The 288,358-nt window shown below is 47.1% G+C and overlaps 1 long non-coding RNA gene across 1 annotated transcript; it reads left to right on the top strand.

Annotated features, from left to right (window-relative positions):
- The first annotated feature begins 10,096 nt into the window (after window positions 1–10,096).
- Window positions 10,097–234,853, top strand: LOC141039283 (uncharacterized). Its single transcript, XR_012200209.1, has 2 exons — window positions 10,097–10,187; window positions 234,642–234,853. It is a non-coding gene; the product is annotated as an uncharacterized lncRNA (long non-coding RNA).
- Window positions 234,854–288,358: the final 53,505 nt, after the last annotated feature.

A 288,358-nucleotide genomic window follows, 5' to 3' on the forward strand; every position in this document is an offset into this window, starting at 1 on the left:
TAAATGTTTATTATTCATACTAGAATTGTATTGACTGGAAAACTAAATACATGTGTGGATACATAAACAAATACCGTGTCCCTAGTAAGCCTCTACTAGACAAGCTCGTCGATCAAAAATGGTTAAGGTTTTCTAACCATAGACATGAGTTGTCACTTGATGACAGGATCACATCATTAGGAGAATGATGTGATGGACAAGAACCATCTGTTAGCTTAGCATATGATCGTTCAGTTTATTGCTACTACTTTCTTAATGTCAAATACATATTCCTTCGACCATGAGATCATGCAACTTCCGGATACCAGAGGAATACCTTGTGTGTTATCAAACGTCACAACGTAACTGGGTGAGCATAAAGATGTTCTACAGGTATCTCTGAAGGTGTCTATTGAGTTGGCGTGAATTGAGATTGGGATTTGTCACTCTGTATGACGGAGAGGTATCTCTGGGCCCTCTCGTAATACAACATTGCAAGAAGCTTGCAAGCAAAGTGACTAAGGAGTTAGTTACGGAATGATATATTATGAAATAAGTAAAGAGACTTGCCGGTAACAAGATTGAACTAGGTATGAAGATACCGACGATCGAATCTCTGGCAAGTAACATACCGACAGACAAAGAGGGAACTACGTATGTTGCCATAAAGGTTCGACCGATAAAGATCTTCGTAGAATATGTAGGAACCAATATGGGCATCCAGGTCCTACTATTGGTTATTGATCGGAGAGTCGTCTCGTTCATGTCTACATCATTCTCGAACCCGTAGGGTCCGCACGCTTACGATATAGTGCTATATGAGTTATGTGAATTGGTGACCGAATGTTGTTCGGTTTCCTGGATGAGATCACGGACATGACGAGGAGATCCGGAATGGTCCGGAGGTAAATATTGATATATAGGACGATACTATTTGGTCACCAGAAAGGTTACAGAATGTACCGAGTATTTATCGGATCACTTGAAGGGGTTCCGGGAGGCCCCGGGAGGTTATTGGGTCATATGGGCCAAACGAGGAGAGCACACCAGCCCACAAAGGGGCCGGCACGCCCCACCTCTGACCGTCGGCCTTGGGAAGTAAAGGAAGGAGGGGTGTCAGCCTCCCCTTGCCTTCCCTTTCCTTGCCCCGAGAGCAAATAAGGAGGGGGGCGCGGCCAGGGCAGGAGCCCAAGAGGGCCGCCGGCCCTCTTGGGGGCGCCCTAGGCAGCCTCCCCTCCTTCCCCCACCTATTATATATATATATATAGGTGTACGACTACATGAACCGCGTTGATAAACGCTTTCGCTTAACGGTCTATGAGGGTACGTAGACACACTCTCCCCTCTCGTAGTTATGCATCTCCATGGATAGATCTTGCGTGTGCGTAGAAGTTTTTTGTTTTTCATGCAACATTCCCCGACAATGGCATCATGAGCCAGGTCTATGCGTAGATGATATGCACGAGTAGAACACAAAGGAGTTGTGAGCGGATGTTCATACTGCTTACCACCAACATCTTATTTTGATTTGGCAGTATTGTGGGATGAAGCGGCCTAGACCAACCTTACATGTCCACGTACATAAGACCGATTCCACCGACTAACATGCAACTTGTTTTGCATAAAGGTAGCTGGCAGGTGTCTGTTTCTCCTACTTTAGTTGAATCGAATTTGACTACGGCCGGTCCTGGTAGAAGGTTAAAGTAGAAAACTTGATGATCACCGTTGTGGTTTTGCATAGGTAAGAACGGTTCTTGCTAGTTGCCCATAGCAGCCATGTAAAACATGCAACAACAAAGTAGAAGACGTCTAACCTGTTTTTGCAGGGTATGTTGTGATGTGATATGGTCAAGACGTGATGTGATATACATTGTTGTATGAAATGATCATGTTTTGTAATATCGACAACCGGCAGGAGCCTTTAGGTTGTCTTTTAATTATTGTATGACCTGTGTGTCAATCATTAAGCGCCATGTAATTGCTTTACTTTATCGCTATGCATTAGGAATAGTTGTAGAAGCAATAGTTGGCGAGACGACCCCGACACAACAATGGAGATCAAGGTGTCATGCCGGTGACGATGGAGATCATGACGTTGCTTTAGAGATGGAGATCAAAAGCACAAGATGATGATGGCCATATCATGTCACATATTTTTTTGATTGTGCGTGATGATTATCCTTTATGCATCTTATTTTGCTTAGAACGCGGGTAGCATTATAAAATGATCACTTCACTTGATTTCAAGATAAAAGTGGTCTCCCTGACTATACACCATTGCTAAAGTTTGTCGTTTCAAAGCACCTCGTGATGACCGATTGGGTGTGATAGACTCAACGTTCACATACAACGGGTGTAAGCTAGTTTTGCACACGCAGAATACTTGGGTTAAACTTGACGAGCCTAGCATGACTGATGGAAATATGGCCTAGAGGCAATAATAAAGTAGTTATTTTATATTTCCTTATTTATGATAAAGGTTTATTATTCATGTTAGAATGTATTGATCGGAAACCCTAATACATGTGTGAATACATAAACAAACAACGTGTCCCTAGTGAGCCTCTACTAGAATAGCTCGTTGATCAAAGATGGTTAAGGTTTCCTAACCAAGGACCTGAGTTGTCATTTGATAACAAGATCATATCATTAGGAGAATGATGTGATGGACAAGACCCATTTGTTAGCTTAGCATAATAATTGTTCAGTTTTATTGCTATTGCTTTCTTCATGTCAAATACATATTCCTTCGACTATGAGATTATGCAACTCCCGGATACCGGAGGAATGCCCTATGTGCTATCAAACGTCACAACATAACTGAGTGATTATAAACATGCTCTAGAGGTATCTACGAAGGTGTTTGTTGAGTTGGCATAGATCGAGATTTGGATTTGTCACTCCGAGTATCGGATAGGTATCTCTGGGCCCTCTCGGTAATACACATCATAAGCTTGCAAGCAAATGACTAAGGAGTTAGTCATGAGGTGATGTATTACGGAACGAGTAAAGATACTTGCCGGTAACAAGATTGAACTAGGTATGAAGATACCGACGATCGAATCTCTGGCAAGTAACATATCGATGGACAAAGGGAATTACGTATGTTCTCATAACGGTTCAACCGATAAAGATCTCCATAGAATATGTAGGAGCCAATATGGGCATCCAGGTTCCGCTATTGGTTATTGACCAGAGAGGTGTCTCAGCCATGTCTACATTGTTCTTGAACCCGTAGGGTCCGCACGCTAACGTTCGATGACGATATAGTATTATATGAGTTATGTGATTTGGTGACCGAATGTTTTTCGGAGTCCCGGATGAGATCAAGGACATGACGAGGAGTCTTGAAATAGTCGAGAGGTAAAGATTCATATATAGGACGATGGTATTCGGACACTGGAAGTGTTTCGGGGGTCAGCGGGTACTTATCGGGTCACCGGAAGGGGTTCCGGGCACCCCCGGCAAAAGATATGGGCCTTATGGGCCAAGAGGAGAAGCGCACCAGCCACAAGGGGCTGTTGAGCACCCCATATGGGCCGGCCTAAGTAGGAGAAGGAAAAGGGAGAAGGGAAAGGAAAGTGCGGATTAGGATTCCCACCTCCTTCCCTCTCCCCCCTCTTTCCTTCCCCCTCCCCCTGGTTATATATGGGAGGGGGCGCCTAGCACATCCCAGACAATTGCCTAGCCGTGTGCGGCGCCCCCACCACCGTTTACACCCCCAGTCATATTTTCGTAGTGCTTAGGCGAAGCCCTGCGAAGATAACTTCACCATCACGGTCACCACACTGTCGTGCTGACGGAACTCATCTACTAATACGTCTCCAAAGTATCTATAAGTTTTTATTGTTTGATGCTGTTATATTATCATTCTTGGATGTTTTATAATCATTTTATAGTCATTTTATATCAGTTTTTGGTACTAACCTATTGACATAGTGCCAAGTGCCAGTTGCTGTTTTCTGCATGTTTTTTACATCGCAGGAAATCAATACCAAATAGAGTCCAAACACGGCCAAACTTTTTTTGGATTTTTTTAGACCAGAAGACATCCAATGGGCCGAAGAAGCGCCTGGGGGGTGGGTGCTCCGAAGGGAGCACAACCCACCCGGGCGCACCAGGAGGCCCAGGCGCGCCCTGGTGGGTTGTGCCCACCTCGGGTGCCCCCTGAACCGACTCTTTGCTCTATAAATACCCCAATATTCCAGAAACCCTAGGGGAGTCAATGAGAATCAATTCCAGCCGCCGCAGAGTCCAGAACCACCAGATCCAATCTAGACACCATCACGGAGGGGTTCACCACTATCATTGGTGCCTCTCCGATGATGCGTGAGTAGTTCTTTGTAGACCTTCGGGTCCGTAGTTAGTAGCTAGATGGCTTCCTCTCTCTCATTTGATTCTCAATACAATGGTCTCTTGGAGATCCATATGGTGTAACTCTTTTTGCGGTGTGTTTGTTGGGATCCGATGAACTTTGAGTTTATGATCAAATCTATCTTTATATCCATGAAAGTTATTTGAGTCTTCTTTGATCTCTTATATGCATGATTGCTTATAGCCTCGTACTTCTTCTCCGATATTTGGGTTCTGTTTGGCCAACTTGATCTATTTATCTTGCAATGGGAAGAGGTGCTTTGTAGTGGGTTCGATCTTACAGTGCTTGATCCCAGTGACAGAAGGGGAACCAACACGTATGTATCATTGCAACTAAGGATAAAACGATGGGGTCTATTTCTACATAAATTGATCTTGTGTACATCATGTCATCATTCTTATTGCATTACTCTGTTTTTCCATGAACTTAATACACTAGATACATGCTGGATAGCGGTCGATGTCTGGAGTAATAGTAGTAGATGCAGACAGGAGTCGGTCTACTAATCTTGGACGTGATGCCTATATAATGATCATTGCCTGGATATCATCATGATTATTTGAAGTTCTATCAATTGCCCAACAGTAATTTGTTCACCCACCGTTTGCTATTTTCTCGAGAGAAGCCACTAGTGAAACCTACGGCCCCCCGGTCTCTTTCTCATATTATTTTCCTTTGCGATCTGTTTTATTTGACTTTTATTTTCAGATCTATTAAACCAAAAATACAAAAATACCTTGCTGCAATCTATTTTATTTGGCGTTCGATCTATCAATATTTACAACTCTCTCACGTCCGTTTGCCAATTTCTGGCATCGTTACCCGAAAGGGATTGACAACCCCTTTTACACGTCGGGTTGCGAGTATTTGTTATTTGTGTGCAAGTGCTCTTTACGTATTGTTGCTTGGTTCTCCTACTGGTTCGATGACCTTGGTCTCATCACTAAGGGAAATACCTACCCTCGCTGTGCTGCATCATCCCTTCCTTTTTGGGGAAATACTGACGTAGTTCTAGCAGACATCATCTACTACCTCGATGTCTTGCTGGATCAAGAAGGCGAGGGACGTCACCGAGCTGAACGTGTGCAGAACGCGGAGGTGCCGTGCATTCGGTATTTGATCAGTTGAAGCGCGAAGAAGTTCGACTACATCAACCGCGTTGTGAAATGCTTCCGCTTACGGTCTATGAGGGTACGTAGACACACTCTCCCCCTCGTTGCTATGCATCTCCATGGATAGATCATTGCATGTGCGTAGAAATTTTTTTGTATTCCATGCAATGATTCCCAACATGTATAGACATGGTCTCGGAACACTGGAGACCCAAAGGTCAAACATGAGTCATATAGTAGATATGATCAACATGGAGATGTTCGGCATTGATGACTACCCCATCTCACGTGATGATCGGACATGGGTTAGTGGATTTGGATCATGTATCACTTAGACAATTTGAGGGATGTTCATTTAAGTGGGAGATCATTAGTAATTTGATTAATTGAACTTAAATTTATCATGAACTTAGTCTTAATAGTTTTTGCATATCTATGTTGTAGATCAATGGCCCGTGCTACCGTTCCCTTGAATTTTAATGCGTTCCTAGAGAAAGCTAAGTGAAAGATGATGGTAGCAACTACACGGACTGGGTCCGTAACTTGAGGATTATTGATATGTCCATTTTGCATCATGCTTTTATATTGATATTTATTGCATTATGGGTTGTTATGACACATTATAGCACAATAATTATGGCTTTCTCTCTTATTTTACAAGGTTTACATGAAGAGGGAGAATGCCGGCCCGCAGCTGGAATTCTGGACTGGAAAAGGAGAATATCTTAGGGACCTATTCTGCACAACTCCAAAAGTCCTAAAACTTTACGGAGAATTATTTTGGAATTAATAAAAAATATTGGGCGAAGAAAGTACCAGAGGGGCCCCACCAGGAAGCCACAAGGGTGGGGGTGCGCCCTACCCCCTGGGCGCGCCCCCTGCCTTGTGGGCCCCCTGGCAGGCCTCCGGTGCCCATCTTATGCTATATGATGTGTTTTGACCTGAAAAAATCAAGGGGAAGCTTTCGGGACGAAGCGCCGCCGTCTCGAGGCGGAACCTGGGCAGAAGCAATCTAGGGTTCCGGCGGAGCTGTTCTGCCGGGGAAACTTCCCTCCGGGAGGGGGAAATCGAAGCCATCATCATCACAAACGATCCTCTCATTGGGAGGGGGTCAATCTACATCAACATCTTCACCAGCACCATCTCCTCTCAATCCCTAGTTCATCTCTTGTATCCGATCTTTGTCTCAAAACCTCAGATTGGTACCTGTGGGTTGCTAGTAGTGTTGATTACTCCTTGTAGTTGTTGCTAGTTGGTTTATTCGGTGGAAGATCATAGGTTCAGATCCTTAATGATAATTAATACCCCTATGATTATGAACATGAATATGCTTTGTGAGTAGTTACGTTTGTTCGTGAGGACATGTGTGATGCCCGGATAATTAAGCTACAGTAAATCTCTGTTAATGATGCCACGCCACCACGGTTATTGTTCCTAATCTCGCGTTAGTTTCAAACCGATTCGAATTTAAATTCAAAATCAAGTCAAACGGTAAAAGTTTTCAAACATTAAAACTAAAATGTTTGGGGAGAGCCAAATAATGCATAGGTAATTATGACAGAGAAACCACACTTTTATAAAATGTCTCAGTACTCTAAAATGAGTAAAACAGTAGCAAAAACAAATATTTAAATGCTTCTAAAATGATAAACAATTACAAACTATTATATTTAGGTGCCAAGTTAATTGTGGCAGTGGTATAATTACTATTACTAATTTAGGAACTAACTATATGTTTTACAAAACTAAAACAATTTGAAAGATGAAATAAACAGAAAAGAGATTGAAAGATAAAAGAAAAACAAAAAAAATCAAAATGATAGATCCCCCAGCTCCCATGGGCCTCGGCCCATCCCAACCCAGTCAGCCACCCCCCACCAGGCCAGCCCAACCCCCCACCCCACTCCCTTAACCCCCTGGACACCCAAACCCTAACCGACACCCCCTCCCCCACTCTCCCCCACTCCTCCCTCTCCCCGCCCCGTTTCTGGATCGGGGGAGCGACCCCCTTTCCCCCTCCCCCCGTGTGATCTGGATCGGGAGCGCCCCAGCGCTCACCGCCTCGATCCCGCCGCCGCCCGGAGACCCCGTCGCCGACCACCGCTGCCTGAGGTCTCCGCCGACGCCGCCATCGCCCCGCGTGCCTCGGCCTCCTCCTCGTCCCGTGCCGAGGCCGCCGTTCCTGCGCCGCGCCATCGACCCCGTCGTCTCGCCGCACTCATCGCCGGCGACCCGGACGCCGCCCCTTCATCGTCCTCCTCCCCGAGCCCACTGCCCCGATCCCCGCATCCCGCAGTGATCGCCGGTTCCTCCCTTCCCCTTTCTGTCGCCGGCGCCGTTCCCCCCCGCCGCGCCCAGCGTGTGCGTGGCCGCGCTCCCGCGCGCCCTCGTCCACCACCGCCTGGACGCCCCGCCCCTGACCTCACTCGCCTCGCCACCACTGCCTGCAGCTACTGCTGCTCCGTGGCCATGCGCCGACTGCCACGGCGGTCCCCTCCACTACCCGCGCCGCCCTGCTCCGGCTGCGACCACGGCCGTCGGTGCCCACGGGGCCGCTGCCCTTCATCCCAACGCCAGCCGCCGCCTCTTCAGTGACTCGCCGGAGCCCCGTCCGCCCCATCGTGGCCGCCGCTCCCCAACCGCGCCCAATCGGGCTGGGCGTTAGCCCCCCAGCGCCTGAAACCCCGTTTCGCCCGCGCCCGTTCGGGCTGGCGCCCGCACGCCCCACGCTCGTTAGGCCCCTGGGGCCTATGACACATGGGCCCCGCCTAGAGAATGTTTTAATAAAAAATGATAAAAAAATTAAATTAATAAAAATAAATAAATAAATAAATAATAAAGATAATTAATTAAGACGTCATGCTGATGCATTAATTAAATTTCGAATTAAATTAATTTATTAAATTCTAAAAATGATTTAAATCTTTAAAATTTAATATAAAATAAACCGTAGCTCGGATGGAAAAACTTTGTACATGAAAGTTGCTCAGAACGACGAGACGAATCCGAATACGCATCCCGTTCGTTCACCACACGTCCCTAGCATAGTGAACCTGCAACATTTCACCTCCGGTCCGTCTGTCCGAAAACGCGAAATACCGAGGATACTTTCCCGGATGTTTCCCCTTTCGCCGGTATCACCTATCCCTATGTTAGGTCACCCCTAGCATAACGTATCGCCGCGTCTTGCTTTGTCTTACATTTGATTGCTCTGTTATTTATTGTGTTCCCCCTCCGTTACTTCTTTGCGGTAGACTCCGAGACCGCTGCCGATGTTCGTGTGTTCGACTACATCGAAGACGACCCCTCCTACTTGCCAGAACAACCAGGCAAGCCCCCCTTGATCACCAGATATTGCCTATTCTTCTCTCTACTGCTTGCATTAGAGTAGTGTAGCATGTTACTGCTTTCGTTAATCCTATTCTGCTGCATAGTCTGTCATTGTTGCTACAGTTGTTACCCTTACCTGCCATCCTACTGCTTAGTATAGGATGCTAGTGTTCCATCAGTGGCCCTACACTCTTGTCCGTCTGCCATGCTATACTACTGGGCCGTGATCACTTCGGGAGGTGATCACGAGTATATACTATATACTTTGTATACATGACACATGTGGTGACTAAAGTCGGGTCAGCTCGTTGAGTACCCGCAAGTGATTCTGATGGGGGGGGCTGAAAGGACAGGTGGCTCCACCCCGGTAGAGGTGGGCCTGGGTTCCTGACGGCCCCCGACTATTACTTTGTGGCGGAGCGATAGGGCAGGTTGAGACCACCTAGGAGAGAGGTGGGCCTGGCCCTGGTCGGTGTTCGCAGATACTTAACACGCTTAACGAGATCTTGGTATTTGATCTGAGTCTGGCCATTTGGTCTATACGCACTAACCAACTACGCGGGAACAGTTATGGGCACTCGACGTCGTGGTATCAGCCGAAGCTCTTCTTGACGTCAGCGACGGAGCGGCGCGCGCCGGATTGGACTGGAACGCCTGCTAGGCTAGGTCTGCTTCCGGCCACCCTCGCAACGTGCATGTGTGCAATGGGCGATGGGCCCAGACCCCTGCACGCATAGGATTTAGACCGGCGTGCTGACCTCTCTGCTGAGCCTAGGTGGGGCTGCGACGTGTTGATCTTCCGAGGCCGGGCATGACCCAGGAAAGTGTGTCCGGCCAAATGGGATCGAGCGTGTTGGGTTATGTGGTGCACCCCTGCAGGGAAGTTTATCTATTCGAATAGCCGTGTCCCTCGGTAAAAGGACGACCCGGAGTTGTACCTTGACCTTATGACAACTAGAACTAGATACTTAATAAAACACACCCTTCCAAGTGCCAGATATAACCCGGTGATCGCTCTCTAAGAGGGCGACGAGGAGGGGATCGCCGGGTAAGATTATGCTATGCGATGCTACTTGGAGGACTTCAATCTACTCTCTTCTACATGCTGCAAGATGGAGGCTGCCAGAAGCGTAGTCTTCGACAGGATTAGCTATCCCCCTCTTATTCTGGCATTCTGCAGTTCAGTCCACTGATATGGCCCTTTACACATATACCCATGCATATGTAGTGTAGCTCCTTGCTTGCGAGTACTTTGGATGAGTACTCACGGTTGCTTTTCTCCCTCTGTTCCCTTTCTGTACCTGGTTGTCGCAACCAGATGCTGGAGTCCAGGAGCTAGAGATCCCGAGGATGATTCTACATGGAGTTCGGCTTCGAGGAGTAGTTAGGAGGTCCCAGGCAGGAGGCCTTGCCTTTTCGATCGTTGCTACTTTTGTGCTAGCCTTCTTAAGGCAAACTTGTTTAACTTATGTCTGTACTCAGATATTGTTGCTTCCGCTGACTCGTCTATGTCGAGCACTTGTATTCGAGCCCTCGAGGCCCCTGGCTTGTATTATGATGCTTGTATGACTTACTTATGTTGTAGAGTTGTGTTGTGATATCTTCCCGTGAGTCCCTGACCTTGATCGTACACATTTGCGTGCATGATTAGTGTACGGTCAAATCGGGGGTGTCACAACATGGGAGAAGTCTTGTTATAAGTAATCATGTGAATTTGGTATTCGTTCGATATTTTGATGAGATGTATGTTGTCTTTCCGCTAGTGGTGTTATGTGAACGTCGACTACATGACACTTCCATGATTTGGGCCTAGGGGAAGGCATTGGGAAGTAATATTTAGGTGATGGGTTGCTAGAGTGACAGAAGCTTAAACCCTAGTTTATGTGTCGCTTCGTAATGGGCTGATTTGGATCCATATGTTTCATGATATGGTTAGATTTATCTTAATTTTTTTTCGTAGTTGCGGATGCTTGAAAGAGGGGTTAATCATAACTGGGAGGCTTGTACAAGTAAGGATAGCACCCAAGCACCGGTCCACCCACATATCAAATTGTCAAAGTAACGAACGCGAATCATATGAGCATGATGAAAACTAACTTGAGAGTAATTCCCATGTGTCCTCGGGAGCGCTTTGCTTTATATAAGAGTTCGTCCAGGCTTGTCCTTTGCTACCGAAAGGATTGCACCACCTTGCTGCACCTTTGTTACACTTGTTACTTGTTACCCGTTACGAATTATCTTATCACAAAACTATCTGTTACCGATAATTTCAGTGCTTGCAGAGAATACCTTGCTGAAAACCGCTTGTCATTTCCTTCTCATCCTCGTTGGGTTCGACACTCTTACTTATCGAAAGGACTACGATAGATCCCCTATAATTTTGGTTCATCAAGACTCTTTTCTCGCACTGTAGCCGGGGAGTGAAGCGCCTTTGGTAAGTGGAATTTGGTAAGGGAACATTTATATAGTGTGCTGAAATTTACTGTCACTTTTTGCTATGTAAAATAATCCTTTGAGGGGCTTGTTTGGGGTATCTTCACCTCGATCGAAAGAGCAAAGAGGTGCTCCTCAACCTACTGAACCTACTGAAAATATTTATTATGAAATTACTTCGGGTATGATAGAGAAACTGCTGGCTAATCCTTATGCACGAGATGGAACATTACATCCTGATATGCATCTAATCTATGTGGATTAAGTTTGTGGATTATTTAAGCTTGCAGGTTTGCCCGAGGATAAAGTCAAGAAGAAGGTCTTCCCTTTATCTTTGAAGGGAAATGCATTGACATGGTATAGGCTATGTGATGATATTGGATCATGGAACTACAACTGATTGAAATTGGAATTTCATCAAAAGTTTTATCCTATGCATCTGGTTCACCGTGATCGAAATTATATATATATTTTTTGGCCTCGTGAAGGAGAAAGTATCGCTCAAACTTGGGGGAGGCTTAAGTCAATGTTATATTCATGCCCCAATCATAACTGGGTGATTATATAGATGCTCTACAGGTATCTACGAAGGTGTTTGTTGAGCGGGCATAGATCGAGATTAGGATTTGTCACTCCGAGTATCGGAGAGGTATCTCTGGGCCCTCTCGGTAATACACATCATAAGCTTGCAAGCAAATGACTAAGGAGTTAGTCACGAGGTGATGTATTACGGAACGAGTAAAGAGACTTGCCGGTAACGAGATTGAACTAGGTATGAAGATACCGACGATCGAATCTCAGGCAATTACATACCGATGGACAAAGGGAATTACGTACGTTGTCATAACGGTTCGAACGATAGAGATCTTCGTAGAATATGTAGTAGCCAATATGGGCATCCAGATTCAACTATTGGTTATTGACCGGAGAGGTGTCTCGGTCATGTCTACATAGTGCCTTAAATTGGTCATAATGCCTTAAATTGGTCATACAAGACCCAGGAAACAATTAGGGCTTAAAGAATGTCAAAAAACAACATGCCTTCAGACTTAGTCTTATGGCCTACACAAACACCCTTCATTGCACATGGCCTACTTATGCACATTTTTCATACGACCCCAATTTTTGCAAGTAGGTGGGCATGCCCATGATAGGCATCCATGTCAGGTTAGAATGATTTCCGACACAATATGCAAGTCGCAAGACGTCCAACCATTTATCTGTTTTTTGGCAGAAAAAACTACATAAAATACAAACATTGTCTAAAACCGAAACAACTTGGCATGCTGCCTTGAAATGGTCATATAAGGTTATGGAAAAAATGAGTCCATTTCAAGGATGTCGAGAAATAATGTGCTCTCAGACGGAGCCTCCTGCCTACCCGAACACCCTCTGTTCAACATGGTCAATTTTTGGACATTCTTGAACGGCCCAACTTTTGCAAGCAGGTGGGCATGCTTATGGTAGGCATCCATGCCATGTTTAAACGATTTCCGACATCGTATGCAAGTGGCGACAGGTCCAAAAATTAATCACCCTTTTTTTCACCGAAAAAACTCTAGAAAAATCAATTTTGTAGAAAATGAAAAATGTTTGGGGAAATTTGGAAAACAAATTGATTTCTAATGTTTTCTTATTTTTCTCAAAAATAATTGGCATTTCAAATTTGTTAGTGTTTTTTTTAAATCATGCTCAAAATTTTTGTCGCTCTTTTAAGGAAATGTCCAAGTTTTAACATTCTGAGCAATTTTGAAAGAGACAGATATTTTTTTACAGTTTTACAAAAATGCGAAGATTTGTATTCTTATGAACAAATTTTAAAAGTAATCATTTTTTAAATTTTGAACAAATTATTATATGCCTGAGCATTTTTTGAAAAATGAAAAAGAACAAACAAGGAAAAAGAAAAAATGTAAAAGAAACAAAAAACAAATAGTAAACCAGTCGCTGAGGGATATATTTTCATTTCTATTTTCCAAGTTTATTTTTTCTTTTTAAAAATGTTGGCAATTTTCAAAATCTATTCATTTTTTTAGTTTTCAAATTTAGTTCATATATTCTATTAAAGTTGAGAACTTCATATTATGTTGCCTTATTTTTAGAACATGTTCAAAAATTCAGAAACATTTCAAAAAATGCTAAAAATATAAAAAAGTTTAGAATTTCGAAATGTGTTTGCTTAGTTTCAATAAATATGAATATTTTGTTCAGAAATTCCAAAAAAGTTTGGAATTTCAAAATTTCCAATAATGTTCAAATTTTTAATTTTCGTTCACCAATTCAGAAAATGTCTGTAAAATACCAAAGATAATTCCGTTTCAAAAAAAATCACAAATTCAGATAATGAGCGAGAGAATTTCATAAAATGTTTAGAATTTCGAAATGTGTTTGCTTAGTTTCAATAAATATGAATATTTTGTTCAGAAATTCCAAAAAAGTATGGAATTTCAAAATTTCCAATAATGTTCAAATTTTTTATTTTCGTTCACCAATTCAGAAAATGTCCGTAAAATACCATAGATAATTCTGTTTCAAAAAAATCGCAAATTCAGATAATGAGCGAGAGAATTTCATAAAACGTTTGCGTTTTGAAAAAAAGGTTGATAATTAAAACAACTTTTCATGAAATGTTCATGTTTTCAAAATCTGCTCACAAATTCGAAAGTTCATGTTGACAAAAAGCATTGAGCTCTTAGTTTTTCATGTGTTCTATACAAAACCTGTAACTCCACTTCCGAACGCCATGGTTCTCTTTCAAAATAGAAGAAACATATAATCGTGGTTCCTGGGATTTGAACCCAGGTCGCCAAAGATAAGCTGAATCGTTTGTACCAACTAACCTAGGATAGTTTCTGTGCTACTAATAAGAACGACCATCTTTTAAGGGTTGAGATTCCGCTCTTAGGTGCAAATGCACCAACCGAACAGTAAAATTAAAATCTAGACAACTTTTTAGCTTGCCATGTCATTTGCACCGTGGATGATGTAGTAGTTTTTTGAGGAAGTGGATGAGCGTAGTAGTTAATTTAACTACGCAACCATCTCATTGATGTGTCCTTTTTCTGAAGAAATAAAAGGCAATATGCTTTTCATATCTACATAAAACAATCTTTTTATTAAAATGTGCCTGGGTAACTTCTATGCAAATTGCATGATGAAAGTGCGTTATATCGACTAGAGGGGGAGGGGGGTGAATAGGTGATTTTTATGAATTCTTCACTGAGGAATTTGTAGGTGAGGAAATTCCTTAGCGAAGACCTACTTGTAGCGGAATAAGTACTCAAAAGTAAACATAGCAGAACACAAGCATGGTCATCATGATGAAATGAAGACAAGCACAGAGTACAGAAAGCGTAAACACAGGATGAAGACAAACAGACTGAAGAAATTGAACTGAGGAAATTGAGAAAGTCTTCAGTCAAAGTCTTCAAACACAGATATGAACAGGTGCACAACACAGTTATGAGGAAATGAAAGAGTTGAGGAAATAGAACCAGTAAGCTTGGTGAAGACAATGATTTGGTAGAGCAGTTCCAACTGCTGTCTCAGTTGTACATCTGGTTAGGGCGGCTAGGTATTTAAACCTGAGGACACACAGTCCCGGACACCCAGTCCTGAACACGTAGTCCAGGACACTTAGTCCTCACTGTATTCCCCTTGAGCTAAGGTCACACAGACCTCGCCCAATCACTCGTGGTAAGTCTTCAGGTGACTTCCGAACCTTCACAAACTCGGGCACTCGGCGATCCACAATTCCTCTTGGATGCTCTAGACCATGACGCCTAACCGTCTGGAAGTAGCACAATCTTCAAAGGTAACAAGCGTCGGATCCACGCAGGATCAATCTCTTCAGTGATGCTCAATCACTTTGGGTTTGTAGGTGTTTGGTTTGGGTTTTCCTCACTTGATGATTTTCGCTCAAAATCCTGGGAGGATGGGATGCTCTCAAATGACAAATGTCAGTTTCTCTCGGAGCAGCCAACCAGCTAGTGGTTGTAGGGGGCGGCTATTTATAGCCTAGGGAGCAGCCCGACATGATAAGACATAAATGCCCTTCAATGATATGACCGTTAGGTGGGAAGATATTTTGGGACAGCTGGCGCGTAGCACAACAACGGTCGGAATTTTTAGTGTCTAATTCCTCAGGGCTATCATGTTCCTCACAGTGTAGGCAATCTGCACTGGCGAATTCCTAACTCCTCAGTCAGAACAAATTCCTCAGAGACCAGAAGAACGTCGTCTCTGTCACTTAAGAATATGACTGAACTGTATGAGATTTCCAATGGCTTCACTCGAAGGGATTGGTAGGTGTAGGATTTTGAGTTGAGCATCACTTGGAAATTTTTCCTTACTATTTCCTCGACCCCTTTTAACAGTATGGTGTTTCCTATGACTCACGAAAGAGAAAATGAAACTACGAAAACAAAAGTCTTCACGCTTCATGTTCCTCAAACGAATACCAAGTCTTCAAGGTTACACCAATTTCTTCACTTTCAAAGTCTTCAGAAAGTCTTCAGAATACCAAAGTCTTCAGTCGAAGAACTTCATTTTTAGGGGTCGACTATCTCTGTAATTATCAAACTCCTCATAGACTTATAGACCTGTGTACACTCACAAACGCATTAGTTTCTTAACCTATAATCTTCAATACACCAAAATCACTAAGGGGCACTAGATGCACTTACAATCTCCCCCTTTTTGGTGATTGATGACAATATAGGTTAAGTTTTCAACGGGGATAATCATATGAAGTGTAAATACTGATATTGAGGTATTTGATTGCAAGATATAGAAGAACTCCCCCTTAAGATGTGCATGGTGAGGAATTTGCTCTTGAAGCAATGCACACTTGAAGAGTAGAATCATGGAGATCTCCCCCTATATCTTGTAATTCATACACGCATTTGACATATAACCTGAAGAATTTGAAATGCATGATGAAATATGTTGACTGATGTAATTCAGCATGCGTGCATTAACATTAGCGAGGAATAAGCATGCAGAAGAACACAGCAAAAGTATCAGGTCACCATAGAGTTTAAGTTTACAATTCGATCTAGCAAAGTCATCAGAGGAACGAGAGTTGTAACTTAAGAAAAAAACGCCCATATAAGATAGACCCGCTTGAAGACTAACTCAACTTTCTCCCCCTTTGTCATCGAATGACCAAAAGGATTGAAAAATGAGGACTAACGCCCCTGAAGAATATCATGATGATGGAGGAGCGCTAGCGTTGTTGGGGTCGTTTGTTGATGTAGGGCCTGCTGCAGTGTCGTCCAAGTCTTCATGCTCATCAGTTTCGCGCGATGAAGAATAGGAGCTGGCCACCAAGGAAGGAACCTTGACCTTCTTGTATTTCTTCGGTGGAGGTGCAGACTAGTCAAAGTCCTCCTTGAGACCCATGTTCTTTAGATCTTCTTCGCTGTAAATGTGAGACAGAACAGCCCAGGTGCGACCGAAGACTTCATGGAGGTAGTAATGGGTTTTCTTCAGTGCATTATGTGTAGCAGTCATGTTGTGAAGAATTGAACCAAACTGACGCTTAACCCATTTATGGTTTCGATCCACCTTCTGGTGAAGACTTAGCATAAGTTCACGGTCAGTAGCTTGAGGATTTGGCTTGGAGGCATGGGCAGCAGAATCATGAGTGGTAGAGTCATCATTGGTGGAATAAGATGCACCCTTGCGAAATTGACCATCCAATGGACGAATGCCTTCATCTATAACAGCTGGTGCCTTGCCCTTTTCGTCAGCTGAGGAATAGGTCCGCTTGAGGACTTCAATCAGGGGCAAGTAGCTGAGGTGATTCTGAAAATCAGCTTTGTAGTTGAGTGAAGACCTTGTTCTGATGAATCTCATAATCCACGGTGCATAAGGCTTTAGCTCAAACGGTGAAAGTGCAACATTTGCCAGAGTCCTCATGATGAAATCGTGATAATTGAAAGGAATGCCATGAATGATGTTGAAAACCAGATTCTTCATGATGCCAACAATTTCCTCATCAGATGAGTCGTGGCCTTTGATTGGACTCATAGTCTTCGTCAGAATGCGATAGACTGTCCTTGGTACATACTGCAATTCCTTCACAAGGAATTTTGTCCTTGAGGCTTGACCTGGTTTCAATGGCTTCATCAGCACTTGCATATAGTGATCAGTAAGCTCAGGTTCTTGGTACATGCAACGAGCTCCTTCAGGTGGAGAACTGATGGGCAGGGCGTGAAGTAATTCAGTGGCCGGTGCCTTATAGTGAGTATTTTCAGTCATCCAGTCCAAAACCCAGGAGTTCACATCGTTAGGATCTCCTGTGATGTGCAAAGTTGCGTAGAATTGAAGAATGAGTTCTTCATTCCAATCAACTATGTGTGTGCAAAAGTTGAGGAGGCGTGTGTCATGAAGCACACTGAGGACAGGAGTGAAGCATGGCACTGATTCCATGTCCACATGAGGAATATGCTCATGGTCGAAGACTTTGTCCTTGTTGAAGAGCAGTGAAGAATAGAAGTTGGCCTGGCTGGCGGTCCAGAAGCGCTTCCTTCTAAGACGAGCAGAATCATAGGGATTGTAGTCAGTGAAGAACACGTGCTCGCCAAAGAAATCATCAGCCTTGAATTTCTGCTTCTTTGAGAATGGATCCTTTGGCTTGGGCTGAGGAGTGTCACTCAATTGCATTATCACCTCAGGTTCTTCAGGCTCAGGAATTTCAGCTTCTACTCCAGTGACAGCCTGGGTCTTCAATTCTTCGTGTACATTTTCTTCAGCACTAGTGGCTGGAATTTCTTCATGGACAGATGGGGTTGCACGAGGTTCTTCAGATCCCATTTGTACTTCAGTAGCAACAGGGGACTGAGGAATTTGTTGTAAAGGTGTGAAGAGTGGAGAGTTGGGGTGCTGACTTTCCCAAAAGTCATCATTCATCACTGGTGTGGTACAACCAATGTCTATGTCTTCATCTTCCATTTCTTCAACGCCGGCCTCTTCAGCAGTAAACTGAGGCATAGGCGAGGAAACAGCTGGAGTTGAAGGGATTTCATCCACTTCAATTTCTTCACCCTTCTGCTCTGAAGAAGCAGCAGAAGGATTTTCTTCATCAGATCTGCTAGGGATCACATATTCTTCATCAAAAGGAACAAAGTCCTTTGATGGCATGGTTGAGATCGGAACAACATCAATGGGGTTTGCAACTGAGCTGGTCAATTTCTTCATCTTCTTCGGAGCTGAAGAATCCGATGAAGCTGATGCTTTCCTTTTCTTCACTGCTGCACGCTCTACAGCCTTGGTCTTCTTCACATCTGATGCAGATGAAAGAATTGGAGTTGGGGTAGGTGCAGGAGGAGCAGAGGAATGTGGTTGATTTTCTTCAGGCACAACTGATGCAGTTGCCCTGACCTCTTCATTTTCTTCAGGCGCACCACTAGTGGATGCCCTGACAATTTCATCAGCGGCTGGAATGCAGTCATCAGCCCTAGAACTCACATTTTCTTCAGCAGCCTGAATGTCATCAGTGGTGCTGGCATGTTCTTCAGTTGGCTGAGCAGATGCTTCAGTCTGAGGAATTTCTTGTTGCGATGGGGCTGCAACATTGGAGGTGAACTTCTCAGTCAGTTTAACAAACCTGACCTTGGCTCCTTGCCAATTAGCATAGTAAGCATTGAAATCATCGCTGAGGACTTTGATTTCAGACTGGATCTTCACAAGATCATGAGTTGTCATAGAGACAACATTGTTCTTCAGGAATTTCTCCTTCCTGTACTGCGCTTTCTTGATCTGCCTGGCCTTCTCAAATTTCCATTTCTCTTCTTGAATGAAGGCAGTCAGCATATGATTTTGGCCAGGAGTCAGCTTTAAGTCAGGCATAGGAGTGTTTGGGTCCTTGTGCCAGAGATCAATGTAATGGAGGATCAACTTTGGATCCAAAAGCAGAGGCACATTTGTGCCCTTGGCTCTAGCGGCCCTGACTTGCCTATCTCTGATGATTTCAGCAAGTTCATCATCATCAGCTTCGTCTTCTTCAGACGGTACTTGGAAGGCGACCTGCTTCTTGTGAGGACTTGGTCGAGGACCTCGTCCAGCAGTAGTCTTCTTCTTCAGCAGAGAGGGGCCAGCTGTGGAATTTGGTGCAGCTGAGGAACTTGCAGAAGCTCCTGAGGCAATAGAGATGCCTGTCGTCCTTTGGCACGTGGCGAGATGCACAGGTGCCGAGGATTTTGTCGGAGCAGCTGAGGACTTTGGAGGATCAGGAGCAGCGTGAGGAACTGGCCGTGAGGGCATTGCTGAGGAACTTGGCCTTGAGGGCATTGAAGGTGAAGCACTTGGCTTGTGCGCAGGCTTCTTTGACATGACCTTCTTAGGCTTGAGAGAGGCCTCAGCAGCAGCAGCAGCAGCAGAGTCTTCGTTGAATTTCCTCATTGCTTCTTTTGCCTGTTTGGCCAACTTGGCCTGGCGCTTGGCCCATTCATCAGGATAATCCTCACCACGCTTGAGGCTGGTGGAATCAGCTTCTTGGCCAGGTGCCAACGGAGGTCTTGGGCATGGAGGATTGAGTGCAAATTTCTTCATGTACTTGGGAGTCACATACCTGTACTCCCTCCACTCTCTTGCCCATCTCCTCTCTATCTTCTGAATGCGCACCTTACGCTGATTTTTATCTTCCTCGGGGGGTGTGCAGTACCCAGCATAGATGTCCTCAGGGATTTCAAATGCAGTGTTGACCTTAGGCCTCTTTCCTCCTTTCTGTGGCTTCATTCCATCAGCCATTTTCTTCAGATGAGGAATTTGAACAATTGAATTCTCTGAAGAATTATGCAACTTTTCTTCGAGGGACGCTGCAAATGAGTTAAGTTGATGAGAACCTAGAGATTCAGCAGCGGACATGAGTACCTGTGAACAGAGTATAGTTGCGAGGAATTTCGAGAGGTCATATGCGTTCTCAGAAGATTTTTCAAAAAGAACAAGTTTGAGGAATTTGACCAGATAAGTCTTGAAGAATTTCACTAAGAATTCTTTGTCTTAGGTTCCAGAGTTGTATAGATCGAAGATCCACACAATTGAGGAATCTTGAAGAAAAATTAAAGCTTAGAGAAATGAATCAAGAACAGATGACATGTGAGGTGTTTAGTGTGTGGGAATTTTAAGAATAAACACCCTTGAAGATTTTGTAGAAATCATTTGAATCAAAGAGGGCAGTAAAAGTAACTTTTAATTACACTGGACGAAGAACACGACAAACTGTGAGGTAGAGATGAGAAGTTCGTCTGTGTAGATCTTCCACGCCCTAACTCGGCGGAGGAAGACGGCTACGGCGGCGGCGGAGGGAAAAAATCCGCGGCCGGCGCGAGTACGTCGGCGACGAGGTCGAGGCAGTGAAGCTCTTCCTCACCGGCAACGATGAAGTAGCGGCGGTGCTAGGGTATTGAGAAGCTCGAGCTGGAGAGAGGTCGAGCGGAGTAAAGGAAGTGAGGAAGGGGAGAGGGGGTATTTATAGACACGGTGAAAAACTGTTCGCCCGAAGATTTTGGACGAACGTGCCCCTGACCCTTCTCATTCACTTGACATGTGTCACCCACGTACTGAGAGGTGGCGATCGTGTGAGATCATGGGTGAATAGATAAGTATTATCGTGGGATGTGGAACGGTTTGAGCGGCAAAGCCGAAAATTTGGATAAGATAAGTTTTAAAGTTCCGTTCGCAAATTCTTCAGCTGACAAGGACACAATGAAGATTTTGAACGAGTTTCAAATAGAACGCACATTCAAAATTTGTGAATAGATTGGGTTGAGTATACCATAGAGGGGGAAGGGTCCGATCACATTCACTTAGCAGAAAAACCAACTTGAGAATTAGCCATAAATGAATGCTGTAGAGGACATAAAATCATATATATATATATATATATATATATATATATATATATATATATATATATATATATATATATATATATATATATATATATATATAGCCAATGAAGAAAAACGACGGAAACGGTGAAGACAATGCAAAGTTGAAGAAAATGAGCAACTGAGGAATTTCAAAAACTGAGGAAAAACTCAAATTGAAGATTTTCAACTTTTGGTGGTGGCGTGACCCACCGTATAAGAATGATGATTTCAGACACCGTGTACAATTGTCGTAGGGTCCTGAGAATCAAATTCTTCGTTAATTTCTTCACACTTAGAGTGTTATTCTTCATTGATTGAAGAAAAACGTTTCTTCATGTGTTGCACATCTAAGTCCTCAATTTTGCATAAGTGTTACGATGAGTGTCCTTTTCAAAGAACATTCGAAGATTCTAAGATATTTAGCTCACACCGCAACTTGCTAAATCTCTTCTCATCCAAGTGCTTTGTGAAGATATCGGCTAGCTGTTCTTTAGTCTTCACATGCTCAATATAAATGTTGCCCTTCAACACATGATCACGAAGAAAATGATGACGAATCTGAATGTGCTTTGTCTTCGAGTGCTGAACTGGGTTGTGAGCAATATTGATGGCACTCTCAGTGTCACAGTAGAGAGGCACATTCTTCATGTTGACGCCGTAGTCCTTGAGAGTTTGCTTCATCCACAGCAATTGAGCACAACAAGAACCAGCAGCAATGTACTCAGCTTTAGCAGTAGAGAATGATACGCAGTTTTGTTTCTTCGAGGACCAACAGACCAAAGATCGTCTGAGGAAATGACATGTACCAGATGTTGACTTGCGGTCCACAAGATCACCAGCATAGTCAGAGTCAGAATATCCAATGAGATCAAAAGCCGAGCCCTTGGGGTACCATAATCGAAGTGTTGGTGTGTGAGCTAGATATCGAAGAATATGCTTCACAGCCTTATGGTGTGATTCCTTCGGTGTAGCTTGAAATCGGCCACACATGCAAACACTAAGCATAATATCTGGCCTAGATGCACATAAATACAATAAAGAACCATATGGAGCGGTATACCTTTTGATCGAAGTCAATACCATTTTCATCAGTGCACAGATGGCCATTTGTGGGCATCGGAATTTTGACGCCTTTGCAATCTTGCATGCCGAATTTCCTCAGTACATCCTTGAGGTATTTCTCCTGAGATATGAATATGCCATTCCCCTATTGACGAATTTGAAGACCTAAGAAGAATTTCAATTCTCCCATCATAGACATTTGGTATTCTTCACTCATCATATAGGCAAATTCATCACTATAACGTTGGTCAGTACAGCCAAAGATAATATCATCAACATATATTTGGCACACAAACAATTCATCATCATAAGATTTAGTGAAAAGAGTAGGGTCGAGTGAACTGGGTTTAAAGGCTTTCTTCATGAGGAATTCCTTCAAAGTATCATACCACGCCCGAGGGGCCTGCTTGAGGTCATAGAGGGCCTTATTGAGTCTGAAGACTTTGTCAGGATTCTTTCGATCTTCAAAACCTGGGGGTTGAGCAACATATACTTCTTCCTCAAGCTTACCATTGAGGAATGCACTTTTCACATCCATTTGATATAAAGTGATATCTTGATGGTTAGCATAAGCAAGTAATATGCGAATAGCCTCAAGTCTAGCAACAGGTGCAAAAGTTTCATCGAAATCAATTCGTTCAACCTGTGTGTAGCCTTGAGCTACAAGCCGTGCCTTATTCCTCACCACAAGGCCATTTTCATCTTGCTTGTTGCGGTAGATCCACTTTGTGCCAATGATATTGTGCTTGCGAGGATCTGGATGTTTGACCAGTTCCCAGACGTTGTTGAGCTCGAATTGATGTAATTCTTCTTACATGGCCTGAATCCACTAAGGATCCAGAAATGCTTCATCAACTTAGTGAGCTCTGTGATAGAGACAAAAGCATAGTGCCCACAAAAGTTAGATAAATGTGAAGCTTTTGAGCGTGTGAGAGGACCTCGTGCTTCAATGTCATCAATGATCTTTTCAACTTGCACTTCTTTTGCAACGTGAGGACGAGCTGGTTGTCGGTGAGGAATTTGATCAGCATTTTCTTCAGCACCATTTTCTTCAGTATTTTCTTCAGGTGCATTAGCTCGACGTTCTTCACGTTCTGGAATGAATTCTTCAGCAGATTTTTGGTAGGAATGACATCCTCAGTAGCCTTGAACTTCATAGTTTCCTCAGGTGCTGGTTCATCTATCACAGAGGGTAGGTGCTCCCTTTGCGAGCCATTAGTTTCATCAAACTGCACATCTACAGTTTCAACAACCTTGTGAAGAACGTTGTTGAAGACTCTATAGGTGTGCGAGTCCTTTCCATAACCAAGCATAAAACCTTCATGTGCTTTCGGTGCAAATTTAGCATTGTGATGAGGATCTCTAATCCAACATTTAGCACCGACGACTTTGAAATAACTCACATTGGGTTTCTTGTCAGTGAGGACTTCATAGGCAGTCTTCTTGAAGAATTTGTGAATATATACCCTCTTGATGATGTGGCACGCAATATAAATTGCCTCAATCCAGAAGTGACGAGGCGTCTTGTACTCATCAAGCATAGTGCGAGCCATCTTAACAAGAGTTCTGTTCTTGCGCTCCACGATGCCATTCTGCTGAGGAGTGTAAGGAGCAGATAACTCATGAGTAATACCAAGTTCATCAAGATAGTCATCAAGACTAGAATTCTTGAACTCAGTTACATTGTCACTTCTGATGTGCTTGATTTTCACACCGAAGTTGGTTGAAGCCCTCGAGGAAAATCGTTTGAAGACTTCCTGCACTTCATGTTTGTAAGTGACAATATGTACCCAAGTGTAACGAGAGTAATCATCAACAATAACAAAGCCATAGAGAGATGCATCATTCATGACTGTTGAGTAATGGTTAGGACCGAAGAGATCCATATGAAGCAATTCAAATGGTCGAGTAGTGGTCATGATAGTCTTTGATGGATGCTTAGCCTTGGTCATCTTTCCAGCTTCACAGGCTCCGCATAAGTGATCCTTGAGGAATTTGACATTCTCAATGCCAATAACATGCTTCTTCTTCGCAAGAGTGTGCAAATTCCTCGTGCCTGCATGACCAAGTCGTCGATGCCAGAGCCAGCCTTCTGAAGCTTTTGCAAGTAGGCACACGGCTGGTTGTGGTCCTGTAGAGAAATCAACAATATACAAGTCTCCTCTCCTAAAGCCTTCGAAGACTTTGGAATTGTCAGCTTCCATGATCACAACACAACGATACTTGCCAAAGACAACAACCATATCAAGATCGCAAAGCATTGAGACAGACATGAGGTTGTATCCTAAGGACTCGACAAGCATGACTTTGTCCATGTGTCGATCCTTTGAGATCGCAACCTTACCTAGGCCCAATACCTGACTTTTGCCTTTGTCAGCGAAGATGATATGCTTCAGATGTGATGGAGATAAGGGAGCATCCATCAATAGGTTCTTGTCACCAGTCATGTGATTTGTACATCCGCTATCAAGGACCCACTCAGTGTCTTTGGGTTGATCATCCTGCAGATGAATTAGTGCAACTTACGAACTTCATATACTTCATAAGTGAAGAATATGACATCAATTCATCAGATCAATTTCATCAAGCAACAAAACGGATAAAACAGTATGAGGACGTGAGAAATGAAAGTTCATTTCTTCATGATTAGCCTGCGTCGACCTTTCAGGCACTCTTCAGGTCTCCAGCAAATTCTTCAGACGTTCAAGCACGTCTAGAGACCTGACCCTGCAGAAGAGATTAGTTCTTTTTCTTCACCACCCACATCTGAAGGGGTGGCAAAGAGTTCATCACTCTGCGAGCTCCATACAAGAAAGGTGGCATAGAAGCCAATCCATTTCGTTTCACATAAGAGGAGTTAGGGTAAGCATATGAATAAGCAGAGAAATTCTTCGAGGACTTATGAACATAATGATTAGAAGAATAATGCTCATATTCATAGCCCTTAGCTTTTCCATGCGAAACAGAGTTGTTAGCACGATGATGTTCATATGAGGACTTGGATCCTTTTGAGGAATATGATCCACGTGAGGAATTCGATCCGTATGAGGACTTGGATCCATATGAAGAATTTGATCTGGGGTTCCTATTCTTCACAGGTGGTGTCATGAGGACATTCACCTGAAGACTTTCAAGGCACCATTAGGGAACCCGGATTTTCTTCATAGGAGAACCGTTCCTGTAGTTAGTGCCAACATATCTAGCAAATACTTCACCATTCTGATTTTTAAACAGTTTATAGTTGGAGTCAAATGACTCATCAGAAGAATGAGAAGATTCACATGTAAAGATAGATAAATTAGATGGATCAACTGGAGGTCCCTTTGCAGCAACCCATGAGGTTTTGGGGTACTGCTCAGGCTTCCAATATGTATCATCAACATTGAGTTTCCTCTCAAAGGCAATACCCTCTTTCCTAGGGTTCCTGTTGAGGATATGCTTTTTAAGCACATCACAAAGAGTTTGATGCCCTTTGAGGCTTTTGTACATGCCTGTCATGTACAATTCCTTCAGCCCTGCATCGTCAGTGATACTAGCAATGTCCTCAGATGAGGAATTAGTGATAGGAGAGACAGTTGAAGAATTTGTAGCATTAGAAGCATTTGAACATTCAGGTGAAGAATTAGCAGATTCACGTTCAATGCATTTCAAACATGGAGGAACAAATTCTTCCTGAGCAGCGCTGATTTGTTGAGCAAGTAATGAATCACGCTCCTTCTGAAGATCTTCATAAGTCACTCTTAGCTTCTCACGATCTTGCTTTCTTTGAAAAAATTCATAAGAAAGCTTCTCATGATTAGATAAGAGAGTCTTATGATGACCTTGAAGGTTGTCAAATCTAGACTGAAGTCTCTGAAGATTTTCAGTCAAGGTTTTAGTGCGATCCATTTCTTCACCCAACATATCATCACTTTTATCTAGCATGTTTCGAACCTTTTCCAAGGCCTTTTGTTGTTTAGTGGCAATACAAACAAGCTTGGTATAGCTAGATCAAAAATCATCATCAGATTCATCATCACTAGATTCGGATGAGGAACATTCGGTTAACTTAGCACCTTTTGCCATGAGGCATGGTGCAGAAGATGATGGTTCAGGTTCGAAAGTCATCGTTTTGAGTGATTCCTTGAAATCCTCAAACAAGGGATCATGACAAGTTCGATGACCTTCATAGACGTCAGAGATTCGGTCCCAGATAAGCTTCGCATTGCAAAGATGCATAATGCGCCTGAATTCATCTCTGGATAGGCTGGAACAGATGATATCCTTCGCCATGATGTCAAGTCGAGTGTACTTGCGAATATCATCAGTGTCCGCCATCTTGCATAGATCGGTAAGACTAATCTCAGTGACGGTCCACAGCTCGCTGTTCAGTGCCATGAGGCGCTTCCTCATCATGGCCTTCCACTTGGGATAATCATGACCGTCAAAGATGGGGCATGCCACTTTATTCATACCTGCGGTCGACATAACTAAAACTCCAGGCGGTTAAACCAAAATCACATAGAACAAGGGAGTACCTTGCTCTGATACCAATTAAAAGTGCGTTATATCGACTAGAGGGGGGGGGGTGAATAGGCGATTTTTATGAATTCTTCACTGAGGAATTTGCAGGTGTGGAAATTCCTTAGCGAAGAACTACTTGCAGCGGAATAAGTACTCAAAAGTAAACATAGCAGAACACAAGCATGGTCATCTTGATGAAATGAAGACAAGCACAGAGTACAGAAAGCGTAAACACAGGATAACACAGGATGCAGACAAACAGACTGAAGAAATTGAACTGAGGAAATTGAGAAAGTCTTCAGTCAAAGTCTTCAAACACAGATATGAACAGGTGCACAACACAGTTATGAGGAAATGAAAGAGTTGAAGAAATAGAACCAGTAAGCTTGGTGAAGACAATGATTTGGTGCACCAGTTCCAACTGCTGTCTCAGTTGTACATCTGGTTAGGGCGGCTAGGTATTTAAATCTGAGGACACACAGTCCCGGACACCCAGTCCTGAACACGCAGTCTAGGACACTTAGTCCCCACCGTATTCCCCTTGAGCTAAGGTCACACAGAGCTCGCCCAATCACCCGTGGTAAGTCTTCAGGTGACTTCCGAACCTTCACAAACTCGTCTAACCGTCTGGAAGAAGCACAGTCTTCAAAGGTAACAAGCGTCGGATCCACGCAGGATCAATCTTTTCAGTGATGCTCAATCACTTTGGGTTTGTAGGTGTTTGGGTTTGGGTTTTTCCTCACTTGATGATTTTCTCTCAAAGTCCTCGGAGGATGGGATGCTCTCAAATGACAAATGTCAGTTTCTCTCGGAGCAGCCAACCAGCTAGTGGTTGTAGGGGGCGGCTATTTATAGCCTAGGGAGCAGCCCGACATGATAAGACATAAATGCCCTTCAATGATATGACCGTTAGGTGGGAAGATATTTTGGGACAGCTGGCGCGTAGCACAACAACGGTCGGAATTTTTAGTGTCTAATTCTCAGGGCTATCATGTTCCTCACAGTGTAGGCAATCTGCACTGGCGAATTCCTAACTCCTCAGTCAGAACAAATTCCTCAGAGACCAGAAGAACTTCGTCTCTGTCACTTAAGAATATGACTGAACTGTATGAGATTTCCAATGGCTTCACTCGAAGGGATTGGTAGGTGTAGGATTTTGAGTTGAGCATCACTTGGAAATTTTTCCTTAGTATTTCCTCGACCCCCTTTAACAGTACGGTGTTTCCTATGACTCAAGAAAGAGAAAATGAAACTACGAAAACAAAAGTCTTCACGCTTCATGTTCCTCAAATGAATACCAAGTCTTCAAGGTTACACCAATTTCTTCACTTTCAAAGTCTTCAGAATACCAAAGTCTTCAGTCGAAGAACTTCATTTTTAGGGGTCAACTATCTCTGTAATTATCAAACTCATCATAGACTTATAGACCTGTGTACACTCACAAACGCATTAGTCCCTTAACCTATAAGTCTTCAATACACCAAAATCACTAAGGGGCACTAGATGCACTTACACATGATCATTTAAGCACTTACCTGATAACTTAGGTACAAACACCGCAACAACTTTGACCAGGTGAAAAAATACACCCAATAATTTATGTGTATAACATGATAATATACGCCTCCACACCTGATAACAAACATACAAATACCATGCTAACCTCAACAAGGTGATTTTTGTTGTTGAAAACATACACCCGATAACTTCTTCTGTAAATAGCATGATCATTTAAGAATTGTAGACCTGATAACTAGGTAATAAGCACTAAGGTAACTTTGATGAGGTGAAAGGACTGTTGAAAACATACAACCAATAGCTTCTATGTAAATAGTATGATAATATACGCATCCACACCTGATAACTTACATAAAACATTGTGGTAACCTAGACTAGTCAATTTGTTGTTGTTGATACTAATGTAAATATGCCCTAGAGGCAATAATAAAGTTGTTATTATTATATTTAATTATTCATGATAAATGTTTATTATTCATGCTAGAATTGTATTGACCGGAAAATTAAATACATGTGTGGATACATAAACAAATACCGTGTCCCTAGTAAGCCTCTACTAGACAAGCTCGTCGATCAAAGATGGTTACGGTTTCCTAACCGTAGACATGAGTTGTCACTTGATGACGGGATCACATCATTAGGAGAATGATGTGATGGACAAGAACCATCTGATAGCTTAGCATATGATCGTTCAGTTTATTGCTACTACTTTCTTAATGTCAAATACATATTCCTTCGACCATGAGATCATGCAACTCCCGGATAACACAGGAATACCTTGTGTGTTATCAAACGTCACAACGTAACTGGGTGATCATAAAGATGTTCTACAGGTATCTCTGAAGGTGTCTGTTGAGTTGGCGTGAATCGAGATTGGGATTTGTCACTCTGTATGACGGAGAGGTATCTCTGGGCCCTCTCGTAATACAACATTGCAAGAAGCTTGCCAGCAAAGTGACTAAGGAGTTAGTTACGGAATGATATATTACGAAACAGGTAAAGAGACTTGCCGGTAACAAGATTGAACTAGGTATGAAGATACCGACGATCGAATCTCTGGCAAGTAACATACCGACAGACAAAGAGGGAACTACGTATGTTGCCATAAAGGTTCGACCGATAGAGATCTTCGTAGAATATGTAGGAACCAATATGGGCATCCAGGTCCCGCTATTGGTTATTGATCGGAGAGTCGTCTCGTTCATGTCTACATCATTCTCGAACCCGTAGGGTCCGCACGCTTACGATATAGTGTTCTATGAGTTATGTGAATTGGTGACCGAATGTTGTTCGGATTCCTGGATGAGATCACGGACATGACGAGGAGATCCGGAATGGTCCGAAGGTAAATATTGATATATAGGACAATACTATTTGGTCACCGGATAGGTTTCAGAATGTACCGGGTATTTATCGGATCACCTGAAGGGGTTCCGGGAGGCCCCGGGAGGTTATTGGGCCATATGGGCCAAACGAGGAGAGCACACCAGCCCACAAAGGGGCTGGCACGCCCCACCTCTGACCGTCGGCCTTGGGAAGAAAAGGAAGGAGGGGTGTCAGCCTCCCCTTGCCTTCCCTCTCCTTCCGTTTCCTTGCCCCGAGAGCAAATAAGGAGGGGGCCGCGGCCAGGGCAGGAGCCCAAGAGGGCCGCGGCCCTCTTGGGGGCGCCCTAGGGAGCCTCCCCTCCTTCCCCCACATATATATATATATATATATATATAGGACAACACTATTCTAATCCAGGATTAGAATAGTTATTTGGATCACACCCAGCCCTATAAGGGCCCGACAAATCCTCCCGAACGCGCTGAAAAGGAAAAAAAGAACCCGATCCCCCACTCCCCGCACAACCCACGCACCCACCTCCAACGGGCGACGGGTCACCACCCCGCCCCCAACCGGCGACCGGACACGCCGCCACGGCCCCCCAGCAACCGCCCCACCGCGCCTCCGCCCCGTCGCCCACCCCACGGCGCGCCGCCTCCCGGCCTTCCAGCGGGTCGCCGCCCCCACCTTCTCCTCCGGCCAGGCGCGCAGCCACGACGCGGCCCATCCAGCACCCGCCGCCGCCTCCACCTCCCTCCCCCAGCAGCACCCGCCGCCTCCACCTCCCTCCCCCAGCAGCACCCGTCGTCGCGCGACCCGCCGGATGTCCCCGACGCTGCTGCTCCGCCTCCACGGATCTGCCTTGACCCCGAGGTAATCCCTCGTTCCTCGCCGCATAGTTTTTTGAGCGCCGTGGTCCCCCAACCCCCCCTGTCGTGCGACCTGCCGGATGTCCCCGACGCCGCTGCTCCGCCTCCACGGATGCGCCTGGACCCCGAGCGCCCGCCTGCGGCAGTGTCCAGTGCCCTCCTTGCTAGCAAACTTTGTCGAGGAGTCCTGCTCTTCTATTGATTGAGCCCGGTGCTTGCCTCCGATATAAACTTGCAGTGCACCTATTTGCACAGATGATTCAGTTCGATGTGGTCACAACGATGATTTAGTTTTATGTTATATGGAAACACCCATTTTCCCTTTGTATGATTTTTTGTTCAGGTGCAGAGGAAAAAACAATTGGGGAAAAACATTACGGAGATGATTTCTTAGGTCGTCCAAATTATACTCATCGGGCAGGTCAAGCAAAAATATTGTGGCAGGTCAAACAAGAAAATTGTTACTGCTATAACCAAAAAACACAGGACACATAGACTCGAGCTGCTGGAGGCTTTGCTACTGCAGGCAAAAATGAAGTATGGCATATTCATGTATTTGCTGCTGGAGTAGCAGTTCAATATGTATTAAATCATGTGTTACCAAATGAAATGGAAAAGGTGAAATGTGTGTGTTAACATAAAGGAACAAAGAAACTATCCGGTATGATAACGTTATAAAAAAAGCAGAGATTTTTATGATGTAAAAATATTTGACTATGTTTTATGAAGCAACTTTGGTTTTATGAAAAGCATACCTTTCCAAAATTATAGTAATTTATATTCTTGTTTAGAAGTTCTACTTCCCTGCATGTTGAAGTTTTGTGTGTTTAATCTACATGTCACGAGGTCGTGCAAATGTCGGTGAGCATGCATTTTATTTGTAAAAAATGTTACTTGTGTTTTTAGGGGGGAAATGTTACTTGTGTTCATGGTAATTGAAACTCCGAATGTGTATGGTTAAATGTTGTCAACTTTTCATTTCTGTAGGAATGTAACGCTGATTTGGGTTGTATCATTTCCAGTTGTATTCTTCCGGGCTTGTGTTTTATTTTGGTTTGAAAACAAATGTTCATGTGAGCAAAGAGAAAAACAATATATACAAAAAGAAGTTCGTGTGTCATTATCTTGAGACTTCGTGTATTACTCCCTAGAGAGTTTAGTGTATTGCTATCCAGTTTGTGCACACATAATTCTCTCTCCCGTACATGTAACCAATACGAAAAGTTTTGTAATTGCTGTTGTTTGTTGTGATGTCTAAAAAAGAATTGACTTTACGTAGAAGTTCAAAATAAATTAATCCGAGTAGTTCTATGTTAAAATAAATAATAATAAAAGCCTTAGGAAGTCCGAATTAAATAAAAGAAGCAGTTAGTTGTTTATACAAAATTCAGGTTTTCCTTATTATTAAAGAATGAACACAAGAAGTTCAAAAATATAAAAACATGAAGTTCAAAATTTATAAAGAGAGTAATTCAAAATCCATAAAAATGGATTTTCATAGTTTCAAAAAAAATCTAGAAGTTCAAATTTAAATAATGGACCGGTTCAATATTTATTACAAAAATATGATTTTTTTTCAGTTACTAGAAGAAATAAACCAAGAAGTCCAAATTATAAAAAAAGAGAAGTTCGATATTTATAAACAAAATTATAATTTTTCATGTTACTAAAGAATAGAAACCAAAAAGTTCACTTTAAAAAATAACGGGTAGTTCGCCATACACGGAAACTCAAATTCTTTTTTATCCTAGGAAAAATAAAATTAGGAAGTTCAATTTTTTTGTTTAATGCTTATTTTAAAACCATATTTTTTCTAAGAATAAAACTAAGAAGTGCAAATAAAATAATAGAGAAGTTCGAAGTTTATAAAAAATTAAGATTTTTTCTCGTACTAAAGAATTAAATGAAGAAGTTCAAATTAAAATACACGGAACAACTCAAAAATGTTTCAAAAGAATTTCCATTTTAAAAAAAACTAGAAGTTCAAACTAAAATAAAGTGGTTCAATGTTTATTAAAAAATATAGGATTCAAAATTTTCCCGTTACTAACGAATAAACCAGGAAGTTCAGTTTGAAATAAAGAAGAAGTTCGACATTAACTAAAACTAATCCAAATTTTCCCATTTCTAGAAATACGCAAAAGAGGTTCAAAAAATTGAAAAAAAGAGAAGTTTGATGTCTATAAAAATTCATTTTTTGTTGCTAAAGGGTAGCGTCGTTTTTGGCATTTTAAGATTTTTTTGAGCAATTCGACTCTAAAAAGAAAATCAAGAATTTCAAATTAAAAATTGGAGTAGTTCGATTTATACATAAACTCAAATTTTCTAATTTCTATGCAAAATTAAAGTATGAAGTTTAATTTGAAAAAAGTTGGACCTCCAACACGACCACCTCCGTCGCCACCCTTCGCCTCGACCACCTCCTCTGCCACCCTCCGCACCCGGCCAGCCACCTCCATCGCGCCGACCATGTTTGCCGCCACCCCTGACACAACCACCTTTGAAGCGAGCAGCCACCAATCTCCACTCCAACGCGACCTGCGCTCCCCTCCAACCTGACCTTCCCTCCCTTCAAACGCGACCTGCCGTGCTCACCTCCAGCACACCCCCGTCCTCCCATCCCACCATGAGCAATCTCTCCTCCAGCACGCCCTCCGAGTAAAAACAATGTGAAGTTCAGGTTTTAGAAGTATGTAAGCTCAAATACATAAGCTAGATAACTGCAGAGGAAACAAGAGTTTCATAAAAACAAATAAAAGAGACCATGTTTGAATTTTCCTGAAGAAAATAGGATAGATGTGGTGTGAACAAAGCAAAATGAAAATTAAAAGTTCAAATTAAAAAGAATAAAGCAATTCAATGTTTGTAAGAAAGGATTTATCTCTCTTTTTTAAAACAAAGAAGTTCAAAAAATTAAAACACATAGTAGTTCAAAAAATTATTGAAAGAAATCATTTTCCATGTTTCCAAAAGAAATTAGAGGTTCAAATTTCACAAACATACAGGTTCAATGTTTATTATAGAACCAAGAAAGTCAAATTAAAAATACAAAGAAGTTCAAGTTTTTAATAATAAAGGGGTTATATAAAAACCTAGAGGTTCGAATTTAAATAACCGAGAAGTTCAATTTTTAGTACAAAACCAAGATGATCAATTAAAAAAAAAACAAAATCTAAAATAAGAAGTTCAAATTAAAAAGACGAAGAAGTTCAATGCTTGTTACAAACCCAAAGAAGGTCATTAAAAAGCATCTCAAACAATTTTATAAAACTATTTTCTCTGTTAAATTAAACCTAGAAGTTCAAATTTAAAAACGGAGTGGCTCGATGTCTATCAGAAAGTTGGATTTTTTTCCGTTACTAAAAAATAAAACTAGGAAGTCCAAATTAAAAAGATGGAGAAGTTCGATGATTAAAGAAAACTGAGATTTTCCTCGTTATTAAAAAATGGAAACAAGAAGTTCAAAAATTAAATAACAAGAAGTTCAACTTTTAATAATATAGCGCTTCAAAATTTCATAAAAGAGATTAAGAAATAAAACTAGGAAGTCCATATTAAAAACATGGAGAAGTTCGATGATTATAGAAAACTCAGATTTCCTTGTTATTAAAAAATGGAAACAAGAAGTTCAAAAATAAATTAACAAGAAGTTCAACTTCTAAAAATAGAGCACTTCAAAATTGATAAAAAAGGATTAAGAAATTCAATTTTATATTCATAAAAAACTCAGATATTTTCACGTAACCGAGAGAAATTCAGATTGATAACTGCTAGAAGTTCACGTACTACACGGTGTGCATTTTTTATTAAAAAAAGAATGAAAAAACAAAGACTAAAAGTTTGTTGTTATAAGTTCAAGTCCTTGGTCCGAGAAAGTTAAAAAATTTATTGTGAGGCAGATTTGTACAAAAGGAATATCGTTTGTGTAACACTAACGAATGGATGAGAAAACTACAAACAAAAATACGTCACAGAAGTTCAACGTGAAAACAGCAGGAAGTTCAACTATTAGAGTGAATGAATTTTAGATGAAAAACTTTTAAAATCATCGCGAGTATGAAAAAATGATTAAAATGGGAAAGTTGCGTGTTTACGGCAGCTTTCCATCGGTATATCACTTGCTCAATTTCGGTGAGTGGATGGAGAGCTATGAGCAGTGGATGGAGATCTACGAGCAAAAAAAGCACGTGAAAAACAGAGTGAAGTTCAAGTAGACATGCCGAGAAGTTCAGGTTCTTCACATGGTGCATTTTCGAAGAATCTGTTTCGCGATAAAGGCAGAACAAATGATCCCGCAGTTTTTGAAATTAATTGAAAACAGCTAGGTATCAGAGAAAACCATCAACATGAAAAAGTGCATTTTTCGTAGCTTTTCAACGGTATATTATTTGCCCCATTCCGGTAAAGTTTGTACTAATTACGGCAAAAATACATTTTGAGCCATTTTAAGAATTGACTTAAAACAGTAAGGAATTGGGAGAAACAATATATACCAAAAAGTTTCGCATTTACTCAAGCTTTCGAACGCCGTATCATTTGCTGCATTCACACGAAAGGTTAAAAAATTAGCTCGAAAATGCGAATTCGATGCAACTTGGACCGTTTTCTAAATTACATTAAAACTGTTCAAAATTAGAAAAAAAATTTCAACATGAGAAAGTAGCGCATTTTCATAAGCTTTCCAACGCCATATCATTTGCCTCAATTGGATTAGCCGTTTAGAAATGACATCAAAAATACGAACTCGACTGTTCGGTTTGTGAAATTTTACGATTTTCCAAATTACAATTTAACCGTAGGGAATAGAGTAAACTTTCAACATGTGGAAGGAGCGGTTTTGCAGCAGCTTTCCAACGCCATATTATTTGCCTCATTCCGATAAACGGTTTAGAAATGCGATCGAAAATACGATTCATGTTTTTTGTATGAAGAAAAAACGATTTTCAAAACTGCTCTTAAACCGCTTATATTTTGCCAAAAATTTAACTTGAGTCATGATACTGGTGTCCATAGCTTTCCAACGGTATATCGCAAGCCCCATTTGGGCAATGTTGGCGGAAGTTCAACCTAGCACTGAGAGAAGTTCAGGTCGAACAACTCAGGCAGTAAAATTGCAAAAAACGCAATTTCATCACGACCCGAGAGCAAAATCCGCCAACGAGCGAGATACCTATTTAAAACAAGTATTTAGTTGCTAAAAAACTTTTCTAGATTACACTAACATCATATAGAACATGACTAACAAGAATAATTCGCGGGGGAAGCCACGGTTGTGAAGATAGCCCGAAGGTCGGGTTTGTACAGAGGGAAGTTCAGGCGCGTTACTCAAGCAGTTCAGCTTGTGATCAGAATAGTGTTTATGTATGTATGTATATATATATATATATATATATATATATATATGAGAGGAGGGAGAGGGGCAACACACAGCACGATCCCCAAGCCATGTGCGGCGCCCCGTCTCACTGTAGTTCTAGTTCCTCCAACACCCACGTCCGTTGTGCTTGGCGAAACCCTGCGGATAGTTTCACCATCACTGTCACCACGCTGTCGTGCTGTCGGAGCTCATCTGCTACTTCACCTCTCTTGCTAGATCGAGAAGGCGAGGACGTCATGGAGCGGAACGTGTGCTGAACGCGGAGGTGTCGTGCGTTCGGTACTTGATCGGACAGATCGTGAAGGTGTACGACTACATCAACCGCGTTGATAAACGCTTTTGCTTAACGGTCTACGAGGGTACGTAGACACACTCTCCCCTCTCGTAGTTATGCATCTCCATGGATAGATCTTGCGTGTGTGTATAAGTTTTTTGTTTTCCATGCAACATTCCCCGACAATGGCATCATGAGCCAGGTCTATGCGTAGATGATGTGCACGAGTAGAACACAAAGGAGTTGTGAGCGGTGATGTTCATACTATTTACCACCAACGTCTTATTTTGATTTGGCGGTTGAGGGAGTCCTGGACTACGGGGTCCTCTGGCGTCCGGCCTGTTATCCATGGGCCGGACTGGTGGGCTGTGAAGACGTGAAGGCCGAAGACTCTACCCGTGTCCGGATTGGACTCTCCTTGGCGTGGAAGGCAAGCTTGGCGATCAACTATGAAAATTCATTCTTATGTAACCGACTCTATGTAACCCTAGATCCCTCCGGTGTCTATATAAACCGGAGGGTGTAGTCCGGAAAGGATATACTCATTACCATAGTAATACAGGCTAGACTTCTAGGGTTCAGCCATTACGATCTCGTGGTAGATCAACTCTTGTAACACTCATATTCATCAAGATCAATCAAGCAGGAAGTAGGGTATTACCTCCATAGAGAGGGCCCGAACCTGGGTAAACATCGTGTCCCCTGTCTCCTGTAACCGTCGATCCTAGACGCATAGTTCGGGACCCCCTACCCGAGGTCCGCCGGTTTTGACACCGACATTGGTGCTTTCAATGAGAGTTCCACTGTGACGTCGACGAAAGGTTCGATGATTCGCCTTGTCCTTAAAGACAACATCACCTCCAGGGGAGTTCTGGCCCCAGGCCAAACCCTCCGGCTGGGCGGCTTTACCATGATCGCCCGTTCGGCCGTTAAGCCGACGATTACCTCTCGGGCCATCGAAAACCCCCTTCGCATAAACTCTGAACACTCCAAACAGATGGATCCGGTAGAGTTTTCATCCTTAAACGAGCTCCTAGATCGCATCGCCGTTTGGGAATTGCCATAGATTATGATCGGATCGGGCCTAAAACCAATCAAGGAGAAACCGAAACTCCGTCGGTCACCCACAAGATAGCGGTGGTCGAGGAGCAGGACGGCGAGTCTTCTTCTATATCGAAGACGGACTACGTCTGGACCGCCGATCAGGAAGAACCGGATACCCACCAGGGAAAGAATGCGACCAGCCCTCCGAACATAGAATTGGACGACAATCCTAAACAATCAGAAGATACTCTGGAGCCCGGACTGTTGAGTCTGGAAGGTCTTCAGATTCCGGATAATCGGTCAGGTCAGGGTTCGGAATTAATTCCACCCACCCACCCGGACATAAACGCTCTCATGAGCATAAAACAACAGTCTCAGCAAACGGTCCACCACTTCTGGGCCAGATTCCTCCTTGTCAAAGACAAGGTAAAAGATTGCCATGAAGAGGACGCAATATCAGCGTTCCGCAACAATTGTGGACGAAGGAATCCTCAATGCCATCAATCGCCGCCGCATACTGAAGTTCGCTGACTTAGCAATTATCGTACAAAAGTACAGCGCAATGGAAAGCGCCTGGAAAACTCAGGCAGCTTGCTGGGAACCGTCGGTCCCAACTCCACTCCTCCTACAGGCGAAGAGGGCGCACCCCCGTGGCACGCCCAGTCCAGCAGTCAAGAAACATAAACCCACTATGTGGCAGGACAGCGTTCTGGAGGGATGGCTCGATGGCCCATGCAAAATACACACGACACCAGATACCGCGGCAACCCACAGCCTTAGAGCATGTTGGATACTATGGCAGGTAGCCAAGAGCGGTGAGGACATCCTTATCAAGGAGGCCGAAGAACAGCATCCCCCAGAAAACGACGACACAAGAGTATTGACGGTCTTCGAGACATTCGCTTCAAACAACAAGCGCAAAAGGGCATTTCGCGACCTCGCCGAAGTCTGCCAAATTGCTGCAATAAACCCTTGGAACGACACGGCTATAACGTTTAATGTGGTGACGAACCAAAGTATAGAACAGTCCGAGTGCCAGCCGCGTTAGTCCTCAGTCCCATCGTGGATGGATTTCGACTTACCAAGGTCCTCATGGACGGCGGCAGTGGACTAAACCTCATTTACGAGGACACACTCCACAAATGGAAATAGACAGGAGCCGCATCAAGCAAAGTAGCACAACCTTCCGAGGAATCATTCCCAGTCGAGAAGCACGATGCGTGGGAAAAATCACACATAACGTGGTATTCGGCACGCCGGAGAATTATCGGTCCGAAGAAATCACTTTCCAAGTGGCCCCTTTCAGCAGCGGATACCACACCCTATTGGGGTGGGATGCTTTTACACACTTCCAAGCTATACCTCATTACGGGTATATGAAGCTCAAAATGCCCGGACCAAACGGTATAATCACTCTCGTCAGTGACCCGGACATAGCACTCCGTGCTAAAAATAAAACCGCATCCCTGGCCCTTGAATCGCTATCCGAAGCTCTCGCGGCCGACGAATTAATCACACTGCGCTCCACGATGGACAGGGACGATGTAATCCTCGACAAACGCCCCAAATCCACCTCCTTCAAACCAGCAGAAGAAATAGTCAAATTCCAGCTCCACCCAATGGACCCCAAGAAGACAACATCTATCGGGGCACAGCTGAACCCAACAGTTGACACCACACTATGAGAATTCCTGCGCGAAAACTGGGACATATTTGCCTGGCATCCTTCAGATATGCCAGGGATCCCACGCAAGCTAGATGAACATAGCCTCAATATATTAAATGGATTTAAACCGGTCAAGCAAACACTGCGGCGCTTTTCCGAACCCAAGCGACAAGCCATGGGGGAGGAGCTGGCCAAGCTTATCAAAGCCGGATTCATTAGAGAAATCAAACATCCGGACTGGCTGGCAAACCTGGTAATGGTACCAAAGAAGGAAAAATCCTGGCGCCTCTGTGTCGATTTGAAAGACCTCAACAATGCTTGCCCTAAGGATCCCTTCCCCCTCCCCCGCATTGATCAAATCATTGACACCACCGCAGGACACGATTCACTGTGCTTCCTCGATGCATATTCCGGATACCATCAAATCAAAATGAAGGAATCCGATCAAGCTGCAACAGCATTTATTACCCCATATGGGCCATGCTGCTTCAACACCATGCCCTTCGGGCTCAAGAACGCCGGCGCCACATACCAACGCATGATTCAAACATGCCTGGAGAAACAAATCGGCAAGATAGTAGAAGCTTACGTCGATGATGTCATCATCAAAACTAGGCACGTCGAAACACTAATAGACGACTTACGTCTTACATTCGGCAATCTCCGTGCGTATGACATTAAACTCAACCCGGAAAATTGTGTCTTCGGCGTCCCCGCTGGAAAACTGCTGGGCTTCATTGTTTCCAATAGAGGAATAGAAGCAAATCCAGCTAAAATCCGACCTCTGTCACAGTTGGCTATGCCAACAGACCTCAAACAAGTCCAAAAACTAGCTGGTTGCGTGGCAGCATTAAGTCGCTTTATCTCCAGATTAGGAGAAAAGGCACTACCACTCTATCGCCTCTTACGGCGCACCGATAACTTCGAATGGACAGACGCGGCGACTGCCGGACTGGAGGAAATAAAGTCCCTCCTAGCAAGCAACCCAATCCTGGCCGCACCAAACGCTAGCGAACCCATGTTGCTATACATATCGGCAACACATCAGGTGGTGAGCGCCGTGCTCGTCGTCGAACGAGAACAGGACGGACAAAAATTTCCACTCCAAACACAAGTATACTACGTATCTACTGTCCTCACACCATGCAAATCCCAGTACCCCCATTACCAAAAAAATAGCATACGCGGTCTTCATGGCACCCCGAAAGCTATGGCACTATCTCCAGGAGTGTTCAATCACGGTGGCTTCTGAAGTCCCACTCCATGACATAATAAACAACCGTGATGCCACGTGACGAATCGTCAAATGGGCCATAGAGCTACTTCCATTCGACATAACATACAAGCCACGCCGAGCCATCAAATTCCAAGTGCTGGCTGACTTCGTCGCCGAATGGACAGAGGCCGACCTCCCTAAACAGTACGGCGCATATTCCAATTGGATTATGTATTTTGACGGCTCCAAAATGTTGGCGGGGCTGGGAGCGGGCGTCGTACTAACGTCCCCCACTGGATATGTTGTCCAGTATGTAGTCCAGATATTATACACAAACTCCAACAACGCAACCGAATACGAGGCCTTATTGCATGGTCTTCGGATGGCCGTATCCATGGGCATACAACGCCTGGAGGTGCGCGGGGACTCGAACCTCGCAATATCTTAAATAAACGGAGACTTTGATGCCAAAGATCCAAAGATGGCAGCTTATTGTAATGCCGTCTGAAAAATGTCGGCTCGGTTCAAGGGGCTTGAATTTCATCACGTCGCCCGAGAAAGCAACCAGGCGGCGGACGTCCTTGCTCGCATTGGCACTAAGCGCGACCCCGTCCCACCTAACATCTTCTTGGAAAGGCTTTTAAGCCATCCGTGGTGTGGCAAGGGGAGGGTCGCAATAACAGTCCTTATCCGAATACAACCCCAAATCCCGAACACACCGATAGTATCAGGGGCTCAGCCACCGAAATAACACCGTCGACCCATCTCATTATGGCAGTCATCGCCCCATGGACCGAACCCTTCTTGGACTAGATTAATAGGAAGGAGCTTCCCGAAGACCAGAAAGAGGCTCGTCGCATTGTCCGGCCTTCGAAGGCTTACAAGGTTCACGACGGAGAGCTCTACAAGAAAAGTACTACCGGAGTACTTCAAAGATGTATCTCCAAGGAAGAGGGGCGGCAGCTTTTAGCGGAAATTCACGCTGGTCTCGGCGGACACCACGCCGCAGCTCGGGCCCTTGTTAGCAAGGCCTTCTGTACTGGGTTTTATTGGCCGACAGCCCGAGCAGACACGCAGGACCGTGAAAAATCACAAAACTGGCCCTTTGGCCAAAGTTCAGCACAAAATGGCCCTCTTTTGAAAATATTTTATAAAATGGCCCTACACGCATGACGCCCGCACCCGGGGCGCCATGCTAGACATCATAACGCCCCAGTCAAGGGTGCCATGCCGCGGCGCTGACAAGCCACGTCGGTACGCCTGGGCCCATCTGTGGTTGCATGATGCCCCAGGGGCGGGGGCGCTATGGGCGTGACGATGATGCCCTGGACGGGGGCGCCATGCCCCTTCGATGAAACTACTCCTGCCACCGCGATTCACTACACAGAGAGACAGAGGCTCGTCTCCATCGCCCAGCCCGCCGCCCCTCCCTTCCCTCCTCCAAATCTGCGGCCAAGAAGGACAGATTGAAGGGGAAAACCGGTGGATCTTCTTCCCCTCCTAATCCTCTAGGCAATCCCCCAACTTTCTCCTCTTTTTATTGGTTAATTTTGTTGCATTCACCCCATGTGTAGAAACCCTAGTTCAGCCCCTTTTTTCAAAATTTGTTGATATTTGCATTTGTATTAGAAATGTATGGGTAGGGATATGTATGGTATGATTAGTATTTGGTACTTATAGTAGGTTTTTTTAGTTTTTATGTATTTGGTAGAAAATTTGACATAGAGAATAGAAGGTTCTGTTCAAATGTGTGTGTACATATTCACTTGTATGGATGATTTGGCTTAGGTACAGATTTGTAGTTGTATGTATCCATTTGTTGTATGGATATGGATATTTGCACCTGTATGTATGTTTATATTTCCATTATTCTGGATATTTACAAATGAAAAGGAGGCTGGCGATGTACATTGTAATTTTTTAGGATGGCTTCTTTGATCCATCCATCGTACGATCTACTTCATCGTGCACGGTTCATGGCAGATGAAAGAAGGGTTTTTGTCAGCTTCACTTGAGGTCTGGTGCAGTTCATGAGAAGGTGGAATATGACGAGCGATACACGGACTATATCCGGAAGACTGGGCTTCTCCCATTTTTCTCACTTGTGTCTCGTTCGATGCTGAAAATGAATCCTTGTGCGATCACAGCACTAGTTGATCGATGGCGCCCTGAGACACATACTTTCCACTTCTTTGCTGGAGATATGACGGTGACTTTGCAGGATGTTACAATGATCACTGGACTTCCTATCAAAGGAGAGCCTATTTTTTTTAGCACAGATTCAGAGGGATAGCGTGAGACTATGGTGGGACTCATTGGGAAGGAGCCGGGGGTGCAAGGGAAGTCCGCCGGTGCAAGTTATCATTGGATTGCTGAGAACTTTAGTAAGTGCCCCGATGATGTTGATGATGAAACGGTGCAACAATATTGCAGGGCATACTTGTGGTATGTAGTCAACCGGACTCCTTTATCGGATGGCACGGGCGTGAATGCTTCCTTTATGTGGTTAAAGTTGTTTGCTCGGTGGGAACATGGACTGAGTTGGGGTATGGCGGCACTAGCTTATTTGTATCGGCAGGTAACTAGTTTTGCATAGTATCTTAACAATGTAGATATTTTATATGGTTTGTACTGACATATCTACTATTTGTGTGTAGTTGGGCGAGGCTTGCCGTAGGGGCGTGGATCCAAAGAATACCGCCAAGGCAAAGGAAGCCAATATCGGTGGTCCCATGCTTCTCTTGTCAGTCTGGAGTTGGGAACGCTAGCCAGTTGGGCAGCCAACGCCTGCGGGTCTTGGTTATGAGCCATGGGATGATCATGATGACCCAGACCGTATGCCTACATGGGCGTATAAGTGGGACATGGTTGAAGGTTTTGTTGGCAATTCAAAGACCATGTATTTGCACTATTTCAACGAGCTCGACATCATGACCCCGGAGCAGGTTAGTTTGTTGACTGTGTTGCCCCTTCAGTTTTCCAAAAATCATAGTAAGCATCTATTTTATTATTTGACGCTACAGGTGACCTGGGAGCCATATGGAACGGCAAGCAATATTGGCAGAAGTCTCACTTTCAGATTGAACCGAAAGTGTTATGAAGAAGCAAACCTATGGTGGATGCGTTTCCCATTGATTTGTTACTATGTCATTGAGTTTCATCAGCCACAGCGGGTTATGACACAGTTCGGCTTATATCAGGAGACCCCGCCAAAGTACAAGGACACTTCGATACATATGCATAGGTAAATTCTTAATACTACTTGAAGGTATTCTTTTCATTGTTTCATGCTACTAACGAACATGATGAATTTGAATAAGCAGCTTGGACAAGATGAAGCAGAAGAGTATAAAGAAGTGGAATCGTGAGCATGACATGTATATCCAGGAGTTCAAGCGCAAGATCAATAAGATTGAGCTCTCATTGCATGAACCTACTTCTAAGCCTCCCTCACGGGCTTTCGATACGGAAGCATTCAACCACTATCTCGTGTGGTTTCGTTCCATTACTCGTACTCAAATAAACCCGCCGCCATTCAATCCAAATTACATATTGCATAAACCCAATCCGGTGTTCGACCGGATGGCCAACATGCAGTACAACAAACTTATAAGAGATGGTATACGGTATGAATTGGCGCCCATTGTCCGCTTTGTGGTAAGTTACCGTTATCTCTAGTTGGAACCATAAGAAACATTGAACCGAACATGAATTATTTTGTCGTTTTGAACAGCAATCCGAGTTCTCGGAGCATGTGAACGACGCTAGCGAGCCACTCAAGTACCCTCCGGGTGATGAGGCGTACAACAAGCTAAAAGCTTTTGTTGAGGTATGACGCTTCGTAAATTGATTTCCATACACACTTGTTAATGTTTATCTCCTTACTTTGACATGTTGATTTCACAGCGGAGCAAGTCTTAGGCACGTGGCATGGGTGCTCTACTAGGCTGCCGCTCCATCGATGTCGCCATGCCTTCTACTTCGAGGTCGAGATCATCATCAAGTGCCACAGAACACCCACTCGACGACTCGGTTGATGGCGAGGGGGAGGAGGGAGATGAACAGACGCATGATGAGATCAAGACTTTGCAGATGCCCGATGCACCCCAGCCTAGTCAAAGGCGTGGAAAGTATACTCCGCACAAATACGACAGGAAGGCACGTAAGGCCCCGGTGATCGAGGCCGCTTCAGAGGAGGAGGAGGTGGAGGTGCCGCTGCAGAGGAGAAGGCGCTTAGTGAAGGGGAAGGATGCTGCACCGGCTAAGAGGGGGAAAGGAAGGAAATGATGCATTTGTCTTGAACTATGTAGGAAACTTGATGCATTTGTGGTGAACTATGTATGATACTTGATGCATTTGTGGTGAACTATGTATGAAACTTTGTCTTGAACTATGTATGAGACTTGATGCATTTGTGGTGAACTATTTATGAAACTTGATGCATTTGTGATGGTTCTCTTCCACTTAATGTTCTTGAAGCATCAGCAAAATTCCAGCAACAGCAGCAGCAATACTCAGCAAATAGCCAGCAGCAGCATCAGCAAATAGCTAGTTGACAGCATGGCCCCCCGGGGCAGGGCGGCATGCCTGTTGACAGCATGATGCCCTGGGGCAAGGCGCCATGCCTGTTGACAGCATGACGCCCTGGGGCAAGGCGCCATGCCTGTTGGCTGCAGAAACGGATAAGGACCCAAATTTTTGCTATTCTGATGTTCAGGGCGTCATGCTGGTTAAGTCGGCGTGCCATGTATGGCGCCCCACGGTAGGGCGCTGTGCATACTCACATGACACCCTGGGTCAGGGCGCCATGCCTATTGACTGCAGAAACGGCTAAGGACCCAAATTTTTGCTCTCTGATGTTCAGGGCGTCATGCTAATTAAGTCAGCGCGGCATGCATGGCGCCCCAAGGTAGGGCGCTGTGCATACTTACATGACTCCCTTTCCCAGGGCGCCATGGTACTGCACATTTTTTTAACTTAGTTTCCCGCAGATTAAGAACTTAGTTTGATCCATATTATTCAACAGAAATAAGACATCAGATCATACATAAGTTCACACATAAATGCGGGACATAGAAAGTTTCATGGACATACAAACGGTTCATGTCACACATAAATGCGGGACATACAAAAGGATCGCGTCATACATAAGTTCACACATTCCACACACCTAACATGACCAACACATACATAAGATTCACGCCCCCAGCCAGTAAGCAAAGCCACGTCCTTGAGCTACACCTTCACAACGGCCACGTCCTCGAGCTCCACCGTCACCACGGCCACGTCCTCGAGCTCCACCGTCACCACGGCCACGTCCTCGAGCTCCACCGTCACCACATCCACGTCCTCGAGCTCCACCGTCACCACGGCCACGTCCTCGAGCTCCACACCATCACCACGGCCACGTCCTTGAGCTACACCATCACCGTGGCTCACACCACCATCACCGTGGCTCACACCACCATCACCACCATCACCATCTCGTTTTGATCTCTTTCTTTTGCCGCTTGAGCTATAACCTCTACTATTGTGCCCCTCGTTGTTACATTCACCGCAACGGCTGATATCACGAGGCTCTACGAAATGTTGGCTCCCCCATTCCTTACAGAATCCACCACCCCAATCATCCATGTCACCCAAGAAACGCTTTGTCTTCCGTCTTCCACATGTCACCACCTTCATTTCCAAATCAGGGTATAGTGGGGGTCCAGGGTATTCCGGCCATTTAGATTGGTCTAGCTAGGGATGAAACCTCGCATCCCATTTATTTTTGACCGCATTGATCGAATACTCCTCCAATCTTACATTGTTGGTCATGTTTACACTCACATTTCTAGTGCAAGATGCAGCCATCATGTGAGAGCACGGGAGATGATACAATGTAGGCCTCTCGCATGAACATGCGCCCATCTTAAGATAAACCTTGAAGGAGCCACCTCCATATGGCACGCCGTCACGCGACATTCCACCGAACTCATCAACTTGGTAAATCAATTCTATGTTATCAAAGGACTAGATTTTGTGTGAATCCGCCTTCCTTGCTTGGTATTCCATCCAATCGTCGACCTTTGGTGGATACTTGTACATCTTTTTGGCCTTGTTTTTCCCAGACATAAGTTGGATGTTTCTTCACTATACTTTTGAAAATAGACATTCAACTTCTGGAATGTATACTCTACTATTGCTGTCACCGGCAATGCACGGACACCCTTTAGCACCATGTTGAAACATTCAACCATTTTGTTTGTCATGTCACCGTACCTCACTCCATCGTTGTCAAAAGTCCGTGCCCACTTTCCTTTATCGGCAAGATTCCTATTTAGGAAATCTTTGGCACCATTGTTTGCTTTGGCATACACTTTGTCCCACAATTTCTCAAAATGTCTAGTGGTGAATGCGATACAACAATCATGAAGAAGGTCAGACAATTCCTTGTCTCCACATGCTCGGTAAAAGTTGGAAACAAAATGCCTCATGCACCACCTATGGTGCACGCGAGGATGTCCTGGAATGTCAATCTCCACTGCATTGAGTATCCCTGGGTGGTGGTCTGAGATGATGCAAACCTCTCTTTCAGGTCCAATTGCCTTGGTCCTCACTAGACTAAGAAACCACTCCCAGTTGTCATTGTTCCCCGCCGACACCAAAGCAAACGCCAATGGAACCAATTTGTCACCACCATCATTAGCCACGGCGATCAACAATGTGCCCTTGAACTGGCCGGTCAAAAATGTGCCATCCACGGACATAACTAGCCTACAATGCTTGAGGGCCCTAATGCATGGCTCAAAAGTCCAGAATGCACGTCCAAATATATGAACATTTGCATCGTTTTATATCCTTGTTCTCACGCCATCTGGCTCCACCATATAGTACATGCCAGGATTTTCTACCACCATCGCTTTCAGCACCATCGCGAGATGATTGTATGATTCTTCCCAACCACCATACAATATCTCAAAGGCAGCTTGCCTGGCCTTCCATGCCTTCCCATACTTCACCTCGTACCCAAAAACCTCCTTCACCATCTCCATCAAAGCCCGAATGGGATATGTCGGGAGTATCTTTATGGAGGCTGAAAATCGATATGCAATGAATTTGGAGGTCAATTGACGGTGATCATCCTTTACATTAGCATCATCAATATCCTTGCCACTACATCGATGGTGAAACACGGAACTTGTAATCTTCCATTGTGGCCCGCCTTTGACACATCTTGCACGGATAACCCAAGGGCAATGATTCTTGTGTTCCTCACATTTGACCACATAACGCACTTTCGAGTTTGACTTCTCCACAATGAATGGTCGATGGAACTTAACCGCGTAGTCCTTGGACCATATTTGAAGTTCTGTCAAGCTTTCAAAGATTGTTCCTTCACTAACACCATACACACTGCTTTGGTATCTCGCTTTGAAGTTAACCTTGGTGCAAGAATTTTACTTGTGCCACCATCAACAATCGCCTTATCGGCTAGGCTTAGATCACGAAACAATGATGTCTTGTGACTATGGCCTATTACCTTCTTGAAAGCATTGGCTTCTTTAGCCGTCAAACCATCCTCATCTATTTCTTCATCCGGGCCTTCATCCTCCGAGTCCCACGCATAGGACCTATTGTATGGAATCTCATGGTCCATGTCCTCTTCCATGCAATTTGCCTCAACATCACCAACATAATGGTCATGAAGATAAGCCTCCGATTCGTCACCCTCAAACTCACCACCATCCATGTGCAAGTCTTCATTATCAACTTGGTCATTCCCGTCGGGGCTCAAACATTGGGTCATTGGAGGTTGGCTCATTGTTGTGTCATGCACATCCGGAGTGACATGTGTTGAATCTCGAACCGGGCTTCTAACATCTTATGAAGATGCACACTGATTCAAATCAATGTGCAGCTGAGCACAAACAACCTTTGTGGAAAATAACTCAAATGATTTATCTTGTGAGGCCAACACACTCTCTTTATATGCTTCCCAATGAAACTCGGAGTCAAGAGGCATTATCTTCCAACGAATATGTTGCACATACCCAACATTATACCTTCCGATTAAGTCTACTCATCGCTTTCTTCTATCCAATTCAACCTTCTTCGAATCTCAACCAAAACCTCCTCAAGGCTAGGACTTGTGGGAAAGACCATCACTACCGGCTTCTTCTTCGGGTCACCATACTCCGCGTCTCCCTTCTCAAAGGAGACAAAGTCCACATGATGCACATTGATGATCCTCGCCATCTAGAATCATAAACACCAAAATGCATCAACAAAAATAGCAAAATTGGATGACCTAGGCTTTCCCCAAATCCCCACAATGTGGAGATTTCAACCAACAAAAAGAGGAGGAATGATGGAGAATACCTTGAGGGGTCGAAGGGAAGGATAAATCACCAATTTGGAGCTCCGATCCACGAAATTTTGTTGGCATTAGGTAGGGGCTTGAGTGGGGCGGCCTGGGTGGAGAAGGGGAAAAGTGAGGGTTTGTGGAGGGCAAAATAGGGGAGACTCTGTTTTGTTCACGCAACAGGCATGGCGCCCTACGTACGGGCGTCATGACCATCAGAACGGTGCCCTGGCCTGGGGCGCCATGGTGGCATACCCTGCCAATGTGGCAAGTCAGCGCTGACCAGTATGGCGCCCTTCACCGAGGCGTTATGATATCTAGCATGGCGCCCCGGGTGCGGGCGTCATGCGTGTAGGGCCATTTTATAAAATATTTTCAAAAGAGGGCCATTTTGTGCTGAACTTTGGCCAAAGGGCCAGTTTTGTGATTTTTCACCGCAGGACCTTGTCGAACGCTACGTCGGATGCCAGCTCTTCGCCAACCAAAGCCACATGCCCCCAACTGCCTTACAAACTGTGCCCATTACTTGGCCTTTTGCGGTCTGGGGACTGGATACCCTTAAAGGGGGAAGCCATAAGAAAAAATATCTGCTGGTCATGGTGGATAAATTCACTAAGTGGATAGAGGCTAAACCGGTCAAAACGGCTGAGTCCGGCCCGGTGATAGAATTCATATCCGGTGTTGTGCACCGTTATGGTGTCCCACACAGCATCATCACCGACAACGGCTCTAATTTCACAGCCGACGAGGTAAAAACCTGGTGTACTAATCTTGGCATTAAACTCGATTACGCCTCCGTCTACCACCCGCAAACCAACGGTCAAGTCGAACGAGCCAATGGTCTCATTATGAGCGGCATCAAGCCCAGACTAGTGCGGTCTTTGTAAGAATATGACAAGCACTGTGTTGAGGAGCTCGACTCCGTACTCTGGGGGCTGCAGACCACGCCCAACCGTACTACCGGATACACACCTTTCTTCATGGTGTACGGCGCGGAGGCTGTATTGCCCTGCGATATTATCCACGACTCACCTCGAGTGCGTATGTACGAAGAGAGAAGACGAGCTTGATGGGCAGGACAACCTAGATGCCCTGGAGGAGGAGCGCGATGTCGCAAAAGCCCGTGCAGCATTTTAGCAACAGCAAGCTTGAAGATATCAAAGCAGAGAAGTACGGGCCAAGACTTACAACATTGGCGAACAAGTTCTACGTCTGCCGGAGAAGAAAAAGGACAAACTCAAGCCCAAATGGGAGGGTCCCTTCATAATTGACGAAGTTCTCACCGAAGGGGCGTACAGTCTTCGTGATGCATCAGACAATCGCCTCGAGCCGAACCCCTGGAATGCGGCCAGACTCCAAAGATTCTATGCCTAGCGCCGAACGCCTTGTTCATCTCCTTCTCCCCTGTAGTTTCCATTATTTTTTCTCTCTTTTCCGATTACTTTTTTCTTTCTCGCTTTAAAGCTTCAGTACGGCTAGACCGCACACCCTTGACACATACATCTTTAAATATGTATGTCCATTATACCTGGGGGCTTCTTGTACAGAAGCTTTTTATTATTATTCCTCGAGCATCAAGCTCTTCACATATGAGTTTTTCCATATGTACCTTTTCTTCGCCATTATATGCATTGATATGACTTCAGTTTTGGCCAAGATGGGTTGCCTGGCTCCTGTGCTTATGCCCAACGTTCCCTTTAGTTCGGCTAGGGCATAAAGGGAGCACCTCTGCGATTGTTACTATCGGGTCATTCGGATGTGTACCTCAGACTGGGTGAAGCTGAAAGCTAGCGTTCTTAAGGGAATATTCGGTCGGTGAATTAAAGACGTTTTTGCATTTACTCCCTTGCGAACCCCCAGAAGTTACATACACTGTGATTTTTCCATCACAATTTGGACATGTACATTAATACATGCACACCGAGGGAAAGGAACCCTTAACGGAACTATTCTCTTTGGAAGATGTTTCTTACGATCTCAATGTAATATAACATAACTAGCAGGATACAACTTGTCTGTTCAAGCAACTATGACCCCTACGCCTAGTTTTCCAGGCATACCCCGGTCTATTCGACCGCGAGGGTATTCGGAAATACTCTGCACCCTCGGGTCCAGAGGTTGAAGCGAAAAGGTCTGCCATGACAAATGCTATACAATTCAGCTAAAATTACACATGGTGAGGAACGTACATAGTCACTTGGATTCAAACACTTCCTCCTCTATACCGTCCAACAGGCGGTCTAACTTACAATCCTATTGGGAATACTTGGCGGCCACCTCTACTTGGTCATATACTAAACTAACGGGAATTTCTTCCCCATTTGACCCTAGCGGGCCGACCCGGGCCATGTGATTGGGATCCAGCTTGGTATATCGCGTTTTCACCATGGCCCAGGCCTCTCGCGCACCCTCTCAGCAGGCCGATATCTTCCATAGTCGGATACGCTGCCGCGCTCCCTTGAACAGCTCTACAAGCTCCTCCATACTCCCTGGAGGGGAGGCGGATGGCCATAGGACCTTGGCAACACTCCGCATTGCCAGTCGAGCCTGCTCGTGCACTTGCGACAGCCTTTGCAGCAGATCACTTGATGATCCGGACACCTCCTCGTCGGGACGGCCCGTCAATATACCTACAATCATAATTATATCAATTCAATTCATCTCCGCACATCTTTCAATTCTTCGCCCAATGCGGTGTTGGAATCCTGTAGCTTGTTTTTCTCGTCCCTTTTCACCTCTTTTTCCCCTTCTTGGGCGATCTTAAACTTCTCTTCAAGTTGATCAGGCGATCCTATTATGCAATCAACAACTATACTGGTACAGTTGGTATACAATTATCGTTCCTCGATGGAGGGGAATGTTACCAGAAGACGCCTTCTCGAAGTTTTCTAGTTCAGTGGTAGCAGCATTTAGCTGCGCCCGACACTGCTCCAGCTCTTGGGCTAGCAGGGCATTCTTCTCGGTAAGGACCTGGTTGTACAACGATCCTTAAATCAGTTGTACCAACTGCATTCAGTCCCGGGGGCTACGGGCATATGGTTATCCTCTTTTGGACAAAAAATACTTACCTGCACATCTGTCAAATATTGCTACGTGGCTTCTCTAAGTCCATCTCGAGCAGCCCGGATGTATGCGTCACTTGAGCTGAAGGCACTGAATGCCTCTTCCGAGAACTTGGGATCTCAGAAGACAGCCCTGCAGGGCCGATGGTTCATAGCGCTCTCTACTTCCGAGTTGGTTACGGACAAGTCTTCATAGTGACCATCAGATATAATGTGACACCCAAAAATTTTATTTGGCTTTTTCAAACTTTTATTTGATTTAAGGGATGTTATTTAAAATTTTCTGAAGAACTCTCCCTCTCAAAATATTTTTCTTTTATGACAAGTGTTTTGTTTTGCATTCACCCAAGACTTGATTTTGGTCTTGGAGGTTTTTCGTTCTTATGTGGACTCAAAACCAAATGCTTTTCACTTGGGATATTTCTTTTGAAAAATCTTTTAAATAGCCCTATGGCATTAGGAGTGGTGTTCTCCCCTTTTCAAAATCTCCTCTTTCCATGACATGAGTGGAAATCCCCTCCCAAAAGCCATTCCCCATCTTTGAGTCAAGTTATACTTCAAATCCAGCAAGTTGAACCTCTCCATGTATTTGTTTCCATTTAATTCTTATCAAAAATAATTTATGCCTTCTATTTTGATCCTTGGAGGTTTTCAAAGGAACTACCATGTCTACTTTGAGTTTTGCCTCCAAACCTTTTTCCCTGGCTAGTCCTTAGAGCCCTCAACCAAGATCCATGAAGATCCACTGGTCTCCAGTTCAAATTTTTCAAATTGTGCTTGCTGCAAGTTTGGACCATATTTGCCAAATTTGACGAAATTCATTTGAATTCTCCTCCTAAAAATCTGAGAAAATTCAGGCAGCCTCTGGGTGCATTGAGAGGTCACCTCACCAAGTCCCAGCCCTAGAAAAAATTTTCTTCATGCCAAATCATTTCGTCGAGCACTTGGAGGGCACTGTTTCTGTCACGTTCAGAAAGTTCAGTTAACAGTTTCAGGAACTGCTGTCGTTTTCTTCAGAGCCGGATGTCGATCTCGCCAGTACCGCGGTGGCGCCTGCTCCCTGTCCCCTCCCTCTTATCCCTGCGCCGCATGATCGCCTGGAGGTTTGCGGGCGTCGGCGACGAGCAGGAGGAGGTGCGCCACCCCGTGAGCGACGGCAGCAGCGGCTTTGCGGCTGCCAGAGAGAGGCGCAGCGTGGACGGCGCCGTCCAGCGCCGCCCAAGCCACCGGAGGCCGCCGCGTGGCCACCCACTCGCCCGTGCACGCTGCCATCCGTCGTCGTGAACTGCTAGGCGCGGAGTGTGCTCTCTGCCGCCGCCATGCCCGTACGGCCGCCCCGTCGAGGATCGGCGCATTACGCCTAGCTCGACCAAGGTTTAGCAGTGGAATGGGACCAGTGATTCTCCCTGATGGTGCCTAGCCTCCTAAACCCCCTGCCCAACCTCTGCCTCGCCGTAATCGCTCGCCGGAGATATCCCGTTCACGGCCACCCCCTCGGATCGCCTATAAATAGAGGCCCCGAGCTCGAACTCGAACCCACACCACCTCTGCACTCCACCAATACCACGCCAAGCCACTGGATGAGCCCCGAGAGAGCCTTCTTCCCCAACTCCGGCCGCCTCGACCCGCCACGGGACCCAGCTCGATTCGCTCCCGTGCGTGCACCCCTACCCCTCAGCTCTTGCCAGTAGCTTCCTAATGCATCCACTCTGCTGACCCGCGCCTCAATTTGGAGTTTGCAGCAACCACCGGAGTACTCCACCATCGCCCGAACCACCGTCCGCCGGAGAAAGTGTCGCCGTCGACGTGGTGCTCTCCGTCGGCCAAGTCCACGACCCACTGACGCGGAAGAACACACTGAACCTCTTGGTACCCTCCGATCTCTCTATCTCGCCGCGGTTCAACGCCGGCGACCACCGCAGCCTTCGGGCGCCGGCGAGCTCCGTTGGCCGTTTTTAAACCTGACGTGTGGACCCCCCCCCCCCCCCCGTCAGCCTGTCTTCTATTTCCCTCGAACCATTTTCTGATGGCGCCTTCGGGCAGAATGCGTTTTCTCTTTGGGCTGGCGCATTTCTTTCCGAACCGTTTTCTGTTTTCTCAGTTAAGTCCCTGGATACTTTCTGTTTCATCACAGATTAGTCCCTGGACTAAAACCCTTATATCTTTTTAATAAAAGATGATTTTTGATTGATTCTTTTTCTGTCAGTCTTATATTTTTGTCTAGTTTTTTATAGTATTTATTTGGAAAAAATTTGGAACAAGTTTTATGCACGGGATGATTTTCACGTTAGTGTACGTTTTCGCTATACCGTAGGTTCCGGAGGAGGTGACGGAGCCGCGAACTTCGCCGAGCTAGACTCCGACTTCTCCGAACCAGGCAAGAATGTTTGAACCTTCGATATGATAGGTGTTTTGCATGTTTGCTTGAATGGTTTGTGCATGGCATATGAGCATTGGTGAGTATCTCGTTGCATGTAAGGCAACTATCCGTGTGTTCCGAAGTTACTGTGATCTCTGATGAGAGATGGCCTAGTCATGTGGTGACATGAAAGGCAGTAAGGTGGTATTGTTGTAGCATGCCAGCCTTATGACATCCGATAAACTCCGACGTTAACGTGGACTGAGTCACGTTATCGTTCTTCCCCTTCCGTGCTGCCACATGTTTTCTGCAAAGAATACGGTTTAGTAAGTTGTTAACCTCTTTCCGTGTACACACCAAATAGAGGGGCCGGGATGAGGGTTCCATGGCCCTGGATTAAAGCCAGTCATCCGGTCAGGGGGCATGGGTGTTTCCGGTTGGGACCGAGAGGGGGGCACCCCTTAGAGCGCGCGTATATAAATTTGATCCCATGCTACGCGAGGTTGTAGCCTCCCCGTCTCAAGGTTTTTCTTGAACGTTGCCGAGGGTGATTCCTGGCATCGGAATGTTGAATGGGTGTGTACTGGTTAGACGTGTTTCTCCTAAAGCACCGTAAACGGAACTAGTCCCCGTGACTACTGAAATCCGTTGGCTGTGGTTAAAGTACAAACTCTGCAGAGTCAAATCCTTCCGAGTCATCGTATCCATGGTCCAGGACCATGGCCAGTATATCCATATCTATGTCAATCCTCGTGGTAAATCCCCGGTGAACAAGCTTGAGTGTTAAACTTGGTTGAACGTTATTCCTGTGGATGGACTAACCCTGTTGTTTATCTCATACCTGATTATTCCCTTGAAATGATTTAAATTCTTGAACTACTGAGATATTAAGTTATGAAATATAAGCCCTTTATGTGATGTCGCTCAGACGTCCGACTGTGGCACCCTTGTTATTTACTTTTGATATAAGCCCTTTATGTGATGTCGCTCAGATGTCCGACTGTGGCACCCTTGTTATTTACTTTTGATATAAGCCCTTTATGTGATGTCTTTCAGACATCCGACTGTGGCACCCTTGTTATTTACCTTTGATATAATCCCTTTATGTGATGTCGCTCAGACGTCCGACTGTGGCACCCTTGTTATTTACTTTTGATATAAGCCCTTTATGTGATGTCGCTCAGACGTCCGACTGTGGCACTCTTGTTATTTACTTTTGATATAAGCCCTTTATGTGATGTCGCTCAGATGTCCGACTGTGGCACGCACTGTCATTTATATTCTATTATAAGCCCTTTATGTGGTGTCGCCTTGACGCCCGACTGCGGCATTGTTATTCTTGTTGTATCCTTTCGAGGAGTCATTCAGACACTCGATTCACTACTAGAAAAAGGGCTATAGATGGGATTGACACTAATGGCAGACAAGCGGTGCGCCATTAGTATATACTGATGGCGCACCACCTTCTGATACGCCATTAGATTTGAAACTACTAATGGCGCACCAGGCGCAGGGTGCGCCATTAGTATCATTTTTTTTAACTAGTGCGCCTGTCCAAACATACTAATGGCGCATCCAGACACAGTGCGCCATTACTAGTTGTAACTAGTAATGGCGCACCTGGCCAAGGGTGCGCCATTAGTATCAATTTTTTTTAACTAGTGCGCCTGTCCAAACATACTAATGGCGCATCCAGACACAGTGCGCCATTACTAGTGGTAACTAGTAATGGCGCACCTGTCCCAGGGTGCGCCATTAGTATCATTTTTTTTAAACTAGTGCGCCTGTCCAAACATAGTAATGGCGCATCCAGACACAGTGCGCCATTACTAGTTGTAACTAGTAATGGCGCACCTGGCCCAGGGTGCGCCATTAGTATAAAAAGTTTTTTTTAACTAGTGCGCCTGTCCAAACATACTAATGGCGCACCACCAGAAGGTGCGCCATTAGTAACCTGGATTACTAATGGCGCATCTAGAGTTGGTGCGCCATTAGTAAGTGGGCAGCAACAAGATATTTTGGACAGCCTCTCCTACCCACACTCACTTTCTCCCCACTTCATTCTCTCCACCTCCTCCTTGTCTCGGGTGCCTCCTCTTTTTCACCTCATTTCCACCATAGATTCATTCAATTTAAGTGGTTAAATTACCTTGTTTTGATAGGTAAGTAAGGGGGGAAGCTATATTTATGTTGTTCTCCCTACAACAATGTGCACATGCACTTTTTATGGCCTAGCTAGATCTATGTATGTTCGTGGTGTTGCATATGTTTGTGGTGTTGCATATGTGTTTGTGTTTGGAGGTGTACCGGTATTTGAAATGCGATAGTTGCCAATATTTTGCCGGAATGTTGATTCATTTCCGTTTCGGCGAGAATTTTGGCATTAAGCATTCTTTTTGGTCCTATTTTTAGGGAAAGTCATGCCAAATTTTTTGTTGGTTCTAAAATATCGTTTTGCTCTACCCCGCAGGCGACCATGGTCCGCATGATGACCAAAGGCATCGTGAATAGGTTTTTGAGCTCCGCGAAGGCCGAGATGCTTCAAAAGAACGAGACGGAGATAAGATGTCCGTGTCGAAGATGCAAGCTGAAGAGCCTTATTGCGGACCCGGAATCCTGGCAGGTGCGGGACCACCTGCTCTTGCGTGGTTTCATGGATGGCTATCGGTGGCAAGGTGATGAAGATGACTACGAAGTCGTCCATGGGGGCCGGGCAAGAAATGAGGAAGGGCAGCAAGACAACCACCACGGCTCGGGCGGGCGAGAAGACGAAGAATCCCCAGGAGGTGATCACGACGGTGATGCTGTACACAGTCATCATGTAGAAGATGCAGGACATGATGATGAGGAAGATGCCGGAGCAGACGACGGGCATGATCATGAAGATGATGATGCCGGCGGAGCAGACGACGCTGGACCATCGATGGGCTGGGTGCAGGACCCTCATATTCAAGAGCTGCTTCTCAAGCAGACGTATAACGCAAAAGCTGCCGCCCGAGAGAAAGCCAAGATGGATCAACTTGAGTTAGACGCGGTTACTCCATTGTATGAAGGATGCAGGCCCGAGGATACCCGCCTGAAAGTAACGCTCATGGCTCTGGAGATGAAGGTAAAACACAAAATGACCGACGCATGCTTCGACGAGAACATGTCATTCTGGCACGAACGTCTTCCCAAGGGGAACAAGTGCCCGACCAGTTTGGAGGAGGCGAAGAAAATCGTGTGTCCTCTGGATTTACCGCACGTGAAATACCATGTGTGCATGAACAATTGCATCATTTATCGGGACGAGCACGCGGAGTCTACCATATGTCTGGTGTGCGGCGTCACTCGATACAAGAAGAGGAAGAAAGCTCCTCGAAAAGTGGTGTGGTACTTTCCGATCACTCCTCGTCTGCAGCGGTATTTCGCGGACCCTAAGGTAGCAAAGCTCCTGCGTTGGCACGCGGATAGGGATGAGAAGAAGCGAGAAGATGACGCAAATGATCCAGAGATAGATAAAAAAGACAAGATGCTGAGTCACCCTAAGGATGCGAGCCAGTGGCAAGCGTTGAACTTCGAAGACCTAGAATTTGGGAACGATCCAAGGAACATCGTGCTGGGCGCGAGCACCGATGGAGTCAATCCGTTTGGCAGCCAGAGAAGCACACATAGCACCTGGCCTGTGTTTGTGTGGATGTACAACCTTCCCCCCTGGTTGTGCATGAAGAGGAAGTACATTCACATGAGTATGCTAATTGAAGGACCGAAACAACCAGGGAACGACATCAATCTGTATCTGGGGCTGCTGAAAGAGGAGCTTGACACGCTGTGGAAAACGCCAGCCAATACGTGGGACGCCGCAGAGAAAGAATATTTCCCTATGAGAGCCGCGCTGCTCACGACGGTGCACGACTATCTCGGTTACGGATATCTCGCGGGGCAGGTGGTCCACGGATTTTCTGGATACGTCAGGTGCATGGATGACACAACGTATCGCCAGCTAGATAGAGATCCCGGGTCTTCGAAAACCGTGTTCATGGGACATCGAAGGTGGCTTCGCGACGATGACCCATGGAGAAAACGCAAGGATCTATTCGATGGTGAAACCGAATCCCGAGGACGACCGCGTACGAGGAGCGGCGAGGAAATAGACGAGCTGTAGAAAAATTGGAAAGACTGCCCACTGCCGGGAAAGAAGCAAAAGGCGCCAGAGCCGGGAAAGAAGCGAAAGGCGCCAGAGCCGCTGCTGAAGGTATGGAAAACGAGGTCTGTTTTCTGGGACTTGCCGTACTGGAAGATCCACCGTGTGCCTCACAGCCTTGACGTCATGCATATCACGAAGAACGTGTGTGAGAGTCTGCTTGGTACCCTGCTCAACATGCCAGAGAGGACCAAAGATGGGCCGAAAGCAAGGGCAGACTTGAAATCAATGGGCATCAGGCAGGAGCTTCACGCTATATATGATGATGATGATGATGAGGCGAAGCAGGACACGGAAAGTCGTCGCAAAGGCAAAAAGGCCAAGAAGACCGGAAATGACTACCCTCCCGCGTGCTTCACTCTAAGTCAGGCGGAGATCGAGCAGTTTTTCACCTGCCTCGTAGGAGTAAAACTTCCTTACGGTTACGCGGGGAAGATAAGCAGATACCTAGACCTAGCAAAGCTGAAGTTCAGCGGGATGAAGTCTCACGACTGTCACGTGCTGATGACGCAGATACTTCCAGTTGCAATCCGTGGGATCATGGACGCGCACGTCCGTGAAACGCTATTTGGCCTATGCAACTTTTTCGACGTCATCTCTCGGAAGTCTGTTGGCGTGAGGCAACTCAGAAGGCTACAGGAAGAGATCGTGGTGATACTATGCGAGCTTGAGATGTACTTCCCGCCCGCATTCTTCGACGTTATGGTGCATCTGCTGGTCCATATCATGGACGATATGATCCAACTCGGGCCGACGTTCCTGCACAGCATGATGCCGTTCGAAAGGATGAATGGTGTCATCAAAGGATACGTTCGCAACATGTCACGTCCAGAGGGAATCATAGCTAGGGGCTTTCTGACCGAAGAGTGCATCTCCTACTGCACGAATTATCTAGGCATCGAGAACCCCGTTGGTCTGCCCGTCAACAGGCACCGCGGCAGGCTCGCTGGATGGGGTCACCGTGAGGGTCGCCGCGAAATGCATGTCGACTTCGAGGGTCGACTCGCCGACTTTGAAAGAGCAAACCTAGTCGCGCTACAACACATAGACGTGGTCGATCGTTGGGTGGTAGAGCACAAAACCTTTATTAAGAAGACGTACAATGACCGAGGCCAACAGAGGACGGACGGAGATATACTCAAAGAGCACAACTCATGTTTCACGCGTTGGTTCAAGCAGAAGCTTCTGTCGTACCCTTTACATGAGGATTCTTCCTCGGAAGAACAACTCATATTCGCCTTGTCACAGGGCGCCGAGCACAACCTGATGACCTATGAGGCGTACGATATCAACGGCTACACATTCTACACCGAGGCCAAGGACATGAAGAGCGATGGTTATCAGAACTCCGGGGTAACGATGGAATCCTACACCGGTAACGACAAGGACAAATACTACGGAAGGATCGAGGAGATCTGGGAGCTGAGCTACGCTGGAGAGAAGGTCCCGATGTTCCGTGTCAGATGGGCCAAGAGCGTCCTAAAAGAAGACCGGTATTTCACCACCATGGTTATACCCGAAGCCAAATCCAAGACCGCAGGCGCAAACGTCACCGCGAAAAATGAGCCATGGGTACTGGCTTCCCAAGTGGACCAATGCTTCTTCATTACCGACCCGTCAAAGCCCAGTCGTGTTGTCGTGAGGAGAGTCAAAAGGAAGATCATCGGAATGGATGGAGTAGCCAATGAGCAAGACTTCGACAAGTACGGCGACCCGAGAATCGAACATGACGACGATGATGAAGTAGCAGCATACACCACAAGAAGAAGCAGGACCACCCTACCTAAAGGACGTCCGTTCCACAGAAGAACTCCATTTGCGAAAAAGAAGGGCAAGAAGATTGTGAACAGATAGCTAGCTAAGATCGATTGTATTTAAATCGTAGCCTTCATTTCTCGATTGTATTTCATGGGCACTTTTTGAACTATCATGAATATTTTTAAATTTCATGGACACTCGATCTTGATCCCCCTCCATCTCGATCGCTAGCTATCCCACCTCGCCAGATCCGGTCCCCCTCGCTGCCGAGCACCCCCCGGTCCACCAGCCCCCCGCACCCCGCGCACCCTCCCCTGCTCCACCGGCATTACTGTTTGATGATATTTTAAAAAAAATTATTACTGTCTTATAAAAAAATATTACCGTTATGATTTAAACAAGTTTGAACATATTTAAACACAAATAAATATCAAACAGCATTTTAAATGCATAAAAAAAATTGTGGAGCCTGGGAATCGAACCCAGGACCTCCTGGTGTGAGAACTGGCTGCTGACTAGTCGAGCTAGTAGAGGGAACTTGGTGTGGATCAGGTAAGGTGGAAGATAACCTGTTGGCTCGAGCAGAAATCAAAAAAAATACTAATGGCGCACCAGGGTGAGGTGCGCCATTAGTATGGATGTACCTGTTGGATAACCTATCCCCTCTCTCCCTCGCCCTCGCCCTCGATCCCCTTCCCCTCTCCTCTCCCGACGCCGCTGCCCCGCCGCCTCGACGCCGCCCCGTCGTCCTCGTCTCCGCCCCGACGCCCCGACGCCGCGACGCCGCTGCCCTGCCGCCTCGACGCCGCCCCGTCGTCCTCGTCTCCGCCCCGACGCCCCGACGCCGCGACGCCGCCCTCTCCTCTCCCGACGCCGCCGCCCCGCCGCCCCGTCGTCCTCGTCTCCTCCCGGACCTCGTCGCACCACCACCAACATCCACAGCGTCGACGTCTTCGTCCCCGACGATGCCCCCGTCTTCTACGCCCGCAGGTAACCCATCCAAATCACCCCCGCCTCCATTTCCCACCTCTCCCTCTCTGCTCCTAATACAACAATCTGTCCCTATGCGAGCAACCATGATTGATGAGGGGGGGATTAGTACATTAGAAAATCAAGAGGCCAGGGGTGATCCTCCTTTTTTTTTAAAGAAAATCAAGAGGCCCACGAGAAAATCACAAGGAGAAGCTAGTTGGTTCCCAACACGACCTCGGAACACAAGATTGACTTTGCGGTCGTAAACGTAAACAGGTCAAAAATCATGGTCATGTTGTAACAATGCATATATGTAGCTCAGAGAAAGGGGGAACATCAAATCATCCATTGTAGGAAGAGGAGCCATCGCCATGATAGTTATTTGTTTCTCTATCTAGCACAAATTGTTTATCACCAGATAGTTTAGGCATTTCTATAGATTAATGAAAGAATGCAAAAGGATGAGACATATATAGGCTTCAGATATCTAATTCGTGACTCCCAGAAAAGTAGAGCAAAAATTTGGTGTGGCGAATGGTTAAATGCCTGTTAACCACCAAACTAAACTACTAGTGTGGCAACTAGAAATTAAAAGATGCAAAAAAATCGCTGGTGCGCTTTGCCTGAATTTAGCCATGGCAACTACTACAGAATTTTGCCATGGCAACTACTACAGAATTTTGCCATGGCAATTACTCCAGAATTTGGCCATGTCAAAAACTCGTAGAGATTCTATCCATGGCAACTACAAATAGCAAAGTCTGCCATGGCAACTTTCATAAAAACATTCAGTTTGCCATGGTACTTGAAATAAGTTTGACATGTTGTGGAAATTTCAGACTTTGCCATGTTTTACATTTGCCGTGTTTTTAGCTAAGAGCAATCCTACATTTGCCATGTGACCATGGCAAAAGATTGTAGCTGTGTAAACAAAAAAAAAGTGTGATAGCTCAAAAAATGAGATCTGAACCTACTACACAAAAATTCAGTTATGTATCAAGGTGGCAAAATGTTTGTTTGTTCTGTAAAATAGCATGGCAAATTTTTATCTAAGAGTTTGTTCTATTTGTATTTATCTAAAGATTAGCATGGCAATTTTCTACATGGCACAATCTTTTAGCATGGTAAAATATAGGATGATAGCATCCTAATTTTTTCATATGGCAAATATGAAGAAAAGCATCAATTTATACCTGAGGAAAAAATCTGAAGCTAGTGACCTGTGCAAAAAACAGAAAATTAAAAAATCAACGGCTAATATTAACTCAGTAGTGTCTTAAAATTTCTCAATTTTGTTTGCCAAAAAATAACCTCTGGGTGTAATGAGCAGATAATGAAGAACATATTTGTGTTTCCAAGTAAATACAGTACCTCCTGCTGTAACTGCTGAGTTCTGAGACATCACTCTTTTCTTTTAATTTTCAGAACATTTACAGTCTTGCTCACTAGTCTGATTCTTCTTTATCAGTGGATGCAAAGTCAAAAACAAGAGCTTTTAGGACATCATGTTTTGAAACCAGTTAAATCATATAGTTTCTGTTATTTTTTCTCATGCTCCTGTTCTCTGAACATATTAACTGGAAGCATCACATAGTTTGTTAGCTTTTTACAGACAAGTGTGCTTTGATTTTTGTTTAAGATTGCAGCTATCTTCATGTTGTTTGTTCCATAAATATTCTTATATACCATCAAAATAACTTCTGTTAATTATGTTCAGTACTGATGAATTTTTCATTGACTATTTTGAACACTGTCATTCTCAAGTTAAGTTTGTACTCTGTAACCTCATAACCTCATAAAGAGCAATATATTTGTTTGGCTGTCTTCTGTTAACAATATTTACCCCTGTTCTTTCATGTGCAATTAGTTTCATTACACTGAAAATTAAGTTTCTGATTTATTTTGTTATACAAGTGTATTTAGTTACTTACTTACTCCTGGTAGCTAATAAGTGGTTACTCTTTGGACTTTGGTGGTGTATGTATAAAAAAACAGTAGCAAATAAAAAAAGCATTAGCAAATGAAAAAAACAGTAGCAAAAAATTAGGTATAAAAACAGTAGCAAATATAGATAGGGCAATTTTGTTTAGGAATAAAAAACAGTAGCTACAATTTGTAAAAAGCATGAGCAACTGAAAAATCATCCTGAAATATAGCTAGGACAAACTTCAGTCTTTTTTTTGTTTGTAACAGAAACTACAGTAGTAAATATTTCCTGAAGTAAATATTTTCAGTCATTACAAATATGATACTGCTTGGAGATGATACTGCTTGGAGATGATACTGCTTGGTGTATTTTCCATGTTGTGATGGAGGCCTTTTTTGCCTTGTCCACCCAAGAGGCCCTTGAGTTTGCCGGAATGTCGATTAACTTCCGTTCCGGCAAATTCGGGTACTCCATATGTCCTATTTTCAGCAAAGGTCATGCTGAAATTTTCCGTGAATTTTAGCATGACTTTGCTAAAAATAGGACATATGGGATACTTGTGACTAATGCATGGGCCGGGGTATCTTAGTAGGTAATTAAGTAGGATCAAGTGCCCCGGCGTACTTGTGACTAATGCATGGCTTTTAGGGTGCCTCGGTGTCGATAAAAACCGAAATGATGAAAGCTTAGGCTTTTAGGGTGCCTCGGCGTCGAAAAACCCTCAATGATAAAAGCTTAGCTTTTAGGATGCCTCGGTGTCGACAAACCCTAAATGATGAGACCATGATCTTGTTCCTTGACAATAACCAACTTTTTGACCAAACTTTGTTCCTATTTAGAGAAAAACATGGCCAACAACGATGAGGCCGGGGGTTCGGGCGTCGACAAGCCATTCTGGAAGCTGTCCCAGGAGATGGAGGAACAACCTCACTTGTATGAGGACGCCGCCTTCCCCACCGATCCTGAGACCACTGATGGTACCGCCGAGGATGACCCCACTGATGCCACCACTGATGGTGCCGCCGAGGATGCCACCACTGATGATGGCGGCGCACGCACAGATGGCAGCCAACCGAAGAGGCAACGGAAGGACCGGCGCCCGACCGTGCTCCGCACCCTCAAGGAGGAAGTTACTGAAGTGGACTCCGACGGGAATCCAACGGCGCCCGAACGAATAGTCAAGGGGTACTCGCTTCAGCTCGGGTGCATTCTCCGGAGCACCGTCTCGATCAACACCGAGAACCTGAGGCATCCTGACCGAGGGAATTTGCGCAACCTCCTCTTCACGAAGCTGCACGAACGATACAAGTTCCCCGCTGAATTTGAAAACACAAGCCTCAAAGGGAATAAAGTGAACAATGCTGCCCTCACGAAGATGAGCAAGGCCCTGTCTACTTGGAAAAGCAATGTGAAGAGAATGATCGAGAAAGGTGAGAGTTATGAGAAGATCAAGGAGAAAAATCCTTCGATCACCGAAGATGACTACAACGACTTCAAGATCAATTGCTCGAGCACCGCACACTCCGAATCAAGTAAGTGGGGGAAAGAAATGCGGGAGCTGAACTTAGGGGAACACACACTTGGTCCCGGCGGTTACAGAGTGGCGGAGCCTATATGGGACAAGGAGGAGGCGGACCGTGCCGAGTAAGGCCTACCGCCCCTCTTCGATAAATACGGTGACAAGCAGACCAGGAACTTTGTCAGGGCCCGGTTCAAGAAGGACCCGAAAACAAAGGAGCTTACCACGGATCCGAAGACCAGGGCGCTTGAGCTTGTTCTGGTAAGGAATACACCCCCTCGTAATTAGCTCCATATGGTTGCATTCTAATTAATGAAGCCAAATTTCTAAATGGTTCACATTCCTTCCGCAGGCGACTGAAAGCAGTAGCGCGGGGTCGACTAAGAACAACCCTTGGGACACCACTCTAAATAGGGCGTTGAATGTAATGAAGAACAAGGATAAGCTCAGTAAGCCGACGTCAGCTGGTCGTGTGGCCGGAAAAGGCTTGTCGACAAAATGGTCGTCATACTATGACACTGCTGGGCGAAAGGAGAAAAAGACCAGCTCAGAAAGCCAGGCGCGCGAGGTTCAAGAACTCAGGGCACAGGTGGCGCGGATTCCGGAGATTGTCCAAGAGCAAGTGCAACAACAACTCGGAGTGACGATCACTGCCATTGTGCCTACCTTGATCCAGGGGATTAGTGCGTGGATTGCGGGCGGCCAACAGGGGCCGCCCCCGATTCCTAGCTTCACGGCCAGCAACTCGCAGAACGCGATGGCGGGGCCATTGGTGTCTCCGGCGGGGCCGGCATTGGTGTCTCCGACGCCGGCACGGGAGCTTAATGCACCCGGGTGTACGCCGGCCGGCACCTCTGCAGCAAGCGGCCCCTCCGTCAACTGCACGCCCGCCGTTGGCGGTGCCTCGACATTAGCCGAGCTCGACGCCATCATCACGGTAACTAATTAAGCCTCTCTCAGCCGAGGACTTCATCTCCTTGCCTTTGACTGGGCATCCCTAACGCCCTACATGTTTTCGCAGGGCGCCGCCGACGTTCCGTGCACTCTCCTGCACTTCGTGAACAACGAGTTGGTCGATGTCGCCAAGGGAAAAATCGTTCAACCGGGAAACCCCTTGTTCCACGGTACCCAGATGCCACCCAACTTGTTTAGGGTTCAACTGGTTCGGGTGCTGCCAGGCTGCGACGAGGTGTTACCTCCGATTCGACCCATGGGGGCCGACGATGATGACGTGATGAACCTCAGCGCCTGCCTGAGCTGGCCCCTGCTTTGGCCGAAGAGCCAGATTCGTTTGAGGGCGGGGGACACCACCCCAAAGACAACACCGCCAGTCGTGCCGGCGCCAAGTCGGCCCCATGGCAAGACCGCCGCAACGGTACCGGACATCCCTATGCCACTGGATCCAAACATGCATATGTCACAGGATCAGAACGACGACGACGACGATACATTTGCCAACGTCGATCAGTACTTTGCCGATCATGGGGATGGTGGCGACTTCATGGGGCCTCCTTCTCAAGAACCCAACCCAACAAAAGACGTGTGCGATCTAGCTGGTACCGCGGAGAAGCCAAGTTGCAACAGGCGTCGTCTGCAGTTCAGCTCTCAGGAGACGCATCCAGCTGCCGACTTCACCGAGCCTCAGATAGGCGAGGTGCCAAATATGATCAGCCCCAACACACTCAAGAAGGCGGTCTGTGAGCAGAACTCGGTCCCATTACAGGAGATCAAGAAGAAGGCACGCAAAAGAAAGACTAACAAGGGTGCGGGCCAGCCGGCACCGAGTACGATCCGTGCTCAGGACGGGCCACCTTCAACTGCGGATATCTCGAGGAGGGTGCATGTGGCGGGTAGGCCGATGCTACCGAGAAATATGCTCGATGCTGCAACCGGTGCTATGCGGAGTCTGCATGACAGTGTTCTTTCTTTGGAGAAGCGGCGTCTCCGAGAGAAGGATGTGGCATACCCGGTTTTCGCGGCCAAGGTGCCAGAGGGCAAGGGCTTTGTGGATAACTCCATCGGGGGTACGATCGTCCTGCGGTTTGATGACATCCACGCTATGTTGAACCTTCATCCGCTGCACTACACCTTCGTTCGGCTATTTTCGCTGAGTATGGAGATGCGGATCATTCGCGACAAGACCCCGGACATCGTCATAGTCGACCCCTTCTACATGCGTGCCAAGATCTTGGGCAGCGCTGGGGACCGGCAAGTCGCGAGTTCTTACCTCGAAGGCGTCATTCTGGCAAACCAAGATAAGGAAAACTTCCTCGTGCCTTACTTTCCCGAGTAAGTCCTCCCCTCAACTGCCCCGTAACATATGAATTCTTAGATTTCGATCGTTTTTCTTTTAACATTCCGTGTTTTCTGCAGTGACACACATTGCACGCTCATCCTCCTAAGCCCCAAATATTCCATGGCCACGTATTTCGACCCGGACCGTCAGTCGAACGTAGACTACACAAATGTCAAGAAGGTTCTTGATGATGTTCTCCCCGGCTACGTCAAATCTGGAGGCACCTTCACCAGGCCTATTCGTAAGTACGGCAAGCATGTGTTCTCCCACAACACGATGTTCTGCTGCGTCAAGCAGCCGCCTAGCGGTCAGAAGGGTGCCTACTACGCCATCCATCACATGCGGGCGATCGTACGGGACCATCATCAACTACTGCTACCGAGTAGACTCAAAGATTGGGCCGCGAGCGTGTCGGCAATCCAGGACGCGGACATCAGACAAGAATTCTTTCGCATCCAGTCGGAGTTCGCGGAAATCATCCATCAGGATGTCCTTCGTACCTCGGGGCAGTTCTACCTCAGAAATCAACCTTCCAACAATGACATCGACACAATCCTACAAATGCAGGCTGACAACGCCCGTGGTTTCATGACTCCCACGATAGACGGCGGCTTCATCCACGCTCCGGTCCCTTGAGTCGAGTCGAAAGCAGTTATGCTGTGTCTAGTTCTGAAACATCGATTGGCTCATGTTGTAATTAAACTTTAATGAACTTGTAGTATGTCTCTTTGGTTTCGAGAGTCCTTCAACTTAGATGTAATCGATGCTATTAATTTCTTGCTTTTCTCTTCCGATCGTTCTGTTGCATACTTATATATTGCTTATGTATTGTCTGTGAATTGGTACTAACGTTTCGTTTGGCTACTGCATAGCGATGCCGTGGTATGTCGTGTACAAGGGTAAGGTTCCCGGAGTCTACGACGACTGGGAGGAGTGTCGGAGACAGGTTCACCGATTCAGCGGTAACAGTTACAAAGGGTACGCCACTAGGGCCGAGGCCGAATCTAGATACGCCCGCTATCTAGCGGGAGAGGGGAGGGAGCGTTGGAGGAACCGGATGAAGACGAGTTTCATCGTGATGATGCTCATCGTGATGACCGCAGCTCTCTTCTATGTGATGGTAGTTTAGATGATCAATATCGACTTGTAATGTGAAGACAAACTCGCGGTCTCGAGACTTGTAATATAATGATTCATACTTATACATTTTGTTCGGTCTTTTCAATTCGGAGACTAATATGATGAATTGTATTGGGAGACTAAAATGATGAATTGTATTCAGAGACTAATCTTCTATTGTATTCGATGAATCTGTTGTTGATGTGTGCTGTCTATATTTTGTCCAATTATACATTTTGTAACCTGTGCAAAAAACAGAAAATAAAAAAATAAAAAAACCTAATATTCATACTAATGGCGCTCACATCATAGTGCGCCATTAGTATGCCAAAGGATACTAATGGCGCATCACTAAACAGTGCGCCATTAGTATGCCGAAGTTACTAATGGCGCATCCTGCTGTAGTGCGCCATTAGTATGCCAAAGCAACTGGGTATACATGGCCCCCTGGGAGGCATACTAATGGCGCACTGTTGTATATACTAATGGCGCATCTGGGGTGCGCCATTAGTATACCAGATACTAATGGCGCACCAGTGGTGCGCCATTAGTAAAATATACTAATGCCGTGCTACTAATGGCGCACCACTAATGCGCCATTAATGGCCAGATTAGGTGCGCCATTAGTAGGCCTTTTTCTACTAGTGATTGGCCCTCAGTATTACTTTGGGATTTCGGGAGGACTACCGCCCGACTTCCCTTTTATTTCCCATGCATTATTATCTCATTGTCTGATGCGCTTGTTAATCTGTTCATATGCATCATGTTTACATTTGTTATATCTTATGTCCGAACTGTCTTGCGAGTACTTTCATAGTACTCACCTGGCTTGTTGATTTGGCCAGATGTTGACGAAGGCGATCTCATGGATGAAGAGTTTGATAGTGAGTCCGACACCTAGAGGAATCCCAGTCAGTCCCGTGCGATCCTGGATATTGGTCACTTGTATTATATACGCTTCCGCCACCCACAATAAGTCTCCTCGAGCCTCACTCCGACGCTCGAAGAGCTGTTAGATTCAGGAGTCATGTCACCCACTTCACTGTGATATTTCCACCACCGCTTTTATCGTGAGTCGGTAGTTGTGCCACCCTATTCGCTGTTATGTTTTATCGGCGTGCTTGTAATAAATTGTTGAGAAGTCTCCGCTCAACCTTGTATTATATTTAGTACTCCTGGTTTTCTCTTCTGTGATCAAGATATTGTCTACCAGTGAGAAAGATTCTTCTCTGCTGGTCCGTAAAAGGGATCGTTTTCTCAATAAATATTTTTAGTGGAAAACCGGTCGTGACAAGCTTGGTATCAGAGCCAGGCTGACTGTAGGAAGCCACTAGGTGCGATCGCTAATCGGTTATTAGCGTCTTTAGTGCTTTTTCAGCATTTTGCAAATGTAGCTATTTTCTGTTGGTCATCATAAATTTATGACATGACTACTCAGAATTTTTGCCTACTTTTGTAGATGGCTGGCAACGACTGCGAGACTCGGGTGTTCACTAATGTGCCCGAGGGGTTTGTCAAACTCCTCGTCTCCATCACCAAGCTCGCGATCGGGCCAGCGGCTCGTCCGGAGTTCACGCTTTACCAGCACAAGCTCAGCGACGATGTGTCTATGCACCAGGCCGTGGTGCAATTCAAGGGAGGATGTTCTGCATCTCGCCACTTCCGTTTTGTGGGAAGGGCCATGCCTACGGAGAGGCATGCCATGCAGATGGCTGCCCGTGAGGCGATAGCTCACCTTCGGGACATTCTTCCTTCGATGAAGACTCGTCGCTACCGCTACCTCCCATGCCATGTGCCATATACTTGTCACTATGCATTCGCCTACCATAGGGGAGAGCGAGATGAAGCTATCGAGATGCTCGTTGAATATCTCAAAGCTCTAGAGGAATCTTTCGACAACCTCGTGGACGATCTTGTGGCTGCCCGCATGGACTTAGTTCGGGGCGGTCCTGCCAGCAGGAAGGAGCTTCTCCACATGGCACCGCCACTGACTTTCGTCTCGTCCTCAGCATCTTATTCACCGGCCATTTTGGCCACTACTCGCCGTCTGCCTACCACTGAGGAGTTCGACCGAGTCATCTCTCCTACTCTTGTCAGAGCTGCACCGCCTGCCGCACCTGCACTGCCGCCTGTCGCACCCGCGCCATCACCTCAGCGATGTGCTACACGCTTGGAGCCTACTAGGGAGGAGGTGGAGGTTGAGTCTCCTGCACCGCTGGGTCTTACCCTCGGCAAGGGGAAGGACATCTTCACCATCTCCGACTGAGTGCGCCTAGTCACCGCGCGTTGTGCCTGCATGTATGATATGTTTTATATTTGTGTGCGCGTCATGTAGGGCCCCGGAGGAGTATGCTAGCCTAAATAACATGTCAGGAGTGTGTACGCACATCCTGAGTGATGTATCGTATGTTTGCATATCGCGTGTAAGATATGTGCTAAGCAGTCCTTCTCCATGCGAAATCGTTTATGTTTTCTTGAAAAATCTTGAGGTCTTTTAAATTTTTGCCTTTGCAAGATTTTCCTTGTGCCACACAGTTTTTCTCATAAATTCTGCAAAATGATACCCCCAGACTGGAAAATGTCTCGTCCGTGGACTCGTTCCATGCCAAATCCCCCAGAAGAAGTTTGTGGAACACAGACAAGCAACAACTTCACTCAGGGACAGTCTAGTCAACAGGACAGCGAAGCAGCCTTATCTCAAGTATGCCGCCTTTTCGAACAAAGCCAACAGCAACACCAAGAAATGATGAATCACGTCATCAATATGGGAAATCACCGTGAGCCATACCAACCGCACTCCAAGTTGTCTGAACTGCAGAAGACACGCCCTTCAACGTTTGCTCACACCGATAGGCCGCTTGAAGCCGATGATTGGCTTCGTGACATCGAAAGAAAGTTGATTATTGCTCAATGTTCTTACCATGAGAAGGTGCTTTATGAACCTCACTACCTCACTGGAGCAGCTGCAGCATGGTGGGAAAACTTCCTACACATGCATCCCAGTGAACACAACATCACCTGGGAAGAGTTTAAGGAAGGCTTTCGTGGGGCACACATCCCCAGGAGCATCATAAAAATCAAGAAAAGAGAATTTGATGACCTCAAGCAAAGAGGCATGTCAGTGACAGAATACAACGGTCAGTTTACCCAGCTATCTCGTTATGCCTACGATGAGCATATGACTGAGAACAAAAGGATGGAAAAGTTTTTGGACGGCCTGGCGCCAGCATTAAGATGCCAACTGGTCGTACACACTTTCCCAGATTTTAAAACTCTGGTTGACAAAGCCATTACCTTGGAGAATGAGCGCCGCAGTCTGGAAGATAATCGTAAGCGAAAGAGGGACAAGACGACTCTTGCTCGCAACAACCGAAGCAAGACTGATGTTCAGAGGATTGAAGCAAGAAAATCCACGACTACTGATCTAAGACCAACTAGACAGTTTCATTCTAGGGACAAGGACTTCACATACCGTCCAGGGGTCACTTGCTATGCTTGTGGTGAAGAAGGGCACTATGCCAAACAGTGCCAAAAACCAACGAACTCGGCCCCCAAGCCGAACAATGGTGGGAACAATCCAGCCCCCAAGCGCAACAATTTCAATCCCAACAACAATCACAGAAGGGTCACCTGAACCATGTGACCAGGGAAGAAGCCCAGAATGCCCCAGACATCGTACTCGGTTTGTTCCCTGTCAACACAGTACCTGCCACGGTTTTGTTTGATTCTGGAGCTTCTCACTCGTTCGTTTCGAAGAGTTTTGTTTTACAACATGGTTTTCCGATACTTCCCTTGGGAAAATCTATGATCATCAAGTCCCCCGGGAATAAGCAGATCACTCAGAGTTACTGCCAAGGAGTGATTATTGAATTCGAAGGACTAAAGTTTCAGGCTAATCTCATCGTGTTGGAAAATAAAGGACTGGATGTCATCCTAGGGATGGACTGGTTGACCACCAACTAAGGATTTATTGACTGTTTCAATCGGACCATGATTCTCACTCACCATCACGGCAAGACAATAAAAGTTACCGCTCAAGAGAGACCACGGTCACGGCAACCAAAATTGAACAAAGTGGACATTTCAGAACTGAGAAAAGTTCCAGTGGTGTGCGAGTTTCCTGACGTATTTCCTGAGGAACTACCAGGCATGCCACCAGACCGAGAGATAGAGTTCAGCATTGAACTAGCACCTGGCACCACTCCCATCTATAAGAAACCTTATAGAATGGCACCCTCAGAATTGGTAGAATTGAAGAAGCAGATAAAGGAATTACTGGACAAAGGATTTATTCGAGCCAGCTCCTCACCTTGGGGTTCGCCAGTATCATTCGCCAAGAAAAAGGATGGCACACTAAGATTGTGTATAGACTATCGAGCTCTCAATATGGTCACCATCAAAAACAAATATCCGATGCCACGGATAAATGATTTGTTTGACCAGCTCGCCCAAGCCAAGGTGTTCTCAAAAATTGATTTAAGATCGGGATATCATCAATTAAAAGTACAGACAGAAGATATCCCTAAGACAGCATTCACCTCCAGATACGGATTATATGAGTTCACAGTAATGCCGTTTGGACTGACGAACGCCCCCGCATTTTTCGTCCACCTCATGAACAAAGTGTTTATGAAATTTATGGACAAATTTGTTGTGGTGTTCATTGACGATATTCTGGTATATTCAAGGACACCAGAAGAGCATGCTGAGCATCTCAGAATTGTTTTGGGAGAATTAAGGAAACATCAATTGTACGCCAAATTTAGCAAGTGTGAATTTTGGCTAAGGCAAGTTGGTTTCCTAGGCCATATATTAACCCAAGAAGGCGTGGCCATAGACCCAGAAAAAGTCAAAGCCATACTTGACTGGAAACCACCAGCCAACGTGACAGATGTGCGGAGTTTCCTGGGAATGGCCGGATATTACAGAAGATTTATTGAAGGATTCTCCACTGTGGCAATGCCAATGACACAGTTGCTCAAGAAAGACAAGAAGTTTGTATGGACGGAAGCGTGCGAGAAAAGCTTCCAAGAACTCAAGAAGAAACTAACAACCGCACCGGTCTTAACTGTGCCAGACATACACAAGAGTTTTGAAGTGTATTGTGATGCATCTCGGAAGGGCCTCGGATGTGTACTGATGCAGGATGGCAAAGTTGTCGCGTATGCTTCCAGGCAACTACGGAAGCATGAGGAAAATTATCCTACTCATGACTTGGAGCTAGCAGCAGTCATCCATGCACTCAAAGAGTGGAGGCACTTTCTACTGGGAAGTCGTTGTGAAATATATACGGACCATAAGAGCCTTAAATATATTTTCACGCAACCAGAGCTAAATTTACGACAACGACGCTGGTTGGAATTGGTCAAGGACTATGATGTCGGCATTCACTACCATCCAGGGAAAGCAAATGTAGTGGCAGATGCTCTTAGTCGGAACCCCAGCCCAGGCAACGACAGTCCACAAAACTTGAGGCCTGAGTTTCAGCAGGAGTTCGCTAGACACAACATGGTGTTAGTCTCTGAGGGCACCGTATCAAATCTGGAGATACATCCCACCCTAATGGAACAAATTAAGAAGGCTCAGCATGGACATCCCAGCATCGAAGGTATAAAGAGGAAGATGAGCCTTGGCAAGGCTTCAGAGTTCGTCACAGACAAGGAAGGAATATTATGGTACGGGGACAGACTTTGCGTACCAAACATTGAGTAACTCAAGCAACAAATCCTAACCGAAAGCCACACGCTCCATACTCGATCCACCCTGGAGGAACCAAAATGTACAAAGACATTCAGGAAAGATTTTGGTGGCACGGTATGAAAAGGGATATAGCCGCATTCATTGCTTGTTGCGATTCTTGTCAACGCATAAAAGCCGAGCATCAAAAGCCAGCAGGGCTACTACAGCCAAACAGGATACCAGAGTGGAAATGGGATGAAATTGGAATGGACTTCATCGTTGGACTACCTCGATCGCAACGCGGAAATGATGCCATATGGGTCATCACAGATAGGCTAACCAAGGAAGCACATTTCATTCCCGTGAAGACGACCTACTCCACTCAAAGGCTAGCCAAGCTTTATCTCTCCCGTATAGTTTGTCTACATGGAATCCCAAAGACTATAATATCCGACCGAGGCACTCAATTTGTCTCAAAATTTTGGGATCACCTGCAACAAGCTCTGGGCACGCAACTAGCTTTCAGTACAGCGTACCACCCTCAGACTGATGGACAGACGGAACGCGTGAACCAAATCCTAGAGGACATGCTGAGAGCCTGTGTGCTCACCTATGGATCCAGTTGGGAAGAAAGTTTGCCATATGCCGAGTTTGCTTACAGCAACAGTTACCAAGCCAGCTTACAAATGGCACCCTTTGAAGCATTGTACGGACGGAGGTGTTGTACCCCACTAAATTGGTCAGAGACAGGTGACAGTCGTATCTTCGGCCCAGACATGCTCAAGGAGGCCGAGGAGAAAGTTAAACAGATCAGGGACAGACTCAAGACAGCCCAAAGCCGACAAAAGAGCTATTACGATCAAAAACATCATGAGGTCAGCTTTAAACCCGGTGATTTCGTATACCTACGAGTGTCTCCTATGAGGGGCCTGCAACGGTTCAAAATTAAGGGGAAGCTAGCCCCGAGATTTATTGGACCCTTCTGTATAATTGCCCGAAGAGGCACAGTAGCCTACCAGCTAGACCTACCCAAAGAGCTGTCAGACGTCCACGACGTGTTTCACGTCTCACAGTTGAGGAAATGTGTGAACAACCCGGAGAAGCATGTATCTCATGAAATCATTGATGTGCAACCAGACCTCACCTACAGGGAGCGGCCAGTAAGATTTTGGAAGAGTCTGAAAGGAGGACCCGGCAGAAAACAACTAAATTCTTCAAGGTCCAGTGGAGCAATCACACCGAGGATGAAGCTACATGGGAAAGAGAAGATTTTCTTCAGGCAGAGTACCCATATCTATTGAGGATCAGCAGAAATCTCGGGGACGAGATTTTTCCTAAGGGGGTAGGTGTTGTGACACCCAAAAATTTTATTTGGCTTTTTCAAACTTTTATTTGATTTAAGGGATGTTATTTAAAATTTTCTGAAGAACTCTCCCTCTCAAAATATTTTTCTTTTATGACAAGTGTTTTGTTTTGGATTCACCCAAGACTTGCTTTTGGTCTTGGAGGTTTTTCCTTCTTATGTGGACTCAAAACCAAATGCTTTTCACTTGGGAGATTTCTTTTGAAAATTCTTTTAAATAGCCCTATGGCATTTGGAGTGGTCTTCTCCCCTTTTCAAAATCTCCTCTTGCCATGACATGAGTGGAAATCCCCTCCCAAAAGCCATTCCCCATCTTTGAGTCAAGTTATACTTCAAATCCAGCAAGTTGAACCTCTCCATGTATTTGTTTCCATTTAATTCTTATCAAAAATAATTTCTACCTTCTATTTTGATCCTTGGAGGTTTTCAAAGGAACTACCATGTCTACTTTGAGTTTTGCCTCCAAACCTTTTTCCCTGGCTAGTCCTTAGAGCCCTCAACCAAGATCCATGAAGATCCACTGGTCTCCAGTTCAAATTTTTCAAATTGTGCTTCCTGCAAGTTTGGACCATATTTGCCAAATTTGATGAAATTCATTTGAATTCTCCTCCTAAAAATCTGAGAAAATTCAGGCAGCCTCTGGGTGCATTGAGAGGTCACCTCACCAAGTCCCAGCCCCAGAAATTTTTTTCTTCATGCCAAATCATTTCGTCGAGCACTTGAAGGGCACTGTTTCTGTCACGTTCAGAAAGTTCAGTTAACAGTTTCAGGAACTGCTGTCGTTTTCTTCAGAGCCCGATGTCGATCTCGCCAGTACCGCGGTGGCGCCTTGCTCCCTGTCCCCTCCCTCTTATCCCTGCGCCGCACGATCGCCTGGAGGTTTGTGGGCGTCGGCGACGAGCAGGAGGAGGTGCGCCACCCCGTGAGCGACGGCAGCAGCGGCTTTGCGGCTGCTAGAGAGAGGCGCAGCGTGGACGGCGCCGTCCAGCGCCGCCCAAGCCACCGGAGGCCGCCGCGTGGCCACCCACTCGCCCGTGCACGCTGCCATCCGTCGTCGTGAACTGCTAGGCGCGGAGCGCGCTCTCTACCGCCGCCGTGCCCGTACGGCCGCCCCGTCGAGGATCGGCGCATTACGCCTAGCCCGACCGAGGTTTACCAGTGGAACGGGACCAGTGATTCTCCCTGATGGTGCCTAGCCGCCTAAACCCCCTGCCCAACCTCTGCCTCGCCGTAATCGCTCGCCGGAGATATCCCATTCACGGCCACCCCCTCGGATCGCCTATAAATAGAGGCCCCGAGCTCGAACTCGAACCCACACCACCTCTGCACTCCACCAATACCACGCCAAGCCACTGGAAGAGCCCCGAGAGAGCCTTCTTCCCCAACTCCGGCCGCCTCGACCCGCCACGGGACCGAGCTCGATTCGCTCCCGTGCGTGCACCCCTACCCCCAGCTCTTGCCAGTAGCTTCCTAATGCATCCACTCTGCTGACCCGCGCCTCAATTTGGAGTTTGCAGCAACCACCGGAGTACTCCACCATCGCCCGAACCACCGTCCGCCGGAGAAAGTGTCGCCGTCGACGTGGTGCTCTCCGTCGGCCAAGTCCACCACCCACCAACGCGGAAGAACACACTGAACCTCTTGGTACCCTCCGATCTCTCTATCTCGCCGCGGTTCAACGCCGGCGACCACCGCAGCCTTCGGGCGCTGGCGAGCTCCGTTGGCTGTTTTTAAACCTGACGTGTGGACCCCCCCCGTCAGCCTCTCTTCTATTTCCCTCGAACCGTTTTCTGATGGCGCCTTTGGGCAGAATGCGTTTTCTCTTTGGGCTGGCGCATTTCTTTCCGAACCGTTTTCTGTTTTCTCAGTTAAGTCCCTGGATCTTTTCTGTTTCATCACAGATTAGTCCCTGGACTAAAACCCTTATATCTTTTTAATAAAAGATGATTTTTGAGTGATTCTTTTTCTGTCAGTCTTATATTTTTGTCTAGTTTTTTATAGTATTTATTTGGAAAAAATTTGGAACAAATTTTATGCACGCGATGATTTTGACGTTAGTGTACGTTTTCGCTATACCGTAGGTTCCGGAGGAGGTGACGGAGCCGCGAACTTCGCCGAGCTAGACTCCGACTTCTCCGAACCAGGCAAGCATGTTTGAACCTTCAATATGATAGGTGTTTTGCATGTTTGCTTGAATGGTTTGTGCATGGCATATGAGCATTGGTGAGTATCTCGTTGCATGTAAGGCAACTATCCGTGAGTTCTGAAGTTACTGTGATCTCTGATGAGAGATGGCCTAGTCATGTGGTGACATGAAAGGCAGTAAGGTGGTATTGTTGTAGCATGCCAGCCTTATGACATCCGATAAACTCCGACGTTAACGTGGACTGAGTCACGTTATCGTTCTTCCCCTTCCGTGCTACCACATGTTTTCTGCAAAGAATACGGTTTAGTATGTTGTTAACCACTTTCCGTGTACACACCAAATAGAGGGGCCGGGATGAGGGTTCCATGGCCCTGCATTAAAGCCAGTCATCCGGTCAGGGGGCATGGGTGTTCCCGGTTGGGACCGAGAGGGGGGCACCCCTTAGAGCGCGCGTATATAAATTTGATCCCATGCTACGCGAGGTTGTAGCCTCCCAGTCTCAAGGTTTTTCTTGAACATTGCCGAGGGTGATTCCTGGCATCGGAATGTTGAATGGGTGTGTACTGGTTAGATGTGTTTCTCCTAAAGCACCGTAAACGGAACTAGTCCCCGTGACTACTGAAATCCGTTGGCTGTGGTTAAAGTACAAACTCTGCAGAGTCAAATCCTTCCGAGTCATCGTATCCATGGTCAAGGACCATGGCCAGTATATCCATATCTATGTCAATCCTCGTGGTAAATCCCCGGTGACAAGCTTGAGTGGTAAACTTGGTTGAACGTTATTCCTGTGCATGGACTAACCCTGTTGTTTATCTCATACCTGATTATTCCCTTGAAATGATTTAAATTCTTGAACTACTGAGATATTAAGTTATGAAATATAAGCCCTTTATGTGATGTCGCTCAGACGTCCGACTGTGGCACCCTTGTTATTTACTTTTGATATAAGCCCTTTATGTGATATCGCTCAGACGTCCGACTGTGGCACCCTTGTTATTTACTTTTGATATAAGCCCTTTATGTGATGTCGCTCAGACGTCCGATTGTGGCACCCTTGTTATTTACCTTTGATATAAGCCCTTTATGTGATGTCGCTCAGATGTCCGACTGTGGCACCCTTGTTATTTACTTTTGATATAAGCCCTTTATGTGATGTCGCTCAGACGTCCGATTGTGGCACTCTTGTTATTTACTTTTGATATAAGCCGTTTATGTGATGTCGCTCAGACGTCCGACTGTGGCACGCACTGTCATTTATATTCTATTATAAGCCCTTTATGTGGTGTCGCCTTGACGCCCGACTGCGGCATTGTTATTCTTGTTGTATCCTTTCGAGGAGTCATTCAGACACTCGATTGGCCCTCAGTATTACTTTGGGATTTCGGGAGGACTACCGCCCGACTTCCCTCTTATTTCCCATGCATTATTATCTCATTGTCTGATGCGCTTGTTAATCTGTTCATATGCATCATGTTTACATTTGTTATATCTTATGTCCGAACTGTCTTGGGAGTACTTTCATAGTACTCACCTGGCCTGTTGATTTGGCCAGATGTTGACGAAGGCGATCTCATGGATGAAGAGTTTGATAGTGAGTCCGACGCCTAGAGGAATCCCAGTCAGTCCCGTGCGATCCTGGATATTGGTCACTTGTATTATATACGCTTCCGCCACCCGCAATAAGTCTCCTCGAGCCTCACTCCGACACTCGAAGAGCTGTTAGATTCAGGAGTCATGTCACCCACTTCGCTGTGATATTTCCACCACCGCTTTTATCGTGAGTCAGTAGTTGTGCCACCCTATTCGCTGTTATGTTTTATCGGCGTGCTTGTAATAAATTGTTGAGCAGTCTCCGCTCAACCTTGTATTATATTTAGTACTCCTGGTTTTCTCTCCTGTGATCAAGATATTGTCTACCAGTGAGAAAGATTCTTCTCTGCTGGTCCGTAAAAGGGATCGTTTTCTCAATAAATATTTTTATTGGAAAACTGGTCGTGACATATAAATCCCAAGTGACTCAAAGAATAGAGCTATGCTCCCCGGCAACGGCGCCAGAAAATAGTCTTGATAACCCACAAGTATAGGGGATCGCAACAGTTTTCGAGGGTAGAGTATTAAACCCAAATTTATTGATTCGACACAAGGGGAGCCAAAGAATATTCTCAAGTATTAGCAGTTGAGTTGTCAATTCAACCACACCTGGATAACTTAGTATCTGCAGCAATGTATTTAGTAGCAAAGTAATATGATAGTAGTGGTAATGGTAACAAAAGTAACGGTAGCAAAAGTAATATTTTTGGTGTTTTGTAGTGATTGTAACAGTAGCAACGGAAAAGTAAATAAGCGGAGAACAATATATGAAAAGCTCATAGGCATTGGATCGGTGATGGAGAATTATGCCGGATGCGGTTCATCATGTAATAGTCATAACATAGGGTGACACAGAACTAGCTCCAATTCATCAATGTAATGTAGGCATGTATTCCGAACAGTCATACGTGCTTATGGAAAAGAACTTGCATGGCATCTTTTATCCTACCCTCCCGTGGCAGCGGGGTCCTAGGGGAAACTAAGGGATATTAAGGCCTCCTTTTAATAGAGTACCGGAACAAAGCATTAGCACATAGTGAATACATGAACTCCTCAAACTATGGTCATCACCAGGAGTGGTCCCGATTATTGTCACTTCGGGGTTGCCGGATCATAACACATAGTAGGTGACTATAGACTTGCAAGATAGGATCAAGAACTCACATATATTCATGAAAACATAATAGGTTCAGATCTGAAATCATGGCACTCGGGCACTAGTGACAAGCATTAAGCATAGCAAAGTCATAGCAACATCAATCTCAGAACATAGTGGATACTAGGGATCAAACCCTAACAAAACTAACTCGATTACATGATAGATCTCATCCAACCCATCACCGTCTAGCAAGCCTACGATGGAATTACTCACGCACGGCGGTGAGCATCATGAAATTGGTGATGGAGGATGGTTCACTACAAAAAAAGACACATCCGTGACATTTTGGGCTGAACGAATTTTTTTTCTGTCATACATATGACACTTCTATGACGATAATTTTGACAAAACCCGGTATCATCATAGATGTGGTGGGCTCCTACTTCTATGACAAAAAATCATGATAGAAAATGGGCTTTTCGTCCTGGGCGGGCCGGAGACGCAGCTGCATGACATTCTTTGGGCCGTCCATGACGGAAAAAACCGTGGTAGAAGCAAGGGCGAGGAAAATTTCGGGGAGTTCCCGGTTACGGTGGGAGGTCGGGGGCCGAGCGATGCGCGTTTCTCTCGTACACGTACGCGCGTGTGTGCGAGGCATTGGCTCTAACTGAACCCAAGCGAGGCGTTGGGCTCTAACTGAACCCGAGCGATTGCACTGCAGGCTACGCGTTACTGAACCCGAGCGATCGATCGATGGTTGTTAACTGAACCCGATCGAGCGATTCCTTCGCTACTGCTGCTAACTGAAGCCGATCGATTGGATGAACAGTGAGCGTTGCGGGGGGGGGGGGTTGGATGAACAGTGAGCGGTGGCGTTGCCTCTGGATGAACAGGACCCCGTGGTGTGGAGGGCTGGATGAACAGTAGACGGTGGAGGGGTGCCCGTGGAGAGGTGGTTGAACAGGACCCCGTGGTGTGGAGGGCTGGATGAACAGTAGACGGTGGAGGGGTGCTTGAACAGTAGCCGGTGGAGTAGCGCGCGGTGGAGGCTAGATGAACAGGAGCCCGTGGAGGTTGGAGGAGGTCGACGGCAGCCCGTGGAGGCTAGAGGAGGTCGACGGTGGAGATGAACACTATCCCGTGGAGTCCCGTTTTGCGGTACGCCACACCCCTCCCGATGAACAGGACCCCCGTTTCGACCGTAAGAGGTCCGTTTCGTCCGTTTTGCGGTACGCCACACCCCTCCCGATAAACAGGACCCCCGTTTCGACCGTAGGAGGTCCGTTTCGTCCGTTTTGCGGTACGCCACACCCCTCCCGATCAACAGGACCCCCATTTCGACCGTAGGTGGTCCGTTTCCTCCGTTTTGCGGTACGCCACACCCCTCCCGATCAACAGGACCACTGTTTCGACCGTAGGAGGTCCGTTTCCTCCGTTTTGCGGTACGCCACACCCCTCCCGATCAACAGGACCCCGTTTCGAACGTAGGAGGTCCGTTTCCTCCGTTTTGCGGTACGCCAGGCCTCGTTTCCATCGCCTGTTCCCTCCAAGCCCTCCCGATGAACACGATCACGCATTCCGTTCCGACCCAGGCACCTAGCCGGTTGGCTCCCACGTGTTCCGTTGCGTCCCAATGAACACGACGCATTCCGTTGCCTCCCCATGAACACGACGCATTCCGTTGCCTCCCCATGAACACGACGCATTCCGCTGCCTCCCCATGAACACGACGACGACGCTGTTTCTCCGTTCCGACCCAGCCATGTACACGAGCCCTGGCCGTACGTATGCACGAGTAGGCGTTCGAGACCCCGCCCGTATGTACACATACGTGGCCGTATTTTCTTTCTTGCACCCTGGCCGCTGTACGTACGTGTACATGCGACGTGCGCGCCTCTACTACGACACGTACGCGCCTCTACTACGACACGTGCGCGCCTCTACATCCACCAGTATATATGACGTACACGTTCGCGACCAGAATGACAACGCTACGTACGCTTCGACCAGGTGTGTCCCGACTATCAGGCACTTCCTTGCGTGCGAAGATGTAGCTAGTGGGTCCCAGCAGTCAGGGGGGCGAATCGTTTTTTTTGCCCGAACGCACTTCCTTGCGTGCGAAGATGTAGCTGGTGGGTCCGAGCAGTCAGGGGGCGAATCGTTTTTTTTGCCCGGACGCACTTCCTTGCGTGCGAATATGTAGCTGGTGGGTCCCAGCAGTCAGGGGGAAACGTTTTTTTCGTGCAATACGGTGGCCCGTCCGGTGGGTCCCCGCTGCCAGGTGGAGGAATCATTATTTTGCGCGTAATAAGGAGGCACTTCCTTGCTGTGGTCGTGGACCCAGCTGTCAGCCTCTCCACGTATAGTCCATGTCCGATGAAGTCGTTCCTTGACCACGTTGACCACACTGCGCCGAGAGCACCACAGTGGTGGACGACAGTGAGGACTAGGAAGGGGACGACTCGGAGCCGGGGAAGACGCAGCAGTGAATGCCCACGCGAAGAGGAGTACGAGGGTTCACTGGTTCGGCTACGGTGTGAGGCTGCTGTCGCCGCAGAATAACAGGGGGTGTGGGTGAGTAGAGGGATGGCCTGCCCAGCGGTGGGAGTAGTAGGGGGCGGTGAGGCCTCCGCGGCATCACAGCCGGCCACGGGAGGCAGTAGCACGCGGCACGATCGGCGCTGGTTTGGGCGGCTGGAGCAAGAAGACCAGAGGTTGAAGAAGCACTACGGCCGTTGGATGAACATCGTACGGTAATAGGAGCTAGAATCGTTCATGTTGACTAAGTTGACAAAGCCCTCCATCCCCGTCAACTTGGTAGGCCCACAAGTCAGCCTCCCACTATGCTGGGTTCTAGCTGGCAGGGGGAGTATTCATTTTTTTGTGCGTAATAAGGAGGCACTTCCTTGCGTGCGAAGATAGCTGGTGGGTCCGACATGTCAGCGGGGGGCACGTTATTTTTGCGAAATACAGAGGCCCTTCCGGTGGGTCCCAGATGTCAGGTGGAGGAATCATTATTTTGCGCATAATGAGGAGGCAGTTCCTTTGTGCGGCCGTGAACCCAGCTGTCAGCCTCTCCACGCACAGTCTACTTCCGATGGTGTCGTTCGTTGACCACGTTGACCAAGCCGCGCCGAGCGAATCCAAGGAGGTGGACGACGGCGAGGCCCCGGACAGCAACGAGCCTGAGATGGGAAGATGCGGGAGTAGAGTCGCAGACGGAGATGTGTATGAGGGTTAACTGGTTCTAGTGCGGTGTGGTTCGGCAGTCGGTGAAGAAGAACCGGAGGTGTGGAGGAATGGAGGGATGGCCCGGCCAACGATGGCGTAGCGCTTCATAGCGAAGCGTGCTAAGCAGAGCTACTAGCAGCAGGAGGTGGGAGGTGGTCCCGGCGGCGCTGGAGGAAGAAGATGAGACATTGAAGATGGATGCCGGTTGTCGGATGTAAATCCAACGGCTAACATGTCAGAAATATTTGTTCACTAAATTGACAAGGACTTGCGTTGGCTTCGACCTATTAGCCCACATTTCAGCCTCCAAAAATGTGGCACGTATTCAACCCATTTTTTCAGAATTTACAATCTTTTTTTTGCGCGATAGAATTTACAGTCAATTTGATCTCTTTTTTTTACTTACAACCATTAGTTGGGTTGGGTGAACAAATAATGTAGTGTCCATGCGGCCCATTTATTTTATTTCCTAAAAAATTTCAGGCCATTTGCACTTTCTCAAAATACATGATTTTGCTAGGCTGATTCTAATTATAATGTTGGGTTGGGCCAGCAATGTTATCAAAAAATAAAAAGGGGCTGAGCATTTTGTTATAAATATATTTAAATAATAAGTGATATTATTACATTCGTCCTTCAATCTTACCAAGCTTTTGTACACAATCACTAGGATTTTCATGCCAAAACAATCCAGGATTTTATTTGTTAAGAAATTATTTTTATAAGTTAATAAGATGTGGGATATTGTTTTCTTACATATGTAAGTATCTGTTAAATATATGATGACAATGAAAATAATATATAATAACATATAAAATAATTTAAATATATATAATATAGTTAGAAGGGAAATATAAGTTGGACCTGGCGTTCCTATTCTTACATAGAAAAATAGAACAGACCTCTGCGTTTTCTTCAAAAAAAAATACATAAATTGGGCTGCCAAAAATAAAACCTCGGATGGGAGGTCCATAGGCCGGTCGATACATGACGGCCCTAAGAAAATACAAACAGGCCTATGGACCTCCCATCCGAGGTCGTGGGCTGCGCATGTTGAAAATGAAAGCCTAGACGGGGCAGCCCAAAAACACGTCCAACACTTGCCAAAACTTCGTCCCTCGTTTTCTCTGTGTTTCGCACACTCGACATTGTGTGGGCATTTTGACTGTGCATCATATGAAGATGTGCTATGCATGAATGTTGATCAGCATGATGTTAACTGGCTGGTAGTTCCATTTTTGACCATGAATAAAACATCCAACATGATGTTAACCCTGTTTGAAAAGGCCGTGTTAATATAAATGCTCTGCCTCTGAAAGTTGCAGTTTCTTATCTGAAACTGAACTTGCAGTTTCTTATGTGAAACTGAAACTTGCAGTTTCTTCTCTGAGAATCACATTGTCTGCACTTTTATACTCCTATGAAACTACATTTTTTTAAGTGCTAAAAATAGATCTCTAGAATTCATAAAATACTTCATATGCTCAATACTGCAAATCTGAAATTCAAAAGACATTCATATCTGAAAGTACTCTCAAAATACACAACACAAAACACAATTCACAACCTGCAAATACTGACAACCCTAAGCTCCTCCTGACAATTCACAACCTGCCCGACTATTGGGCTGGGGGGGCAGCCCCCTCCTATTCCTCGGCGGCAGATAGCCGCCCCGTGAGACGATGTGAACGGCGAGGGAGACGATGGCGGGGAAGCCTCGTCGGGCCAACTGCTTTTCTCCTCTTGTAGTTGGGTTTGGTCAACGAAGACTCCACCGGCTCGCTCTGGCAGGACACCCTCACAAACCGCACCCTGTAGATGCTCGATCCTTCAATATCTGGTGGATGCTCCCTCTGGGATCGATACTGCCACCACCGCTCCCTCACGATCGGATTCGGTGAATCTGTTTGCTCCATGGCCCAGAGGAGCAGCTCTATGTACTCCGGCGCGACTCCCTCCGGGAGTATCATCGCCATTTCGCTCTGTTGCAGATATTTGGCCATGGATGTCGCCGTCGCCGCTAGTTGGTCCTTGTTGTCAAACCAAGACTGTATCTCCAACATCCTAGCTAGCTTCACAGGGTCGCCGTCTGCGATCCTCACGTATCGGTTGTACTCCTCCATCGATCTACTTCTCCACAGCACCTTCACTCGCCGGCGGTGGTTTTTTAATGGAAGAGGAGAGGAGCAGCGCTGGTTTTGGATTAGAACGGGAGAGGAGCGGTGCTGGTTTTGGACTGGAACAGGAGAGGAGGGGCGGTGGTTTTGAAATGGAAGAGAGGAGCGGCGCTGCATTTAGATTGGAACAGGAGAGGAGCGGCGGTGGTTTAAGAGGAGAAGAGCGGAAGAGCGGCGCTGGTCTTGGGAGTATTTTTTTGTTGTTTTGCGTATTTTGGGTCAAAGTTTGACCACGTACTGTATTTGACAAGCAAAATGTGAATGCGTGTCACCAAAAAATGTATCGTTTGGTTCGTATCTGAATGTATTTTCAAATTATATTATTTTTGCAACGTATAACATATATTTTATGTGCGAAAATCATGGTCAATTATGACCCAGAATAAAAGGGAGACTAGTTAATGTGGTGTCGCTTTCTTAATTGAAGGGTAATTTGATTTTGATTTTGATCCAGTCACAGCGCGCCGGCCCTCTCGTTCAATCCTAAATCGCTGCCGCACGCTCCTCTCCCTCTTCTCCATTGCAAAACCACCTCCTCTCCTCTCCATCATCTCCATTCCAAAACCACCGTCTTGCCTCTCCCTATTCTGATCTTCTCCATTGCAAAACCACCTCCTCTCCACTCCATCATCTCCATTCCAAAACCACCGTCTCGCCTCTCCCTCTTTTGATCTTCTCCATTGCAAAACCACCTCCTCTCCTCTCCATCATCTCCATTCCAAAACCACCGTCTCGCCTCTCCCTCTTCTCGATTGCAAGACCACCGTCTTTCCTCCCATCTTCCAAAGCTAGCACCGGACCACTCAGAAGGACATCTATGGAGAGGATGCAGCAGCGAATCAGGCAGATCGCCGGCGGCGACCAGACAAAGTTAGCCAGGTTGAAGGAGATCCTTAGTTGGTTTGACAATGAGTGGGAGATTTCGAGGACGGTGCGGGCCATGTGGCAATGTATCCGAAAGAGCGAGACGGCGGCGATGAGGGCGGCGATGTACATGTACTCCTCGGCGGCAGTCACACCGCAGTCCTCCGAGTTCATCGAGTATCTCCTCTGGGCGATGGGGCAGACAGATTCACCCGAGGCGACAGTCAGGCGGAGGGTTGTGACACAGTGTACAAATAAAGAAAAATAGATTGGTGCTTCTTTCAGAAAAGAGTACTCCCTAGAAAACTGCCAATATAAGCTACTAGTATTTGGTTTGATGATTTGCTGTCGAGAAAGATCCGTCCACAGAGAGCGCCACACATCCCACTGGTGGTGGTGGATGCCAATGCGTGCATGCAGCATGGTTGGTGTCTATAATTTTTACTTGGCACACCTCGCACTCTGCATATATGCCGGTTCCATACGTACATTTGTGCAGTTCCACCAAAATGCAGCTGAATAACCCTGTTTGCACAGATAATGAAAAAGTGTGATTACATTATAGTGGCACTAGTTGATGAAACACACAAAATAAATAGAAGAAAATATTGCGATAGTATCATAGTATGCCATGCTGCGAGGGCGAGATGGGCCCTGCGACGCCTCATACGGTACGCCTCATACTGGACATCATCCCAAGTCTCCCAGATACACCTTCTGCCAGTGATGAACATCAGTGTACAGCGGTAGTACAAGGAGGCGCCTTGAGACATTCAAATCTCTATTTTTGTACATATCAACTAAAATTAAGCACCCCAGTTTGCAGAAACGCTTAAACATTAACAATGGGACTAGTTGATGAAACATACATTAACAAAGAGATTCACTTTATTTATCTACATTGGAAATGAAATGATAGAGATGACACTCGCTCTATTTTAACTGTATTATTACTTCATTTTATCAGTGACACTAGGGTCGAGCAGGTGGCAAACGACGTGTACCATGCGTCGCAAGGATGGAGGCCGGGGTGCTTAGACTGGGATGCTGAAGCTGGCTATTTCAGTAACCAACATGGATGATTCAATTCATGGGACCTTTTGGTGCAGTTCAGCTAAAATGAAGCAATGTCCCGTGAGCTAGCAGCTTCTTCTTCATTTTTTTTAAGAAAAGGCTCCAGCCCCAGTTCCATTTCCATCAGAAAACGAAACCCACAGAGCTTCTTCTTCATTAGTTGCAATAAAATTGAGCAACATCAAGGTTGGTTGAGAAGCTCCTAGAATGCTCAACTATAATTTGGATATCATTTGTGCAGTTCAACTAAGATCGAGCGTGAAATGTATATCTCTCTTTGCACAAAAAAAGGTGGAAAGGAGGGTGACTAACAAGTGATGAAACATGCATCAAATGAAAAGAAGCATGTTCCTTATCTGAATGGCAATCCTACAAGGACAGTAGCAATTTCTAAAGCACTGGCATTGCTAGATATTAGTGTGGGCATTAGGATTAACTATGACAACCGTTAAATACGACATTACTTTGGGCACGGGAGAGTAGGCGGACCAGGACAGTTGCATTTCTAACGAAAAGAACCAACTTATCTTAATGGGAAATTTTAGCAGGACATGTAAAGAAGTGCCATTGATTCATATTACTGGAGGCATTACATTGAAAACAACATTGGTTTAACGTGTCCTTACTTTTAACAGTGCGACTGCTATATTTTACCAATGGTCCCATTTTTGTTCGGTATAGCCACCTTATATTGTGTGAGGCTAGCAAATTTAGTGCTGGACTTACTCTGTTGACTTGTCCCCCAGTCCCCACTTTCTTTCCTTTTTCAACCAATAGATCGGTTTTATATTGAGTTTGTACTGCGTTTCCCTTTATTTCCCTATTAGACCTAGAGACCAGTTGGATAGCCAATCTCTGCTACTTTTCGCCCTCATTATTTCCTCTTTCGACCAAGTCCTAGATTCAGGTAACAAATCCTCCCCCACCCCCACCCCCTTTCTTCCTTGTTTGAACCAAGTAGTACTAGATTCGAGTGCATGAACTAGTTTTACCTCTTAAACGTAAAAAAATTAGGTGGTTTTCGAACAGCCGATCGATCCTATCTACGAGGGGGCCTGAGAAATAGTAAAAGATAAAAATGCAGCGACGTCAGGAGCTCGGGAAGTAGAGCAAGGCCGGTTTCGAAGGAAGTTATACCTGATGGTCGCCAGGCTGTCGCTAGGTGGGCGGCGGGAGGCCGGATCTTCCCACACTACGGCAGCGAGGAAGAAGGGGTCGGAGGCCCTCCCTCGCCAGCGGTGCTTGGGAGAGAACGGCAAGGCAGGCTGATCGGGACGCGCCCAGCAGTGGGTAAGAGCCGTCGCGAAGGACGACCGCGTGAACATTGCACCTTCTCACCTTCCCCGGCGGAGGGGGTCCGGCTGGATCTGTGACCAGCGGTGAGCAGAGAGAGAGAGAGTGTGGCCACCGCTGTCGTGTTTAGATCTGGAGAGGCCGAGACGGTGTGAAGAGAGCAACATTAGCAAGCAAGCGCGGAGGCTCCTGCCTATATAGTGGAGTAGTACTAGTTTTCTTTTGTCTACCGGAGCCGGCTTGACCTCGTCAATGACTGTCAAGAAGTCTTCATGCACGTGGCCCGGTGGCGCAGTTGTCATCATTTTGATCTAAAGCGCCGGATTATAACATATAACACGAAAAAATGCCACATGACAAGAAATCATAACCTCACTGCCCAAAGGAGACAACATGAATCCCGACGGACAAACTAGACGAGGAACAAAGCTCAAATTAAAGATCGTAGAAAAGGGGTCCGTTGATATATGTCCAAATTAACATAGCCGACTTGACCTAGATGGCAGCCGAGTAGTCATTGTTCGTGCATGTCCCCCAATGACTAGCCTAACTTAGTTGTCGATTTTTAACCCTCGCAGTGATCCGAAGCACATGACAACTAATTTTGCGAGATGACAAGAAACCTTTTTTTAGATTTCTCACCACAACTACAGCCATGTGCAACACAGCCTGCATGATATGTACACGATAGCCAATCCAGGCGTGTCTGCTGGAGTCTGGTCACATGCATGGACGAACTGATCTTTCGTGTCTTGCAGGGATCGTCCAGGCACCAACGTAGTACAACACTTCTCTAGTACTATCACTCGTCTCCCTCTTCTATTAAGTCACCCGACTTGCGGGGCCGGGGAGTGTGCCTATGGTCGGTTCTCAATTGCCGTCCCACATGTGTGTGCAAACGCAATATGACGTGCGTTCGATTCGGAGAGCAGCGTGCCAGACCGACCGACCGTCTGGGGTGCGACGCGAACGCGACGGGCGTGCTATATATTCCGTACATGTGTACCGCCATTTTCTAGACGCTTTGCTCCATGGCACGGGCGCAATCCACGGATACAAAATTAGTATACTGTATACTATTTAAAAGTCGAGGGCGGGGATTTTCCTGCGCGGTAGGCGGCGGGGCAGTTCCGCCTAGTTTGTTCGACAGAGACGCGAGAAGACGAGGGAGTAGGCTGCTGCAAACATAGGGCTGTGTAATTTGACAGCGAGTTACTGCTGGACAGGTGGGGCCCCGGGATTTGACTTGCCATTATCATTTTAACTGCGGCGCTATGACCAGCGTGAGTCTCCCGAATCCTGACCACCTCCATACAGGTGCCTCTCCCAATGCTCCACCATGTAGTAGAGGCTGGCTCTTTCATGAGAGCCCACTTCTCCACTTTTTCCTTGCCTCTCTTTCCTCCACATATGCAAAAATGCCATGTAAAGCGCACTATTGTACTTACTTTTACCTGCTCCTACAGGTGCTTAAGCTAGCCACATAGGCATAAAGTCTGATGTGGCAAGTTAATCAAGAAGAGAGAGACTAGTTTGGTGACCTAAGGAAGAAACGGTGCTAAGCGCATGTACCTAGGTGAAAAGACAATTTTGAGTCTATAGCTAATTAAATGAAGCAAATATAGCAACACCATTTCATTGGAAGAGGTCACTCCTTGGCAAATGCAATAAATACTAGTACTCCCTGTGTCCCATAATATAAGAATGTTTTTGGCACTACACTAGTGTCAAAAACGTTCTTATATTATGGGACGGAGGGAGTACGAAGAAAGAGATGGAGAGGAGTAAAAAAATACACTTATAGCCAACCTTGTTTTAGTATGAGTGACTAAGTGATGACTATGTATGACATGCCAACATCAGATAGCCTAATGCACCATGCTAAATCTCCAAGGGCGCGACCGCACGAGCGACGGGACGGTCGTGGTAGGCGCAACCATGATACGGGCTGCTGGTAGCCCTTGGATCTGAGTTCAAACGGTCGCATGCTAAGTTGCTGAAAATTTGCAGAATAACCCTCCAGGATAGGATATTCACCCATAGGTCTAGAATCACGCCATGCAACCGTTCGATCTTAGATCCAAGGGCTCTCGGAAGCCCGTATCATGGGAGAATGAAAAGCCACTACCCTGTTGTTCGCACGCTGGCAGTTCGCTCCTACTCGTCCCCGCACGTCCTTCAATACTACGGCGGTTCGCTCCTAGTCGCCCCGTCCATTCACATTACGGCAGTTCCACTAATCCTAACCCTCCTCCCAAATCCGTGGCATCCCAAATCTCCACGATCGGCGGTGAGTACAAGGTTAGAACCATCACCGGCGATGAGTTCGACGTCATCTACACCCATTCTTTCGCGATGGTGAAAGGATGCCTTTCTCGCTTTAGACGCATGTTCGAAGACTCAGATGATGAGTGGGTCGCTGGGCTAGATGTTGAGTACACCACAGTCCTGGGACGAGAGAAGGATCTAAAGGACGAAGAGAGGAAGAAGCCCGCCATGATCCAGGTTTGCGTGCATGACTTATGCTTGGTCTACCACATATGCCATGCCGACGTTGAGTGCCAGGATTTTAAGGACTTCCTCGAGAGCAACCTAGTCAAATTCGTTACTGTAGACTTTGGTAACGACAAAGAAGTCCTGCGTCGGATAGACCTCGTTGTAGGAAACACCTTCAAACACCAGAAGAATCGGCTGGTGTCCTCTCGTCAGCCTTCAATGCTGACGCTGGCAGGAGCCATGGTTCATCCTTCGTACGGTAAACTGGAGAAACCTCCATACACGTTTCATCGTCATGCATGGCAGTGGAATGTACTAGATATAGACCACATCCACTTTGCTGCAATGGATGGCTACCTTTGCTTCAATATCTACAAGGGTTAGATGAAGAGCAAGAGCCAAGTGTGCGGTTCAAGCAAAGAAGTATCGGCCAAGAGGAAGAGGGACAAGGACGAAGTCGAGGACGTGGACGAGGACTCCGAGTAAGCTGGCAGTGTCATTGCTCATGGTGGTTCTAATGCAGTGTCTACCGGAATAGTTGCAAAGTTTAATTTCAGGTGTGCTTAATTTACTTTGAGGGTGTGTTGTGCTGAGCCCCCAGCAGAACTATGTTATGTTTCTTCTCGTTACTTTAACTCTTCAGTACATACATACTAGTATTTCTTATATTTCATCTTTTAGTTGGTATAGTACTACCACTCGTTTCTTCACATTATATACGTACAATATATATGGCCAACATCATATAACCAACAGTTTTGTTGTCAAAGAATTTCAGGGTGCTTAGTTTTGCCAAAGAATTCCAGGATGCTTAGAGGGTGCTTGGATCCAAGGGACTTATTTTAGTCTGACTAAAAATATTCTCTTTAAGAGGCTAAAGTTCCAAGCACCCCTGACTAAAGAGGGGCTAAAACAAGTCTTGAGACTAAAAATTTTTAGTCAGGGGTACCCCTACTAAAATGTGGATTCGTCCTCTCTCTACGCATTTAACTCCTCTCCTTTAACACAGGCGAGTTCTGGATTGGAGGGTTTGGAGGATAATAAATGCTCATTAACTTGATTTTAGCCTTTTTAGTATTTGGATCCAAGCATGGGTGAGGCTAGCATGTTTTAGTCCCACTACTTTTAGTCATGGGACTAAAACGTATCCAAGCACTCTCTTTGTTTTATTTGAGGGGTGGGTTGTGCTTGACACCATTATTGTGACTAGCCTTTTTAATAGTACTATATGCATAATTTGGTGACGAGCGCTCTCTATATGTACCACTTTTTTCTAATTTCAAGTTTTGCTCCATGGCGCAATCCATCGATACTTCTGCTGTACAAAAGTACACATTTTTTAAAAGGCTAGAGGGCGGGGCAGTCTAGCTTGGTCGGTTTCACGAGAGGCGAGGGCCTTTGTGATTTGACGGCTCATTACTGCTGGAAGGCGGGGCCTCGTGATTTGACTGCTCGTATAAATGCGCCGATGACCTGATCGAGGAGGAGCAAAGAACCATGCGGTATACTCAAGTTTTCCACTGGAGTAGTACTGCGACGGAGGAGCACGAAACAAGGCAGCCCAGTGCCATATGGCGATAAAAAATGATATAATTTGCTAGTCATCTCATTGTTAGCATTGTTCTATTCATTCCCTAAAAAAAACCATTGTTCTATTCATGCCTCGACGAGAATGTGACACATGCGGCGAAACACCCGAAGCAAAAGATGAAACACATGAGCAAAAGAAGAAGGAAGATTATCACCCCAAATGATCTAATTCGCCGGGGAGTCGTAACTACTTCTTCATCGCCTCCATGACCTACATCTCCTTGCGCGTCTCCTCCGCCATCTTCTTCATTCTGTCCATGACGCGGGATTTCTCGACGCGAGCCTTCATCATCTGTTCCATGGTCGCATTACGTACCTTGACAGCAGCCGGGTGCTCGATGCGGAGCTTCGCCAACTCCTCCTTATGTTCCATGACGAGGGCCTGCAGCATCTTCATCGAGGAACTACTATTCTCATGCAGTTTCTTCCAGCCGGCGTTCTTCTCCTTCAATAGGTCGATCTCATGGCAGAGCTTCGCCTTGTCCTCCTGAAGTCGCAAGATTTCGCCGGTCGCCTTCTTCTCCGAGGCAATGCTCTTCTTCAGCAGCTTCACCAAGCCGGCAGTCAACTCCCCCTGTTGATTGAGCTCAGCGGGCATGTCTTCGAGGCTCTCCTTCAGCAACTCCATCAAGCCTTGGATGAACTCCTTCTGCTTATTGAGCTGATCGGGCATGCCGTAGAGGGATAACGACTCCAGCTCCGCCGGCTCGGCATGTTCGCCTCCGCGGCTAGGGCGCTCCTGGGAGCCATTGCCTGCCCATGAGAGATCTTTCGAGGTCTCTGCGTGGCGGCGAGCCCTCTTTTTTTTCCGCAGCCTTGGTTGCCGCTCCCTTGTTACGAGTAGTTCTCGACCTAGAGCTCTGCTCACCGGCCATGGCAACGACGGACGAAGAAGAAGCACTTATGAGGAGGAAAGGTAGAGTAATTTTCGGTTAGGTAGTTCCCCTTTTTATAACCTAAGTACTAGCACTAGTACTAATACCTGCATAGTGGGAACACGTTCAGGTTTGGTACGTACTAGTAGGTGTGAGCAGGCTTTCAAATCTGATGGGAACAAGGTAAAGATTAATTGACGGTTTTGGTTTCGAGGCCCGAAACGGCTCCCGATGAGTTTAGCGGAACATAAATTTCAAGTACTACACTGCTCAAATGCGTAAATATTAAGTTACTGTCAAAAATTGGCACAAAATACGAAGGACACCAATGGAAGTACTACTAGCAACCCACGATTTAACTACTCGCATGCGCGCAGTGGAGTAATAATGTCTTTCTTCCGCCCTCACGTCCACTCAATTTGCATGCGCTATATTAATTAACCATCAATGAAGTGAACGACTTTACACGCGTCAAATTATCACATGGGGTGGATCTTGGTACAAAATTGCGTCCGCCCGTGTACCCGCGGGTGCGTGCGAGGGAATGAGTGCATGCGTGGCGTGCGTGCACATCTTCGCTTCGTGCATGTACCGCCAGTATGGCTCAGGGAGGACGAGTATATTCTTCTGGAACCAGCAGCACGTCACTGTGATCAATCCACGCAAGGAGGTCGCGACAACGCCTCCACATGTGCCACGTGGCTTCATGAACTGTAAGAGAGACACTATGTAGCGTGCCATTGGTATTCTAATTTACGTGTTTTGCACATACTCGAAGTACTAGTAAGGTACACGTGCATTGCACGCATCAGATTTTCCAACCAAATTATGAATAAATACCATACTATAGCATGTAAGCTCTGAGTCATATATGCCTGATGTAGCCGTTCGTTTAATTCTTATAGTTCATCTCATTCAAAATCAATTAGTTTTTATAAAAAAGCTAAGAACGCGGGAATAGGAAAAACATGGGATTATAGTGGAATGTCGTCTTGAATCCTACAAGATTGTATGAGTGTTTGATTGTGCATAGAAAAAACACAGAATTCTTTCAAAGAGGTTTGAGTGGATGGGATGTTTCCTATGAAATCTAGTGCAAATGAATCATATGGAAAAATTCCTATGGTTTACAATCCTACGAATCAAACAACCAAGATAGGAAAAATTCCTAATGATTAGAATCCTTCAAAATTCCTTTGAGAATCCTTTGAATCAAAGAAGCCCTTAATCTATTTTATGATTCATGGAATTGTGTGTTGTAAAGCATAAAGTAAAAACAAATAATGGCAATTCAACTAGAAAAAAAGTTTGGGCAGTTATGATACGGAAGATTCTAGAACAAAAGAGAACCACTGTTGTTTTGAGGTTTGTGTATTATGCTTAAGTTCAACCATGGAGTCTGCTAGATTGTACATGTGGCAAAATCCGGTGGGGGCCTAGAAGATGGTGCGAGGGGCTGAGTGGAGGGAGACTATGAAGGAATGCACAAGTGCGAGATCGATATTTAGAGAGAGGGGGCGAACACGTGCGCTGTTGCGCGCAGATAGAGGGGGCGAACACGTGCGTTGTTGCGCGCAGTGGCGGAGCCATAAAAATAAATGAGCTAGGGGGCCAAGCATTGCTAATCCTTTATGAGGAGGGTCAATTCATGAACTTAAACCATTTTTAGCAGCAATTGTCTAATGATCACATTCATATTAGCCTCGATATATAGTGATGTTAGGGGGGGGCAGGGCCCTTACTTCCCCCTGTCTTCGCCATTGTGCACGCGTCTGAGAGATGAAGCGGAAGGCATGGATGATGAGAGGGGGACGTTGGATATATAATTAATGTGGGTGTATTAGCTATATATGTTAATCCTATATAGAGAGGTATAGATTGATCGATGTGGACATGGGAAAGAGGGTGAGACCTCACTGGATATATCGATTGATCGGTTTGTGTGGAAAACTATGAAAGACCTAGCTATATACACACATACATAGAGGAACATCGATCGTTGCGCATGCACGCGTGAGAGATAAAGAATGCCCGATATGATGGAGAGGGGGATGTGTGTGGGTGTGTGCCTTCATGGGAGACCGACCTGAAGAAAAAGATGGCATGCGTGCGATGGATAATGCCGACTGGTAGTGTGTGTGCATGCATGCACGAGAGAAAGTTAGTGGTACAATTATAAAGAGAAGACTACTGTGTGGGTGTAAAAGAATAGGTGAGGTCATAATCAATGTAAAGTTGAATTCAAATATTTGAATAAGAGATCCTGATGTTTGAAACCCATGCATGCATGAATATAACGGAGATCTGCGCGGTGTGGTTTGGAAACGAGCATGTTGTAATGTATACACATTGAACAAGGTCAGACTTGTTTGAATTTGAGATACCGATGGCAGACATCATTTGGCCACGTCGCATCCGTGCATGGACACACTATTCTAATTGGAGATGATGGGCGGCTTTCGCATCACATATCTATATCTATACCCCTATATATATTATATATTATATTTTTTTATATTGTGTGCGGGTAACTTTAACTTTGAAAGATGGTCGTTGGTTGAGGCGAATCCGATGGTCCAAAGATGACAAATTTGAGCACTACTGGCCGTTGGATATCATCTAGATTCCACCAGATTTCGCCACATGTATAATCTAGAAGACTCCATGGTTGAACTTAAGCATAATGCACAAACATCAAACACACAAGCACTTCTTATTTGTTCTAGAATCTTCCGTATCAGAATTGCCCAAATGTTTTTTACGTGATTTTCCATTATTTGTTTTTACTTTATGTCTTACGACGCACAATTCCATGAATCTTAAAATAGATTAGCTTTCTTATAAAAACTAGATGATTTTGAATGAAATGAACTATAAGAATTAAACGAACATCTACATCATGCATATATGACTCAAAGCTTGCATGCTATAATGTGGTATTTATTCATAATTTGGTTGCCAAATCGCATGCGTGCAATGCACGTGTACCTTACTCTAGTCTAAATGGTGTTTGTGTGTGTGTTGTGTGTGTTGAGGTGCAAATTGTCTTTTTTTGGGTACACGTTAAGCTTGTTCTTCCGAAATTTCAAGAGAGGTCGCACTCTTCCGTGTCTGCTTACGTTATGCGTCGCTTAATATGACGACATGCTACATTATCGTCGTGTTCACCTATTAGACTCCGAGTCAGGTCCAAACTAATGCTGAAACTTGAGCTTTTAAATGGTTGTGGGGTACATATTAGGGCAGCAATAAGTACTATCTGTCTACTATCTGGTTAATCTCCGGTGTCTACTATGAGTTTCATGTTGGGTGCAAACAAACATTAAAGGAGCCATTATCTTTATTTTTTAACTAAAGCTATTATCTGCCTGCTATCATTGGTTTTGGGTCTATCCACAGTTTGCTACCATCACTCTGGATTTGTGCATGCACTCCTTACATAATCTCACTATGTTTTATTCCTATGCATGCCAGTTATTGTACACAATGGAACTGATCATCTAGAGCAAAAGAGACGAGCCTTGCGTGGCAATAAAATTTCATCCAGACAAAGGCAGCCCCCCTCCACCCATTTCGGATCGTAATCAAGAGAAAGATAACTGTTCTAAGGGGGATTCAGAAGGAGAAGACCACTCCTATTTACCCCATGAGGTCTTCGCTCTAACTTGGCATGCTGATGTTGGTAATATCATGCATATGGTGCCTTGCATTGCTTACTGTATACATTAAAGATGTCATCTGCTTAGTTTAGACATGCCTTGTGTCAATGCCATCTGTTTAGTTTCTTTATCGTATATGTGAATCATGCAATGCCATCTTGTCTAGCCAGGCATCATGTATGTGAACTTTGCAATGCCACCCTAGTTAGCCAGTCATCTTATATGTGAATTCTATCATGCCATCATTTTTTTATTACGTGTTAAATTTGTCAACAATTTTTGTACATTCAATTACTCTTCCTGTGCATCAGCCATTCGGCACGGTCATGGAAAAAATCTGGAGTGGAAACATGGTCTTCAGAGCAGACAATGCTATCTGACGAAGCGCATGTGTTGCTGGTTACCAATAGCTCCTCAGAGGAGGATTCAGAGACAGATGACCAGTCATATTCCCCCCCCCCCCAGAGGTGCATGCCCTAACTTGGCAGGGTTATGTTGCTCATATTGTGCGTATGGTATCTTGCATTGCTATGTCATTTGCTTAGTTTAGACATGCTTTGTGTGAATGCCACCTGTTCAGTGTGTAATTACCATATATGTGAATTATGCAATGCCATCTTGTTGCAAGACATTATATATGTGAATTATGCAATGTTATCTTGTTGCAAGGCATTATGTATGTGAATTATGCAATGCCATGTTGTTTAGGCAAGCGTCATATATGTGAATTATATCATGCCGTCCTTTTTTTGTATTTCTCATTGCTTTTGTCGACAATGTTTGTATATTCAACTGCTCTTCCTATGCATCAGCCATTTGAATTCGTGATGGAGAAATCTGGAGTGAAAACAAGGTCTTTAGAGCAGACAATGCTACCTGCTGAAGCAGATATCTTGCTGGTTACAGATAGCTCTTCAGAGGAGGATTCAGAGGCAGATGACCAGTCCTATTATCCCCCTGAGGTGTATGCTCAAACTTGGCAGGGTTATATTACTCATATAATGCATATGTTGTATTGCAATGCTTAGTTTTTACATCATATACACAATATGGAATGCCATCTCTTTAGTTGACACATCATATATGCGATTGCCCTCTGCTCACTTCCTTAGTATATAAATCATATATTTGAATTATGTCATGCCATGATGTTTACATAGAGAGCATGTATCTGAATTATGGCATGCCAATCCATTTTCTAAAGACATAATATAGTTATATCATCTCATCCTGTTTACATAGTCATCATATTTTAAATTATGTCATTCTATCCGTGAATTATATCATGCCATCATGTTTCCATCGACGGCATGTTTGCGATTTATGGCATGCCACCACTTTAATAGACACATCGTATAGTTATATCATGTCATCCTGTTTACATAGTCATCATATTTTGAAGTATGTCATTCTATCCTGTTTAGTTAGCCATCATAAATGTGAAATTGTGTCATGCTATCTTGTTTAATTAGCCATCACATATGTGAAATTATGTCCTGCTATTCTGTTTGCTTAGACAACATAAATGTGAATTATTTCATGCCCTGTTTTCTTCCCTACTATCCATTGCACCTGTCTATCTTACAATGTCTGTACATTCAATTACTTTTCTTGTTTATCAGCCATTTCAATTGGAGGGAGTGATGGCAGTATCTGTGGGAGTAAAAACACGGTCTTCAGAAAAGATCGTGCTACCTGTCGATGCAGATAGAACCACGGTTGTACTTGCCCAAGAACCAGCCCCACCACACATAACCCACACTCATGCAGATTGTACCCCTCCCTAGTTTGACAGAGAACCAGCTACACCCCTTCTAACCCCAACCCCAGCAGATAGACACCCAGTTCCCGTTGACACAACACCGTCTCCACCACAGAGCACCCAAACACGAGCAGTTAGTAAGGCAACTACAGTGCCCAAATCACGAGGACCACCACTCCGAACCCGAAGTCAACGCTTAAAGCAGAAAAATAATTGTTCTCAGGTTAGGTTCCGTAGCTATGGTTCATACTACTTTGCTCTTGCATCACTGTATTTACTGATACCAACTAATTTCAAATTTGAAGGATGCAATTGAAACTCCAATGGCGCAACAGGTATGTTTTAAACCTGTTTCTTCAACGTGTTTGGCTGTTTGCTGTTGTAACTTGCTCTATGTTGATTTCAGTTTCAATTGAATAGACAGTTATGTTCTCATGCCATGCACATTACAAGTGTTGTTATTGTTGTGTAGTTTCCCACACTTATATTCTGTCTATGTTGCTTTGTCTTAAATAGATATGATTTGAACTGTATCTATCTTGATTTGGCAACATAAACTAGAATGATATAGACCATACAGTGACCATACTACATAGATATATGTTTGTTTCATGCTGTTATCCTGTCCACCTTACTACTGAACTGGTTTACCAAAATGAGTTTCATAAACTACATTGTAAACCTGAGATGTGTTTGTTTGTTTCTCTTTTAGAACGCGGATAAAATATTGGAGAAGAGTACCCTGTTATGCAATGGTAAAGGAAGTAATGCAAATAAGGTTCAAGATAGTGAGACATCCCTGTTGGTCTCCAACAAAGCTGATAAAAACTATATTGAAGACACTGAGACAACCCCAAAGTCCTGTCTTGATGTAGTGTTCGAGTTACTGGCTACCACTGCTGGCACCAGCTCTTCGAACTTGTTGCCTGAATCAGTTCGGCTTCTTGAGTCTCAACTTCAAGTTGAAAGACATCGATCAGATGTTATGCGACAGGAAGCCGAAGGACTGAGGAAGTCCCTGCAGAATTCAGATGCATACTTTCTGGTGCAACAGCAAGCGCTGGAGGACTTAAGCGCCAAACAAGAGAAAGTTAATAAGCTTGCTAAGCATCTTGCCAGCATTATGGGTACCTAGGATATTGTTTCTTGAGCTCTTCTGAAGTAGTTTCAGTTCTGGACTTGTTTTGCTGCGGCGTTTATATGCTGCTGTGTTCCCTATATTTGCACTGGTGGCGAACTTTGATGCCCAGTGGATGTAATATGTGTAATAGCCGTGATAGCCTAGTGTAAGTTGCTTGCTTATTTATTTCCTTGTTGTCTTGTTTATTTGTTTGCTTGTAGTAAGTGCAGTTCTTTTTCTACGGTTTGCTAGTGGCTGCAATAACCTATTTTTTTAAACTAGGCCATATAACCATGGGCTAATATTTACTGTAGTGACACTGGGCCTCCTATGGGCCGTAGAAACAGTGGGCCTACTACGGGCCGTATAAACAGTGGGCCTTTTACGGGCCATAGAAACAGTGGGCCTTCTACGGGCCGTAGAAACAATGGGCCATCTACGGGCCGTAGAAACAATGGGCCTTCTACGGGCCGTATCATCAATGGGCCTTATACGGGCCGTATGATCGATTGGCCAAACATGGGCCAAACAGACCACATTCTGGCCGTAAACGGGCTAGAGATGGAATCGTCCGTTCATGGGCCGACCATAACGGGCCATCGTTAATAGGCCGTATTTGACGACGCTATGAAAACGGCCCAACGTATTAACGGACCACCAACAGGCTGACTGTAACGACGGGCTAAATTTGGCCCACAAGCAGAAAATGAGAGTAACGGGCCGTAAGTAAACGAATGCTGGAAAATAGCCCAAGAATAAATGGGCTCTGAGAAGGCCGAAAGATAAGATGGGCTGGAAACGGCCCAATGGAATAACGGGCCGTTAATGGGTATAAAGTGATACACTGTTCATTACGGGCCAGTTTCAGCACGGGCCGTTAATGGGTGTAAAGTAATACACTGTTCATTACGGGCTAGTTTCAGCACGGGCCGTTAATAGGCCAAGAGTTACATAGGGCCTCATATGGGCCGAAAGACGTCATGGGCCATAGATGGGCTAGAAGTGAAAACGGGCTGGAATCATATTGGATGGCCCAGATGACGCTACTGGGCCTAATTCGAAAAGGGCATAATGGGCCTTGGGTTAGCGGGCTGTAAATGGGCTATACGCAAATAGGTCGTTAATAGGCTTTCCATGGGCCGGCCCACCAGCTTTTGACCAAGTCAAACGGGCCGGCCTTTTCGCAGGAATGGGCCACTGTTGGGCCGTGCCACGTGTCGACGTATCATATGCGCCTTATGTCCAATGAGTGGATGACATCTGTCCCAGCGATGAGCCGACACGTGTTTCCTCCAGCCAATGATGATTTTACATGTGGAAAATCCCCATTGGTCGGGGCTGTTAACGGGTTATTGGATCCAAAACCTGACCCGATAGCTTAACGGCGTTCCGTTACGGTGGCTGCCACGTGTCGGTCACCCTTGACGAAAGCACTGCTGTGACGCGTGATTTATCGTCATGGAAGTGGACACTTCCGTGATGATAATTTTCGTAATGTCATGGAACACTTCTACGACAGCACAGGTATGACTATCTTGATTCTGTCATAAATTTATCATGGATGTACATGCATGACAAAAAACGCGACCTACTGTGACAAACACGTATCATCACGGAAGTGTATTTTTTTGTAGTGGTTGATGATGACGACGACGACGAATCCCCCTCTCCGGAGCCCCGAACGGACTCCAGATCAGCCCTCCCGAGAGGTTTTGGCGGCGGCTCCGTATCGTAAAACGCGATGAATCCTTCTCTCTGATTTTTTTTCTCCCCGAAAGTGAATATATGGAGTTGGAGTTGAGGTCGGTGGAGTGTCAGGGGCCCACGAGGTAGGGGGGCGCGCCCAGGGGGCAGGCGCGCCCCCCACCCTCGTGGACAGGGTGTGGGCCCCCTGACGTGGATTTTTCTACCAGTATTTTTCTTATTTTCCAAATAGATGTCCCGTGGAGTTTCAGGTCATTCCGAGAACTTTTATTTCTGCACATAAATAACACCATGGAAAGTCTCCTGAAAACAGCGTCAGTCCGGGTTAGTTCCATTCAAATCATGCAAGTTAGAGTCCAAAACAAGGGCAAAAGTGTTTGGAAAAGTAGATACGACGGAGACGTATCAACTCCCCCAAGCTTAAACAAGGGCAGAGGGAAGCAGGGATTTGTAGAGGTGCCAGAGCTCGATTTTAAAGGAGAGATAAATAATATTTTGAGCGGCATACTTTCATTGTCAACATAACAACCAAGAGATGGCGATATCTTCCATGCTACACACATTATAGGCAGTTCCCAAACAGAATGGTAAAGTTTATACTCCTTCTCCACCAACGAGCATCAATCCATGGCTTGCTCGGAACAACGAGTGCCTCCAACTAGCAACAGTCCCAGGGGGAGTTTTGTTTGCAATTATTTTGATTTAGTTTGCATAAAGCATGGGACTGGGCATCCCGGTGACCAACCATTTTCTCATGAATGAGGAGCGGAGTCCACTCCTCTTTTGAATAACCCGCCTAGCATGGAAGATACGGACAGACCTAGTTGATACATGAGCAATTCGAGCATACAAAACAGAATTTCATTTGAAGGTTTAGAGTTTGGCACATACAAATTTACTTGGAACGACAGGTAGATACCGCATATAGGAAGGTATAGTGGACTCATATGGAATAACTTTGGGGTTTAAGGGATTGGATGCACAAGCAGTATTCCCGCTTAGTACAAGTGAAGGCTAGCAAAAGACTGGGAAGCGACCAACTAGAGAGCGACAACAGTCATGAACATGCATTAAAATTAATAAACATTGAGTACGAGCATAAGTAGGATATAATCCACCATGAACATAAATATCATGAAGGCTATGTTGATTTGTTTCAACTACATGCACTACAAAAAAAATACACTTCCGTGATGATACGTGTTTGTCATAGTAGGTCGTGTTTTTTGTCATGCATGTACATCCATGAAAAATTTATGACAGAATCAAGATAGTCATACCTGTGCTGTCGTAGAAGTGTTCCATGACATTACCAAAATTATCATCACGGAAGTGTCCACTTCCATGACGATAAATCGCGCGTCATAGAAGTGCTTCCGTCAAGGGTGACCGACACGTGGCATCCACCGTAACGGAATGCCGTTAAGCTATCGGGTCGGGTTTTGGATCCGATAACCCGTTAACGGCCCCGACCAATGGGGATTTTCCACGTGTAAAATCATCATTGGCTGGAGGAGACACGTGTCAGGTCCGCGTTGGCACTGGTGTCACTCATCCAATGGGCGAGACGCGCCTATGATATGTTGACACGTGGACCCGCCCATCAAGTTTAAATGGGCCGGCCCAACTGAAGGCCAACAAGATTTTGCGGACCATAATGGGCTGGCCCAGCTAAAGGCCCACGAGATTTTGTGGACCATAATGGGCTGGCCCAGCTAAAGGCCCACAAGATTTTGCGGGCCATAATGGGCCGGCCCAGGTAAAGGCCCACAAGATTTTTGTGTGCCATAATGGGCCGGCCCAGGTAAAGGCCCACAAGATTCTTGCGGATCAGAATGGGCCGGCCCAGCTAAAGGCCCACGAGATTTCGCCGACATTAATGGGCCGACCCAGCTGTAGGCCCACAAGATTTTGAGGACCCTAGTAGGCCGGCCCATTAACTGGGTGCCATGTTTTGGGCCAAATGCCGGCCCATATTTGATCCGATCCATTAATGGCCTGCCACGCTCCGGGCCTAATAGTGGCCCATATGAGATCCGACCCGTTAAAAGCCTACCACGTTCTGGACCAAATTACGGCCCAGATCAGGTCCGCCCCTTTAAGAGGCTTTGGGCTCAATTATGGCCCATATCAGATTCGGCCCGTCAACTGGACACTATGCTTTTGGGCCCACTTGCTAACGGCAAACTTAGTAATTCGGCCTGATATTAATTTTGGGCAGTTAAGGGCCCATTTAACATTTCGGCCCTTTATTAATTTCGGCCTGTTAAAAGCCTGTCATATAGTTGGGCCTAACTATGGCCCGGTTTGCATCTGGCCTGCTCGCAGCCGATATCTGATTGGGCCAAACAAGGACCGTGACAATTTTGGCCTGTTAAAAGCCCGTGATTTGATTCGCACAATCATGGGCCGGGGTTCATTTCGGGCTGCTGCCGGCCCGTGAGCAGTTCGGCACGTTTCAGGCCCAACCTACATCGTGATTGCATGACGGCCCGATTATGTACCGTAATTTTACGGTTTGGCCGGTTTACTGCGAAGGCAGGATATGTAAAGAGTAAAATAACTGCAGCATCGTGAATAAGAAAAAACCTAGACTATACAATAAATAAATTATGGCATATTACATCCACTGGGCATCAATGTTCGCCACTATGATAATAAAACACAAGCAGATAGCAGATTACATACACTGGGCATCAAAGATCGCCACCAGTGCAAATAAACACGCCGACAAAATAATATACAAAACCGACAACACTTCAATAGAGTTCAAGAAAGGTTAGCCCTGCTGGGGAGCTGCAGCGCAAGCAGCTGAGCAAGATGATGAGACTGCGCTTGTTCAACACTTATATCTTCCTCACTCTGAAAGATAAAGAAGCAGACAGATGACAGGTTTTGCACATAAAAGTATTAGTGCTGACAATTCATCACATTTCTTATTGACGAATAAAGTGACACAGTTTAAAATTGCATTAACACAATATGGTATTGTTCAGGTCAAGACATGGCAGGAAATGACATTGTGAAGGAGTTGGCAGCTTCACGAAACCACTGGATTACAGATCAAGAACTAATAAGTATCAATGGTTAGTGTGCTGTCAATTTATACCATTTCAGATTGGTAAATAAAGAGATGGTTTAAATAATAGTAGAATGATATGACATTGTTCATAGTTAAGACATTGCAGAATATGACATTGTGCTGTAGTGGGTAGGTTCACCACACCACTGGATTACGGATGAAGAACAGAAGCATACATGTAGTGCAAAAGAAGATCACTTGCTCTGAATAGTTTAATTTACATGGTATGAAGAAGAACTTGGTTATACAACTGAAAACTTAAATTGAGAAAGGACTAACTTTTGTTTATGAACTACATAATAAACTTTAAACAAGCAATTTGATGCAAACAGAAAAAATAAACAGCTGTTGCAGTCATGCCTAACCAAATATATACAACAAAGTATGAAGGCTTGAGATGGACAAACTTACATTATTGGTGAAGACAGGCTCTATAAAGGCCTTGTCCATGCTGATGGGGAGGCAATTCAAGAAGTTTACCAAAGAATCTTCTTCAAAAGCATTGCCTTTATTCTACATTTTGTTAAGAGTAAATATAGATGTGATAATATACGAAAAAATGGAGAATATTTAAGATAAGATGAAGACTGATGCTACATAACCAAGTAGCTATAAATGTAAGTGCAGCGATACAGGAAAAAGGTACAGCCAAGAGCAATGCATAGCTAAACTTCTTCAGTACCAACCTTATGGTAAGAGTAAATATAGATCTGATGTGTAGAAAATGGAGGGCAAAGGAAAATAAGCTACATAGTGATGGTACATGAAAAACTACCTGTCATTATAAGTACACTGATAAAGGACAGCATGTACTTACAAGAACAATGCAGAGCTAAAAAAACATTGGCATTGGATATATTCTACACTAATGTAACCATTCATACAGATCAGATAATTTGGAGCGAACAATTGATAAGCAAGCTATCATGCATACTGCTGTCACATAATGAACCAGGTATGTATGCAAGTACAGTGATACAGGACAACAGGTACTAACAAGAGCAATGTAGCAGGCAGCATATTTGCGATATCCTATCATTCTTGTCAAACCGGAATTCTTCTTCGAGCAGATTTCCTGCAAAAAAGATCCATAAGGCACATGCGGAAAAGTAGAAGTTCAAATTGTCATGTGATTTCATAGACAATACCTCATCCTGGGAACGAGACCAGTGCATAACAAGGTTTTTCCATTCAATGTCTTCTAAATTTAGCACAGGAGACTACACCGGAAATTCGTTTATACACTTGCCATCAAAGTGTGATTTCCTCAGGTAACACCGATACTGCTGCAATGCTTCTTTGAAAAGCAGAAGCAAGCTTCGCTCGTCATGACTATCCAGATTCACCCTCGCCTAGTTACAACAATGTAATGTAAATCATTGATGTGTTCAATCAGCAGAAAACAGGAAAATAATAACCATGAATAATAGCACTAACACGTAAGTTGGACAGGAAGATGTGAAAATGGTGTTTGTCTTCACAATAATCTTCCCATGATGGGAATATATGCACGTAGTCCCTAACAACATTGAAAGCATTGTCTTTTAAACTAGGAATAAATGGAATGGGGTTCCAATCTGCAGGAATTGGCCGTCTCTGCAGTTGGGATAGGTCTTCGGCCGGTGGACTTGTTGTACTTTTTGCTGGAGTGGGATTTTTCTGTGGTACAGCTGGTGCTATGGCAAATGAAATCAGTATACCTTTTGCTGGAGTGCAGGTCCTGTGTGGTGGGGCTAGTGGTGTGGCCAGTGAAGTATGGGTACAGTCTGCTGGAGTCGGTCCTACGTTTTGTGTCACTGGTTGTACAGCCAATATAAGTGGGGTGCTGTCCGATTTCTCCACCACAACCACGTTTTTCAAGGACTTTGCTGGTGCTCCTTCAGGTTTGGCAATCAGCCTCTTCCTTTTTGATGTCTGATGCAGAAGAACAGCATTTGAGTGGAAAAACATGGTATGATGACAGATGGAATATGTATTGATAATGGATGGGCATGGCATCTCGACATATATGATGAGTAAACTAAGCAGATGGCGGTGCAACAAAGTAGAAGAAATGCAAGACAACATATGCAAGATAACCGCAATCAATAAAACATTGCCAAATTAGAACAGGCACCTTGATGGGTGAACAGGACAGGCCATCTGCCTTTGACTCCTCAAGGTTAGAATAGTCATTAGGATCATATTCTGAACAAGAATCAACAGGTGGGGAGCGTATGAGTTTCATTGCATCCAAAATGGCACTCAATGCCTTGGTGCCAATTTTGTAAGTCATTGCAGTGTTTAGCTTCAAGAGTGGACTGCTGCTAGTGCGACACAAAGCAGCTACACAGATCATAGTGTAGATATAATGGAAAAACCTTAAGCATCAGAGTAAAATCAGCAAAGTGGAACTTGCTCGAATATATGTGCTAGTATTGCCGGTACGGCTAGAAAGGCTTCAGATACCAGCTATCTTCAAGTGAAGGTGCGGTACTGTTAATATCAGTGTAACTCTCAAAGGCGACACAGCTCCCCACATTTCCTAGCTATTCTTATAGGATTCAAGTGGGCAGGCCACTACAAATCCTATTCCTATGTTTACAAGATCCTACGAATCAAAGAGGCTCAAAGTTTCCATCACAACCGACCGTATAGACCTCTACACTGCAAATGTCCCTGCTCATCTTTAGTACAAGGAACATACTGTACTACTATCATACTCCCTCCGTTCCAAAATATAAGTCTTGGTAGAGATTTCCACTATGGATCACATACAGATGTATCCAGATACATTTTAGAGTGTAGATTCACTCATTTTGCTCCATATGTAGTCCATGGTGGAATCTATACAAAGACTTGTATTTAGGAACCGAGAGAGTACATATTAAAGAAGAACGGAAGAGGAACATGGTAAAGAAGAGCAAGCAGATTTTGGATAATAAGATGTTGGTTGCGTAGTGCCCACACATGATGAACCAGAGCGCATTAAGAATGCAACTCCCAGCTGTCTCTCGACCATTTCAGGCGGTTGGATGAAGATCCTACGTGTCCTAACCCTTCTTCTTCCTCGTCTCTGATTCTTCCCATACAGAACACCGCACGGGTCGCCGGCCAGACCATCGGCCCCCACCGCCTGTGTTCCTCCGCCACCCCCACACCCACCCCCGCCCCAACCCCCACCCGCGTCGAGTTTTCTTCGTTCGGCGAGGCCCCACAACCACCCGAGCCCCTTCGATCGCACTGGCGAACTCCGGCGAGCTCTGAAAAATCGACTGACCCAATTTTGAAATTTAGTCTACTTTGATTTAACTAGTGTGGAATATAAAAGGGGAAAACCATAAGCATTGGGAGTATAGTGTTGAGCGTGCCATGGCGGCTCTGAAGGTGCAAACCGGACAAAGGCAACTTCGCCACCAAGACAAGAAATCAGAGTAAAGCAGTGGCGATCTATTTTCTTGCTGCGATAAATAAGTTGAGCAGATACGAAAGAGTACCGCCTGTGGTGCAGCGCCGTGTACGCATCTGCTGAGAATTTGACGGTGCTGCGGTAGCGATGGCTGTCGGCGGCATGGAAGCAGATCTAGGAGGATAGACGGTGGCGGCGGGGCGCGGTGGACAAGACAGTCGTAGGAGCGGCGCCGGCAAGGTGGACGACGGCGGGGATGAAGCGAGAGGACGGGATGCAAGGATCCCGGTCCGAAGCCGTGGATGAGAGAGGTCGATCTCTGGTAATGGACGGCGGCGTCGGGGTATCAGCTCGGCATGGTGGAGGAGGACGGCGGTGGATGGGGTGGCGGAGGGAGGAGGGTGGGCTGGAGAGGGTGTTTTGGCGCCCACGGAGTATGAATGGGGAAAAGGGAGGTAGAGAGGAAGGGGGAACCATGTATTCAGGGCGCGTTTGTCTCAAATGCGAGGAAATTTACAAACTTAGCCCCCGTTGCAAATTTCTACTACATCACAGCAACATTAGTCGGTTGGGGATAGGACGGTAATCTCGCATACACCGAATATTTGCCGACGAGAGTTTGTTTTTGGCGCCCACCGTGTATGAATATGAATTGGGGAGGGAGTCGATTTCCGCCGAGGACACACTGTGTTTTGGCGCCCACCGTGTATGAATCCGGGTGAGAGGCGGTTACGTCACGTTTGGGTGAAATTACAAACCTATCCCTATCGAAATCTATAGAAATCCAGTAGATAGGCTTTGCGTGGCAGGGATAGGCAGTAGTGATTTCCATCTCGCAGATTTTGGTTTCGGGCGGTTACTGCGACTTTCCCCGCTTCGTTCAAATTTTGCAGAGTGCACGTTTACCATGCCAACTCAATTCGAATCCCGTTTGTATTCTATTTTTTCCGGGCGGGATCCATTTTCAATTGGAATTACATTCTATATACATCATTTTTTTATATATACTTTCAAAAGCACAACAAAGAATTCTGCTCCTTTATATGTATAATATGATTTACAAATACAACGATCTCGAAATCTTAAGGTTGAATTCGAATTTTTTTAACCAAATTATGTTCTACTAAAATGTATGGATTAGTAATATCTACATATTAAATAACATAGATGTGCATGAATTCATATGAGTATGCATGTTTGATCGATCAATTTTGGTTCGAGTATGGATTACATGTATCATCATCTCGAATTCAAATATTTGAATCCCTTTTTGTTCACTCCTTTCACGCCCATCTCTCTCGCATGCATGCTCCTTCAGGTAGCTATCACTCTCTTTTCTCCAGCTCACCCGCACGCTCACTTCATGTTTCTCCTATCCTCGCAAACATGGTCTCTCGACGTCTCCCTTGAGAAGTGTCACACTCTCCCTATCATTATACATTACACGGTTTTCATTATCTCTCACGTCTCTACTGTTCTCTGGTATCACTCGGTACCTAAGCTTTCTTTTTCACCGCCACACACACAGTCTCCACTCGCCTTTCACTTTGTCTTTCTCTCTATGGGATTCTCTCACACACCCTATATGTCTCTACATATGACTCATACCACTAAAATTACTCTCTCTCTCCTGTAGACACAACATTTGTTGCGGTCTCCTTTTCGTCTCCATCCCAGACTGACATTATTTATTTGTTTACTGATCAGACAACCCCGACTACCGTCTCCTCTCTCTCTCTCATAGACACACACACACAACTCCTGCTTCCACTCCCCTTCCCGACTACCGTCTCTCTCTCACACACACAAAACTCTCGCTTTCGCACCCCGACTCGTATTTCTCTCACAAACATTTATCGACTAGCTAGCCTCTAGATAGGTTTATACACCCGCACACTCGTGCTTCCACCATCGCATACATGTCTATCTCCCGCTCCTTGTATCTATGTAGATTTTTCTTCCCTTCTTGAGGCACGCCCTCTCGATCGTGCACACACACATTATCGCGTCATTTTAAGCTGATACCTATCGCACACACACTCCTTGTGTCTTTGTCACACATGCACTCCGTCCTCCTCCACTCTCCCTCTCTCTCACACAGATGGGCTTTTTGCAACAACTAGCAAGATGCCCATGCATTGCACGGAACATCAAGATGCATTTGTATGCGTAGTTTATCTTGTGGGGGAAAAGGATGAACGAGGGAAGGCCTTATTTGCAAATGTGGAGAGGGGTGTGGGTATCTTTTTGCAAAATTGCCATAGTTTCCTTCCTATCCGTCAGATATAGATCGGACGGCCTATATTGCAGGATGGCAGGCACACGATCATCACCGACAATGCTTTTTATAAGAGAAGGGATAAAAATAGAGTTGGTGATGATGGTGGGCCTGCCATCCTGCAATGTAGGTCGTCCGATTTATATCTGACGGATAGGAAGGAAAATATGGCAATTTACCCGCACTCTTCACCACATTTGCAGATAAGGCCTTCCCTCCTTCATCCTTTTCTCCCACAAGATCTTTATGTTCCGTGCAACGCACGGGCATCTTGCTAGTAAGAGTAGAAATTAGACATATACCACTTCTCGAATCTTGAAACCAACAACATTCCTCCCTTATCTCATCAAAACCGCCAAAGGAATATATTTTGAGTGAAACATAACATATTTTTAGTGATATACGTATTTCAAAACTAGACTTTTTTTTATCAAGTCGGTGAATATGTATTAATCTACTTTAATCGTGTGACAACACATTGGCACATTGCTAGTAGTTATTATAATTTTTTGGACACCAGACAAACGGTGGAGTACATATACGAAGAGAAGAGGCGCACGCACGCAGTCGGCCTCTCGCTGTCTCGCACACATGAGTGTTACGTAAAGGCGACGTTAACAAATAAACTCTAAAACCCTAGGTGCACGATTGCTGCATTCGCGGGTACCGGGTACATGGTGGAGCACCTTTGTAGGAATAGTCAGCTCGCGTGATAATTTGATTCGTAGGAGTTGATGGTCGGGACCACAGGTGAACGACTTGGAGCGCGGTGGCTCGCCAGTTGCCACAGATCGAGTAGCCACGTTTAAAATATCATTTTTTAGCGGGGTTAAGAGTTCCGATTTTCAATGGCGCGTTATAAGTACTAAGTAGTTTTTAGAACGATTGGTATGGAGCGAAAATGGAATTCATAGTACTACGTACCTCCTTGGCGTATGGTTGTATGTTTTTTTTTGCGATGGAGGTTGTATGGGTTTATGTTGCGAGATGTTGAACCTGGTAGTTCTAGGGCAAATACTATGGTTTAGATTTAGATGCTGGTTTTCAGTAATGAAAATCGGAAGGGGAAACCCGTCTTTGATTAAAAAAACTACTACCTCCATTCTGGTTTACTAGTCCCCATCGTACTTTGGGTCAAAGTTTGTCCACGAATTTTACTTGTAAAATGTGAATGGAAAACGAGATTTTGTTATACCCAAACAAAAAAGGACTGGAGGGAGTGATTGCTCTGAGACGGACGCGACCTCTCATAGCGTATGCATTGAACCAGCGCGCCGGCCAAGAGGGCCGCACTCGCTGCTGGCCCGGCTGAGCACGCCTCCTTGCTGCGTGCAACCAGCTTAAGACTGCCCTGCCTGCCTTCATTGAATCCGCGCGTGTGCCGGCAACACGTCCTTCCGCGTGCCGGCAGGCATTTTAGAACACAAAACATGACTAAAATATAATTAATTTACGCATGGTCTTGACTTGTTGTGCTCGCACTGGTAGCAGGAACTAGTAGAGGATTTTCTTTATTTATAACTCTCCTCACATTTTTTTGGCTTTGAAGTGAATCATGGTTGTGGACATTATGTATGAATGTGCAGATATCTGTGAACATGAGTTTGATGTGGAAGTTGAACTTGGAATGTCGGGCTTGCGCGTGAACTATACCATGTCCAATGCTTCGTCTGTTATTGTTTGGAAAGTAATTGCTGTTATTACATGACCCGAAAAAAACATTTTGTGCCACATCAGTAGATGCACGGACATCACAACAGGCATGCTGACTGGATAAACATTTGAACCTAGCAATTATGAAGGAAATTTTGTATTGATAACAGTTTTAGATAGCAGGAGACGCCTAGCCTGCTCTGCCTCTGCTAGCTTATTTCTGGCTTTTTCCATCTCTTCTTTGGCTTGGGTGAAGAGAGCATCTGATTGCTCTTTTCGCTTCTTCAGGAACTCAGCTACATTGTCAAGGGCTGCTGCACGCTTTCTTTCAGCCTTTACTAATGCCACGAGGACACGAACAGCTGACGACTCCACCTGGCTGGTGTGTAATCCAGCATCATCTGGGAATTTTCACCTTGTGTCTAATCCAGCATCATTAGGGAACTGACACCTTGTGTGTAATCCAGCCTCAGTTTGGAAACATGATCTCGAGGTTGACCATACTTCCCTCCTCGCAGGAACTGCATCCTGACATGAAGTTACTTCTTTTTTAGATCAATACTCAGAGCAACCTAGATCCATTTAGTAGAAGCCAGATAAACAAAACTTAGAGAAGTGAATTCAAAAGGAAAATAAAAATAAAAACAGACTACAAGGTGAGAACACCCACTTCCTACATCAAGCTAAAAATGAAAGCATTAGGACGATTAAGACTCTTCTTCTTACACATCGAAGAACACCACGCTTAAGAGAAACAGAAACTACAACATATACACATCGAAGAACACGAGGCTACACGAAAGTAATTGAAAGGGTGTTACTTACCAAAGCTCGTTTTACAAGTTTGGTGCAGCTCCTCTTTAACTTGCCACGCTCCTTGAAGATGTCCCGAATATCCCGTGTTTGGTCTTCATTGCTCCTCTGCATGTTCGCACTCATGGTTTTAAAATTTCAACATGGCAAGAAAAATATACTACTAGCAATACTCGCGCATCTTGTGGGCAACATTAAAGCACTCGTCTGCCATGTTAGAGCATCTCCAATAGAATCGCAACGCGCGGCGCTTTAAAAAAGTGTTTACAGTGCTGAGATCGAGAAGTAGATACTAGAGAGTAGAGGATAGTTCTCAGCATAGATAGATAAAAAAAGATAATTCAACTACTCCTCGTCGTCCGACTCCTCCTCGGTGATGTCCTCCTCCAACGTCTGACTGTAGGCGTGAAGATACCGATCGTCGTCGGATTCCCAGGCCGATGCTGCTCCTAGCCTCATGTTGAATTGAGCATCCGCTTTTCGCCTACGCTTGTCCTCGCGATAGGCGGCTCACTCCGCCCTCCTCTTATCCCTCTCCGCCCTCCTTTGCGCGTAGAACTCGTGCTCTTTGATGATGTCCTGCGGGAAGTCTTGGCGCCACAGCGCCATGGCTTCCTCGTCCATCTCGGTGATGCCGAGACGGTGGTCCCGCCTCCGGTTGTCGCGACGATCCTCATCAGTGCTAAGCCGCGGCAGAGGCGCGAGCTCCTGCACCCGCTCCTGCGTCGGCACGTTGGGGAAGTTCAATGTTCTATGAGGCCACGGGACACGCCACACAGCCGCGTCGTACGCGCGGGCGGCCTTGTTGGCGGTGTCGAAATTGCCGAGGCCAAGGCGCATCCCGCGGAACCGGATCTCGCGGAGCCGCTGGAGGGGCGCGCGTTGACGCCGCGGTATCCCCAAGTTTCCCGATGACGCGGCGGCGAGGCGAAAAAGAGCGGGGAGAGAGCGGTGGCGAGGCATAGAGCGGGGAGAGAGCGGTGGCAAGGCACAGAGCGGTGGGAGGGCGTTGGATTTTATAAAGCGCGTTGGACGCCGCGCGCCAAAACTAGCGCACGCCCGACCGCTTTTTCCCGCGCGCGCGATCCTTTGCCGATGTCTCTACTATCTCTACTCTCTTCTCTACTGTTATATTTATTTAATATTTAATATTTATCTCTACTTCCTTTACTGTCTACTTTTTTTACTCTATACTTTTTTCTTGCAATATAGGCCGTCCGATTCATATCTGACAGATAGGAAGGAAACAAATGGGAATTTTGCAAAAAGATACCCATACCCCTCTCCAGATTTGCAAATAAGGCCTTCCCTCATTCATCCTTTTCTTACACAAGAGAAACTACTCATACAAATGCATCTTGATGCGTGCAACGCATTGGCATCTTGCTAGTTCTGAAAACCTTTCCATCATTTGCCACACTACTGGTTGCAGATGAAAAACCTACCCAAGCAGAGCGCGATACAGGAGCGACGCACAATTACAAGCTGATATTCTGTTGGACAATGGAGGCCATAACCAATTACTTTTACGGGAACAATAGCACCCAGGAAATTTGAAGGGTAGGTATGAAAAAAATTGGAACTGCACATGTACTGCTAAGTGATTCAATACACACATTACCAATTGAGGAGGAGAACGATGGTCGCGGCGGCCTCTGTGAGTCATGGTCGGCAACGGGAGTCAGTTCATTGTCCACGCGCTTGGCGTCGGCTTCCGGGAAGCAGATCCAAGACCGTGGAAGACGATGCCGGGGAAGAGGCTCCATGTACGACGACGACGGTGGACCGGCTCCAGTGTGGCGTACGAGGTCGTCGATGAGGCAGATGCGCTGCGGTGGATGAGTGCGCCGATGTAAAGGGGAGGAGCACGAAGGCTGCGGTGCTGTGGAGAAGTCTATTTTGCGGTGGGGATAGAAAATGGGTAGTATTCAGGTGTACTACTCTAGGTGCCGGGGTGGGGCTGGCTGGGTAGGGTGAACCTGAAGTTACGAAAACAGCCCCCTACCAAGCGTCATCCCTAGGCCTGTTCCGAAGGCTATGATGGTAACTTCCCACTGCTCGAATAAGGGTCGCGGGAGATTTTCCCGCCGACCTCAAAATTTTGTTACACTGGACTCCCCGTGTGGCGTTTGAGTGATTCGGCTAAGCAACTAGCGAGTAGTAGTAGTAAACTCTGCATATTAGGTTTGACCGAAGTCAAACTTCCTAAAGTTTGACCAAGTTTATGGAAAAATATAAACATTTACCATAACAAGTATGTATGATGTGAAAGTACATTCAATAATGAATCTAATGGTATTTATTTGTTATTGTATATGTTAATATTTTTTGTTATAAGCTTTCTGAGAGTTTACAAAACTTGACTTTGACCAATGCTAATACGCGGACTTAAATAAAAGCGGAGGGAGTACACATTTGTTTTCTTAGTTTGTAGTGAACTAATCATTTGTTGAAATTGTGAAATAAATATATTAGGCTATTGACTTCGAATGTAATGGTCTATACAATTCAATAGTTACAATCATTGTCAAATCCCAAGATGTATACAACGTCTATAGTACTTCACAACATGCTCAAACTCACATACACACACACACACAAAGTAAACTAGAAGACCGTTCTCTCATGTATACACAACGTATCGGCATCTGTCTATGTCTCACCAACGCGTGATCATTTGCACATTCACACCTCTCTATGTCTGTATCACACGCACACCGTCTCCACATTGCCCTTCCGCCATAACACACATATCAACACATACACACGTTATCTCTCAGTCACACACACAAAATCAGTATTAAAAAAAACTAGGGCGCACCTAAAACGTCCAAATCCAAATAAACACGAACTGGAGCTAAATTCAAATATATGGAAATATTGCAGCGTCAAGAACTTTCACAGGAAAAAAAGTTGAGTAATATTCGAGGATTGTTTTCACACACACAAAAAGGTTCGCTGGATGTCCTTCGAGCGCGACACGGTGACGCACCTTTTGATCGACCGCGCGGCCGCGGTTCACGCGCTTGCATAGGATTCCGTATCGTGGTTGTGGTACTAACTAATAAAAGCGCTGCCTAACTCTAATGTTTACGTGTACTAGTACGGTTTTCTTTTAAGTTTGACCAACCTTATATATAAAACTAAAGTAAGCTCCCACACGCGCACTCATCAATATGCCGCCGCCGCCGTTGTGCATTCCGGCGCCCGCCTGCTCTGGCCAACAATTTCTCGCCCATCACCGCCATGTCACCGCCATCCCTGTGCCATGAAGCCGAAGGCTCGCCCGCTCACGTCGTCTGCAGTCCCTCCTCGTGATGCCGCCGCGCTGCCAAGCACGCGAGCAGCTGGTGGAGCCACGTCTATGCACGCAGCGTACGAAGAGGAGGACGAGCGCGTGCTCCTGCACGCCGACGAGGAGGAACTAGCGTATCATTGTCGTCCCTGCCCGCGCGGAGGAGGCGCGCATGGTAGCTGTCGTGGCGGAAGCCGGTCGCGCGCGCGTCGAGCCCGCAAACCGGGTGCGGACGCAGAATCTACCTTCGAGACCTTGAATGCCATGTGGATCTTGCAATCTGAAGGAGCAATTTGGGTCAGTCGACTCATGTGAGCCGTTTGATGCAACATGGATGGCTAGAAGGGCTTCTTCCACCTCTTCTGCCGTCTTCTTCCTTCGCTCCATCGAACTTCTTTGACAAATTGACTGACCCAAATTATACTACTAGTACGAACATATTAAGTACAGTAGGAACACGAAGATACGAGCAGTAGTACCAATTGCAAGAAGAACAGTAGTAAGACATAGTACTAGTACTACTGTACGTACTAAAGAGTTGAAATATTGAGAAAGAACATAAACATAGTTCTGCTGGGGCCTCAGCACAACAAACCCTTGAAAATAAACTAAGCAACTAGTCCGCTTGACACTGCAGTAGAACCAGCATGAGCGACGACACTGCCGCCTACTCGGAGTCCAAGTCCACGTCCTCGACTTCGTCCTCGTCCCTCTTCCTCTTCCTCTTCGCCGACGCTTCTTTGCTTGAACCGGACACTGGGCTCTGCTTCTTCATCCAACCCTTGTAGATATTTAAACAAAGGTAGGCATCCATTGCTGCGTACAGGATGTGATCTTCATCTAATGTCTTCAACTCCCATGCATGATGAAACTCGTGATGAGGTTTCTTCAGTGTAGCGTACGAAGGATCAATCATGGCTGCTGCCAGGGTCAGCATTGAAGGTTGAGAGGAGGACACCAGGCTTGCCTTCTGGAGATCGAAGGGCTGGCCTACAACGAGACCTATCCGACGCAGGACATCCCTGTCGTTCTTAAAGCCTACAATAACGAATTTCACTCTTTTCTCCTTGAGGAAGTTCTTAAAATCCTGGCACTCATAGTCGGCATGGCATATGTGGTAGACCAAGCAAACGTTATGTACGCAAACCTCGATCACGACGGGCTTCTTCCTCTCTTCGTCCTTTAGATCCTTCTCTCGTCCCAGGACTGTGGTGTACTCAACATCTAGCCCAGCGACCCACTCATCCATTGAACTGTTGAACATGCGTAGGAAGCGAGCAAGCCATGCTTTCACCGTCTCGGATCCACATGTGTAGATGATGATGAACTGATCACCGGTGATGGCTCTAACCTGGTACTCAGTGGCGACCATGGAGATTTGGGAGGCCATGGATTTTGGAGGAGGGTAAGGAGAAGTTGAACTGTTGTACCCCGCAAAAAAAAACTGGAAGCGAACTAATGTGAAAGGACGCGACGACTGGGAGCGAACTGTTGTAACGTAGAAGACGGGGACGAGTAGGGCGTGCGAACGGCTTGGGGTTGCTGGCTTGCCCGGTGGATAAACGGCTGCAAGCCCCCAAAGAGTTCTCGAGAACTATGCGGGACCCACTAGATGTCATCTCTACTAGACCCATATCATAGGCCTGACGGTATAGCTTCTGCCTGTTCGCACGCCATGCCGACGCGTGGATGTAACTTCACTTAATTCCGTCGAACGTCGCGCCTCCCACGACCTCCGCCTCCCTCGCGCGGTCGCGCCCTTTGAGACTTCGACCGGCTATAAATGAGCAATTTTTTTGCCTTTTTTTTAGACAAGCAATTTTTTTTGCCTACTCCGCATGCATGATACTCCCTCTGGTCCTTTTTACTCCCGTCAATCGTTTGCAAAGTGTTTGACCAAATTTATACTTTTTTTGAACACCACCTTATATTAATTAACCAGCCACACCAGTACACTCATTCGATACAATATTCACCACACAGGGCGGTACGTTATTTAAAAGAATACCATCTAATCTATTGTCAAAGCTATACTTCGCAATTAAGTGTGCCACCTTATTGGCCGAACGGCTAATCTTTGACAATTGAAGATTGTTGATCAACTTCGAGATGCTCAACGCTTTCATCTTCAGGTCACGCATAGCAGACCTGTCATAGTCCCCCGATGCAAGAGACGCTACCACAAAAGCGCAATCAGTCTCTAAAATTACAGGATTATGAAGAGAAATACCTATGTAGAGACCGGCAATGCAAGCCCTAAGCTCCGCTTCCTCCACGCTTTGACAGGCATCAATGAAATCCCACGACCAAATTTATACTAAAAATATCAATATCTACAATACTGATTATAATGAGTATAAGAGAGAGATGATTATAGTAACATAGGTAGATACCGTAACATAATAAATGTGATGCTACTATGTGTCATGCATGGCAATAAATGAGACCACCTATGATACTAATCTATGATACTATGCACTACAGAGGTAGTAACATAGACTAGTAACATATGCATGTTACTAGTCTAAGTTACTCCCCACTATGACCAGCCTTAGAGTACCACTACCTCCCTTCTAGTTTAAAGGGCTCGATTCAAAAATTTCACCTACTCTTTGCAAGATAGTAGAGGCGGTGGAATATTTTTTGAAGTCTGCAAAAGTACTCAACTAGTGTTGTCATTCTTCACAAAAAAATGTGTTTACCAATGCATGCATGAACACTAGTTACTCTAACCCCCCTCTCTTCTTTAATTCTTTGCCACATCAGCATGTTTGCTATTCCCGTGTACATGATACCAGCTAAGATACCACCATTATGGCCAGCCTTAATCATCGCATGCAATAATTTAGTGCACCTTGAAATATGAACATGTGTGGGGCGTGTATGTTTTTAATGACTTGAGACTATACCTAGCCCGGCATGCAAGATGACTTATTATGCACCGTTCCCCATACCTGCAGAAAGCCCGTTCGTCTCCAAATCTTTTCCTCTCCATGTGTGGAAACAATATGCCTGCCAAACTCTCCTTCTCCCTTCGGCGGTCCCATCACTCCACCCCGTGTGAAAAAATCTACATGCATGACTCTCCTCCCCCCACGCTCGTCCAATCCGTTGTGACCAGCAATATTTCCACCCCTTCGCTCCCCCGTAATTTACTCCAACAAATATGCCCACGTAGCTGTTACTTAACTGCAGGTGCATTGGGTCACTGACATATGGGCCCAACAGGGGTCTGGCCCACATGTCAGTGACGCAACTGGACCTGCAGTTAAGTCAGTGCAGCTCAGTCCATATCTTACGTAGGTGTGCCATTACTCGCTATAAATACTGCGCCTCCCACGACATTGCTATCTCCTCCCCCTCACGTTCACGTTCATCACTATCTCCTCCCCCTCCCTCTCATGTCGACCACCATGGCATCGCCCCTCCCAAGCCCTAGGAGCCCCTCGCTGCACCGCGCAGACGGTCACGCGTCGCCGTTCCATTCCTCGCCGCCACTAGTCGAGGAGGACGCGTCGGTGTTCCGCTCCTCGGCGCTATGCGACGCGTCGCCGTTCTGTTCCTCGCCGCCACTAGTCGAGGAGGACGCGTCGGCGTTCCGCTCCTCGCCGCGACGCGTCGCCGTTCCGTTCCTCGCCGCCACTAGTCGAGGAGGACACGTCGGCGTTCTGCTCCTCGCCGCGACGCTTCGAGGTGGACGCGTCGGCGTACCCAATCTCGCCAGCACGCGCGCCGGAGGACGCGTCGGCTCCCCGCTATGAGGAGAACGCCACGCCGCCCGCCGAGCCCCCCAGCCTTGAGGAGATTTGGAAAGAAATGGATGTCGCCTTGTGGGAGGCTTTACCTCCAGCAGAGCGCGCCAAAATAGAGGTGGAGAAGAAGGCCGAGGAAGAGAAGCGCACCGCGGAACAAGCTGCCTGGGAGGCCTATGTCGCGTCCGAGAGAGTCAGGCAATTGGCTCTTTGGCAGAAGGCTCGTGCGAGGGCCGTGAGGGTGGCGGAGGACGCCCGTGCCGACGCCCAGAGTGCAGTCGGGCCCAAGCGCCTCAGCTACGCTTGGCGGTACGTGGACCGGGTGCACGCTTCCACCGAGGAGGAGTACCTGTTGGCGCCGTATCACCACACTGGTGAGATCGCGCTCGCCCGCCGGCAAGCCGCCAATCAGCACCTCGCGAGTTGCGAGGCTGAGGAAGAGGCATTGTGTCGGCGCGCTGGGAAACGGCCGCGCACCAGGGCACTCGTGGCGCGCCGCAAGCGCTCCTGTGAGCACCGTGGCTTTTAGGAGGAGTATAATTTTTGTTTCGTAAGGCGATCTCATTAGTTTTGGGACGGAAATGATAAATCCCGAACATTCAGGAATTTTTAGCGTCCTTAATTAAGTATGTAAAAGGAAAAGTTTGGAAACCTTGTGTATTCGTACACATTTTCTAAGTACGTTCATATAGCACAAACTTCACTATATACTATCGCACTACACGCCTCTCCCGATATATGCTTGCAGACTGTGCTACTCCCTCCGTCCAGGTCAATAAGTCATCTTTGGTTGTGCACCGTGACCAAGAAGGAGGGAAGACATATACACCTAGACGGAGGGAGTACTACTATTACTTATGTACGTGCAAATGCACATTTTAACATTACGATGCGGTTTTTGTAAAAGTAGAAAAACAACACTAGTCAAGCTTGTGAAACGATTCAATGCAAAACCAATGCAAAAATGCTCGTTCGATTGTTTACTTTTAGCTTCCTTCTCTGTGGTTATTTCTCTGTCGTACTTTGTACGGAGTATCTCACTGGTTGGAAAGGCATGCAAATTCCCAAACCGCTTCCTACACCCTGTATCGAATTTTTTTCCTAACAAGTTGTGCCGTGCAATTGGAATTCCAACTTGAGTACTACTACTAGTAGGAGTACCAGGGGCCAGTTCTTTTAGGCTCTAGATTAGTAATCCCATAAGAGCAAGTACAATAGAGCTGAGTCAGCGGGCTATAAGAAATAAACTAGTATACTTCTGCTTAGTTGGAGGAAAGAGAAGAGGAGAGAGAAGGTAAGCGAGCTCTTCGTGAAGAGCCAGCTCTAGCATGTGCTCCTAGGCACTTTGTGAGAATGAGAAGTGGGCCACATAATAAAAAAGTAGTACACTCTTTTGATCTATTATTGTACATGTTGGCTATAAGATGGGCTGTAGATGACATGGCACTGGCTTATAGCCAGCAGCTGGCTATACTATTAACCATGCTCTGACTACTACCTCCGTCCTGGTTTATTGGTCCCCATTGTAATCTATGTCAAATTTTGATCATAAATTTAACTAATGAAATGTTAGTGCATGTCACATGCACTACTCCGTCCGTCTAGGTGAGTAAGTCATCTTAGGCTGTGCACCGTGACCAAGGAGGAGAAAACGAGAAACGTTAATGTTTATTTGCTAATTAATAGTATTGCATGCAATGAACTAACCACTGCATGTCGTGTTTGATATCTCAAGTCGTTAAAAGCATGCACACTCTTTATCTCTTATTGGTTGATATGTCAAGAAACAAGAAACGACGTAGAAGTTAATGCACCGCGCCTAAGTGTTTTGGGATTATTTGGTTTTCGTAAGATGACTTACACACCTAGACGGAGGGATTACAATGGTGAGGAATAAACCAGTTAAATCTTTGGTCAAAATTTAGCACAAATTACAATGGTGAGGAATAAACCAGGACGAAGTAGTAGTTTAGAAGCCCAAATAAATGAGTGAGGCGCCTTATTGTTACTCTCCACTGTGACTAGTCTTGTGGGAAAAGCTGGGGAAGCCGCCAAAAGAACAGGCCCTAGGAGTAGTAGCTAGGGATCGAGTGTGCGAGATGAACCGGAGAAAGTAAATGCCGAGAGATGAAATGCAAAAAAGACGGAGGGATGTGATGGTTGCTTGTCCGTTTATTTTACCAGGCCACTTATTACTGGGAGTGGTTGGGTTTTGTGATATGACTGCTTTACTGCCGCGCCACGAGCGGGGTGAGAGATGAGACTCCCGTGTAGCGCCTCCCTCTACACTTGTACTACATCGGTCGTGGTTTACTAGTCCCCCATTGAATTTGACTGAAGATTTAACTGACAAAATGTTAGTGCATGTCAACAAAAACTATATTCTTGGATTCGTATTTGAACATAGTTTTGAATGATATAATTTTAGGTGACATGCATCAGCATTTATCGTACTATATATAATGTTAGTTCAATTTTTGGTCATACTAATCTATAGTAGTAAGGTGCCGGTGCGTTGCACCGAAGAGTGAAATGCATTGATCGGGGAGTTGTTTATTTTGACAAAGGATGTGGGGGTCATCTCATGTGTAACGGGTATCGATAGGTTTCTTCAGATATTATTTCATCTCTAGAGCTCACAAACATCTGGGTGAAATAGATAAAAAGGTATCTTTTGCAAACAAAAGCGTTCAACTGTTCAACCTGCATCCAAAACTTGTGAAGAAATAACACTTATTGTGCTTTGCAAGAAATGATCTTTAAGAATTAGTTTTTGAGTTACGATTGTTATACATGTTGGCTACAGATGACATGGCACTTTCTTATAGTCAACAGTTTGCTATACTATTAAGTAATATTAATCATGCCCTTATACACCTAGATGGAGGGATTAAATCAGGATGACTTGCAAGCGGGCAGAGGAGATGTAAGAAATGGTTCATCGTAAGTCCTTCACCAGTACTGTAGTAAAAATTGATACATGGAAGATTCTAGACTAAACCATAAATGGATACACTTTTATTCATGCGCAATACTCCAATAGAGCAAGATCCTGCATGGAAGTCTCCACATGCTTAGACAGCGGATTACATTGAGCGAAGACTAATGATCAACATTTAACTTGATAATGCGTACTTCCAGGTGAACCTCCTTGGAGTCCCCGTGCACCGCGTCGGCGGGTAAAGGAGGCCATGGGTTTTCCAAGTCCACATTGGCGGGATAGTCCCAGCTCCCCAGAGTCCAAGTCCGTTCGATGAGGCCGGTGTCGCCGCCCACGCGACCCGGAGGGGTAGTAACACTGACCACGCACCCTTACATCAGCCTCGTGTCAGTGTCAGCGTCAGCGGCGTCGCCCCTGACGCACATTACAGAGACGGGGCGGCGGCCTGCGCGGGCCTCGCCGGTGCCCACGATCAAGAGGAAGACGCTGCGGTCCTCCTCCGAGACTAGCAGGCGGCAGTGATCCTCCAGCGACTCCTGCATGGTGAACGGGTAGCACGTCTCGTACTTGATGTTCTCCGCCAAGGGCCAGCAGTGACCGCTGCACGCATCCGTGAGGTGATGCACCATGTCCGCCGGCGAGCCACAAAACGGCATCGGGCACTCATAGCAGTGGACGAAGGGCTCCTTGGAGGCATCGACCAGGCCGTCCATGAAACGGGAGTGGCTGTAGGGGACGTTGCGCCAGTTGAATATATGAGCAAGTTACTACGAGATTTAATCCGAATAAGCACAAAATAAATCATGACGGCTATAACAGAGATGAAACTAATCATGTGGACTAACATAGTAGTAGGATACAGAGTAGAAACATGAATTCTACCACGATTTCGAACAGGAAGGACAGAAACACATACGGTGCAACGGGAGCAGCACCGTTGGCGTTGAGGTTGTCGCCCATGTCCAAACACCACGTAGACACGGTCTTTGAGCACGGTTCGTAGTCGTTCCACGCTCGGGCATTGAAGTTTGTAACTATTTTAGATTAGAATATACTACTCCTCTGGTGCTAGTAGTAGAGCAGAGTCCTACTCTACTACTCTACTCAAGCAAGTTAGGGCATAGCACTATAGGGAGTACCAGGGCTGTGATCACTCAAGCAAGTTGTTTGGCATCGACATGACCCTACGCTGCTGGTATGTGTCTCGTAAGTCAAGCGGCGTGCTGTAGTCATCATCACCTGTCCACTTCCCGCAGCACATATTCGGTTCTCCATCTTTGTCCCCACATAATCTCGTCCAATCTTCCATCCCCGCTAACAATGGCAGAACCGAGCAGCGTCCGCCGAAAGAGTGGCTGGAATTCGCTCCCCACAGAGGTAATCAAGCTCATTGTTTTGCGTGTGGACACTCTTAGTACCATGCCGCTTGCCGCGTGCTCGTCGGGGCTGTACCGTTTACTCAAAGCCCTCAGGCGGAGATTTTTAAGCCAGCTCCTTGCTTGTTGATGCCGCCTGATCCTCAGAAATGGCGTGTCACGCGGCATAACAATCGTAGGGTGGCGAGCATCAACCCCCTTGACTGCGATTCAATCCCCGTCAGCCTCAACTACATTAACGGTATGTACTGGGTCGGCATGAACACGTCTTGGATGGTGCTCGTCGACAGTCGCGGCAGCTAGATGCTCGTGGAGGTCTACACCCGGCGATTGACCCCCCTTCCTTCGATTAACACTGCACTGCTTTGGCACCGCGGCCCAGAATACTCGGAATCTTACAGTAGCCAACATGATACCAAGTTTGATTTGCTCAAGGTTGTAATCTGCCAGGTGCCCACAAGATCTGCGAATTATAAAGACTTCAGGCTAATTGCGTTCTTCAACTGTGGTCTCGCCTATCTGACAGGTCACTGCGGTAAGTGGATAAATCTGCACGGCCATCACAGGATCATACATCCTCCATGGTTCTCTGATGCCATTGAACACAAGGGCTTCATTTACGCTGTCGACTCCTTCTATGGCTGGACGGATTGCTGGCTTACTCCAGTCATCGCTACAAACGGCTGTTACAGCAGTATGTTACTTTCCTATGATATCATGATGGCCTGCTTATATTACTGTCAACATTTGCTGAAAAAATATTCATGCTCATAACATGCTGTTCTTAAGATTGACTAAATCAAGAGCCCTTTTTTATTTGACTCCAACTTGATATGATGTTGTAGGCCGCCTGGTGTCCCTACCCTTCCTAATCCCAGAACCTTTCAAAGAAAGTTGCAGGTGGTTCCTGGCTCGATCAGACGACGGCGAAAGATTGATGATCGTTCGCACGTACCTGACGTGTTGTTTCGCAGAATACAATCACAGTCACTGCAAAGTCTTTGAGCAGGATCCCAGCTTCTCTGGGCCTTCAGGAATTTTTGACTGGAGGCTGGTAAGTAGCCTTGGTACACGCTCTCTGTTTGTCGAACTGAATTATTCGATTAACCAGGAGATAGCCGACGGCAAGGATCATGATGGCAGCGCGGTTTCGTTCATCAGGCAAAACTGTGTGTACACAGTGTACCATGCGTCTCTGCATGCACCATACCCTGATATGTGCCGCCACGCTCTGCAGCCCGAAGTAGGAGAGAGGGTTGCAAGTATCAGACTTTGACCTGCTGGCTGGAGTTTCCCCCGTCAGGCACCCATCTGATTCAAGCCGTCAGCCAATCTCCACAGCTTAATAAATAGTAATGTCTAACTGAGCCAGTTAGTTAGATGCGTACACTTGGTGTAGTAGGATCTTTATTTAGTTTGATGCATACACTTGTTCTTTTTTGGTAGCCCTTTTGTAATGATGGCTGATGTTTGGTTTGGAAAAGACAGTTGCGTCTTCACTCTTCTGGCCTGCTTACTGCTTCTGTTGCACCCCCAGCCCTGGTTGTAGCTGCTGCTATTTTCAATGTACAATCAGTAGTATATTTCGTCTGTTGGTTGAATAAATGTGTTGTTAGAACGACAAACACAATGTTTTGGAAGTCGTTGCACGGTTCGATCCTTTAGTGCCCCGTACCGTACGTAGCGCATACTATTTTTCGTACGGAACACATTTTCCACTTGTTGATAACATGCAGCCCATTGATGAAGGCCCAATAGAGAAGCCCATAATTAATTGGAAGGGAGGCTCTCACATGAATCCCGCCCAAGTACATGCTCATGGTCCCCAAAACATAAATAAGTAAATAAATAAATAAATAAATAAAGCTGGATGCTCATGCACCAGTTCTTTGGGAAAATAGGTAGCCCAGTATTTCTTTTTGAAGAATACCGAAGCTAGGCCTATTTGTTTTCTCCAAATTACTGGGCTGCAAATCTTTCAAGACGAGGAGGGATGCATTCCGGCCTGGCTTAAGAGTACGGTCAATGTCTGTTAAAAGTAATATTAAAAGGGGTTGAAAATTCCAAAAATTTTATAGCAAATGGGACATAAGTTTCTTTTTTTGTTTTTGTTCTTCACTGATATCTTATACGTATTTCATTGGATTTACCATGACATAGTACTAATTTATTTTTAAATTTGTTTTAGTATGGCTATTAATTTTTGGATTAAGAATATTTCGTTCCCCAGCAAAAATTTGCGAATTTTCAAAATGTCCCACATATTTAGTTAATTTTTTGACCCTGGCCTGGTACTGACCAAAAAATGGCCAGCAATTCTAAAAATGGAAAACGGGCTGCAATAAATTCCATATGAATTAAAAATTAGTAAAATTTTTAAAAATAATAGCGAATGGGCTGTACACGCCACAGATTTCGAGGCTGACTTGTTTACGCAAGGCTTTGTCAGTGAGCACACGATTCTAGCAGCAGTGACTGTTGGATGTCCATCCAACGGCCGACGTGCTTCTTCAATCTCTGATCTTCCTGCTCCAGCCGCCTAAACTAGCGCCGGCGGGACTGCCTGCTCCCTTCTCTTGTGGCCCGCTGTGATGCCGCGCAGGCTTCCCCGTCCCACCCTACTCCCTCCACTGGCCTGACCACACGCAATCAACTGCCTCCTTATTACACGAAAAAATGATTCCTCCCACTGACATCTGGGGCGCATCGGTTGGGAGGCTGACATGTGGGCCTACTAAGTTGACGCGTACGCAGGGCTTGTCAACTTAGTCAACAAACGATTCTAGCAAGAGTTACCGTTGGATTTTAATCGAACGGTCCTGCTGCTTCTTCAATCGCCGCTCTTCTTGCACCAGCCGCCCAAACCAGCGCCGGGGAGACCGCCTGCTCCTGCCTCCAGTGGCCGGCTGTGCTGCCATTGAGGCCTCATCGCCCCCTACTACTCCCACCGCTAGCCAGGCCCTGCGGCGACAGCAGCCTCACACCGCAGCCGAACCAGTGAACCCTCGTACTCCTCTCCGCGTGGGTATCCACTGCCGCGTCTTCCCCGGCTCCGCGCCGTCCCCTTCCTAGGCCTTGCCGTCGTCCACCGCCTTGGTGCTCTCGGCGCGGCGTGGTCAACGACATTCCATCGGAAGAGTATTGTACGTGGAGAGGCTGACAGCTGGGTCCATGGCCACAGCCCAGTTTTTTTGTGATTTGCCAAGTAAGTCGCTTTGTCAGGCCTGTTGGGCTGCAAATCTTTCAAGACGAGGAGAGCTTTTATTCGGCTGGCCAAGAAAATGGCCCATCAGTAATGAGAAATGGGTTGTACATTTTTAAAACACATCAAACCGTCAATTAGTTTCAAATATCTTTTTTTCATTTCGAGATTTTAAATTACATTAATTTTTATGCGTGGAGAATTTGTTGGATTTTATATTGATATACATTTATTTTTAAAATCAGTGTGAATGTGAGTCGAAATTTCGGGATTAAAAACAGTTCGGACCGCACCGAAATATGGAAAATTTCGTATAATTTTTTAACCGTGGCCACAATATGGCCTGTAATGCTAACAAAAAGAATATGGGCTCCAAAAAAAACCTTAATAATTAGCAAATGGGCTGTAAATTATTAGAAATAATGGCAGATGGGCTGTATGCTATTTTCCACAGATTTGAGGCTTTCCTAAAAAAAGGTTGACGCACAAGCACTGACTGTTGGATGTCCATCCAACGGCCGTCGTGCTTCTTTAATCTCTGCTCTTCCTGCTCCAGCCGCTCAAACAAGCGCCGGCGGGACTGCCTGCTCCCTCGTCCCTGTGGCCGGCTCTGCTGCCGCGCAGGCCTCACCGCCCCACCGTACTCCCATCGCTGGCCTAGCCATCCCTCTACTCACCCACACCTGCTGTTATTCTACGGCGACGGCAGACGAACCAGTAAACCCTCATACAGTCGTACTCCCCTCCGCGTGGGAAACAACTGCCGAGTCTTCCCTGCCTCCATGTCGTTCCTTTCCTAGGCCTCACCGTCGTCCACCGCCCTGGTGCTCTCGGTGCGGCCTGGTCAACGTGGTCAACAACCGACGTGCATCTGAAGTGGATTGTACGTGGAGAGGCCGACAGCTGGGTCCACGGCCGCACGCAAGGAAATGCCTCCTTATTACGCGCAAAATAATGATTCCTCCACCTGACATCAGGTACCCACCGAAAGGGCCTCTGTACTTCGTGAAAAAACGTTACCGCCGCTGACAGCTCGGACCCACCAGCTATATCTTCGCACGCAAGGAAGTGCCTCCTTATTACGCACAAAAAAAATGAATACCCCCCCTGTTAGCTGGGACCCAGTATAGTGGCAGGCTGACTTGTGGGCCTACTAAGTTGACGGGGACGGAGGGTGTTGTCAACTTAGTCAATATGCACGATTCTAGCTCAAGTGGCCGTACGATGTCCATCCAATGGCCGTAGTGCTTCTTCAACCTCTGGTCTTCTTGCTCCAGCTGCCCAAAGCAGCGCCGGTCGTACCGCATGCTCCTGCCTCCCGTGGCCGGCTGTGCTACCGCGGAGGCCTCACCGCCCCCTACTATTCCCACCGCTGGCCAGGCCCTGCGGCGACGGCAACCTCACACCGCAGCCGAACCAGTGAACCCTCGTACTCCTCTCCGCGCGGGCTTCCACTGCCGCGTCTTCCCCGGCTCCCCGTCGTCCTCTTCCTAGGCCTCACCGTCGTCCACCGCCCTGGTGCTCTCGGCGCAGCGTGGTCAACGTGGTCAAGGAGCGACTTCCATCGGACATGGACTGTACGTGGAGAGGCTGACAGCTGGGTCCACGGCCGCAGCAAGGAAGTGCCTCCTTATTACGCGGAAAATAATTATTCCTCCACCTGACAGCTGGGACCCACCGGACGGGCCACTGTATTTCACCAAAAAACGTTTCCCCTGACTGCTGGGACCCACTAGCTACATCTTCGCATGCAAGGAAGTGCGTCCGGGTAAAAAAGACGATTCGCCCCCCTGACTGCTGGAACCCACCAGCTACATCTTCGCAGGCAAGGAAGTGCCTGACAGTCGGGACCCACCTGGTCGAAGCGTACGTAGCGTTGTCATTCTGGTCGCGAACGTGTACGTACATATATACTGGTGGATGTAGAGGCGCGCACGTGTCATAGTAGAGGCGCGTACGTGTCGTAGTAGAGGCGCGCACGTAGCATGTACACGTACGTACAGCGGCCAGGGTGCAAGAAAGAAAATACGCCCACGTATGTGTACATACGGGCGGGGTCTCCAACGCCTACTCGCGCATACGTACGGCCAGGGCTCGTGTACATGGCTAGGTCGGAACGGAGAAACAGCGTTGTCGTCGTGTTCATGGGGAGCCAACCGGCTGGGTCGACACGGAATGCATCATCGTGTTCATCGGGAGGGCTTGGACAGAACAGCCGATGGAAACGAGGCCTGGCGTACCGCAGAACGGAGGAAACGGCCTTGTGTTCGACCGGCCACGTTTGAAACGGAATCCTGTTCATCGGGAGGGGTCTGGCGTACTGCAAAACGGAGGAAACGGACCTCCTAAGATCGAAACAGGGGTCCTGTTGATCGGGAGGAGTGTGGCGTACCGCAAAACGGAGGAAACGGACTTGTGTTGGAGCGCTATGGTCGAAACGGGGGTCTTGTTCATCGGGAGGGGTGTGGCGTACCGCAAAACGGGACTCCACGGGATACTGTTCATCTCCAGCGTCGACCCCCTCCAGCCTGCACGGGCTACTGTTCATCCACCATCAACCTCCTCCAGCCTCCACCCGCGACTGTTCATCCACGGGCTCCTGTTCATCTAGCCTCCACCACGCGCTACTCCACCGGTTACTGTTCAACCAGCCCTCTCCACGGGCTCCTGTTCAACCACCCCTCCACGGGCTACTGTTCATCCAGCCCTCCACCGTCTATTGTTCATTCTGCCCTCCACGGGGTGGTCCTGTTCATGTTGCCCTCCACGCGGTCCTGTTCATCCAGCCCCAACCGACTCGATCGATCGGGGTCCTGTTCATCCAGAGGCAACACCACGGGGTCCTGTTCATCCACCCCCACCGGGAACTGTTCATCCAAACCCCCCAGCAACGCTCACTGTTCATCCAGAGGCAGCATCGATCGGCTTCAGTTAGCAGCAGTAGCGAAGGAATCGCTCGATCGGGTTCAGTTAACAGCCATCGATCGATCGCTCGGGTTCAGTAACGCGTAGCCTGCAGTGCAATCGCTCGGGTTCAGTTAGAGCCCAACGCCTCGCTCGGGTTCAGTTAGAGCCAACTCCTCGCACACACGCGCGTACGTGTACGAGAGAAACGCGCATCGCTCGGCCCCCGACCTCCCACCGTAACCGGGAACTCCCCGAAATTTTCCTCGCCTTCGCTTCTACCACGGTTTTTTCCGTCATGGACGGCCCAAAGAATGTCATGCAGCTGCGTCTCCGGCCCGCCCAGGACGAAAAGCCCATTTTCTATCATGATTTTTTGTCATAGAAGTAGGAGCCCACCACATCTATGATGATACCGGGTTTTGTCACAATTATCGTCATAGAAGTGTCATATGTATGACAGAAAAAATTTCGTTCGGCCCAAAATGTCACGGATGTGTCTGTTTTTTGTAGTGATGTGTGAACATGTGCCAAGTCGAGTCACTTAAATGATTCAAAGGAGGATACCACCCCACTATACCACATCATAACCATTTTAATAGCATGTTGGCACGCAAGGTAAACCATTATAACTCACAGCTAATCAAGCATGGCATAAGCAATTATGATCTCTAATTGTCATTGCAAACATGTTTATTCATAATAGGCTGAATCAGGAACAATGAACTCATCATATTTACAAAAACAAGAGAGGTCGAGTTCATACTAGCTTCTCTCATCTCAGTCAGTCCATCATATATCGTCATTATTGCCTTTCACTTGCACGACCGAACGATGTGAATAATAATAAGAGTGCACGTGCATTGGACTAAGCTGGAATCTGCGAGCATTCAATAAGCAGGAGAAGACAAGGCAATATGGGCTCTTGGTTAAATCAACAATAATGCATATAAGAGCCACTTCAACAATTTAATTATGGTCTTCTCCTATCGACCCCCAAAGAAAAGAAAAGAAATAAAACTATTTACACGGGAAAGCTCCCAACAAGCAAAAGAAGAACGGGAAATCTTTTTGGGTTTTCTTTTTAGTTATTACTACTACAGCAAGAAAAATAAACTAACTAAAAGCTACATTAATATTTTTTTGTTTTTCTTTAGGTTTAACAAACACACAAGAAGAAAGCAAGAAAAAGAAAATAAACTAGCATGGATATTACAGTGAAAGAGTATGAGCACCGACATCTAGCAATGAGTGTGTGAACATAAATGTAATGTCGGTGTGAAATACGTACTCCCCCAAGCTTAGGCTTTTGGCCTAAGTTGGTTTATTGCCACGGATGGCCTGACGGATACCCATAGTTGTAGCCGGCGTCGTAGTGAGATGCAGCGGCTATCGCCTCCTGAGCTGCAGCGTGGCGGCGAGCTGCCTCCGCCCTCCTCTCGTACTCATCTGCCTCCTCTCTGGTAATAACATATCTTCCTTTTGCCTGATAATCAAAGAAGGCCGGAGCAGGGAGAGTAATATGGACAGCACGGCGTTTGTCAAAGATTAAGCGATACCGGAGAGGTGATTCATTCCTCTCGACAAACTGGTGGTGAACCATAGCATTAAAGTCTAAATAAGTAGGTGGCAACTCAATATCATCCTCACGTATGTCCACACCAAGAAAACCAGCTAAGCGGGTTGCATAAATTCCTCCAAAGAAATCTCCATTAAATCTATTATGGTGCAACCTACGTGCAACAATGGCTCCCAAGTTATAAGATTTATCTCCTAACACAGCACTCCTAAGAATACTGAGGTCAGGGACACACATGTGACATGCTTCATCCTTACCATTTATGCACCTACCTATGAAGAGAGCAAAATAATGTATAGCAGGGAAATGAATGCTCCCTATGGTAGCTTGTGCTATATCTCTAGATTCCCCCACAGTTATACTAGCAAGAAAATTTCTAAATTCAGATTTGCGGGGTTCACTAGCACTACCCCATTATGGAAGTTTGCAAGCAGTGGTAAAATCCTCTAAGTCCATAGTATAAGATTTTTCATAAAGATCAAACATGACAGTTGGAGAATTACGTGAAGATGAAAATTCAAACCTCCTCACAAATGAACTAGTGAGATAGTGGTATTGGCGGCACTTCTCTGCCTCGAAGCTCACAAGATCAGCGTTAGGCAAATATGCGTTAAATTCTTCCTTGATTCCCGCTTGATCCATAAAGTTCTCTGAAGGCCATTCACAAGGCCGCACTGGAGCGTCCCTTGGTGGCTCATCGTCAGCATCACGCATTGCAAGCCTGGGTCCTTGCTTCCTTGAAGAACCACCTTGGAACATTTTCCTAATCATATTTCTTCCTCTGAAAAATTTCTGAAATTTTTAGTAACTTCAAATAAAAGTGAACCAAGCTTAACAAGATTGATAGCAACTACTCCTACAAGTGCCTAGAGCCTATATCAAGCGTTATAACTACTTGGAACCATATAAATTTGACATGCAAGCTCAAGAACATGGTCACCTAGGCAGCACAAATTTGCAATGAATAAAGCACTAGAACAAAAACTAATTGGACCAATGGAGGAGTCACATACCAAGGAACAATCTCCCCAAGCAGTTTTTGAGAGGTGCTTTGAGCAAGGCGATCGAAAATCGCAGCAAAATGAGCTAGAACCTATGCTTGAGCTGGATGGTGATTTTTTTGGGAGGAAGAAGGAGTGTGTGGATGCAGGAATAAGTGGAGGGGAGCCACCATGGGCCCACGAGGCAGGGGGCGTGCCCAAGGGGGGTAGGGCGTGCCCTCCACCCTCGTGGCTAGGTGCTTGCCCCTCCTGCTGTGTTCTTAGTGCCAGATATTCTAAAATATTAGAAAAAAAATCATATTTCATTTTCAGGGCATTTGGAGAACTTTTATTTTTGGGGCATTTTTATATTGCACCGATAAATCAGAAAACAGGCAGAAAAATACTATTTTTACTTTATTTCAACTGAGTAACAGAAAGTAGAGAGAGGGTACAGAAGGTTGTGCCTTCTAGTTTCATCCATCTCATGCTCATCGAAAGGAATCCACTAACAAGGTTGATCAAGTCTTGTTAACAAACTCATTCCGAATAACATGGAACTGGAGAAATTTCGAATAACACTATGTTACCTCAACGGGGATATGCACATCCCCAATAATAAGAATATCATATTTCTTCTTGACAGTAGGAAGAGGAAATTCAAAACCTCCAGAAATAATTGATGGAATTTTTCCAATAGAATTTATACTATGAACTTGAGGTTGTTTCCTCAGAAAGTGTACCGTATGCTCATTACCATTAACGTGAAAAGTGACATTGCCTTTGTTGCAATCAATAACAGCCCCTGCAGTATTCAAAAAAGTTCTTCCAAGAATAATAGACATACTATCGTCCTCAGGAATATCAAGGATGACAAAGTCCATTAAAATAGTAACGTTTGCAACCACAACAGGCACATCCTCACAAATACCGACATGTATAGCAGTTGTTTTATCAGCCATTTGCAAAGATATTTCAGTAGGTGTCAACTTATTCAAATCAAGTCTACGATATAAAGAGAGAGGCATAACACTAACACCGGCTCCAAGATCACATAAAGCAGTTTTAACATAGTTTCTTTTAATGGAGCATGGTATAGTTGGTACTCCTGGATCTCCAAGTTTCTTAGGTATTCCACCCTTAAAAGTATAATTAGCAAGCATGGTGGAAATTTCAGCCTCCGGTATCTTTCTTTTATTAGTGACAATTTCTTTCATGTACTTAGCATAAGGATTCATTTTGAGCATACCAGTTAATCGCATACGCAAAAAGATAGGTCGAATCCTTTCAGCAAAGCGCTCAAAATCCTCATTATCTTTTTCTTGGATAGTTTGGGAGGAAAAGGCATGGGTTTCTGAACCCAAGGTTCTCTTTCGTTACCGTGTTTCCTAGCAACAAAGTCTCTCTTATCATAACGTTGATTCTTTGATTGTGGGTTATCAAGATCAACAGCAGGTTCAATTTCTACATCATTATCATTACTTGGTTGAGGATCACGCTACTAGGAAAAGGGCAGCTAGTGGCGCACCTGTTTTGCCTACTAATGGCGCACTACAGGTGCGCCACTAGCACCACGCCATTAGATTTTATTACTAATGGCGCACCACAGGCGCGCCATTAGTATACCAGATACTAATGGCGCACCATGTAGTGCGCCATTAGTACACCCTATGGTGCGCCATTAGAATGCCTCACAGGGGGCCATATTTAACCATGTCTCTGGCTTACTAATGGCGCACTGCTTGCTGATGCGCCACTAGTATGCATTTTGCAGTGCGCCACTAAAGTTCTGGGTGGTGCGCCACTAGTATGAATATTAGGGATTTTTTTCTTTTCTGATATTTGCACAGGTTACAAAACATATTACTGCATAGAATATAGACAGCACAACATATAAACAACAGAGTTATAGAATACAATAGAAGATTAGTCTCCGAATACAATTCATCATATTAGTCTCCGAATTCAAAAGACCGAACAAAGTTAGAACATTACAAGTCTCGAAACCGCGAGTAGCGAGTTTGTCTTCACATTACAAGTCGATATCGATCATCTAAACTACCATCACATAGAAGAGAGCTACGGTCATCACGATTAGCATCATCACGATGAAACTGGTCTTCATCCGGTTCCTCCTCCGCTCCCTCCTCTCTCCCGCTAGATAGCGCGCGTATCTAGCTTCCGCCTCCGCCCTAGTGGTGTACCCTTTGTAACTGTTACCGCTGAAACGGTGAACCTGTCTCCGACACTCCTCCCAGTCGTCGTAGACTCCGGGAACCTTACCCTTGTACGTGATATACGATGGCATCTCTATGCACTAGCCAAACAAAATGTTAGTAGCAATTCACAGACAATACATAAGAAATATATGAGTATGCAACAAAAGGATCGGGAGAGAAAAGCAACACATTAATAGCACGATTCATGGTCCTACTAATAAATAGCATCGATTACATATAAGTTGAACGACTGTCCAAACCAAAGAGACATACAAGTTCATTAAAGTTTAATATTACAACATGAGCCAATCGACATTTCAGAACTACATAGCATCACTACTTTCAACTCGACTCAGGGACCGGAGCGTATATGAAGCCGCCGTCTTTCGTGATGGTCATGAAATCGCGGGCGTTGTCAGCCTGCGTTTGTAGCGTTGTTTCTATCTCACTGTTGGACGGTTGATGTCTGAGATAGAACTGCCCCGAGGTACGAAGGACATCTTGATGGCTGATTTCCGCAAACTCCGATTGGATGCGAAAGAATTCTTGTCTGATGTCCGCGTCCTGGATTGCCGACAAGTGTGCGGCCCAATCTTTGAGATTATTTGGTAGCAGAAGGTGATTATGGTCCCGTACGATCGCCCGCATGTGATGGAGGGCATAGTAGGCATCCTTCTGACCGCCAGGCGGCTGCTTGACGCAGGAGAACGTCGTATTGTGGCTGAAGATGTGCTTGCCGTACTTACGAACTGGCCTGCTGAAGGTGCCTCCAGATCTAGCGTAGCCGGGATGAACATCATCAAGAACTTTCTTGATATTTGTGTAGTCTATCTTCGACTGACAGTCCGGGTCGAAATACGTGGCCATGGAATATTTCGGGCTTAAGAGGATGAGTGTGCAATGTGTGTCACTACACAAAACACGGAATGTTAGAAAAAAAAAAGAACGATCGAAATCTAAGAAATCATATGTTACGGGGCAGTGAGGGGATGACTTACTCGGGAAAGTAAGGCACGAGGAAGTTATCCTTATTTGGGTTTTCCAGAATGACGCCTTCGAGGTATGAACTCGCGACTTGCCGGTCCCCAGCGCTGCCCAAGATCTTGGCACGCATGTAGAAGGGGTCGACTATCATGATGTCCGGGGTCTTGTCTCTAATGATCCACATCTCCATACTCAGCGAAAATAGCCGAACGAAGGTGTAGTGCAGCGGATGAAGGTTAAACATAGCGAAGATGTCATCAAACTGCAGGACGATCGTACCCCCGATGGAGCTATCCACAAAGCCCTTGCCCTCTGGCACCTTGGCCACTAAAACCGGGTATGCCACATCATTCTCGGAGAGACGCTGTTTCTCCAAAGAAAGAACACTATCATGCAGACTCCGCATAGCACCGGTTGCAGCATTGAGCAGATTAGTCAGTAGCATCGGCCTACCCGCCACATGCACCCTCCTCGAGATATCCTTAGCTGAAGGTGGCCCGTCCTGAGCACGGATCGTACTCGGTGCCGGCTGGCTCGCACCGCCCTTGTTATTCTTTCGTTTCCGTCCCTTCTTCCTCATCTCCTGTAATGGGATCGAGTTCTGCTCAGAGACCGCCCTCTTGAGTGTGTTGGGGCTGATAATATTCCGCACCTCGGCTATCTGAGGCTCGGTGAAGGCGGTAGCTGGATGCGTCTCCTAAGAACAGAACGCCAGACGACGCCTGTTGCAATTGGGTTTCTCCGTGGTACCAGCTAGATTTCGGTCGCCTTTTCCAGGGTTGGGTTCTTGAGAAGGAGGCCCGAAGAATTCGTCACCGCACCCATGTTCGGCAAAGTACTTATCAACGTTGGCAAATGTACCGTCGTCGTTGTCGTCGTCGTTCGGATCCTGTGCCATATGCATGTCCGGATCTTGTGCCATAGGGATGTCCAGCATGTCCGGTAGCGTTGCAGCGGTCTTGCCATGGCTTGGCGCCGGCATGACTGGCGGTGTTGTCTGTGGGGTGGTGTCCCCCGCCCCCAAACGAATCTGGCTCTTCGGCCAAAGCAGGGGCCAGCTTACGCAGGCGCTGAGGGTCATCACATCATCTTCGTCAGCCCCAGCGTGTCGAATCAGAGGTAACAACTCGCCGCAGCCTAGCAGCACCCGAACCAGTTCAACCCTATACACGGTGGGTGGCATCGGATTACCGTGGAACACAGGGTTTCCCGGTTGAACGATTCTGCCCTTGGCGACATCGATCAACTCACCGCCCACGAAGTGCAGGAGAGTGCATGGAACGTCGGCGGCGCCCTGCGAAAACATGTAGGGCGTCAGGGATGCCCAGTCAAAGGCAAGGAGATGAAGTCATCGGCCGAGAGGCTTAGTTACCGTGATGACGTCGAGCTCGTCTAATGTCGAGGCACCGCCAACGGCGGGCGTGCAACTGACGGAGGGGCCGCTTGCTGCCGAGGTGCCGACCGGCATACACCCGGGTGCATTAAGCTCCAATGCCCGTGCCGGCGCCGGAGGCAGCAATACCGCCTCCGCCGGAGACACCAATGGCGCCCCCTGCGCGTTGTGCGAGTTGCTGGCCGTGAAGCTGGGAACCGGGGGCGGCCCCTGTTGGCCGCCCGCAATCCACGCCTGCAGCCCCTCAATCAAGCTAGGCACAATGGCGGTGAGCGTCGTTCCCAGTTGTTGTTGCACTTGCTCTTGGACAATCTCCAGAATCCGCGCCACTTGTGCCTTGAGTTCTTGAACCTCGCGCGACTGGCTTTCCGAGCTGGTCTTTTTCTCCTTTCGCCCATCAGCGTTATAGTATGACGACCATTTTGTGGACAAGCCTTTGTCGGCCACACGACCAGCTGACGACGGCTTACTGAGCTTATCCTTGTTTTCCATTATGTTCAACGCCCTATTTAGAGTGCTGTCCCAAGCTGGGGAGCTCTGAGACGACCCCGCGCTACTGCTTTCAGTCTCCTGCGGAAGGAATGTGAACCATTTAGAAATTTGGCTTCATTAATTAGAATGCAACCATATGAAGCTAATTACGCGGGGGTGTATTCCTTACCAGAACTTTCTCAACCGCCTTGGTCTTCGGATCCGTGGTAAGCTCCTTTGTTACCAGGTCCTCCTTGTACCGGGCCCTGACATAGTTCCTGGTCTGCTTCTCACGGTATTTCTCGAAGCGGGGCGGTAGGCCTTGCTCGGCACGCTCCACGTCCTCCTTGTCCCATATAGGTTCCGCCACTCTGTAACCGCCGGGACCGAGTTTGTGGACCCCTAAGTTCAAGTCCCGCATCTCTTTCCCCCACTGACATGATTCCTCGGATGCGCCGCTCTCGCACTTGATCTTGAACTCCTTGTAGTCATCTTCGCTGATCGAAGGATTTTTCGCCTTGATCTTCTCATAACTATCACCTTTGTTAATCATTCTCTTCATCGCGCTTCTCCAAGTAGACAGGGCGGTGCTCATCTTCGTGAGGGCGGCACTGTTCACTTTATTCCCTCAGAGGCGTGTGTTTGCAAAGTCAGCTGGGAACTTGTATCATTCGTGCAGCTTCGTGAAGAGGAGGTTGCGCAAATTCCCTCGGTCCTTATGCCTTAGGTTCTCGGTGTTGATCGAGACGGTGCTCCGGAGAATGCACCCGAGCCGAACCGAGTACCCCTTGACTAATTCTTTGGGCGCCCTTGGATCCCCATCACAGTTCACTTCAGTAAATTCCTCTTTGACGGTGCCGAGCACGTTCGGGCGCGGGTCCTTCCGTTGCCTCTTCGGTTGGCTGCCATCTGTGCGTGCGCTGCCATCATCAGTGGTGGCATCCTCGGCGGCACCATCAGTGGTGTCATCCCTGACGCCACTAGGGGTTGCGTAGTCAGGATCGGTGTCTTCTGCGGCGTCCTCATAACGGTGAGGTTCTTCCTCCATCTCCTGGGACAGCTCCCAGAATGCCTTGCCGCCCGAACCGCCGGCCTCATCGTTGTGGGCCATGTTTCGCTCTAAATAGGAAAAAAGTTTGGTCAAAAAGTTGGTTATTTTCAAGGAACAAGATCATGGTCTCATCATTTAGGGTTTGTCGACACCGAGGCATCCTAAAAGCTAAGCTTTTATCATTTAGGGTTTGTCGACGCCGAGGCACCCTAAAAGCCTAAGCTTTCATCATTTAGGTTTTTATCGACACCGAGGCACCCTAAAAGCCAAGGTTTTATAATTTTAGGGTTTGTCGACGCTGAGGCACCCTAAATGCTAAGTTAAGTTTTCATCATTTAGGGTTTATCGATGCCGAGGCACCCTAGGTTGACTGATATATATGGGTATCTTCTAATAATATACCCTATCAAGAAAAGGGAAGGAGAATTCTAAGTTGGGCCTAATCACTTGGCTCTATTGCCACCTATGGTTTAATGCAGCAAGAATAAAGGGGCAGTTGATCCTACTTAATTAAGTACTAAGATACCCCAGCCCATGCATTAGTCGCAAGTACCCCATATGTCCTATTTTTAGCAAAGTCATGCTAAAATTCACGGAAAATTTCAGCATGACCTTTGCTGAAAATAGGACATATGGAGTACCCGAATTTGCCGGAACGGAAGTTAATCGACATTCCGGCAAACTCAAGGGCCTCTGCAACCCCAAAACACCCCACAATATCATCATGACACGATGGTCGGAGACAAAACCAATGCTATGTATCCTTAATGCTACAGAACATATGAAATACATGCCAGCAATATATATGATATAAACTCCAATAATTAGAGAGTTATCTGAGTTTAAGATAAAGAAAACTTAAACTACATGGGGTGCTGCATCAGTAGTAGTGGTTCCAGTTCTAGTACAAGTAGTGTCTGAACAATATTGGAAACTTTGAATAAGTTCACAATCATTTGGAGTAAACAATGAACTAAGCATTTGGTTGCAAACATAAACTGAGTTCACAATCATTTGGTAAATTCAGATGGTGTCGAATGCCAACATAAACACTCTGCAATTTATATCCACTTTGATTACAGTATAGTAGAAATTGAACCATATTGATCTTGGAGTACAAAATTTTCTACTCCTGGACCATAGCAGCAGTAATTTGAAACACTATGAATTCATACACTGAGATCAATATGCACCAGGAGACTATGAATTTTCAGTTTAAACTTTCTGTACTACAGCATTGAATTTTCAGTTTAAACTGAATTACTGCAGATAAAGATCAGTGTATTTGTCAACACTAATTATGCATTGAACTGGATTTTTAGTTAACTGCGTTTGTCAACAGTGAAGATCTAAACAAAGTACCGTGGATTTTCTGATTTTCTGCCTTTTTGTTCCAACAAAGTACTGATGCACTACTGTTTTATTAACCTCATTGGCAATATGATACAAGTCCCATTGCTGCGTGACCAAAGGGCCGGTGACAAACCACCAATCTTCCAAAAATATGGCCGTGTGAGGAGTTACAGCACAACCTAATCTGACAGTTTTGGAGGCCCAGATGACCCCTTTCCAGATGAAAGAAGCACAAGTGTCTTTACAACAGACTACACTGAGTTTAGTATTGTTACTGTAGTCAGCATCTACAATAAGTTATGGCGCCCTTCGAAATCATTCCACATGCAGTTGGCCAATTGAGTGTTGATCATTTCTATCTAAAACCAATTTGACGAGTTTTAAAAAGGAGACTATGTAAGCAGGATGTCTCAGATGGCCGCTCACCCAACAAAGTACAGAACACTAATCCGAAAGATTTGCTGCACAGCAACTACTGTTTCAACAAAGTATAGCTAAAAAAGAAGAACAGATAGTTGGGACAGAGAGGATGGCTCACCGTGGACAGAGAGTGGTGGGCACTTGGGCTGCGGCTTCGGGACGGAGGCGCCGTGGGCAGCCGGTGCAGAGGGGCGCGGCGGCGGCTTCCTTTTGTCCCCGCTGCGGCAGAGGGCAGAGGGGCGCGGCGGCGGCGGCGCTGGAACCCTAGCACGCGGCCCTGCTCGAGGTAAGCCCAAGAAGTCAGACCAAGGGCGCGCGGTAGGCACGAGCCATGGAGAAGTGAGGGGCGCGAGGGAGGGGAGGCAGGGGGCTTACTGGGGAGGGCTGGGAACGGCGTGGGGTCGCCGGCGATCTCTGCGGCTGAAAGAGGAAGAAGTGGTCGGGGACGACGCTTCGGGGCTCTTCTGGTCGCGTGAGCCATCGGGGAGGACGAGGGAGACGAGGCGGTGCTTCTGGGATCAGCGGCAGAGCGAGGGGAGCAAGGTGGCGTGGCTATGGCATCGGGGGACGACGACCGGGCGGCGGAAGGGGGCGTGAGGGTGTGGCGAGGGGGGGAAGTGGATCTAGAGAGGGAGGGATGAAGGGATCGGGCGAATTAGCTAGGGGGAAGGTTAGTAATGGCGCACCCCTAGCGATGCGCCATTAGCATGTTTTTTTTGATAGCAATGGCGCACCCCCTGGAGGTGCGCCATTAGTAATCTTTTTTTAGATAGCAATGGCGCACCACCCAGCGGTGCGCCATTAGTAATCTTTTTTAGATAGCAATGGCGCACCACCCAGCGGTGCGCCATAAGTAACGTTTTATTATTATTATTTGTTGTTGCATCTAATAATTTTTTATAAAAACAGTAATCATTTTTTAAAAAATATCATCAAATTTGTTATGCGGCGGCGGTGGAGCGGGGGAGCGTATGGGGGTCGTCGGCGGCGGTGGAGCGGGGGAGGGTGCGGGGGGTCGTCGACGGCGGTGGAGCGGGGGAGGGTGCGGTGGGTCGTTGGCGGCGGTGGGGTGGGGGAGGGTGCGGGTGGTCAGCGGCGGCGGTGAAATTTGAAAAAATATTCATGAATTCAAAAAGTGCCCATGAAATTTAAAAATATTCACAAGTTCAAAAGGTGCCCATGAAATACAATCGAGAAATGAAGGCTACAATTTAAATACAATTGATCTTAGCTAGCTATCTGTTCACAATCTTCTTGCCCTTATTTTTCGTAAATGGAGTTCTTCTCTTAAACGGACGTCCTTTAGGTAGGGTGATCCTGCTTCTTCTTGTGGTGTATGCTGGTACTTCATCGTCGTCGTCATGTTCCATCTTCGGGTCGCCGTACTTGTCGAAGTCTTGCTCATTGGCGACTCCATCCATTCCGATGATCTTCCTTTTGCCTCTCCTCACGACAACACGACTGGGCTTTGATGGGTCGGTAAGGAAGAAGCATTGGTCCACCTGGGAAGCCAGTACCCATGGCTCATTTTTCGCGGTGACGTTTGCGCCCGCGGTCTTGGATTTGGCTTCGGGTATAACCATGGTGGTGAAATACCGGTCTTCTTTTAGGACGCTCTTGGCCCATCTGACACGGAACATCGGGACCTTCTCTCCAGCGTAGCTCAGCTCCCAGATCTCCTCGATCTTTCCGTAGTATCTGTCCTTGTAGTTACCGGTGTAGGATTCCATCGTTACACCGGAGTTCTGATAACCATCGCTCTTCATGTCCTTTCCCTCGGTGTAGAATGTGTAGCCGTTGATATCGTACGCCTCATACGTCATCAGGTTGTGCTCGGCGCCCTGTGACAAGGCGAATATGAGTTGCTCTTCTGCGGAAGAATCCTCATGTAAAGGGTACGACAAAAGCTTCTGCTTGAACCAACGCGTGAAACATGAGTTGTGCTCTTTGATTATATCTCCGTCCATCCTCTGTTGGCCTCGGTCATTGTACGTCTTCTCAATAAAGGTTTTGTGCTCTCCCACCCAAGGATCGACCACGTCTATGTGTTGTAGCGCGACTAGGTTTGCTCTTTCAAAGTTGGCAAGTCGACCCTCGAAGTCGACATGCATTTCGCGGCGACCCTCACGGTGACCCCATCGAGCGAGCCTGCCGAGGTGCCTGTTGGCGGGCAGACCAACGGGGTTCTCGATACCTAGATAATTCGTGCAGTAGGAGATGCACCCTTCGGTCAGAAAGCCCCTGGCTATGCTTCCCTCTAGACGTGACATGTTGCGAACGTATCCTTTGATGACACCATTCATCCTTTCAAACGGCATCATGTTGTGCAGGAACGTCGGCCCGAGTTGGATGATATCCTCCACGGTATGGACCAGCAGATGCACCATAACGTCGAAGAATGCGGGCGGGAAGTACATCTCAAGCTCGCATAGTATCACCACGATCTCTTCATGTAGCCTTCTGAGTTGCCTCACGCCAACCGACTTCCGAGAGATGACGTCGAAAAAGTTGCATAGGCCAAATAGAGTTTCACGGACGTGCGCGTCCATGATCCCACGGATTGCAACTGGAAGTATCTGCGTCACCAGCACGTGACAGTGGTGAGACTTCATCCCGCTGAACTTCGGCTTCGTTGAGTCTAGGTATCTGCTTATCTTCCCCGCGTAACCGTAAGGAAGTTTTACTCCTACAGGCAGGTGAAAAACCGATCGATCTCCTCCTGACTTAGAGTGAAGCACGCGGGAGGGAAGTCATTTCCGGTCTTATTGGCCTTTTTGCCTTTGCGACGACTTTCCGTGTCCTGCTTTGCCTCATCATCATCATCATTAGCGTGAAGCTCCTCCCTGATGCCCATTTATTTCAAGTCTGCCCTTGCTTTCGGCCCATCTTTGGTCCTCTCCGGCATGTTGAGCAGGGTACCAAGCAGACTCTCGCACACGTTCTTCGTGATATGCATGACATCAAGGCTGTGAGGCACACGGTGGATCTTCCAGTACGGCAAGTCCCAGAAAACAGACCTCGTTTTCCATACCTTCAGCAGCGGCTCTTGCGCCTTTTGCTTCTTTCCCGGCTCTGGCGCCTTTTGCTTCTTTCCCAGCAGTGGGCAATCTTTCCAATTTTTCAACAGCTCGTCTATTTCCTCGCCGCTCCTTGTACGCGGGCGTCTTCGGGTTTCGGTTTCACCATCGAATAGATCCTTGCGTTTCCTCCATGAGTCATCGTCGCGAAGCCACCTTCAATGTCCCATTAACACCGTTTTTGAAGACCCGGGATCTCTATCTAGCTGGCGATACGTTGTGTCATCCATGCACCTGACGCATCTAGAAAATCCGTGGACCACCTGCCCCGCGACATATCCGTAACCGAGATAGTCGTGCACCGTCGTGAGCAGTGCGCCTCTCATAGGGAAATATTCTTTCTCTGTGGCGTGTCACGTATTGGCTGGCGCTTTCCACAGCGCGTCTAGCTCCTCTTTCAGTAGCCCCAGATACAGATTGATGTCGTTCCCTGGTTGTTTCGGCCCTTCAATTAGCATACTCATGTGAATGTACTTCCTCTTCATGCACAACCAGGGGGGAAGGTTGTATATCCACACAAATACAGGCCAGGTGCTATGTGTCCTTCTCTGGCTGCCAAACGGATTGACTCCATCGGTGCTCGCGCCCAGCACGATGTTCCTTGGATCGTTCCCAAATTCTGGGTGTTCGAAGTTCAACGCTTGCCACTGGCTCCCATCCTTAGGGTGACTCAGCATCTTGTCTTTTTTATTTATCTCCGGATAATTTGCGTCATCTTCTCGCTTCTTCTCCTCCCTATCCGCGTGCCAACGCAAGAGCTTTGCTACCTTAGGGTCCGCGAAATACCGCTGCAGACAAGGAGTGATCGGAAAGTACCACACCACTTTTCGAGGAGCTTTCTTCCTCTTCATGTATCGAGTGACGCCGCACACAGGACATATGGTAGACTCCGCATGCTCGTCCTGATAAAATGATGCAATTGTTCATGCACACATGGTATTTCACGTGCGGTAAATCCAGAGGACACACGATTTTCTTCGCCTCCTCGAAACTGGTCGGGCACTTGTTCCCCTTGGGAAGACGTTCGTGCCAGAATGACATGTTCTCATCGAAGCATGCGTCGGTCATTTTGTGTTTTACCTTCATATCCAGAGCCATGAGCGTTACTTTCAGGCGGGTATCCTCGGGCCTGCATCCTTCATACAATGGAGTAACCGCGTCTATCTCCAGTTGATCCAACTTGTCTTTCTCTCCGGCGGCAGCTCTTGCGTTATCCGTCTTCTTGAGAAGCAGCTCTTGAATATGAGGGTCCTGCACCCAGCCCATCGATGGTCCATCGTCGTCTGCTCCGGCATCTTCATCTTCATGATCATGCCCTTCGTCTACTCCGGCATCTTCGTCATCATCATGTCCGACATCTTCTACATGATGACTGTGTACTGCATCTACTTCGTGATCATGTCCTGGAGATTCTTCGTCTTCTCGCCCGCCCTCGCCGCGGTTCTCTTGCTGCCCTTCCTCATTTCTTGCCGGCCGGCCCCCATGGACGACTTCATAATCATCTCATCACCTTGCCACCGATAGCCATCCATCAAACCATGCAAGAGCAGGTGGCCCCGCACTTGTACGGAATCCGGGTCCATAAGGTTCCTCAGCTTGCATCTTCGACACGGACATCTTATCTCCGTCTCGTTCTTTTGAAGCATCTCGGCCTTCGCAGAGCTCAAAAACATATTCACGATGCCTTCGGTCATCGTGCGGACCATGGTCGCCTGCGGGGTAGAGCAAAACGATATTTTAGAACAAGAAAAAATTTGGCATGACTTTGCCTAAAAATAGGACCAAAAAGAATGCATAGTGCCAAAATTCTCGCCAAAACGGAAATGAATCAACATTCCGGCAAAATATTGGCAACTATCGCATTTCAAATACCGGTACCTACAAACACAAACATATATGCAACACCACAAACATACATAGATCTAGCTAGGCCATAAAAAGTGCATGTGCACGTTGTTGGAGGGAGAAAAAATAGATCTACAACATAAAGAAAGCTTTCCCCTTACTTACCTATCAAAAAAAGGTAATTTAACCACTTAATTTGGATGAATCTATGGTGCAAATGAGGTGAGGAGGAGGCAGCCGAGACAAGCTTGGAGGAGGAGGTGGAGAGAATGAAGTGGGGAAAGTTAGTGTGTAGGTGGCTGTCCAAAATATCTAGCTGGTCCCAGGTTACTAATGGCGCACCACCAACAAATGCGCCATTAGTAACCCTGGTTACTAATGGCGCACCAGCTGGCGGTGCGCCATTAGTAGTTTTGCAAAAAAAAAATGATAGTAGTGGCGCACCGGGTGACTGGTGCGCCATTACTAGTTTTAACTAGTAATGGCGCACTGTGCCAAGGTGCGCCATTAGTATTTTTGGAAAAAAAGGAAAAAAATTAGTAGTGGCGCACCATGGTTGCGGTGCGCCATTAGTGTGATAGACAGTAATGGCGCACCAGCACACGGTGCGCCATTAGTATTTTTGAAAAAAAGAAAAAAAAATTGTTAGTAGTGGCGCACCATGGTTGTGGTGCACCATTAGTGTCTGTCACGCTAATGGCGCACCAGCACACGGTGCGCCGCTGCTATATAATAGTGGCGCACCGCCTGTCTGGTGCGCCATTAGTGTGCATATTGTCTATAGCCCTTTTCCTAATAGTGTCATCATGAACACCATCATTAACATTTTTACTAGGTTCATGTTCATTACCAGATTGTGTTTCAGCATCAGAAATAGGTATATCATTTGGATTCTCAGGTGCTTCAGCAATAGGTTCACTAGAAGCATGCAGAGTCCTATCATTTTTCTTTTTCTTCTTTTTAGAAGAACTAGGTGCATCTAAATTATTTCTCTGAGAATCTTGCTCAATTCTCTTAGGGTGGCCTTCAGGATACAAAGGTTCCTGAGTCATCTTACCAGCTCTAGTAGCCACTCTAACAGCATAATCATTATTCTTACTATTCAATTCATTGAGCAAATCATTCTGAGCTTTAAGTACTTGTTCTACTTGAGTGGTAACCATAAAAGCATGTTCAGTAATGAGTTTAAATTCACCTTTAACTCTAGACATATAATCACCCAAGTATTCAAGCGTATCGGAATTGTATTTCAATTGTCTACCAAAATAAGCATTGAAGTCTTCTTGCTTGACCATAAAGTTATCAAACTCATCCAAACATTGGCTAGCCAACATAGTAGGAGGGATTTCAACTTTATCAAATCTATAGAGAGAATTTACCTTTACTACCTGTGTCGGGTTATCTAGACCATGAGTTTCTTCAATAGGTGGAGGATTAAGATCATATGTTTCTTCAACAGGCGGTAAATTAAGACCATGTATTTCTTCAATAGGAGGTAAATGCTTAACATCTTCAACTTTAATACCCTTTTCTCTCATTGAATTCTTTGCCTCTTCACTAGTGCAGAACAGGCCTTTATCACCGGTTCGTAAGGGCCTTTAGTGCCGGTTCTGCAACCGGCACTATGGAGTGGAGACTAAAGGCCCCCCCTTTAGTACCGGTTCGGCACGAACCGGCGCTAAAGTGCCACCACGTGGCACGAGCCAGGCCCGGGTGCTGGTAGACCATTAGTACCGGTTGGTAGCACCAACCGGTACTAAATGTTTGGGGGGGTTTTGGTTTTAATTTTTATTTTTCCATTAATTTTGTGTTTTCCATTTAATTCTTTTTTGTTTGCTGGTATTTTACGATACTACATATTGTACACGTTATGCATATATATAAATAGATTTTCTCGTAGAACCGATCATATATATATATATATATATATATAATCGAATGTCTCACAACCACCATTAATTATTCACACATACACATGTATATATATACAATTTCTCCTACATGTTGCCTTGGTGCCTTCGGAGCACGATGACAAGTGGTTCATGGGGGCAGTAGCGGGTAATAGTATTCTCCTTTTGATCTATGACCTGGTCGAGCAAAAATCCCGCTATTTTCTCTTGAAGTGCTCGTATGCGCTCCTCTGATAGGAGCTTGTCCCGCACCTCTTTGAACTATTAAGAAGGAGATCAATATGCATGTGTATTAGTTGTGTGACTAGATATCGACAATCATGTAAGATTTGTGAATAGTGTTCTGGCAAACGTACCCAGTCCTGTCTATCAGATCTGCTCCTTTCATACGCCATCATGTGAATGTTCTCGCAAACGTAGTATGCACACACTTCAGTCCCCGGCGCCGGCTTCAGGGCCTTTACGACAATAGAATTTAATCAGATAATTATTAATCAAGCATGTTAATTAATTAATGGTATTGAAACAAGAATTAAAGAGATGGTAGCTAGCTAGCTAGTACTACTTAATTACTTACCTCGGGTCGATACCAACTTAGCTTTTGTCGCCATTTTCCTGGAGTCACCTTGATGTACTTTGCCCAAGCCCTACCCGCCGGCAAAGAAAATTAATAAAGGAGTTATTAAAAATAGTTCATATCAGGAAATGACGAACTAAATAGGCCGAGATATAGTTAATAATGATTGAAATAACCTGTCGACTATCCCCTTCACGATGCTGTAGTCACTATTTTTTTAAGTAGTGACTCCAGTACTTCAACTTTTCCTTCGTCAACTTTAATGTCTAACAAGATCCAGTGGAAGCTGCATGCGCATACGTTTGCATGTATAAATTAAGTGGGCATGTGCATAACACTAATCGACTATAACCCTAAACCCTATACACTTATTAACATCTAGCTAGTAAGCAAAAACAGAATTTGTAGTACAAAGACAGTGTGACTCACTCGAAGTTGTAAGGAAGTAGTATATCTTCATTGCTATTGAGGCGCTTCAAGAACTCTAGCATGCATTTCTCTACATCTTGTCTACACCATTCCAATTTCCATGTGTATTCATTAACGGTATTTGGGTCAATGAACCCAATGCCATAGCGTCCTGCTTTTTTCATTTCATACATCTTCATCCTGCATAATACCACAGAAAATAATATATAGTGAGGATATATAATTACAGGTAATTAATGATCAATCAATGAGCACTAGAGCTAGCTTGAGACTTAAATTACAGAAAGAAATCACTTACAGACAATAGCAACAGACGATAGATTTGTCGAGTGCATCTTGATTGAATAACTGAAATAGTTCTGAATACTCAACGGCCAGAGCTTTCTTATGGAAGTAATGATCTTCCTCGACTTGCACCATGAGGGACTCTCGATTGGAAATCTTGGTAATTTTCATGTACCAATCATGCAATTCATACATTCTCGTTGGGAGGTTCTTGACCTCCTCGGGCTCGACCAAAGGTTGGCCCCGGACATATTTCCGTTTTATTTCCTCCTCTCTAAGCGGAGACATGGGCTCGATCTCGAGGAGTTGTCCAACAGTGATCTTGAGCATTTCAGCCTACATTATATGCTCCTCGGTTATTACCACATCGCCCAGCTCGGGAACGTAAATGGTTTTCCCACAATAATATTGGGCACGCGTACTCTCATGTGTTGTTGGCACAACAAGCGGGGGGAGGGTCGATTGTGCCGCCTGTTCTCCCTGCTGGGGAACGGTTTTCCCACATTTTTTGACAGCTGCTTGTTGGCTCGAGCTCGAGCTCGCTTCTTTCTGTAGTCGTGCTCGATGTGCCTTCCTGATTTGGCGCTCATAGCCTGAGTCAACAGGCTTGGGAGCTGGTGGTCTAGCCATACCAATGAAGTGGTCAATCTTTTCCTCAGGCACTTTCTCCCTCGGCGGCGTTGCCGGTTTCGGTCGAAAATGAGCGTCCACTTCGGCCCGCACTATTGCATCGTTTTGCTCCTTGGTCATGTCTTAAGGCCTCTGAGGAAGAGGAGCGAGGCTGCTTGGACCATATTTATATCGCTTGTCTCCACATGTACTTTCTGTACTACCTCGACTCGTACCGCTACGCACCATAGCTGCGGTGTGTCTCTTCTGTGATTGCTTAGGCGGCGGAGACGGCTGACGTGGCTTAGTTGGAGCAGGAGGAGTGGCCTGACGCTGTGCCGGACTTGAAGCAGGAGGTGTGGCCTGACACGGTGGCGTACTTGAAGCAGGAGGTGTGGCCTGACACTGTGCCGGACTTGAAGCAGGAGGTGTGGCCTGACACGATGTCAGACTTGAAACAGGAGGAGTGGCCTAACGCTGTGCCGGACTTGAAGCAGGAGTGTGCTCACGCGTTCGTGGACTTGGAGGAGCGGGAGTCTGCTGACACGGTGGCGGACTTCGAGGAGGAGTCGCCAGACGCGGTGTCGGTGGACTTCGAAAGATGATGCAATCCTTTTTCCATAGGATGAAACGATGTATGGCCTCTCCCAGTGTTTGCTCGTCGTCACCTCCAGGAATGTCAAGCTCTAGCCCCGAATATGGGCCCACCACCTCATCAACCAAGACACGAGCATGGCCCGCTGGAATTGGGGCGCAATGGAAGGTTGCTTCGGGGGTAATTGTAAAAGCAACGGCGTTCGCCACCTTCATGGATATGTTCTTCATTTTGAAGTGTAGCTCACAGTTAGTGTTCTCTATGATGTCATCCACAGGGTATGTATGTAGCAGTGCGTCGCCCGGGGCGGAACCAACGCTGCTTCTCGGCATGGATGGGACGGTGCTATCCAATGCTGGACGATCATCCGCTTGCTGCTGCCGCTACTGAAACCCCCTTTCCAGGCTAAGTGAGTCGATATGCTGCTGCTGCTGGAATTTGAGTGCCAAGTCCGCGTGCCTTGCTTCTAGGCCTTGAAGCCGTTCTGCGTCCTGCTTCCTCTGCTCCTCCTCCAGCTTCCTCTTCTTCTCCTCCACCGTCTTCTTTCTTGCACGGGTCCTGTAGTCGTCGTTCCATTCCGAAAATCCCTCATACCAGGGAATAACGCCCTTGCCTCGTGTTCTTCCTGGGTGTTCAGGATTTCCCAGGGTGCGCGTAAGCTCGTCGTTCTCTCTGTTGGGCGTGAACACCCCCTTTCGAGCATCTTCTATTGCGTCAAGTAACTTTTGTTCTGCTCCTTTTAGACTTGCCTTCTTCGAAACCAGGCCTGTCTTCGGGTCCAACGCCCCCCATGCGCATAGAACCAAGTTCTGCACCTGGGGGGCCAGCTCCTAGTAACCGGAGTGACCCCTGCATCCTCCATCTCTTGCTCAGACTTATCCCACTTAGGCATTGCCACCGCGTAGCCACCTGGACCCAGCCTATGGAACTGCGTCTTTTTTGCGGCATTGGCCTTGTTTTTCTCGACCGTTCCTTAGATAATTTTGATTCCTTGAATTTCACGAAAGCGGGCCAGTGTTCCCTTTGCTTCTCCAGTGTTCCCTTGAATTCTGGAGTCTTCCTTTCTGCAGCGAGGTAGTTGGCCCATACAGTTTTCTTGTGGGTGTTGAATGCAATTGCCATCTTCTTAAGAGCAGCGTCCTTGACTTTCTGCACATCTGGATCAGTGAAATAATCTGGTAGGGTGAAATGTTCCATCAGAGATTCCCAAAGCTTTTGTTTTGCTCTGTCGTCGACCCAAGTAACATCTAGGCGTTTAGTTTTTGGCTCTTTCCATTCTTGAATGGAGATCGGGAGTTGGTCCTTCACAAGAACTCCGCACTGACGAACGAACTTTCTCGCAATGTTCTTAGGCGTGAGGGGTTCGCACTAGCTTTGATGGAATCGATGTTGTACTTTACACCCTCCTTCAACTTTTTGCTCGGGCCGCGCTTTGTCCTCCTGTCTATAGAAGCAGATTTGCTCGATTCGGAGGGCTGAAAGAAGAAAGATCGATTCGTTAATATATCTTCAAATAAAAAAACATGTGATGATCACTAGATGTCTGCTTATATAAATATACCTCGCCGGTAGTCTTTGTTATTTCAAGATCAACATTGTATTCGTCATCATAATCATTGTCTGCGTCATCATAATCATAATCATAGTTCATGACTTCATCAGCTCGGTCGTCGAGATCGAATATCTTATCATCACCCTCCCCAGTATTGTTCAGATATTGGGAGCCGTCATTTGCTTCATTCAGATCATCTGGCCTGCTAGGGCCGCGTATGATCTCGAACAGGGACTCTTCTCCCTCTCTGCCGGTATTGTCCGCCATAGCTTTTATTTAACTAATACAAAAGAAATATAAAACAATTTAGTATTCAAATTACAATGCATGGATCCAATCAATAAGGCAAAACTGAATCATATAGTACATAATATGCATCGTCTCGAATAATATATAATCTCGAATACATCGTCTCGAATAATATATAATCTCGAATACATCGTCTCGAATAATATATAATCTCGAATACATCGTCTCAAATAATATATAATCTCGAATACATCACTGGCTAGGTAGCTAAAAAAGATCGAATACTATAGAAGAATCTAGGCCACTCGCGGTTCCTGGGGCGCGGGCGGTGGACACCCAAAGACAAGGAACCATCACAGGATCATATCTCCGGTCATCTGCCCAAAGAACCTGCCAGGTATTGGAGAACCTGACGTCCATAGCAGCCATGTAGCGATGGACGTGCTCGTCCTCCTCCCTGACACGACGATGCACCACGTCCGGCGGGGCCGGCTCCCTCTGCACCGAATGTGGCCCACGCGAACGCCACCAAAGGAGATCAGGGTCGACCACGGGACCCGAGGCCGGGTTCCTCACCAAGCGTCGCGCCCCTCCAGGTAGCACCTCCCAGTGCCAGCCCGGCGGAGCCCAATCCCGGACATGGGTCCTCTGAAGCAGGACGTCATCGCGAACGGGTCGACGGCGAGGCTGCGGGGCGGGCATCGTAACATTTTTTAAATGATTGGATTGTGATTTCTTATATGCAAATTCTAAATCTTATAACTAAAAATATAATAAACTAAAAAAACATCGACCATATCTAAAACTAACATTTCTATAACTAAAATTGTATAACTAATTTTTCTTTAACATTTCTATATAACAAACATTTCTATATCATTAATACAGAAAAAACTAACATTTCTATATATAACTAACATTTCTGTCTAACCAACATTTCTATAACATTAATACAGAAAAAACTGAAAAAACAAATAACTAAAAACAGAAAAACTAAAAACTAAAAACAGAAAAACCAAAAACTAAAAACAGAACAAAAATTGTGTATGTGTGTGTATGGTGTGTGTGTGTGTGTGTATGTGTGTGTATGTGTTGTGTGTGCAGGCGACGGCGACGGCGAGCCAAGGCGATGGCGCCGGCGGCGCGCGCGGCGGCTTCGATTGGAGGGAGAGGAGAGGGGGACAGAGGCTCACAGCGCGGTCGAGGTAGAGGCGACGACGACGGCGACGCGGGCTGGTGCGGGGACGGGGACGCGGGCCGGTGCGGGGATGGGGACGGGCCGGTGACGCGGAGAGCGCGACGAGGACGGGTGCGGCGCGGAGTCGACGGGGACGGCGCGACGGCGGCGGCGACGCCGCGGGACGGGGCGGCGGCGATGAAGCAGAGAGAAGTGGGAGGAAACTGACGAAATTTTCGTAAGTGTTTCTTATATAGGATGGTCCTTTAGTACCGGTTGGAGCCACCAACCGGTACTAAAGGTCGATTTTGGCCAGGCCAAGCGGCGGGAAGCGCCCACCTTTAGTACCGGGTGGTGGCACCAACAGGTACTAAAGGCCCACCCTTTAGTACCGGTTGGTGCCACCACCCGGTACTAAAGGGTGTGCGCTGCCAGGCGAGGGGCACAGAAGTTTAGTCCCACCTCACTAGTTGAGGAGCGCCAGGACCAGTTTATAAGCCCCGACGCGGGCACTGCATTGACCTCCTCTCAATAGCAGGCCTTCTGGGCCTACCTGTCCTACTCTGCCTATGGGCCTACTGAGCTTGCGGGCCTGCATCCTGGCCCTACTACAGGTTGGGTTTCTAGTCGTATGCAGGCCTCTCTGGCCCAGTAGGTGGGCTTTTTTATTTTCTTTTTTTTGCTTTATTTATTTTTGGTTTATTTATTTTTGAGTTGTTTTTTGCTGTATTTAGAGTTTCTTTGGCAATATTTTTGCTTTAGGTACAAAAAATTACAAACTTTCTGTTAGTGCAGGTAGTTTACAAATTTGAATAGTTTACATTTTGAATTATTTGAAATTTGTGTGAATCACTAGTTTGTGAATAACTTAACTTTGAAAATAGATTTTCAGTGATTCTTTTTTCTTATGTTGAATATTAGTGTGATTTATCATTATATTCAATTTGGTAATGCTTAGGTTATTTAAAAAATGAAATCCCTTTGTAATTGATGAGTTTTCGTCCGAAACCCTGATACTTCGAAAGAGATTGTCCATTTTATACACGAAGTGCATCCAGTTTTTGCGGTAACCCTCTCTACTTTTTTGAACATGCTATGTGGGTGAAATTATGATACCATGCCAACTTTCAACCTTTTCTGAGTTCATTTGAAATGCTTTTCAATTTCAGGGTCATTTAGCTGGAAAAAATTAGTAAATGCATGAAAGAATTTGTTTGCACATAAAATTTCTTCGCGTTTCAAATGCCAAAACACATAATTACCCTAAGTATTACAGAGATTCCCTCCTGGGTGTGAAACACAGAAGAAAGTGATGATAGTGAAGCCGATCACATCCCAGATCTTTGGGTGTGAAACTTTTTCTTCGCGTATGTCCCTTTGCGCCGTAGCCATGGAAAATCTTCATCATTTAACTGGATGCTCGGGTCAATATTCACTGTGAATGGAGCAATTTCATCAAACTTTTCATAATCTTCTGACATGTTTGTCTTGTCATCCACTCCCACGATGTTTCTCTTCCCAGAAAGAACTATGTGGCGCTTTGGCTCATCGTATGATGCATTCGGTTCCTTATCTTTTCTTTTTCTCGGCTTGGTAGACATATCCTTCACATAGAAAACATGTGCCACATCATTAGCTAGGACGAATGGTTCGTCTGCATACGCAAGATTGTTGAGATCCACTGTTGTCATTCCATACTGCGGGTCTTCCGTTACCCATTTGCACCGAAACAAAGGGACCTTCAAATCACGTCCATAGTCAAGTTCCCATATCTCCTCTATGTAACCATAATATGTTCCCTTTCCCGTCTTGGTTGTTGCATCAAAGCGGACACCACTGTTTTGGTTGGTTCTCTTCTTATCTTGGGCGATCGTGTAAAATGTATTACCATTTATCTCGTACCCTTTGAATGTCATTATATTCGAAGATGGTAACTGGGACAGCGAGTACATGTCATCTTCAATAGAGGCGTCATGCATGGTACGTGTCTGCAACCAGCCGGCGAAACTCCTGGTTTGTTCACGTGTAATCCAGTCATCAGACCGCTCCGGGTGTTTGGAGCATAGAAAATTCTTGTGTTCGTCCATATACGGAGCCACCAAGGCGGAATTCTGTATAACTGTGTAGTGTGCTTCAGTGAGAGAATGTCCGTCCATACATATTTTTTATTCCCTCCTAGCGTGCCTTTTCCATCCAGTCTGCCCTTATGCCGCGATTCAGGAACACCAATCGGCTTAAGGTCAGGAATAAAGTCAATACGAAACTCAATGACCTCCTCATTTTCATGGCCCTTGGAGATGCTTCCTTCTGGCCTAGCACGGTTATGAACATATTTCTTTAAGACTCCCATGAACCTCTCAAAGGGGAACATATTGTGTAGAAATACAGGACCCAAAACGCTAATCTCGTCGCATAGGTGAACTAGGACGTGCATCATGATGTTGAAGAAGGATGGTGGGAACACCAAATCAAAACTGACAAGACATTGCACCAAATCATTCTCCAACCTTGGTATGATTTCTGGAGCAATTACCTTCTGAGAGATTGCATTGCGGAATGCACATAGCTTCACAATGGCTAATCGAACGTTATCCGGTAGAAGCCCCCTTAATGCAACCGGAAGCAGTTGCGTCATAATCACATTGCAGTCATGAGACTTTTGGTTCTGGAACTTTTTCTCTGCCATGTTTATTATTCCCTTTATATTCGACGAGAAGCCATACGGTACCTTAATACTGAGCGGGCATTCAAAGAAGATTTCCTTCTCTTCTTTGGTAAGAGCGTAGCTGGGATGACCCTGATGTATGCCGTCTTTTCCATGCATACGTTGCTGGTCCTCCCATGCCTCAGGTGTATGTTTTGTCTTCCCATACACGCCCAAGAAGCCAAGCAGGGTCACGCAAATATTCTTCGTCACGTGCATCACGTCGATTGCAGAGCGGACCTCTAGATCTTTTGAATACGGCAGGTCCCAAAATATAGATTTCTTCTTCCACATGGGTGCGCGTCCGTCAGCGTCATTCGGAATAGGTTGTCCGCGAGGACCCTTTCCAAAGACTACCTTCAAATCCTTGACCATATCATGTACATCAGCACCAGTACGGTGGCGAGGCTTCGTCCGGTGATCCGCCTCACCTTTGAAATGCTTGCCTTTCTGTCTTACGGGATGCCTGCTCGGAAGAAATCGACGATGTCCCAGGTACACATTCTTCCTACAATTGTCCAAATATATAATGTCGGTATCATCCAAACAGTGCGTGCATGCGCAGTATCCCTTGTTTGTGTCCTGAAAGGTTACTGAGAGCAGGCCAATCATTGATGGTCACGAATAGCAAGGACTTTAGGTCAAATTCTTCCCCCATGTGCTCATCCCACACACGTACACATGTTCCATTCCACAACTGTAAGAGTTCTTCAACTAATGGCCTTAGGTACAAATCAATGTCGTTGCCGGGTTGCTTAGGGCCTTGGATGAGCACTGGCATCATAATGTACTTCCGCTTCATGCACAACCAAGGAGGAAGGTTATACAAACATAGAGTCACAGGCCAGGTGCTATGGTTGCTGCTCTGCTCCCCAAAAGGGTTAATGCCATCTGCGCTTAGACCAAACCATACGTTCCTTGCGTCATCTGCAAACTCCTTCCCGTACTTTCTGTCAATTTTTCTCCACTGCGACCTGTCAGCGGGTACTCTCAACTTTCTGTCTTTCTTATGGTCTTCTCTGTGCCATCGCATCGCCTTGGCATGCTCTTTGTTTTGGAACAAACGTTTCAACCGTGGTATTATAGGAGCATACCACATCACCTTGGCAGGAATCTTCTTCCTGGGGCGCTCGACCTCAACATCACCAAGGTCATCGCGCCTGATCTTATAGCGCAATGCACCGCATACCGGGCAAGCGTTCAAATCCTCGTACTCATCGCGGTAGAGGATGCAGTCATTAGGGCATGCATGTATCTTCTGCACCTCTAACCCTAGAGGGCAGACAACCTTCTTTGCTTCGTACGTACTCTCGGGCAATTAGTTGTCCTTTGGAAGCTTATTCTTTATCATTACCAGCAACTTTCCAAATCCCTTGTAAGATACACCATTCTCTGCCTTCCATTGCAGCAATTCCAGTGTGGTGCCCAACTTTTTCTTGTCAGCTTCGCAATTCGGGTACAACAATTTCTTGTGATCCTCTAACATGCGCTGCAACTTCTTCTTCTCCAAATCACTTGCGCAGTTTCTCTTCGCATCGGCAATGGCCCGACCTAGATCATCAGCGGGCTCATCTGATGCCTCTTCTTCAGCTTCTTCCCGCATTGCCGGCTCAGCTTCTTCCCCCATTGTTGTATCATAATATTCAGGGAACCCATGGCCAGGATAGTTGTCGTCGTCCTCTTCTTCTTCATTGTCTTCCATCATAACCCCTCTTTCTCCGTGCTTGGTCCAAACATTATAGTGGGGCATGAAACCGGACTTAAACAGGTGGACGTGAATGGTTCTTGACGTAGAGTAATTGTGATCATTCTTAGAGACTAAACATGGACAAGGCATAAAACCATCCGCCCGCTTGTTTGCCTCAGCCGCAAGCAGAAAAGTTTGCACACCATTAATGAACTCGGGAGGGCATCGGTCATCGTACATCCATTGTCGGCTCATCTTCATTACACAACACTGAATAGACCAAATTAATACAAGTTCATACATAAAGTTCATACAAGACTTAAATGCAACAAACAAATAACTCTCTAACTAAAGAATTTAAATGCAACAACAAATGCGATCAAGATCGCAACTAAGGTAACAATTGATCCAACAGCATAATGATACCAAGCCTCACTATCAATGGCATATTTTCTAATCTTTCTAATCTTCAAGCGCATTTTCTCCATCTTGATCTTGTGATCATCGACGACATCGGCAACATGCAACTCCAATTCCATCTTCTCCCCCTCAATTCTTTTCAATTTTTCTTTCAAATACTCGTTTTCTCTTTCAACTAAATTTAACCTCTCGACAATAGGGTCGGTTGGAATTTCCGGTTCACAAACCTCCTAGACAAAAATATCTATGTCAACTTGATGGGCATAATTTGTCATAAACACGAAATGCAACAACTAGTTTTAAAAGAGAATATACCACATTCGAATCATAACAAGGACGAGGGCCGACGGGGACGGATATCAAAACCATGGCACTATGTATAACAAACAACGTACAGGTAAGATAATTATACGAGTAACTATATATCCAAATCACACGAACCGGTACTAATGAAAGCGGCTGGCTAGCTATTGGAACTGGCACTAATGCACACATTAGTGCCGGCTCAAAAGCAAACTGGCACTAATGTGCTTGACATTTGACCCTTTTTCTACTAGTGCTTGCATATCTTCAGGACTGAGAAATAAAACACCTCTCTTCTTCGGAGTTAGTTTAGGAATAGGCTCAGGAATTGGCTCAGGAAGTGTCCAATTATTTTCATTTGTCAACATATTATTCAATAGAATTTCAGCTTCATCCGGTGTTCTTTCCCTGAAAACAGAACCAACACAACTATCCAGGTAATCTCTGGAAGCATCGGTTAGTCCATTATAAAAGATATCAAGTATTTCATGTTTCTTAAGAGGATGATCAGGCAAAGCATTAAGTAATCGGAGAAGCCTCCCCCAAGCTTGTGGGAGACTCTCTTCTTCAATTTGCACAAAATTATATATATCCCTCAAAGCAGATTGTTTCTTATGAGCAGGGAAATATTCAGCAGAGAAGTAATAAATCATATCCTGGGGACTACGCACACAACCAGGATCAAGAGAATTAAACCATATCTTAGCATCACCCTTTAATGAGAACGGAAATATTTTAGGGATATAAAAGTAGCGAGTTCTCTCATCATTAGTGAACAGGGTGGCTATATCATTTAATTTAGTAAGATGTGCCACAACAGTTTCAGATTCATAGCCATGAAAAGGACCAAATTCAACCAAAGTAATTTTATCAGGATCAACAGAGGATTCATAATCCTTATCAGTAACACAGATAGGTGAAGTAGCAAAAGCAGGGTCATGTTTCATTCTAGCATTAAGAGATTGCTGCTTCCATTTAGCTAATAATTTCTTAACATCATATCTATCTTTGCAGGCAAAAATTTCGTTAGAAATTCCTTCATCCATAACATAGCCCTCAGGCACAACAGGTAATTCATATTTATTAGGGGGAGAGTCTTCATCATCACTTTCATCAATATTATCAATAATTTCATTCTCTCTAGCCCTAGAAAGTTGTTCATCAAGAAATTCACCAAGTGGCACAGTAGTATCAAGCATAGAAGTAGTTTCATCATAAGTATCATGCATAGCACAAGTGGCATCATCAATAACATGCGACATATCAGAACGAGTAGCAGAAGCAGGTTTAGGTGTCGCGAGCTTACTCAAAATAGAAGGTGAATCAAGTGCAGAGCTAGATGGCAGTTCCTTACCTCCCCTCGTAGTTGAGGGATAAATTGTTGTCTTAGCGTCTTTCAAGTTCTTCATAGTGACCATCAGATATAAATCCCAAGTGACTCAAAGAATAGAGCTATGCTCCCCGGCAACAGCGCCAGAAAATAGTCTTGATAACCCACAAGTATAGGGGATCGCAACAGTTTTCGAGGGTAGAGTATTCAACCCAAATTTATTGATTCGACACAAGGGGAGCCAAAGAATATTCTCAAGTATTAGCAGTTAAGTTGTCAATTCAACCACACCTGGATAACTTAGTATCTGCAGCAAAGTATTTAGTAGCAAAGTAATATGATAGTAGTGGTAACGGTAACAAAAGTAACGGTAGCAAAAGTAATATTTTTGGTGTTTTGTAGTGATTGTAACAGTAGCAACGGAAAAGTAAATAAGCAGAGAACAATATATGAAAAGCTCGTAGGCATTGGATCGGTGATGGAGAATTATGCCGGATGCGGTTCATCATGTAACGGTCGTAACATAGCGTGACACAGAACTAGCTCCAATTCATCAATGTAATGTAGGCATGTATTCCGAACATAGTCAGACGTGCTTATGGAAAAGAACTTGCATGACATCTTTTGTCCTACCCTCCCGTGGCAGCGGGGTCCTAGCGGAAACTAAGGGATATTAAGGCCTCCTTTTAATAGAGTACCGGAACAAAGCATTAGCACATAGTGAATACATGAACTCCTCAAACTATGGTCATCACCGGGAGTGGTCCCGATTATTGTGACTTCGGGGTTGCTGGATCATAACACATAGTAGGTGACTATAGACTTGCAAGATAGGATCAAGAACTCACATATATTCATGAAAACATAATAGGTTCAGATCTGAAATCATGGCACTCGTGCCCTAGTGACAAGCGTTAAGCATAGCAAAGTCATAGCAACATCAATCTCAGAACATAGTGGATACTAGGGATCAAACCCTAACAAAACTAACTCGATTACATGATAGATCTCATCCAACCCATCACCGTCCAGCTAGCCTACCATGGAATTACTCACGCACGGCGGTGAGCATCATGAAATTGGTGATGGAGGATGGTTGATGATGACGACGGCGACGAATCCCCCTCTCCGGAGCCTCGAACGGATTCCAGATCAGCCCTCCCGAGAGGTGTTAGGGCTTGGCGGCAGCTCTGTATCGTAAAACGCGATTAATCCTTCTCTCTGATTTTTTTCTCCCCGAAAGTGAATATGTGGAGTTGGAGTTGAGGTCAGTGGAGCGTCAGGGAGCCCACGAGGTAGGAGGCGCGCCCCCACCCTCATGGACAGGGTGTGGGCCCCATGACGTGGATTTTTCTTCCAGTATTTTTCTTATTTTCCAAATAGATGTTCCATGGAGTTTCAGGTCATTCCGAGAACTTTTGTTTCTGCACATAAATAACACCATGGAAAGTCTGCTGAAAACAGCGTCAGTCCGGGTTAGTTCCATTCAAAGCATGCAAGTTAGAATCCAAAACAAGGGCAAAAGTGTTTGGAAAAGTAGATACGACGGAGACGTATCAGAGGCCAGGGTAGTCGGTGGTGATGGCCACTTCTGTGCCATCATAGCTCGCTTGGTAAAACACCCCCTCTGTGGGCACCACATATATATCTGGATCCTCTTCAAACCCGGGGTCAAGCTCCTGGTTGTGATTCTCCTGCTATGGGGCGGGACTATGAAGTCCTTCGGTGACCTTTCGCCAGTGCTGTCACAACAAACAGATTTGAAATTTATCAAAAGTAATCCGGAAGTGGAATGAGTGAAACAGAGGGGTTGGGGCTTACCCAACTGGGAGGATCATGCATAGAATACCCCTCTCTACGCTTAATGTGAAGAAATTCCTCTTCCTCCCCTTTAAACAGCTCGGCCAATATCTTGGCCAGAGCGGCGGGGGTATCCGGACCTTTCCGGCCACAGCGGGAGGCGTCATCCTCTCCATTATAGTGCCACATTGGCAGCCCTCTGTATTGTAGCGGTTGAACCCCTCGCACTATGGGGGTCGCCATTACCTCGATTATTGTTGTGTCTGGACTGAGCGAGCGTCTTTATCTTGCTCATAAGCTGACGAACTTCTGCACTGTCATCCTCTTCAAGACTCCGGGGACGCCAACTGTGGTGTTTCTTCAGCGGAATACTCGCAAATTCAAGATGACCCTTTTCAACTGGGTCAGGAAGCGCGACGTCATCAATGTAGAACCATTCGGAAGGCCATTCTTCAGATGCCTTCCTTGGTGTGCCGGACAGATATCCGGTATCGGCGAGATGCCATACTTCGGCTCCGCCCACTTCAAATATTGACCCCTCATGATTGCGCGGGACAAGACAAAACAACTTCCTCCACAGCTTGAAATGGGCCTCAATGCCCAGAAATAATTCGCATAAGGCGACATAACCTGCGATGTGTAGAATGGAGGCAGGGGTGAAGCTGTGCAGCTGGAGGCCGTAATATTCCAGGAGCCCTCGGGGGAACGGATGGACTAGAAATCCGACGCCTCTTAGCAGGTAGGGGACGAAACACACCCGCTCTCCCCCGGATGGATTGGGGAAGCCCTTTGCCTGAGTCTCACCATTGAAGGAAGCTAGCCCCGCTCGAACAGGGACTAGATCTGTAGGAGGAAGGAATCCCTGCGTCTGCAGCTTCGTCAATTGACTGTGGGACACAGAACACCTCTCCCACTCGCCTTTCTCTCGGCCAGAACGGGAGGAGGAGTTGGGAACGCTAGCCATGTTGGAATTGTTTCTCCTAGCAGTCTCTGGGGATTTTTCTCTCTGTGGTGCCGAATGGATCTACGATCCAATCTCTTTAAACAGGCGCTTTTCCTTGGCTGGATGGGGTGCTATTTGCAAAACTACCCTGACCTTCCGCATTCGCTTGACACGTGGAAGACGAAGTTATTTGACGCGCAGAAGCCGAGGGGAGCGACATTGATCAACGGCCGAATGCATTACTTGGAGGTCATCGGAGGAGGAACCCGCCTTGCAATGCCGAAGACAATTTGTGTGCCGAACACTTCGTTATTGAAGACTGGTTCGGGGGCTACTGAGGGAGTCCTGGACTAAGGGGTCCTCGGGCGTCCGACCTGTTATCCATGGGCCGGATTGGTGGGCTGCGAAGACGTGAAGGCCGAAGACTCTAACCGTGTCCGGATTGGACTCTCCTTGGCGTGGAAGGCAAGCTTGACGATCAACTATGAAGATTCCTTCTTATGTAACCGACTCTATGTAACCCTAGATCCCCCCGGTGTCTATATAAACCGGAGGGTGTAGTCCGGAAAGGATATACTCATTACCATAGTAATATAGGCTAGACTTCTAGGGTTCAGCCATTACGATCTCGTGGTAGATCAACTCTTGTAACACTCATATTCATCAAGATCAATCAAGCAGGAAGTAGGGTATTACCTCCATAGAGAGGGCCTGAACCTGGGTAAACATCGTGTCCCCTATCTCCTGTAACCTTCGATCCTAGACGCACAATTCGGGACCCCCTACCAGCAGCGGTATTGTGGGATGAAGCGGCCCAGACCAACCTTACATGTCCACGTACATAAGACCGGTTCCACCGACTAACATGCAACTTGTTTTGCATAAAGGTGGCTGACAGGTGTCTGTTTCTCCTACTTTAGTTGAATCAAATTTGACTACGGCCGGTCCTCGTAGAAGTTTAAAGTAGCAAACTTGATGATCACCGTTGTGGTTTTGCAAAGGTAAGAACGGTTCTTGTTAGTTGCCCATAGCAACCACGTAAAACATGCAACAACAAAGTAGAAGACGTCTAACTTGTTTTTGCAGGGTATGTTGTGATGTGATATGGTTAAGACATGATGTGATATACATTGTTGTATGAAATGATCATGTTTTGTAATATCGACAACCGGCAGGAGCCTTTGGGTTGTCTTTTAATTATTGTATGACCTGCGTGTCAATCATTAAGCGCCATGTAATTGCTTTACTTCATCGCTATGCGTTAGCAATAGTTGTAGAAACAATAGTTGGCGAGACAACCCCGACACAACAATGGAGACCAAGGTGTCGTGCCGGTGACGATGGAGATCATGACGTTCCTTTGGAGATGGAGATCAAAAGCACAAGATGATGATGGCCATATCATGTCACATTTTTTTTTGATTGTATGTGATGTTTATCCTTTATGCATCTTATTTTGCTTAGAACGAGGGTAGCATTAAAAAAATGACCACTTCGCTTGATTTCAAGATAAAAGTGGTCTCCCTGAGTATACACCATTGCTAAAGTTTGTCATTTCAAAGCACCTCGTGATGATCGATCGGGTGTGATAGACTCTACGTTCACATACAACGGGTGTAATAAGCTAGTTTTGCACATGCAGAATACTTGGATTAAACTTGACGAACCTAGCATGACTGATGGAAATATGGCCTAGAGGCAATAATAAAGTTGTTATTTTATATTTCCATATTTATGATAAAGGTTTATTATTCATGCTAGAATTGTATTGATCGGAAACCTTAATACATGTGTGAATACATAAACAAACAACGTGTCCCTGGTGAGCCTCTACTAGAATAGCTCGTTGATCAAATATGGTTAAGGTTTCCTAACCAAGGACATGAGTTGTCATTTGATAACAAGATCATATCATTAGCAGAATGATGTGATGGACAAGACCCATTCATTAGCTTCGCATAATGATTGTTCAGTTTTATTGCTATTGCTTTCTTCATGTCAAATACATATTCCTTCGACTATGAGATTATGCAACTCCCGGATACCGGAGGAATGCCCTTTGTGCTATCAAACGTCACAACATAACTGAGTGATTATAAAGATGCTCTACAGGTATCTACGAAGGTGTTTGTTGAGTTGGCATACATCGAGATTAGGATTTATCACTCTGAGTACGGAGAGGTATCTCTGGGCCCTCTCGGTAATACACGTCATAAGCTTGCAAGCAAATGACTAAGGAGTTAGTCACAAGGTGATGTATTACGGAACGAGTAAAGATACTTGCCGGTAACAAGATTGAACTAGGTATGAAGATACCGACGATCGAATCTCTGGCAAGTAACATACCGATGGACAAAGGGAATTACGTATGTCGTCATAACGGTTCAACCGAAAAAGATCTCCATAGAATATGTAGGAGCCAATATGGGCATCCAGGTTCCTCTATTGGTTATTGACCAGAGAGGTGTCTCGGTCATGTCTACATAGTTCTTGAACCCTTAGGGTCCGCACACTTAATGTTCGATGACGATATAGTATTATATGAACTAGCACAGTGGCCCGCTCGATGCGTGGGCTAGACTTTCATAAAGTTAAATAATGATAACGTATTTATTGATTTTTCTATGTATATGGTATTCATTTATCATTTACATTCTCATTATGCATGCCATACTAACTGTATTTTTCATTTATTTCTCCATCATACATTAGATTATAACATTATAATATAAAGTCAACTTAATTGTTTACATGGAGAAGATATAGTTTTGGTGATTTCCTTTTATCAGCTGTGCATTTAATTCCAGAGGAGGAAATCATACATATAAATAATTAAAAATAGATAATAAGGATAGAAATACGAACTTGAAAATGTTTTTATTTTAAGGAATAACTCATATGTTCACTAAGAATATTTTGAAGTAAAAAAACAATTTATGTGTTATTAAACAGCTGGCCATAACACATATGCTAATCTATGTATCGTACAAATGTGGAATCCCCTTCATCTTCTTTACTAATGGACTTTTACGATTTTTATCCAGTGTGTGGAGTTTAATACAATGGCTGGTTTGTTGCGATCTCCCCTGATGATGTTCGGTGCCACAAATTTTCTTTATGCGCTGAACAGGCAAGGAAGCTGTCCATTTTTTTATTTATATGGTATTGTGATTTCCTAATTTTGTTATTCTTTGTAATGAAAAGGAGGTTGAAACACCAGCATTTGCATGAGGAGATGCACACAACCTAGAAACATGCAAGTGTAACCAAGCATTCCAGCTCAATGTAGATGGCTGAAATTCAGTACTGAGATTACAATAGACACGTCACCTTTTGTATTCTTGGGGCCGAAATGTTACACGGATGAGAAATCTTTCAGTTAGAACATAAATCCATGGCTGGTACTTGCTCGTGGATTTCAGGATTGCTTTTTGAATAAACTAAACATTCAATGAGAACTCATCTATAAACATAAGACGACACGAAGTGATCTTCTGCATTCATGGTTCACCAGAAATAATTTTTGGTTTCTCTAATGATTTTCTAATTAAGAGCACACTTTATGTACTATATATAATTGTGTATGATTAGTGAGCGATTCGGTGCATTCCTGAAATAGAATTTAAAAAATGCATGATAAGCTTGGTGCAGGCATTAAAGTGTATTACGAAAATCTTGTGTACTATAATTGTATGATATTTGTACAGTTTGGAGTATTCTTCAAGGAGAATATTGGAAAACAGTACATGCCACATTTGGAGTAGCCGTTGAAGTTTATTTTTCTAATATCTTTGTTTTTAGGTTATTGATTTGTGCTAAAAAAACATCTGATGCAAATAAATCATAAAGATTAACTTGCCCTTCAATCAAACATGGCTCAGATCCGTTTTTCCTAATCGTCTCGTGCTGATGGTAAGGTCCAACTGTCATGCTGCAGCCATGGATGCAATGCACGAAATTCCTGGCAAGGTGAGTCAGCGTGTACAAAATATTAGTAATTTGGTAACAGTTAGTTTTGAATCCAATGATGGATAAGGCTTTGACAATAGAGACGATGCAAGAGGGTATAACTGATTAGAAGTAATTTGGAGAGAGACAACTAATTACAACCGGCTACACTGACCCGATTAAATAGGAATTCACAGGCCCTGGCAAACGTATTGATCCCTGTCCTGAAGAGTAGAACTCAACATCATCCTGCATGCATGCTTGAACCTGAACATTTGTAAAGAAAAATAACTTTACTCATGGAGGCCATGCTTGCCAACAGTAGTGAAGGCTTTTCTTTATGGAAAACATTACTCCCTCGTATCCATATTACTTCTCGCCCAAACGGATGTATCTAGACGTATTTCAGTGCTAGATACATCCGTTTGAGCGACAGGTAATATGAATCAGGTGGAGTAGTAAGGAAATTGGACTGACTACTGATGTGTAAGAGGAGATCATAATCCTAGCCATGTCTTCCAACCTGATATAATACCTTTCATTACCTTCAGTCACCGGAATTGGTTGGCCACCAGTGCCAGCGCCGGACTACTCTCTATATAGCAGGTGATAAATTAAAGCTCAAGAATGTATTATACTAAATAGAAGTGCATCTGAAGTATCTTATAAGAAGCTGCTCGTGGGAGGACATTATAAGCACAATAAGCATAAGGTACCCAACAATATGCAATCAGTAAGAGGCCATATAATTTATTTGAGCTTTAATATCATCATAAAGGGAATCATTGAATAATCTGATTTCTTACTAAAAGGATAATAATTATGTCAGGTAGTGTATAGAGGAATAAAATGAAATATATTAGCTACGATTATTCCTAACAACAATGGAAGAATGAAAACGTATGTAGCCAATGGCACTGCGGCGGACGGGCGTATGTGATGCTATGGGCTGGCTCAGATGTGTAGTGCTAACTGCTAACACAAGTTCATTGGGCGCAGAGTGTTCGTCTCTCTCATTGGTTTGCATGCGGCACGTATCTAGAATTCTACATGCTTTAGATAAATACATTCATTAAAAAGTTGATGTGTACTGATTTCATAGATAGTACATGTGTGTGTGCATAAGATAAATAATAAGTCTCCAAAAATGTCTTATATTATTGTTACGGAGGGAGCATTGATCTGATGGATCTATTAGTAGTAGATATACGTGGCATTAGAAAGCATCCCGTACAAACTCTGGCAGCTGTCCAAATCATGCTAAAAGAGAAAGGGCACTCTCTCGCAGTCTCCAAGCAACCGGAGGCTTAAGCTAGCAAATTAATTTAGGGTGGTCGTTTACTTCAATGAGTGCTTGGACAGACAACAGAAATTATCAAAAGCTTGTATGTACCTTCTAGTTCTTCAGTCAAACAGATAGATTGTTGTTTCCAGCCTGTGCATGCACAAACACAGCACATATTGGTGGTAATCAGTAAGTAATGGCCCTTGGTATTGTTCCATATCAAAATTTTAGTTTCTCCACATGAATGAAAAATCTGCTACGGGCCTCCATGGAACTCGAAAACGATGATCTGAGATGCATAACAAAGATGTAAAAATCAGGCCTGTGAGCAATCAATTGGTGGGACAAAATTAGAAGAGAATCTCACCAATTTTGGGAAAGATAGCAGAGAATCGCTGGCCCGCGGCTGCACTTTGACCCATCATGATGATCAGAGGACGAACATGGTGCTGGGAGTTTTCAACGGCGGTGGCGCTTGGGCCAATGGGCCTTGTGAGTTGCGACTGCTGATATGGTTGCCGGTAATTGCAGCATGGTATTTATTGCTTCTTGGTGAGAAGCTGGACATGCTGCTTTGACGTTTCAAGGCGGTGCGCAAGGGCATGCTGGCCGGGTTGCCGGCGGGCATCAGAGTTGGCTAGCTAGCAGGAAATCAATCAATTTTGTCCGCTGATGTGCATGCGTACGTGTGAATCACTCAGGGCATTGGATTTAGCTAGCTGGCTATGGTGTTAGCTTCATGCTCCTAATCGATTAGGAGAGGACAGGATCGATTCAACTTGCTTCATCATCTCCCCCATGCGGAAAAGGCATGCGTGAGAACATGGTATAGAAACCCTAACCTTGTTTTCTTTCCATCTTTTTGCAAGGGGTATTAGGAAACATAAGGGTAATGGTGGGTAATTTATTTCAACTCTAATGTTAATTTTGTAATTCGGAGATTTATGTGAAATTGAACGTGAAGTCCTCATGGTCCCACCTGGATTATGAAGATCTAACGGTTGTACTTTGTTACATGGGAATATGGACGCCAAATTAAAGGTCGAATATTTCTAATTATTGTGGGATTTTTAAGCTAATTATCTTTATTTTGGTGATCCCATCAAGTACTTTTTAATATATATAGATTATGTGATTTGCTGACCGAATGTTTTTGGAGTCCCGGATGAGATCACAGACATGATGAGGAGTCTTGAAATAGTCGAGAGTTAAAGATTGATATATATAGGACGATGGTATTCGGACACCGGAAATGTTTCGGGGGTCACCGGGTACTTATCGGGTCACCGGAAGGGGTTCGGGCACCCCCGACAAAAGATATGGGCCTTATGGGCCAAGAGGAGAAGCGTACCAGCCACAAGGGGCTGTTGAGCACCCCATATGGGCCGGCCTATGTAGGAGAAGGAAAGGGGAGAAGGGAAAGGAAAGTGCGGATTAGGATACCCACTTCCTTCCCTCTCCCCCCCTCTTTCCTCCCCCTGGCTATATATGGCAGGGGCGCGGCTTGGGAGGGACTCCAAGTAGGATTCCTCCTACTTGGGCGCCTCCTATGGATGCGCCTCCTATGGGAGGGGGCGCCTAGCACATCCCAGACAATTGCCTAGCCGTGTGCGGCGGCCCCCTCCACCGTTTACACCCCGGTCATATTTTCGTAGTGCTTAGGCGAAGCCCTGCGAAGATAACTTCACCATCACCGTCACCACACTGTCGTGCTGACGGAACTCATCTACTAATACGTCTCCAAAGTATCTATAATTTTTTATTGTCCGATGATGTTATATTATCATTCTTGGATGTTTTATAATCATTTTATAGTCATTTTATATTAGTTTTTGGTACAAACCTATTGACATAGTGCCAAGTGCCAGTTGCTGTTTCTGCATGTTTTTTACATCGCAGGAAATCAATACCAAATAGAGTCCAAACGCAGGGAAACTTTTTGTGGATATTTTTGGACTAGAAGACTTCCAATGGGCCGAAGAAGCGCCTGGGGGTGCTCCGAGGGGAGCACAACCCACCAGGGCGCGGCAGGAGGCCCAGGCGCGCCATGGTGGGTTGTGCCCACCTCGGGTGCCCCCACTAGTAGAAAAAGGGCCTATTGTCCCGGTTCGCGAGGGCCTTCTGTCCCGGTTTGTGAACCGGGACTAAAAGGTCGTTACTAATGCCCTTGGCCTTTAGTTCAGGTTCTTACACGAACCGGGACAGAAGGTCCTCCACGTGGCCGCTACGGCCATCCCAGGACGGGGGGCCTTTGGTCCCGGTTGGTGACACCAACCGGGACCAATAGGCATCCACGCGTCAGCATCTGGCTGGAGCTGAGGTTTTTTTTGAAAGGGGCTGATTTAGGGGTTTTGGGGGTTAATTTAGGTTGTTCTTAGGTAGCTATTAGAGAGAAGTGTCCTCTCTTATATCTCCGTGCTTGGTTTACCAACGCTACGTACTTCTATGCCTAAACATGGCTTAGATTGAAGTGAAGGCAACATGTGGTGCATGTCGAAAGTAATACTAATCCTAACTTGATCAAGTTTGGATTGTACTACTTTCAACATGCACCACATGCATGTTGCCTTCACTTCAATCCAATCCATGTTCATTTCACCCGCTGATATATAATAACTCTTCATGCGCGCATCATGCATCATCATATATAATAACAAGTCCCACTAATCATCATCATACAACTTCTACTCGTTATTAATAACAAGTCATACGATCATCATCCTCATAGTTATCGAACCAACCCTACGTAATTGTTCTTAGCACATGATCATCAGTATTAGGTAGGACCGATGTAACGCCCACGATGCGGCTATATCTCCCACGTGTCGAGGCACGACTTAGAGGCATAACCGCATTGTGGTATTGTTGCAAGAAGGGTTATCTTCACACAATCCCATGTAATGAACAAGAATGGGATAACGAGAGTTGGCTTACAATCGCCACTTCACACAATACATAAATTAATTCATACATCATTCAAAATCCACAAATAGACCGACTACGGTCAAATCCAAATGAAAATAAGATAACCCCAAATGCTAGATCCCCGATCGTCCCAACTGGGCTCCGCTACTGATCATCAGGAAACGAAACATAGTAACGACCATGTTCCTCGTCGAAGTCCCACTTGAGCTCGGTTGCGTCATCTGCACTGGTATCATCGGCACCTGCAACTGTTTTGGCAGAATCTGTGAGTCACGAGGACTCAGCAATCTCACACCCGCGAGATCAAGACTATTTAAGCTTGTAGGAAAGGATGGTGTAATGAGGTGGAGCTGCAGCAAACACTAAGCATATATGGTGGCTAACATACGCAAATGAGAGCGAGAAGAGAAGCAACGCAACGGTCGCGAAGCTAGAAATGATCAAGAAGTGATCCTGAAACTACTTACGTTCATGCATAACTCAAACCGTGTTCACTTCCCGGGCTCCGCCGAGAAGAGACCATCACGGCTACACACACGGATGATGTATTTTAATTAAGTCAAGTGACAAGTTCTCTACAACCAGACATTAACAAATTCCCATCTGCCTCATAACCGCGGGCACGACTTTCGAAAGATAATACCCTGCAGGGGTGTCCCAACTTAGCCCATTATAAGCTCTCACGGTCAACGAAGGATAAACCTTCTCCCGGGAAGACCCGATCAGTCTCGGAATCCCGGTTTACAAGACATTTCGACAATGGTAAAACAAGACCAGCAAAGCCGCCCGAATGTGCCGACAAATCCCGATAGGAGCTGCACATATCTCGTTCTCAGGGCACACCGGATGAGCAGTCCGTACAACTAAAACCAGGCCTCAAGTTTCCCCGAGGTGGCGCTGCAAAGGGCTCTAGTTTGGACCAGCACTCAGAGGAACACTGGCCCGGGGGTTTAAATAAAGATGACCCTCGGGCTCGTGAACACCCAAGGGAAAAAGGCTTAGGTGGCAAATGGAAAAACCAAGGTTGGGCCTTGCTGGAGGAGTTTTATTCAAGGCGAACTATCAAGGGGGTCCCACAAATCACCCAACCGCGTAAGGAACGCAAACTCAAGGAAAATAATACCGGTATGACGGAAACTAGGGCGGCAAGAGTGGAACAAAACACCAGGCATAGGGCCGAGCCTTCCACCCTTTACCAAATATATAGATGCATTAATTAAATAAGAGATATTGTGATATTCCGAAATATCCATGTTCCAACATGGAACCAATTTCAACTTCACCTGCAACTAGCAACGCTATAAGAAGGGCTGAGCAAAAGCGGTAACTTAGCCAAACAACGGTTTGCTAGGAAAAGATGGTTAGAGGCTTGACATGGCAATCTGGGAGGCATGATATAACAAGTGGTAGGTAGCGCAGCATAGCAATAGAACGAACAACTAGCAAAGCAAAGATAGAAGTGATTTCGAGGGTATGGTCATCTTGCCTGCAAGGTTCTCAGAGTTGTCGAAAGCTTGATCCTCGTAAGCGTACTCAACAGGCTCCTCATTCACGAACTCGTCTCCCGGCTCTACCCACAGCAAGAACACAAGCAATGGAACCACAATCAATCACGGGAAATGCACAAGCAACATGATGCAATACATGCATGATATGTGGGATGTGATATGCGATGCATATGCGTGCTCCGGAAGAAAAAGAATGAACAAGGCAGTAACTTGGCAAACCAAGTATGCCACTGCAAAGATGAGATGATTTTGGTCGAAATCGATATAAAGATCACTGGGAACGGATGCACGGTTTGCAAATGGCAAGCAAAACAAGAATGACACGATTCTGCGATTAACAGCATGATAGCACTTAGAATACATCAAGAAACTATGCTACAACACCCCAACATAGCAACAAAGCATATGCCAGTAATCTACAGGAGATGCTTGACAAAAGATGAACACTGAGCTACGGCTAGATCACAAAATAACAGGTTCAAACAAGCATGGCAAAAGTGCAAAAGATAACAGGTTCACAGACTGTGAAATTACTGGACATGGCTGAAACAGCATCAGGTAGCAATGTTCAGAGCCAGAAAAACACATACTACAGGAACTTAACATAGCAAAACAAGGCATGGCATGAACCTACTAAATGCATAGAACAAAAGTCCCTTACTGACCAAGAGCCAAAAAGGATCAGAAGATATGATGGCACCCATGTAAACCTAGCAGAAAAGAGAGCATGGCATTAACAGAAATATGAAGGCATCTTTGTGAGCTTGACTCACTCATCACAAAGCAATGCATGACAAAACAAGCATACCTACAGCAAGTTGGCATGTTTATGAAGCTATCAATAGCAAGAGCAAGTTCATAGCATGTATAAAACAACTATAACAACCTTGGCAAAATTGAATATCATGTTAACAATCTGCCAGAAATATTTTATAGCAAAAGTAGAGCAAGATTAAGACATGCTAGGGCACTCCATAATTGCAAACAGGGGCACGGATGGATATACCACAACTATATCTACAAAACATCCTTATTGAATATACTCAAAATAAGCATGGATCTCTCTGTAGACACATGGATACATGGCAACAAAATTACAGCAGTCATAGACAGCAAAATTCTAAGTCCCTGAAAACAGAAACATCACGAAGCCTAGTTTGCATGCTTGTGCTAGTCACCACATAGATCACAAAAATACATGGCATACACCTCTGTAAAGATGGCATGGCATAGATCAAAACACTTGTAGAGCTCATGCTCATAAGATGCACACATCAATTGCTACAAAAATAACAAATCACCAAGTTCTGATAAGTAACAGCAGTATACATCATATAGCACTCAGACGAACATTTCGATTTATCATGCACGCAAAACGGAGCAGTATGCAATGAGATATGATGCGATGAACATGAGCACATAATGTGAAAACTACTCGGGACTTAAAGGATTTCGGGGGAAAAGTCAACCTCGTCTAGATCTGGATCGGGAGCCGAGGCGGCGGCATGAGCTCGCCGGAGTTGGAGCCGGGGAAGGGCGGTGAGGCACCGGAGAGGGAGGAGGAAGGCGCCGGCGGTCGGGCGAGGAGGAGCGGCGGCGAGGGTCGCCGGGCGGCGGCGGAGCGGACGCGCGGCTCGGGGGCGCGGCGGACGGCGGAGGTGGACGGCATGGGCTCGCCGGCGATGATTGCGAGGCGGCAGAGCGTTGAAGGGCGGTCGGCGGCGGACGCGCGGCTCGGGGGCGCGGGCAGCGCGGGGCGGCGCGCGCGGTGCGGGCCGCGGGGGCCGAACGCGGGCTCGCGGGCCGGCGGCGCGGGAGCGGCGGCGTGGGACACGTGTCGCGCCCCGATTGGTCGGGCGCGGCAGCGGGATTCGTCCGGCCGGACCGGACACGTCTGGCTGCGGAGAGGGGAAGGGTTAGGGTTTTGATCTGCGCGAGAAATCCGAGAGGGATCACATATTTATAGGTAGAGGGAGCTAGGAGACTCCAAATGGAGTGCGGTTTTCGCCCACACGATCATGATCGAACGACCGAGAGCATGGAGGGGCTTAGATGGGTTATTGGGCTGTTTGGAGAGGGGGTTTTGCTGCAACACACAAAAGGACTTTGCGGTTACCCGGTTAACCGTTGGAGCATCAAACGACCTCCAAATGGAACGAAACTTGACAGGTGGTCTACCGGTGGTATACCAAGGCCACTTGACAAACCTCGGTCCATTCCGAGAACGTTTAACACCCGCTCATGAAAAGAAACAAGAGGGGTGCGCCGGTGCATGTGAGAGTGCCGGATTGCAAAACGGACAACGGGGAAAATGGTCGGATGCATGAGACCAACACGTATGCAAATGAGATGCACATGATGACATGATATGCAATGCATGACATGAACAAAAGCAAAACAAAAGGCAAAACCCAACCACGAAGGGAATATCATAACACATAGCCGAAAATGGCAAGAGTTGGAGTTACAAATATGGAAAGTTACATCCGGGGTGTTACAGCACTCCACCACTACGAGAGGATCTCATCCCGAGATCTAGGATGGCACCGGAGGGAAACGGAAGAGGAAAAGGTAAAACAAAGTTGATTCTTTGACAAACGAGTGAAACCAAAGAACCTTGAGAGGTTAAACAATTTTTAGAAAAGAATACAACGGACATGAACGAGATTACAAACACTCCGTTAGAAAAGGAGAAGAAGGAACATTATGAGAACCTTGTGGGTTGAAAGACATGAAACAAGGGCTTAACGAACCAAAAGAATATGAAACCACACCGATATAACGAGATAGCCAAGGAACAAGAATGACATAATTTTGACAGCACTCCGGTTGAAAAAGAGAAGGAAACTTGATAAGATGAGAAGAAATTGAAGAGATGACACCACACTCCTGTTAAATGGATAAGCAAGGAAAGAAGATGATCTTGACAAAACGAGAAGATGGGTCGAAGAGAGCGATATCACAATGCCTCCGGTAGAAATGAAAGAATGCAACGAAAAGAACGGAGAAGAACGGAGTTGTTGAAAAATCAACAAAGAAAGGATATGATCTTCGTGGGCTTATGGAGATATCTCAAAACTTGAGGTGAAATTGTGCCACTAACGAAAACAATTGCTTGCTTGAGATCAACGAAGAGATGAAAACTTCTCTCGCCGAGAGGATAGGAGAAAACTTGGATCATTGATGAGCACCACAATAGCAACATTCCTTAGGGAAGGCTTTAGGTGAAATATAACCCAAGATAACTCTAATGAAGAAACGATGGGTTTAAATATCTCATTCTTGATAACTTATGAATCATGAAACATGAATAAAATTATCAAGAATGACATAACACCACCTCAAAAGATGAGAGAGAAAGAATTGCACTTTGGAGTGCAGGAAGAAAAATATTTGAGCTCTTCCAACAAGAATCTTGAGAACACTTCAAGAATGAATTAAATCCTTGATAAACCACCATGAAAAAACTCCATGTAGAACTCCGGTAATAAAAGGATGATAGAAAGAAAGAGAAGTTGAAAACACCAGGTGAAGCCTTGCAGTGATAAGATGAAGCTTTAAAATGATATAACCGAGAAAACTTGGAACTCCGGAAAGAAAGATGAACAAATGAAATCAAGAATTTTGATGAACCTCCGGAATAAGGAATTGAATTTACTCGATGAAACAAGAATAAGAATTACATTATGCTCATCCTTCACTAATTAATTGATGACAAGCAATGGATTTGGCATACTACTTATTCTCGTAGAAAGGATTAAGATAGATATGGCGCAAACATGGGAAGGTCTTGATGGAACCACCGGTAGGATTTGGAAACAATGAATGAATTGATATGATAACGAAGGAATAGAAATCTTGAAGGAACCACCGTAAGAATTGAAAATGAACGAAGAAAAGATAAAGAAACATCGGGAAGAATTAGAAAATGAATGAATATACTTGAGAGAATTTAGATACAAGTGAACGCAGAGATCCCGAGCTGACTAGATAATACTTGAATGATGCACTGGAAGAATTCGAGAACGAGAGCTGAAAGCTGAGAATGAATAATTCTGAGATGATGAGTTCCAGAGAATCAAACTGAAAAGACTCCTGAATTACTCCGGATGGGTGAAAAGAATTCTCACACTCAAAACAATTATGAGAGGCCGGCAACAAGTTAGAACCACGCATGTTTGAGAGAACGGATTAGATTGAAGAGGAACTCTTCTTCGGTCTTCAAATGGTGAGAATGATGACGAGAAACACCAGCATGAATTGTTGAGATACTCCGGGATGAAAATAAGAAAGGTTGAACCAACAATGAAAATAATTTGGAAGATCTTGGAAAATGACATCTGACTGATGATAACTCATTCTTACGTCAAACTTTGAAATGAATTTGGGAATAGTTCCGGCAAAATTAGAAGAGTCAGGTAAGATCCTGGGAAAAGACCTGTGGGTTAGGGCCCACTCAAAAGATACACCATTGAATGATTTAAAAGAGAGATTGCGTCGGTTCAATTAAATGGCTTGAATAAGGTAAGACCTCGAAATAGCTAGAAAGGATTAAGAATAGAAACATGAATCCTCTGGGATACCTTCAGCAATCCAGATAAACATGAATAGCAAGAGGTGGATGATTAAGAGGTGCACTGGCATGAGAAAACATTTGAAACGATGAAAGGATATGATCAACACCGAAAGCTTGCATTGAAACCACCGAGGAAGATAAGAGAACAAAGAATGATAAACTTGAAGCTCCGTTAGTATCTTCATGGGAAATCACCGGATAAGAACATTGACGGAAAAGAATGGAGAGACTTCCCATCTATAAGATGGATACTTGATTAAGAAATCTGAGTCCTTGAAGAAAAAGGATGGGAGGGCGGGAAAACAAAGGCAACTTGGGCAGATGGAATGGATACCGTTGAGAAAACTTAGAATTGATCTTGCGAATGTTGGGATGACTGGATGCACTTGAAGAGAAGCACGCCGGTTGGAAAGAATTGGGATGACAATCTCGATGATCAAGAAGGATTGGTATTCACATAGAAGTATGAGAACACCGCTTAGGAAAGGTAGGGAATCAACACCTGACAATGAAGCAACTCGGATACCACAACTTAAAACAAAACAAAGGATTGGCTCGCAGAATAAGCCGGAACAAACATATGATAGAGATTTCGTCCGAAGTTTTCGTGGTGGGGCCCACACGGGCTCGATCGTACAGCACCATCATGTACAAGGCAGTGCACATGACATACGAAGCGTCCCCGAGTCGGCATAGCCAAGGACTCTTTAAGACACTACGAGACCTGTCGTGGAATTGTCATGGCAGATGTCCTCGTGCAAGGACTTAGTCGTGGAGCCATCACAACTTGGAAGCTTAAAGGGGTTAAGCGGGACAAGGAACACGAGGGTTTATACTGGTTCAGCCCCTTACAGTGAAGGTAAAAGCCTACGTCCAGTTGAGGTGGTATTGATTAGGGTTTCGACGACCAGGAGCTAAACCGTTCTGCCTGGTTATCGATTTGGTCTTGCTTGTCCCTAAACCGCCGCCGGGTCATCCCTTTATATAGAGAGGTCGACGCCCAGCGGCTCTCAAAGTCCCGGCCGGCTCATAACAGTGTCCGGCTCGGACTCTTAACTATTCTTGCCTTACACTACAAGTTTCACCCTAACGGCGGTTAACACTACGGGCCTTAAGCCATCTCCGGGTCTTAAGCCCATTATTGACCCGTCGTCTTCAAGTTTGGTGCTGGGCTTCGCGTGATGACCATTATGACGTAACCCGGCCCCTCTGGGTGGGTGACTCTAATGGTTATATCCTCAACATTAGGCCCCAGATTGATTTGAACCGGTTCATGTCAATCTTCAATCCTTTTGAGAGGAAAATCTTCCGGCTTATATTCGTGCGAAGGTCATAACCCGCCGTGACGTCATCTTCTGGATTCCGGGTAACCCGCCATGATGTCATCTTCCATTAAGTCCATTTTTTAATTCTGTCATATTCCAACGGATCTTATCTTTAATGGCCATCCCGAAAATCGAGGCGCTTCTGTAGCGAGATAATCACGCCTTGGCCTCCTCGTTTCTCGCGCCCACTTATTAGCCGTACCTTATAAAGAGGCCCGGCCCGTAAGCCTTCATCCACTTATCTCCTCCGTCGTCTTCTTCCTCTGTCGCTCCAGAGCTCGAGCTCCGCCGCTCTCTTGGTCTTCGTCAACCTCGGCCGCTACATCACCCTGACGGAGAGATTGCCTCTTCCCCTATGCTGAACCGCCAAGCCACCCGAAGGACTGGAACCAAACATGGTTCTACTGCCAAGACACTTCTCCGGCTGATGAGAACCCTCTGCCCGGCTTTCGTGCCCTCCGTCTGGAGCCAACTCACCCCCTGCCAGACAAACTATCTCAAGCTGAGCGTCAACCATTGATCCCCACCATCAACAAGATTAAAGCTCTTCTAGGAAATGGCCTTAACGGCGTCGATCTGGTCCAGTTCTGGATTTCTTGGCGGGTGATTCCCTTGAGTCGCCGCCCCGGCTTAATGTGTGATTACACGGGCCAGAAGGATGACCCTCTGCGGCAGAGCCCCAACGATCTTCCTGAGGACGTCGTGGACGACATGACTAAGTCCCTCTTGAACGAGAGCTTAGCAGACTGCGGGAGGACCGGCTTAAGCCCCATCTGCCAAACTAACCCGGCTCCAGCGGTAAGCTACCAATCTGAGCACTTTACTTTCCATTTTAACAATTTTCGTTTTAACTTCAAGGAAACCTTTGTTGCATTTTTCAGGCTAATGACAAGTTCTGGAAGGTCAAGTATGACCATGAGGCTGCCAAAAAAGCCAGGAAGGCTAAGAAAGCCGCCAGGAGAGCCGCTCCCCGCAAGAAGGGGAGTAAGCCTAGCGCTTCAGAGCTGCTTCAGTTGGATGATAGCTCCGAGTCAGAGGTAACCCTTGATTCGTTAGGCTCTTCTTTTGTTTTTCGTCTGTTTTTTAACCACCTTACTGACTTGATTATCCACAGGATGATACTGGAGCGAGTAACCCGGTGACTGAAGAGGTAACTATACTTTCCTCCGACTCGGAGCCCTTGCCAAGGCTGAAAACCCGAAGAGTAACCCAGAAAGTAAGATTTTCACATCCTTTAGCTTATCAAGATCCTCAATTTCTTTTGAAGCAACAGATTCATGAGAGCCGGACACAACCCGGGCCAGCAAGGATGCAGACCTCTCCTCCGGCTTACCCGAAGCATCAAGAAAGCGCCGGACTGAGGTTATCTCCAACTTATACCCTTTTCATCCTTTAGCGGGCGTCACTCGTCAACCACTCAACTCGTCTGATTCAAACTATCAGGAAACTTCACCTTCCTCTGGTGACTCTATGCAATCTAACCTGCCGGCTTTCAAGACCGCACCCGGGTAATGATAATCATCTCATTTGTGCCTATCTTATTTATGTTTTTTGTACTAACCTTTTGACTTTCAGCGCCCAAGCAAAGCTCAGCAAGAGGTCTTCCCTGAACCGGAGGCATCTGCTCATGAACCGCCGTCTGCCTCAACCCCTGAAACCACTGCTCCAACTGAGGAGCAAGTCATAGAGGGTTCTAATAACCCGGAGATCCCCAGCCCAGCTCAACCGGTCGATGACCCGGACGTTGTAATCACCCGGACAGAGTTTGTCGAGCCGGGGAGACCCACTGTGCTGGCTAAATGCTATGCCAAGGAAGAGCTGATGGAGCGCCGCAGGGCCAAGCTGGATATCACCAACTATGCCAACTTGAGCATTGGAGATATCATCTCCGGCTATGTTAATCAAGTGCACAACAGCCGGGACCTGGAGATTGACATAGTCAAGCAGATACAGCAAAAATCTGAGGTACAACTCTCTTGCTTACTCCATAGTCATCCTTACCATGCTAGGCCCCAAGTCTATTACTTATGATAGAATACGTTGTAGACTTAGCTTCCGGCTTACCTTCATGAACCAGCAATTTTTAGTAGAATCTTTCAGCATACATTAGCCCCCAAGTGCCAAGTGTCTTTGCTTGCAAAGTGCGTGGGACTTTAATGTTGCATAATAATCACTCACATTGTAACCCGGAATTTGTACAGGCTGCCTGCAAGCAATTTGAATCTGAAATCTCTGAGCTGAAGAACCGCCTGAAGACTCAAGAAACTGAGACCCGGAAGGCCAACGCCAAGTTTGAGTTCAGTGTTGCTGCACAAGAAAAGCTGAAGAAGAAATTTGAAACAGAAAAGAAGACTTGGGCCGAGGAGAAAACTGCTTTCCTCAGCCTGGCCGAACAAGCGGAGGCTGCTCTGACTGAGAGAACCGCCGAACTCTCCGGCTTAAAGCGCCAAGTGTCACAGACGGTCTCCGCAATCTTCGGTAAGTCATTCTGCAATCTTTTAGCAAGCTTACATTCTTTATGTCTTATAAGTCTCACCATTGCCATCGGCCGACCTGACTTTGTTATGCAGGTCCCAGAAGCTCCAACCTTAATCAGAATGTTCTGACCAAGTTGAAGGCCGTGTACACCTTGGTGGAACAACTCTACACCGGGTCACAGCATGCGTTAGCCGTTGTGGCTCTGTCCAACGAGGTTCCGACTCACCTGGCAGACGTACTCAGGCGGCTTGCCATTCTTCCTCAGCGCTTCCAAGAGCTAAGACGGGCCTCTTCAAGAGCCGGAGCTATAGCTGCTTTGAGCCGGGCCAAGGCCTTTCTCCCAGAGCTAGACCCGGCCGACATCGCTCTTGGATACCCCAGCCTGAAGGAAGACGGCACCCCCTTTGACCAGAAAGATTTCGCTGCCTGTGTGAAGAGCGTGCGCCCGGTGGCCACCCTGATTGGGAACGACACCGACCTTACCAAGTATCAGCCGGGCTATGACGCGGAGAATCAGAGGATCCCCGCTCCACGCTATGAAGCAATCAGCTTGATCCCTCCGACTCGTAAGCAAACCTTCGCCCCAGAAGTTGACCCGGCCGGGTTAATTGATGACGAGGCTCAATTTGAAGCTTTGAGCGGCATTGACTGGAAATCATCAACCTTCCAGGTCATGGACTCAGCCGGAGGAGCGGAGAGGGATGAGCCGGAAGCTTCGACTCAACAAGCACCTTAACTTTTAGGCGGCTCATGGTTACACCTTAAAACAATGCCTCACCTTTTAGACTCGGGGAGTCTTGTAATAGAGTAGGACAAACACTTAATTCTGTTGTGCCATCGTTCACGTGTTGAATGCTTAATTCTATTTAAGCCGCTTCTTCATATTCCTCCGGGTTATAATTGATCATTTATTTTCCTTAAGTTTGAAAAACTTTCTTTAACCATCCTGCATAGAAAACAAATCACAAGTCTCTGGGCGGCTTACTGCACTGAGAGTCATAGACCTTATATATAACCCGGAATATGAACCAAAGTCACCAAAGACTGGCCCTCAATTATATCCTCGATGTAGCCATAATAGCATACTTACAAGCCTTCAAGTATTCTTCCGGTTTATGTAACCCGAATAATGAGGTTGACATCTCAACTCCTGTTCACCAGCATTGATAAAGCTTATTGTATGTTACCAAAGTTAAGCCGGCGGAGCCAGAACCGCCCTTGCACACGGTTGATATGATCAAAATAACTTGTTGTAAACCAAAAGATCCAAACTTAAGGGCTTCTGATTCGAATACGACCAGAGAACCGTCCCAAAGGGGTTAAGCTAAGATTCGAATGCGATCATATAACCCCCAGTGGGTTTGGCGTTGCCAATCAAGAGGGTACCGACAGCTATGTTCTCTTAGGTTCGAATACGACCCATGTTTGAACAGGAAGCCCCCAAATGACTTTAAGAGTTGTTTAACGACGCTGATTCGAATACGATCCACGTCGGTTCCCAAAGGGGGTTGAGCTATGATTCAAATATGATCAAGGAAAACACCCCAATGAGCTCGGTAGTTTGCCAATCAAGTGGTATCGACAGCTATGTTCTCTTAGGTTCGAATACGACCTATGTTTGAATAGGAAGCCCCCAGGTGATTATATTGTTAACGGCTAGATTGGAATACGGTCGTAAGCCGGATCCACCTCCAAATGACCATGTGATGTCGTAATGGAAATAACACGTTTACCTTTGGAGGAAAAAAGGACAGAGGTCCTGCTTTATTATTTATCATAATATATACATGGCTATAGAAATATGTATATTATGAGAGCCTGTGGCTCAAGTGTAATAAGGCCGAAGCTGAGCTATGTTCCACGGCCGACGGGTCTCTTCCTCCGACATGCGTGAATCTTTGTGTTCCCGAACATCGATAAGGTAGTATGACCCATTGTGCAAGTTCTTGCTGACCACAAAGGGCCCTTCCCAAGGCAGGGATAACTTGTGTGCATCCGTTTGATCTTGGATAAGCCGGAGCACCAGATCACCTTCCTGGAAGACCCGGGACTTAACCCCGCGGCTGTGATAAGGACGCAGGTCTTGTTGGTAAATCACCGAACGAGCTGCTGCCACATCACGCTGTTCGTCCAACAAGTCAAGAGCATCCTGGCGCGCCCCGCTCATTATCCGCCTCAACATAAGCCGCCACTCGAGGCGAGTCATGATGGATGTTGCTAGGGAGGACTGCTTCCGCTCCATAAACCATGGGAAAAAAGGCGTGTAACCCGTAGATCTGTTAGGTGTAGTATTGATACTCCATAACACGGAGGGTAACTCCTCCACCCAAGAACCCAGCGTTCGTTGCAAAGGGACCAAAAGCCGGGGCTTGATGCCCTTCAAAATCTCCTGATTAGCTCTCTCAGCTTGACCATTGGATTGGGGGTGAGCCACTGATGAAACATCAAGTCGAATATGCTCTCGTTGACAAAATTCCTCCATGGCGCCCTTAGACAGATTGGTACCATTGTCAGTTATAATGCTGTGTGGAAAACCAAAGTGAAATATCACCCTTTTCATGAACTGAACCGATGTGGCCGCGTCACACTTGGTAACTGGCTCTGCCTTCACCCACTTTGTGAACTTATCAATCGCCACCAAGAGGTGGGTCTTCTTATCCTTGGACCTTTTAAAAGGCCCAACCATATCAAGCCCCCAGACCGCAAACGGGCAAGTAATTGGAATCATCCGCAGCTCCTGAGCCGGCACATGAGCCCGTCGCGAGAACCTCTGACAACCGTCACATTTACTGACCAGGTCATCCGCATCAGCATGAGCCGTCAGCCAATAAAAACCATGACGAAAACCTTGGCCACAAGGGATTTTGAGCCGGCATGATGGCCACAATCCCCTTCATGAATCTCACGTAAAATTTCTTGACCCTCCTCAGGGGAAACACAGCGCTGGAAAGTTCCAGTAACACTGCGACGATGCAGCTCACCATTGATAATGACCATTGACTTGGACCGCCGGGTTATTTGTCTGGCCAAAGTTTCATCCTCGGGCAAATCTCCCCGGGTCATGTAAGCCAAGTATGGTACTGTCCAGTCTGGGATGATGTGGAGAGCCGCCACCAACTGTGCCTCCGGGTCAGGGATAGCCAAGTCTTCCTCTGTAGGTAACTTAACAGAAGGGTTATGCAAGATGTCCAAGAAAGTATTAGGCGGCACCGGCTTTCGCTGAGAGCCCAGCCGGCTTAATGCATTAGCCGCCTCATTCTTCCTGCGATCGATGTGCTCTACTTGGTAACCCTGAAAGTGTCCAGCAATGGCATCAACTTCACAGCGATAAGCCGCCATGAGAGGGTCCTTGGAATCCCACTTGCCTGACACTTGTTGAGCCACTAAATCTGAGTCGCCAAAGCACCTTACCCGGCTCAAGCTCATCTCCTTAGCCATCCGGAGACCATGGAGCAAGGCCTCGTACTCAGCCGCATTATTAGTACAGGGAAACATCAACCGTAGCACATAACGAAACTTATCACCTCGAGGGGAAGTCAATACAACTCCAGCCCCCGAGCCCTCCAATTGCCTAGACCCGTCGAAGTGAATAGTCCAGTATGTATTATCCGGCTTTTTTCAGGCACCTGCAGCTCTGTCCAATCGTTGATGAAATCCACCAATGCTTGAGATTTGACAGCAGTGCGTGGCACATATTTCAGACCATGAGGCCCAAGCTCTATAGCCCACTTAGCCACTCTTCCTGTGGCTTCTCTGTTTTGGATGATGTCTGCTAGGGGAGCAGAACTAACCACAGTGATGGGGTGACCCTGAAAATAATGCTTAAGCTTCCGACTTGCCATGAACACACCATAAACAAGCTTCTGCCAATGTGGATACCGCTGTTTGGACTCAATGAGTACCTCGCTGACATAGTAAACCGGCCGCTGAACCGGATACTCCTTACCCTCTTCCTTGCGCTCCACCACCATAGCCACACTGACGGCTCGTGTGTTAGCGGCTACATACAGTAATAAGGGCTCCTTGTCAACCGGAGCAGCAAGAACTGGGGGCTCAGCCAGCTGTCTCTTCAAATCCTCAAAGGCAGCATTAGCAGCATCATTCCAGATAAAGTCATCTGTTTTCTTCATCAACTGGTACAGTGGCATGGCCTTCTCACCCAAACGGCTTATAAACCGGCTCAAAGCAGCGATGCGGCCTGCCAGACGCTGGACGTCATTTCGCCGGCTTAGCTAGAGAGGTGATTGCCTTGATCTTTTCCGGGTTAGCCTCAATGCCTCTTTGAGAAACCAGGAAACCCAAGAGCTTGCCTGCAGGAACACCAAAAACACACTTGGCCGTGTTAAGCATCATCTTGTAAACCCGGAGATTATCAAAGGTTTCTCTAAGATCATCTACCAGGGTCTCCTTCTCCCTGGACTTAACCACGATATCATCCACATAGGCATGAACATTGCGCCCAATCTGGGTATGAAGACAATTCTGCACGCAACGCTGATAAGTCGCCTGTGCACTCTTGAGTCCAAAAGGCATAGACACATAACAGAAGGCTCCAAAGGGAGTGATGAACGCCGTCTTCTCCTAGTCCTTAACTGCCATTTTAATCTGATGGTACCCAGAATAAGCATCCAAAAAACTTAAGCGCTCACAACCCGCCGTAGCATCAATGATCTGATTGATACGGGGGAGAGCAAAAGGATCAGTCGAACAAGCCTTGTTTAAGTCCGTGTAGTCCACACACATCCGCTAGGTGCCATTCTTCTTGAGCACGAGCACCGGGTTAGCTAACCATTCTGGATGAAAGACTTCAACAATAAACCCGGCCGCAAGAGCCGGGCCACCTCCTCACCAATGGCTTTCCACCTCTCCTCATTAAACCGCCGAAGGAATTGCCTGACCGGCTTAAATTTCGGATCAATATTGAGAGTGTGCTCAGCGAGTTCTCTAGGTACACCTGGCATGTCAGAAGGTTTCCATGCAAAAATGTCCCTGTTCTCACGGATGAACTCGATGAGCGCGCTTTCCTATTTCAGATCCAGATTGGTACTGATGCTAAACTGCTAAGATGAGTCACCTGGAACGACGTCCACAAGTTTAGTCTCATCAGCGGACTTAAACTTCATTGCCGGCTCATGCTCCGTGGTTGGCTTCTTCAAAGATGTCATATCAGCCGGGTCAACATTGTCCTTGTAAAACTTCAACTCCTCTGTTGCACAAACAGATTCTGCATAAGCCGCGTCACCTTCCTCACACTCCAAGGATCTCTTTCGGCTGCCATGAACCGTAATGGTCCCATTGTGACCCGGCATCTTGAGCTGTAAATACACGTAACACGGCCGTGCCATGAACTTGGCGTAAGCCGGTCGCCCAAATATAGCATGATACGGACTTCTTATCTTGACTACCTCAGAGGTCAATTTTTCCGCCCTGTAGTTGTACTCATCTCCAAAAGCCACTTCCAGCTCAATCTTACCAGCTGGATATGCCGACTTACCAGGCACCACACCATGGAAAACAGTATTGGACTGGCTAAGATTCTTATCAATCAATCCCATACGACGGAAAGTGTCATAATAGAGGATGTTGATGCTGCTGCCTCCGTCCATGAGCACTTTAGTGAACTTATATCCCCCCACCTGAGGAGCCACCACCAGGGCCAGGTGACCCGGATTATCAACCCGGGGAGGGTGATCTTCCCTACTCCAGACAATAGGCTGCTCAGACCATCTTAAATAGCGTGGAACCGCCGGCTCAACAGCATTCACAGCCCTCTTATGAAGCTTCTGATCTCGCTTGCACAGACTGGTGGTAAACACATGATACTGTCCACCATTGAGCTGCTTCGGATTGGTCTGGTATCCCCCCTACTGCTGTTGATGACCCTGGCCAGACTGCTGATTAAAGCCCCCTTGAACATTTTGAGGATTGGAATTTGAGCCGCCGCCCGGGCCATGAAAGCCGCCGGCGCCTGAGCCGCCGCCCGAGCCATTGTTGCCATTAAAGGCATTGGAATTCTTAAAGGCCTTCATGATTGCGCAATCTTTCCATAGATGAGTAGCCGGCTTCTCCCTAGAGCCATGCCTTGGACAAGGCTCATTCAACAACTGCTCAAGCGTCAGGCCTGACCCGCCGGCTCGGGGAGGTGGCGTCCCTTTACGTCGCTGGTTGTTACCCTGTGAGCTGGCGTTGGCCACAAACTCTATGCTGCCATCAGTCTTACGCTTGCTACCTCCTTGGTTCGCCGGGTTATGCTGAGGACCCTTGCCATTACCGTTCTTCTTTCCCTTCCCTGTCCTTTCATCATGTGACGCGGGGTCCTTGGTACTATCAGAGTCGGCGTACTTGACGAGAGCCGCCATCAGCGTACCCATATCATTGCAATCGCGCTTGAGCCGCCCGAGTTTCATTTTCAGGGGCAGGAAACGACAATTCTGCTCCAACATTAAGACTGCAGAGCCGGCATACATCTTATCAGATGAATGTATTATCTCTTTGACCCGGCGAACCCAATGGGTTGTAGACTCACCCTCCTGCTGTTTACAGTTAGTCAAATCCATAATTGACATAGACTGCCTACAGGTATCTTTGAAGTTTTGTATGAACCGGGCTTTCAGCTCAACCCAAGACCCGATAGAATTCGGTGGCAGCCCTTTCAACCAAGTGCGGGTAGTCCCATCTAACATCATGGTGAAATACTTGGCCATTGCCGCTTCGCTGACCTCCAGCAACTCCATGGCCATCTCGTAACTCTCGATCCAGGCTCCGGGTTGTAACAGTCGTGTAATTAGGCACCTTCCTAGGCCCTTTGAAATCCTTGGGCAGACGTTCATTGCGGAGAGCAGGCACCAGACAAGGGACACCTCCAGTCCTCGTAGGTATACCCACGTCGATGGAAGCCGTCGGATAAGCCGGGGGTGGCTGGTAAGCCGTCAACTGAGGCACCTGCTCTGCCTCTTGCCATGCTCTGTCTTGGTCTACCGCGTGAAAGGCTCCGTTATGAGCCGGGCCGTGGCCAGGAGGCAAGTCATGGCGTCGGACATTACTTGAGCCGGTCGCTGAGACCATGTGTCTGCTATAACTCGGGCTCCCGCCTGGACGAGGGGTTGAATGAATCCTGTCCCGGCTATAAGAATATGCCTCTTGTTGCGCCAGAGCCGTCTGAAGGAGTTCTCTGACCCGGCGGGTTTCAACCGCCGTTGGAGAGTCACCATCAATTGGGAGAGCCGCCAGCCGCGCCGCCGCGGCGACCATGTTTTCCAACGGGTTGGCATAATGACCCAGTGGTATTGGCACGTAATGAGGCGGGGCAGGGTTCACCCGGGGAGGTCCCATCACCTGGGGCTGAATTGGCGTCCCAGCCCCGGGCACTATGATCTCTGGCGGGTTACTAGACCCTACACCCGGCGTGTTGAAGAGGTTTCGAGGAACGTAAACCGGAGGGAGTCGAGATTGGGCCTTTTGATGCCTCCTTCTCATGACCTCATTGGATGTGTTTTGATCCATCGTGAGCCGAAAGGACTGTGCCTGAATCAGCTGAGTCTGGGCGTCGAGAGCTGCCCTCTCTGCAGCCATCCTGATCCCCTCCGCTGCCAGATCCTCCTTGGCCTTTGCTAGATCCAACTTTAATTGTGCCACCTCCACGTCATGCTGAACTTGATCCGCCGGGGCAACCGTAGCGGTCAACAGGACCGTCATCTTGTCTGTGAGATCCATCAGCACCTGAGCCGGCGAGGGCACCGGGCTTCCTGACCCTGCGGCGGGGTTTTGAACAGGTTGTGCGGCGGCCATGAACATTCCAACCCGGCTCGGCGGCTCAAAGGGGTCCGGAATGCTGTCGCCATCGGAACAACCCCTGAGCCTGCCATCTTGAAGTTGATACAACGAGTTTGACTCATCCATAGACGACTCGCCGTCAGAGCCGGCGGCCGTCTCATCACCAGATCCAGATCCTTCAGAGAGTCCTCCATGGACACATCCCACGAAAGCATGCTTCAAGGCAGGTAGAGCCCGGGCGGGTCGTGCGCGCTGAGCCGTCTCGATGACATAGGCGCAGTGATCCGGCTCAGGGCCCGGCTCACCAATCTTGCCAATGAATACATGAATTCCGCCGAAGGGGACCCGGTACCCGTAGTCAATTGAGCCGGCGTCGGGGCCCCAGTTTGCATCGTCGATGTAGAGCTTGCCGCGACGACTCTTGGTCATCCGGCCCACAGCGTATCCCTTGAGCCCTTCGAAGCTGCCCTTCAAGAACTCAAATCCACCGTGCGCTGGCCCCACGGTGGGCGCCAACTGTCGTGGAATTGTCACGGCAGATGTCCTCGTGCAAGGACTTAGTCGTGGAGCCATCGCAGCTAGGAAGCTTAAAGGGGTTAAGCGGGACAAGGAACGCGAGGGTTTATACTGGTTCGGCCTCTTACAGTGAAGGTAAAAGCCTACGTCCAGTTGAGGTGGTATTGATTAGGGTTTCGACGACCAGGAGCTAAACCTTTCTGCCTGGTTATCGATTTGGTCTTGCTTGTCCCTAAACCGCCGCCGGGTCATCCCTTTATATAGAGAGGTCGACGCCCAGCGGCTCTCAAAGTCCCGGCCGGCTCATAACAGTGTCCGGCTCGGACTCTTAAGTATTCTTGCCTTGCACTACAAGTTTCACCCTAACGGCGGTTAACACTACGGGCCTTAAGCCATCTCCGGGTCTTAAGCCCATTATTGACCCGCCGTCTTCAAGTTCGGTGCTGGGCTTCGCGTGATGACCATTATGACGTAACCCGGCCCCTCTGGGCGGGTGACTCTAATGGTTATATCCTCAACAAGACCACTGTAAAACCAACCGTGGAAAGGCGGACCACTAGACGTCGAACCCCAATCTCATATCATGCATCTATCGGAAAGATATCCTAGGAGCTACTTGAATTCCCACTTATAAACTCCCGAAACTTTCTGGTTATGCAATCAGGTGTTGGGGATACAGGGGACACAATATATCTCACCCAAACTAACAATACCTGGATCCAGCTGTATCCATCCTTCAACACATAACCAAGAAATCTTCGGAAATCATGTACCTCAACCTTCGAAAAGCATCCGTTATACGAGTTATGGCAATACTCCCGAACTCCCACTCCAGTACTGGGTGGCGTCGAGGTGATCTCACCAACAACTGCATAAAAGAGATTTTCGATGTCGGCGAAACTCAGGTATTCCAGAACTGCAACGATAAAATTGTGACGACAACACCTCGGAGCTCATCTCCCTGGGACACTGCCACAACCCCTAAATGTTAGGAGGCAGCAAGAACAATGTTCTCGTCACAAAACCATCGGAACGATTCCAAGATACCCGCGTGATCCTAAATTTTTTTTTGTGAAATTTGAGGAGAGAAGAGTCAAAACTTCTACGTCAGGAGGCCTCACCAGAGCGACGAAGGGACTGAGGAGTAAAAAGAATCCTACTCTCCTATATATATAATCCTAAGACTCAAAACATTTTTGTTCTAGACTCAACAACGCCAGCGATTCGATCAAGCAGGGGGCTCCTAAGTCGGGGATGGCTCTGATACCAACTTTTAACGCCCATGATGCGGCTATATCTCCCACGTGTCGAGGCACGAGTTAGAGGCATAACTGCATTGTGGTATTGTCGTAAGAAGGGTTATCTTCACACAATCCCATGTAATGAACAAGAATGGGAAAACGAGAGTTGGCTTACAATCGCCACATCACACAATACATAAATTAATTCATACATCATTCAAAATCCACACATAGACCGACTACGGTCAAATCCAAATGAAAATAAGATAACCCCACATGCTAGATCCCCGATCGTCCCAACTGGGCTCCACTACTGATCATCAGGAAACGAAACATAGTAACGACCACGTTCCTCGTCGAACTCCCACTTGAGCTCGGTTGCGTCATCTGCACTGGTATCGTCGGCACCTGCAACTGTTTTGGTAGAATCTGTGAGTCACGAGGACTCAGCAATCTCACACCCGTGAGATCAAGACTATTTAAGCTTGTAGGAAAGCATGGTGTAATGAGGTGGAACTGCAGCAAACACTAAGCATATATGGTGACTAACATACGCAAATGAGAGCGAGAAGAGAAGCAACACAACGGTCGTGAAGCTAGAAATGATCAAGAAGTGATCCTGAAACTACTTACGTTCATGCATAACTCAAACCGTGTTCACTTCCCGGGCTCCGCCGAGAAGAGACCATCACGGCTACACACAGGGTTGATGTATTTTAATTAAGTCAAGTGACAAGTTCTCTACAACCGGACATTAACAAATTCCCATCTGCCTCATAACCGTGGGCACGGCTTTCGAAAGATAATACCCTGCAGGGGTGTCCCAACTTAGCCCATTATAAGCTCTCACGGTCAACGAAGGATAATCCTTCTCCCGGGAAGACCCGATCAGTCTCGGAATCCCGGTTTACAAGACATTTCGACAATGGTAAAACAAGACCAGCAAAGCCGCCCGAATGTGCCGACAAATCCCGATAGGAGCTGCACATGTCTCGTTCTCAGGGCACACCGGATGAGCAGTCCGTACAACTAAAACCAGGCCTCAAGTTTCCCCGAGGTGGCGCTGCAAAGGGCTCTAGTTTGGACCAGCACTCAGAGGAACACTGGCCCGGGGGTTTAAATAAAGATGACCCTCTGGCTCGCGAAACCCAAGGGAAAAAGGCTTAGGTGGCAAATGGTAAAACCAAGGTTGGGCCTTGCTGGAGGAGTTTTGTTCAAGGCGAACTGTCAAGGGGTCCGATAAATCACCCAACCGCGTAAGGAATGCAAACTCAAGGAACATAATACCGGTATGACGGAAACTAGGGCGGCAAGAGTGGAACAAAACACCAGGCATAAGGCCGAGCCTTCCACCCTTTACCAAATATATAGATGCATTAATTAAATAAGAGATATTGTGATATTCCAAAATATCCATGTTCCAATATGGAACCAATTTCATCTTCACCTGCAACTAGCAACGCTATAAGAAGGGCTGAGCAAAAGCGGTAACTTAGCCAAACAACGGTTTTCTAGGAAAAGATGGTTAGAGGCTTGACATGGCAATATGGGAGGCATGATATAACAAGTGGTAGGTAGCGCAGCATAGCAATAGAACGAACAACTAGCAAAGCAAAGATAGAAGTGATTTTGAGGGTCATCTTGCCTGCAAGGTTCTCAGAGTTGTCGAAAGCTTGATCCTTGTAAGCGTACTCAACAGGCTCCTCGTTCATGAACTCGTCTCCCGGCTCTACCCACAGCAAGAACACAAGCAATGGAACCACAATCAATCACGGGAAATACACAAGCAACATGATGCAATACATGCATGATATGCGGGATGTGATATGCGATGCATATGCGTGCTCCGGAAGCAAAAGAATGAAAAAGGCAGTAACTTGGAAAACCAAGTATGCCACTGGAAAGATGAGATGATTTCGGTCGAAATCGTTATAAAGATCACCGGAAACGGATGCACGGTTTGCAAATGGCAAGCAAAACAAGAATGACACGATTCTGCGATTAACAGCATGATAGCACTTAGAATACATCAAGAAACTATGCTACAGCACCCCAACATAGCAACAAAGCATATGGCAGTAATCTACAGGAGATGCTTGACAAAAGATGAACACTGAGCTACGGCTAGATCACACAATAACAGGTTCAATCAAGCATGCCAAAAGTGCAAAAGATAACAGGTTCACAGACTGAAATTACTGGACATGGCTGAAACAGCATCAGGTAGCAATGTTGAGAGCAAGAAAAACACATACTACGGGAACTTAACATAGCAACACAATGCATGGTATGAACCTACTAAATGCATAGAACAAAAGTCCCTTACTGACCATGAGCCAAAAAGGATCAGAAGAGATGATGGCACCCATGTAAACATAGCAAGTTTCGTTAACAGGTTTCAGACTTGGCAGAAAACAGAGCATGGCATTAACAGAAATATGAAGGCATATTTGTGAGCTTGATTCACTCATCACAAAGCAATGCATGACAAAACAAGCATACCTACAGCAAGTTGGCATGTTGTTGAAGCTATCCATGGGAAGAGCAAGTTCATAGCATTTATAAAACAACTACAACAACCTTGGCAAAATTGAATATCATGTTAACAATCTGCCAGGAATATTTTATAGCAAAATTAGAGCAAGATAAGACATGCTAGGGCACTCCATAATGGCAAACAGGGGCACGGATGGATATAGCACAACTATATATACAATACATCCTTACTGAACATACTCAAAAATAAGCATGGATCTCTCTGTAGACACATGGATACATGGCAACAAAATAACAGCAGTCACAGACTTAGCAAAATTCTAAGTCCCTGAAAACGGAAACATCACGAAGCCTAATTTGCATGGTTGTGCTAGTCACCACATAGATCACAAAAATACATGGCATACACGTCTATAAAGATGGCATGGCATAGATCAAAACACCTGTAGAGCTCATGCTCATAAGATGCACACATCAATTGCTACAAAAATAACAAATCACCAAGTTCTGATAAGTAACAGCAGTAAACATCATATAGCACTCTTGCCCCAGAGATTTGGGCATCAAGATGGACTCAAACGAGCATGGCATAATGTAACAAAATGAAGAGCATCTCGAGGCGAACATTTCGATTTATCATGCGCGCAAAAGGGAGCAGTATGCAATGAGATATGATGCGATTAACATGAGCACATAATATGAAAACTATTCGGGACTTGGAGGATTTCGGTTGAAAAGTCAACCTTGTCTAGATCTGGATCGGGAGCCGAGGCGGCAGCGCGAGCTCGCCGGAGTTGTTGCCGGGGAAGGGCGGTGAGGCACCGGAGAGGGAGGAGGAAGGCGCTGGCGGTCGGGCGAGGAGGAGCGGCGGCGAGGGTCGCCGGGCGGCGGCGGAGCGGGCGCGCGGCTCGGGGGCGCGGCGGACGGTGGAGGCGGACGGCGCGGACTCGCCGGCGACGATGGCGAGGCGGCGGAGCGGCGAAGGGCGGTCGGCGGCGGGCGCGCGGGCCGGCGGCGCGGGAGCGGCGGCGTGGGACACGTGTCGCGCCCCGATTGGTCGGGCGCGGCGGCGGGATTCGTCCGGCCGGACCGGACACGTCCGGCTGCGGAGAGGGGAAGGGTTAGGGTTTTGATCTGCGCGAGAAATCCGAGAGGGATCACATATTTATACGTAGAGGGAGCTAGGAGACTCCAAATGGAGTGCGGTTTTAGCCCACACGATCGTGATCAAACGACTGAGAGCATGGAGGGGTCTTAGATGGGTTATTGGGCTGTTTGGAGGGAGGGTTTTGCTGCAACACACAAAAGGACTTTGCGGTTACCCGGTTAACCGTTGGAGCATCAAACGACCTCCAAATGGAACGAAAGTTGACAGGTGGTCTACCGGTGGTATACCAAGGCCACTTGACAAACCTAGGTCCATTCCGAGAACGTTTAATACCCGCTCACGAAAAGAAACAAGAGGGGTGCGCCGGTGCATGGGAGAGTGCCGGATTGCAAAACGGACAACGGGGAAAATGCTCGGATGCATGAGACGAACACGTATGCAAATGAGATGCACATGATGAGATGATATGCAATGCATGACATGAACGAAAGCAAAACGAAAGGAAAAACCCAACCACGAAGGGAATATCATAACGCATAGCCGAAAATGGCTAGAGTTGGAGTTACAAATTTGGAAAGTTACATCCGGGGTGTTACAACCGAAATACCCTCTTTAAGGTAAAATAACATAAAACAATATAGACCCTGACTCTCCATTATGGAGAATGGAGATCATCCTGTCTCCAATTCTTGCGCTTTGCTTCCTTTTGCTTCCAAGAACCTCCTTGCGACTGTCCATACATTTTTTCCATTCTTTGATTTGCATGTCTCCACTACTTTTAGAAATCCGGTATGGACAGTTGAGATTCGTAGGTTGACCTGGTTGTATGTTCAAAACATCAAGCCTACCATTCTGATACATCAAATGAGGCACACAATCCTCTGGGATTATCTGTTGAAAAACATAGTAATAACTTCATAGTTAGCAATGATGTACTAGTTTTAGAAGTATGCAAAATATGCACAGATGTCGTAATAGTAAGAAATCTTACCAGGGTATCTCCATAGTAGTTACCGTAGTTCAACTTGTGCACTAGTGGCACGTATTGACCATAATGTGGAGGAGTTTTACAATAGATATTGTAATTCTCAATATCAGTACAAAATCCGACCAGATGAGTTTTCTCCTTATAAGTTAACTCAGAGCCATCGGTGTAGTAGGTTCTGTCTACCATGTTCCGCACATTGTTTGAACAATCAAAATAAGCTGTCAATGAAAATAAGCTGTCAACTATTTTGAAATGAACAATATAAATTAGCTAATAACTATGTTTGAGAAACTCACATAGGGGTAGAATTGGAGGCGTATCAACAAGGACCCAAATGTCCATATTGTCTTGCTCGATGTCAGGATCACCAAGATCCATGGTGACAAGCATACCCTCATCAAAACCATACATCTTGCAAAATGCTTCCCAATTTTTGCAACCAAAATGAGCTACGCTCTTAGAATTATACAGATTTACTTCAAAATCTATATCATGATGGGTCCTTAGGTGAATTTTCTTTGTTTCCATACTTTCATGGTCTTCAAAACCCATCCTCTCCAAGACGTAGCGTCTTGCATGGCATGGGATAAGCTAGCCGAATTGTAAAAGATGAAAAGCACACGTTGAAATAGTTGAAGTCGTGCTTAATTACGAAAAAATAACACTTGTCGTCGTTGCGTACCGTTTCAACATCGAACGTCTCCTCCAGCTTAATACTGAAGCGCCGATCTTCGTCCAGGTGAGGCCTGTCGCACTAACGTCGGTCGTCGTGGCACCAGTCGCACTCCCCCGGGAGACTTTCGTCGTTCGAGTACAACATTTCCTATGTTCATAATTCAAATATTAAACGTCCACAATTAAATATATGTACTAAAAAACCTAAGTTAGATCATTATTATTCATCACGGGTTGACTATCGGTTTGTCGAGTCTTTTCTTGAAAACTCTCAGCTCACGTGGTGTATACATTTGACCGTTGGTGATGGTCGCTCCTCCATTTGTTCCCGAGTGCATTACACAAAAAATGTCTAGCACGCGGGAACAAAGGAGAAGCGACCCCCGCGACAACAGTCGGGATTCTTCGTCCTCTCATATATATATGGTGGAACTCTCCCTCACTGATTCCTCTCTGACATTTGCGACCGTCGGTGATGGTAGCTCCTCCTTTCGTTCTCGAGTGCATTACACCAAATTGTCTAGCACACAGTAACGAAGGAGAAGCTACCCCCACGACAACAGTCGGGATTCTTCATCCTCTCATATATGGTGGAGACTCGACAGACTTACAGTCAACCCGAAATATCGTTTAATTATCTTTCTAAAAGAGGATTTGGCTGGTCTCACCTCGATGTCGGAGGGGACGGTGACGGGGACGACGGCGGGGATGATGGAGGGGCCAAGGGCTCCTAGATTTCTGCGAAAACAAAAACCCTATAAGCTATCAACTAATCATAGTGCTCTCCAATTTTAGCATTCAAAGTAGGAGTAGTTTTCCACTTTGAGCATTCAATAGGCAAAATCAAATCACAAAATAAAGTAGTATTCAAATTAGGATGCATTCAATTATAAGCAAAACTACATCATCTCCATGCGTCCGTACATCGTCGAATATTATCACTAATACACCTCGAATACTATCATACATATAGCATCGCTAGTACAACTAGAACAGTAGCGCCCGACGGGTATCGGCGTGGGCGGTGGACACCCAAAGGGACGGAACCATCACAGGATCATAGCTCCAGTGAGATCCCTGAAGAACCTACCAGGTATTGTCGAACCTGCCCTCCAACGCAACCATGTAGCGATGGACGTGCTGGTCCTCCTTGCTGACACGGTGACGTACCACCTCCGCGGTGTCCGGAAGCCTCGGCACCGTCGCTGGCCCACGCGACCGCCACCAAACAAGGATCGGGTCAACGACGGGCTTGCTCCTCACCAACCTACGCCCACAGGAAGGCAATAAAGAGCACCTCCCAAAACCAGCCCGGCGGAGCCCAGTCCCGGACATGGCCCCTCTGATCAAGCCGGCCTCCTCCGCCGAGTCGACGACGAGGATGCGGGATAGGCATCGTCGACGTCGATGCAGGAATAATTGCTTTAACTAAAAAAACAAACTAGTTCTATTAATATCCTTGCTAAAAATAAACTAATTCTATAGTAAAATAAACTAGTTTTGTTAAATCAACTAGTTCAACTACTAATTAAGCACTTACTATAAATAAAATAAACTAGTTTTATTAATTAATCAACTAGTTCAACTACTAAGCACTTACCATAAATAAATAAAATAAAGTAGTTCTTACTAAAAATAAACTACTTCTATATATAGTAAAATTTAATAAAATAGTTCTATTAATTAATCAACTAGTTCAACTACTAAGCACTTCCGAAAAATATATAAAATAAAGTAGTTCTTACTAAAAATAAACTACTTCTATACATAGTAAAATTTAATAAAATAGTTTTATTAAATCAACTAGTTCAACTACTAAGCACTAACCTAAAATCGATATCTACTAATAATTAACCTCAATAAAAAATTAATACGTATATGGAAAAAATGTATATAAACAAAAAAATTCTATGAACATTATATTCATACATACATAGCCACATCCATTCATCATATAGCTACCACATACATATATATATATATACATTATATGTATGAAAAAATGCAATGAACAAAAAAATAATACAAATTATATGAAAAAAAATAAACAGAGCCGTGGCGTGGCGGAGGCTCACATCGGGCGACGGAGGGCAACGGCGTGGGCGGCGGAGGGCGACGGTGACGTACGGGCGACACGGCTCGGGGGCGCGTGGCAGAGGGCGGCGGGGGGCGGAAGACGACGGCGACGGGCGACGGCTACAGCGGCGGGGCAGCCTGGCGGCGTAGGTCGAGCTCGCGGCGTCGTTGGGCGGGGGGAAACTGGCGATGGAAATCTGAAAATTTCCTAAGTGCTGGCTTATATAACAAAGGCTTTGGTCCTGGTTCGACGCACAAACCGGGACCAATGCCACCTTTAGTCCCGGTTGGTGGCACCAACCGGGACCAAAGGCCTCTTTTCACCAACCCAAAGGGCGGGAAGCAGATGGCTTTGGTCTCGGTTGGTGGCACCAACCGGGACTAAAGGGTGGGCATTGGTTCCGGTTGGTGCCACCAACCGGGACCAAAGGGGGGGCATTGGTTCCGGTTGGAGCCACCAAGCGGGACTAATGTGCTGGCGCGGTGCGGTGGGATGTTTAATCCCACCTCGTTAGCTGAGAGAGCTCGGCACCTGTTTGTAAGCTGAGCTCCTCTCTAATATGGAGGCATTACATGCCTACACTTGTCACTGCCATGTTGGGCCTATTGGGCCTGCGGGCCTGCATCCTGGCCCATGTGCAGATGGGTTTCTAGTCGTATGCAGGCCGTGTGGCCCATTAGGCGGCATTTTTTTTTATTTTTTCCAGTATTTTTTTGTTTTTTGAATTATTTATTTTCTTTTGATTTTTGCTTTATTTTCTTTATTCTTTTTGCTTTTAGCTCAGAATAATGATAAACTTTCTGTTACTCCATTAGTTTCCAAATTTGAATAGTTTAAATTTTAATTCCTTACAAAAATACTAGAGGTTTATAAAAGCTTTTTAGTTGATTCCTTTTGCTATTAGAGTTTATAAAAGCATTTCAAATGAACTCTGACAAGGTTGAAAGTTTGCATGGTATCATGATTTCATCCACATAGCATGTTCAAGAAAGTTGAGAGGGTTACGGCAAAAACTGGATGCACTTCGTGTACAAAACGGACAATCTCTTTCAAAGTATCAGGATTTCATACGGAAACTCGTCTGTTACAAAGGGATTTCATTTTTTTTAACTTATTTGAACTCTTGACTTTTTGTGTGTTCAAAATGCACCATTCAAAGCCACATCATCATTTTTCAATCCTTTCTGACTTCATTTGTTGTTTTTCATGCATTTACTAATTATTTTGAGCTATAAGACCCTAAAATTGAAAAGCATTTCAAATGAACTCTGAAAAGGTTGAAAGTTGGCATGGTATCATCATTTCATCCACATAGCATGTGCAAGAAAGTTGAGAGGGTTACGGCAAAAACTGGATGCACTTCGTGTACAAAACGGACAATCTCTTTCAAAGTATCAGGATTTCATACGGAAACTCGTCTATTACGAAGGGATTTCATTTTTTTAAACTTATTTGAACTCCTGACTTTTCGTGTGTTCAAAATGCACCATTCAAAGCCACATCATCATTTTTAAATCCTTTCTGACTTCATTTGTTATTTTTCATGCATTTACTAATTATTTTGAGCTATAAGACCCTAAAATTGAAAAGCATTTCAAATGAACTCTGAAAAGGTTGAAAGTTTGCATGGTATCATGATTTCATCCACATAGCATGTGCAAGAAAGTTGAGAGGGTTACGGCAAAAACTGGATGCACTTCGTGTACAGAACAGACAATCTCTTTCAAAGTATCAGGATTTCATACGGACACTCGTCTGTTACAAAGGGATTTGATTCTTTAAAACTTATTTGAACTCCTGACTTTTTGTGTGTTCAAAATGCACCATTCAAAGCCACATCATCATGTTTCAATCCTTTCTGACTTCATTTGTTATTTTTCATGCATTTACAAATTATTTTGAGCTATAAGACCCTAAAATTGAAAAGCATTTCAAATGAACTCTGAAAAGGTTGAAAGCTGGCATGGTATCATCATTTCGTCCACATAGCATGTGCATGAAAGTTGAGAGGGTTACGGCAAAAACTGGATGCACTTCTTGTACAAAACGGACAATCTCTTTCAAAGTATCAGGATTTCATACGGAAACTCGTCTGTTACAAAGGTATTTCATTTTTAAAAACTTATTTGAACTCCTGACTTTTTGTGTGTTCAAAATGCACCATTCATAGCCACATCATCATTTTTAAATCCTTTCTGACTTCATTTGTTATTTTTCAGGCATTTACTAATTATTTTGAGCTATAAGACCCTAAAATTGAAAAGCATTTCAAATGAACTCTGAAAAGGTTGAAAGTTGGCATGGTATCATCATTTCATCCACATAGCATGTGCAAGAAAGTTGAGAGGGTTACGGCAAAAACTGGATGCACTTCGTGTACAGAACAGACAATCTCTTTCAAAGTATCAGGATTTCATACGGACACTCGTCTGTTACAAAGGGATTTCACTCTTTAAAACTTATTTGAACTCCTGACTTTTTGTGTGTTCAAAATGCACCATTCAAAGCCACATCATCATTTTTCAATCCTTTCTGACTTCATTTGTTATTTTTCATGCATTTACTAATTATTTTGAGCTATAAGACCCTAAAATTGGAAAGCATTTCAAATGAACTCTGAAAAGGTTGAAAGCTGGCATGGTATCATCATTTCGTCCACATAGCATGTGCATGAAAGTTGAGAGGGTTACGGCAAAAACTGGATGCACTTCTTGTACAAAACGGACAATCTCTTTCAAAGTATCAGGATTTCATACGGAAACTCGTCTGTTACAAAGGTATTTCATTTTTAAAAACTTATTTGAACTCCTGACTTTTTGTGTGTTCAAAATGCACCATTCAAAGCAGAGACTGATTTTGAATGGTGCATATTCAACACACAAAAAGTCTGTAAAGATCGCCAACCCCAACATAAAAAAATGAGCATAGATGCGCTTATAGAGAAAATTCAACCTAAATTCATAATAAATTTCTATGAATTTCAGAGAAACTCACTCTGAATTTAGGTCAAATTACCTGTATAAGGGCATCTATTTTCATTTTGAGAGGAGCTCAACAAGGCAGAGTGGGACGGGCTTATAAACTGGTGTGAGCGCCCTTCGGTTGGCGAGGTGGGACTAAACTCTGGCCGCAACGAGGACCAACCCTTTAGTCCCGGTTTGTGGCACAAACCGGGACTAATGGTCATGGGCCAGGGGCGAGGTGCATTGGTCCCGGCTCGTGCCTTGAACCGGGACCAAAAGGTCCAAACGAACTGGGACCAGTGGCCCACGTGGCCCGGCCGGCCCCCTGGGCTCATGAACTGGGACTAATGCACCCCATGGGTCCCGGTTCATGCGGAACCGGGACTAATGGGCTGGCCAGGCCCGAACGAAAGCCCTGTTTTCTATTAGTGCCCCTGAACCGACTTTTTGCTCTATAAGTACCCCAATATTGCAGAAACCCTTGGGGAGTCGATGAGAATCAATTCCAGCCGCCGCAGAGTCCAGAACCACCAGATCCAATCTAGACACCATCACGGAGGGGTTCACCACTATCATTGGTGCCTCTCCGATGATGCATGAGTAGTTCTTTGTAGACCTTCGGGTCCGTAGTTAGTAGCTAGATGCTTCCTCTCTCTCGTTTGATTCTCAATACAATGGTCTCTTGGAGATCCGTATGGTGTAACTCTTTTTGTGGTGTGTTTGTTGGGATCCGATGAACTTTGAGTTTATGATCAAATCTATCTTTATATCCATGAAAGTTATTTGAGTCTTCTTTGATCTCTTATATGCATGATTGCTTATAGCCTCGTATTTCTTCTCCGATATTTGGGTTCTGTTTTGCCAACTTGATCTACTTATCTTGCAATGGAAAGAGGTGCTTTGTAGTGGGTTCGATCTTACGGTGCTTGATCCCAGTGACAGAAGGGGAACCAACACGTATGTATCGTTGCAACTAAGGATAAAATGATGGGGTCTATTTCTACATAAATAGATCTTGTCTACATCATGTCATCATTCTTATTGCATTACTCTGTTTTTCCATGAACTTAATACACTAGATGCATGTTGGATAGCGGTCGATGTGTGGAGTAATAGTAGTAGATGCAGGCAGGAGTCGGTCTACTAATCTTGGACGTGATGCCTATATAATGATCATTGCCTGGATATCGTCATGATTATTTGAAGTTCTATCAATTTCCCAACAGTAATTTGTTCACCCACCGTTTGCTATTTTCTCGAGAGAAGCCACTAGTGAAACTTACGCCCCCCCAGTCTCTTTCTCATATTATTTGCCTTTGCGATCTATTTTATTTGACTTTTATTTTCAGATCTATTAAACCAAAAATACAAAAATACCTTGCTGCAATTTATTTTATTTGGCGTTTGATCTATCAATATTTACAACTCTCTCACGTCCGTTTGCCAATTTCTGGCGTCGTTACACGAAAGGGATTGAAAACCCCTTTTACACGTCGGGTTGCGACTATTTGTTATTTGTGTGCAAGTGTTGTTTACGTATTGTTGCTTGGTTCTCCTACTGGTTCGATGACCTTGGTCTCATCACTGAGGGAAATACCTACCGTCGCTGTGCTGCATCATCCCTTCCTCTTTGGGGAAATACTGACGTAGTTATAGCAGACATCATCTACTACCTCGATGTCTTGCTGGATCAAGAAAGCGAGGGACGTCACCGAGCTGAAACGTGTGCAAACCGCGGAGGTGCCGTGCATTCGGTACTTGATCGGTTGAAGCGTGAACAAGTTCGACTACATCAACTGCGTTGTGAAACGCTTCCGCTTACGGTCTACGAGGGTACGTAGACACACTCTCCCCCTCGTTGCTATGCATCTCCATGGATAGATCATTGCAGGTGCGTAATTTTTTTTTGTTTTCCATGCAATGATTCCCAACATGTATAGATATGGTCTCGGAACACTGGAGACCGAAAATTCGAACATGAGTCATATAGTAGATATGATCAACATGGAGATGTTCACCATTGATGACTACCCCATCTCACGTGATGATCGGACATGGATTAGTTGATTCGGATCATGTATCACTTAGACAATTTGAGGGATGTTGATTTAAGTGGGAGTTCATTAGTAATTTGATTGATTGAACTTAAATTTATCATGAACTTAGTCTTAATAGTTTTTGCATATCTATGATGTAGATCAATGGCTCGTGCTACCGTTCCCTTGAATTTTAATGCGTTCCTAGAGAAAGCTAAGTGAAAGATGATGGTAGCAACTACACGGACTGGGTCCGTAACATGAGGATTAATGATATGTCCATTTCGCATCATGCTTTTATATTGATACTTATTGCATTATGGGTTGTTATTACACATTACAGCACAATACTTATGCCTTTTCTCTCTTATTTTACAAGGTTTACATGAACAGGGAGAATGCCCGTGATACGTCTCCGTCGTATCTATAGTTTTTTATTGTTCCAATGCAATATTATACAACTTTCATATACTTTTTGGCAACTTTTTATACTATTTTTGGGACTAACATATTGATCCAGTGCCCAGTGCCAGTTCCTGTTTGTTGCATGTTTTATGTTTCACAGAAACCGCATATCAAACGGAATCCCAACGGAATAAAAACGGACTGAGAATATTTTTGGAATATTTGGAGAATATGGGAAGAAGAATCAACGCGAGACGGTGCCCGAGGGGGACACGAGGCAGGGGGCGCGCCTGCCCCCCTCGTGGCCCCCCCGTAAGGCCGTTGCTACTCTTCTTTGGCCACGAGAAAGCTAATTTTCAGAAAAAAAATCACGGCGAAGGTTTCAATCCAATCGGAGTTATGGATCTCCATATATATACGAAACGGTGAAAGGGCAGAACACTAGAACGCAGAAACAGAGAGAGACAGAGAGACAGATCCAATCTCGGAGCGGCTCTCGCCCCTCCCATGCCATGGAGACCAAGGACCAGAGGGGAAACCCTTCTCCCATCTAGGGAGGAGGTCAAGGAAGAAGAAGAAGGAGGGGGGCTCTCTCCCTCGCTTCCGGTGGCGCCGGAGTGCCGCCGGGGGCCATCATCATCACCACAATCTTCACCAACAACTTCACCACCTTCATCACCAACTCTTCCCCCCTCTATGTAGTGGTGTAACCTCTCTCTTACCCGATGTAATCTCTAATTAAACATGGTGCTCAACGCTATATATTATTTCCCAATGATGTATGGCTATCCTATGATGTTTGAGTAGATCCGTTTTGTCCTATGGGTTATTTGACGATCAAGATTGGTTTGAGTTGCATGTTTTATTATTGGTGCTGTCCTATGGTGCTCTCCGTGTCGCGCAAGTGGGAGGGATCCCCGTCGTAGGGTGTTGCAATACGTTCATGATTCGCTTATAGTGGGTTGCGTGAGTGACTGAAACACAAACCCAAGTAAGGGGGTTGTTTCGTATGGGATAAAGAGGACTTGATGCTTTAATGCTATGGTTGGGTTTTACCTTAATGATCTTTAGTAGTTGCGGATGCTTGCTAGAGTTCCAATGATAAGTGCATATGATCCAAGTAGAGAAAGTATGTCAGCTTATGCCTCTCCCTCAAATAAAATTGCAATAATGATTACCGGTCTAGTTATCGATTGCCTAGGGAAAAATAACTTTCTCGTGACAAAAAGCTCTCTACTAAAACTAATTTAGCTGTCTCTTTATCTAAACAGCCCCTACTTTTTATTTACGTGCTCTTTATTATCTTGCAAACCTATCCAAAATCACCTACAAAGTACTTCTAGTTTCATACTTGTTCTAGGTAAAGCGAACGTCAAGCGCTCGTAGAGTTGTGTCGGTGGTCAATAGAACTTGAGGGAATATTTGTTCTACCTTTAGCTCCTCGTTGGGTTCGACACTCTTACTTATAGGAAGAGGCTACAATTGATCCCCTATACTTGTGGGTTATCAAGACCTTTTTCTGGCGCCGTTGCCGGGGAGCAATAGCGTGGGGTGAATATTCTTGTGTGTGCTTGTTTGCTTTATCACTATGTAATTTTTATTTGTCGTTCTTAGTTGCTCTCTATCTTTAGTTATGGATATGGAACACGAAACACCAAAAAAATTAGGTATACTTGCTGCTCATGGAGATGGGGAACCTCCTAAAACCCTTGATGCTCGTTATGTGATAGATATTATGTACTACTTTGATAATCCTGAGAAAACCCCATTCAATTTGGTAATGGGAGACACGTTGGATCAACATGAATACTTTAGGGATTATCGCTTGACTCAAAAAGGGAAACTATTATGGGATCAAATTTATATGTTGAAGTGGTATGCTAGGCAACTATGCTTGAGATATGATTATACTTGTTGCTCTAGGATGAAGGCTCCACACCTTCCCTTTTCATGCAAATTTAATGATAATGAAACCTTGGCTTCTTATGCTAGAGGTATATATGATTACTATGATGTGGAACAAATAGAAGAATTGTTGCTTTTATGGGTGCTTATGCAATTGAATCTGTATTTAAAGAGTGTGAAAATCTTTATGATGTTGTTTATAGACCTGAAAATTTAGCTATCCCTAAATATTTCTATGAGAGTTATGAATACAATGCCGATATTTATGCATTTATTGAGAAAGTCTCCGCTGTCCAAGAAGAGACTAATATTTTGCAGGAGTCTATGGAAGAAGAAATTGATGAAACTGTGAGCTCATTGGATGAAAAAGATGAGGAGGAGAGCGAAGAACAAAAGGAGGAAGAGCGGATTGATCACCCGTGCCCACCTTCTAATGAGAGTAACTCTTCAACTCATACATTGTTTAATTCCCCTTCGTGCATACCGAAGGATGATTACTATGATGACTGTTATGATCCCTTGATTCTCTTGAAATATCCCTTTTTGATGATGCTTGCTATGCTTGTGGCCAAGATGCCAATATGAATTATGCTTATGGAGATGAACTTGCTATAGTTCCTTATGTTAAACATGAAATTGTTGCTATTGCACCCACGCATGATAGTCCTATTATCTTTTTGAATTCTCCCGACACTACTAGGAAAAGGACTACTAGTGGCGCATCAGTTTTGCCTACTAATGGCGCACTACTGGTGCGCCACTAGTACCACGCCACTAGTATTTTTTACTAATGGCGCACCACTGGTGCGCCATTAGTATAGGCCACGGTGTGCCATTAGTATGCCTCCCAGGGGGCCATATTAACCCATGTGCCTAGCCATACTAATGGCGCACCGCGGGGTGATGCGCCATTATTATCCTTTGGCATACTAATGGCGCACTGCGGGGTGATGCGCCATTAGTATCCTTTGGCATACTAATGGCGCACTGCGGTGTGATGCGCCATTAGTATCCTTTGGCATACTAATGGCGCACGTTGGGGTGATGCGCCATTAGTATGTATATTAGGGATTATTTTTTTTCTTTTTTGATTTTTGCACAGATTACAAAATATATTATTGGACAGAATATAAGCAGCACCACACAGCAACAGCAGATTCATCGAATACAATAGAAGATTAGTCTCCGAATACAATTCATCATATTAGTCTCCGAATTCAAAAGACCGAACAAAGATAGAACATTACAAGTCTCGAGGCCGCGAGTAGCGAGTTTGTCTTCACATTACAAGTCAATATCGATCATCTAAACTACCATCACATAGAAGAGAGCTGCGGTCATCACGATGTGCATCATCGCGATGAAACTGGTCTTCATCCGGTTCCTCCAACGCTCCCTCCTCTCTCCCGCTAGATAGCGCACATATCTAGATTCCGCCTCCGCCCTAGTGGTGTACCCTTTGTAACTGTTACCGCTGAAACGGTGAACCTGTCTCCGACACTCCTCCCAGTCGTAGTAGACTCCGGGAACCTTACCCTTGTACACGACATACGACGGCATCTCTATGCACTAGCCAAACAACAGACAATACATAAGCAATATATAAGTATGCAACAAAAGGATCGGAAGAGAAAAGCAAGACATTAATAGCACGATTCATGGTCCTACTAATAAATAGCATCGATTACATCTAAGTTGAACGACTGTCCAAACCAAAGAGACATACAAGTTAATTAAAGTTTAATTACAACAAGAGCTAATCAATGTTTCAGAACTACACATGGCATCACTACTTTTGACTCAACTCATGGGACCGGAGCGTGGATGAAGCCGCCATCTGTCGTGATGGTCATGAAGTCGCGGGCGTTGTCAGCCTGCATTTGTAGCATTGTGTCTATCTCGCTGTTGGACGGTTAAAATTTGAGGTAGAACTGCCCTGAGGTACGAAGGACATCTTGATGGATGATTTCTGCAAACTCCGACTGGATGCGAAAGAATTCTTGTCGGATGTCCGCGTCCTAGATTGCCGCCAAGCTTGCGGACCAATCTTTGAGATTATTTGGTAGCAGAAGGTGATTATGGTCCCATACGATCGCCCGCATGTGATGGAGGGCGTAGTAGGCATCCTTCTGACCGCCAGGCGGCTGCTTGATGCAGGGGAACATCGTATTGTGGGTGAACACGTGCCTGCCGTACCTACGAGATGGCCTCTTAAAGGTGCCTCCAGATGCGGCGTAGCCGGGGAGAGCATCATCAAGAACTTTCTTGATATTTGTGTAGTCTATCTTGGAGTCACGGTCCGGGTCGAAATACGTGGCCATGGAATATTTCGGGCTTAAGAGGATGAGTGTGCAATGTGTGTCACTGCACAGAACATAGAATGTTAGAAAAGAAAGAACGATCAAAATCTAAGAAATCATATGTTATGGGGCGGTTAGGAGATGACTTACTCGGGAAAGTAAGGCACGAGGAAGTTATCATTATCTGGGTTTGCCAGAATGACACCTTCGAGGTGTGAACTCGCGACTTGCCGGTCCCCAGCGCTGCCCAAGATCTTGGCACGCATGTAGAAGGGGTCGACTATCACAATGTCCGGGGTCTTGTCTCTAATGATCCGCATCTCCATACTCAGCGAGAACAGCCGAATGAAGGTGTAGTGCAGCGGATGAAGGTTAAGCATAGCAAAGATGTCATCAAACCGCAGGACGATCGTACCCCTGACGGCGCTATCCACAAAGCCCTTGCCCTCTGGCACCTTGGCCACGAAAACCGGGTATGCCACATCATTCTCTCTGAGACGCTGCTTCTCCATAGAAAGAACACTGTCATGGAGACTCCGCATAGCACCGGTTGCCGCATTGAGCATATTTGTTGGTAGCATCGGCCTACCCGCCACATGCACCCTCCTCGAGATATCCTTAGGTGAAGGTGGCCCGTCTTGAGCACGGATCGTACTCGGTGCCGGCTGGCTCGCACTAGCGCCCTTGTTAGTCTTTCGTTTCCGTCCCTTCTTCCTGATCTGCTGTAATGGGATCGAGTTCTGCTCACAGACCGCCTTCTTGAGCGTGTTGGGGCTGATAATATTTGGCACCTTAGCTATCTGAGGCTCGGTGAAGGCGGCAGCTGGAGGCGTCTCCTGAGAACTGAACGCCAGACGACGCCTGTTGCAATTGGGTTTCTCCGCCGTACCAGCTAGATCGCGATCGTCTTTTTTAGGGTTGGGTTCTTGAGAAGGAGGCCCGCATAACTCGTCACCGTACCCATGTTCGGCAAAGTACTTATCGACGTTCGAAAATGTACCGCCGTCGTTGTCATCGTCGTCCGGATCCTGTGCCATATGCATGTCCGGATCCTGTGCCATAGGGATGTCCGGCATGTCCGGTAGCGTTGCGGCGTTCTTGCCATGGCTTGGCGCTGGCACGACTGGCGGTCTTGTCTGTGGGGTGGTGTCCCCCGCCCCCAAACGAATCTGGCTCTTCGGCCAAAGCAGGGGCCAGCTTACACAGGCGCTGAGGGTCATCACATCATCTTCGTCGGCCCCAGCGGGTCGAATCGGAGGTAACAACTCATCGCAGCCTGGCAGCACCCGAACCAGTTCAACCCTATACAAGGTGGGTGGCATCGGATTACCGTGGAACACGCGGTTGCCCGGTTGAACGATTCTGCCCTTGGCGACATCGACCAACTCGCCGCCCACGAAGTGCAGGAGAGTGCAAGGAACATCGGTGGAGCCCTGCGAAAACATGTAGGGCGTCAGGGATGCCCAGTCAAAGGCAAGGAGATGAAGTCATCGACCGAGAGGCTTAGTTACCGTGATGCCGTCGAGCTCGGCTAATGTCGAGGCACCGCCAACGGCGGGCGTGCGTGTGCAACTGACGGAGGGGCCGCTTGCTGGCGAGGTGCCGGCCGGCGTACACCCGAGTGCATTAAGGTCCAATGCCCGTGCCGGCGCCGGAGACACGAATACCGCCTCCGCCGGAGACACCAATGGCGCCGCCTGCGCGTTGTGCGAGTTGCTGGCCGTGAAGCTGGGAACCGGGGGAGGCCCCTGTTGGTCGCCCGCAATCCACGTCATCAGCCCCTGAATCAAGGTAGGCACAATGGTGGTGAGCGTCGTTCCCAGTTGTTGTTGCACTTGCTCTTGGACAATCTCCGGAATCCGCGCCACTTGTGCCTTGAGTTCTTGAACCTCGCGCGACTGGCTTTCCGAGCTAGTCTTTTTCTCCTTTCGCCCACCAGCGGTATAGTATGATGACCAATTTGTGGACAAGCCTTTGCCGGCTACACGACCAGCTGACGACGGCTTACTGAGCTTATCCTTGTTTTTCATTACGTTCAACGCCCTATTTAAAGGGGTGTCAAAAGGGGAGCTCTGAGATGACCCCGCGCTACTGCTTTCAGCCTCCTGCAGAAGGAATGTGAACCATTTAGAAATTTGGCTTCATTAATTAGAATGCAACCATATGGAGCTAATTACGCGGGGGTGTATTCCTTACCAGAACAAGCTCAAGCGCCCTAGTCTTTGGATCCGTGGTAAGCTCCTTTGTTACCGGGTCCTCCATGTACCGGGCCCTGACAAAGTTCCTGGTCTGCTTGTCACGTAATTTCTCAAAGCGGGGCGGTAGGCCTTGCTCGGCACGCTCCGCGTCCTCCTTGTCCCGTAAAGGCTCCGCCACTCTGTAACCGCCGGGACCGAGTTGGTGGACCCCTAAGTTCAACTCCCGCATTTCTTTCTCCCACTGACTTGATTCAGAGGTTGCGCTGCTCTCGCACTTGATCTTGAACTCCTTGTAGTCATCTTTGCTCATCAAAGGATATTTCGCCTTGATCTTCTCATAACTATCACCTTTTTCAATCATTGCCTTCACCGTGCTTCTCGATGTAGACAGGGCCGTGCTCATCCTCGTGAGGGCGGCACTGTTCACTTTATTCCCTGAGAGGCGTGTGTTTGCAAACTCAGCGGGGAACTTGTATCGTTCGTGCAGCTTCGTGAAGAGGAGGCTGCGCAAATTCCCTCGGTCCTTATGCCTTAGGTTCTCGGTGTTGATCGAGACGGTGCTCCGGAGAATGCACCCGAGCTGAACCGAGTACCCCTTGACTACATGTTTGGGCGCCGTTGGATGCCCGTCGGAGTTCACTTCAGTAAATTCCTCCTTGACGGTGCCGAGCACGTTCGGGCACCGGTCCTTCCGTTGCCTCTTCGGTTGGCTGCCATCTGTGCGTGCGCCGCCATCATCAGTGGTGGCATCCTCGGCGGCACCATCAGTGGTGTCATCCCGACGCCACTAGGGGTTGTGTAGTCAGGATCGGTGTCTTACGCGGCCCATGCATTAGTCGCAAGTACCCCATATGTCCTATTTTTAGCAAAGTCATGCTAAAATTCACGGAAAATTTCAGCATGACCTTTGCTGAAAATAGGACATATGGAGTACCCGAATTTGCCGGAACGGAAGTTAATCGACATTCCGGCAAACTCAAGGGCCTCTCGGGGTACAGCAGCAGCATCACAAGTCCTAGATTATGATGATACAACAGCAAGTTGAAAAGCTGAAGTTCTCAACATGAAGAATCACACAACACAGCACCTACATTATGATGATACATTTGGAGATTGCACATACAGTTTTCACATAAGCATAATTGTTCTGGAGATTGCACATACAGTTTTTGACAGCACAGCACCTATGACAACACATACAGTTTTTCACATTTGGAGATTGCACATACAAATTTCACATAAGCATGAAGAATCACACAACACAGCACCTATGGCAGTTTTCACATACATGAAGTTCTCAGCATAAGCATAATTGTTCTAGAGATTGCACATACAGTTTTTGACAGCAAAAATTCAGAAAATGCATTTTTGTCAGTAACACAGAAAACAAAAACCATCAAAAAATTTGGGTACCTCTATACAATTTGGGTACCTCTATACAAGGTGGTGTATACAAGGTGGTACATATTTGGGTACACAGAAAACAAATACAATTTGGGTACATAAGTGTTATACATTTCTCTGAATAGTATACAAGGTGGTGTAGATCTCTAAGGAGCTGCATTAAAAGGGAAGGGCGTGCGGCAAGATGCCATCAAGCTCCCAGCAGCAATGGTCACAAGTGACAGGAGCTGTGCCTGCCACTAGAATGAGCACTTCTAATTTTTTGCTTCTTCTTTTTTTGGGATAGAAGTACTTTCAGTCTTAGAAACAAAGATCACACATCTTTATAAAATCAACTTTACAGGAAGTATTCGTGTTAGGAAACATTAATAAGTATCTAAGTGTTTTCAGTTCATTTTATACAAAAGACAAACAACAGCCCTTTTCTTTTGCACCGGAAGAAAATGCTAGTACTATGTGACAAGCTTTAGAAAATGGAGTACTTACAGCAACTGTGTAGGCAATCAATCTAGGCTTCTCCTGGTGATCCAAAGCAACAAAGAATAGAAGAAAAGCACCAATATACCAGGGAATTGCAGCCAAGAAGAAACCTAGTAAGAACCTTCAAAACAAAACCAACCTAAAGTCTTTAATATGGATTGATTGTGCTTTCATTTTAAATTTGTAGGTAAGAACAATGAACTTATAGAAACTCCTTAATATGAATATTATACCGATGATAAAAGAAGTGAGACAAGAAGTGTCTGCAGCCTTGAGTAGATTCCCGGGAACTGAAGGTTGTCCACCCTGCTCATATCAAATATTATGTTGTATTAGCAGCAAGTAGAAAAGCCTCCATACATCAAGCCCTAGTTATCTTATGCCAGTAAATATAAAATAAACAAACTTAATAGGTGGTTTATTTTTACTCTGCTCTCACCCTTCCTATTGCGTAGTTACTGTGTTCCCAATGTCACTGAATTTGCAGTCTTCAAAGATCAGAAAGTTGTGCTCTTCAGCAATCTTCAGAAAACAATTTAAGAATCATCAAATAAAAAACAAGCAATATAACAGTAGTTCTTGTGCTCATCCAGTAGCAACATCTTTCATACATGATCAGTAGTCATGTACCAAATTTTTATTTAAACTGAATTTGCAAATCACCAAGAGCTCTACTAGTTTCAGACTAGATTTACAGAAACTAGCTGCCTTAAGATTGATAACAACAGAACCCACTAGCTGCCTTAAGCATCTCATAAAAAAATAACAGGAGGGGATCCCTAACTACAAGTATGCTGATAACTAAAATCAAGCAGAAAACCTTGAATGGCTGCGGCGGCGGTTGCGGTCTGGCGGCAGGTGGGAGGAGACGGGGCGACAGCGGCGAGGCTTTCTAGGCTCTGGGGGAGAGGGCAAGGGGAAGCGAAGGCGAGGGAGGGGGTGGGTGGGTGCGGCGAAGGCGAGGGAGGGGGTGGGTGGGGGCGGCGGAGCCCGGGAGCTAGGTCGGCGTCGGTGCAGCGTCCTGCTCGCCGGAGGTAGCCATGGTGGGAGGAGGCAAGAAAACCTATGGGGAAGGGGGAGGGGAGGAGAGGGGAGGAATCACCTGTGGGAGAACGGCAGGCTGCCGTAGGAGAACACCGACGTCGAGGAGGCTGCGGGCAGCGGCGCGTCGAGGAGGCGGCGCGTCGAGGAGGCGGCGCAGTGGGTCGGGGGATGGGGGAAGGGAGGAAGGGGACGTACGTGCTGGGGCGGGGCGGCGAAGGAGCGGCGGGGCGCGGGGGCGGCGGCGCGGGTGGATCTTGGCGAGGGTGAGGGACGAAGGGGAACTGGCGAGGGAGAGGGAGGAATTAGCTATAGGGGGAAACATTCTAATGACGCACCACGAAGCGGTGCGCCATTAGAATGTTTTTTTATATAGCAATGGCGCACCCACGATCGGTGCGCCATTAGTAAACTTTTTTATGTAGCAATGGCGCACCAGCCAGAGGTGCGCCATTAGTAAACTTTTATTATTATTATTTTTTGTTGCATGTAATAATTTTTTAGAAAATGAATATGAATATGAAACAGTAATATTTTTTAATAAAAACAGTAATAATATTTATGAATATGAAAAAAATCATCAAATTTATTATTTGAAAATATAACCAAATTTGTTTTTTTTTTGCAATTTTAGTTGCATTCATTTGTGACGGTGGAGCGGGCCGGGGAGGGTGCGAGGGGTCGGCGGCGGCGGTGGAGCGGGGAGGGTGCGGGGGGTCGGCGGCGGCGGTGGAGCGCGGGAGGGTGGGAGGTGCTCGGCGGCGAGGGGGGATCTGGCGAGGGGGGATAGCGATCCAGATGGAGGGGGATCGAGATCGAGTGTCGACCTCATGAATATTCAATATTTTTTCATATTGAATATGAAAAATTATCATCAAATTTAAAAAATATTCATGAATTCAAAAAGTGCCCATGAAATTTAAAAATATTCATGAGTTCAAAAAATATTAATAATAAACATAAATAAATATTCATGAGGACACTAGAAGAGAAGAAATATCATTTCAATATGTCGAAATACAATCGAGAAATGGAGTTTTTAGCTAGCTATCTGTTCACAATCTTCTTGCCCTTATTTTTCGTAAATGGAGTTCTTCTCTTGAACGGACGTCCTTTAGGTAGGGTGGTCCTGCTTCTTCTTGTGGTGTATGCTGATACTTCATCGTCGTCGTCATGTTCCATCTTCGGGTCGCCGTACTTGTCGAAGTCTTGCTCATTGGCAACTCCATCCATTCCGATGATCTTCCTTTTGCCTCTCCTCACGACAACACGACTGGGCTTTGACGGCTCGGTAATGAAGAAGCATTGGTCCACTTGGGAAGCCAGTACCCATGGCTCATTTTTCGCGGTGACGTTCGCGGCTGCGGTCTTGGATTTGGCTTCGGGTATAACCATGGTGGTGACATACCGGTCTTCTTTTATGACGCTCTTGGCCCATCTGACATGGAACATCGGGACCTTCTCTCCAGCGTAGCTCAGCTCCCAGATCTCCTCGATCCTTCCGTAGTATCTGTCCTTGTTACTGGTGTAGGATTCCATCGTTACCCCGGAGTTCTGATAACCATCGCTCTTCATGTCCTTGTCCTCGGTGTAGAATGTGTAGCCGTTGATATCGTACGCCTCATACGTCATCAGGTTGTGCTCGGCGCCCTGTGACAAGGCGAATATGAGTTGTTCTTCCGCCGAAGAATCCTCATGTAAAGGGTACGACAGAAGCTTCCGCTTGAACCAACGCGTGAAACATGAGTTGTGCTCTTTGATTATATCTCCGTCCGTCCTCTGTTGGCCTCGGTCATTGTACGTCTTCTCAATAAACGTTTTGTGCTGTACCACCCAAGGATCGACCATGTCTATGTGTTGTAACGCGACTAGGTTTGCTCTTTCAAAGTCGGCGAGTCGACCATCGAAGTCGACATGCATTTCGCGGCGACCCTCACGGTGACCCCATCCAGCGAGCCTACCGAGGTGCCTGTTGACGGGCAGACCAACGGGGTTCTCGATGCCTAGATAATTCGTGCAGTAGGAGATGCACTCTTCGGTCAGAAAGCCCCTGGCTATGCTTCCCTCTGGACGTGACATGTTGCGAACGTATCCTTTGATGACACCATTCATCCTTTCGAACGGCATCATGCTGTGTAGGAACGTCGGCCCGAGTTGGATGTTATCCTCCACGATATGGACCAGCAGATGCACCATAACGTCGAAGAATGCGGGAGGGAAGTACATCTCAAGCTCGCATAGTATCACCATGATCTCTTCCTGTAGCCTTCTGAGTTGCCTCACGCCAACCGACTTCTGAGAGATGACGTCGAAAAAGTTGCATAGGCCAAATAGCGTTTCACGGACGTGCGCGTCCATGATCCCACGGATTGCAACTGGAAGTATCTGCGTCATCAGCACGTGACAGTCGTGAGACTTCATCCCGCTGAACTTCTGCTTCGCGGGAGGGAAGTCATTTCCGGTCTTCTTGGCCTTTTTGCCTTTGCGACGACTTTCCATGTCCTGCTTCGCCTCATCATCATCATCATCATCATTAGCGTGAAGCTCCTCCCTGATGCCCATTGATTTCAAGTCTGCCCTTGCTTTCGGCCCATCTTTGGTCCTCTCTGGCATGTTGAGCAGGGTACCAAGCAGACTCTCGCACACGTTCTTCGTGATATGCATGACATCAAGGCTGTGAGGCACACGGTGGATTTTCCAGTACGGCAAGTCCCAGAAAACAGACCTCGTTTTCCATACCTTCAGCAGTGGCTCTGGTGCCTTTCGCTTCTTTCCTGGCTCTGGCGCCTTTTGCTTCTTTCCCGGCAGTGGGCAATCTTTCGAATTTTTTAACAGCTCGTCTATTTCCTCGTCGCTCCTCGTACGCGGGCGTCTTCGGGGTTCGGTTTCACCATCGAACAAATCCTTGCGTTTCCTCCACGGGTCATCGTCGCGAAGCCACCTTCGATGTCCCATGAACACGGTTTTCGAAGACCCGGGATCTCTATCTAGCTGGCGATACGTTGTGTCATCCATGCACCTGACGCATCCAGAAAATCCGTGGACCACCTGCCCCGCGAGATATCCATAACCGAGATAGTCGTGCACCGTCGTGAGCAGTGCGGCTCTCATAGGGAAATATGCTTTCTCTGCGGCGTCCCACGTATTGGCTGGCGTTTTCCACAGCATGTCTAGCTCCTCTTTCAGGAGCCCCAGATACAGATTGATGTCGTTCCCTGGTTGTTTCGGCCCTTCAATTAGCATACTCATGTGAATGTACTTCCTCTTCATGCACAACCAGGGGGGAAGGTTGTACATCCACACAAACACAGGCCAGGTGCTATGTGTGCTTCTCTGGCTGCCAAACGGATTGACTCCATCGGTGCTCATGCCCAGCACGATGTTCCTTGGATCCTTCCCAAATTCTGGTTGTTCGAAGTTCAACGCTTGCCACTGGCTCCCATCCTTAGGGTGACTCACATCTTGTCTTTTTTATTTATCTCCGGATCATTTGCGTCATCTTCTCGCTTCTTCTCCTCCCTATCCGCGTGCCAACGCAGGAGCTTTGCTACCTTAGGTTCTGCGAAATACCGCTGCAGACGAGGAGTGATCGAAAAGTACCACACCACTTTTCGAGGAGCTTTCTTCCTCTTCTTGTATCGAGTGACGCCGCACACCGGACATATGGTAGACTCCGCGTGCTCGTCCCGATAAATGATGCAATTGTTCATGCACACATGGTATTTCACGTGCGGTAAATCCAGAGGACACACGATTTTCTTCGCCTCCTCGAAACTGGTCGGGCACTTGTTCCCATTGGGAAGACGTTCGTGCCAGAATGACATGTTCTCGTCGAAGCATGTGTCGGTCATTTTGTGTTTTACCTTCATCTCCAGAGCCATGAGCGTTACTTTCAGGCGGGTATCCTCGGGCCTGCATCCTTCATACAATGGAGTAACCGCGTCTATCTCTAGTTGATCCAGCTTGGCTTTCTCTCGGGCGGCGGCTCTTGCGTTATCCGTCTGCTTGAGAAGCAGCTCTTGAATATCAGGGTCCTGCACCCAGCCCATCGATGGTGCATCGTTGTCTGCTCCGCCGGCATCTTCATCTTCACGATCATGTCGTTCGTCTGCTCCCGCATCTTCCTCATCATCATGTCCGGCATCCTCTACATGATGACTGTGTATAGCATCACCGTCGTGATCATGTCCTGGAGATTCTTCGTCTTCTCGCCCGCCCGAGCCGCGGTGGTTGTCTTGCTGCCCATCCTCATTTCTTGCCCGACCCCCATGGACGACTTCATAGTCATCTTCATCACCTTGCCACCGATAGCCATCCATGAAACCACGCAAGAGCAGGTGGTCCCGCACCTGCCCGGAATCCTGGTCCGCAATAAGGCTCTTCAGCTTGCATCTTCGACACGGACATCTTATCTCCGTCTCATTCTTTTCAAGCATCTCGGCCTTCGCGGAGCTCAAAAACCTATTCACGATGCCTTCGGTCATCGTGCGGACCATGGTCGCCTGCGGGGTAGAGCAAAACGATATTTTAGAACCAAGAGAAAATTTGGCATGACTTTCCCTAAAAATAGGACCAAAAAGAATGCATAGTGTCAAAATTCTCGCCGAAACGGAAATGAATCAACATTCCGGCAAAATATTGGCAACTATCGCATTTCAAATACCGGTACCTGCAAACACAAACATATATGCAACACCACAAACATATGCAACACCACAAACATACATAGATCTAGCTAGGCCATAAAAAGTGCATGTGCACGTTGTTCGAGAGGGAGAACAACATAAAGATAGCTTCCCCTTACTTACCTATCAAAAAAGGTAATTTAACCACTTAATTTGGATGAATTTATGGTGCAAATGAGGTGAGGAGGAGGAGGCAGCCGAGACAAGCTTGGAGTAGGAGGTGGAGAGAATGAAGTGGGGAAAGTGAGTGGGTAGGTGTGGCTGTCCAAAATATCTAGCTCGTCCTAGGTTACTAATGGCGCACCACCACCTAATGCGCCATTACTAACCCTGGTTACTAATGGCGCACCTGTTGGTGGTGCGCCATTAGTAGTTTTGCAAAAAAACCACTAATGGCAAACCAGGGAATAGTGCGTCATTACTAGTTTAAACTAGTAATGGCGCACTGTTCCCTGGTGCGCCATTAGTAGTTTTGCAAAAGAATAAAAAATAATAAAAAATTAGTAGTGGCGCACTATCTGGCTGGTGTGCCATTACTAGTTAGAACTAGTAATGGCGCACTGTGCCCTGGTGCGCCATTAGTATGTTTGGAAAAAAAAATTGTTACTAATGGCACACCGTGTGGCTGGTGCGCCATTAGTGTCTTTCACACTAATGGCGCACCAGCACATGGTGCGCCACTGTTATATAGCAATGGCGCACCACGTGTCTGGTGCGCCATTAGTGGCCATTCCATCTATAGCCCTTTTCCTAGTAGTGCGACTACACTATATCGGAGAAGTTTGCCTTTACTAAAGATTATATTGATGGGTTGCCTTTTACCGTTGCACATGATGATTTTTATAGATATAATATGCATGTGCTTGCTGCTCCTACTTGCAATTATTATGAGAGTGGAACTACATCTCCGCCTCTCCATGTTTCCAATATGATAACATTGCAAGAAATTGTTTATACTATGCATTGGCCTTTACTTTGTGTGCATGAATTGTTCTTTTATGACATGCCGATGCATAGGAAGAGAGTTAGACTTCGTCATTTCTTGATATATGTTGCTTTATGCTCACTACTAAATGCCAAATCATTGCTAATTAAAATTGGCTTTGATATACCTTGGGATCCGGGTGGATTCACTACTTGAGCACTATATGCCTAGCTTAATGGCTTTAAAGAAAGCGCTGCCAGGGAGACAATCCGTAAGTTTTAGAGAGTCATTTATTTCTTTTGATTGCTTTTATATAGTTTAAAAACAAAAAAAATAAAGAGGGGAACCTAAAAACTTTTTCAAAAAGAAAAGCGAAAGTGAGAAAGACGAGCATTGTTAAAGTGGGAGCTAGCCTTGAACTTTGTTCATGCTCACTGAAACTTAGTGAATCTTGATTACAGAAACTTTTAAATAAAAATAATTATCCCCTTGTACAATTCCATTGTATTATAAAAAGAATGTGCCAAGGTTTGCCTTTAGGATGTTTACAATGCTTGTTGGTTTGTGCGGTGCAGGACAAAAACTTTGGTTGTAGTGCGCGATTTTTAATTTTTTACTGGAACGTCAAATGGTTTGGATTGTTCTTGCACTGTGTTTCTATAGAAATTTTTTATGTTTCCTAATTTTGGAAGAATTTTTCAGGTACCATAGGTATGGTGAATGTTCAGATTATTACAGACTGTTCTGTTTTAGACAGATTCTGTTTTTGATGCATAGTTTGCTTCTTTTGATGAAACTATCGATTTATATCAGTGGATTAAGCCACGCAAAAGTTATATTACAGTAGCTACAATGAAAAAAGAAAATATGAATTGTTTCGCAACAGTACTTAGAGTAGTGATTTGCTTTATTATACTAACGGATCTTACAGAGTTTTTTGTTGAAGTTTTATGTGGATGAAGTGTTCGATGATCGAGAAGGTCTCGATGTGAGAAGAAGGAAGAGAGGCAAGAGCTCAAGCTTGGGGATGCCCAAGGCACCCCAAGTAAAAATTCAAGTAGACTCAAGCGTCTAAGCTTGGGGATGCCCCGGAAGGCATCCCCTCTTTCTTCAACAATATCGGCATGTTTTCGGATTCGTTTCGTTCATGCGATATGTGCAAATCTTGGAGCGTCTTTTGCTTTAGTTTTCATTTTTATTTTATAAACCATGCTGGTATGAGATAGTCCTTGGTTGATTTATAGAATGCTCTTTGCACTTCACTTATATCTTTTGAGTATTGCTTTATAGAATGCTTCATGTGCTTCACTTATATCATTTGAAGTTTGGATTGCCTATTTCTCTTCACATAGAAAACCGCCATTTGTAGAATGCTCTTTTGCTTCACTTATATTTGAAGAGTGTGGGAATATCTTTTGTAGAAAGAATTAAACTCTCTTGCTTCACTTATATCTATTTAGAGAGTTGACAGGAATTGGTCATTCACATGGTTACTCATAAAATCCTACATAAAACTTGTAGATCACTCAATATGATATGTTTGATTCCTTGCAATAGTTTTGCGATATAAAGATGGTGATATTAGAGTCATGCTAGTGGCTAGTTGTGGATTGTAGAAATACTTGTGTTGAAGTTTGTGATTCCTGTAGCATGCACGTATGGTGAACCGTTATGTGATGAAGTCGGAGCATGATTTATTTATTGATTGTCTTCCTTATGAGTGGCGGTCGGGGACGAGCGATGGTATTTTCCTACCAATCTATCCCCCTAGGAGCATGCGTGTAGTACTTTGTTTCGATGACTAATAGATTTTTGCAATAAGTATGTGAGTTCTTTATGACTAATGTTGAGTCCATGGATTATACACACTCTCACCCTTCCATCATTGCTAGCCTCTTCGGTACCGTGCATTGCCCTTTCTCACCTCGAGAGTTGGTGCAAACTTCGCCGCTGCATCCAAACCCCGTGATACGATACCTACCTACCTATCATGGCATTTCCATACCCATTCCGAGATATATTGCCATGCAACTTCCATCATCATCATATACATGACTCGAGCATTCAATGTCATATTGCTTTGCATGATCGTAAGATAGCTAGCATGATATTTTCATGGCTTGTCCGTTTTTTGATATCTTTGCTACGCTAGATCATTGCACATCCCGGTACACCGCCGGAGGCATTCATATAGAGTCATATCTTTGTTCCAGATATCGAGTTGTAATATTGAGTTGTAGGTAAATAAAAGTGTGATGATCATCATTATTAGAGCATTGCCCCAGTGAGGAAAGGATGATGGAGACTATGATTCCCCCACAAGTCGGGATGAGACTCCGGACTTGACAAAAAAATTAAAAGAGGCCAAAGAAGCCCAAATTAGAAGCCCACCAAAAAAATAAAAAAAATAAAATAAAAAAATGAGAGAAAAAGAGAGAAGGGGCAATGTTACTATCATTTTACCACACTTGTGCTTCAGAGTAGCACCATGTTCTTCATATAGAGAGTCTCTTGAGTTATCACTTTCATATACTAGTGGGAATTTTCATTATAGAACTTGGCTTGTATATTCCGATGATGGGCTTCCTCAAACGCCCGAGGTCTTCATGAGCAAGCAAGTTGGATGCACACCCACTTAGTTTTCAGTCTGAGCTTTCATACACTTATAGCTCTTAGTGCATCCGTTGCATGGCAATCCCTACTCACTCACATTGATATCTATTGATGGGCATCTCCATAGCCCGTCGATATGCCTAGGTGATGTGAGACTATCTTCTCCTTTTTGTCTTCTCCACAACCACCATTCTATTCCACCTATAGTGCTATGTCCATGGCTCCCGCTCATGTATTGCGTGAAAGTTGAAAAGGTTTGAGAACATCAAAAGTATCAAACAATTGCTTGGCTTGTCCTCGGGGTTGTGCATGATTTGAATATTTTGTGTGGTGAAGATGGAGCATAGCCAGACTATATGATTTTGAAGGGATAACTTTCTTTGGCCATGTTATTTTGAAAAGACATGATTGCTTTATTAGTATGCTTGAAGTATTATTGTCTTAATGTCAAATGATAGACTATTGCTTTGAATCACTCGTGTCTTAATATTCATGCCATGATTAGATACATGATCAAGATTATGCTAGGTAGCATTCCACATCAAAAATTATCTTTTTTATCATTTACCTACTTGAGGACAAGCAGGAATTAAGCTTGGGGATGCTGATACGTCTCCGTCGTATCTATAATTTTTGATTGTTCCATGCCAATATTATACAACTTTCATATACTTTTTGGCAACTTTTTATACTATTTTTGGGACTAACATATTGATCCAGTGCCCAGTGCCAGTTCCTGTTTGTTGCATGTTTTATGTTTTGCAGAAACCCCATATCAAACGGAATCCAAATGGAATAAAAACTTACGGAGAATATTTGGATAATATGGGAAGAAGAATCAACGCGAGACGGTGCCCGAGGGGGGCACAAGGCAGGGGGCGCGCCTGCCCCCCTTGTAAGGCGGTTGCTGCTCTTCTTTGGCCGCAAGAAAGCTAACTTTCGGAAAAAAAATCACGGCGAAGGTTTCAATCCAATCGGAGTTACGAATCTCCATATATATACGAAATGGTGAAAGAGTAGAACACCAGAACGCAGAAACAGAGAGAGACAGAGAGACAGATCCAATCTCGGAGGGGCTCTCACCCCTCCCATGCCATGGGGACCAAGGACCAGAGGGGAAACCCTTCTCCCATCTAGGGAGGAGGTCAAGGAAGAAGAAGAAGGTGGGGGGCTCTCTCTCCCTCGCTTCCGGTGGCGCCGGAGTGCCACCGGGGTCCATCATCATCACCACAATCTTCACCAACAACTTGACTCCATCATCACCAACTCTTCCCCCCTCTATGCAGCGGTGTACCCTCTCTCTTACCCGCTGTAATCTCTACTTAAACATGGTGCTCAACGCTATATATTATTTCCCAGTGATGTATGGCTATCCTATGATGTTTGAGTAGATCCGTTTTGTCCTATGGGTTATTTGATGATCAAGATTGGTTTGAGTTGCATGTTTTATTATTGGTGCTGTCCTATGGTGCTCGCCGTGTCACGCAAGCGTGAGGGATCCCCGTTGCAGGGTGTTGCAATACGTTCATGATTCGCTTATAGTGGGTTCCGTGAGTGGCTGAAACACAAACCCGAGTAAGGGGGTTGTTGCGTATGGGATAAAGAGGACTTGATGCTTTAATGCTATGGTTGGGTTTTACCTTAATGATCTTTAGTAGTTGCGGATGCTTGCTAGAGTTCCAATCATAAGTGCATATGATCCAAGTGGAGAAAGTATGTTAGCTTATGCCTCTCCCTCAAATAAGATTGCAATAATGATTACCGGTCTAGTTATCGGTTGCCTAGGGACAAATAACTTTCTCGTGACAAAAAGCTCTCTACTAAAACTAATTTAGTTGTCTCTTTATCTAAACGGCCCCTACTTTTTATTTACGTGCTCTTTATTTTCTTGCAAACCTATCCAAAATCACCTACAAAGTACTTCTAGTTTCAAACTTGTTCTAGGTAAAGCGAACGTCAAGCGCGCGTAGAGTTGTATTGGTGGTCGATAGAACTTGAGGGAATATTTGTTCTACCTTTAGCTCCTCATTGGGTTCGACACTCTTACTTATCGAAATAGGCTACAATTGATCCCCTATACTTGTGGGTTATCAGCCCGCAGCTGGAATTCTGGACTGGAAAAGGAGAATATCTGAGGGACCTATTCTGCACAACTCCAAATGTCCTAAAACTTTATGGAGAATTATTTTGGAATTAATAAAAAATATTGGCTGAAGAAAGTACCAGAGGGGCCCCACCAGGAAGCCACAAGGGTGGGGGGCGCGCCGTACCCCCCTGGGCGCGCCCCCTGCCTTTTGGGCCCCCTGGAAGGCCTCCGGTGCCCATCTTATGCTATATGATGTGTTTTGACCTGAAAAAAATCAAGGGGAAGCTTTCGGGACGAAGCGCCGCCATCTCGAGGCGGAACCTGGGCAGAAGCAATCTAGGGCTCCGGCGGAGCAGTTCTGCCAGGGAAACTTCCCTCCGGTAGGGGGCAATCGAAGCCATCATCATCACAAACGATCCTCTCATCGAGAGGGGGTCAATCTGTTGGGGATCGTAGCAGAAATATAAAATTTTCTACGTATCACCAAGATCAATCTATGGAGTCATCCAGCAACGAGAGAGAGGGGAGTGCATCGACATACCCTTGTAGATCGCGCGCGGAAGCTTTCAAGAGAACGGGGTTGATGGAGTCGTACTCGTCGTGATCCAAATCACCGATGATCCTAGCGCCGAACGGACGGCACCTCCGCGTTCAACACACGTACGGAGCGGGGACGTCTCCTCCTTCTTGATCCAGCAAGGGGGGAGGATAAGTTTATGGAGATCCAGCAGCATGACGGCGTGGTGGTGGAAGTAGCGGGATCCCGGCAGGGCTTCGCCAAGCGCAAGCGGGGAGGAAGAGGTGTCACGGGAGGGAGGGAGGCGCCAGGGCTTTGGGTGCTGCTGCCCTCCCTCCCCCCCTGTTTATATAGGGGTCCAGGGGGGCGCCGGCCCCCTGAGATCCCATCTCAAGGGGGGGCGGCGGCCAAGGGGGGGGGGACTTGCCCCCCAAGTCAAGTGGGGCGCCCCCCACCCCTAGGGTTTCCAACCATAGGCGCAGGGGAGGCCCAAGGGGGCGCACCAGCCCACCAGGGGCTGGTTCCCTTCCCCACTTCAGCCCATGGGGCCCTCCGGGATAGGTGGCCCCACCCGGTGGACCCCCGGGACCCTTCCGGTGGTCCCGGTACAATACCGGTGACCCCCGAAACTTTCCCGGTGGCCGAAACTGGACTTCCTATATATAATTCTTCACCTCCAGACCATTCCAGAACTCCTCGTGACGTCCGGGATCTCATCCGGGACTCCGAACAACTGTCGGGTTACCGCATACTAGTATCTCTACAACCCTAGCGTCACCGAACCTTAAGTGTGTAGACCCTACGGGTTCGGGAGACATGCAGACATGACCGAGACGACTCTCCGGTCAATAACCAACAGCGGGATCTGGATACCCATGTTGGCTCCCACATGTTCCACGATGATCTCATCGGATGAACCACGATGTCGAGGATTCAATCAATCCCGTATACAATTCCCTTTATCAATCGGTATGTTACTTGCCCGAGATTCGATCGTCGGTATCCCAATACCTTGTTCAATCTCGTTACCGGCAAGTCACTTTACTCGTACCGTAATGCATGATCCCGTGACCAAACACTTGGTCACATTGAGCTCATTATGATGATGCATTACCAAGTGGGCCCAGAGATACCTCTCCGTCATACGGAGTGACAAATCCCACTCTCGATTCGTGCCAACCCAACAGACACTTTCGGAGATACCCGTAGTGCACCTTTATAGCCACCCAGTTACGTTGTGACGTTTGGCACACCCAAAGCACTCCTATGGTATCTGGGAGTTGCACAATCTCATGGTCTAAGGAAATGATACTTGACATTTGGAAAAGATCTAGCAAACGAACTACACGATCTTTGTGCTATGCTTAGGATTGGGTCTTGTCCATCACATCATTCTCGTAATGATGTGATCCCGTTATCAATGACATCCAATGTCCATAGTCAGGAAACCATGACTATCTGTTAATCAACGAGCTAGTCAACTAGAGGCTCACTAGGGACATGTTGTGGTCTATGTATTCACACATGTATTACGATTTCCGGATAACACAATTATAGCATGAACAATAGACAATTATCATGAACAAGGAAATATAATAATAACCATTTTATTATTGCCTCTAGGGCATATTTCCAACAGTCTCCCACTTGCACTAGAGTCAATAATCTAGTTACATTGTGATGAATCGAACACCCATAGAGTTCTGGTGTTGATCATGTTTTGCTCTAGGGAGAGGTTTAGTCAACGGATCTACTACATTCAGGTTCGTATGTACTTTAAAAATATCTATGTCTCCATTTTGAACACTTTCACGAATGGAGTTGAAGCGACGCTTGATATGCCTGGTCTTCCTGTGAAACCTGGGCTCCTTGGCAAGGGCAATAGCTCTAGTGTTGTCACAGAAGAGAGTCATCGGGCCCGACGCATTGGGAATAACTCCTAGGTCGGTAATGAACTCCTTCACCCAGATTGCTTCTTGTGCTGCCTCTGAGGCCACCATGTATTCCGCATCACATGTAGATCCCACCACAACGCTTTGCTTGCAACTACACCAGCTTACTGCCCCACCATTCAAAATATACACGTATCCGGTTTGTTACTTAGAGTCATCCAGATCTGTGTCGAAGCTAGCATCGACGTAACCCTTTACAACGAGCTCTTCGTCACCTCCAGAAACGAGAAACATATCCTTAGTCCTCTTCAGGTACTTCAGGATATTCTTGACCGCTGTCCAGTGTTCCATGCCGGGATTACTTTGGTACCTTCCTACCAAACTTACGGCAAGGTTTACATCAGGTCTGGTACACAGCATGGCATACATAATAGACCCTATGGCCGAGGCATAGGGGATGACACTCATCTTCTCTCTATCTTCTGTCGTGGTCGGGCATTGAGCCGTGCTCAATTGCACACCTTGCAATACAAGCAAGAACCCCTTCTTGGACTGATCCATATTGAACTTCTTCAATATCTTGTCAAGGTACGTACTTTGTGAAAGACCAATGAGGCGTCTTGATCTATCTCTATAGATTTTGATGCCTAATATATAAGCAGCTTCTCCAAGGTCCTTCATTGAAAAACACTTATTCAAGTAGGCCTTTATACTTTCCAAGAATTCTATATCATTTCCCATCAGTAGTATGTCATCCACATATAATATGAGAAATGCTACAGAGCTCCCACTCACTTTCTTGTGAACACAGGCTTCTCCATAAGTCTGTGTAAACCCAAACGCTTTGATCATCTCATCAAAGCGAATGTTCCAACTCCGAGATGCTTGCACCAGCCCATAGATGGAGCGCTGGAGCTTGCATACCTTGTTAGCATTCTTAGGATCGACAAAACCTTCCGGCTGCATCATATACAATTCTTCCTTAAGAAAGCCGTTAAGGAATGCCATTTTGACGTCCATTTGCCATATCTCATAATCATAGAATGCGGCAATTGCTAACATGATTCGGACGGACTTCAGCTTCGCTACGGGTGAGAAAGTCTCATCGTAGTCAACCCCTTGAACTTGTCGATAACCCTTAGCGACAAGTCAAGCCTTATAGATGGTCACATTACCATCCGCGTCTGTCTTCTTCTTAAAGATCCATTTATTTTCTATGGCTCGCCGATCATCGGGCAAGTCAGTCAAAGTCCATACTTCGTTTTCATACGTGGATCCTATCTCGGATTTCATGGCTTCTAGCCATTTGCCAGAATCTGGGCCCGCCATCGCTTCTTCATAGTTCGAAGGTTCACCGTTGTCTAACATGATTTCCAAGACAGGGTTGCCGTACCACTCTGGCGCGGAACGTGTCCTTGTGGACCTACGAAGTTCAGTAGTAACTTGATCCGAAGTACCTTGAGCATCATCATTAGCTTCCTCTCTAGTCAGTGCAGGCATCACAGGAACATCTTCCTGAGCTGCGCTAGTTTCCGGTTCAACAGGTAGTACTTCATCAAGTTCCACTTTCCTCCCACTTACTTCTTTTGAGAGAAACTCTTTCTCCAGAAAGGACCTGTTCTTGGCAACAAAGATCTTGCCTTCGGACCTGAGGTAGATGGTATACCCAATGGTTTCCTTAGGGTATCCTATGAAGACGCATTTTTCCGACTTGGGTTCGAGCATTTCAGGTTGAAGTTTCTTGACATAAGCATCGCATCCCCAAACTTTTAGAAACGACAGCTTAGGTTTCTTCCCAAACCATAATTCATACGGTGTAATCTCAACGGATTTTGACGGAGCCCTATTTAAAGTGAATGCGGCAGTCTCTAAAGCATAGCCCCAAAATGAGAGCGGTAGATCGGTAAGAGACATCATAGATCACACCATATCCAATAGAGTGCGATTACGGCATTCGGACACACCATTTCACTGAGGTGTTCCAGGCGGCGTGAGTTGTGAAACTATTCCACATTTCCTTAAGTGTGTGCCAAATTCGTGACTCAAATATTCCGCCCCCCACGATCTGATCGTAAGAATTTTATTTTCCTGTCACATTGATTCTCAACCTCACTCTGAAATTCCTTTAACTTTTCAAAGGTCTCAGACTTGTGTTTCATTAGGTAGACATACCCATATCTACTCAAGTCATCAGTGAGAGTGAGAACATAACGATAGCCACCGCGAGCCTCAACACTCATTGGACCGCACACATCAGTATGTATGATTTCCAATAAGTTGGTTGCTCGCTCCATTGTTCCGGAGAACGGAGTCTTGGTCATCTTACCCATGAGGCATGGTTTGCACGTGTCAAATGATTCATAATCAAGAGACTCTAAAAGTCCATCAGCATGGAGCTTCTTCATGCGCTTGACACCAATGTGACTAAGACGGCAATGCCACAAGTATGTGGGACTATCATTATCAACCTTACATCTTTTGGTATTCACACTATGAATATGTGTAACACTACGTTTGAGATTCATTAAGAATAAACCTTTAACCAGCAGGGCATGACCATAAAACATATCTCTCATATAAATAGAACAACCATTATTCTCGGATTTAAATGAGTAGCCATCTCGAATTAAACGAGATCCTGATACAATGTTCATGCTCAAAGCTGGCACTAAATAACAATTATTGAGGTTTAAAACTAATCCCGTAGGTAAATGTAGAGGTAGCGTGCCGACGGCCATCACATCGACCTTGGAACCATTCCCGACGCGCATCGTCACCTCGTCCTTTTCCAGTCTCCGTTTATTCCGCAGCTCCTGCTTTGAGTTACAAATATGAGCAACCGCACCGGTATCAAATACCTAGGAGCTACTACGCGTGCTGGTAAGGTACACATCAATAACATGTATATCACATATGCCTTTGGTGTTGCCGGCCTTCTTGTCCGCTAAGTACTTGGGGCAGTTCCGCTTCCAGTGACCACTTCCCTTGCAATAAAAGCACGCAGTCTCAGGCTTGGGTCCATTCTTTGGCTTCTTCCCGGCAACTGGCTTACCGGGCGCGGCAACTCCCTTGCCGTCCTTCTTGAAGTTCTTCTTACCCTTGCCTTTCTTGAACTTAGTGGTTTTATTCACCATCAACACTTGATGTTCCTTTTTGATCTCTACCTCCGCTGATTTCAGCATTGAATATACCTCAGGAATGGTCTTTTCCATCCCCTGCATATTGAAGTTCATCACAAAGCTATTGTAGCTTGGTGGAAGCGACTGAAGGATTCTGTCAATGACCACGTCATCCGGGAGATTAACTCCCAGCTAAGTCAAGCGGTTGTGTAACCCAGACATTTTGAGTATGTGCTCACTGACAGAACTATTTTCCTCCATCTTACAACTGAAGAACTTGTCGGAGACTTCATATCTCTCGACCTGGGCATGAGCTTGGAAAACCATTTTCAGCTCTTCGAACATCTCATATGCTCCGTGTTGCTCAAAACGCTTTTGGAGCCCCGGTTCCAAGCTGTAAAGCATGCCGCACTGAACGAGGGAGTAATCATCAGCACGCTGCTGCCAAGCGTTCAAAACGTCTTGGTTCTCTGGGATGGGTGCTTCACCTAGCGGTGCTTCTAGGACATAATCTTTCTTGGCAGCTATGAGGATGATCCTCAGGTTCCGGACCCAGTCCGTATAGTTGCTGCCATCATCTTTCAGCTTGGTTTTCTCTAGGAACGCGTTGAAGTTGAGGGCAACATTAGCGTGGGCCATTTGATCTACAAGACATATTGTAAAGATTTTAGACTAAGTTCATGATAATTAAGTTCATCTAATCAAATTATTCAATGAACTCCCACTCAGATAGACATCCCTCTAGTCATCTAAGTGACATGATCCGAGTCAGCTAGGCCGTGTCCGATCATCGCGTGAGACGGACTAGTCAACATCGGTGAACATCTTCATGTTGATCGTATCTTCTATACGACTCATGCTCGACCTTTCGGTCTTCCGTGTTCCGAGGCCATGTCTGTACATGCTAGGCTGGTCAAGTCAACCTAAGTGTATTGCGTGTGTAAATCTGGCTTACACCCGTTGTATTCGAACGTTAGAATCTATCACACCCGATCATCACGTGGTGCTTCGAAACAACGAACCTTCGTGTCGGGTGGTAGGTGTGACATATGCAAACGGGTGGCTTATCATGGTGGGTGCCAGTAAGACGTCGCCGGTGCCTGGAAACGGGATGAGGCGAAGACATGCACGCCGGCGAATCTTACCCAGGTTCGGGGCTCTCCGAGGAGATAACACCCCTAGTCCTGCTCTACGGGGTCTCCGCATGATCACTAGATCAGAAAGAGTAGCTACAAATGCTCCTAGAGTTGTTGGGTTCAAGGGAGAAGAAGAGCAAGGCTAGCTCTTGCTTCCCTCTTTCTATAGTGTGTGTGTCACTCTAAGAAGCCAACCCTTTGCATGGGTGCCCCGGGGGGTTTATATAGGCCTACCCCCCGGGGGTACAATTGTAATCCGGTTGGGCGCGGGTCCCAGCTGTCAGTGTCTGCGCTCGCCGGCTTCTCCGCCGGCCGCTGGGGCCTGCCGACTGGTGGGTCCCGCCGGCTGCCGGCCTCTCGGTCGACAGGCCGGCCCCACTGCCTAGGGTCTTGTCGGCGGCTGCTTAATGTAGCCTCGTCCCTGATGACGAGGGCTTCGTCGAGGTAAGCGTGGCTACAGTGTGCTACCTCGAGGGCTCTCACTGTAGCCTTACCTCGTCTTGTCTCCTTAATGTGGCACATGCTTCGAGGGAAGGGGTAGCCGGCATCTGGAGGCCGGCTACACCCTTGGCCGACTAGGGGAGGCCGGGCCGCCTTCGCGCCTCTCTCTGGCTAAAGGGGCCCGCCGCCCGTGGGCCGTACTGGCGTCCGTCGTGGGTGACGTTGAGGCCAGCATGGCTACAGTGCCGAGCCGGACGGGAGATGGCCGTCCCGTACGGCGTCCTCTGGCCATGCCTGCCTCGGGCTTCGGGGGTAGTGGGCCACACTGTGGCCACACCCCGTCTTGTCGCCGTTATGTGGGTGTGGTTTTGGTGGGTGCGGTCTTGGTCGGCTTCTTGGAGTCGGCGCTCTTCGCGGCCGGCTCTGTGGAGTCGGCGTTCTTCATGGCCGACTCTGGGGAGTTGGCATCCTCTATGGCCGGCTTCCCGGAGTCGGCCATCTCATGGTTATCTCGGGGGGAGGTTGCTGAGGCTGGGTCGCCTTCTGAGAGTCGGCTTCAGAGGTAGCCGGCCAGGGAAGGCGGCCCGATGCTTGACATGCTTGAAGGCCCAAATGGCCAGATAATTTTTTGAAGAGCTAGGGGCAGTCGGTTAGGCTACCCGTGGCTATTTTCTCTGACAGTAGTCCCCGAAGCTGATTGGGCTTCGAGGTTGGGTAGGAGTCGAGAAGCTCGATCAGATTCCTATCTTGACAAGCCGGCAGCTGGGAGCCGGCTTTGGTTAGGCGCGCCGTCTTGGCCAAAAATTTTGGAGTTGGAGGGTGGGAGCTCGCCAGCGCGTGCACCGGGCCGCGAGCCGGCCACTTGCCGCCTGCGAACCACGTGGCCTCTCTTGGCTAAAAAGCCTGCCAGCCCACGCGCGCGACGGGACATCGCCGCAGGGCGGGGGCCCGTCATGCCCACGCCCGGGCCCAGGCGTGGATTCTCTGTAGCCTGAAACCGCCCGCGCGTCTCCCTGCGGCGGTTTCGGCACGCCTTTAGGGCGTAATAATCGCGAGGCGTGGGGGGAGTGGGTGCAGTTAATCCCACGTCTCACCCCACGTCTGGCCTCCCCGGCTTCAGCTCGCGAAGCTATAAGTAGGGGGACAGGGAGAGCGGTAGGCTCTCGCACGCTCCTCCTCCTTCCACCATCTTCTTCCTCCTGCCCTTTCTTGCAATAGCGCCTTGCCACCACGCTCTTCCACCCCTCGCTCCTTCGCCGCCGCGCTCGTTTTCGCCATGCCACCCGCCACGGAGCAGTACGGCGGGGATTGGGACGGCTCCAACGTCCACGAGGATCACGTCGAATTCCTCCGCAAGACGCGGCGGCTGCCCGGCGCGGACAAGGTGGAGGTCCGTCTCGCGCCGGCAAAGGAGATTATGCCGGAGCCGCGGGAGGGCGAGCGGGTGGTCTTCCACTCGCATTTCCTGCGCGGCATCGGCCTGCCCGTGAGCGCCTTCTTCCGCTCTTGGCTCGAGTTCTACCAGCTCCAGCCGCACCACCTCACCCCGAACGCGGTGGTGCTGCTGTCTGCCTTCGTCGCCTTGTGCGAAGGCTACCTCGGCGTCCTCCCTACCCTCGAGCTCTGGGGGAGTTCTTCCAGTCCAAGCTGGGCACGCGCACGCAAGGCGTGCCGGCTCAGAGTGGCGCCTTCATCGCGATGCGGAGGGTGGCTGCCGACAACCCCTTCCCCATCATCACGCTGATCCAGTCGGTGAAGCTATGACAAAAGTCATACTTCTACGTGAAGAACGTCGCCCCGCAGGGCGACTACGTCAATCTGCCGGCTTACGTAGCCGGCCCACCGGTGGGCAGGCGGCCCCAGTGGTATTACCGGGCCGTGACGCTGACGGCGGCTGGAACCGCAGCCGTCGCCCGAGTGCGAGCGATGACCCAGTCGGAGGGCTTGTCGGGGTCCGACCTGCTGGCCGCCTTCGTCACGCGCCGGGTACTCCCGCTCCAGAGCCGCCCTCATCTGATCTGTCAGATGAGCGGCCAGCTCGATCCAAGCCGGATGTGTACCAAGGACATGCCGCACGACGAGGTGGCCTATATGGTGAACTACCTCGTGAACTGCAAACTCTCCGCAGAGTGGCAGTTCTGCAAGGAGCCATATAGCCGAGCCAATCCGCCGCCCACGGTATTGTGACGCCCGGATAATCAAGCTATAGTAAACCTCTACTAATGTTGCCACGTCACCTCTATTACTGTTACTAATCTCGCGTTAGTTCGAAACCAATTCAAATTCAAATTCAAAATCAAGCAAACAATAAAAGTTTTCAAATATTAAAACTAGAATGTTCGGAGTGAACCAAATATTGCATAGGTAATTATGGTGGAGAAACCACACTTTTATAAAATAACTGAATGCTCGAAAGTAAATAAATAGTAGCTAAAACCAATAATTAAATTCCTTTTATAATATATAAAATGTTAAACTAATTTGTTTGGGTGCCCAAGTTATTGTGGCATTAGAATAAGTAGTAATACTATTTTAGGAACTAATTTTATAATTTATAAAACTAACATAAATAGTAACAAAAAGGAAAACAAAAAAATAGAAAATAATAAAAAGTTTTTAAAAAAGAAAAAGGCAAAAAAGGGGGAAGACCCCTGCCCCCTGGGCCTAGCCAGCCGAACCGGCCCAGCTAGCTAAGCCGAGTGGCCCACCCCCACCCGGTCGCTCGTTCTGTTCCTCAGGCACGTCGCTACAGGGGAGGAGCCCCGCCGGACCAGCTCGCTGGCGCCGGCGAGTGGATAAGAACCCCCGGCTCCCACTCTCCTTCCCCTGGAACCCTAGCCGCCCGATAACCCCCTCTCGCCTCGTCCAGATCTGCCTCGCCCTCTTCCACTCTCCCTGCTCCTCCCAGCTCGCCGAACGCCCAAGCCGGAGCTCGCCAACGCGAACCACCGCCCCCCCCCCCCCCCGGCCGCCTCCAGCTGCACCGTCCTGTCCAGGAGGAAGTGCGTGCCCCCTACGTGGACTACGGTGCTAGATCGAAGACGGGAGGCCCCATCGACGACGCCTACTTCATCTTCTTCCCTGTCCGCCGTCGCACAACCTCGCCATCGATTCACGAGCTACCCAGCGCCCCAGACCTCGCCGCCCCTCCTCTGCGACCACTGTGAGCTCGCACACCTCCCCTCTCTCCCCGTTTTCCCTGCGCGCCCCTAGCTTCGTTTCCCCGCCATTGCCGAACCTCGCCGCCACTGCGGTCATCGTCGCTGCTGCTGCCGTTCGTTTCAGGGCCGGGCAAGCACTCGGTCGTGCTCAGTGCATCGCCCTGATACCGCCCGTGCCGCCAGTCCATCGCATTAGCGCCCGTAGAGTCGATCCCGTGCTCGCCCAACATCGGCTGCCGCCGCCCGTCAACGCCCCGCTCGATTCCGGCCGTCTCCGCTCCTGCCACTGCCCACATCTGATGCGGCGCGACGTGCGCGTCCCGTAGGACCAAACCCCGGGCCAAATGGTCACTTGTAGCGCGATTCCGGCCAACTCCGGCGAGGGGCCGCCTCTGTTTTGGTCGCCGGAGTCGCTCCGGTGCCGGCCGCCGACGTGGCTGGCCTGGGGCCACCCCAGAGCCACTGCCAGTGGGCCCCGTGGGTCCCAGTTGACTGGGTTGACCCAGTCAACTACTGACTGGGCAGGCCCCAGCCACTGACGTGCGGGCCCCACTGCTTAATCCTGTAATTAAAACATTTTAATAATTAAAACTAATTAGTTTAGTTGATTAGACAATGACAGGTGGGGTCCAGTAGTTAACTAATCTAAATTTAGTTAGTTTAATCTTCTGTTAGTCCACTGTCTATGACAGGTAGGACCCACTGGTTAGTTTGACCTAGTCAGCCGCTCTGTTGACTGCTGAGGTCATCATTACGTCATGCTGACGTCATATTCCTTTTTTGTTAAATTAAATAATTCTAGAAAATGATTAAATCTTTAGAAAATCATATCTTTTAATCCATAACTCGGATGGGAAAACTTTGTACATGAAAGTTGCTCAGAACGACGAGACGAATCCGAATACGTAGCCCGTTCATCCACCACACCTCCCTAACCTATCGAACACGCAACTTTCCCCCTCCGTTTCATCTGTCCGAAAATGCGAAACATCGGGAATACTTTCCCGGATGTTCCCCCCCTTCGCCGGTACCACCTACTGCCGCGTTAGGGCACACCTAGTACCGCTCATTGTCATGTCACGCATCGTCATGCTTATGTTTGCATTGTATTTACTGTTTCTTCCCCCTTCTTCTCTCCGGTAGACTACGAGACCGACGCTGCTGCTGCCCAGTTCGACTACGGAGTTGACGACCCCTCCTACTTGCCAGAGCAACCAGGCAAGCCCCCCCCCCCTTGATCACCAGATATCTCCTATTCTCCTCTATACTGCTTGCATTAGAGTAGTGTAGCATGTTACTGCTTTCCGATATCCTATCCTGATGCATAGCCTATCCTTGCTACTACTGTTGTTACCTTTACCTGCAATCCTACATGCTTAGTATAGGATACTAGTTTTCCATCAGTGGCCCTACATTCTTGTCCGTCTGCTGTGCTATACTATCGGGCCGTGATCACTTGGGCGGTGATCATAGGTATATACTTATATACTCTATACATGACACATGTGGTAAATAAAGTCGGGTCGGCTCGTAGGAGTACCCGCAAGTGGATCTTTGTGGCGGAGCGACAGGGCAGGTTGAGACCGCCTAGGTGAGAGGTGGGCCTGGCCCTGGACGGCGTCCGCGGTTACTTCGACATAACACGCTTAACGAGTTCTTGGTATTTGATCTGAGTCTGGCCATTTGGTCTATACGCACTAACCATCTACGCGGGAGTAGTTATGGGTATCCCGGCGTCGTGGTACCAGCCGAAGCCTTCGTGACGTCAGCGACTGAGTGGCGCGCGCCGGATTGGACTGGAACGCCACTAGGCTAGGTCTGCTTCCGGCCGCGTACGCAACGTGCAGGTGTGCATAGGGCGATGGGCCCAGACCCCTGCGTGCATAGGGTTAGACCTCTCTGTTGTGCTTAGGTGGGGCTGCGACGTGTTGATCTTCCGAAGCCGGGCATGACCCAGAAAAGTGTGTCCGGCCAAATGGGATCGAGCGTGTTGGGTTGTGTGGTGCACCCCTGCAGGGAAGTTTATCTATTCGAATAGCCGTGTCCCTCGGTAAAAGGACGACCCAGAGTTGTACCTTGACCTTATGACAACTAGAACCGGATACTGAATAAAATACATGCTTCCAAGTGCCAGATACAACCCGGTGATCGCTCTCTAACAAGGCGACGAGGAGGGGATCGCCGGGTAGGATTATGCTATGCGACTTGGAGGACTTCAATCTACTCTCTTCTACATGCTGCAAGATGGAGATGGACAGAAGCGTAGTCTTCGACAGGATTAGCTATCCCCCACTTATTCTGGCATTCTGCAGTTCAGTCCACTGATATGCCCCTTTACACATATACCCATGCATATGTAGTGTAGCTCCTTGCCTGCGAGTACTTTGGATGAGTACTCACGGTTGTTTCTCTCTCTCTTTTCCCCCTTTCCTTTCTATCTGGTTGTCGCAACCAGATGCTGGAGTCCAGGAGCCAGACGCCACCGTCGACGTCGACACCTACGACACTGGAGGTGCCTACTACTACGTGCAGCCCGCTGACGATAACTAGGAGTAGTTAGGAGGATCCCAGGCAGGAGGCCTACGCCTCGTTCGATCTGTATCCCAGTTTGTGCTAGCCTTCTTAAGGCAAACTTGTTTAACTTATGTCTGTACTCAGATATTGTTGCTTCCGCTGACTCGTCTATGATCGAGCACTTGTATTCGAGCCCTCGAGGCCCCTGGCTTGTATTATGATGCTTGTATGACTTATTTATGTTGTAGAGTTGTGTTGTGATATCTTCCCGTGAGTCCCTGATCTTGATCGTACACATTTGCATGCATGATTAGTGTACGGTCAAATCGGGGGCGTCACAGGTATGTTCTCCTTGTCCCTTCTTCTTCTCTCAGTTTTGTCGCCGAGTTCCTTTGGCCGACTCTGACTAGTCGGCTTGTCTTCGACAGAGCCCTCTTCTTTGGCCTGCCGGCGGGTCGGACGCGGAGCGCCGATTCGTCCCCGACCGGACGGAGCACGATCTGGAGGACCCCGACTTGGGGGCGGCTGCTATGGACGACAACACCGAGCCGGGCGGTGGCCGAGCCGGCGGCGAAGCAGGCGGCTCCGGGCATGGAGTCAGCTTCGATGACTGGCCGGACGACGATGAGGCCGAAGTCGTCCCGCGCCGTCAGCCGGAGTCTGGCCGCGGCGCGGGTTCCTCCGCTGCACCGCCTGCTCGGGGCGGCAGGCAAAAGCGTCGTGCCGCGCAGGGTTTGTTCGGCAGTCGGACAAAGAAGGCGGCTCGCTTCCGCAAGACGGTGAAGCAACCGCAGACGGTGTCGGCGTAAGTTCAAACTCCTTCGTGTACTCTTTCTTCTTTTCTCTGGTGGCTCCTGAATCCTTGTCTTTTTCTCCAAACAACCAGAGCTCCATTGTCGCTCGAGCGGGCGGCTGCCGCTTCCGTCGTTGAGTCGCCGAGGGGATCTGGGAGCACCACTCGTCGCGTGGACCCCAGAGCCGACCTTCAGGCGGCGACGGAACGGAACGCGTGGGAGGTGCGGGAGGAGCGGGAGGCGGAGGCACGGAAGGCGACGCCGCCCAGGCGGCGCAGGAGGAGGAGGCGGCGAAGGCGCGCGCCGACGCCGCAGCCAAGGCCCAAGCGGAGGCTACAACTGCGGCGATGGCGGAGGGGGCCTTGTTGGTCACCGCACTGCGCGTCGCAGCGCCTGGAGCCCCGGAGCCCCCGCCAGAAGAAGTCGGCGGTGACCAACCGGGGCTGGAGAGGGACGACGACATCTTCATCCTGGAGAGGGCACCGGTGCCGACCCCGCCGACTGGGGCGGCTCAAGGCGGCCGGCCTGATCTGCCGCCTGCGCAGTCGGCGGGGGGCGAGCCGGCCGCGAGGACTGAGCTGGCGGTCCGGATGCCGTCGAGCCGGCGCCCGGGGAAGGCTGCGTCAGAGCCACAGAAGGCTGCGTTGGAGCCGCAGCCGGCCGCGGGCTCCAGCTCGTCAGCCCAGGAGGTGGAGGTGGCCAGCGCCACCTCGGGGTGGACGCCGGGCGGAGGGACGGCCGTGATGAACGTGGCCGCGCAGGACGTCCGGACCCGGCTCCAGGCCCAGGCTACGGCGCTGAGGCAATACACCGACGAATTCCTTGCGACGCGGGCGGCCATCCGGGTTAGTCTTATTATCTTGCTTCTTCTTGATCTTGGTTTCTTCCGTGGGGGCGCGTCAGCGCACCCACTGGGTGTAGTCCCCAAGTTCCGAGTCGGCTGCTGAGCAGGCGGCTTGGAACTTTTTAGTGGATTTGGCTTTTGCTATTCTTGTTCTTACTTCGATCTTCTGCCTGTCTTGCAGGACTACCACAATCTTTGCGCGGCTGCCTTCAACTCCCAGGCTCGGGAGCTGACCGAGAAGACCGCCGACCTAACTGAGAGCCGGGGTAAGTGCTTTGTTCTTTATCTCACGTGGGGCCATGTCAGCGCACCCACTGGGTGTAGTCCCCGAGATTCGGGCCGACTGCTGAGCAGTCGGGTCGGATCTTCCTTGACGACTTCCTCTTATTGTTTCTTCTTTTTTTGCCGTCCCTGCAGCGGCCAACGCCGGTCTGAGGGCACAGCTGGGAGAGTCTCAGACTGCCGTTCGTGCCAAGGAGGCCGAGCTTGCCGCCTTGGTGCAGGAACGCAACCGCCTGGCCAAGAGGTTGGCCGACCAGGAGGAGGGCCACAAGGCGGCTCTGAAGGCGGTGCAGGACCGTGAGGCCGCCCTCCAGGCCGAGTACGAGAGAGAAGCGGCTGGCTGGGCTGAAGCAAGGCAGACTCTGATCAATGGTTATGGTCAGATCGAAGATCTGGTTGACGGTAAGCCGCCTACTTCTTCGTCCTTTTTTGCCGTCTGCCGCTTTTGGCTCATTTTCTGACTTGGCGTTTTCTCTTCATTCTCTTTCTTTCTTGTGCAGAGTACTTCCCTGGCTACTCTACCGCCACCAACCAGATCATCGAGGCCCGCCGCCAAGCGCGAAGGCAGGCTGGCTTCGAGATTGCACCAAGCGCTGGCCGTTCGCTCGAGGAGCAACTCTTGGCGATCCAGGCCCGTCTCCAGCTAGCTCACCGACTGCTCCGCCGGCTTCAGCGTGCCGGGGCGCAAGTATTGGCCGCCCTCTGGCCCGGCGAAGTGGTTCCCCGCACCCCCAGTCGGACTGCCGACTGGCTGGAGGTGGCGGTCGGTCGCTTCGAAGCCTGGAAGGCCTCGGCGGCTCGGTCCGGCGCCAGGCGGGCGCTGGAGTTCGTCAAGGCCTGGTACCCCGGCCTGAGTCTGGACCAGCTGGCTACCTGGCGGCAGCAAGCCGACACGGAGCTGGAGCCGGCGCGGCCGGCTATCATCCGGCGGGCTTCGGCGATCGCCGACTACACCGACACCAGCGTCTTCGCCCTTGAGGTAGATGACAACGGTGTCGCCCAGCCCGAGGAGTAGTTCGGGCTAAACCCGGCAGACGGTGAAGACTCGGCGGAGGAGATCGACTCTAGCGACGAGGGCGAAGAGGAGGAGGAGGAGGGTGAAGACGCCGAGCCGGATGGTGGAGTGGCCGACCAGCCTCAGCCTGACCGCGCCTCCAGCACCACGTCACGCGCGGGTGCGTCGCCTGCCACCGGTGGTGACCAAGCCGAGACCCGCCAGCCGGCCACTCCTTCAGCTGGCGACGCCATCTCCACCGACCAGCCTGGCTCCCGCACCGCGCCTTAGTCTAGTCTGCTATCTTTTGTTTTCCTGTCTTGTCACTTTTGGAACAATATTCTCTTAAGTCTGCACAATTCCACCCACTGGGGGTGTATTTGAACTATGTCGATTGCCGGCCTGTTGGGGCCTTTTTATGTATATATGACTTATGCATGCGTTTGGCTTTCCTCGTTCTTTGCTTTTCATCCTTCTGTTGTTTCCTTTGCCGCCCTCCCTTGGTTGCCGCCTCCCCAGTCAGACAGTTGCTCTGTAATCTGTGGCTGGAGGAGTGCTTGGCCAATTGGGAGGGCAAGTACTCTAGCTGTGTTGGATTAGAGCTAAGTGTTTAGGAAGCCGGCAAGCGTGGTTGGAGGCCGTCTTTTTGCTATAGAAGTTCGTTAGTCCTTAGCCGTTTTTCGTGTGGGCATCCTTTCTGCCTTGTCTCTTGCTAGTCGGACAGTCGGTTCTTCGAGCTGCGACTTTCAACAAGAGAGGACTCGGGAGCCGGCACACTACTTGTCTGACTTCAGGTGGAACTTTTAATATAGCTCAAGGCGGCCAGTCCCCGGGCCGACTAGTCGAACCCGGTGCCAGACAAGAAATCAAATGTAATAATACATTCATGGATATGACACTCGTCATTCATAGATAAATAAAGGCAGTCCCCGAGTACTGTTCGGGGGGCCTGTTGGTTCGTGCTTAATACAAAAGGGTAGCATGATACATACTGCTTTCAACTGTAAAATCTTCTCTGGAGGTTCGCGTTCCATGGTCGCTCCGACTCCTTGCCGGAGTCATCTCTCTTGCGTGCTCTTGGTTTTTGCGCGTCGATCAAGTAGTAGGAGTCGTTGCCTAGTGCCTTGTTGATGACGAAGGGGCCTTCCCAAGGGGCCGAGAGCTTGTGCTGGCCGGCTGTTCGCTGGATCAGCCGAAGCACAAGGTCGCCCTCTTGGAAGGATCTTGGCTTGACCTTGCGGTTGTGGTAGCGGCGCAGCCCTTGCTGGTAGATGGTGGACCGGCTGAGTGCTAACAGCCGGCCTTCTTCTAGTAGGTCGACACCGTCTTCTCTTGCTTCCTTGTCCTCCGCCTCCGTGTACAAGGTGACCCGAGGCGAGTCGAACTCGATGTCGGTTGGGATGACAGCCTCGGCACCATATACAAGGAAGAACGGAGTGAAGCCGGTTGACTTCTTGGGTGTAGTGCGTAGACTCCAGAGGACAGCCGGCAGCTCATCGAGCCAGCAGCCGGCCGATCGCTCCAGTGGTACAACTAGTCGGGGCTTGATGCCGGAGAGGATGAGTCCATTTGCTCGCTCGACCTGGCCGTTTGACGGTGGGTGGGCAACGGACGCTAAGTCCAGTCGGATGCCCTGCGTCGCGCAGAAACGTGCCAGTGCTCCTTTCACAAAGTTGGTGATGATGCTGTTGTCGGTGATGATGCTGTGCGGTACGCCGTACCGAGTAGTGATGTCGGTGATGAATGTTACGGCAGACGGCCCGTTCAGCTTCTTGATTGGCTTCGCTTCGATCCACTTTGTGAACTTGTCCACGGTGACAAGTAGATGTGTCAAGCCGCCGCGGGCTGTCTTGAAAGGGCCCACCATGTCCAGTCCCCAGACGGCAAAGGGCCAGGTGAGGGGAATGGTCTTGAGTGCAGAAGCCGGCAGGTGTTGCTTGGAACTGAAGACTTGGCATCCTCTGCAGCTCTTGACTATCTCTTTGGCATCTTCCAAGGCAGTCGGCCAAAAGAAACCATGGCGGAAAGCCTTGGCCACAAGTGATCTTGAGGCTGCGTGGTGGCCGCATTCGCCTTGGTGGATATCCTTGAGGATTGCCACTCCTTTTTCTGGCTCGACACAACGCTGGAAGACTCCAGTGACGCTGCGCTTCACAAGCTCTCTGTTGATTATTGCATATGCTTCGGCTCGTCGTTGCACTAGTCTTGCTGAGATCTCATCAGCCGGTAGCTCTCTGCTGACTAGGAATCTGAGGATGGGCTGGGCCCAAGACGGAGCTGTGACTTCTTCTTCTGTTAGCGTAGCCACCATGACTCGGGTGGGTGGGTTGGGTGGTGTGGAGTTGGAGTCGGGCACCGCTTCTTGCGTTGCTGCAGTCCCCGGGCCGACTGCTGCAGTCCCCGGGCCGGGTTCTGAAGTCCCCGGGCCGGGTGCGACTATGGCAGTCCCCGGGCCAGTTGTCGAAGTCCTCGTGCCACCTGCGGGGTTCCTCCAGTCGGATCCGGCTGCATCTGGCACAGGCGGTACGAAGATAGAGTCCGACTCTGGAGACGGCTTGATGGACGGCTTGAGGAGGCACTGGAGGGAGACGCCAGTCGGTATGGCCTGTCGGGTGGAGCCGATCCATGCTAGGGCATCTGCTTGGTCGTTGTCGGCCCTTGGCACGTGGAGGAACTCGCACCCTTCGAAGTACCCGCTGATCTGCTAGACGAGGAGTCGATAGCTCGCCATGTTCGCGTCCTTGGCGTCCCAGTCGCCAGACGACTGCTGGACCACCAAGTCTGAGTCGCCGTAACACAGGATCCGGCGTATGCCGAGCTCTTTGGCTAGCCGGAGCCCATGTACGAGCGCCTCGTACTCGGCCACGTTGTTGGAGGCGGCAAAATGGATCTGCAGCGTGTACTTGAGCTTGTCGCCTTTGGGAGAGGTGAGGACGATGCCGGCTCCCAAGCCGGTGCGCATCTTGGACCCGTTAAAGTGCATCCGCCAATTGGTAGAGTCGGGAGCCGGCGGTAGGTACTGGGTCTCGGCCCAGTCGACGAGGAAGTCGGCCAGTGCTTGGGACTTGATGGCGGTGCGGGGTTGGTAGAAGATCGTGTATGGCGCCAGTGCAATGGCCCATTTAGCCACCCGGCCGGATGCATCCCGGCTACCTATGATCTCGGCGAGCGGCGCGGTGCACACGACCGTGATGGGATGCTCTTGGAAGTAGGGCTTCAGCTTCTTGGTGGCGAAGTACACCCCATAGCACATCTTCTGGTAGTGCGGGTAGTTCTGCTTTGAGCTAGATAGCACTTCGCTTAGATAGTACACCGGCCTCTGGACTAGCTGGGCTCGGCCTTCTTCCGGGCGCTGGACCACAACAACTGTACTGACTACTCGGCTAGTCGTGGCAATGTAGAGGAGCATGGGCTCCTTCTCAGTCGGCGCTGCCAGGACAGGCGGAGTGGTCAGCATCTTCTTTAACTCATGGAAGGCTTGGTCGGCTTGGTCATTCCACTCGAAGTGAGTTGACTTCTTCATGAGTCGGTACAGGGGGAGAGCCTTCTCTCCTAGTCGGCTGATAAAGCAATTTAGGGAGGCCAAGCACCCGGTGAACTTCTACACATCTCGCAGTTTGGTGGGAATCTCCATCGTCTCGATGGCCTTGATCTTTACAGGGTTGCACTCGATGCCACGTTCGGAGACCAGGAAGCCTAGCAGCTGGCCGGCTGGTACTCCGAACACGCACGTCTCGGGGTTGAGCTTGATTTGGAATCAGCGCAAGTTGGCGAATGTTTCTTTCAGGTCTTCCAGCAGGGTGCTGCGCTTCTCTGTCTTCACCACAATGTCGTTTACATAGACGTGGGCATTTCTGCCGACTTGCTTGAGGAGGCATTTCGGCATGCAACGCTGAAAAGTGGCATCGGCATTCCTCAGGCCGAATGTCGTAGTCAGGTAGCAGAAAGCTCCGAATGGTGTGATGAAGGCAGTCTTCAGGCGGTCTGCTGGGTCCATATTGATCTGGTGATAACCTGAGTAGGCATCCAAAAAACTCAACAGCTAGCATCCGGCTGTGGAGTCTATCACTTGGTCAATCCGTGGCAAGGCAAACGGATCCTTGGGGCAGGCCTTATTCAGGCTGGTGTAGTCTATACACATACGCCACTTGTTATTCTTCTTCAGTACCAGAACTGGGTTGGCAAGCCACTCTGGAAAAAACACTTCCATGATAAAGCCAGCGGCAAGGAGCCGGGCTATCTCTTCTCCTACAATTCCGCGCTTCTCTTCTGACAGTCGGCGGAGGGGCTGCTTGACCGGCTTCGCGTCAGCTCGGACATGTAATTTGTGCTCGGCGAAATCCTTCGGGACACCCGGCATGTCCTTTGGGGACCATGCAAAAATGTCTCGATTCTCACGGAGGAAGTCGATGAGCTCGCCTTCCTATTTACTGTCCAAGTTCGTCCCAATGACAGCGAACCTCTCCGAATTCTCCGGGTCCAGAGGTATCTTCTTCGTCTCTTTGGCAGGCTGGAAGGAGCCCTGCGCATCACAGTCTTTGGGGTTGGGGGGCAAGGCCGGCTGCTTGCTGGCCATGGCCACAACCCGCTCCAGCATCTTCTTCTCTTCTGCTACCACGAGGGACTCGGCCAGCCGGCTACTGGCCATGGCGCATTCGATGGACTTCTTGTAGTCGCCGGCTACCGTGATGATCCCCTTCGAGCTCGGCATCTTCATCTTCAGGTAGGCGTAGTGGGGCACAACCATGAACTTGGCCAGAGCAGGTCGGCCAAGCAAAGCATGGTAGGGGCTCTCCAGATCCACTACTTCGAACCAGATCGCTTCTCGGCGAAAATGATCTTTGTCTCCGAAGAGAACATCCAATTTAATCTTGCCGATTGGGGAGAAAGACAAGCCGGGGATGATACCATGGAACACGGTTCGGCTTGGCATAAGCTGCTTCACCTTGATGTTCAGCTTCTCCATGGTATCGCGGTACAGTATATTGATACTGCTTCCGCCATCTATCAGGACGCGGGAGAATTGGGCAGCTCGCCTCTCCGTCGCGAGGGTGACATCCAAGACCAGTGCATAGGAGCAAGGGGATGGCATCACCTCTGGGTTGTCGGCCTGGCTCCAACTGATTGGCTTCTCTGACCAGTGCATGAACTGGGGAGCGCTAGAGGCGACTGCATTGACCTCTTGATGCTGACGGCGCCGACTACGCTTGTCATCGGCTTGGCTGGTGAAGACGACGTAGGCGGCGTGCTCTTCAGGGAACTCGTCTTGGATGGCTCAGACTGCCGGCCGAGCCGCCGGCTGCTGGGGGCTGGAGGCGGCGGGCCGGGAGGCGGAGGCGGAGGCGTCAACAACCCTTCGCCCTTGGAGATTCGCGTGAGCCAGTGGCATTTTCGGGTCGTGTGGTTGGACGGCTTCGCGCTGCTATGGAACTTGCAGGGGGCGTCGAGAGTCTGCTCGTAAGAGAAAGCCGGCTGCCATGCTGGCCTGCCACCCTTCTTCTTGGGAGTGGGCCGCTCTTCGGGCTGCTCATCTTCAACTGTGGCCACCTGCCGACTGGTGGAAGTCGGCATGGGGGCCTTGCGCTTGTGATCGTTCTGGTAGGGGCGCCGATTGGAGTCGCCAGCCGGCGTCTTGGGAGCCGGAGCAATCACCTTCCTAGAGGCGTCTACTCGAAGCTCGGTCTTCATCGAGGAGTCGGCCGTGGCGTACTTGTCCGCGATGACCAGCAGTTCGTCGAGGGTAGCCGGCTCGTCGCAGAGGAGTCGGTGCTTGAGGAGGGTGCCCTCTCGGCACCCAGCGGTGAAGTACTCGATGGCCTGAACCTCGTGCACCCCCTCGCAGGAGTTGCGGAGCTCGGCCCACCGCGTGAGGTAGTCGTGGGTCAACTCGTTGGGCCCTTGGACGCACAGGGAGAGCTGGCAAGGCTTGGGAGGCCGCTTGTACGTGCTGGTGAAGTTGCGGACGAAGACTTCCGTGAAGTCCAGCCAGCTGTTGATGCTGTAGGGCTTGAGGCTGTTGAGCCATGTGCGCGCCGTGCCTTGCAGCATGAGGGGGGCGTACTTCACGGCGACGCGTCGGTTGCCGTTGGCTATGCTGACTGCAGTAGAATAATCGATGAGCCAATCTTCCGACTTCACTGAGCCGTTGTACTTGGGCATGTCTCTGGGGAGCGAGAACCCTTTGGGGAAGGGCTTGTCGCGGATGCGGGGGCCAAAGCATGGCGGGCCGACATCGTCTTCTTATTCTAATGCCAAAGATCGAGCAAGGCGGTCGATCTGGTGGCGGGCGTCGTTCTCGCCGACTCCTTCTCAGCGGCCGAGTCGGTCGCCAAGAGTCGGGTGCGTGACGGCTGGCGGGGTGAGGCGTCTCTCTCTTCGAGGCGGGGGAGGAGGCAGGTTTCCTTGGCGCTCCACCGCTCGAGGGCGGCCTTCCGCGTCGCGCTCGATGGCGATACGAGTCCGGCTGCGGCTAGCAGCCGGCTCCTTGTCTTTCTTCTGGCGGGCGCCGCTCATAGTCGGCGAGCGGGACGTCGCGGCGTGCTCTCGGCGCGGGGGATGACTATCAGCGCGGGCGCCGGCTTCATGCCGTTCTACAGCCGCGTCGATCAGCTGCTGGATCTGTCTTGTCATTTAGGGGAGCTCGGCGGCTCCCAGCCCATTTAGCTCTTCGGCGGCCGCCTGAGCGGCTCGCAGATTCTCGAGCGGGGTGGCGTAGACGGGGCGATCTGCCCCCCGCATGCTGGCAATAGCCGCGCCGCGCTTCTGGACGAAGCAGGCTCGGCTCGGTCCGCTAGGCGGCGGCGTACCGAAGGCAGCGCGGTCGACTTCGCGCTGGTGGGCCTCGGTGAGGCGTCTCATAGATGCTATCTTCTGGCCCTCCGCGACGAGGGCGAGGCGACGTGCAACCAGAGTCTCGGCGTCGGCGTCAGCCGGGATGGGGACGGAGAGGTCGTGCATCGCCGCTTGCAGGGCGTCGTGGGCGTTCTCGCCCGAGTTGGCGACGTGGCTGATGACCAACACTTCGGTGACAGCGCTGCTGCCACTGTCAGCTCGAGGGAGAGGATCGTCGAAGACCACCACGTCGGAGGGGTAGGCGTCGAGCGATGCCGTGTCAGAGTCGACGAGCATTGGGTCGGTGGAGCCGACCGACTCCACATCTGCAGCAGGCTCGCTAGAGACGTGAAGCTGGTCGAGGAGGCTGACGAGGTGGCTCTCGGGGTAGTCCATGCCCGCGTCGGACGCGGGCTCGTCGGAGATGCGAGTCTCGCTGAGAAGATCGGCGAGGCAGCTCGCCGCGCAGGCGTCGTCGACGCCTTGCAGCGCGTCGAGGCAAACGCCATCGGGCGCAGCAGGCTGGCTGCGCTCACGGGGGAGGAAGAGGGTTCCCGTCCAGAACAGGTTTCCGGACGACGGTGCACCTGGCCCCACGGTGGGCGCCAAATGTCGGGTAATAGGTGCGACATATGCCAACGGGTGGCTTATCATGGTGGGTGCCAGTAAGACGTCGCCGGTGCCTGGAAACGGGATGAGGCGAAGACATGCACGCCGGCGAATCTTACCCAGGTTCGGGGCTCTCCGAGGAGATAACACCCCTAGTCCTGCTCTGCGGGGTCTCCGCATGATCACTAGATCAGAAAGAGTAGCTACAAATGCTCCTAGAGCTGTTGGGTTCAAGGGAGAAGAAGAGCAAGGCTAGCTCTTGCTTCCCTCTTTCTATAGTGTGTGTGTCACTCTAAGAAGCCAACCCTTTGCATGGGTGCCCCGTGTTGGAAATATGCCCTAGAGGCAATAATAAAAGGTTATTATTATATTTCTTTGTTCATGATAATCGTCTATTATTCATGCTATAATTGTATTGTCCGGAAATCGTAATACATGTGTGAATACATAGACCACAACGTGTCCCTAGTAAGCCTCTAGTTGACTAGCTCATTGATCAACAGATAGTCATGGTTTCCTGACTATGGAGATTGGATGTCATTGATAACGGGATCACATCATTAGGAGAATGATGTGATGGACAAGACCCAATCCTAAGCATAGCATAAAAGATCGTGTAGTTTCGTTTGCTTGAGCTTTTCCAATGTCAAGTATCTTTTCCTTAGACCATGAGATCGTGCAACTCCCGGATACCGTAGGAGTGCTTTGGGTGTGCCAAACGTCACAACGTAACTGGGTGACTATAAAGGTGCACTACGGGTATCTCCGAAAGTGTCTGTTGGGTTGGCACGGACCGAGACTGGGATTTGTCACTCCGTGTGACGGAGAGGTATCTCTGGGCCCACTCGGTAATGCATCATCATAATGAGCTCAATGTGACTAAGGCGTTAGTCACGGGATCATGCATTGCGGTACGAGTAAAGAGACTTGCCGGTAACGAGATTGAACAAGGTATTGGGATACCGACGATCGAATCTCGGGCAAGTAACATACCGATTGACAAAGGGAATTGCATATGGATTGATTGAATCCTCGACATCGTGGTTCATCTGATGAGATCATCGTGGAACATGTGGGAGCCAACATGGGTATCCAGACCCCGCTGTTGGTTATTGACTGGAGAGGCGTCTCGGCCATGTCTGCATGTCTCCCGAACCCGTAGGGTCTACACACTTAAGGTCCGATGACGCTAGGGTTGTAGAGATATATGTATGCGGAAACCCGAAAGTTGTTCGGAGTCCCGGATGAGATCCCGGACATCACGAGAGGTTCCGGAATGGTCCGGAGGTGAAGAATTATATATAGGAAGTCCAGTTTCGGCCACCGGGAAAGTTTCGGGGGTTACCGATATTGTACCGGGACCACCGGAAGGGTCCCGGAGGTCCACCGGGTGGGGCCACCCATCCCGGAGGGCCCCGTGGGCTGAAAGTGGAAGGGAACCAGCCTTTAGTGGGCTGGGGCGCCCCCCTTGGGCCTCCCCCCATGCGCCTAGGGTTGGGAACACTAAGGGGGGGAGCTTCCCCCTTGCCTTGGGGGGCAAGGCACCCCTTCCCCCCTTTGGCCGCCGCCCCCCCTTGGAGATCCCATCTCCCTGGGCCGGCGCCCCCCCCAGGGGGCCTATATAAAGGGGGGGAGGGAGGGCAGCAACCTACAGCCTTGGGCGCCTCCCTCCTCCCCTGCAACACCTCTCTCTCTCTCTCGCAGAAGCTCGGCGAAGCCCTGCCGGAGACCCGCTACATCCACCACCACGCCGCCGTGCTGCTGTATCTCCATCAACCTCTCCTTCCCCCTTGCTGGATCAATAAGGAGGAGACGTCGCTGCACCGTATGTGTGTTGAACGCGGAGGTGTCGTCCGTTCGGCACTCGGTAATCGGTGATTTGGATCACGGCGAGTACGACTCCGTCATCCACGTTCATTGGAACGCTTCCGCTCGCGATCTACAAGGGTATGTAGATGCACTCCCTTCCCCTCGTTGCTAGTACACTCCATAGATGCATCTTGGTGAGCGTAGGAAAATTTGAAATTATGCAACGATTCCCAACAGTGGCATCATGAGCCAGGCCTATGCGTAGTTACTATGCACGAGTAGAACACAAAGCAGTTGTGGGCGTTGAGTTTGCCAATTCTTCTTGCCGCTACTAGTCTTTTCTTGTTTCGGCGGCATTGTAGGATGAAGCGGCCCGGACCGACCTTACACGTACACTTACGTGAGATAGGTTCCACCGACTGACATGCACAAGTTGCATAAGGTGGCTAGCGGGTGTCTGTCTCTCCTACTTTAGTCGGAACAGATTCGATGAAAAGGGTCCTTATGAAGGGTAAATAGAAATTGGCAAATCACGTTGTGGTTATACGTAGGTAAGAAAACGTTCTTGCTAGAAACCTACAAACCACGTAAAAACTTGCAACAACAATTAGAGGACGTCTAACTTGTTTTTGCAGCAAGTGCTATGTGATGTGATATGGCCAGAAGATGTGATGAATGATATATGTGATGTATGAGATTGATCATATTCTTGTAATAGGAATCACGACTTGCATGTCGATGAGTATGACAACCGGCAGGAGCCATAGGAGTTGTCTTTATTATTTTGCATGACCTGCGTGTCATTGAATAACGCCATGTAAATTACTTTACTTTGTTGCTAAACGCGTTAGCCATAGAAGTAGAACTAATCGTTGGCGTGACGACTTCATGAAGACACAATGATGGAGATCATGATGATGGAGATCATGGTGTCATGCCGGTGACGAAGATGATCATGGTGCCCCGAAGATGGAGATCAAAGGAGCATAATGATATTGGCCATATCATGTCACTATTTGATTGCATGTGATGTTTATCATGTTTTTGCATCTTATTTGCTTAGAACGACGGTAGTAAGTAAGATGATCCCTTATAATAATTTCAAGAAAGTGTTCACCCTAACTGTGCACCGTTGCGAAGGTTCGTTGTTTCGAAGCACCACGTGATGATCGGGTGTGATAGATTCTAACGTTCGAATACAACGGGTGTTGACGAGCCTAGCATGTACAGACATGGCCTCGGAACACACGCAATACACTTAGGTTGACTTGACGAGCCTAGCATGTACAGACATGGCCTCGGAACACGGAGGACCGAAAGGTCGAGCATGAGTCGTATAGAAGATACGATCAACATGGAGATGTTCACCGATCTTGACTAGTCCGTCTCACGTGATGATCGGACACGGCCTAGTTAAACTCGGATCATGTTTCACTTAGATGACAAGAGGGATGTCTATGTGAGTGGGAGTTCATTAAATAATTTGATTAGATGAACTCAATTATCATGAACTTAGACTAAAATATTTACACTATGTCTTGTAGATCAAATGGCCAACGTTGTCCTCAATTTCAACGCGTTCCTAGAGAAAACCAAGCTGAAAGATGATGGCAGCAACTATACGGACTGGGTCCGGAACCTGAGGCTCATCCTTATAGTAGCCAAGAAAGATTATGTCTTAGAAGCACCGCTAGGTGATGCACCAATCCCACAGAACCAAGCCGTTATGAACGCTTGGCAATCACGTGCTGATTATTACTCCCTCGTTCAGTGCGGCATGCTTTACAGCTTAGAGCCGGTTCTCCAAAAGCGTTTTGAGAAACATGGAGCATATGAGATGTTTGAGGAGCTGAAACTGGTTTTTCAAGCTCATGCCCGGGTCAAGAGATATGATGTCTCCGACAAGTTCTTCAGCTGTAAAATGGAGGAGAACAGTTCTGTTAGTGAGCACATACTCAGAATGTCTGGGTTGCACAACCGCTTGTCTCAGCTGGGAGTTAATCTCCCGGATGACGCGGTCATTGACAGAATCCTCCAGTCGCTTCCACCAAGCTACAAGAGCTTTGTGATGAACTACAATATGCAGGGGATGGAAAAGACCATTCCCGAGGTATATTCAATGCTGAAATCAGCGGAAGGGGAGATCAGAAAAGAACATCAAGTGTTGATGGTGAATAAAACCACCAAGTTCAAGAAAGGCAAGGGTAAGAAGAACTACAAGAAGGACGGCAAGGGAGTTGCCGCGCCCGGTAAACCAGTTACTGGGAAGAAGTCAAAGAATGGACCCAAGCCCGGGACTGAGTGCTTTTATTGCAAGGGAAGTGGTCACTGGAAGCGGAACTGCCCCAAATATTTAGCGGACAAGAAGAAGGCCGGCAACACCCAATGTATATGTGATATACAAGTAATTGATGTGTACCTTACCAGTACTCGTAGTAGCTCCTGGGTATTTGATACCGGTGCGGTTGCTCATATTTGTAACTCAAAGCAGGAACTACGGAATAAACGGAGACTGGCAAAGGACGAGGTGACGATGCGCGTCGGGAATGGTTCCAAGGTCGATGTGATCGCCGTCGGCACGCTACCTCTGCAGCTACCCACGGGATTAGTTTTAAACCTCAATAATTGTTATTTAGTGCCAGCTTTGAGCATGAACATTGTATCTGGATCTCGTTTAATTCGAGATGGCTACTCATTTAAATCCGAGAATAATGGTTGTTCTATTTATTTGAGAGATATGTTTTATGGTCATGCCCCGCTGGTCAATGGTTTATTTTTGATGAATCTCCAACGTGATGTTACACATGTTCATAGTGTGAATACCAAAAGATGTAAAGTTGATAACGATAGTCCCACATACTTGTGGCACTGCCGCCTTGGTCACATTGGTGTCAAGCGCATGAAGAAGCTCCAGGCAGATGGACTTTTGGAGTCTCTTGATTATGAATCATTTGACATGTGCGAACCATGCCTCATGGGTAAGATGACCAAGACTCCGTTCTCCGGAACAATGGAGCGAGAAACCAACTTATTGGAAATCATACATACCGATGTGTGTGGTCCAATGAGTGTTGAGGCTCGCGGAGGATATCGTTATGTTCTCACTCTCACTGATGATTTAAGTAGATATGGGTATGTCTACCTGATGAAACACAAGTCTGAAACCTTTGAAAAGTTCAAGGAATTTCAGAGTGAGGTTGAGAATCAACGTGACAGGAGAATAAAATTCCTACGATCAGATCGTGGTGGAGAATATTTAAGTCACGAGTTTGGTGCACACTTAAGGAAATGTGGAATAGTTTCACAACTCACGCCGCCTGGAACACCTCAGAGAAATGGTGTGTCCGAACGTCGTAATCGCACTCTATTGGATATGGTGCGATCTATGATGTCTCTTACCGATTTACCGCTCTCATTTTGGGGTTATGCTTTAGAGACTGCCGCATTCACTTTAAATAGGGCTCCGTCGAAATCCGTTGAGACGACACCGTATGAATTATGGTTTGGGAAGAAACCTAAGTTGTCGTTTCTAAAAGTTTGGGGATGCGATGCTTATGTCAAGAAACTTCAACCTGAAAAGCTCGAACCCAAATCGAAAAAATGTGTCTTCATAGGATACCATAAGGAACCTATTGGGTATACCTTCTACCTCAGATCCGAAGGCAAGATCTTCGTTGCCAAGAACGGGTCCTTTCTGGAGAAGGAGTTTCTCTCGAAGGAATTGAGTGGGAGGAAAGTGGAACTTGATGAGGTGATAGTCACCCCTTCCGAACCGGAAAGTAGCGCAGCGCGGGAAAATGTTCCTGTGGTGCCTACACCGACTGGGGAGGAAGTTAATGATGATGATCATGAAGCTTCGGATCAAGTTACTGAACTTCATAGGTCCACAAGGACACGTTCCACACCAGAGTGGTACGGCAACCCTGTCCTAGAAATCATGTTGTTAGACAACAGTGAACCTTCGAACTATGAAGAAGCGATGGCGGGCCCGGATTCCGACAAATGGCTAGAAGCCATGAAATCCGAGATAGAATCCATGTATGAAAACAAAGTATGGACTTTGACTAACTTGCCCGATGAGCGGCGAGCCATAGAAAACAAATGGATCTTTAAGAAGAAGACGGACGCGGATGGTAATGTGACCATCTACAAAGCTCGACTTGTCGCTAAGGGTTATCGACAAGTTCAAGGGGTTGACTATGATGAGACTTTCTCACCCGTAGCGAAGCTAAAGTCCGTCCGAATCATGTTAGCAATTGCCGCATACTATGATTATGAGATATGGCAGATGGACGTCAAAACAGCATTCCTTAACGGCTTCCTTAAGGAAGAGTTGTATATGATGCAGACGGAAGGTTTTGTCGATCCTAAGAATGCTAACAAAGTATGCAAGCTCCAGCGCTCAATCTATGGGCTGGTGCAAGCATCTTGGAGTTGGAACATTCGCTTTGATGAGATGATCAAAGCGTTTGGGTTTACACAGACTTATGGAGAAGCCTGTGTTTACAAGAAAGTGAGTGGGAGCTCTGTAGCATTTCTCATATTATATGTGGATGACATACTACTGATGGGAAATGATATAGAATTCTTGGAAAGTATAAAGGCCTACTTGAATAAGTGTTTTTCAATGAAGGACCTTGGAGAAGCTGCTTATATATTAGGCATCAAAATCTATAGAGATAGATCAAGACGCCTCATTGGTCTTTCCCAAAGTACGTACCTTGACAAGATATTGAAGAAGTTCAATATGGATCAGTCCAAGAAGGGGTTCTTGCCTGTATTGCAAGGTGTGCAATTGAGCACGGCTCAATGCCCGACCACGGCAGAAGATATAGAAGAGATGAGTGTCATCCCCTATGCCTCGGCCATAGGGTCTATTATGTATGCCATGCTGTGTACCAGACCTGATGTAAACCTTGCCGTAAGTTTGGTAGGAAGATACCAAAGTAATCCCGGCAAGGAACACTGGACAGCGGTCAAGAATATCCTGAAGTACCTGAAGAGGACTAAGGATATGTTTCTCGTTTATGGATGTGACGAAGAGCTCGTCGTAAAGGGTTACGTCGACGCTAGCTTCGACACAGATCTGGATGACTCGAAGTCACAGACTGGATACGTGTATATTTTGAATGGAGGAGCAGTAAGCTGGTGCAGTTCCAAGCAAAGCGTCGTGGCGGGATCTACATGTGAAGCGGAGTACATGGCAGCCTCGGAGGCAGCACAGGAAGCAGTCTGGATGAAGGAGTTCATTACCGACCTAGGGGTGATTCCCAATGCGTCGGGCCCAATGACTCTCTTCTGTGACAACACTGGAGCTATTGCCCTTGCGAAGGAGCCCAGGTTTCACAGGAAGACCAGGCATATCAAGCGTCGCTTCAACTCCATTCGTGAAAGTGTTCAAAATGGAGACATAGATATTTGTAAAGTACATATGGACCTGAATGTAGCAGATCCGTTAACTAAACCTCTCCCTAGGGCAAAACATGATCAACACCAGGACGCAATGGGTGTTCGATTCATCACAATGTAACTAGATTATTGACTCTAGTGCAAGTGGGAGACTGTTGGAAATATGCCCTAGAGGCAATAATAAAAGGTTATTATTATATTTCTTTGTTCATGATAATCGTCTATTATTCATGCTATAATTGTATTGTCCGGAAATCGTAATACATCTGTGAATACATAGACCACAACGTGTCCCTAGTAAGCCTCTAGTTGACTAGCTCGTTGATCAACCGATAGTCATGGTTTCCTGACTATGGACATTGGATGTCATTGATAACGGGATCACATCATTAGGAGAATGATGTGATGGACAAGACCCAATCCTAAGCATAGCATAAAAGATCGTGTAGTTTCGTTTGCTAGAGCTTTTCCAATGTCAAGTATCTTTTCCTTAGACCATGAGATCGTGCAACTCCCGGATACCGTAGGAGTGCTTTGGGTGTGCCAAACGTCACAACGTAACTGGGTGACTATAAAGGTGCACTACGGGTATCTCCGAAAGTGTCTGTTGGGTTGGCACGGATCGAGACTGGGATTTGTCACTCCATGTGACGGAGAGGAATCTCTGGGCCCACTCGGTAATGCATCATCATAATGAGCTCAATGTGACTAAGGCGTTAGTCACGGGATCATGCATTGCGGTACGAGTAAAGAGACTTGCCGGTAACGATATTGAACAAGGTATTGGATACCGACGATCGAATCTCGGGCAAGTAACATACCGATTGACAAAGGGAATTGCATACGGATTGATTGAATCCTCGACACCGTGGTTCATCCGATGAGATCATCATGGAACATGTGGGAGCCAACATGGGTATCCAGATCCCGCTGTTGGTTATTGACCGGAGAGGCGTCTTGGTCATGTCTGCATATCTCCCGAACCCGTAGGATCTACACACTTAAGGTCCGGTGACGCTAGGGTTGTAGAGATATATGTATGCGGAAACCCAAAAGTTGTTCGGAGTCCCAGATGAGATCCCGGACATCACGAGAGGTTCCGGAATGGTCCGGAGGTGAAGAATTATATATCGGAAGTCCAGTTTCGGCCACCGGGAAAGTTTCGGGGGTTACCGGTATTGTACCGGGACCACCGGAAGGGTCCCGGAGGTCCACCGGGTGGGGCCACCCATCCCGGAGGGCCCCGTGGGCTGAAAGTGGAAGGGAACCAGCCTTTAGTGGGCTGGGGCGCCCCCCTTGGGCCTCCCCCCATGCGCCTAGGGTTGGGAACCCTAAGGGGGGGAGCTTCCCCCTTGCCTTGGGGGGCAAGGCACCCCTTCCCCCCCTTTGGCCGCCGCCCCCCCTTGGAGATCCCATCTCCCTGGGCCGGCGCCCCCCCAGGGGGCCTATATAAAGGGGGAGGGCAGCAACCTACAGCCTTGGGCGCCTCCCTCCTCCCCTGCAACACCTCTCTCTCTCGCAGAAGCTCGGCGGAGCCCTGCCGGAGACCCGCTACATCCACCACCACGCCGTCGTGCTGTTGGATCTCCATCAACCTCTCCTTCCCCCTTGCTGGATCAAGAAGGAGGAGACGTCGCTGCACCGTACGTGTGTTGAACGCGGAGGTGCCGTCCGTTCGGCACTCGGTCATCGGTGAATTGGATCACGGCGACTACGACTCCGTCATCCACGTTCATTGGAACGCTTCCGCTCGCGATCTACAAGGGTATGTAGATGCACTCCCTTCCCCTCGTTGCTAGTACCCTCCATAGATGCATCTTGGTGAGCGTAGGAAAATTTTAAATTATGCTATGATTCCCAACACCCCGGGGGGTTTATATAGGCCTACCCCCCGGGGGTACAATTGTAATCCGGCTGGGCGCGGGACCCAGCTGTCAGTGTCTGCGCTCGTCGGCTTCTCTGCCGGCCGCTAGGGCCTGCCGACTGGTGGGTCCCGCCGGCTGCCGACCTCTCGGTCGACAGGCCGGCCCCACTGCCTAGGGTCTTGTCGGCGGCTGCTTACTGTAGCCTCGTCCCTGATGACGAGGGCTTCGTCGAGGTAAGCGTGGCTACAGTGTGCCGCCTCGAGGGCTCCCACTGTAGCCTTACCTCGTCTTGTCTCCTTAATGTGGCACATGCTTCGAGGGAAGGGGTAGCCGGCTTCTGGAGGCCGGCTACGCCCTTGGCCAACTAGGGGAGGTCGGGCCGCCTTCGCGCCTCTCTCTTTGCTAAAGGGGCCCGCCGCCCGTGGGCCGTACTGGCGTCCGTCGTGGGTGACGTTGAGGCCAGCATGGCTATAGTGCCGACCCGGACGGGAGATGGCCGTCCCGTACGGCGTCCTGTGGCCATGGCTACCTCGGGCTTCGGGGGTAGTGGGCCGCACTGTGGCCACACCCCGTCTTGTCGCCGTTATGTGGGTGTGGTTTTGGTGGGTGCGGTCTTGGCCGGCTTCTTGGAGTCGGTGCTCTTCGCGGCCGGCTCTGTGGAGTCGGCGTTCTTCATGGCCGACTCTGGGGAGTCGGCATCCTCTATGGCCGGCTTCCCGGAGTCGGCCATCCCGTGGTTATCTTGGGGGGAGGTTGCTGAGGCTGGGTCGCCTTCTGAGAGTCGGCTTCAGAGGTAGCCGGCCAGGGAAGGCGGCCCGATGCTTGAAATGCTTGAAGGCCCAAATGGCCTGAAATTTTTTTGAAGAGCCAGGGGCAGTCTGTTAGGCTACCCGTGGCTATTTACTCCGACACTTCGCAACGGTGCACAGTTAGGGGGAACACTTTCTTGAAATTATTGCGAGGGATCATCTTATTTAAGCTACCGTCGTTCTAAGCAAATAAGATGTAAAACATGATAAACATCACATGCAATCAAATAGTGACATGATATGGCCAATATCATTTTGCTCCTTTGATCTCCATCTTTGGGGCGCCATGATCATCTTCGTCACCGGCATGACACCATGATCTCCATCATCATGATGTCCATCATCGTGTCTTCATGAAGTTGTCACGCCAACGATTGCTTCTACTCCTATGGCTAATGTGTTTAGCAATAAAGTAAAGTAATTTACATGGCGTTATTCAATGACTCGCAGGTCATACAAAAAATAAAGACAACTCCTATGGCTCCTGCCGGTTGTCATACTCATCGACATGCAAGTCGTGATTCCTATTACAGGAACATGATCAATCTCATTCATCACATCCTTTTGGCCATATCACATCACAAGGCATATGCTGCAAAAACAAGTTAGACGTCCTCTAATTGTTGTTGCATGTTTTTACGTGGCTTCTATAGGTTTCTAGCAAGAACGTTTCTTACCTACGTAAAACCACAACATGATATGCCAATTTCTATTTACCCTTCATAAGGACCCTTTTCATCGAATCCGATCCAACTAAAGTGGGAGAGACAGACACCCGCTAGCCACCTTATGCAACTAGTGCGTGTCAGTCGGTGGAACATGTCTCGCGTAAGCGTACGCTTAAGGTCGGTCCGGGCCGCTTCATCCCACGATGCCGCCGAATCAAGATAAGACTAGTAGTGGCAAGAAAATTGACAACATCTACGCCCACAACAAGTTTGTGTTCTACTCGTGCATAGAAACTACGCATAGACCTGGCTCATGATGCCACTGTTGGTGATCGTAGCAGAAATTTAAAATTTTCTACGTACCACCAAGATCAATCTATGGAGTCATCTAGCAACGAGAGAGAGGGGAGTGCATCTACATACCCTTGTAGATCGCGCGCGGAAGCGTTCAAGAGAACGGGGTTGATGGAGTCGTACTCGTCGTGATCCAAATCACCGATGATCCTAGCGCCGAACAAACGGCACATCCGCGTTCAACACACGTACGGGGCGGGGACATCTCCTCCTTCTTGATCCAGCAAGGGGGGAGGAGAAGTTGATGGAGATCCAGCAGCACGACGGCGTGGTGGTGGAAGTAGCGGGATCCCGGCAGGGCTTCGCCAAGCGCAAGCTGGGAGGAAGAGGTGTCACGGGAGGGAGGGAGGCGCCAGGGCTTTGGGTGCTGCTGCCCTCCCTCCCCCCCCTCTTTATATAGGGGTCCAGGGGGGCGACGGCCCCCTGAGATCCCATCTCAAGGGGGGGGCGGCGGCCAAGGGGGGACTTGCCCCCCAAGTCAAGTGGGGCGCCCCCCACCCCTAGGGTTTCCAACCCTAGGCGCAGGAGAGGCCCAAGGGGGGGCGCACCAGCCCACCAGGGGCTGGTTCCCTTCCCCACTTCAGCCCATGGGGCCCTCCGGGATAGGTGGCCCCACCCGATGGACCCCCGGGACCCTTCCGGTGGTCCCGGTACAATACCGGTGACCCCCAAAACTTTCCCGGTGGCCGAAACTGGACTTCCTATATATAATTCTTCACCTCCGGACCATTCCAGAACTCCTCGTGACGTCCGGGATCTCATCCGCGACTCCGAACAACTTTCGGGTTACCGCATACTAGTATCTCTACAACCCTAGCGTCACCGAACCTTAAGTGTGTAGACCCTATGGGTTCGGGAGACATGCAGACATGACCGAGACGACTCTCCGGTCAATAACCAACAGCGGGATCTGGATACCCATGTTGGCTCCCACATGTTCCACGATGATCTCATCGGATGAACCACGATGTCGAGGATTCAATCAATCCCGTATACAATTCCCTTTGTCAATCGGTACATTACTTGCCCGAGATTCGATCGTCGGTATCCTAATACCTTGTTCAATCTCGTTACCGGCAAGTCACTTTACTCGTACCGTAATGCATGATCCCATGACCAAACACTTGGTCACATTGAGCTCATTATGATGATGCATTACCGAGTGGGCCCAGAGATACCTCTCTGTCATACGGAGTGACAAATCCCAGTCTCGATTCGTGCCAACCCAACAGACACTTTCGGAGATACCCGTAGTGCACCTTTATAGCCACCCAGTTACGTTGTGACGTTTGGCACACCCAAAGAACTCCTATGGTATCCGGGAGTTGCACAATCTCATGGTCTAAGGAAATGATACTTGACATTTGGAAAAGCTCTAGCAAACGAACTACACGATCTTTGTGCTATGCTTAGGATTGGGTCTTGTCCATCACATCATTCTCCTAATGATGTGATCCCGTTATCAATGACATCCAATGTCCATAGTCAGGAAACCATGACTATCTATTGATCAACGAGCTAGTCAACTAGAGGCTCACTAGGGACATGTTGTGGTCTATGTATTCACACATCTATTACGATTTCCGGATAACACAATTATAGCATCAACAATAGACAATTATCATGAACAAGGAAATATAATAATAACCATTTTATTATTGCCTCTAGGGCATATTTCCAACACAATCTACATCAACATCTTCACCAGCACCATCTCCTCTCAATCCCTAGTTCATCTCTTGTATCCGATCTTTGTCTCAAAACCTCAGATTGGTACCGGTGGGTTGCTAGGAGTGTTGATTACTCCTTGTAGGTGATGCTAGTTGGTTTATTCGGTGGAAGATCATAGGTTCAGATCCTTAACGATAATTAATACTCCTATGATTATGAACATGAATATGCTTTGTGAGTAGTTACGTTTGTTCGTAAGGACATGGGAAAAGTCTTGTTATAAGTAATCATGTGAATTTGGTATTCGTTCGATATTTTGATGAGATGTATGTTGTCATTCCTCTAGTGGTGTTATGTGAACGTCGACTACCTGACACTTCACCATGATTTGGGCCTAGGGGAAGGCATTGGGAAGTAATATTTATGTTATAGGTTGCTAGAGTGACAGAAGCTTAAATCCTAGTTTATGTGTCGCTTCGTAAGGGGCTAATTTGGATCCATATGTTTCATGATATGGTTAGATTTATCTTAATTTTTCTTTCGTAGTTGCGGATGCTTGGAAGAGGGGTTAATCATCAGTGGGAGGCTTGTCCAAGTAAGGATAACATCCAAGCACCGGTCCACCCACATATCAAATTATCAAAGTAACGAACGCGAATCATATGAGCATGATGAAAACTAACTTGACAGTAATTCCCATGTGTCCTCGGGAGCGCTTTCCTTTATATAAGAGTTCTTCCAGGATTGTCCTTTGCTACCAAAAGGATTGCACCACCTTTCTGCACCTTCGTTACACTTGTTACTTGTTACCCGTTACGAATTATCTTATCAGAAAACTATCTGTTACCGATAATTTCAGTGCTTGCAGAGAATACCTTGCTGAAAACCGCTTGTCATTTCCTTCTGCTCCTCGTTGGGTTCGACACTCTTACTTATCGATAGGACTACGATAGATCCCCTATACTTTTGGTTCATCTAGACTCTTTTCTCGCGCTGTTGCCGGGGAGTGAAGCGCCTTTGGTAAGTGGAATTTGGTAAGGGAACATTTATATAGTGTGCTGAAATGTACTGTCACTTTTTGCTATGTAAAATAATCCTTTGAGGGGCTTGTTCGGGGTATCTTCACCTCGATCGAAAGAGCAAAGAGTTTCTCCTCAACCTACTGAACCTACTGAAAATATTTATTATAAAATTCCTTCGGGTATGATAGAGAAACTGCTGGCTAATCCTTATGTAGGAGATGGAACATTACATCCTGATATGCATCTAATCTATGTGGATGAGGTTTGTGGATTATTTAAGCTTGCAGGTTTGACCGAGGATGAACTCAAGAAGAAGGTCTTCCCTTTATCTTTGAAGGGAAATGCATTGACATGGTATAGGCTATGTGATGATATTGGATCATGGAACTACGACTGATTGAAATTGGAATTTCATCAAATGTTTTATCCTATGCATCTGGTTCATCGTGATCGGAATTATATATATAATTTTTTGCCTCGTCACTACTAGGAAAAGGCCTGTTAGTGGCGCACCTGTTTTGGCCATTAATGGCGCACTACAGGTGCGCCACTATCATCACGCCATTAGTAACTAATACTAATGGCGCACCCCTGGTGCGCCATTAGTATACGAGAAAGTAGTGGCGCACCAGGCAGTGCGCCATTAGTATATCCCCTGGTGCGCCATTACTATGCCTCCCAGGGGGCCATATTTACCTTGTGATTTATCATCCTCTAACACCAACCGGGACTAAAGGAAATTTTATGATTTTTTTTAAATTTTTTTTGCGGATTTTTTTTGAATTTTTTTTGATTTTCAAATTTCTGAATTATTTTAACCTCTAATCTCTAATCACCACCCCTCATCACTGCTCAATTTATCCTCTAATATCTGATCACCCCTCATCATTCCAAATCATCTGACTTCCCGGACGGTCACCCATCCTCTCACTACTCCAGCCTGAGCACGCTTAACTTCAGGGTTCTATTCTCCCTCGTTTCCAAGTCTGCACTTGTTGTTTTCCTGACAATAGTAAGATGTCAATCCTATTAACCCTCAGGAATTTAGCTTGAGCATGAAGTGACACATTTCACTGTTTGAGTTTGAAACTATTGTTTTAAAAAACAATAATTATTTAGTAACACTAATATTTCTGGAATAACTAGTTTGACCATTGTTTGACCACTATTTGACCACTTTTGACCACTTTTGACCAGATTTGACCAAAATTCAAAAAAACTAAAATAATTATTTAGTAACACTAATATTCTAGAATAATTAGTTTGACCATTGTTTGACCCCAGTTTGAATTTTTTTGATTTTTTTGCCTCTCCAGATCTTAAAAGCCCCGTAACTTTTTTTGTGTTGGGTTTTTGAGGATTTTGAAAATGTTTAACGGGGTTCCCCCGGTTAAAATCAGATGTAACTTTCTGAGTAGATGATTTTTCATATAAAAACTTTTTAATCCGAGTTCGTATGCAAAAGTTATGCCCATTTTACAAATTCCCGAGAGATTTTGCAAATAAAGTCGAAATTCATATTTGTAAATTTTCCCAACAACTAGACCACATATCACATGGGAAACTTATTTTATTTTATTTTTTTGACATTTCCATCATTTTCTTTTGTTTTTTCTAAAACTGAAAAGGCGGTCCCCGGGGGGGGGGGGGGGTAGAGTTTGAAAATGGGACCTTTAGTACCGGTTCGTGCCATGAACCGGTACTAATGCCTCAAAGCCCATTAGTACCGGCTGGTGGCACCAACCGGGACTAAAGGTCTAACCTTTAGTCCCGGTTGGTGCCACCAACCGGTACTAACGGGCATCGCACCGTTTAGTCCCGGTTCATGGCACCAACCGGGACGAAAGGGCCCAGGTGAACCGGGACTAATGCCTTAGCCGCACGAACCGGGACCAATGCTCACATTAGTCCCGGTTCGTGACTGAACCGGGACTAATGTGAATATTGCCCTGTGACGAAAGCCCTGTTTTGTACTAGTGATAGTGCGCCACTAGTGTGTTTATTGCAGTGCGCCACTAAGTGCTGTGTGGTGCACCACTAGTATGAATATTAGGATTTTTTTTTCTTTTCTGATATTTGCACAGGTTACAAAATATATTACTGCACATAATATAGACAGCACAACATATAAACAGCAGATTTATCGAATACAATAGAAGATTAGTCTCCGAATACAATTCATCATATTAGTCTCCGAATTCAAAAGACCGAACAAAGTTAGAACATTACAAGTCTCGAGACCGCGAGTAGCGAGTTTGTCTTCACATTACAAGTCGATATCGATCATCTAAATTACCATCACATAGAAGAGAGCTGCGGTCATCACGATTAGCATCATCGTGATGAAACTGGTCTTCATACGGTTCCTCCTCTGCTCCCTCCTCTCCCCCGCTAGATAGCGCGCGTATCTAGCTTCCGCCTCCGCCCTAGTGGTGTACCCTTTGTAACTGTTACCGCTGAAACGGTGAACCTATCTCGGACACTCCTCCCAGTCGTCGTAGACTCCGGGAACCTTACCCTTGTACACGACATACGACGGCATCTCTATGCACTAGCCAAACAAAACGTTAGTAGCAATTCACAGACAATACATAAGGAATATATAAGTATGCAACAAAAGGATCGGAAGAGAAAAGCAAGACATTAATAGCACGATTCATGCTCCTACTAATACATAGCATCGATTACATATAAGTTGAGCGACTGTCCAAACCAAAGAGACATACAAGTTCATGAAAGTTTAATTACAACATGAGCTAATCGATATTTCAGAACTACATAGCATCACTACTTTTGACTTGGCTCAGGGACCGGAGCATGGATGAAGCCGCCGTCTGTCGTGATGGTCATGAAATCGCGGGCGTTGTTAGCCTGCATTTGTAGCGTTGTTTCTATCTCACTGTTGGACGGTTGATATCTGAGGTAGAACTGCCCCGAGGTACGAAGGACATTTTGATGGATGATTTCCGCAAACTCCGACTGGATGCGAAAGAATTCTTGTCTGATGTCCGCGTCCTGGATTGCCGACAAGCGTGTGGCCCAATCTTTGATATTATTTGGTAGCAGAAGGTGATTATGGCCCCGTACGATCGCCCTCATGTGATGGAGGGCGTAGTAGGCATCCTTCTGACCGCCAGGCGGCTGCTTGACACAGGGGAACGTCGTATTGTGGGTGAACACGTGCTTGCCGTACCTACGAACTGGCCTGCTGAAGGTGCCTCCAGATCTGGGGTAGCCGGGGAGAACATCATCAAGAACTTTCTTGATATTTGTGTAGTCTTTCTTCGACTGACGGTCCGAGTCGAAATACGTGGCCATGGAATATTTCAGGCTTAAGAGGATGAGTGTGCAATGTGTGTCACTGCACAAAACACGGAATGTTAGAAAAAAAAGAACGATCGAAATCTAAGAAATCATCTGTTACGGGGCGGTGAGGGGATGACTTACTCGGGAAAGTAAGGCGCGAGGAAGTTATCCTTATCTGGGTTTGCCAGAATGACGCCTTCGAGGTATGAACTCGCGACTTGCCGGTCCCCAGCGCTGCCCAATATCTTGGCACGCATGTAGAAGGGGTCGATTATCACGATGTCCGGGGTCTGTCTCTAATGATCCGCATCTCCATACTCAGCGAAAATAGCCGAACGAAGGTGTAGTGCAGCGGATGAAGGTTAAGCATAGCGAAGATGTCATCAAACCGCAGGACGATCGTACCCCCGGTGGCGCTATCCACAAAGCCCTTGCCCTCTGGCACCTTGGCCACGAAAACGGGGTATGCCACATCATTCTCGAAGAGACGCCGCTTCTCCAAAGAAAGAACACTGTCATGCAGACTCCGCATAGCACCGGTTGCAGCATTGAGCAGATTAGTCGGTAGCATCGGCCTACCCGCCACATGCACCCTCCTCGAGATATCCTTAGGTGAAGGTGGCCCGTCCTGAGCACGGATCGTACTTGGTGCTGGCTGGCTCGCACCCTTGTTAGTCTTTCTTTCCTGTCCCTTCTTCTTCTGCGGTAATGGGATTGAGTTCTGCTTAGAGACCGCCTTCTTGAGTGTGTTGGGGCTGATAATATTTCGCACCTCGGCTATCTGAGGCTCGGTGAAGGCGGCAGCTGGAGGCGTCTCCTGAGAACTGAATGCCAGACGATGCCTGTTGCAATTGGGTTTCTCCGCGGTACCAGCTAGATCGTATTTTGCAGGGTTGGGTTCTTGAGAAGGAGGCCCCAAGAATTCGTCACCGTACCCATGTACGTTGAAGTACTTATCGACATTGGTAAATGTACGGTCGTCGTCGTCGTCCGGATCCTGTGCCATATGCATGTCCGGATCCTGTGCCATATGCATGTCCGGCATGTCCGGTAGCGTTGCGGGGGTCTTGCCATGGCTTGGCGCCGACACGACTGGCGGTGTTGTCTGTGGGGAGGTGTCCCCCGCCCCCAAACGAATCTGGCTCTTCGGCCAAAGCATGGGCCAGCTTATGCAGGCGTTGAGCGTCATCACATCATCTTCGTCGGCCCCATGGGGTCGATACGGAGGTAATGTGTCGTCGAAGCCCGGTAGCACCCGAACCAGTTGAACCCTATAAACGGTGGGTGGCATCTGATTACCGTGGAACACGCGGCTGCCCGGTTGAACGATTCTGCCCTTGGCGACATCGACCAACTCGTCATTCACGAAGTGCAGGAGAGTGCACGGAACGTCGGCGGCGCCCTGCGAAAACATGTAGGGCGTCAGGGATGCCCAATCAAAGGCAAGGAGATGAAGTCATCGGCCGAGAGGCTTAATTAGTTACCGTGATGGCGTCGAGCTCGGCTAAGGTCGAGGCACCGCCAACGGCGGGCGTGCAATTGACGGAGGGTTTGTCGACGCTGAGGCACCCTAAATGCTAAGTTAAGTTTTCATCATTTAGGGTTTATCGATGCCGAGGCACCCTAGGTTGACTGATATATATGGGTACTCTAAATGGCAGATCGCATCGGCAGCACCGCCTACTCGAGTGCCTAGGAAAAGGGCGCTGGTGCTTCTGATCATGCTACCCCCTCACAGCCAGAGAAACAGGGAAGGCAACTTGCAAGTTAAACTATCCCAAACAGAGTATTATATCACAGGCACACACATATGTATATATATCACACATACTTGAGTTAACACAGACTACAAAATGAAACAAGTTCACAAGGTTGGATAGACATACATGGTGACAGATAGAGTAATAACTATGAGTTGATATCACACTTCTATATGTATAACACAAGAGGCAGTTGATCCTACTTAATTAAGTACTAAGATACCCCGGCCCATGCATTAGTCGCAAGTACCCCATATGTCCTATTTTCAGCAAAGTCATGCTAAAATTCACGGAAAATTTCAGCATGACCTTTGTTGAAAATAGGACATATGGATGTAACACCCCAAAATTTTGACCTGGTTTTATCAATTAAAATTTTGCCAGGAAATTAAATTTTTTATTTCTGGATTTATCTTTTGAGTTCAGAACCCCTCTTCTCTTTAATATTGTGGGTTTTTACCTCAAGTGGAAACTTTCCAAAAGTATTATTGGACTTGTATGCTCTCTCAATAAAACAATTCTTTATCAATGGATTTATTTGCATAATTGTTTTTCCTGAGCTTTATTCTTTTAAAATGATTTTTCATAAATTTGGAGCCTCTTGTGCACTGCAACCATTTGATAAATGCATTTAAAATTTTCACCAAAATTTGGGGATGTCATGTGATGTTTCCACATCACTTTTATGCAAAAATATCTTTTGGTTATTGGAGATTTTGAGCACTACATCAACTTTTCAAATCTGGTCCAGTAGGTATTTTTGCACTACAACCTATTTAAATATTCCTTTAAAAATTCTTCCAAGTGTTTGGAGATGTCAGTAGATGCACATAATTCAACTTTATGCAAAAACCCATTGGTGTTCTTTGAAAAAGTTGAGAAAATCATCCTCATCTTCATTCTGCTCCAGTTTGGTGATTTGTACTGCAACCCTAATTTATTTCTCTCTAGTTCCCATGAGCTTTTTCCTGCTTGTAGTCCTCCCTACAAAATCCTTAAGCCCAGGAGAGTGGATCCATTGGAGGATTTTTAGTGCATGCAATGAAGCTTTGTTCTTGCGGCCCAAAACTGAAGTTTTGCAAAACTTGCACTAGCAAGTTTCTGGTTTTGTCCAAATGATCTTGCCATCATCACCTACATCTAGGGAGACCCTGATCTGGAGTTTTTGGCCACTCCAAGAGTTGCCAAGATGCACTTAGCAATTTGTCGAGCACCTTGTGTGCATGGTCAGTGTTGACATGATTCTTCCCTTTGCACTGTGACCTTGCGCCTCTGGACAAAATAGCATGTCCAGTAAGCTCCTAGAAGACTCTAACCTAAACCTGCTACTTGCAACCGTCACCCAAGCCCTGTGGCATGCATTGGCATTTCGTCGAGCAGCTAGCGTGCGTGCCCTGGGCGCGCCCAGAGCACACGTTTGGCACGCGCGCGCACCGAGTCGCCGCGTCCCTCTGCCGTCGCATCGCGCTCGTTCTGTCCCTTGGCCACCCGCAGCCAGCATGCCCGCCCCTTCCCTCACCGCAGAGCCGCCCCTGGAGCCCCACAGTGCCGCCGTCAGGTCAGCTACGGCGGCTAGCGGCCGGCCACAGCAGGCTCTGCCATGAACGGCGCCGCCCGAGCCGCAGCAGCGCACCAGCTGCCCCCTTGTACAGCCCGAGCCTATCCTCAAGCCCGTCTGCTAGTGCTCGTCGCCGCCACGTCGCCCTGGCCACTACAGAACGGCGATTCACCGTCGTTCTTATCCACCACCGCGGAACTAGCCTCGTTGCGCTATGAAAGGAGGCCCCCGAGCTCCTCGGAGCACTCAGGCGACCCCAGGCCACCCCCATAGCACTCCCTCTGCCAGCAATCGGCGGTTGGTAGCCGTCTTCCTCGACTACGGCCGGTTCGGCCGCCGCCGCCCTCCGGTCCCACTCGTCGCAAACAGAGCCTCCCCCATCCTTCCAGCACCACCGTTCGACTCCCCATGATGTTGCGGAGCTGCCCAGTGCCTCAGCCTCGATCAGAAACCACCGGAGCCCTAACCCCAATCACTCCCGAAACACCGTCCGCCGCGAAGCTCACCGCAGGCGGCTCCCTCCGTCCCCACCTGCCTAGCGACCACCGGGAGGACCGCCCTGGAACCACGGATCCATACCTGCCCTCCGGAGCCCGCGATGAGCCGCCGTTCGCAGGCGTTGATCGCCGGAGTCCCGCCTCCGCTCGGGCAGAGGAAGAGGAGGGAGAAGTGACTAGTCAAACCTGACCAGTGGGCCCGCTGGACCCACTGTCAGTGACCCAGCCCCGCCACCACGTGTTTAATTGGACGCGTAAACCCCTAAAGTACGTCTCCTCTGCTTCGAAAACGTATTTTCCACCGAAACGTTTTCTTTTTCTGATTTTATTAAAAACAGAACTTTGACTGGCTATATATTTTTAAATAAAACTCCAAATGAATTAATTCTTTTTCCTACCTCTCTCAAATTCCACCTAGTTTATTTTAAGATTTATTTCAAAAATATTTAGGACAACTTTTTGCGCTGTTTTTAAAAGTATGTGTTATTTGAATATGTTTGATAATAGGAATTTGGAGGGGAGATTATAACTTTCAAAAGTTTTGGAGTGCACCTCACCCCTCCACACCTTGAAGGCAAGCATTTTGAACCCTGGCATAATATTTTTGTGTGTTGTTGATACGGTTACAACACCACCTTGACTTGGAGCATACGTTATTTTATGTGACGATAAAATCATACGCATGAGTGCATAATGGAGATGCTTTGCTGTTAGAAATGGATATGGTGGTGATGGTAATCATCCTCGTAAGCTTCTCATGCATACTGGAAGGAAGCCGGGAAAGCCGCTGTCTTGGGTAGACACGAGCTTGTCCCTAGTTCCTCGTCGAGACGAGTGTGTCCGGTATGGCATGATGAGGTATGATGAGCGGTGATTCTGTCTGTTAGTTGAAATATATTTGTTATGCTAATCATACAGGGAATACTTGAACCTCCTGAGTCGGCCGTAGATCGAGTCTCGTTCCAGTAACCCCCATACTTGTTTCGTACTGCCACTTGTCCCTGCTGCAGGTAGGGTACGGTTCAGTAAGTTGTCAACCCCTCCAAGCACACACTGTTGGGCAACGCAGCAGAAATTCAAAATTTTCTACGCATCACCAAGATCAATCTATGGAGTAATCTAGCAACGGGGGGAAGGGGAGTGCATCTACATACCCTTGTAGATCGCGAGCGGAAGCGTTCAAGAGAACGGGGTTGATGGAGTCGTACTCGTCGTGATCCAGATCACCGATGATCCTAGCGCTGAAAGGACGGCACCTCCGCGTTCAACACACGTACGGAGCAGCGACGTCTCCTCCTTCTTGATCCAGCAAGGGGGAAGGAGAGGTTGATGGAGATCCAGCAGCACGACGGCGTGGTGGTGGAAGTAGCGGGATTCCCATAGGGCTTCGCCAAGCGCTGCGGGAGGAGGGAGATGTGTCACGGGAGGGAGAGGGAGGCGCCAGGGCTTCTGTATTGCTGCCCTCCCTCACCCACACTATATATAGGACCAAGGGAGAGGGGGGCGCAGCCGTGGCCCTTCCTCCAAGGAAGGGTGCGGCCAGGGAGGAGTCCATCCTCCCCAAGGCACCTCGGAGGTGCCTTCCCCCTTTAGGACTCTCCCTTTATCTTATCTCTTGGCACATGGGCCTCTTGGGGCTGGTTCCCATGGCCCATATAGGCCAAGGCACACACCCCACAGCCCATGTGGCCCCCCCGGGGCTGGTGGACCCCTTGGTGGACCCCCAGACCCCTTTCGGCACTCCCGGTACAATACCGATAAAGTGCGAAACTTTTCCGGCGACCAAAATAAGACTTCCCATATATAAATCTTTACCTCCGGACCATTCCGGAACTCCTCGTGACGTCCGGGACCTCATCCGGGACTCCGAACAACTTTCGGGTTACCGCATACTAATATCTCTACAACCCTAGCGTCAGCGAACCTTAAGTGTGTAGACCCTACGGGTTAGGGAGACATGCAGACATGACCGAGACGACTCTCCGGTCAATAACCAACAGCGGGATCTGGATACCCATGTTGGCTCCCACATGCTCCTCGATGATCTCATCGGATGAACCACGATGTCGAGGATCCAATCAATCCCGTATACAATTCCCTTTGTCAATCGGTATAATACTTGCCCGAGATTCGATCGTCGGTATCCCGATACCTTGTTCAATCTCGTTACCGGCAAGTCTCTTTACTCGTTCCGTAACACATCATCCCGTGATCAAATCCTTGGTCACATTGTGCACATTATGATGATGTCCTACGGAGTGGGCCCAGAGGTACCTCTCTGTTTACACGGAGTGACAAACCCCAGTCTCGATTCGTGCCAACCCAACAGACACTTTCGGAGATACCTGTAGTGTACCTTTATAGCCACCCAGTTACGTTGTGACGTTTGGTACACCCAAAGCATTCCTACGGTATCCGGGAGTTGCACAATCTCATGATCTATGGAACTGACACTTGACATTAGAAAAGCTCTGAGCAAACGAACTACACGATCTTGTGCTAGGCTTAGGATTGGGTCTTGTCCATCACATCATTCTCCTAATGATGTGATCCCGTTATCAACGACATCCAATGTCCATGGTCAGGAAACCGTAACCATCTATTGATCAACGAGCTAGTCTCCTAGAGGCTTACTAGGGACATGGTGTTGTCTATGTATCCACACATGTATCTGAGTTTCCTATCAATACAATTCTAGCATGGATAATAAACGATTATCATGAACATGGATATCTAATAATAACCTATTTATTATTGCATCTAGGTCATATTTCCAACATACACTGTACAGAGAGGCCATGGTGGAAGATACCGGAGGCATCCGGTAGGCATGCCACCTGGTCCGGGGGCATGGGTGTTTCCGGTTGTAGCCGAGGGGAGTGGCTTCCCTAGTTTGCGTGCGTGATCCCATGCTAATCGAGGTTGTAGCCTCCCCACTTAGAGTTTTGCTTGACAGGTGTCGTGGGTGATTCCATACACCGGTAAGTTAGGCTGGTGTGTGTGGACAGGTGTGTTTTCAATTAAAAGACCGTCGGCGGAATTAGTCCCGATGGACTAAAGAAATCCGTTACTCGTGGGTAAAGAGTACACCCTCTGCAGAGGTCAAATCTATTCGAGTAGCCTTGTCCATGGATAAGGACTACAGTCTGAGATGGGTTTAGTGTCGGTCATAGTGTCGGTCTTCGGAGGAGAAATGGCTAAACCAGAACATTGATTATGGCCTGTGACATATGAGGATTATGATTATTATTATTGTGGACTAACCATTTACATTATTTGAATTATTGAGTATCCCTGGGACGGTTCTACCTCCTGGATACTCACTGCGATTATTTTCTTTATAAGCCCTTTATGTGGTGTCGCTCAGACGCCCGACTGTGGCATGCTTGTTATTTAAATTCTTTATAAGCCCTTTATGTGGTGTCGCTCAGACGCCCGACTGTGGCATGCTTGTTATTTAAATTCTTTATAAGCCCTTTATGTGGTGTCGCTCAGACGCCCGACTGTGGCATGCTTGTTAATTAAATTCTTTATAAGCCCTTTATGTGGTGTCGCACAGACGCCCAACTGAGGCATGATTTATCTTATTATCCTTTTGAGGCGTCGTTTCGGACACTCGATCGGTGCATTCTAATTCTACTCCCGTATTGCATATTCATATTTTTTATGAACAACCTGCATGCGTGCATCACAGATTGTGTTCATTCCGTGACGGACGTTATGATCATAAGATATTTCGGAGCATGATTATCCATTGTTATATTATACCCGTGTTCATAATGTTTGCGAGTACATTCAAACGTACTCACTGGCTTGTCCCTGGCTATTGTCTTGGCCAGATTTCTTGCGTGGAGAGGAGCGTTGCGACGACAGCCCCGGAACCCATGCAAAGGTGATAGCAGCCTCGCGAAGATAGGAGTTATCCTGGTCAGCTGTTCTTGTGGGAAATGGAGTCCCATAGACGCAGATGAACCACAAACCGCTTCCGCCATCAACCACTAGAAACCTTTTGTTGTACTCATAGGCCACAATGGTCTTGTACTACATATTTTGTACTTTGCTTGGAATTTCTGTATCAAGTCGGTGCCTCATCAGCTAACAGTAATGCTGGGGCTGGTGAGCACAAGGGCCATTTTCTGGGAAATTAATATCCCGAAAACCGGTCCTGACAAACTTGGTATCAGAGCCAGGCTGACCATTGGCTAATCCTATCTTAGCCAGGTCAATAAACCTAGGTTAACCAACCCACCAGACCTTAACCCAACCCCGGCCAAGCTTCTCATGTAAGATAGCCACACAGTGACCCCGACGTTTTTGGCAGTCGGTGCCCAACCTATCAGCCTAGCCCGTCGATCACACGCCAGTGACCGACACCTAAAATGTCTCATTCACAAGCGTGCGAAGGAAGACTCCGTCCCCTTTTCTATAAAAAGGGCACGCTAGCCTCAACCCAGCACAGCACAGCCTCTACCCCCAAACCAAGCCATAATGCCAGGCCCCATTGTTGACAATGAGACCACAGCAACCAACCTTGGAGGTTTTGTGACCGTGCTCGCAAAGCTCACCCGCCGTGCCTATGCATTAGAAGAGCCCCCAGAATATGTTGTGTACCAAGGACTCATGAACGGTGAGAGCCGTCAGTTCTGGGCCACTGTACACATCTATGGTAGGGGTCTATCGCCGGAACGCCCCTACAGGTTCACTGGAAGGACAACTTCCTTTGAGCCACAAGCCATCCAACTAGCAGCTCGAGAGGCTATAGTTCAACTCCGGCACTTGTCGCCCAGAGTTAACTGTCGCTCGTTCTACTACTACCCTAGCCGTGACGGGTATGCTAGGCCGCCCCAGGTTGCCAACGGAGACCATGAGACAGATCCTGCATTGTTGCATCTGGTGCGCTATGTAAGTGCACTAGAGGAACTATTCGACCAGATCACCCTTGATCTGATCGCAGCTCGTGGAGAACTGGTTCGCCGAGCACCGGCGAGAGGAGAAGAGGAGCCCGACGCCGACAACCCAGTCGTGTTGTTCGGACACCCGATCGAGTCCTTGAGGTCTGCCCCAGCCATCGACCAAAATACTTTGGTGTCCCGAGAAGTGCTTCGTCGCCTTTTGGGAACACGCTCCAACGGGATTGTGGCCAACAACCCCCGCGATGGTCATCATCGCTACCCCGACCCTGCAGCCCCTCATGCTCATCCGGCTAATCCCGACGGTGAAACCCGTGGAGAAGCCTCGACGTCCACAAGGGCAGCCCGCTTAGACATTAACGAAGTAGACTAAGTCACTCGAGTAGTACCGAGCCTTAGTATTCCTACGTCTTGTAATTGTGTGATCCTGTATCGCCATTATTAAATGATGTCTATTTGTGCGCCCCTATTTTTGAATAGTAGCCATGCATAAGTACGTCAGCGTACAGTTGCATTTTTAAATTCGGGGCGCAGCTACCAAAAACCACCCCGACGACGCCCACAGTAATGCGTCACATTTATGAGATATGTGTATCTGTGGCATTGACACCGACCCCAAGAGCAGAACCAACAAACTAGTTTCCCTTCACCACGGTAGATAACCCAGCCCCAAATGCTATATAAGAAGCCACCTCGTGACCTTGCCAAGTACCCCTCACCTTGCGCACAACACGCACAACCATTTCTTTGCCATGCCGACCCCCAGTATTTATCTGAGAACTGCAGAAGCAACCCCGGGTAGTTTTGTTAAATTATTGTGGGACTTTACCTGCAGTACCATGAGTGCCATCCATCCACCCTAGTACGAGTTGCTCAAATCGAGGATCACCCCATCCACCTCGAAATATTGGGCAGTGGTGCACATCCCTCCCACAAACCCAAACCAAGACCCAACGGAAGTCTCCTTCGTGGGGAAATCCATGCCGACCCCGCATATGGCCATATAAGCTGCTGCGTACGAAGCGCTTGCTCGTCTTCGATTCGCGGTACCCTATGCCAGCGAACGAGAATATTATTATTTTCCGAGTCATGCAGCACCCGGAGAAGTAGCATCTTTTCCCGGTGGACGAGTCGAAAGAGACCCAGTACTGGCCAGCCTTGTCCAGTATGTCATCGCTCAAGAACGTTTGACCCAGCGAGTTATGGGTTATCTCCAGAGCCTCGCTGATTTAAATCCTCAGATCGCCATCGGCAGACCACTGAGGCCCGACCAGGAGAGACGCGTTCATCGACTGATCAACCCGCTTTCCCCGATAGAAGAAGAGTGCGCCCCAGGACCAGAGACGTTCTCTCGGGACCCTGTCCAATTGCCGTTTTCATTGTAAACGTCATAGCTATGTTTATTTGTGTGTTGCAGCTTATGCTTGTACCCTAAGTTTGTGCTATGAGTAAACTCTTGGTTTCAACTAATGGGAGTTTTATTTTTAAAACAACCCTTAGCAAATCTCGAGGACGAGATTTTTTTTAAGGGGGGTAGTGTTGTAACACCCCAAACTTTTGACCTGGTTTTATCATTTAAATTTTTGCCAGGAAATTAAATTTTTTATTTCTTATCTTTTGAGTTCAGAACCCCTCTTCTCTTTAATATTGTGGGTTTTTACCTCAAGTGGAAACTTTCCAAAAGTATTATTGGACTTGTATGCTCTCTCAATAAAACAATTCTTTATCAATGGATTTATTTGCATAATTGTTTTTCCTGAGCTTTATTCTTTTAAAATGATTTTTCATAAATTTGGAGCCTCTTGTGCACTGCAACCATTTGATAAATGCATTTAAAATTTTCACCAAAATTTGGGGATGTCATGTGATGTTTCCACATCACTTTTATGCAAAAATATCTTTTGGTTATTGGAGATTTTGAGCTCTACATCAACTTTTCAAATCTGGTCCAGTAGGTATTTTTGCACTACAACCTATTTAAATATTCCTTTAAAAATTCTTCCAAGTGTTTGGAGATGTCAGTAGATGCACATAATTCAACTTTATGCAAAAACCCATTGGTGTTCTTTGAAAAAGTTGAGAAAATCATCCACATCTTCATTCTGCTCCAGTTTGGTGATTTGTACTGCAACCCTAATTTATTTTGCTCTAGTGCCCATGAGCTTTTTCCTGCTTGTAGTCCTCCCTACAAAACCCTCAAGCCCAGGAGAGTGGACCCATTGGAGGATTTTTAGTGCATGCAATGAAGCTTTGTTCTTGCTGCCAAAAACTGAAGTTTTGCAAAACTTGCACTAGCAAGTTTCCGGTTTTGCCCAAATGATCTTGCCATCATCACCTACATCTAGGGAGACCCTGATCTGGAGTTTTTGGCCACTCCAAGAGTTGCCTAGATGCACTTAGCAATCTGTCGAGCACCTTGTGTGCATGGTCAGTTTTGACATGATTTTTTCCTTTGCACTGTGACCTTGCGCCTCTGGACAAAATAGCATGTCCACTAAGCTCCTAGAAGACTCTAACCTAAACCTGCTACTTGCGAGCCTCACCCAAGCCTTGTGGCGTGCATTGGCATTTCGTCGAGCAGCTAGCGCGTGCTCTGGGCGCGCCCAGAGCGCACGTTTTGCACGCGCGCGCACCGAGTCGCCGCGTCCCTCTGCCGTCGCCTCGCACTCGTTCTGGCCCTTGGCCACCCGCAGCCAGCACGCCCGCACCTTCCCTCGCCGCAGAGCCGCCCCTGGAGCCCCACAGTGCCGCCGTCAGGTCGGCCACGGCGGCTAGTGGCCGGCCACAGCAGGCTCTGCCATGGACGGCGCCGCCCGAGCCGCAGCAGCGCGCCAGCTGCCCCCTTATACAGCCCGAGCCTATCCTCAAGCCCGTCTGCTAGTGCTCGTCGCCGCCACGTCGCCCTGGCCACTACAGAACGGCGATTCGCCGTCGTTCTTATCCACCACCGCGGAACCAGTCTTGTTGCGCTATAAAAGGAAGCCCCCGAGCTCCTCCAAGCACTCAGGCGACCCCAGGCCACCCCCATAGCACTCCCTCAGCCAGCAATCGGCGGTTTGTAGCCGTCTTCCTCGACTCCGGCCGGTTCGGCTGCCGCCGCCCTCCGGTCCCGCTCGTCCCAAACAGAGCCTCCCCCATCCTTCCAGCGCCACCGTTCGACTCCCCATGATCTTGCGGAGCTGCCCAGCGCCTCAGCCTCGTTCGGAAACCACCGGAGCCCAAACCCCAATCACTCCCAAAACACCGTCCGCCGCGAAGCTCACCGCCGGCGGCTCCCTCCGTCCCCACCTGCCTAGTGACCACCGGGAGGACCGCCCTGGAACCACGGATCCATACCTGCCCTCCGGAGCCCGCGAAGAGCCGCCGTTCGCCGGCGTCGATCGCCGGAGTCCCGCCTCCGCTCGGGCAGAGGAAGAGGAGGGAGAAGCGACTAGTCAAACCTGACCGTGGGCCCGCTGGACCCACTGTCAGTGACCCAGCCCCGCCACCACGTGTTTAAGTGGAGGCGTAAACCCCTGAAGTACGTCTCCTCTACTTCAAAAACGTATTTTCCCCCGAAACGTTTTCTTTTTCTGATTTTATTAAAAACAGAACTTTGACTGGCTATATCTTTTTTAATAAAACTCCAAATGAATTAATTCTTTTTCCTACCTCTCTCAAATTCCACCTAGTTTATTTTAAGATTTATTTCAAAAATATTTAGGACAACTTTTTGCGCTGTTTTTAAAAGTATGTGTTATTTGAATATGGTTGATAATAGGAATTTGGAGGGGAGATTATAACTTTCAAAAGTTTTGGAGTGCACCTCACCCCTCCACACCTTGAAGGCAAGCATTCTGAACCCTGGCATAATATTTTCGCGTGTTGTTGATACGGTTACAACACCACCTTGACTTGGAGCATACGTTATTTTATGTGACGATAAAATCATATGCATGAGTGCATAATGGAGATGCTTTGCTGTTAGAAATGTATATGGTGGTGATGGTAATCATCCTCATAAGCTTCTCATGCATACCGGAAGGAAGCCAGGAAAGTCGCTGTCTTGGGTAGACACGAGCTTGTCCCTAGTTCCTCGTCGAGACGAGTGTGTCCGGTATGGCATGATGAGGTGTGATGAGCGGTGATTATGTCTGTTAGTTGAAATATATTTGTTATGCTAATCATACAGGGAATACTTGAACCTCCTGAGTCGACCGTAGATCGAGTCTCGTTCCAGTAACCCCCATACTTGTTTCGTGCTGCCACTTATCCCTGCCGCAGGTAGGGTACGGTTCAGTAAGTTGTCATCCCCTCCAAGCACACACCGTACAGAGAGGCCATGGTGGAAGATACCGGAGGCATCCGGTAGGCATGCCACCTGGTCCAGGGGCATGGGTGTTTTCGGTTGTAGCCGAGGGGAGTGGCTTCCCTAGTTTGCGCGCGTGATCCCATGCTAATCGAGGTTGTAGCCTCCCCACTTAGAGTTTTGCTTGACAGGTGTCGTGGGTGATTCCAGACAGCGGTAAGTTAGGCTGGTGTGTGCGGACAGGTGTGTTTTCAATTAAAAGACCGTCGGCGGAATTAGTCCCGATGGACTAAAGAAATCCGTTACTCGTGGGTAAAGAGTACACCCTCTGCAGAGGTCAAATCTATTCGAATAGCCTTGTCCATGGATAAGGACTACAGTCTGAGATGGGTTTAGTGTCGGTCTTCGGAGGAGAAATGGCTAAACCAGAACATTGATTATGGCCTGTGACATATGAGGATTATGATTATTATTATTGTGGACTAACCATTTACATTATTTGAATTATTGAGTATCCCTGAGACGATTCTACCTCCTGGATACTCACTGCGATTATTTTCTTTATAAGCCCTTTATGTGGTGTCGCTCAGACGCCCGACTGTGGCATGCTTGTTATTTAAATTCTTTATAAGCCCTTTATGTGGTGTCGCTCAGACGCCCGACTGTGGCATGCTTGTTATTTAAATTCTTTATAAGCCCTTTATGTGGTGTCGCTCAGACGCCCGACAGTGGCATGCTTGTTAATTAAATTCTTTATAAGCCCTTTATGTGGTGTCGCACAGACGCCCGACTGAGGCATGATTTATCTTATTATCCTTTCGAGGCGTCGTTTCGGACACTCGACCGGTGCATTCTAATTCTACTCCCGTATTGCATATTCATATTTTTTATGAACAACCTGCATGCGTGCATCACGGATTGTGTTCATTCCGTGACGGACGTTATGATCATAAGATATTTCGGAGCATGATTATCCATTGTTATATTATACCCGTGTTCATAATGTTTGCGAGTACATTCATACGTACTCACTGGCTTGTCCCTGGCTATTGTCTTGGCCAGATTTCTTGCGTGGAGAGGAGCGTTGCGATGACAGCCCCGGAACCCATGCAAAGGTGATAGCAGCCTCGCGAAGATAGGAGTTATCCTGGTCAGCTGTTCTTGTGGGAAATGGAGTCCCATAGACGCAGATGAACCACAAACCGCTTCCGCCATCAACCACTAGAAACCTTTTGTTGTACTCATAGGCCACAATGGTCTTGTACTACATATTTTGTACTTTGCTTGGAATTTCTGTATCAAGTCAGTGCCTCATCAGCTAACAGTAATCCTAGGGCTGGTGAGCACAAGGGCCATTTTCTGGGAAATTAATATCCCGAAAACCAGTCCTGACAATGGAGTACCTGAATTTGCCGGAACGGAAGTTAATCGACATTCCGGCACACTCAAGGGCCTCTCGGGGTACCTTGCAAAATCATCACCACACGATGGTCGGAGACAAAACCCAGCAAACTCCTTCCCTTCACTCGGGGTACAACAATATATCTTCTAGCCATGAAACCCTACCCTGATTCTCCTTTCTTCCTCTTGCCGAAGAGAAGTTGGCTGCAGAGGATGGTCCAACTCAGATCAGCCTGCAGAAGTTCATTGTATAATTCTGTTTAGTTCCAAGCATATACGAATACTCTTCAGAGTGGGCACAAAGATGGAAGCAAACTAATAGCACAAAGTGAATAGCAAATCGGCTACTGAAACTATACTGAAACCATGATGAAACTTTACTGAAACTACTCCTTGCAACAAACTGAAACTACTCCTTTGAAGCAAATTGTCTTGGAAGGAGTATTGTGTGCACAAATCTACTCCAGCTAGTTGCTTTCACTTAGAGATTGTTAGGTAGCCGATAGCACAAATAGCATAAGTCATTCTTCAGACCGTTACAAATAGAAACAATGGCAACGAAGGTTAAAAACCAACAATCCTATATATTATTCTGAAACTTGATATATTGAAATCACTTAGCACTCTCTTTCTCTGTTCATTCAACACTTAAAATTGAGAAAAATAATACCAACTAGGATCGGTATGACCTTCGTTTTTCATTTTCTGTATGATCAATTAAATCTTCTGCAAGCTTATATGAAAAGGTTCGGCAACTTGAAACGTAACTCTTGCTTGGTGTTCCAAATGTGTTGCTATATTTCTGTATCTATAAATTGATGGCCGATGATTTCTCGTGCTCATTTGTTTTTAAAATTGGATTCCAGGAATGCAAGAACAAGACACACAGAGGATATCTTTGCTTTCTTGGATAAAAGTTACGTTGGGTCATTAGGAGTGCAATGAAGGACAAAAGGAGACTTGTTTCTTTATTTGACTGACTGATGTAGGTTTGACTTCTGAAGCCTATTTGTGTCTGCAGCAACCCCAACACAGAGGCATGTGATTAGACAAGATGGATGCTCATGTGGTACTTCTAAATATATGATAAGCGGCAACAACTTGGAGTGAAGAAACAAGACTTGTATGCAACAATTTAGAGAACAACTGGCCGAATCAGACGATCAAGCTTCAGACGCTCAGCGGTTACAGATTCAGAGAAGCATAGATCAGCTTGATTGAGCAACAGAAACTAACCGTAGGATAGCAGCTGCAGCGGCAAGATAATTGCATGAAGAGAGAGCAACTTACTTTGAGTCAGCGTCTTGTCTCCGCTCGATCTGCTGCTTCGGGGGCTTTTGGAGGAGGCGGACCCATGCTCGGTGAAGCCTGCTCGGGGAGGAAATGCACGATTCGGGGCGACGACGACAATGGCTTGCGGTCCAGTGGAGGGTGGTGGATGGTTGGGAGGAGGGGGAGGGGGGCGGTGCCGGTGGATGGTTGGTTGGGGGAGGCGGCGGCGGTGGTGGTGGATGCTTGGGAGCGGCGGCGGCGGTGGATGCTCGGGGGTGGCGGCGGCTTGCGGTGGTGAGGGGTGGAAGAGCTACGGTGGTGATGGGTGGAGGAGCCCTGGAGGTGGGGGCGGGGCGCACTGGAAAGGGGTCGTCGGCGGCGAGGGGGAAAGGGATCTGGCGCGGGGGGCGAGGGGGCTAGGGATTTGATCTAGCGCGGGGGGCGAGGGGGAAAGGGATAGAGGGGGGAAGGGATAGCAATGGCGCACCTCCCAGGGGTGCGCCATAAGTACATCCATAGCAATGGCGCACCACCGAGGGATGCGCCATAAGTAACTTTTTTTATTGATAACAATGGCGCACCCTCTCCTGGTGCGCCATTAGTAACTTTTTTTATTATTTTTTATTGATAAAAATTATTACACTATAAGAGGAGAGGAGTAGAGGAGGGAGGGAGGGAGGATTTACATTCGTTGACGAGGCGGTGGTTGGCGTCGCATCGGAGATGCAGACCGTAGAAGGAGGAGGACGCCGGTCGTGGTCGTGGTCGTGGGCCGGCCTCGTCGCGTCGCGTCGGCGTTCGTTGTCAGCCGTCGATAGACTGCGAGTAGCCCCGCCGAAGTCTCCACCTCCGGGCTCCGGCTTCCTCGTCACGGCGGCGGAACGAGGTACAGCTGCCGGGTGGGGTGGGTTGGGGCGGCTGTGGCGAATGGGGTTGGGGCGCGATGCGACCTAGCCTAACCTAGGTTGGAGCGGGGGAGGGTGCGGGGGGTCGTCGTCGGCGGTGGAGCGGGGGAGGGTGCGGGGGGTCGTCGTCAGCGGTGGAGCGGGGGAGTGTGCGGGGGGTCGGCGGCGGCGAGGGGGATCGAGATGGAGGGGGATCTGGCGCGGGGGGCGAGGGGAAAAGAGATAGAGGGGGGAGAATAGCAATGGCGCACCACCCAGGGGTGCGCCATAAGTACATCCATAGCAATGGCGCACCACCGAGGGGTGCGCCATTTGTAACTTTTTTTGAAAATATCATCAAATTTGTTATTTGAAAATATCATCAAATTTGTTATTTGAAAATATCATCAAATTTGTTTTTTTGGATTTTTAATTGCATTCATTTGTGAATTGGTAAAACATTTATGAATATGAAAAAATATCATCGAATTTGAAAAAATATTCATGAATTCAAAAAGTGCCCATGAAATTTAAAAATATTCATGAGTTCAAAAAATATTAACAAATTCAATAATTTTTGTGAGTTAGAAATTCAATACCAGAATAAACACATAAATAAATATTCATGAGCACTAGAATAGAAGAAATATCATTTCAAAATGTCGAAATACAATCGAGAAATGAAGACTACGATTTAAATACAATCGATCTTAGCTAGCTATCTTTTTCACAATCTTCTTGCCCTTCTTTTTCGCAAATGGAGTTCTTCTGTTGAACGGACGTCCTTTAGGTAGAGTGGTCCTGCTTCTTCTTGTGGTGTATGGCACTTCATCGTCGTCGTCATGTTCCATCTTCGGGTCGCCGTACTTGTCGAAGTCTTGCTCATTGGCGACTCCATCCATTCCGATGATCTTCCTTTTGCCTCTCCTCACGACAACACGACTGGGCTTTGACGGGTCAGCAATGAAGAAGCATTGGTCCACTTGGGAAGCCAGTACCCACGGCTCATTTTTCGTGGTGACATTTGCGCCCGCGGTCTTGGATTTGGCTTCGGGTATAACTATGGTGGTGAAATATCGGTCTTCTTTTAGGACGCTCTTGGCCCATCTGACACCGAACATCGGGACCTTCTCTCCAGCGTAGCTCAGCTCCCAGATCTCCTCGATCCTTCCGTAGTATCTGTCCTTGTCGTTACCGGTGTAGGATTCCATTGTTACCCCGGAGTTCTGATAACCATCGCTCTTCATGTCCTTGTCCTTGGTGTAGAATGTGTAGCCTTTGATATCGTATGCCTCATAGGTTATCTGGTTGTGCCTGGCGCCCTGTGACAAGGCGACTATGAGTTTTTCTTCCGCGGAAGAATCCTCATGTAAAGGGTACGACAGCAGCTTCTCCTTGAACCGCGTGAAACATGAGTTGTGCTCTTTGATTATATCTCCGTCCGTCCTCTGTTGGCCTCGGTCATTGTACGTCTTCTCAATAAAGGTTTTGTGCTCTACCACCCAAGGATCGACCACGTCTTTTTTGTTGTAGCGCGACTAGGTTTGCTCTTTCAAAGTCCGCGAGCCGACCCTCGAAGTCGACATGCATTTCGCGGCGACCATCGCGGTGACCCCATCTAGCGAGCCTGCCAAGGTGCCTGTTGACGGGCAGACCAAGGTGTTCTCGATGCCTAGATAATTCGTGCAGTAGGAGATGCACTCTTCGGTCAGAAAGCCCCTGGCTATGCTTCCCTCTAGACGTGACATGTTGTGAAGGTATCCTTTGATGACACCATTCATCCTTTCGAACGGCATCATGTTGTGCAGGAACGTCGGCCCGAGTTGGATGATATCCTCCACGATATGGACTAGCAGATGCACCATAACATCGAAGAATGCGGGCAGGAAGTACATCTCAAACTCGCATAGTATCACCACGATCTCTTCCTGTGGCCTTCTGAGTTGCCTCACGCCAACCGACTTCCGAGAGATGACGTCGAAAAAGTTGCATAGGCCAAATAGCGTTTCACGGACGTGCACGTCCATGATCCCACGGATTGCAACTTGAAGTATCTGCGTCATCAGCACGTGACAGTCGTGAGACTTTATCCCACCGAACTTTTGCTTCGCTGAGTCTAGGTATCTGCGTACCTTCCACGCATAACCGTAAGGAAGTTTTACTCCTACGAGGCAGGTGAAAAATTGCTCGATCTCCTCCTGACTTAGAGTGAAGCACGCGGGAGGGTAGTCATTTCTGGTCTTCTTGGCCTTTTTGCCTTTGCGACCACTTTTTGTGTCCTGCTTCGCCTCATCATCATCATCATTAGCGTGAAGCTCCTCCCTGATGCCCATTGATTTCAAGTCTGCCCTTGCTTTCGGCCCATCTTTGGTCCTCTCTGGCATGTTGAGCAGGGTACCAAGCAGACTCTCGCACACGTTCTACATGATATGCATGGAATCAAGGCTCTGAGACACACGATGGATCTTCCAGTACGGAAAGTCCCAGAAAACGGACCTCGTTTTCCATACCTTTAGCAGCGGCTCTGGCGCCTTTCGCTTCTTTCCCGACTTTGGCGCCTTTTGCTTCTTTCCCGGCAGTGGGAAATCTTTCCTATTTTTCAATAGCTCGTCTATTTCCTCGCCGCTCCTCGTACGCGGGCGTCTTCGGGGTTCGGTTTCACCATCGAACAGATCCTTGCGTTTTCTCTACGGGTCATCGTCGCGAAGCCACCTTCGATGTCCCATGAACACAGTTTTTGAAGACCCGGGATCTCGATCTAGCTGGCGATACGTTGTGTCATCCATGCACCTGACGCATCCAGAAAATCCGTGGACTACCTGCCCCGCGAGATATCCGTAACCGAGATAGTCGTGCACCCACGTGAGCAGTGCGGCTCTCATAGGGAAATATTCTTTCTCTGCAGTGTCCCACGTATTGGCTGGCATTTTCCACAGCGTGTCTAGCTCCTCTTTCAGCAGCCCCAGATACAGATTGATGTCGTTCCCTGGTTGTTTCAGCCCTTCAATTAGCATACTCATGTGAATGTACTTCCTCTTCATGCACAACCAGAGGGGACGGTTGTACATCCACACAAACATAGGCCAGGTGCTATGTGTGCTTCTCTGGCTGCCAAATGGATTGACTCCATCGGTGCTCGCTCCCAGCACGATGTTCCTTGGATCGTCCCCAAATTCTGGGTGTTCGAAGTTCAATGCTTGCCACTAGCTCACATCCTTAGGGTGACTCAGCATCTTGTCTTTTTTATTTATCTCTAGATCATTTCCGTCATCTTCTCGCTTCTTCTCCTACCTATCCGCGTGCCAACGCAGGAGCTTTGCTAGCTTAGGGTCCGCTAAATACCGATGCATACGAGGAGTGATCGGAAAGTACCACACCACTTTTCGAGGAGCTTTCTTCCTCTTCTTGTATCGAGTGACGCCGCACACCGGACATATGGTAGACTCTGTGTGCTCGTCCCGATAAATGATGCAATTGTTCATGCACACACGGTATTTCACGTGCGGTAAATTCAGAGGACACACGATTTTCTTCGCCTCCTCGAAACTTGTCGGGCACTTGTTCCCCTTGGGAAGACGTTCGTGCCAGAATGACATGTTCTCGTCGAAGCATGTGTCGGTCATTTCGTGTTTTACCTTCATCTCCAGAGCCATGAGCGTTACTTTCAGGCGGGTATCCTCGCGCCTGCATCCTTCATACAATGGAGTAACCGCGTCTATCTCCAGTTGATCCAGCTTGGCTTTCTCTCGGGCGGCAGCTCTTGCGTTATCCGTCTGCTTGAGAAGCAGCTCTTGAATATGATGGTCCTGCACGCAGCCCATCGATGGTCCATCGTCGTCTGCTCCGGCATCTTCATCTTCATGATCATGCCCTTCATCTTGATCTACCTCATCATCATGTCCGGCATCTTCTACATGATGACTGTGTACAACATCACCGCCGTGATCATGTCCTGGAGATTCTTCGTCTTCTCGCCCGCCCTCGCCGCGGTGGTTATCTTGCTGCCCTTCCTCATTTCTTGCCCGGCCCCATGGACGACTTCATAGTCATCTTCATCACCATGCCACCGATAGCCATCCATGAAACCACGCAAGAGCAGGTGGTCCCGCATCTGTCCGGAATCCAGGCCCGCAATAAGGCTCTTCAGCTTGCATCTTTGACACGGACATCTTATCTCCGTCTCATTCTTTTGAAGCATCTCGGCCTTCATGGAGCTCAAAAACCTATTCACTATGCCTTCAGTCATCGTGCGGACCATGGTCGCCTGCGGGGTAGAGCAAAACGATATTTTCGAACCAAGAAAAAATTTGGCATGACTTTGCCTAAAAATAGGACAAAAAAGAATGCATAGTGCCAAATTCTCGCCGAAACGGAAATGAATCAATATTCCGGCAAAATATTGGCAACTATCGCATTTCAAATACCGGTTCCTGCAAACACAAACATATATGCAACACCACAAACATATGCAACACCACAAACATATGCAACACCACAAACATACGTAGATCTAGCTAGGCCATAAAAAGTGCATGTGCACGTTGTTGGAGGGAGAAAAAAGTAGATCTACAACATAAAAAAAGCTTTCCCCTTACTTACCTATCAAAAAAGGTAATTTAACCACTTAATTTTGGTGAATCTATGGTGCAAATGAGGTGAGGAGGAGGAGGCAGCCGAGACAAGCTTGGTGGAGGAGGTGGAGAGAATGAAGTGGGGAAAGTGAGTGTGGTAGGTGGCTGTCCAAAATATCTAGCTAGTCTCAGGTTACTAGTACCTTCCTGCTAGACTTATAGCAAGGCACACATCAGGGCTGGTACACAGCATAGCGTACATGATAGAACCTATGGCTGATGCATAGGGAATGACTTTCGTTTTCTCTCTATCTTCTGTAGTGGTCGGGCATTGAGTCTGACTCAACTTCACACCTTGTAACATAGGCAAGAACCCTTTCTTTGACTGATCGATTTTGAACTTCTTCAAAACTTTATCAAGGTATGTGCTTTGTGAAAGTCCAATTAAGTGGCGTGATCTATCTCTATAGATCTTGATGCCCAATATATAAGCAGCTTCCCCGAGGTCTTTCATTGAACAACTTTTATTCAAGTATCCTTTTATGCTATCCAGAAATCCTATGTCATTTCCAATCAACAATATGTCATCCACATATAATATTAGAAATGCTACAGAGCTCCCACTCACTTTCTTGTAAATACAGGCTTCTCCGAAAGTCTGTATAAAACCATATGCTTTGATCACCTCATCAAAACGTATATTCCAACTCCGAGATGCTTGCACCAGTCCATAAATGGATCACTGGAGCTTGCACACTTTGTCAGCACCTTTAGGATTGACAAAACCTTCTGGTTGCATCATATACAACTCTTCTTTAAGAAATCCATTAAGGAATGCAGTTTTGAGATCCATTTGCCAGATTTCATAATCATAAAATGCGACAATTGCTACGAGTGAGAAGGTATCATCGTAGTCAACTCCTTTAACTTGTCGAAAACCTTTCGCGACAAGTCGAGCTTTGTAGACAGTAACATTACCATTAGCGTCAGTCTTCTTCTTGAAGATCCATTTATTAGCGATCATCGGGCAAGTCCACCAAAGTCCATACTTTGTTCTCATACATGGATTCGATCTCAGATTTCATGGCCTCAAGCCATTTTGTGGAATCTGGGCTCATCGTCGCTTCCTCATAGTTCGTAGGTTCGTCATGGTCTAGTAACATGACTTCCAGAACAGGATTACTGCACCACTCTGGTGCGGAACGTGCTCTGATTGTCCTATGAGGTTCGGTAGTAACTTGATCCAAAGTTTCATGATCATTATCATTAGCTTCCTCACTAGTTGGTGTAGGCATCACGGGAACGGTTTTCTATGATGAGCTACTTTCCAATTCGAGAGAAGGTACAATTACCTCATCAAGTTCTACTTTCCTCCCACTCACTTCTTTGGAGAGAAACTCCTTCTATAGAAAGGATCCATTCTTAGCAACAAAGATCTTGCCTTCGGATCTTTGATAGAAGGTGTACCCAACAGTCTGTTTTGGGTATCCTATGAAGACGCACTTATCCGATTTGGGTCCGAGCTTATCAGGCTGAAGCTTTTTCACATAAGCATCTAAACCGCAAACTTTAAGAAACGACAGCTTAGGTTTCTTGCCAAACCACAGTTCATACGCTGTCGTCTCAACAGATTTAGACGGTGCCCTATTTAGCGTGAATGCAGCTGCCTCTAATGCATAACCCCAAAACGATAGTGGTAAATCGGTAAGAGACATCATAGATCGCACCATATCAAATAAAGTACGATTACGGTGTTCGGACACACCATTACGCTATGGTGTTCCAGGTGTCGTGTGTTGTGAAACTATTCCACATTGTTTTAAATAAAGGCCAAACTCATAACTCAAATATTCGCCTCCCCGATTAGATCGTAGAAACTTTATTTCTTGTTACGATTATTCTCCACTTCACTCTGAAATTCTTTGAACTTTTCAAGTGTTTCAGACTTGTGTTTCATTAAGTAGCACTACTGCAGGATGCTGCTAACGCGACACTATGATCAAAGACTCTTCAATAAACTGTGTGCGATGCAATAATCGCAAACGGTGGTGTATGAAAACCGTCAGAAATGTATAAAACGTTTACGATGACGGATGCATCGAACACAGTGCAGGTTTTAGTTGCGTGTGCGATGAAGGGCATACGGTTCAGTTCAATTAACTGTTTGCGATGAGGAGGAATAAAATAAACGGGCAGCTAGATGAAGGTGTGTGCGGTATACAACATACGGTTCACTCGGATGAACTATTTGTGATTAGGCAACACAAAAGAAACGGGCAGCCAGATGAAGGCGTGTGCGATACACAGCATATGGTTCACTCGGATGAACTATTTGTGATTAGGCAACACAAAATAAACGGGCAGCCAGAAGAAGGTGTGTGTGATATACAACATACGGTTCACTCGGATGAACTGTTTGTGATTAGGAAACACAAAATAAACGGTCAGCCAGATCAAGGTGTGTGCGATATACGCATGCCGTTCACTTGGCCCTAGTCGTCAGTGTGTGACCTGTGTGGCAACCGTTCGCTACCCAGGCGCCTCTTCGTGTACCGTGGCAACCGTCCACCGCCTCTTCGCCTTTTCATTCCCTCTCTATTTGGAACTGTTGTTGCGCGCTCTTCCTCCTCCATTTGCCTTCACCCTCCCTTCTGGCATTGTTCAATCATCTTCTCCATGGAGGGAACAAGCTGGAAACGACCCCGTTATTCTTGCCCCGATCTGAATGATGACATGGTGGAGGAACTCATTGATCGGTGCGACGTCATCACCTCGGCTAGCATGGCAAGTTCGTTCAAGACCATTCTCGACTCAACTAATAACATCATTACAAGGAACCCAAGGGTCCAGGAGCGGTTTGATCTCCCCTATCTTATTCGCCGTGACCCTGCTGACTGGCGCGGGGACGAGGGAAGCCTCGCCTTGTGCAAGTTGATGCCGCTTGATAATGATACGTATGATGTTAAGATGGCATCGCTTGAAGGCAAGGCTTGGGCAGGTGCAAATGGAGATTGGGTTGTTTGTATTGGGTACAACTGTGAGTGGGAACTTGTGAATGTGTACACTCGTCACCGGGTTCTACTTCCAAATATCTTAGACTGCTGCCTAGAGGTTGAGTACACTAGTATTCTACGTGAGTTCAAATACGATCATGGTGATCGTCGTCTACGGAAGATAGCAATTTGTCGAGTTCCCAACCGCTCTTGGGATTACACAAACTATGAAGTTGTTGTTATCTTCGACAAGCTTGTTGTCGTCCTTACTTCCACGCCTCGATGGATATTGCTCAAAAATCAATTTCTGTACAAGGATGAGTACTGTGATGCAATTCAATACGAGGGTCTTGTGTTTGCTGCCACCACTCGTGGCACTGTTTTTGCATGGAATCCTGATGCTTTTGGTACGTTTGTCTTCCACCGTAATTATAATTGTTTCATCCACATGCATGCGGGTTAGCTAGTTTCCCTTTACTAATTAATTAACCTTCTTGTGTTTCGAAGGTCCTGTGAACATTCCACCACCTATATTTGAAAAGTTTTATAACCAAGAGGGAGATGACGATGCTGATGATCATGAGCATGAGGACGAGCAGGACCTATATACTCAGTGGCGCCTGGCATGTTTTTCCAATGGATCACCTCTTCTTGTCTGTATACAGGGCACTACTGATGTTACTAAGGAAGCACATGTTGTCTCGCATGGTCGCACTCTCCGGACCTATTCCAACATCCGTTGCAGGGTATCCAGGATGGATACTAGTGTACTAGCACCAACACCTTCTCCATGGTTTGGTATTGAAAGTCTTGGAGGAAAGTCGCTCGTCCTTGGACAAAACTATCCAATGATGGTGGAAGGCGATCCAGCTGTTGTTGACACAACGTTACAACCATTTATGAGAAGCAACTGTATCTATACCTCGGACATTGCTATGCTTTCCTACCGTCCCAATATGGGTCTTGACATGGGCCGCTTCAGCCTGGATGATCATTCCTGCGTTGGTCTCAAGATTGACAGTAGCTGGCCCTTCCAAGAGAATCACTTCTGGTTCAAAGCAAGAGTTTCCGACGCCGTCGAGTGGTTGAGCTGAAGTTCATTTCATCGCTTTGTTATTTGTTGTGTGAGAAAAACTTTACTTTACTAGAATGTTTTTTTGGAAATGATCTATAATCCAACGTGTATCCTCGTTGTTATTGTGGGTTGATGACTTGTTGTATGTAATCAATGGTACATTTGCATATGCGTCCATCAACTCACGCCTGCTAGTTGTGTCCATATGAATATTGCTAGTCCTGCTTTGGTGTATATTTGAATGTTCTTGAGTTCTCGAACTAGCTGGGGTGCGAGCGTAGTCCAAAAGATCTGAATCGTCCTCTAGTATGCCTCGGGCCTGCTTTTATAGATGAAAGGGGTCGCCACAGCGGCACACAGGAGGTGGAAAGGCAAACAGTGTTACAAGCTAATCGCCTGTCATTACAAGACAAGGCGCATTAAATGCGCTCCTTAGGTGTCCTGTTGCTTTATTGGGGACGGCAACGAGGCCCGTCCCATCCGTCGCCGCTCTGCCTCGCTCTGACACGCGCCCGAGCCAACGAGGCATGCAGCGCCACGTAGGCTGGCTGCCTGCTTAGATGGCGTGGTGGTAGGGTCTTCACGAAGATCTGCATGCCACCACGCAGGTGCTTGCTGATTTGGCCAGGAAGCCGCACGTTGCCACGCAGGTGCCTGCCCAGCTGGTTGGGCTGGCAGCTGTATGGGAATGGCGGTGGAGCCTTGGCAGACGCGGGCCTGGTTGCGGCCCCGCAGGTGTCCTCGGCAAGGGCCTTGCCGAGGCCTCGGCAAGGGTCTTGCCGTGACATCGTGGTCATCCCCGGCAAGGATCTTGCCGGAGGTGTCATGGATTCCCTCGGCAAGGATCTTGTCGAGGGTCGTCATCTTCTGGTCCTCATCTGATCTTGTGTCTTTATGATCTTCACAAAGATCTGCATGCCACCACGGAGGTGCCTCCCGAGCCTTGGTTCCAATGTGGTTGACGGTGTTGGAACCCTTGGGCTCGAGGGTGGCGCGCCCTGCTGGTGTTGGGCAAGCTGCCCCGGCAAGGCTCTTGCCGGGGCTGCGGATGCCGCCCCGACAACGGTCTTGCCGGGGGAGTCCACCTCACCCTCTTGCTCTTTGCGTCTCTGGTCTTGGTGTTGCTTTTCCGGTCTTGTGCTTTTGGCTGGAGCGCTGCTCTAGTATTCTTGTGGTTCTGCTCCCTCCCCTTGCCCTGCTAAGTGTGGCCGCAGGCACGGCTCGGACTGCCCGTGCACAAGTAGAGGGGTAAAAAGGAGAGCCCCTACTTTTTTACACTGACAGAGCCCC

The sequence above is a fragment of the Aegilops tauschii genome, chromosome 1 (assembly GCF_002575655.3).
Source record: "Aegilops tauschii subsp. strangulata cultivar AL8/78 chromosome 1, Aet v6.0, whole genome shotgun sequence".
NCBI lineage: Eukaryota > Viridiplantae > Streptophyta > Magnoliopsida > Poales > Poaceae > Aegilops > Aegilops tauschii.